This window comes from Schistocerca cancellata, chromosome 4 (genome assembly GCF_023864275.1).
Source record: "Schistocerca cancellata isolate TAMUIC-IGC-003103 chromosome 4, iqSchCanc2.1, whole genome shotgun sequence".
NCBI lineage: Eukaryota > Metazoa > Arthropoda > Insecta > Orthoptera > Acrididae > Schistocerca > Schistocerca cancellata.
The window spans coordinates 825,071,592-825,359,949 of record NC_064629.1 but is presented as its reverse complement, the minus strand read 5'-3'; the positions used below and the strand labels follow the sequence as shown (position 1 = coordinate 825,359,949).

Below are 288,358 nucleotides of genomic sequence, written 5' to 3'. Positions count from 1 at the left end.
GATGTTATTCAATCTGTATATTGAGCAAGCAGTAAATGAAACAAAAGAAAAATTCGGAGTAGGTATTAAAATCCATGGAGAAGAAATAAAAACTTTGAGGTTCACCGATGACATTGTAATTCTGTCAGAGACAGCAAAGGACTTGGAAGAGCAGTTGAACGGAATGGACGGTGTCTTGAAGGGCGGATATAAGATGAACATCAACAAAAGCAAAACGAGGATAATGGAATCTAGTCGAATTAAGTCGGGTGATGTTGAGGGTATTAGATTAGGAAATGAGACACTTAAAGTAGTAAAGGAGTTTTGCTATTTGGGGAGCAAAATAACTGATGATGGTCGAAGTAGAGAGGATATAAAATGTAGACTGGCAATGGCAAGGAAAGCGTTTCTGAAGAAGAGAAATTTGTTAACATCGAGTATAGATTTAAGTGTCAGGAAGTCATTTCTGAAAGTATTTGTATGGAGTGTAGCCATGTATGGAAGTGAAACATGGACGGTAAATAGTTAGGACAAGAAGAGAATAGAAGCTTTCGAAATGTGGTGCTACAGAAGAATGCTGAAGATTGGATGGGTAGATCACATAACTAATGAGGAAGTATTGAATAGGACTGGGGAGAAGAGAAGTTTGTGGCACAACTTGACCAGAAGAAGGGATCGGTTGGTAGGACATGTTCTGAGGCATCAAGGGATCACCAATTTAGTATTGGAGGGCAGCGTGGAGGGTAAAAATCGTAGGGGGAGACCAAGAGATGAATACACTAAGCAGATTCAGAAGGATGTAGGTTGCAGTAGGTACTGGGAGATGAAGAAGCTTGCACAGGATAGAGTAGCATGGAGAGCTGCATCAAACCAGTCTCAGGACTGAAGACCACAACAACAACAACAACAGTTGCACGTCCTGCAAGGTTTGTGATTCCCAAGGAGTTTGCCTTCGACCGTGATGGTTCGAGACTTCGCGATGACTGTGGCGCGCCATTTTTCATCCGGTGTTTATGGTACAAGTTAATGGTTTGTTTCGAACATTTCGTGAATACGACGATGTCTATTTTGTGAAGTGTAATACATGCATCCCATAGAACTTTGATCTCTGCGCCTCCCGCACACTCATTTTCCTTCGCCCTCTTGATGCACACGGTAAATCACTAGCAGCTAATATTTTTCGTGTCGCAACTGTTAACACAACACTTTCTAGCGGTCTACATCTACATCTACATCTACATTTATACTCCGCAAGCCACCCAACGGTGTGTGGAGGAGGGCACTTAACGTGCCACTGCATTGCCTCCCTTTCCTGTTCCAGTCGCGTATGGTTCGTGGGAAGAACGACTGCCGGAAAGCCTCCGTGCGAGCTCGAATCTCTCTAATTTTACATTGGTGATCTCCTCGGGAGGTATAATTAGGGGGAAGCAATATATTTGATACCTCATTCAGAAACGCACCCTCTCGAAACCTGGACAGCAAGCTACACCGCCATGCAGAGCGCCTCTCTTGCAGAATCTGCCACTTGAGTTTGCTAAACATCTCCGTAACGCTATCACGCTTACCAAATAACCCTGTGACGAAACGTGCCGCTCTTCTTTGGATCTTCTCTATCTCCGCCGTCAACCCGATCTGGTACGGATCCCACACTGATGAGCAGTACTCAAGTATAGGTCGAACGAGTGTTTTGTAAGCCACCTCCTTTGTTGATGGACTACATTTTCTAAGGACTCTCCCAATGAATCTCAACCTGGTGCCCGCCTTACCAGCAATTAATTTTATATGATCATTCCACTTCAAATCGTTCCGTACGCGTACTCCCAGATATTTTACAGAAGTAACTGCTACCAGTGTTTGTTCCGCTATCATATAATCATACAATAAAGGATCCTTCTTTCTATGTATTCGCAATACATTACATTTGTCTATGTTAAGGGTCAGTTGCCACTCCCTGCAACAAGTGCCTATCGGCTGCAGATCTTCCTGCATTTCGCTGCAATTTTCTAATGCTGTAACTTCTCTGTATACTACAGGATCATACGCGAAAAGCCGCACGGAACTTCCGACACTATCTACTAGGTCATTTATATATATATTGTGTAAATCAATGGTCCCATAACACTCCCCTGTGGCACGCCAGAGTTTACTTTAACGTCTGTAGACGTCTCTCCATTGAGAACAACATGCTGTGTTCTGTTTGCTAAAAACTCTTCAATCCAGCCTCACTGCTGGTCTGATATTCCGTAGGCTCTTACTTTGTTTATCAGACGACAGTGCGGAACTGTATCGAACGCCTTCCGGAAGTCAAGGAAAATGGCATCTACCTGGGAGCCTGTATCTAATATTTTCTGGGTCTCATGAACAAATAAAGCGAGATGGGTCTCACACGATCGCTGTTTCCGGAATCCATGTTGATTCCTACAGAGTAGATTCTGGGTTTCCAGAAATGACATGATACGCCAGCAAAAAACATGTTCTAAAATTCTACAACAGATCGATGTCAGAGATATAGGCCTATAGTTTTTCGCATCTGCTCGACGACCCTTCTTGAAAACTGGAACTACCTATGCTCTTTTCCAATCATTTTGAACCTTCAGTCTTACTATAGACGGAACTTGCGACCTCCCATTCAAGGAATTCCTTGTAAGACGTCGAGCTCCGAGGGTTGATGAGTGATCCAGTCTTACGCCCGAAGTCATCACTGAAACAGCGGTACCTGTAAATTTTATTAATGTGACTGCTAAAATGAATAATGTCTTCACCGACTGTGACCGAACGGTTCTAGGCGCTTCAGTCTGGAACCGCGCTACTGCTACGGTCGCAGGTTCGAGTCCTGCCTCTGGCATGGATGTGTGTCATGTCGTCAGGTTAGTTAGGTTTAAGTAGTTCTAAGTCTAGGAGACTGATGACCTCAGATGTTAAGTCCCATAGTGCTTAGAGCCGTTTGTTTTTCTTCACCGGCGTGTGTGAAACGGGCCGGGCAGCTTTCTCAGGCGCCGGCGTGGAATGCTGGACACACATCTCCGGCAGCTGACGTAGCTTGCAGCAGGTCAGGCACGCTGCCTGCGTAGAGTGCCGAGAGAGGGCCTGCGTGGAGGCTGGCGGACGCACCTCTTTGAATAGGATGTGCCTCAAGCACTCTATAGGCTCTACATCCACATACACTAATGGTCATTAAAATTGCTACACCAAGAAGTAATGCAGATGATAAACGTGTATTCATTGCACAAATATATTATACTAGAACTGACATGTGATTACATTTTCACGCAATTTGGGTGCATAGATCCTTAGAAATCAGTATCCATAACAACCACATCTGGCCGTAATAACGGCCTTGATACGCCTAGGCATTGAGTCAAACAGAGCTTGCATGGCGTGTACAGGTACAGCTGCCCATGCAGCTTCAACACGATACGCACAGTTCATCAAGTCAGTTGCTCGGCCACTATTGACCAGACGCTTTCAATTGGTGAGAGATCTGGAGAATGTGCTGGCCAGGGCAGCAGTCGAACATTTTCTGTATCCAGAAAGGCCCGTACAGGACCTGCAACATTCGGTCGTGCATTATCGTGCTGAAATGTAGGGTTTCGCAGGAATCGAATGAAGAGTAGAGCCACGGGTCGTAACACATCTGAAATCTAACGTCCACTGTTCAAAGTGCCGTCAATGCGAACAAGAGGTGACCGAGACGTGTAACCAATGGTACTCCATACCATCACGCCGGGTGATACGCCACTATGGCGATGACGAATACACACTTCCCACACTTCCAATGTGCGTTCACCGCGATGTCGCCAAACACGGATGCGACCATCATGATGCTGTAAACAGAACCTGGATTCATCCGAAAAAATGACGTTTTGCCATTCGTGCACCCAGGTTCGTCGTTGAGTACACCATCGCAGGCGCTCCTGTCTGAGATGCAGCGTCAAGGGTAACCGCAGCCATGGTCTCCGAGCTGATAGTCCATGCTGCTCCAAATGTCGTCGAACTGTTCGTGCAGATGGTTGTTGTCTTGCAAACGTCCCCATCTGTTGACTCAGGGATCGAGACGTGTCCGCACGATCCGTTACAGCTATGCAGATAAGATGCCTGTCATCTCGACTGCTAGTGATACGAGGCCGTTGGGATCCAGCACGGCGTTCCGTATTACCCTCCTGAACCCACCGATTCCATATTCTGCTAACAGTCATTGGGTCTCGACCAACGCGAGCAGCAATGTCGTGATACGATAAACCGCAATCGCGATAGGCTACAATCCGACCTTTATCAAAGTCGGAAACGTGATGGTACGCATTTCTCCTCCTTACGTTTCACCAGGCAACGCCGGTCAGCTGCTGTTTGTGTATGACAAATCGGTTGGAAACTTTCCTCATGTCAGCACGTTGTAGGTGTCGCCACCGGCGCCAACCTTGTGTGAATGCTCTGAAAAGCTAATCATTTGCATATCACAGCGCGTCTCTAGCGCGTCATCTTCATGGTGTAGCAATTTTAATGGCCAGTAATGTAAATACTCCACAAGCCACCGTAGGGTGCTTGGAGGAGGGTACCCTGAACCACTATGAGTCATTTCCTTTCCTATTCCACTCGCAAATAGAGCGAGGGAAAAACGACCATCTATATGCCTCCGTATGAGCCCTAATTTATCGTGTCTTATCTTCGTGGTCCTTACGCGCTGTGTGTGTTGGCGGCAGTAGAATCGTTCGGCAGTCAGCTTCAAATGCCGGTTCTCTTATTAGAACGTCGCCTTTCCTCCAGGGATTCCCATTTGAGTTTCCGAAGCATCTCTGTAACACTTACATGTTGTTCGACCCTACTAGTCACAAATCTCGCTGTCTGGCTCTTAATTGCTTCGATATCTTCCTTCAATCCAACCTGGTACAGATCCCAAACACTCGAGCGGTATTCAGAATATATCATACCAGCCACCTACATGTGGTCTCCTTTACAGACGAACTACACGTTCCTAAAATTCTCCCAATAAACCGAAGTCGACCATTCATCTTTTCTATCTGTACGTTCCTACAGTCACTCAACTTCGACATCTTACCGTGCACCATAGCATCAACAAAAGGATGCGCCCTTAGATCTGAACCACATCATCTTCCGGACGACGGTTGTTGCGAAGTCGGAAGCGTAGGGCTCCCTCGGCACATACAGCGTATAACCAGGAAGACGGTACACGTACAGCCCTGTATGCGACACTCATTTGCCCACCCAGCAAGTAGAAGATGGAAGCTTGCAGTCAGTTTGTTTGACCCTTCACCAGAGAAAGGCCCAGTATGCCCGCGTCTTCCATCAGTCACGGCTGTGACCCATCAGTAGCGGCAACGTGGATCGGTGAAGGCTGCTGTCTCTTAGCGTCGTCTTCGAAAAGGCAGCACATCACGGGTCGCCAGTAACTAACGAGACTGTCATTCCGTCGGGATCGGTTATGTAAACGCTGAGGACGAGATGTCTGAAACAGGAGTATTTAAAGCCAGACATCACGTCAAATTGTAGCAGAGGTGTCAGCTGTCTTTTCTGCGCCGTTGTGTCTCAATTACGGACGGTTTCCCCTGCCTCTGCATGACGACTACTTTGAACGTCATGAACAGTTCTGCCACTGGGTCCAAGAGAAAATACGGGACGATGACAGATTTTTTGCACGCGTTCTATTTAGCGACGAAGCGTCATTCACCAACAGTGGTAACGTAAACCGGCATAATATGCACTATTGGGCAACGGAAAATCCACGATGGCTGCGACAAGTGGAACATCAGCGACCTCGGCGGGTTAATGTATGGTGCAGCGTTGTGGGAGGAAGGATAATTGGCCCCCATTTTATCGATGGCAATCTAAATGGTGCAATGTATGCTGATTTCCTACGTAATGTTCTACCGATGTTACTACAAGATGTTTCACTGCATGGCAGAATGATGATGTACTTCCAACATGATGAATGTCGGGCACATAGCTCGCGTCCGGTTGAAGCGGTATTGAATAGCATATTCCATGACAGGTGGATTGGTCGTCGAAGCACCATCCCATGGCCCGCACGTTCACCGGATCTGACGTCCCCGGATTTCTTTCTGTGGGGAAAGTTGAATGATATTTGCTATCGTGATCCACCGACAACGCCTGACAACATGCGTCAGCGCATTGTCAATGCATGTGCGAACATTACGGAAGGCGAACTACACGCTGTTGAGAGGAATGTCGTTACACGTATTGCCAAATGCATCGAGGTTGACGGACATCATTTTGAGCATTTATTGCATTAATGTGGTATTTACAAGTAATCACGCTGTAACAGCATGCGTTTTCACAAATGATAAGTCCACAAAGGTACATTATCATATTGGAACAACCGAAATAAAATGTTCAAACGTACCTACGTTCTGTATTTTAATTTAAAAAACCTACCTGTTACCAACTGTTCGTCTAAAATTGTGAGCCACATGTTTGTGACTATTACAGCGCCATCTATCACAAAGCGATAAATGTGGTCTAACTAAAACATTCATATTTCTTTGCGTACTACACGAATATGTAATAAAAAATGGGTGTTCCTATTTAAAAAAAAAACGCAGTTGATATCCGTTTGACCTATGGCAGCTCCATCTAGCGGGCCAAACATAGCGCCATTTGGTTTCCCCCTTCAAGCTAGACAAGTTTCGCTCTTTGTAGTTTTTTCGTTTGACGCTTATTTCGTGAGATATTTGGCCCGGTCACGATCAATGGACCACCCTATATTGTTCACTCACGTTATGGCTTGTCAAATGGCAGCGTGGATATCATACCGTCATACAAACAGTGTGTAACACCAGATTAGCATATGGTAGCCACAAATGGAACTAATGTTTTTTCTAGTGTAAATCGGAACCGCATTAACGCATTAGCATATCTAACAAGTTTCGATGTCAAGCGATAATTATAGCCCATACTGCACCTCCGTGAATAGGTGCACTTTAATTACAATCACCTGGTATTATAAATAGTACTTCTGTCAGTTGGGTCTACTAAGAAATTCGTCAGTGGAGTGGAAGAAGATGACCACCAATAACTTCTCTAGGCTCTGCTTAAACTAAACTCTATTAGTAGCTAAACTTTTTATGTCTGCTGACAAGTTATTGAAAATGTGTGTTCCTGAGTAATAGACACCTTTCTGTGTCAAAGTAAGTTACTTTAAATCTTTATGTGAATTATTCTTACATCTAGTATTGATTCTATGAACTGCACTGTTGATATAAGATAAATATATTGTTATAATTGTAGTGGGAAGCAGTATTTAGTATCCCCAATTCTGAGAAAACAAGATACCGCTGTTTAGTGGGTGGGCCAGGCAATAGTGCTTGATGCGGTAGAGTACAGCGTGTTGCCTGGTAAAGACAGCGTCAGTATCGAGACATACCAGTGCCGAATTTTCATCTGTTCTTAGGCCTTATGATCGACCTCGTTTCAGCTCTTCTGTCAAGAGAGTCAATTTGGATCTGGAAAGGATGCTTATGGTGGGTCTAATGTGGTTCTTGTTGGTTCTGTCAGTAAACTCTGTCATAAGTTACGGGTGTCACATGTTTTTATTGTAAGGAGGATAGGAAGAAACAGAAATTTTATTTCCCTTCATTTATATTTCGATCAGTGTAAAATACCAGGTATCCTTATTGCATCAGAACATTCGAGGACCAAAGATTAAATTTAATGAACTGCTTATGAGTATTGACTTGATTAATTACAGTCATCACTCCTACTTGACAATCTGTCTTTCTTATCATGTGACCAGTGGTATAGATATGTTAAGTGTTACAGGAATTAGGTTAAAATCTCACTTCTGTAGAGCAGAAACGGAGAAAGGAAGGGTACCACATTCTTGAGGAACTGCCAACATTTAAGAACATAAACACCAATAAATTTCGCTTGGAGCAGCTTATGGAAGCATGTGCGATGGAAGTAGAATTGCGTAACAGAAACTAGTTACACGTGTTGTCCCACAAGGTTCTATCGTGGGGCCCCTACTTTTCTTGTGTATATTAAAGAACTTTCATTTGTAACATTCCTCGATGTCAAGTTCGTTTTGTTTGCTGATAGACAGATTGTAACAAATAGCAAATCAAGTATAGTTTTAGAAGGAGCAATTAATGAAATTTTCATGGACATTAATTGATTTTTCCGTGCCCATTATGATTAAACTTTGAAAAGACAGACCACATGCAGTTCACAACTTATAACAGATTTCCTCCCAGTATCTGTCTAAATTATGACGACAAAAAGATAGAAGAGGTTGGCAGTGGTAAATTCTTAGGATTACTAGTTGCAATAAATTCAATCGCCGAGTCCAAAAGCTTTTAATATGACTTAGTTTTGGTGTGAACTCAAGCATGATTGTGTCAGGGAACCTCTAACGGGTGTCACCATGGATGTAGTCCGACCGAAAGTTCAAGTGATGGAATGGTCAGCTGTTATTTTCAACCTCTACTCCATTGAGCACGTATGGGACATGCATGACAGATGCATTCGTCCCACAACAGACTCTCCAAGAACTTGGTTGTTGAAAAATAGAAACAAAACGACAGATTAACCTCCGTGGGCTTATTATGGTCCACGGCACGAGTGTTGGCAGACCGTGATAACGCTCACAGAGGGCATATATTCTGATGAATATCACCCTCAATATGTAAATGAACGGGTGTTGTCACTTCGTTTTCGACACTATTTGTACATTTCGCTGGATTCTGATAATCCAGTGATGTTTTGTTCCACACTTTATCTACGGAAAATAAAGGTAGATTTGGTAACATACCTAGTTGCCAAAAATTGTTTTATACTATTGTATATACAGTCTAAAATATTTCCGATAATTCTTTTGAATAATATAAGAAATCATCTGCTTGTTGCTTCCTTAAGCTGACAATTGAGATATGTACTTCCAAAAACCATTTCTGCTGAACTGTCTCAAAGTGAAATGTCACCACTACATTTCCAAAAACAACAAACAAAATTAAAAATTAAAAATAATAATGAAAAGTCGTAAACGTCATTAAACTTTTAGAGTGAATATCTGTCGCAATTTTAAGAAATATTTCATGTGAACTTACTCTTTAGAACCATAGAAAGGAAATATTACTTTGGAAAATTGTATTGCTTTTATAATTGCCACTGCTTACTCTGTGAATTCTCAGGTATGTATAATTCTCATTATCAGTAACCATATGCCTGAAGATTACACGGTCGCTAGCATGGTCAGGCAGCTCTGAAACATATGCTCCGTACTCCAACTGCAAAGAAAGTGAACTCCTGTTAGTAATTATTGATTTATATCAAACGAATTTCTGTTTTTTTATTTTTCAGAGGTTCCATCGAAGTGACGAACAGAGTATTGTAACCGACTATTTCAAGCCAAAGAGAGCTGCAGAGCGTCTGAACAGAGTGAAAGAAGAGGCGAGCCACGCGTTCAATACGTGGAGAGGTGAGTTCCCACTTCTTTACTGCAATAACGAGTAGTCACATTTGTTAGTATGCCACCTCTCTCCGCATTTGGGAAAAAAATTCCTGGCTGACAAGATGCTTGTAGACTATTACACATAAATAGTTTAATATGCACGTGCTTAGCGAAAACACTTAACGGTAGCTACCGTTTACTAGGTACAAAGAACTTTCCAGAAGCGCGCACAGCTCCTCCATACTTACTATAGTTAAATGACTAGGGTTTGACGCTCAAGAACGATATGGTCATTAGAGACGGAATGAAAGCTCGGATTGGGGAAGGATTGGGAAGCAAATCGGTCGTGCATTTTTTAAAGGAACCTTCCTGGCATTTGCTTTAATTGATTTAAGGAAACTGAAGAAACTTTTGTGGTATGTTTTCAGTTACTCACACTAGACAAGCTATTTGTGTGGTCATAGATTTATTACCCTTACCCATCTTGGAGAGATAATTTACATTAATTACATTTGTTATTTAAAATAATACGCGTAGGAGTGGCAAATAGCAATTAGATATACTAATCTGAGTAATTCATTTGAGTGAAGAATAAAAAATCAGGTGCGCCAGCTGCATAAATGTAATGAAGGTACGCCGCGCGGGATTAGCCGAGCGGTCTCATGCGCTGCAGTCATGGACTGTGCGGCTGGTCCCGGCGGAGGTTCGAGTCCTCCCTCGGGCATTGGTGTGTGTGTTTGTCCTTAGGATACTTTAGGTTAAGTAGTGTGTAAGCATACGAACTGATGACCTTAGCAGTTAAGTCCCATAAGATTTCACACACATTTGAACATTTTGAATGAAGGTACTTTACAATTGATTTTATGTCCATAAAAATCGTTCGTTTTGAACCACAGATGATGATGGAGGTGATTCTTTTCTAAGTTAATTACTACCTTGTTCTGAAGCGCTTGAACCAAAATAGCAGCACCTTTGTATTACAAACCAAACTTTTGAAAAAAATAAAATGTCCACTCTGTTAATAACAATGTTATGGTGACTTTCCCGCGCGTAAAATATTACGACTTTGAGACAAGTGGAACATTCACTGACAGACTTTAACTTAGGTACGTTAACGCATTTCAGTATCAACAGCGATCGGTTTGTTGACATCAGGCCACCCATGAATTTTACATTGTATGGAGGAACAGGCAGCATTTGCACGAGGCAGCTGTTATGTTTTAGTAGACATGGGGTCAGTCAGCAAGTACTACGACTATTGTCATCACTTAGTGTTGATCACTCTTCCAGATGAAGTCAAAGTCTCTCACATCAGATACAGACCATGGTGTCCCTCAGTAGCAGAATTTCCAAGTTTCTGGAAAAAATTTACTCAGGGCATGTACAGCTTGGACTTTTCAGCCCACCGATCTGATTACATGCTAACAAATTTCTTTACTCTTGAATAAGGCCTCTTTTCCCACACTAAAATCACACATTTTGCAAAAAATGCTTCTTCTGAGAAATTCAAGTGTAACCGTTTGCTGATATTTCCTTCAAAATCTCCGCTTTTACAAATCATTATGCCCGATAGGTCCTTTGGCAGACCCTGGAAGATAGACGCGAACTATCCCGAGAAAGCCTACATACAAAGTTTCAAGAACCAGCTTTAAGTGAGGTATCAAGGAGTATACTACAACTCCTACGACATGCGTCTCCCGTAAGGATTGCGAGTACAAGATGAAACTAATTAAAGAGCACATGGAGGCGTTTAAGCAATCATTCTTCCTGCATTCCATACGTGAATCTGGGAAGAAGCCCTAACAACCGGTAGAATGGGAAGTGTCCCATTCTACGCATTCACAGTGTTTTTCACAATATGGATGTAGATGTGGATCTTCTACATCTACATACATACTCCGCAAGCCGCCGTATGGCTTTCCTCTTCCACTCGCAAATAGAGCGAGGGAAAAACAACAATCTATACGCCTCCGTGCGAACCTTAATATACCTAATCTTATCTTCGTTGTCCTTACGTGAAATGTACGTTGGTGGCAGAAGAGGCGTTCTGCAATCAGCCTCAAATGTCGGTTCTCCAAACCTCCTCGACAGTGCTCCTCGAAAAGAACGTCGGCTTCCCTCAAGTGATTTTCATTTGGATTCCCGAAGCATCTCCGTAATACTTATGTGTTGTTCGATCCTATCGGCAACAAATCTAGCAGTTCGCCTCTGAACTGCGTCTATGTCTTCCTTTAAAGCGATCTGGTACGGATCCTAAACACTCTTGAAGTTCAATGATTCCTCCATTGACCTCTAGTTTTTCAGCTGTGTACTGTAGGTTACCTGCAGAACAATAGCAAGCCTGAGGTCCCTCCTCCACGTGCAACACGAGGGGTAGTGATCTATCAATATAAACGATTTGGGAGACAATCTGAGCAGCCGTCTTCGGTTGTTTACAGATGACGCTGTCGTTTATTGACTAATAAAGTAATCAGAAGATCAAAACAAACTGCAGAACGATTTAGAAAAGATATCTGAATGGTGCGAAAAGTGGCAGTTGATCCTAAATAACGGAAAGTGTGAGATCATCCACATGAGTGCTAAAACGAACTCGTTAAACTTCGATTACACGATAAATCAGTCTAATCTAAAAGCCGTAAACTCAACTAAATACCTAGGCATTACAATTACGAACAACTTAAATTGGAAGGAACACATAGAAAATGTTGTGGGGAAGGCTAACCAAAGACTGCAGGACACTTAGAAAATGTAACAGACCTACTAAGGAGACTGCCTACACTACACTTGTCCGTTCTCTTTTAGAATACTGCTGCGCGGTGTGGGATCCTTACCAGATGGGACTGACGGAGTACATCGAAAAAGTTCAAGGAAAGGCAGCACGTTTTGTATTATCGCGAAATATGGGAGAGACTGTCACAGAAGTGATACAGGATTTTGGCTGGACATCATCAAAAGAAATGCGTTTTTCTTTGTGACGAAATCTTCTCACGAAATTCCTATCACCAACTTTCTCCTCCGAATGCAAAAATATTTTGTTGACACTGACCCACATAGGGAGGAACGACCACCACGATAAAATAAGGGAAATCAGAGCTCGTACAGAAAGATATAGGTGTTCGTTCTTTCCGCGCGCTATACGAGATTGGAGTAATAGAGAATTGTGAAGGTGGTTCGATGAACCCTCTGCCAGGCACTTAAATGTGATTTGCAGAATATCCATGCAGATGTAAATGTAGATCCCAAAAAATATTCAGTATCACCTTGAACGATGGTGGTACGGTCTTCACCTCTTTCGACGCTGGTGAATCCACATGTTTCCACTACTTGCTTTTCTCTTTTGCCTCGGAGTCATAGTGTCTATCCAGCACTCGTACGTGGAGATTAGGTAGCTAAAGAATCTTCTCGACTGGCCTGACACTACTGCAAAATTCCTGATGCCGCCTACAGTCGGCGGGCTTTTGGAATGTGTGTGAGTAGTCGTGGAACTCAGCGGACGATTACCTTTATTATGATCAAAATGTAGTGGAACATGTTGAAAACTGGTCCGTGATTGATCTTCGCTTTCTCCATTGTTGCTGTAGTCTTCACTCCGAAGACTGGTTTGATGCAGCTTTTCACACTACTCTATCCTCTGCAAGCCTCTTGATCTTCAAATAAATGCTGTAACCCACATCAATTTGAACCTTCGCACTGCACTCCAGAAAAATGTCTTCAGGGAGACTTCCTAATACTTAAATTTATATTTGGCGTTAAAAAAGTTCTCTTTTTCAGAAACGCTTTTTTTGTCATTGCCAGTCTACATTTTATATCCTCTCTTGGTTTCCCTCTCCAGTCTTTACCCCCAATACTTCCCACCAATAATGAATGGACGATTTCTTGATGTTTTATAATGTATCCTATCCACTGATTCTTTCTTTTAGTCAAGTTGTGTCACAAATTTCTTTTCTCTCCAATTAGATTCCGTACTTCCTCATCAGTTACGTGGTCGACCCATCTAATCTTAAGCATTCTTCCGTCGTACCATATCCCAAAAGCTTCGACTACCTTCTTGTCTGGGCTGCTTATCACACGAGTTTCACTTTGGCACAAGGCTGCACTCCAGAAAAATGTCTTCACGGAGACTTCCTAATACTTAAATTTATATTTGGCGTTAAAAAAGTTCTCTTTTTCATAAACGCTTTTTTAGTCATTGCCAGTCTACATTTTATATCCTCTCTGCTTCGACCATCATCAGTTATTTTACTGCACAAATATCAGAAATCATCTGTTACTTTTACTGCTTCGTTTCCTAATCTAATTCTCACAGCATCGCCTGATTTAATTCGTCTTCGTTCCAATATTCTTGTTTCGCTTTTGTTAATTTCCATCTTGTGCCCTCCTATCACAGGTTGAATAAACTCGGCGATAGCCTACAAACATGTCTCACTCCTTTCCCAGCCACTTTCATAACCTTCGATTCTTACAACTGTTTTGTATTTTACCCCGGCTACGTTCAGAATTTGAAAGAGTGCGTTCCAGTCAGCATTGTCAAAAGCTTTCTCTAACTCTAGAAATACCATAGACGTAGGTTTACATTTCCTTATCCTATCTTCTAAGAGAAATTATAGGGTCAGTATTGCCTCGCGTGGTCCTTCATTTCTCCGGAATCCAACCTGATCTTCTTAGAGGTCGGCTTTTACCAGTTTTTCCATTCTTCTGTAAATAATTTGTTGAGTATTTTCGTCACTATGATTTATTAAACTGATAGTTCGGTAATATTTACACTTATCAGCACCTGGTTTCTTTGGACGTGGAGTTACTACATTCTTCTTGAAGCCTGAGGGTATTTCGCCTGTCTCATATATGTTGCACACCAGATGGAATAGTTTTGTCATTGCTGGCTCTCCCAAGGTTATCAGTAGTTCTGAGGAAATGTCTACTCCAGGAGCCTTGTTTCGTCTTAGGTATTTCAGTGCGCTGTCAAAGCCTCTCGCAGTATCGTATCTCCTATCTCATCTTCATTTATAAGCTTCCTCTTCCCTTTTTATAATGTTATCTTAAAATTCATTTCACTTGTATAGCTCCTCTATACATTCCTTCCAACTTTCAGCTTTCCCTTCTTTGACTAGTACTGGTTTGCCATCTGAGCTCTTCCGATATTCATACAGCTGCTTTTCTTTTCTCCAAAGGCCTCTTTAACCTTCCTGCATGCGATATCTATCATTCTCCTAGCTACACGTGGTCTAGCTATTCTCTAGCCATTCCTGCTTAGCCATTTTACACTTTCTGTCAATCTCAATTTTTTTGACGTCTATATTCCCTTTTGCCTACTCCATTCGGGGCATTTTTATATTTTCTTCTTTCAACATCAGTATCTCTTGTGATATCCAAGGATTTCTACTAGGCTTTGTCTTTTTACCTATTTGATCCTCTGCTGCCTTTATTATTTAAAATCTCAAAGCTACCCATTCATGTCTTACTGTATTCCTTTCCCCCATTTCAGCCAATCGTCGTCTAATGCTCGCTTTGAAACTTCAAACAACCTCTGGTTCTTTGAACTTGTCCTAGTCCCATCTCCTTAATTTCCCATCATTTTGCGAAATTCTTCAGTTTTAATCTACAGCTCATAGCCAGAGTCCACATCTGCCCCTGGAAATGTCTTACAGTTTAAAATTTCGTTCCGAAATTTCTGTATAACCATTATATAATCAATCTGCACCTTCACAGTGTCGCCAGGTCTCTTCCACCTTCTTTCATGATCCTTAAACCAAGTGTTAAATTATGCTCTGCGTAAAATGCGACCGGGCAGGTTCCTCTTTCTTCCCTTTCCTCCAGTCCATATTCTCCTACTATTTCTCCTTCTGTTGCTCTTCCTACTACGAAATTCCAGTCACTCTTCTCATCCTTAACTACCTTAATAATTTCTATAATCTCGTAACACATTTTTCACTCCATCATCTTCGGAGCTATTTGGCATATAAACTCGTACTACTGTCGTGGGTGTTGGCTTTGTGTGTATCTTGGCTACGATAATGCTTTTACTATGCTACTTATAACAGCTTACCAGCATTCTCATTTTCTCATTCATTATTAGCTCTACCCCTTCATTACTTCTGTTTGCTTTTGTGTTTATAAACCTCCACTCACCTGACCAGAAGTCCTGTTCATTCTGCCATCGAACTTCACTAGTTCCCACTATATCTAACCTCAACATATCCGTTAAGAGATGTAATTCTACGCTTCCGTCCGTAGAAGGCCAGTTTTGGTTTTCCTGATGACAGCATTCTTCTGAATAGTCCCGCCTGGAGATCCAGATTGGGGTCTATTTTACCTCTGGAATATTTTACCCAAGAGGATGCCATCATCATTTCACCGTGCAGCAGAGCTTAATGTCCTCGGGAAGCATAATAGCTGTAGTTTCCCTAGCTTTCAGCATTCGCAGCAACAACACAGCAAGGTCATTTTGGCTGATCTTACAAGGCCAGATCAGTCTATCATTCAGAATGTTGGCCCTACCATTACTAAAAGGCTGCTACCCCTCTTCAGGAACCACAAGTTTGTCTGGCCTCTCCACAGATATGCCTACGTTGTGGTTGTACCTATGGTGCTGCTATATGTATCGTCGATGCACGCAAGCCAGCACGCCTCGGCAATGTCTGTGGTCCATCGGGCAGCTTTCTCCAATATTGCCTCGACTGTCTTACGCCGGTCTTCGAGCGCTAGGGCTTCCATTTCTCTTACGGTTCCAGTTCTTCACAGAGCGATGTTCTACCATTTCGTTCTTTGTCATTCGGACTTCTTTGATCGCAAGGGAAGGATATGCCCAACCTGGCCATTGTTACATGATGGTGCATTGTTACCATACAGTTACACCAAGTCAGCATGGTTTGTTGCAACTATTTGCGCCTTCAGATGCAGAAAACAAATTACTGCACGATACTTAACTTGATCAATGAGCAGCCTCATTTTTTTTGGCTCTTCCAGCGGAGAACTACGTTATTTCCGTGCATGAACGGAAGCCACGTACCTGCAAACAAACAAAAAATTAACTACTTTTCTTCGAGGTAATAATTACTTCTCTTAGAGACGTCTGGGGCCTCATTGTCTGGCGAAATGCGTTTACTTTTCCGGTCGACGAGGTCACACCCCTACATAAACATTTAGAGGTAGTCCAAACACAAAGATAGATGATTGAGTGGTTAAATAATCATCCTATTGTGATTTCTAAAATATGGAAATGATTCCTGAGTAATAGTTCAGCATCCAGAACGCTCAGCCAGACAATAACTATGAAAACAACTGGAGACCAATAATTATGTTACACAATGAAGCGCCAAAGAAACTGGTACAGGCATGCGCAGTTGTTAGATCGGTTACTGCTGCTACAATGGCAGGTTATCAGGATTTAAGTGCTATAGTCGGCCACAAGCTATGGGGCACAGCATCTCCGAGGTAGCGATGAAGCGCGGATTTTCCCATATGACCATTTCACGAGTGTGCCGTGAATATCAGGAATCCGGTAAAACATCAAATCTCCGACATCGCTGCGGCCGGAAAAAAATTCTACAAGAACGGGACCAACGACGACTGAAGGGAATTGTTTACCGTGACAGAAGTACAATCCTTCCGCAAACTGCTGCAGATTTCAGTGCTGGGCCATCAACAAGTGTCAGCGTGCATACCATTCAAAAATGGCTCTAAGCACTATGGGACTTAACATCTGAGGTCATCAGTCCATAAGCACTATGTGACTTAACATCTGAGGTCATCAGCACCCTAGACTTAGAACTACTTAAACCTAACTAACCTAAGGACATCACACACATCCATGCGCGAGGCAGCATTCGAACTGCGACCGTAGCAGCAACGCGGTTCCAGACTGATGCACCTAGAACCGCTCGGCCACAGCGGCCGGCGCGAACCATTCAACGAAACATCATTGATGTGGGCTTTTGGAACCGAAGACCCACTCGCGTACCCTTGATGACTGCACGACACACAGCTTTACGCCTCGCCTGGGCCCGACAACACCGACATTGGACTGTTGATGACTGGAAACATGCCTGGTCGGACGAGTCTCGTTTCAAATTGCATCGAGCGAATGGACGTGTACGGGTGTGGAGACAAGCTCAAGAATCCATGCACCCTGGATGTCAGCAGGGGGCTGTTCAAGCTGGTGGAGGCTCTGTAATGGTGTGGGGCGTGTGCAGTTGGAGTGATATGGGACCACTGATACGTCTAGATACGACTCTTTGGCAGGTGACACGTACGTAAGCATCTGGTCTGATCCCCTGCATCCATTCATGTCAATTGTGCACTCCGACGAACTTGGGCAATTCCAGCAGGATAATGCTACCCCCCACACGTCCAGAATTGCTACAGAGTGGCTCCAGGAACAGTCTTCTCAGTTTAAACACTTCCGCTGGCCACCGAACCCCCCCCCCCCCTCCCCCGATATGAACATTATTGAGTAAATCTGGGATGCCTTGCAACGTGCTGTTCAGGAGAGATCTCCGCCCCCTCGTAATCTTGCGGATTTATACACTCCTGGAAATGGAAAAAAGAACACATTGACACAGGTGTGTCAGACCCACCTTACTTGATCCGGACACTGCGAGTGGGCTGTACAAGCAATGATCACACGCACGGCACAGCGGACACACCAGGAACCGCGGTGTTGGCCGTCGAATGGCGCTAGCTGCGCAGCATTTGTGCACCGCCGCCGTCAGTGTCAGCCAGTTTGCCGTGGCATACGGAGCTCCATCGCAGTCTTTAACACTGGTAGCATGCCGCGACAGCGTGGACGTGAACCGTATGTGCAGTTGACGGACTTTGAGCGAGGGCGTATAGTGGGCATGCGGGAGGCCGGGTGGACGTACCTCCGAATTGCTCAACACGTGGGGCGTGAGGTCTCCACAGTACATCGATGTTGTCGCCAGTGGTCGGCGGAAGGTGCACGTGCCCGTCGACCTGGGACCGGACCGCAGCGACGCACGGATGCACGCCAAGACCGTAGGATCCTACGCAGTGCCGTAGGGGACCGCACCGCCACTTCCCAGCAAATTAGGGACACTGTTGCTCCTGGGGTATCGGCGAGGACCATTCGCAACCGTCTCCATGAAGCTGGGCTACGGTCCCGCACACCGTTAGGCCGTCTTCCGCTCACGCCCCAACATCGTGCAGCCCGCCTCCAGTGGTGTCGCGACAGGCGTGAATGGAGGGACGAATGGAGACGTGTCGTCTTCAGCGATGAGAGTCGCTTCTGCCTTGGTGCCAATGATGGTCGCATGCGTGTTTGGCGCCGTGCAGGTGAGCGCCACAATCAGGACTGCACACGACCGAGGCACACAGGGCCAACACCCGGCATCATGGTGTGGGGAGCGATCTCCTACACTGGCCGTACACCACTGGTGATCGTCGAGGGGACACTGAATAGTGCACGGTACATCCAAACCGTCATCGAACCCATCGTTCTACCATTCCTAGACCGGCAAGGGAACTTGCTGTTCCAACAGGACAATGCACGTCCGCATGTATCCCGTGCCACCCAACGTGCTCTAGAAGGTGTAAGTCAACTACCCTGGCCAGCAAGATCTCCGGATCTGTCCCCCATTGAGCATGTTTGGGACTGGATGAAGCGTCGTCTCACGCGGTCTGCACGTCCAGCACGAACGCTGGTCCAGCTGAGGCGCCAGGTGGAAATGGCATGGCAAGCCGTTCCACAGGACTACATCCAGCATCTCTACGATCGTCTCCATGGGAGAATAGCAGCCTGCATTGCTGCGAAAGGTGGATATACACTGTACTAGTGCCGACATTGTGCATGCTCTGTTGCCTGTGTCTATGTGCCTGTGGTTCTGTCAGTGTGATCATGTGATGTATCTGACCCCAGGAATGTGTCAATAAAGTTTCCCCTTCCTGGGACAATGAATTCACGGTGTTCTTATTTTAATTTCCAGGAGTGTAGACAGCTCTGCAGGATTCATGCCGTAAATTCCCTCAGACCTTAGCCGAGTCCATACCACGTCGTTGCGGCATTTCTGCATGCTCGCGGGGCCCTACGCGATATTAGGCATGTGTACTAGTGTTTTTGGCTCTTCAGTGTATATTATGTCTCCAACCCAACCACGGACTGCCATTGCTGAAAAGAGTAATATTATCGAATATTGTGCGATTAAGATTGTTATAAAGGTATGCTGCAACATTCGTTGCAGCAGTCAGCGCTTTCGGGCCGTGGAGAACCATTATATTGGCAGAAGAATTCCAGCTTAGCTTGCAAAGTGACAGTATACATACTCTGATTAGGCGATAAGCCCATCAAACATGAACCATGACTGAAAAGGTGCGTTCTAAATGGGCAGCTCCTTCATATGGACACTCTGTGTGCTTCAGTATCGAAATGTGAGACCATAGCTCTATGAAAATGACGTCGTTGAACTGTATATACATCCTAGACCTGCTCTTATAACATAAAGCGGTCGTCACGCGGGACGAGTTAGCTACGGAGCCCTCGAGAAATCCAAGCCGTGCAACGAACTTGTGATGTCACACTAGTCGTCTTGTCCACTACACTTCGGAAACACTCGGTTCCGTGCAGGGCCCACAGGAAATCAATATGTAATTAAAAAGGCACCCACTAAAGATCTTAACTTTGTCGTGTGCTGACGAGAGCTTGCATGTGTTTAAACACGCAGTCAAGAATTATTAAACTCGTCTGAAATAGTTACTTGCTCCCCGCCAGAGACATCTGCTGGCACTCATAAGAACTGCAGTTTCACGTGCTGTGATGTACACACCATGGCGTCTTCCTCGTGGGCCTTCATGGGCCTCTGTTAGCTAACGTTGACGTGATGCTCTACGAGTTTTGTGATGTCACTGTTGCACGTTGAGGATCCATTTTGTCACGTAAAATACAAAATATTTACTGCGATATTTCGACAACGTGCCACGTAAAGTGGAACCAAGAAGCAAGAACGCTTTCTGCACCACTAGCAAAACTTGCGAGACGTCATATTGTAATTGTCATGTTCAGCTGAAGCCCACATTTGGTGGGTTTTATGTTATAATTTACACCCTCGAATATATGCTGCTTCTAAGCACCAGCGCATGTAATCTCTCGAAAACATGTGTTGGCATGATTTGTTGTAATAAAATGATGGGAATCGTCATATTGGAGGGTAAAGAATTTTCGTATTTAGTGTTATAACTCGTATGTTACGAAAGTACGCCATTTTAAGGCAATGGCATATTGAAGATTTATCAGAAACATTTCGTTCTTGATAGTATTTGTTATTACTGCGTGTCACTTAACAAATCAACGATTAAAGCCTTTGGAAGACTGTAATGTAAAATACAAGGCTACCCATTGCAGAATTTCAGTGTAGCATAGTTGGTCGAGGCACCACATTACAAAAAAGTCGACAGTGGGTCCACATCCTGCTGTATCATGATTGTTTTTCACCTTTGTGTTTTCTAAAAGTTTATGACACTTTCCTATTAAGTTAATGGAAATATTTTCTGTAATATTTGAGGTTATGTAAATATAAGTGCACTCTCTGTCCGGAATCTGTTCGATTTTAAGAACTTTTATAAGCTGATGTCCTTGCTGACTTTCTTTTTTGTCTTATTACACGGTCATAGATACTGAAGCTTTTATTTATGTATACTACAGACAGAACAACATGATTAACATATGGACAAGCGAAGGAATGTACGTTTTAACAGAGCAAATGTAGAAATTATGTACACATTCATTTTCGTAAACAAACTGTGTGGATTGCGAGCCACATAAAGCCCACAACCGCCACAGGAGAGCGCTGAGAGCGCAAAAACACGTTAACCAGCCCGTCCCGTGAGCTGGATTTCCTCTCCTCGTGACGGCAATGTTACATGCCTCGTCCCGTGTCATAATGGTTTAACATGCAGGAAGCGGGCTTGCGAGACAGGATGGATAGTCAAACCTGGATCGAATCCAGACAGCGGATTAACGACCGTAGGCTGGTACACTGGCCAGTCTGAGTATGGGTTTTAGGCGGTTTTCACGTTCGTATAGGCAAATTCTGGGCTGGTCCCCAAATTCCTCATCTAGTAATACGAATGCAAACACTTCAAAAACGGTAAAACACAGAACAAAATTTACGTGATTCACAGAAGGATGGCACACAACATTTCCCTCCCTTTGGTTACCTTGTCGACTGTGATGTCAGGAAGCGCTTCCAGCCAGGAAGTTAAACAAAAAAAATTGTCAAATCCTGAAAAAGCAGACCCTGTACTAGTTGGGATAAACGCTAGGGAAAAGAAAGAAGCTTATATGCATCTTGATATCCATCAGTAGTTGATCATTTCGTCCTGCAGGAAAGTAACGCTCTACAACACAACCACTCACTCCCAAGGGCTACTGATGGTCACTATGTTGGCAAAATTTTGAGTAAAAATAGGCAACGTACACTACAGTAACGACTCGAGCTTGAAAACCTATACGGTTTGCAAGATAGTAACACAATAACGGCTTATAAACCCAAAAACACATGAAAAAAGTAGCAGAGCGCGTTAACCACTACTAGGCCATGTCGCTCGACTCGAAGGTATCCGGTTCGAAACCTGGTGGTGAACGAAATTTACATTGCCAGTATTTGGCCGGCAAGGGGAAGAGATCATCAGACTTTCTGCGCCTCTCCACAGTGTTGCATGCGGGATAGCAGCATGCTGGCGTGTGATTCAGTGCTATCTGCACGGTGTCCACGAGTCACTGTTCAGTAAGCATAGAACCACATGTCAGCATGCTGCCATCTAAGAATCACAACATTCTGTACAGATGGAGGGAAGGCAACTGAGGTCACCGACCACTAAACAAAAAAATTTTGAAGACAATTTAAGGAGGTGGTGCGCGTGATTACGGAACTGTAGATTCTAAGAAGTTGCACTGAATCGTGGAATCGATCGGCACAGTGAAAATGCTGCTGACGTGTTCCCTTACGCCCAAGGAATCCAGCAGACAATGGCTGTTGACCGGGGTAGTCGGAAGGCGGACGCAGTAGCAGAAACGACCAGATTTGATGTACCGTAATGAATGAACAAAAACAAGTTACCGATTTTACTCACAGAAGCAGTAGTACGAACAGTAGCAATGGTAGTAAGTAATTAGTTTAGGGGTTAATAGTAGTTTTCAGTGGTAGAAAGTAGGTTTCCTCCTTTTTCATGTTTCTTTCTTATAGTATTTGGTTGTTTTGTAGTATTAGGATTTTTTTCTTTGCAGTATTTGTAAGTACCAAGCAAAAATAATTATTATATGCGCTTTTTATTAGACGCAAAAATATGAGTTGTATGGCCTATTTTAGCTTTTCAGATAATAGGCTACAATTGTGAATAATGAATAAATAAATATGAAAATAGAAATAAATAAAATGGCACTGTTGATAACCTCTCCGTCGCAAGGACACCCATACGATAGTTTGTAGGGGAGAGGGCGGGCGGCGCGGTAGACCTGGGAGTTTGCACTATTTTTAATACGCTGGAAGACGAATGCCGACTTGAGTCAGATTCTCATTGTGCAGCGGAGTGTGCGCTGATTTCAAACTTCCTGGCAGATTAAAACTGTGTGCCGGATCGAGGCTCGAACTCGGGACCTTTACCTTTCTCGGGCAAGTGCTGTACCGTCCGGTCTACCAAAGCACGACTCGCCACTCCTACTCACAGCTCAATTCTGCCAGTACCTCGTATCCTACCTTCCAAGCACTTTCCCACGAAAGGCAAAGGTCCCGAGTTCGAGTCTCGGTCCGGCACACAGTTTTAATCTGCCAGGAAATTTTATAATGCCGACTTGTGGTGGTGGTGGTTAGTGTTTAACGTCCCGTCGACAACGAGGTCATTAGAGACGGAGCGCAAGCTCGGGTTAGGGAAGGATTGGGAAGGAAATCGGCCGTGCCCTTTCAAAGGAACCATCCCAGCATTTGCCTGAAACGATTTAGGGAAATCACGGAAAACCTAAATCAGGATGGCTGGAGACGGGACTGAACCGTCGTCCTCCCGAATGCGAGTCCAGTGTGCTAACCACTGCGCCACCTCGCTCGGTGCCGACTTGTAAGTAACCACAAAAAGTTCCAGTTCCTATGCTGTTAAAAACCTGCGTAATACCGACTTTTAAAATTTTTCTTCAAAGAAAAACACCTGACTACACTGCATCTTTTTTCCTTTCCCTAAGAGCTAGTGGAGGGGGGGAGGGGGGCGGTGCCCCCTTGCTCCCGGGTATGTGCGTCCTTGCTCCGTCGGATGGGGACTTCAGGTTCGACGTCAGGTTGGGTTCCGTTCGAGGAGAGCGGGCTTTGTGTCGGCGCTGGGTCTCACCCCCTACCTCCTCACTCATCGTCACCAACAACACAATCATGACAATAAATTCTACACGAACTTATCACAGCTACCTGGGGTGCACTAAAGCCGTCGGCACACGGACCGAGCATCCGAACGTTGAGCGTTGAGCGTGCCGAGTTTCTGACGTCATAGCGTGGAATAGCACGTTTGGGAGTCTTTCCGAACGTGCAGAGCAATATCTGACATGTCAGATATTCTGAGCGTGCGTCTGAGCGTTGACCAATGAGATGGCACAACACCACCGACGTCACACGCACGCCATCTCCCTTCAGTACAGAGTTGTGAGGCGCCATATTGCCATTCATTTCAAGCCTATATGTATATACGCCGTTTCTGGGCACCAGCAAATTGAGAATCACTGGAAAAACCGTTGTTAACTGTGTGATTCGTTCCAATAAAATAATGACAAACAACATATTCGTGGCAAAAGAAGTATTGTAACTTGCGTATTATGAGAGCAGGCTATTTGAAGGTAGCGACTCACTGAAGATCCACCCAAAACGCATTGTTCTTTGAACAACTTCCTATAATTAAATTTAAGTTAGTAACATATCTACGATTAAGGTTTTCAGCAACGGTTATCATAAAATAATTGGAGATCCGTGGTATGTTGTTCGTGTAGCGTAATGAGTATTTTTTTCTTAACATTCGCGTTTTTATTGGGTTCTGATACTTTATTATTAGTTTAATATAAGAATATATTATAATATTTGATGTTATGCAAACCAATTTTTGAGGGGTGACTTTGTTCGATTGGCTTAATCAACAGGGCAGCTTGCGCTACTTGTATAAAGATATTTTGCTCCTTTTTCTTTTACGCTTCGCAATTCACATGTTGCAAAGATTCTGCTACTGGATAGGAACAGTGCTCATGTAAGACTGATCTTGGAGTTTTACTGAAATGTGGGGATGATGAAATAACCAAGAACCAAATTAGTACTGCACTGTTTGTAATGGAACTTTTATACGCCTGTGTCCTTATTTATTGGACATGGTACTTTCCTTTTCGTGGACGATGCAGGAAATGTGCGTTTTAATAGTGCTAACGTGGGAATTTTACGTGCGCCTGTTAAGTAAACAGTGTGATTTACGAACTGGAAGCATCCCACAACTGCCGCTGGAGTGCGTCGTGATAGCGTATACCACGTTGGGGCCCACGTACCGTATGCACAAGTCGCACCGTTCCTGAGCGTTCAGGGGCAGGTGGAACTTGGCACGCTCAACGTTAACGTTCGACAGCGCGGTCCGTGTGCAGACGGCTTAACGGTACAACCCTAGCATTTCGCTGGAGAAAGATGCCACTGTGCGCAAGGGATGGAAGCTTTTCCAATAATTGCGTGGCTTAACAACCCCTGAGGGATCCGCAACAAACAATGCCACACGCTTTTACTTTACGACACAGCAAAAAAACTCAGCACACTGAATGGCAGCTCAATGCCTCAACCTGAATTCCACTGAGCATATTATGATGCTCTCGCTGTTACAATAAGAACTGCATTCATTTCTTATAGAGCTCATACACATCTTAGTTAACGTCATCATACATTGCTTCGGATTGCTCCTCGATGCAATCACACTCTGCACTAACTTTAATTGTTCTATACTAAAATGACACACCTATTTTTTATTTTTGAAATCTGTTCGACCTTTGAACATAACTGCGAGTTGGCGATTGGCAAGACGCTGGACTCGCATTCGGGAGGACAGTGGCTCAAATCGCCAGTTGGCCATTTAACTTTTGGTTTCACACGATTGCCCTAAATTGCTTCAGGTAAATGTGGGTGTTTCCTTGGAAATGGATGCGGCCTATTTCCTTCCACAACCTGAGGTTGTGCTTCGTCTCTAATGACTTCGTCTTCGACGGGACATTAAACCTTAAGTTTTCTTCCTTCACTCAGTAACAAAGTTTTATTAATATCTTACCATGTTCTTTATACTATGGTATTTAGCAGTTAATCTCTTTCGACACCAAACCTATAACGTTGACACCATTTGTGTGATGTTTTCAGTGTTTTTATGGTACCTGTCACTACAATGGTGCCACTATCCCTGCAACTACGTACATTTGCACTTCGCACAGCTAGCTGAAGCAGCCTTTCTCTCTATGGCGAACAGCCGGAAAATAGTCTTTTTTTTTTTTAATTGGCTTTTGAGACAGACTCATACAGTCACCTCAGTAGTGGAATGTCAATTATGACGAGAACGTGAGGGAAACACAACATTCAGTCCCCGAGTGGGGAAATAATCTCCGACCCACCCGGGAATCGAACCCGCGCCCCTTCGGTTAACAGTCCGCTGCGCTGACCGCGCAGCTACCGAGGCGGACAGGAAATTAATTGGTCGCCCATTAGTTTCGCCGCCTGATTGCATGCGGATTGTAATTTGGGAGGAGGGGGACAAGATTAGTGTTTAACGTTCCGTCGACAATGAGGTCATTAGAGACGGAGCACAAGCTCGGATTAGGGAAGGATGGAGAAGGAAAGTGGCTGTACCCTTTCGAAGGAACCATCCAAGCATTTACCTTAAGCGATTTAGGGAAATCGCGGAAAACCTAAATCAGGATGGCCGGACGTGGGTTTGAACCGTCGTCTTCCAGAATGCGAGTCTAGTGTGATACCCACTGCGCTATCCCACTCCGTTTGTAATTTGGCAGTCCTCCGTCTGTACAGTGTACTATCTTGTCTTATAGTGGCGACAATACGCAGTGCTAGTCTCGGTGCAATGCTGTTGCTCAGTTATTTAGTGTGGTCTACAAAGGTGTTGTAATACTTCTGTAAGAATTTCGCGTACCAATAGATAAAAAATAAATAAAGATACATCTACAACTACATGAAAACTCTGCAATTCACACTTAAGAAATGGTTCAAATGGCTCTGAGCACTATGGGACTTAACTTCTGAGGTCATCAGTCCCCTAGAACTTAGAACTATTTAAACCTAACTAACCTAAGGACATCACACACATCCATGCCCGAGGCAGGATTCGATGTAGCACCTAGAACCGCTCGGCCACCCGGCCGGCTCACACTTAAGAGCCTGGCAGAGAGTTCAGCATCTTCAGATTACTAGTCTACCGTTCCACTCTCGAACAGTGTACCGGAAAAACGAGCACTTAGATCTTTCCGTGCGAACTCGGATTTCTCTTATGCCGCGCGGGGTAGCCGTGGGGTTTAAGGTGTCTTGCCACAGTTCATGTGGCTCCCCCTGTCTTAGGTTCAAGTCCTCCCTCGGGCATAGGTGTGTGTGTTGACCATAGCGTAAGTTAGTTTAAGTTAGATTACGCAGTGTGTAAGCCTAGGACCGAAGACCTCAGTAGTTTGGTCCCATATGAACTTACCACAAATTTCAAAAATTTCTCTTATTTTATTACAGTGGTCTTGTCTCCGTTTGTAGGTGGGCGTCAACAAAACAGTTTCTCACTTGGAGCAGAAAGCTTGTCATTAAAATTTCGTGAAATGATCTTATCGCAACGAAAAACGCCTTATTTTAATGATTGTCATCCCAAATCATGTATCATATCCGTGAAATTCTCATCCCTATTTTGAGGTAATAAAAAACGAGCTGCCCTTCTTTGAACTTTTTCTGTATACTTCGTCAATCCTATCTGATATGGATCCCATATCGCGCAGCAACACTCGAGAAGAGGACGGGCAAGCGTAGTGTAGGTAGTCTCTTTAGTAGATCTGTCGCATCTTCCATGTGTTCTGTCAATAATGCGGCGTCTTTGGTTCGCCTTCCCCACAACATTTTCCATGTGATCTTTCCAATTTAAGTTGGTCGTAATTGTAATCCCTACGTATTTTGTTTGAATTTGTGTTATTTATCGTGTAACTGATCTCTTTTAGTACTCATATGGATTACCTCACACTTTTAATTATTTAGAGTCAATTGTCACTTTTCACACCATGCAAACATCTTGTATAAATCATTATGCAATTGGTTTTGATCTTCTGATGAGTTTGCTAGGCGGTAAACATCAGCATCATTGACAAACAACCTAAGAGGGCTGCTCATACTGTCTCCAAAATCGTTTACGTAGATTAAGAACTGCAGGGGACCTATAACACTTCCTTGGGGAACGCCAGGTATCACTTCACCGTTTTTCGATGACTTTCTGTCAGTTACTTAGAAATGTGACCTTTCTGTTAGGAAATTACGAATCCAGTCGCACAACTGAGACGATATCCAATTGGCATGTAATTTGATTAGAAGCAGCTTGTGGGGAACCGTGTCCACAGCCTTTTGGATGCCTAGAAATATGGAATTAATCTGAGATCCGCTGTCGGTAGTACTAATGACTTCGTGTGAATAGAGAGCTAGTTGTTTTTCACAAGATTTATATTTTTTTAATTCGTTCTGACTATGTGCAAGCAGATCGTTTACTTAGAGGTAATTCGTAATGTTCTAATACAGTATGTGTTCCAAAATCATACCGCAAATCGACGTCAGTAATTCAGTGGAATTGGTGTGATCTGCGCAATTTTCTAGTCTTGAGGTATGGATCTTTCGTGGAGCGGGCGGTTGTGTATGGTTGCCAAGTATGGAGCTATTGTATCAGCATACTCTGAAAAAAACCTAATTGGTCTACAATCTAAACCGGGAGACTTACCTTTATTAAGTGGTTTAAGTTGTTTCGCTATACCGAAGATATTGACTTCAAAGTTTCTTAAGTCTGTAATTTTTCTTGATTCTAATTCTGGAGCATTTACTCCGTCTTCGTTGCTGAAAGGTAAATAAAGTGCGCTACTGCAGGTATATTTCAGCTTAATTGTACAATGTAATGCTTCTCGCCCTGTAAACAGATTACCTACGCTCTTGCGTGCTGTATTACAAGGTGTCCCGAAATGTCTCTATAAATGAAATACATATAAATGAAAAGGTTTTGGTATTGTATACATTAAGGTGTAACTTAGGTTGGTATGTGCTCAAATGACCACCTTCCATTGCAATGCATCGTCGAAAACGATTTAGAACGAATGAACATACCAAATGTCTTGTTTCTAATGGAACAGCATCATCACGGGCTTGCTCAATTTATTCTCCTCTATTATCCGGTGTTTGTAATTTTTTGTCTTACACTGCGCTCTTGATAGTACTTCAAAGATGGAAGCCTAAATGGGTTATTCCGGTAATCAATCTGGATACTCCACAGCATTTCTTCTTCGTCCTACTCATCTCGAAGGGGATGTGCAATTCAGAAATTCCCTCACATCAAGCTGAAAGTGAGATGGCGCCACGTCGTATTGAAAGTAATCTCCTCTGTCAAAAATGTCTTTAAGACCAATAATTATCATGTGCAACCTTTCTGGGGGAAACGTCTCTGGCCAAACTCACTCTCAAAGTTATGCAGTGTATTATACTAACACCTTAGCCTCATTCTGAGCTCAACACTCACTCGTTACAAAGGGATGCTGAATCAACTTTTCGTGCTAGCAAATGTGACGTTGCGGTAAACGAAATGGTCCTGACGTTAGCTGACGGTGTGTGTCGTGTTATAAAATGATGTTTGTATGATGTTTCCAGGGGCAGATGTGGACTCTGACCACAATCTATTGGTTATGACCTGTAGATTAAAACTGAAGAAACTGCAAAAAGGTGGGAATTTAAGGAGATGGGACCTGGATAAACTGAAAGAACCAGAGGTTGTAGAGAGTTTCAGGGAGAGCATAAGGGAACAATTGACAGGAATGGGGGAAAGAAATACAGTAGAAGAAGAATGGGTAGCTTTGAGGGATGAAGTAGTGAAGGCAGCAGAGGATCAAGTAGGTAAAAAGACGAGGGCTAGTAGAAATCCTTGGGTAACAGAAGAGATACTGAATTTAATTGATGAAAGGAGAAAATATAAAAATGCAGTAAATGAAGCAGGCAAAAAAGAATACAAACGTCTCAAAAATGAGATCGACAGGAAGTGCAAAATGGCTAAGCAGGGATGGCTAGAGGACAAATGTAAGGATGTAGAGGCTTATCTCACTAGGGGTAAGATAGATACTGCCTACAGGAAAATTAAAGAGACCTTTGGAGATAAGAGAACCACTTGTATGAACATCAAGAGCTCAGATGGAAACCCAGTTCTAAGCAAAGAAGGGAAAGCAGAAAGGTGGAAGGAGTATATAGAGGGTATATACAAGGGCGATGCACTTGAGGACAATATTATGGAAATGGAAGAGGATGTAGATGAAGATGAAATGGGAGATACGATACTGCGTGAAGAGTTTGACACAGCACTGAAAGACCTGAGTCCAAACAAGGCCCCCGGGGTAGACAACATTCCATTGGAACTACTGACGGCCTTGGGAGAGCCAGTCCTGACAAAACTCTACCATCTGGTGAGCAAGATGTATGAAACAGGCGAAATACCCTCAGACTTCAAGAAGAATATAATAATTCCAATCCCAAAGAAAGCAGGTGTTGACAGATGTGAAAATTACCGAACAATCAGCTTAATAAGCCACAGCTGCAAAGTACTAACACGAATTCTTTACAGACGAATGGAAAAACTAGTAGAAGCCGACCTCGGGGAAGATCAGTTTGGATTCCGTAGAAATACTGGAACACGTGAGGCAATACTGACCTTACGACTTATCTTAGAAGAAAGATTAAGGAAAGGCAAACCTACGTTTCTAGCATTTGTAGACTTAGAGAAAGCTTTTGACAATGTTGACTGGAATACTCTCTTTCAAATTCTAAAGGTGGCAGGGGTAAAATACAGGGAGCGAAAGGCTATATACAATTTGTACAGAAACCAGATAGCAGTTATAAGAGCCGAGGGACATGAAAGGGAAGCAGTGGTTGGGAAGGGAGTAAGACAGGGTTGTAGCCTCTCCCCGATGTTATTCAATCTGTATATTGAGCAAGAAGTAAAGGAAACAAAAGAAAAATTTGGAGTAGGTATTAAAATCCATGGAGAAGAAGTAAAAACTTTGAGGTTCGCCGATGACATTGTAATTCTGTCAGAGACAGCAAAGGACTTGGAAGAGCAGTTGAACGGAATGGATGGTGTCTTGAAGGGAGGATATAAGATGAATATCAACAAAAGCAAAACGAGGATAATGGAATGTAGTCGAATTAAGTCGGGTGATGCTGAGGGAATTAGATTAGAAAATGAGACACTTAAAGTAGTAAAGGAGTTTTGCTATTTGGGGAGCAAAATAACTGATGATGGTCGAAGTAGAGAGGATATAAAATGTAGACTGGCAGTGGCAAGGAAAGCGTTTCTGAAGAAGAGAAATTTGTTAACATCGAGTATAGATTTAAGTGTCAGGAAGTCATTTCTGAAAGTATTTGTATGGAGTGTAGCCATGTATGGAAGTGAAACATGGACGGTAAATAGTTTGGACAAGAAGAGAATAGAAGCTTTCGAAATGTGGTGCTACAGAAGAATGCTGAAGATTAGATGGGTAGATCCCGTAACTAATGAGGAAGTATTGAATAGGATTGGGGAGATAATTATCCTCTTGTCTGTTACTTAAAAAAACGGTATTTATGGCAAAGTTAAAACTGTCAATATTTTATTCAAGATTTGTTTGAAAATTGTTGACTTGCAGCTTGAAGCAGAGGAATGTTATAGTAAAAATAAAGACAATATACAGATTTATCATATAGCGCAAGATGCCGCAAAAAAAGGTAAAATTAAAAAAAAAAGCATAACGAAAACATGTCAAACTTCTCTTCAACACTTCATAGAACTTACATAAAACATGCTCTTGTTATTAATAATCAACTTTCGCACTTATCAGTATTAACACGTAACTCTTGACTTTGATCATAATGAAGAACGTTCTATTGAGTAAAAAAAAACACAGCAAAAATAACATCGTTTTTTATGCTTGTGCCTGTAAACAGTACTGGCATCAAAAGTAATCACTTTGGTTACATAAGATCACACACGTTACGCGATCAATTAATTTTTATTACTTATAAAATGCAATTTATACACTGAAGCGCCAAAGAAACTGTTATAGGCATGTGTATTCAAATACTGAGATATGTAAACAGGTAGATAACGGCACTGCCGTCGGCAATGCCTATATAAGACAACAAGTGTCAGGCGCAGTTGTTAGATCGGTTACTGCTGCTACAATGGCTGGTTATCATGATTTAAGTGAGTTTGAACGTGGTGTTATAGTCGGCGCACGAGCGATGGGACACAGCATCTCCGAGTTAGCGATGAAGTGGGAATTTGCCAGTACGACTATTTCACGAGTGTTCCGTGAATATCAGGAATCCGGTAAAACATCAAATCTCCGACATCTCTGCGGCCGGAAAAAGATCCTGCAAGAACGGGACCAACGACGATTGAAGAGAATCCTTCAACGTGAAAGAAGTGCAGCCCTTCCGCAAATTGCTGCACATTTCAATGCTGGACTTTCAGCAAGTGTCACCGTGCGAACCATTCAACGAAACGTCATAGATATGGGCTTTCGGAGCCGAAGACATACTCGTGTACCCTTGATGACTGAACGACACACAGCTTTACGCCTCGCCTGTGCCCGTCAACACCGACAATGGACTGTTGGTGACGAAACATGTTGCCTGGTCGGACGAGTCTCGTTTCCAATTGTATTGAGCGGATGGACGTTTACGGGTGTGGAGACAAGCTCATGAATCCATGGAACCTGCATGTCAATTGGAGTGATAGAGGACCCATGATACGTCTAGGTACGACTCTGACAGGTGACACTTACGTAAGCATCCTGTCTGATCACCTGCATCCATTCATGTCCATTGTGCATTCCGATTAGATTAGATTAGTACTTGTTCCATAGATCATGAATACGACACTTCGTAATGATGTGGAACGTGTCAGGTTAATAAAAGGTGTCTATACAAGATATTACATTAGACAAAATATTACATGACACTCTTTTTTTTTCTTTTTTTTTTTTTTTTGAGGTTGGGAAATTACCCACTTACTATTATCCAAAAATTCATCTAATGAGTAGAAGGAGTTGCCATTAAGAAATTCTTTTAATTTCCTTTTTAAATGCTATATGGCAATCTGTCAGACTTTTGATGCTATTAGGTAAGTGACCAAACACTTTTGTGGCAGCATAATTTACCCCCTTCTGAGCCAAAGTTGGATTTAACCTTGAGTAGTGAAGATCATACTTTCTCCTAGTGTTGTAGCCATGTACACTGCTATTACTTTTGAATTCGTTAGGATTGTTAATAACAAATTTCATAAGTGAATATATATATTGTGAGGCTACAGTGAAGATTTCTAGCTCTTTAAATAAGTGTCTGCAGGGTGATCTTGGATGAGCTCCAGCAATTATTCTGATTACACGCTTTTGTGCAACAAACACTCTTTTACTCAATGATGAGTTACCCCAGAATATGATGCCATACGAAAGCAGAGAATGAAAGTAGGCGTGGTAAGCTAATTTACTCAGATGTATATCGCCAAAATTTGCAATGACCCTAATAGCATAAGTAGCTGAACTCAAACGTTTCAGCATATCCTCAGTGTGTTTTTTTGCAGTTCAACCCCTCATAAATGCATACACCTAGAAATTTTGAATATTCTACCTTAGCTACCGATTTCTGATCGAAGTCTATATTTATTAATGGGGTCATTCCATTTACTGTGTGGAACTGTATATACTGTGTTTTGTCAAAGTTTAATGAGAGCCCATTTGCAGAGAACCACTTAATGATTTTCTGAAAAACATCGTTTACAATTTCACCAGTTAATTCTTGTCTGTCGGGTGTGATAGCTATACTTGTATCATCGGCAAAAAGTAGCAGCTTTGCATCTTCGTGAATATAGAATGGCAAGTCATTAATATCTATTAAGAACAGCAGAGGACCCAAGACCGAACCTTGCGGCACCCCATTCTTGATTGTTCCCCAGTCTGAGAAATCACCGACGGACTTGGGCAGTTGCAGCAGGACAATGCGACACCTCACACGTCCAGAATTGCTATAGAGTGGCTCCAGAAACACTCTGCTGAGTTTAAACACTTCCGCTGGTCACCAAACTCCCCAGACATGAACATTATTGAGCATGTCTTGGATGCCCTGGAATGTTCTGTTCAAAAGAGATCTCCAACCCCTCGTACTCTTACGGATTTATGGACAGCCCTACAAATTCATGGTGTCAGTTCCCTCCAGACATTAGTCGAGTCCATGTCACATTGTGCTGCGGCACTTTGCGGGCCCTACACGATATGAATGGCTTATTTCAATAGTGGTACAAGTCCCTTTTTGTTCATACTGAGATACAGAGTCCTAAAGTTAAATGAGAGCTGAAAAATCTGCAATTCAGATACCAGAAATATTCAAGCATATGGTTTCTTGCTAGAGATGAACCTTTCTTTCTGTTTGTTTGGCTCATTAATTTCAGAAGCATTACAGACAGAAAAGTGGAGGTAATGGACTTGTACCACTATTGAAATAAGCCCTTCATATTAGGCAGGTGTACCAGTTTCTTTGGCTCTTCAGTGTGTTTTGTAAGGCTAGAGAATAGGCAATGGACTAACACTGAACGACGTACAGTGCTAATTACGTATAAAACAAACAAAAAACAAAGAGAAGTCGTCGACTTCCAGTTTCTCCTTCACACTTTCATTTAGATTTGTTTCTCTACCAAATCTACCATTTACCATCTACCATTTACTACCTCATATGGTACTAAAACGTCCGAATCGTAGTTTTGGTATAGCGTAACTCTACTCAAGTCTGAACCTCTACTGTCACCGTCGGCAGCCTTGCGGCCGTCATCTTGTTAACTGAAGAAAGATTCAGTTTCAAAGAGTGTATACAGGGTGGTCCATTGATAGTGACCGGGCCATATATGTCACGAAATAAGCATCAAAGAACTACAAATAATGAAACTCGTCTAGCTTGAAGGGGGAAACCAGATGGCGCTATGGTTGGCCCGCTAGATGGCGCTGCCACAGGTCAAACGGATATCAACTGCGTATTTTTTTTTTTATTTTTTTTTATAAAGGAGCCCCCATTTTTATTACATATTCGTGCAGTACGCAAAGAAATATAAATGTTCTAGTTGGACCACTTTTTTCGCTTTGTGATAGATGGCACTGTAACAGTCACAAACGTATAAATACGTGGTATCACATAACATTCCGCCAGTGCGGACGGTATTTGCTTCGTGATACGTTACCCGTATCAAAATGGACCGTTTACCAACTGCGGAAAAGGTCGATATCGCGTTGATGTATGGCTATTGTGATCAAAATGCCCAACGGGCGTGTGCTGTGTATGCTGCTCTGTATCCTGGATGACATCGTCCTAGTGTCCGGACCGTTCGCCGGATAGTTACGTTATTTAAAGAAACAGGAAGTGTTCAGCCACATGTGAAACGTCAACCACGACCTGCAACAAATGATGATGCCCAAGTAGGTGTTTTAGCTGCTGTCGCGGCTAATCCGCACATCAGTAGCAGACAAATTGCGCGAGAATCGGGAATCTCAAAAACTTCGGTGTTGAGAATGCTACATCAACATCGATTGCATATTTCTATGCACCAGAAATTGCATAGCGACGACTTTGAACTTCGTGTATAGTTCTGCCACTGGGCACAAGAGAAATTACGGGACGATGACAGATCTTTTGCACGAGTTCTATTTAGCGACGAAGCGTCATTCACCAACAGCGGTAACGTAAACCGGCATAATATGCACTATTGGGCAACGGAAAATCCACGATGGCTGCTACAAGTGGAACATCAGCGATCTTGGCGGGTTAATGTATGGTACGGCATTATGGGAGGAAGGATAATTGGCCGCCATTTTATCGATGGCAATCTAAATGGTGCGATGTATGCTGATTTCCTACGTAATGTTCTACCGATGTTATTACTAGATGTTTCACTGCATGACAGAATGGCGATGTACTTCCAACATGATGAATGTCCGGCACATAGCTCGCGTGCGGTTGAAGTGGTATTGAATGGCATATTTTATGACAGGTGGATTGGTCGTCGAAGCACCATAACATGGGCCACACGTTCACCGGATCTGTCGTCCCCGGATTTCTTTCTGTGGGGAAAGTTGAAGGATATTTGCTATCGTGATCCACCGACAACGCCTGACAACGTGCGTCGGCGCATTGTCAATTCATGTGCGAACATTACGGAAGGCGAACTCCTCGCTGTTGAGAGGAATGTCGTTAGACGTATTGCCAAATGCATTGAGGTTGACGGGCATCATTTTGAGCATTTATTGCATTAATGTGGTATTTACAGGTAATCACGCTGTAACAGCATGCGTTCTCACAAATGATAAGTTCACAAAGGTACATGTATCACATTGGAACAACCGAAGTAAAATGTTCAAACGTACCTACATTCTGTATTTTAATTTAAAAACCTACGTGTTACCAACTGTTCGTCTAAAATTGTGAGCCATATGTTTGTGACTACTACAGTGCCATCTATCACAAAGCGTAAAAAGTGGTCCAACTAAAACACTCATATTTCTTTACGTATTACACGAATATGTAGTAAAAAAATGGGGATTCCTATTTAGAAAACGCAGTTCATATCCGTTTGACCTATGGCAGCGCCATCTAGCGGGCCAACCATAGCGCCATCTGATTTCCCCATTCAAGCTAGACAAGTTTCGTTGTTTATAGTTTTTTCATTTGACGCTTATTCCGTGGGATATTTGGTCCGGTCACGATCAATGGACCACCCTGTATATTATTTATGGACACCCTGGATAGCTATTTGTTACTGCAGCTCAAAAATGGAGAATATAATTTCAAATATTCTTCTAAAACTAGCGTTTCTTATCCTTGTGATCATTAAGTGCCTCCAGTCAATACGCTCGTTATTAACCATGAATATTCGAAACAATTAATAACGTATATTCGTAGGTGATGTCGTTAGGTCCTGTTCGAAGAATATGACAGAACAATATGTACATAAATTTCGCAAGTAGCTTGCTTCACAAATTAGTTGTCCCTGAAGCAAAGACAGCAGCCTCAGGTTGCCGGCCTATATTCTACTTGCAGATTACTCAGTGACAGATATGGAGCTGTTAACCACATAGTCGGCAGAGAATCTGAAGGTATTCCACATTACTTGTGTAAATAATAATGAACAGGAATGTTCGAGCTACTCCCTTTCTCTATTGATAGGTTCTTTCTAACCACTGGAGGACACCTTTATTTCGTGTCCTAAGAACCTGTGTTTCTGTCAACGGACTTTGGGGAATATCTTATAGGAACGATTATTCTTTGAGAGAAGAAAAAACTACGAATTGAGGTACCCAGTACGACACGTACCATCATGATCTAGTTGGTTCATATATTTTACCAAAACAGCCTCGTTAGCGCAAAAACATCAGTTTTAATCTCTGCCTTCCCTAAGCAAGAGCCTGGATTCCTTTCAACTATACAGATGTTCTTTCGCCTGTAGCTATATTTTCAGATCTACTTCTTCTTGGTTGGTTCTACAGTCCTTGAAGAACCTTGGCCTCCTGTATCACCTGCCTCCATTCTTCTCTGTCCATCGACTTCCTTCTCCAATTTCTTATTCCCATCGCCTTTAGGTCTTCTTCCATGTCGTCCAGCCACCTTTTCTTGGGTCTGCGTCTTCTCCTTCTCCTGTCAGGTTTTCCCATGAAAACTTTCTTGACACCCCGAGTTTCTGGCATTCTCTGTACATGTCTTGCCCATCTTATTCTTCCCTGCTTAATTTTAACAACCATATCCATCTGTCCAAAAAGTGTTTGCAGTTCTACATTTGTCCTTACTCTCCAGCTATCTTCCTCTCTCACTGCTCCAAAAATCCTTCTCAATATCTTTCTTTCCCATCTCAGTAACCAGTTCTCCTCCTTTAACGTAAATACCCAGCCTTCTGATCCATATATTACTATAGGTCTTAATATGGTCCTGTATATTTTGATTTTTGTATTCCTAATAACATTCTTGGAATTAAATACATTCTGCAAGGCAAAATAGCAACGATTTCCGCTCGCTATCCTTTCTTGAATTTCTACTCCCACTTTATTGTCCTCCGTCATTACAGAACCTAAATATTTAAATGTTTTTACTCTTTCATATTCTTTCCCATTCATTACTATTGAATTCTTTTGACCGTTTATATTGGGCTCCTCCATCACCCTATACTTCGTTTTGTTTATGTTTACTTCTAAACCTACTTCTCTTGCTGCTTCCTCTAACGTATCGTACTTCCTTGCCATTAATACTACGTCATCCGCATATGCTACAACTTGAACTTGCCGATTAAATATTCTTCCTCCTGGGTTTATCGACATTTGCTGCATCGCCTTTTCTAAAACTAAATTAAATAGCATTGTAGAGATCACATCTCTCTGTCGTAGCCCCCTCTGTACTTAGAATTCTCCAGACACTTCTTGCGCTATTATTACTTTACACATTGTTGCTTTCATTGTCATTTTCGTTAAATTGACCAGTTTTAGTGGGAGTCTAAATTCTTTCATGATCTGCATAATTTTCTTCCTGTGTAGGCTGCCGTACGCTTGCTTAAAATCAATGTACAACTGATGTAGCTGCTTGTCATACTCATAAAACTTCTCTAGCACTTGTCTTAATAAACATATCTGATCCATTGTGGATCAGTTCCTCTTAAATCCAGCCTGATAGTCCCCCAATATCCCTTCTATCATCCCTTGAAGTCTGGAGGCTAAAATTATATTTTCAGGTGGTTAATTCAAATAAAATTTTCTTCGTTAAATGGAGGCGAAACTGTGGCAGCTGAATGTTTTTTTTTTTTTTTCAGAAAAGAAACGGCTATACGAGTGAGAAAGGTACGTTTCAATGCGTGAAAAACGTATTCTGAAAACATTGTCCAGTAAGTGTAAGACATGAACATAGGGTGAAGTTTGAAAATGCCGTTGCGCTTAAATGAGAGTAATAGAATTTGTAGTTGTGAATGTCTGTTGTATGTGTTCCAAAGCCAATGATTATGGTTCACAAACGTGCTGTATTGAAATTCTTCCGAAAATGAGTTGTTTTTATCAGCAGGATACGGCTAACTTTATCCAGTGACTTGCCGCTACGGTTTGTACCTCACTGCATAGTCATAACAATAACAGTGTAAGAAGCAAAACCACAGCTCTACATTTCACTCACATATCTCATTGACTAAGCCAAATGCAGCTTAACGAACAGGAATTTCAATAGATGGCTGTTAACCACTCACAACCCTGTTTTTTTTTTTTTAAGGACACTTTTGACGTTCACGAAGCTTACCCTGAAAACCTGTATTAAACACTAGCCTTCTTTTTTAGGTAGATACTGTTACGTTTCTAGTCAAATGGAGGAGTGTACACAACACTGTTTACGATTACCGATTACCGTAGTATTTAAGTCAGACAGCTACATGCAGCACCCCCAGGAAAGGGTTGTGGTATAGGTTCGTTATTGATTTCAGAGCCTGCCCGGGTCCGTCGTGTGGTCAGCATAGTTACATATGCACGGTTCGATTTTCAGCGTCGGGGTCGAAAACTTTTGCTGCAACTCCCGACGGCAGCTAGAAACAATCACGTAGGCCATTCCGGGGAATCGCGCTGTTACTGGCTTAAGCATATGACGTCAGTGGCAGTACTGTTCGGGGCTCCCACTCGTGGGCGTTGGAATACTGTCTCCGCGATCCGTAAGCGTTTTAACACCAGGCTCACGAACTGTATGTTGTAAAGTGCTGATGACCATTATTAAGCATCGCTTCAATCTAAAATTATTAAATAAACACATGTACGTTTAGAACATCTTACTGAGTTCATAAATACTCACCGTATATCAGAAAGTTCACGAGACATCCCACTGAAGATTTTTCTTCACGGCAAGTTTTTTTATGTTTCCTGTTTTGTCTTGTTTGTTCAGATGCCTTGTTTTAATGAAGGTACTTCGCCTAACGTAGAGAGAATCCACTTTGTGACGCATTCAGGAAACTTTGACATTATTGTAGGACTTATCTTTTGCATCACTCTGTCAAGCGTAGCAACTTGTTGCCCATGAAAGCTGCAAAATATCACCTCAAACTGATTTATATTATTGAACCCGTCAATTGAAGGAGAGGTGAGCCCTCCTCCGGAGATTGCGGTGATGCAGTCACTACCGGTGATGTAATCTGAATCGAGAAGTAGTTTCTCTAAGACTGAACCCAAGGAACGGTCAATGTAAGACAGAATCTGGCTTGGTGCGAAACACTGTCTAATTCGTTGTTTTATTGCAGAAGGAAACTAGCAATTGACTCTAAATAATGAAAATGTGAAGTCATTCACATGAATACTAAAAGGGATCCGCGAAGTTTAGGTTACACGATAAAATTACACAAATCTAAAGGCTGTAAAATCAGCTAAATGCTTCGGGATTACAGTTACGAATAACTTCAGCTGTAACGATCACATAATAATATTGTCAGTAAAACGCACCAAACACTGCGATATATTGGCGGAACGCTTAGGAAATGCAGCAGGTCTACTGAGAGAGACTGCATACACTTCGCTTGTACGTCCTGTTCTGGAGTATTGGTATGTGGTGTGCGATCGGCATCAGATAGGATTGACGGCGGACATCGAAAATGTTCAAGGAAGGGCAACTCGTTTTGTATTATCGTGAAATAGGGGAGAGAGTGTCACGAATATGACACGCGATTTAGGGTGGCAACCAAAACAAAGACGTTCTTCGTTGCTGCAAGATCTTCTCATGAAATTTCAATCACCATCCTTCTCCTCCGAATGCGATTATTTATTTATTTATTTATTTATTTTGGCGCCCACCTACGTAGGGAGATATGATTATCGTAATAAAATAAGAGACACCAGAGCTCGCACGCATAGATATAAATTTTGTTATTCACGCGCGCTGTTTGTGTTTGCAGTGCTATAGAAATAGCTTGAAGGTGGTTCGATGAACCCTCTGCTGGGCACTTAATTGCCAAATGTGTAGTAGTCGTGTGGATGTAGAAGAAGCACATATATTTCCTTCCTTAACATATTTCGAATACTTGACTTGCAGGACCCTGTTACTTCTTTTCAGTGCTTAGTTTTCTCTCCTCAGCAGCTGCATCTCAATATTTGATCCGTCTGTTTCGTTTTTAGTAGTAACGTCTACGTCAAGAACTACATCTGTGCTGGTCGCAGGTTCGAATCCTGCCCCGGGCATGGATGTGTGTGATGTCCTTAGGTTAGTTAGGTTTAAGTAGTTCTAAGTTCTAGGGGACTGATGACCTCAGATGTTAAGTCCCATAGTGCTCAGAGCCATTTTTTGTGCTGGTCGACTGTTCGAATATAATTTTCTTCGGAGATAAAGCTTCTAAAGCAGACAGCGTGCTCTTCTCTTTTCACATTGGCGATCTCTATTTAAAAAACAAAAAATAAATAAAAAATAAAAAAACAATGCGCGAATAATTCCAAAGACGATAGCACAGAAACATGTTTGTAAAGAGGGTAAATACACTCCTGGAAATGGAAAAAAGAACACATTGACACCGGTGTGTCAGACGCACCATACTTGCTCCGGACACTGCGAGAGGGCTGTACAAGCAATGATCACACGCACGGCACAGCGGACACACCAGGAACCGCGGTGTTGGCCGTCGAATGGCGCTAGCTGCGCAGCATTTGTGCACCGCCGCCGTCAGTGTCAGCCAGTTTGCCGTGGCATACGGAGCTCCATCGCAGTCTTTAACACTGGTAGCATGCCGCGACAGCGTGGACGTGAACCGTATGTGCAGTTGACGGACTTTGAGCGAGGGCGTATAGTGGGCATGCGGGAGGCCGGGTGGACGTACCGCCGAATTGCTCAACACGTGGGGCGTGAGGTCTCCACAGTACATCGATGTTGTCGCCAGTGGTCGGCGGAAGGTGCACGTGCCCGTCGACCTGGGACCGGACCGCAGCGACGCACGGATGCACGCCAAGACCGTAGGATCCTACGCAGTGCCGTAGGGGACCGCACCGCCACTTCCCAGCAAATTAGGGACACTGTTGCTCCTGGGGTATCGGCGAGGACCATTCGCAACCGTCTCCATGAAGCTGGGCTACGGTCCCGCACACCGTTAGGCCGTCTTCCGCTCACGCCCCAACATCGCGCAGCCTGCCTCCAGTGGTGTCGCGACAGGCGTGAATGGAGGGACGAATGGAGACGTGTCGTCTTCAGCGATTAGAGTCGCTTCTGCCTTGGTGCCAATGATGGTCGTATGTGTGTTTGGCGCCGTGTAGGTGAGCGCCACAATCAGGACTGCATACGACCGAGGCACACAGGGCCAACACCCGGCATCATGGTGTGGGGAGCGATCTCCTGCACTGGCCGTACACCACTGGTGATCGTCGAGGGGACACTGAATAGTGCACGGTACATCCAAACCGTCATCGAACCCATCGTTCTACCATTCCTAGACCGGCAAGGGAACTTGCTGTTCCAACAGGACAATGCACGTCCGCATGTATCCCGTGCCACCCAACGTGCTCTAGAAGGTGTAAGTCAACTACCCTGGCCAGCAAGATCTCCGGATCTGTCCCCCATTGAGCATGTTTGGGACTGGATGAAGCGTCGTCTCACGCGGTCTGCACGTCCAGCACGAACGCTGGTCCAACTGAGGCGCCAGGTGGAAATGGCATGGCAAGCCGTTCCACAGGACTACATCCAGCATCTCTACGATCGTCTCCATGGGAGAATAGCAGCCTGCATTGCTGCGGAAGGTGGATATACACTGTACTAGTGCCGACATTGTGCATGCTCTGTTGCCTGTGTCTATGTGCCTGTGGTTCTGTCAGTGTGATCATGTGATGTATCTGACCCCAGGAATGTGTCAATAAAGTTTCCCCTTCCTGGGACAATGAATTCACGGTGTTCTTATTTCAATTTCCAGGAGTGTATCTGGCGGTTATATGTACGTTTTCCTTGCTGGTGCTTGTGACAACCTTGGATGCATCTCATTGCCAATTTGGAATGCAAAAAGTAGCCCTTTAATTATCTGTCAAAGGAAACTGCAACAGCTCATTCCCGTTCATTATCTTCGGAACGGAAATGATCTCAATAAATCCTTGTATTATTCGCACTAACAGGTCAGTTCTTTTACAGCGTAACACTCATTTGCGCTGCAGTTCTCTTATCTTTACGAAATCGACGGTAAGCGACACCCGCAATTTTATATGAAACAATTTTGCATTCAGCAATAGCACAATAATTTCGAATTTTTCTCGTAGTACTAAAAATCTACCAGCAAGCAGAATAACTGATAAGCAACTGAATTCTATTAATATCATCGCAGGGATTTGAGAATTTGCGTGCATTATTAAGAATTCATAAATGATGATTTTTTGTGGTGCTGCCAGGATTACTTACAGACCTGCTTATGTGATCTCCAAAGGGAAATGAATGCAAAAGAAATTGTTATTCAAATGCCGCAAAAAGAAATTGAATCCCTCAAAGATGACTTGTTAGCGTTACAGAACGAAAATAGCGAGTTAATGCGCCAAAAAGACTGTGACTACGGAGACTACATCGCCAGAAACGATGAGAATCTGCGGATGCGGAGTGAAAGGAGCTGTGTTCCACAAACGGTGATGAGGCGTCCTGTAGAGCAATAAAACGACCATCAGAAGTATTACCGCCTAGAAATGAATATGTGGATATTATTGACGAAGAAAACTGTGACTCAAACAAATCCCAAAAAATTATCGCTGCAGACAAGGAAGTACGCCATTTGCGGTGAGATATAAATATGAACTCACTGCAAGACGAGCGTATCACGTTACGTGAATTAGTACAAAGTGCAGACTCAGTAGGCATAAATTCTACGTATAAATGGACAAGTGAAAAGTTCGAGTATAAAAGACGTCATAGTATTAAAAGTGTAGCTGAAAATGATTTTCTCATAATTGGCGATTCCATGTTGAAAAATGTCTTAGTGCCTACCTGTGTAGTTGAAGGCCGGACAGGAAATTCAAGAGAAAACATCGAAAAAGAAACGAACAAAAATTACTAAGCAGTTTTTATACATGTTGGCACAAATTACCTCTGAGGATACAGCGAAAAGGAAATTATAAACGAATAAAAAATATAATGCGATCAGCCAGAAAAATTTACCCTGCTTCCAGGATAGTGATCAGCGGAATCATAAACAGGAGGTCGTTGAGTTACAGTTATATCGATCGAATCAATTGCAGAATTAATGAGTGTTGGAACAGACTAAGTGCTATATTTATAAACTCAAATAAGTTTTTGGGCAAGGAATATCTAGCCAAGGATGGATTGCATCTAAACAGACTAGGATCGATGACCTTCAGCAAAATGTTTATGGATGTCTGTAAAATCATTAAAGCTAAGGGGAACTAATATTTACTGGAGGGGATGTAAAAGAAAAATGCCTGTTAGCCAGAAAGAAAACTGCTAAAGAGTGTTTACGAAAATGAATGCTTAATACCATTAAAACAAACGAAAATTCTTATATGATGCACTGCAATATAAATGGCTTAAATTCGAAATCTACAAGGAGCCTAAGCTACAAGCTTGATGAGTTACAAATTCTTCTCTCAGAACATAGAAACATAAAAATTACTTGTTTAAATTAACACTGGCTTAGCTCTAATACAATAAATATTTTAAATAAAATTGAAAATTTCAACGTTGCATGCAGCTATTGCAGGGAGAGAAAATCTCACAGAGGTTGCTGCATACTGCTGGACTCTTCTATAAGCTATGAAGTGCAAACACATTTTAATTGTTTAAATGAAGATTGTATATTCGAAAGCTGTCACGTGTAGCTTGAAGACCTTAATATGTTAATCGTTTCAATTTATAGAATTCCAGAAAGGGCTTCAGTCAGACCATACCTCTCTAAATTACAGTGCTTGCTATATAAACTAAAGAAAGAAAACAAGAAGAAAATTGTAATAGCTGCAGATTTTAATATAAACACTGCAAATAACAATAAAGAACCAACAAAATTTGTTGATTCAATTAAAAAGTCTGGTTTTAAACTAAATATTTCAGAGTTCATTAGAGAAAATATTCACTCAGCAATAGGCATTGACAACATTGTAACAAATTACTACTTTGATAATGTACATAAATTATGTCTACACTTAGGACTTTCTGATCACTCAGCCTTGTTTGTCTCACTGCCAAAAACTGGTAAATATAAGAATAACTCATATCAAAAGAAGGTTCAATATAACAAATATTGAAATATTCTATGTGAAACCAAGGAAGGTTAAGTGTTGTTTTGCGGATGGTGACTCAACAAATGAAAGCTTCAGTACATTCTTAAAGAGTTTTCTTGAAGTATTTAATGAAACTTTCCCACCAAGATCATATTGCAACAAAACATCAAGTAAGATAACATGGATCACATGAGGAATAAAAATTTCCAGTGGGAGGAAAAGGAAGCTACACAATAAGCTGAAGTACAACAAAGATCCTGATTTCATAAAATATGTTAGGAATTGTAAAACTATTTTTAAAAAGTTGTGAAAGCTTCAAAACAAATGGCAAATAACAGATTCATTCTAGAGCAGAAGAATAAAACAAGGGCAGTATGGTCTGTAGTTAAGTCTGAATTAGGTGTCCAAAATCTCAAACAAGACATTTAAAAAAATCAGACTTAAGGAAAAATCTGTTGCAAATTCAGCTCAAATATCTGAGTGCTTCAATGAGTACTTCATAAATGTAGCAAAATCTTATTTAGACATAGCGAATAATGAGCAGAAAGTAAATAGTTTTAGGTTAAAAGCAATACTAGTGATATCTTAAAAAAATCAACACAATCTCAACAAAATTTGTTGAAAATGTCATATCCCCTTAAAAGACAAAAACTCTACTGGCTGGGATGGGATACCCACCAAGGTAATTAAAAAAGCTTACAACGTAATAGCTCATCCTCTCTCTCTCTCTCCCTCTCTCTCTCTCTCTCTCTCTCTCTCTCTCTCTCTCTCTCTCTCATAATAAACAAATCCTATAGGGAAGGTTACTTCCCTGATTTCTTGAAATACACAGAAGTAAAACCACTGTTTAAAAAAGGTTCAAGAGATGATATGGGAAATTATCACCTCATTTCTATACTCCCTGTCATATCAAAAATATTTGAAAAAATTGCTGCTTTACAGATACAAAGCTTCATCACACAGCATAATATAAATTCATATAACCAATTTGGCTTCCAACAAGGCAAAACACAGTAGATGCGATAAATGAGTTTACTGAAAAAATTACTTCATCCCTAGATAGGAAAGCTAAGGTTTCAGAAATATTCTGTGATCTTAGAAAAGTATTTGACTCTGTGAACCATGCTCTCATTCTTTTCAAACTCAACAGGTACCAGTATGGAATAAGGAATATTGCTTTGAAATGGTTTGAATCATATCCCTTGGAAAGGAAACAAAGGGTAGTAATCACATCAAGTGGAGCAGATTACTTTTCAGAGTGGAAAACTGTATCACAAGGTGTTCCTCAAGGCTTAATTCTTGGACCAACTTTATTCCTGTTCTATGTAAATGCCTTGCCTCTCAATATAAATACTTATTTAACCTTGTTTGCAGATGATACTGCTGTCCTAATTGAAAATGAAAATTCTGACAATATACCACAGAGTGTCATAAATACGCTAAGTAACTTGGAAACATGGTTCAATCTAAATGGCTTAAGGCTTAAACATTTCAAAAACTCACATGATGGGTTTTAAAACCAAACAGTCAAAAACTGAAGAAATCTGTATCACCCACGACAACCAAAAATTGAAGAACTTCACTCAGTCAGGTTCCTGGAAATAAACTTATAGACAGAACTTCGAGTTGGAATTCTTGCATAGAATATCTAGCAAATAAGTTAAACAGTCATGCATTTGTAATGGAAATTTTAGCCTGTGCCACTGATATGGACACCAGGAAAATAGCATACTATAGCTACTTTGAATCTGTTATTCGATATGGCATAATTTTTTGGGGAACTCAAGGAACGTTACACGAATTTTAAAGTTGCAAAAAAAAGAATCGTTCGCAACATGTGCACTGCACAGCCGAGGGCATCATTCCGACCATTACTTAAAGACTTAAAAATATTAACTGTCCCCTCTTTATACATCTTTGAGGTGGTTCCTTTCCTACGGAGCAGAGCTAATCTATTCAAAAAAAAATTTTTGGACACTCATACCACACAGGGCATAAAGAAAACTTTATGCTCACCACACATCACTTAAAACTACGTGCTCAGACTCCTCAGTATACAGCCATGAAAATTCACAACACAATAAAACGGTGTGACATAATGATATGAAGGTAGATATTTTAAAAAGCAAGTTACGTGATTCTCTAATTGAACGATGCTACTACTCTGTGGAAGATTTCATGAAGGATCAAGTGATACTTTGAACTGGATCCCAAAAATGTAATGAATATATATGATAGTTATAGTAGAAGTAAATAATGTAAGTTTGTCAAATTTTAAATAAGTAAATTCTTCACGAAGTGTTACTGTAAGTGTGACAAAATTTCAAATAAGCAAATTGTAACCTTGACATGTCTCCTGTACATCAGACATATGTTCTGAAATGTGGACGTTGTGAGATGAGTAAAACACATCACACATTTCACATTTCAATGCACGTCTAGCGTTCTCGCCTCCCGCTACTCGCATTCTGAATGACGTTACGCCGTTTCGCCAGCATTCTGCGCAGGAAGCTATGCTCTGGCAACATCCATTGTCTGGAAGGTGACACGTAATGAACAACGCAGCAGTATCAACAACAGTTCTACATGTTAAATGCTCTCTGCTACACAGATCTGTAACTCCCCATAAGTAGCGGAAGATAGATCTGCAGTTTCTATGAACATGGCTTCATCTGAGAAATATTCAAATTTGGTGCTTTTAATGCTTTTGGGCAAGAATGTCTAAACACAAAATGGAAGAATTTGACTCCACCACACGGTTGCGGTATGCTGTGAAGTACGTACGATTGTTTGAATGACATAAAATGTGAAGCAATCATAAATCTGAAGATTGGTTTGGGCACATTAGCGCTTCTGTAGTCAGGGTTCTGCAGAAGATGGTGTGCCATTACCCTCTCGGTGTCCTCCTTCCATTCTTGTTCAGTGCTAGCATATGGAGCATCCCTAACGACGTGATCGTAGAGTAAACGGTAAACATTAACCTTCCTTTTTGTTCTCCTGTGTATAGATGTACTAACCTCTTGTAGGGGACCTATGCACGAACGTGGATTCCGAAACATAGTGCAAGTTAGAATTTTTCATATACACAAAGGATTGAAATGAAACTGACGATAAGTACCAGAAAAAAAGGTATGATCGAACAAATCTCAAGCCTCAAATCTTGGGTTTAGTAGCTTCATACTTTGGCACTCTATTTACTGTGCTATACAGATAAAAATAGTGTGTGTCATGTAGCCTAAATTACAGCTTATACCAGGCCAAATCCCGAAGTTTTTACGCGGCTGCAAGACTCTTCTTGCGAGATGTTAAGCTGAGAGCTTTGTTTCTCCTCCGCTCAACGAAACAGAAATATTTTCATTTACTGTCAAACACAAATATATGAAAAAAAGGGGTATTTACAACAATATCTAAATTCCTTAAACTGATGTTGGGCTATAGTTCATGAACATTCCATTACCTTCTGTCGATGCTTTGGATCAATGTACAACAGCATGAAAGCAGCGAAGCAATATACTCGTGTATGGAGGCTTGTTGTTGATGTTATATGCTCAGGACTTACTCGTTCTACTTGTAGCAGCACAAAACGTTAGTTATAAATGTGCTCAGTCACCATGCCATTCCATCACTGATATAACTGGAGCATCATTAGCCAAAAATCTTCCAATACATAACTTTCTGATTTCCTGTAGAAGTTGCTGTCCTGCAGTCGAGAGTACCAAAACTCGGAAGTCAACACTGTTAACCACAGCATGTTCGTGTCAGCAGAATGAGATTTTCACTCTGCAGCGGAGTGTGCGCTGATATGAAACTTCCTGGCAGATTAAAACTGTGTGCCGGACCGAGACTCGAACTCGGGACCTTTGCCTTTCCCGGGCAAGTGCTCTACCAACTGAGCTACCCAAGCACGACTCAGGCCCCGTCCTCACAGCTTTACTTCTGCCAGTACCTCGTCTCCTACCTTCCAAACTTTACAGAAGCTCTCCTGGTAGAGCACTTGCCCGCGAAAGGCAAAGGTTCCGAGTTCGAGTCTCGGTCCTGCACACAGTTTTAATCTGCCACGAAATTTCATATCAGCGCACACTACGCTGCAGAGTGAAAATCTCATTCTGGAAACATCCCCCAGGCTGTGGCTAAGCCATGTCTCCGTAATATCCTTTCTTTCAGGTTGGCAGTAGAGCTTCTGTTAAGTTTGGAAGGTAGGAGACGAGGTACTGGCAGAAGTAAAGCTGTGAGGACGGGGCGTGAGTCGTGCTTGGATAGCTCAGTTGGTAGAGCACTTGCCCACGAAAGGCAAAGGTCCCGAGTTCGAGTCTCGGTCCGGCACACAGTTTTAATCTGCCAGGAAGTTTCGTGTCAGCTATTGTATGTGAATGTACATGTATAGCACAGTACATAAAATCACAACACATTAGATAGAAAATACGTTGTTAGTGCATGCAATGGTATAACCTACATCACTTATATCTAATCTAAAGTATCCAGACACCTATTAGCGAACATTAATATGGGGTGAGTTCCCCTTCGCATTTATGATGGCTTGCACTCTGCTGGGGACACTTTCAATGAGGTTTCTGGTTCTCTATGGAGGAATGGCGGCCCATTCTTCCTCAAGGGGAAACCAGAGACAGTAATGATGTTGGATGCTGGGGTCAGGGTCGAAGTCGATGTTCTAACCGACCCCAAAAGTGTTCCATTAGGTTCAGGTCGAAGTGTTGCTCTTCTGTATGCTGCACACATTGCTGTAAAATGTGGTTATAGCCATCCACATTTAGTGTTTTTTATGTGCAATAAGACGAAGACAACCTAATCATGAAAAACATCCCCATACTGTAACATTACCTCCTCTGTACTTTAGTACTGGCACTAAACATGATGGCAGGTAACATTCGCCTGGCATTCACCAAGCACAAACACTTCTATCATATTTCCACACAGTATAGTATGATTCATCGTTCCAAATAACTCATTTCCAGTCATCCACTGTCCAGTGGCATTGCCTCTTACCCCACCTCAAAGGTCGTTTGCCACTGACTACAGATATCTCTGGCTTATGAGGAGCTGCTCGGCCATCGTACTCCATTCTTTTTAACTCTTGGTGCACAGTCATTGTGCTAGCTGAACTTTGGAACTTATAAGCGATTTCTTCTGATGATGTCATGTGATTTTTTACAACCACCATCCGCAATGCTCAACTGTCCCTGTCTGTCACTACATGCGGTCTGCCTGGTCTGGGTTTAGTTGTGGTCATTCTTTCACGTTTCCACTTCACAGCCACCTTCACCAACTGTTGACTCAGGTAATTTTAGAAAGGTTGAAATGTCCCTGATGGACTGTTCCTCAGGTGATGTACAATGAGTAGCCCACATTTGAAGTCACTGAGCTCTCCTGACTGACTCATTCTGCTGTTACTGCTTCTCAACTGACAAGACAATATTCCCCTCCTTTCATACCGGCAGGCAGCGCCAGTTTAAGGCCCAACTGGCACAAGCAACCACATGGGGCACCGAGCGGCGAGGGGTGCCAGAGGTGCGGATGTAAAAAATCTGTATATGTGGTATATCATACATAGTAGAAAATAATTGCATGGTTGAAAATATACAACAATAGAAACAAAAATGTTCCAGCAAGCGTGGGTCCACAAATGAGACATGCGAGATAATTGAGACCGTGTGGTTATGAGCGATACCTTGAAGTCAATAGAGTTAGATTCTACTTTGAAATAGTTTGCTACGTTAAAGGCTAGCAAAATTTCATTACAATGTTTTCATTTTCAGTTGCATGCATAAGAAGTTTGACCATATTCATCAATTTTCAACTGCTTTCACTGTTGATTTTCTACAGTTTAACTACTCACTCGAGAATTTCCTTCACATGTACCCTACAACCTATTCAGTTACACAGCGTCTTACGATTAAAAAGTCAGTTTAAAATTAGATGAAATGTTTTTATCCCATTTTTTTCGTGCTAACTGAAATAATTTCTAAATTATATAATTAGCAATTTCCATTATTAAACTTAAAAGCTAACATTTTTTTATTTTTACATTCTTTACACTCAGTTTAATAGATATCATATTTTACTAAAGCTAGAACAACACAATAACTGTTTTAAATTCAAGCAAGGCTTTGTGTTCCAAATGCTTCACAAGGATACTATACCAATTAAACATCAGGTCCACTACTGATATGTTGTGCAGAAAGTTTGCTTGGTACTATAGATACTCTCCTCAACCACAGAAGTATGACATATACAGAATGTTGGAAACTACTTTGCAGACACTGAATAATTGGTAGAGTATGAGACATGTCAGTCACCTTCTGCTCCTCTGACTTTTCATCCTGAAAATATGATAAATATGGTATTCTCCTAATGCGTAAATTGGATTTTGTAACAGGAATTTCTTTAGCTGAAATATAAGCTTCACTGTGGGTAGGGTCATAACTTTACTGGGCAGTGCATTGGCTATTTTTAAACCTGCATATTGCGGACCCTTTTCATAGAGTGCTGTACTGTGGATGCTAATGTAAAGTTTTTTCTTTATTTCTGCTATTGTGCTGATAAAAATTGGAACAGATGTTGGGTTGCAGTCTTTTAACAAGTAAAATGACTTTTAGAATGTACACGTTTACTGCGGTTAGTACACTAGTTTTTGGAAACAAGCCACAGCATGATTGCTTATATTTTGCGTCACAGATGATTTTTATAGACCTTTTCTGAAGTAGCAATAGCTTATTTAGATTTGCTTTGGTTGTTGCTCTCCATATTTCTATTCCATAATTCAGGTGAGAGTAAAATCTACATCTACATCTACATCCATACTCCGCAAGCCACCTGACGGTGTGTGGCGGAGGGTACCTTCAGTACCTCTATCGGTTCTCCCTTCTATTCCAGTCTCGTATTGTTCGTGGAAAGAAGGATTGTCGGTATGCCTCTGTGTGGGCTCTAATCTCTCTGATTTTATCCTCATGGTCTCTTCGCGAGATATACGTAGGAGGGAGCAATATACTGCTTGACTCTTCGGTGAAGGTATGTTCTCGAAACTTTGACAAAAGCCCGTACCGAGCTACTGAGCGTCTCTCCTGCAGAGTCTTCCACTGGAGTTTATCTATCATCTCCGTAACGCTTTCGCGATTACTAAATGATCCTGTAACGAAGCGCGCTGCTCTTCGTTGGATCTTCTCTATGTCTTGTATCAACCCTATTTGGTACGCATCCCACACTGCTGAGCAGTATTCAAGCAGTGGGCGAACAAGCGTACTGTAACCTACTTCCTTTGTTTTCGGATTGCATTTCCTTAGGATTCTTCCAATGAATCTCAGTCTGGCATCTGCTTTACTGACAATCAACGTTATATGATCATTCCATTTTAAATCACTCCTAATGCGTACTCCCAGATAATTTATGGTATTAACTGCTTCCAGTTGCTGACCTGCTATTTTGTAGCTAAATGATAAAGGATCTATCTTTCTGTGTATCCGCAGCACATTACACTTGTCTACATTGAGATTCAGTTGCCATTCCCTGCACCATGCGTCAATTCGCTGCAGATCCTCCTGCATTTCAGTACAATTTTCCATTGTTACAACCTCTCGATACACCACAGCATCATCTGCAAAAAGCCTCAGTGAACTTCCGATGTCATCCACCAGGTCATTTATGTATATTGTGAATAGCAACGGTCCTATGACACTCCCCTGCGGCACACCTGAAATTACTCTTACTTCGGAAGGCTTCTCTCCATTGAGAATAACATGCTGCGTCCAGTTATCTAGGAACTCCTCAATCCAATCACACAATTGGTCTGATAGTCCATATGCTCTTACTTTGTTCAATAAACGACTGTGGGGAACTGTATCGAACGCCTTGCGGAAGTCAAGAAACACGGCATCTACCTGTGAACCCGTGTCTATGGCCCTCTGAGTCTCGTGGACGAATAGCGCGAGCTGGGTTTCACATGACCGTCTTTTTCGAAACCCATGCTGATTCCTACAGAGTAGATTTCTAGTCTCCAGAAAAGTCATTATACTCGAACACAATACGTGTTCCAAAATTCTACAACTGATCGACGTTAGAGATATAGGTCTATAGTTCTGCACATCTGTTCGACGTCCCTTCTTGAAAACGGGGATGACCTGTGCCAAAATAGAGCATGGTATGCAGTCCTTAGGGACAACAGTGTATTTGCAGAACTTGCTTATCATATTAACTGCAAATATATTCTTAGACAACTTATATGCTAGGGTGTCAACATGTGTGTCCCATTTCAGATTGCTTTGAATTGTTAAGCCGAGAAATTTTACACTAAATTCTCTTTTTACTAATTCATTGCCTATGTATAGTTTCATTTCATCATCAAAACTACTGTTGTTAAACTCCATGAGACTACTGCTTACATTTAAGTGGCTTTCATTAAAGTTCTGTACAATTTCATTTGTCACGATATTACAGTGTGTTTCTAGCTCATTAAATGATTCCCTTTTACAAACAATGGATTTATCATCCACATACAGAACAATTTTGGAACTCTTGAGTTGCAATATCTTATGTCACTTACATAAATCAAAAACAGAAGAGGAACCAATACTGAGCCCTGGGGCACTCCATATTTTATATTAGATATTTTATATTAGTGATTTTAGATTTGTGAACACCACTTTCAGCTTTAAGCAGTACAAACTGTTTTCGGTTACTCATATAAGATTTTATTAGGTCATGAGCAGTGCCCCTGATGCCAATGTTCCATAGCTTTTCTAATAGGATTGTGGTGTTCACACTGTCAAAAGCCCTCTCACGATCGAGGTATGTACCTGCAACATGTTGCTTGTTCTTGATGCCACCTATTATCTCTTCAATTAAATGAACAGCTACTGTGCTGGTTGATTTACATTTTACGAATCCATTTTGATTTTCAAACATTAGGTTGTGCATCTGGAGTAAGTTTATAATTCCGCTGTATATTACTTTTTCAGCTATTTTTGGAAAAGACTGGTAGTATTGAGATGGGTCTGTATTTTTAAATTTTGAGTTTGTCTCCTTTCTTAAAGATTGGTGTTACCTGAGCTACACTCCTGGAAATTGAAATAAGAACACCGTGAATTCATTATCCCAGGAAGGGGAAACTTTATTGACACATTCCTGGGGTCAGATACATCACATGATCACACTGACAGAACCACAGGCACATAGACACAGGCAACAGAGCATGCACAATGTCGGCACTAGTACAGTGTATATCCACCTTTCGCAGCAATGCAGGCTGCTATTCTCCCATGGAGACGATCGTAGAGATGCTGGATGTAGTCCTGTGGAACGGCTTGCCATGCCATTTCCACCTGGCGCCTCAGTTGGACCAGCGTTCGTGCTGGACGTGCAGACCGCGTGAGACGACGCTTCATCCAGTCCCAAACATGCTCAATGGGGGACAGATCCGGAGATCTTGCTGGCCAGGGTAGTTGACTTACACCTTCTAGAGCACGTTGGGTGGCACGGGATACATGCGGACGTGCATTGTCCTGTTGGAACAGCAAGTTCCCTTGCCGGTCTAGGAATGGTAGAACGATGGGTTCGATGACGGTTTGGATGTACCGTGCACTATTCAGTGTCCCCTCGACGATCACCAGTGGTGTACGGCCAGTGTAGGAGATCGCTCCCCACACCATGATGCCGGGTGTTGGCCCTGTGTGCCTCGGTCGTATGCAGTCCTGATTGTGGCGCTCACCTGCACGGCGCCAAACACGCATACGACCATCATTGGCACCAAGGCAGAAGCGACTCTCATCGCTGAAGACGACAGGTCTCCATTCGTCCCTCCATTCACGCCTGTCGCGACACCACTGCACGATGTTGGGGCGAGAGCGGAAGACGGCCTAACGGTGTGCGGGACCGTAGCCCAGCTTCATGGAGACGGTTGCGAATGGTCCTCGCCGATACCCCAGAAGCAACAGTGTCCCTAATTTGCTGGGAAGTGGCGGTGCGGTCCCCTACGGCACTGCGTAGGATCCTACGGTCTTGGCATGCATCCGTGCATCGCTGCGGTCCGGTCCCAGGTCGACGGGCACGTGCACCTTCCGCCGACCACTGGCGACAACATCGATGTACTGTGGAGACCTCACGCCCCACGTGTTGAGCAATTCGGCGGTACGTCCACCCGGCCTCCCGCATGCCCACTATACGCCCTCGCTCAAAGTCCGTCAACTGCACGTACGGTTCACGTCCACGCTGTCGCGGCACGCTACCAGTGTTAAAGACTGCGATGGAGCTCCGTATGCCACGGCAAACTGGCTGACACTGACGGCGGCGGTGCACAAATGCTGCGCAGCTAGCGCCATTCGACGGCCAACACCGCGGTTCCTGGTGTGTCCGCTGTGCCGTGCGTGTGATCATTGCTTGTACAGCCCTCTCGCAGTGTCCGGAGCAAGTATGGTGGGTCTGACACACCGGTGTCAATGTGTTCTTTTTTCCATTTCCAGGAGTGTATTTTTAGTCTGTCTGGGAAGGTGCCTGACTCTTTACTTCTACAGACAGAGGTACAGACACACTTTCTCTGCACACTTTTAATACATTAATACTGAGGCCATCATGCCCTGCAGAACTGGAAGATTTTACAGAGCTCATGATGTTAATTATTTCTTTGCAATTTGTGGGGGCTAGATATATCCTATGCTTAGATGGATTGCCTTTAAAATTATACTGCAGGTTATTATGTTTGTCATTGATAGCTTCCCCTACTGAAGATAAATATTCATTGAATAAACAAGCAATTTCAAGTTGATCTTTTACTATCATCCCATTGTGGTCAATATTAAAGTCCATACAGCATTTGTGTCTGTCTGTTCTAAAACTGTTTATCACTCCCCAGACACCAGAAGTAATACTGTGACGCCTGAAGGTTGTTTGCAATGTAGCTGCTCCTGGTCTATATTAATAATCCATTATAGTATTCTTGATAAGTTTTGAAGGCCCCCTTTAGCTTGAGATTTTGTCTACTATTGCACTATAGAACAATTGTAACTTTTCCCTTGCTTCAATGACATCATTATTTATCCAGATACTTTTGTTTATATTTTTAGTTTATTTAACTTTTGTGGCTACAACTGGGCATGTGGCATCAAAACAATAGTAGAAGTCAGCAGCAAAGCAATAGTTGGAAAACCTATCATTCTCAAACCATGGTATGTGTGCTAACATGCAGTTCAGTCTATTGATGTTATCATTATACGTAATTCTTTTGCTTGCATATAGTTTCTTTTTAGCAGCAAAGAACATCTCATTTGCCTCCAATTGAAGCTGTACTGCATGGTGATCAGAGATGGCTAGTTTTAGAAGAACTGTACTGTAGGAAAGATGGGTCATGTTTTTTATTATATTATCCAGACAGGTTTGCTGTTGCCAGTCTCTCTAATTGGCTCAGGGATAAATGGCGTCAGATTGAATTCATCGAGTAGGAGATGTAGCTTTTTGGTGTTCTATCAATGGTTAGTAAGCCTATTTTATATCCCCTGTTGTTATAGTATTTACATGACCATTTAGCCTAGAAAATGTACTGTCTATATTTATCAGCAAGTCAGGTAGATTTTTCAAAAATGTACCCGCGCATGTCCCAGGTGGCCTATACACACCGATAATTGCTACGTTTCCTCTACCCCATTATAAATTTATTGCAGCAAATTCTGTGATTCCTTCTACGCAGAATGTACTTACATCAATGACACTGAAATTACTTGCTTTAACAGTGAAGATTGCTAGGCCATCCCCAGCCTTGTTTTTCCTACTAAAGGCACAACAAAATTTCATGGAGAGTGGTTGACTAATGCTAATTAGGTCTTCTGTGTATCAGTGTTCAGTTATGACTAAAATATCAAGTTTATCAAGGCATGTAATAATATCCGGATCATTGTGCTTGTTTTTAAGACTACCAAAATTTTGGTGTATTACATTAAGTCTGAGTTTCTCCTGCTGGACTATACACGATGATTTAGGGCTGTCAAAATGTCCAGTAGGCTTTACACGTTTCCAGGCTTGCCTGCAGTGGCTCTTTGTGTGGCAGATTCTGATTTGGTGGGTTGAGCCATTACATGGCAAAGCACTGATTTACACCGCTTTGTGGAGAATTTCATCTAATTTCCTCGACGGTTAATTTGCTGACAGTCTTTTTGCCTCTTTTATTCGTGTGCATACCGTGAGTTGTATGCAGGTCTCTTTCTAGATTGCTGACATTAACCAGGGACACATTGTGAAATTTATTAAATATTGTTTTCAGCCTATCATTAGTCTTGTGCACTTCCAAGTTCACTATTGATTGTTCCATTAGATCATGTCTCTGTGGAATATTAACGATAATTACTTTAGTGTTAATCAGCTTACCGACTGCCACTTTCATGTGCCTGATAGTGGCATTCGCTTCATTTTTTGGTACATCATTTGTACGGTACCTCCTATGATTACGACACAATAATTTGATGAAAAAGACTCACTATACTGCACACACGGCTTCGCCACAGCAGAAAGAGGTGTTCTAGGTTGAATGTGGGCCACAGCTGCAAAGTCGTTCTGGATACTTGCGATGTTTTGCGCTATTCCATGACCACGGTTGTCTCCATATATTAGAATCCGTCCCTTCTTGTGTTTCTGGTTCACCTCACTTTACAGATTTCACTGTCATTGTCTTGGACAGTTTGTTTACGTTCACTAAGGTTGCACACGAGGTTAGGGCTTGTTTTTTGAACTTAACGAGCAGTTTTTTTTTTTGCAGTTCGGATTGTTGCTCTTTTTTTGCACATATTTAAATGCTATATGTTCCACTATTTCATCAATAATCTGATACTTGTTTTTAGTAATAACGGCCGAAAAGATTTCTTTTGTTTGTAATTTAGGACTACAGCTGTCGAGCAGGCACTGTTGATCTATTTCATTCACCTTTTTATTTAGTAGAGAAACCTCAGCCTTTAGACACTGAATTTATCTTATTAAGTTTTCAACTAATGCTAAAAATTCGCACTTACAGGCACAATTATTCGCGTTTGTTATTTTACCTGTGTTTCTGAGGTAGCTTTTAATACAGTTCCAGCCTGTCATGAATTCGTTGCTTTCTTTCACTGATGGATCAATTCTAGCACATCGAATATGGAAAGAATGTTTACATTTCATACACCTGATGCTGGTTTTCAACAATTATTCGCATTTTCTACACTTTTCATCACCTAATTAGGGTTTATACGTGGACTAAGGAACGTTGCACTTTTACTTGCCGCCATCTTAAGTCTTATCCATTTTCAAATTTAACATCACTAGAACTTGATAACAACCTTAAATTGGAGTAAAATCGAGACTAATATTACTTGGAATTTTGTTAAATTAAATATCCTGGCATTTGTGTAACCTGATTTTTGCAAACCACAGGAAACGTAACAATGGATTGCCTGATTAGGATTTAGACCCCTCTTCTTCAGAATATGAGACCACAGCCTTAACCACTATGCCACTTCTGTTGTTCCTGTACAGTGGATTCCTCAGTGCATCATCCAACTGTCTCCACCACCATTTCCTCACATATACCTTTCAGTACATTGACACTGGGAAGTTTTTCTTTGAAAATATTGAGCATACTTTTGTTGCTGTCATTTATATCCAATTCCAGTCTGAATTACCAAGCGCAGTGCAATGGTTTGATATAGGGGGAAATAGTGTGTTTGATTATGCCTGTCACAGACCATACAGTCTTCCACATCGACATCCATAAGTAATTTGCATCTATGTTCATGTGTCTGTCAGTTCAGTTTTTGCAGTATCTCTGTGACTCCCACAGGTCAAACAAATGTGTCACCATTAATGCTATCCTTCTCTGTATATGCTCAATATTCCCTGTCAGTCCTATTTGAAACAGGTCCCACACACATGAACAACATTCTAAGGGTTGATGACACAAGCAATTTGTAAGCAGTCTCTTTTGTAGATTGACTACATTTCCCGAGTATTCTACCAACGACCTGAAGTCTGCCACCCACTTTACCTACCATTGAGCCTGTGTGATCATTCCATTTCATATCCTTACAAATTATACAGTTGACGCACTGCTTGGTAGCTTCTTTCTTAACACCAACAGACATTAAAACTTTTACAGATGTCATGTTATAATCCAAGTGGTCACTTTCTTTTGACAGTGAAGGCATGGAACACTTTTTAAAAATTCTGATCATTAAACCACATTCTATTCTTTTCACCACTTCAGAGTAAAGCGGCGGAGTATAAATAGATTGGTAGCATGTGTGCTGCAAGACAGCTGAACCAGTAAATACTTAACTGATTTTGCCCAAGTTGGTGACAAAACTGTCAAATTTTGCAGGTGCATGACACGCAGCAGTTGGACATGCTTTAAAAGGGTTGGTCTCCTCGCAGATGTGTGTATCACTATTATTTTGAATTTCCTTATAACATGTTTTTGACTGTGTTATTTGTGTATGTCACTCTCATTCCTTTTATGTTTTCCCTCAACACTCCACAACAGATTCTTACATTTAATTTTGTAAATTGAAAAACAATGTGTCAAACATGATTAAACTTAAGTGTTGAGCACATGCAAAGGCATAAGTAAAATGTGAAAACACCATCATACAGTGAGGGTACTAGACACACTATATGCAGATGTGACTTTCCAGGCTTCCGTGACAGATCTGTTGCAAATACACTTCTTGGGTTTGGCACTGGATAACTTTGTGCAAGTCCTACAATATTTCATTGAAACAACCACTTGATGTCAGCGGGTGGTAGTAGCAAGCTGCTGCAGTGACAACAGCATCCACCACAACTATGCTGATACAACAGGTGATGATTTCATAAGAGAGAGAGAGAGAGAGAGAGAGAGAGAGAGAGAGAGAGGGAGAGAGAGAGATGCTCAGCCACACTCAGTGCGTCTCCTGACCTGAACTGCAGACAGTATGTGAATACACTTCTCAGGTTTGCAGTGGGATAACATTGTGTGTCCCACAATGCTTCATTGAAACAGCTGTTTATCATCATCAGGTCGTGATAGTTACTCTCATCCATGCTGCAGTAAGCTGTTCACTTAATTGGTTGAATTGTTTGCTGTTCAAGATATTCGTGCAGAAAATGAGCTGTATGTAGGTGAGCATTTTTGTGTTTCATGCTTAAATGGTCACCTGTTGTACCGGCATAAGGATGAATATAAGCATCAAGAACGTCGTCTCACTTGAGCTATGCAATCACTCTTTCATGTGGAAAGACATGGATGCATTTGTATCTGCCTAAAAGTGAAAAAAAAACACCAAAAACTGCCACTACCTCAGCTGAAGACATCCTTATTGTATTTGTTTCATAGACAATAACAAATTATAATTTTTTGCCAACTAGCAATGCAACTTCTATAACTTCACATTCTAAACTTAGCAAAACTACTAGTGATTCATTTGACTAATTAAACTGAGAGGTTAACTAAAAAACTAAATGGTAGATAATGGGATAAAGACTTTGGACAAACATAAAATTTCAGGAGCCTGTCATCACAATGGAAACATCATACTGCCACCCAAACAGATCTCATGTGGGGGTTGTGCAAACAACTTGTAAATAATTACTGTGTTTGTAGACACATCAAGCATAAATTTTGTGATGCTTATTTCATGAATGGAATAGCAAAACTGTTAGTCAGTAGTGTTAATCTATCATCTGTCATATGACCCACAGTAAATTTTGTGTTATAAGTTTTATGCAGACAACAGAATTTAAGTTAAATACTGAATCATCAGTTTTGGAACACACACCTCTACAGTAAGTAAATGGTTGCTTTTACTGATGGCTACTATCATACAGTTTTCAATATATACATGTCTAACTAAATGGTACCTACATACAAGATACTAAAGTTAAGATGTATATCACTGTTAATGCATAACTACCACTGCTGGAAAAACAAACCCAAGCAGAATTGAATAATACTGAATGCAGGGTTGAAGACGAAGTATAAAATGGGTACTACTGGTATCAACAACATGTACCGCGAGTGAATAGAAACAAAACACATATCACATGCTGTTGACATCTGCACTGTTGTGCGCTGTTTTCAGTGCAGTACAGATAGAAAGATAACTGGATTTAAAAATGAAATGAAAACCAATAACTCAGTAATGAACTGCTGGAGACCATTGGTCCATTGTAGCAAAATACTCAGAATGTGTCTTTAAACAACCATTGAAAGTTAGTCTGTTGAGCTACGGTTCACCCTGTATATCAATGATGACTCAAAAAATTTTATGTTTGTGGATAACACAAGCATTATTGTGAAAGACATGGGATATAATATAAATGATGTAACTAACAGAGTAGTCAGTAACAGCATGTGGCTTCCAGAGAACAGAAATAAATTAAAAAATTGTAATGCTTACAGTTTATGGCATGGAACTCTTGTAAAAGAGAAATTTTAGTGTCCAAAGTTGGTCAAACAGTCAGTGAAGTTGACCATTTTAAATTGCTAGAACTGAGGGTTGATGGAAGAGTTTCTTGGAAGTAACATGTTCAAGATCAGTTGGTGAAGCTAAATCCTCTTCACTATAAGAATGATCTCCACTGTTTTTGATGCTGAAACACAAATACTTGTTTACTCTATTTACCTTCGCTCTATTATCTCATATGATGTCATATTCTGAGGCACTCACCAAGAATATTCAAGGCCCAGAAAAGGGTTGTCTGACTGATCCATGGTGTCAGTCCACGAACTTCATTTTGGCTCTTGTTCAGGTGTCTCAAAATTGTAACCTGCTGTCCCTGTATACAGATTGCATCATGGGACTTGTTGTTGTTGAAAACATGTATTCATTCAGAAGAAACTACAACAGTCATTCATTGTACACTTGACAAAAAAAGATATGCACTTGGATAATACTTCCTTAAGCTTTGTACAGAAAGATTTGTGCTATTCAGCAGATTTTATTTTCAATAGACTTGCAAGATAACTGAAACAAATGAAAAATTAACCTCAAGTATTCAGATCCAAGTTGAAGGTTTCCTTATGGCACACTACTCCTTTTCTGTACAGAAGTTCCTCATAGTAGTTAAGAATTTTTCTCTGTAATGTGTTATTTATACATACACTCTCTCACATTGGTTTATAAATTTTCTTATCAGTCTTGTAAACTATGCATTGCCTCATTCCATGATCAAGTAGCATTGGCTTGCATGTTCCCACAGAACCTGACAGATAAATAAAAAAATAAATAAATTTGTGTTTCAGTGCAACCACACATACAGGCTGCGGTAGAACTGACTAAGCAGTTTTGAGGGATAACTGCTTGATCAGTGCTGGGGTAGGAAGTTGCACATGGTCTCCCTTTGTTCCATCAGTGACCCTGTTTCAGTAGCCAATGTGGTTTGGACCAGAGCACATTGGACTTTGTCATGCATGCATATTTTGAAAATGATCAATCTGTGATCATGACACAAAGAGCTTTTTGGCAACAGCACAACAATGCTGTTCCTAATGTGAACATGATGCACTTCTGGGTATGGCAGTTTGAGGAAAATGGTAGCACACAAAGCAGAGATACACATGGCCAATGCAGATCCATCAGAACACCAGAAAATGTGTAGCTGATAAGAGCAGCAGTTGAACAATCACCAAGACATTCTGCTCGAAGGCATCCTGTTTCATTGAAGATTACAGATCATAATTTGAGGAGTAATATGCATTTTGATTCAAATTTTGAATTTCCATAACTTCAAAGTAATGATGGTTCATGAATTGGGCCTGCCAGGCTTTGCCAACTGTCCCAATAATAGTGCTAGGTCTTCTGTTCATAATGTGGGTTGTTCTACAAACTTTCATTTAAATTATTGACTGAAGTTATGTAATTTATTGTCTGATATACTTCTCACTTCCCATCAAAGTAGTAAACAATTTTTAGAATTTATAAGCTTTTAAATTTTCTTTTACTGCTGTTTTGTTATTTTTTGGCAGAATTTAATGCATCTCACTCTTCTTTTCTATTTTTGTTTTCACACTATTTATCATGTAGTTTAATAGCTCTGTTGGTTAAGTGGTAGGTTAAAAATGTAAATGGAAAGGGCTATATTCCCTGTTTATCGGGATTTTTTTTTCTATCATTTGCTGTTATCTCTGAATGTTTTCTGTGTATGTGAAACAAGCCACTCAACATCATCATTTTGTTACATATTAAACTGCAGATCCTTCCAACATTGGTAAATTGGACTACTATTTTGTCAGAGAAAGGCAAGTGTGTTCCTCATTCAACATGACCATGCCCAATAAAGCATTGAAAGTCAAATTCATTCTGGTGACTGTTATGTTGCTACTGACTACAGATTTATTTTACATATAGTTTGTACACTGACTCATGCACTTTTGATATGCAGTAGATTCCAAGCTCAAGAAATATCTTCAGGGATTTGAATAGAATGTATGAATAATTAAAAGCCTTCATTGTAGGAAAGGTACATGCTTCAGTGTTTAACACTGAGTATGCAGTTTATTTATCTATTATCTCTTACAAGTTCGGCTGTTTCACACTGCAAACAGTCAGAGCAAGACCATGGCAGATCGTCACTTACGAATTTTAGGTTCACTCTAGCGCACTTTTCATGAAGCCAATAGTTGCACTTTACACATAAGATTCCTTTCATAACACGCTTTATACACTGTTTACAAAATGAACTGTTGTTTTTACTATTTTTGTACGCATGCAATGTGTCATTAAACTGTTCAGTCAGCACCAGCTTCAGCGTCTAACATTTGATATAGATTATTATGCCACTGATCTGCAATCATTTCATGTCTAACACTGTTTTCAGATAAAGTCTTTCCTTAAACTCTTCGTGGTAATAAAGCAACTGTGCCCAATGCTTACCCATCTTTTCGCATTCACATTGATGATTACTATTTCTAGCAAACAAGTTATGTACAAATAATTTCTTTTATTGTCCACCTTCTTATTTTCCTTTGTGATAAAACATATACAGTAGTTACCAGTCTTCTATACCAGGTTGTAATTATCTTTGACGCAACAGAAGACCATGATAACAAAAGTGACCAAATTCTGCTATAAAGAATTCTCTACACTTGGCATACATTATTCACACACTACACTAAGAACTAAATTTTACTTTTATGTACCCAACAAACAGAATAATCTCAAGTTATATTGATGCAACATTCAGTTCAGCGGTTTTTATGTATGATACTTCCTGCAAAGACTGAGTAGGACCAGGGGCACCCATGTGATTAATATGATTACATTTGAGGTGCAAGGGGAGGGGGAGGTGATGAGGGTTGCCTATGAATTGTTCTTAACTCAGTCAAGACTTTTATGTTTCCAAGTAAGATGGAAACACAGCTCTTCCACGAAACTCAGCCCTGGGCAGTGATACACTACTGGCCATTAAAATTGCTGCACCATGAATATAACGTGCTACAGATGCAAAATTTAACTGACAGGAAGAAGATGCTGTGATATGCAAATGATTAGCTTTTCAGAGCATTCACCCAAGGTTGGCGCCGGTGGCGACACCTACAACGTGCTGACATGAGAAAAGTTTCCAACCGATTTCTCACACACAAACAGCAGTTTACCGGTGTTGCCTGGTGAAATGCTGTTGTGATTCCTCGTGTAAAGAGGAGAAATGCGTACCATCACGTTTCCGACTTTGATAAAGGTCGAATTGTAGCCTACTGCGATTGCGGTTTATTGTATCATGACATTGCTGCTCGCGTTGGTCGAGATCCAATGACTGTTAGCAGAATATGGCATTGGTGGGTTCAGGAGGGTAATATGGAATGCCATGCTGGATCCCAATGGCCTCATATCACTAGCAGTCGAGATGACAGGCATCTTATCCGCATGGCTGTAACGGATCGTGCAGCCATGTCTCGATCCCTGAGTCAACAGATGGGGACGTTTGCAAGGCAACCAACATCTGCATGAACAGTTCGACGACGTTTGCAGCATCATCGACTATCAGCTCGGAGACCATGGCTGCAGTTACCCTTGACGCTGCATCACAGACAGGAGCGCCTGAGATGGTGTACTCAATGACGAACCTGGGTGCATGAATGGCAAAATGTCATTTTTTTGGATGAATCCAGTCTCTGTTTACAGCATCATGATGGTCGCATCCATATTTGGTGACATTGCAGCGAACGCACAGTGGAAGTGTGTAATCGTCATTGCCATACTGGCGTATCACCCGGCATGATTGTATGGGGTGCCATTGGTTACTCTTCTCGATCACCTCTTGTGCGCATTGACGGCACTTTGAACAGTGGACGTTACATTTCAGATGTGTTACGACCCGTGGCTCTACCCTTCATTCGATCCCTGCGAAACCCTACATTTCAGGAGGATAATGCACGACCGCATGTTGCAAGCCCTGTATGGGCCTTTCTGGATACAGAAAATGTTTGACTGCTGCCCTGGCCAGCACGTTCTCCAGATCTCTCAGCAACTGTAAATGTCTGGTCAATGGTGGCCGAGCAACTGGCTCGTCACAATACGCCAGTCACTACTCTTGATGAAATGTGGTATCGTGTTGAAGCTGCATGGGCAGCTGTACCTGTACACGCCATCCAAGCTTTGTTTGACTCAATGCCCAGGCGTATAAAGGCCGTTATTATGGCCAGAGGTGGTTGTTCTGGGTACTGATTTCTCAGGATCTATACACCCAAATTGAAAATGTAATCACATGTCAGTTATAGTATAATATATTTGTCCTATGAATACCCATTTATCATTTTTTTTTTCTTCTTGGAGTAGCAGTTTTAATGGCCAGTGGTGTATTTAAACCACCAAGTGTAGTCCATCATCATTGGTACAGTTGGACCATATTGTGATGCATAGACCATGACAGTCGTTACCGAACTTATGATGCAGCCACATCCACCATCTTCAGGCCATCTGACTGCCTGAGCTCAGTTTTTGTAAGTTCTTGGTGGATACAGGATCATAGATATCTACGGCTAGCCAGATTGTATTTGGAACCATGAATTTGAACCCCTCACATTGTATACTAAGCAGTGACGGTGGTAATGGTCTTCACTCATTTGGTTTGGCATTGTTGGTTTTCTGAATTGGGGGGGGGGGGGGGATTTCAAGGTGTGTGTGGTAAGCAGTGACGGTGGTAATGGTCTTCACTCATTTGGTTTGGCATTGTTGGTTTTCTGAATTGGGGGGGGGGGGGGATTTCAGGGTGTGTGTGGATGTTCTCCCTAGTGTACTCATAAGTTGCATCATTCTTGGGCTAGACTTCCTAGTTAAACATCACATCAAAGCTGATCTACAGCTGAGCACAGTGGAGCTGGGTGGAACATCGTTCCATCTTGATATTACTGCTGAAAGAACTGAACTGTCACAACAAACACTTGAGACATTGGATAAGCCAATTAAACTGAGTACATGGTCTGTTAGACTCAACTTGTGAGATACAGTACCAAAAAGTTCAGGAAGGCCACTCTGAATAAATGTAGTAGATGATCTACCAATTAATACTTTGTATGTAGTAGAGTTGTTGCTATAGAAAGAGGAATTGGATCAACGATTTTTCATACAACATAATTTATTTTTTATATGGGAAGTTGATGGAAGCTGTGTAGTGCCAGACAGTGGAGACAATTTTGGTTTGGAAGAGGTGAGGCTATCAAAAGGTGCACCAATAGCTACAGGTGCTGGAGGAAGAGGAGTTTAACAGGGATTTCAGTATAGAATACACATAGCTGTGATATTCTGTTGGTGGACACCGTAGAGTGTATTGGAGTAAGTGTGGAAGAATGGCACAAAGCTCACACTCCCAACCCAGTTTGTCAGCAGTTCACAAGGTAAGCACAACTCAATGGGGCACTGTACAAGCAAACATGATGTGGGTGACACATAGTTATGCCAGCAAGTTTGATATATGACGTACTGAGGCAGGCTCATGATTACATATTAGCAGGGCATAGTGGATGATGTGCCACAGATTGCTGCATTGTGGAAAATTATTGTGAACAATGGGGATACAAGATGTAGCACTTTGTGTAAAGAACTGTATTCCTTGCACTCAAAAAGCCAAGGTGAGTCATCAGCAAATCCCATTAGAAAGGAGAAAAGATGAGAAAGAAAGGTAAAACTAAGCAAGTGAAGCAATATGTGCCAACAGCTGGCCCAACACAGCTGTATGCCTAAGACCACAAGGTGACCTGGGGAACTAATTTTTGTGTTTTATAATTAGTTATCAGGGATATTTGTTAGTATATGTTGTTGCTATGCTAATGCTTGCATTGCTTTTATGAGAGAAGCTCACAGGAAACATTTTTGTTTAGGTAATAGGTTAAGAGAATTTTCAGGTGAAATTCACAATTTATTCACAATGTTAGTAGAACATTAGCATGTCTAATTTAATTTTGAAAAGAAATACCAATGTTATATGGTGCAGTACATGTACTGTTTTGCTAAGTAAGTTATTTAGTTTGTGTAGAAGTAGATCAGTAGACTTTCAACAAGAAGTATATTGCCAGTTAATGAGACTGAGTATGTTTGTTTGTGATACATTTTGGTGTTTAGCTCTAGATTTAAGGATTCATTATGATGGACATTTTCTAAGTCAGTCTAGTCATTTAAGGTGATGGGAGATCTGAGGAAGTACTACTCTCGATTGCAGAGTTACTGCCGTGCTGAGCTAGGCAAATCTGTCTACCTCACAAAAAGAATACACAGAGTTCCTGAGTCTCATGAGTACACACTGTTTCACTCTGAGAAGCCTGCGACAGAGTGCCCAACAAGGTTATTACAAGTGGAACTGATTTCTTCCAAAATCTAAGGCTATTCTCAGTACCAAAATTGGTAGTTATCATTTGTACCCACTATGAATGAGGTCATTTTGGCAACATACACCAAATAAAAATGCAGGGGAAGAAATTGTTGATAAATGGTACATGATGCAACATCTCAGGGCCTACTTTCCAATTGCCCCCCCACAATCACCAGAACCACAACACTAAACACTAACTACTTATCAATCTACCTGCTAGACCTACCATTTGAGATCCTGCCTGAGGAAAACCTAACCTACTTAAGTGGCTTCCCTGGATCAGATGAAAGCAGCACAAAACAGTTGCTCAATGATGGAACATCTGAATGATCATGTGAAAAAATATTGAACCCAACACTGCCACCGATTCATCACCATAGGATCCAGCACATTGGCTGCCTGCATAATTCTGATGATAGTAAATACTGTGTACTGCCACTTCAGATGCAGAGTTACCCAAATCCAATCTTTACCTTCCTTTAAGCTGCAGATCCATAGTAGTCATGTCAGCACCAGTGACTCAACCCCACTGAGTAAAGCTAAGTGGTGAAAACAAGACAAGGGACCTAGAAACTCCACATTTGAGCATCCTAAGAGTGATATCGTGTGTACAGCATGATATAAAAAGGAAAAAAAGACATGCAAAGGGGAGAAGTTAAGCAATAAGTGTTTACTCTGAATTCATGCAGATGAATGTAAAGTATAGAAACAATGCTGGACAGATCAGCATCTCTGTTGCAGCCACTCTCTTAAGCAGTAATCGAGTAGTCTGGATTAATCTAAGCAGGGAGGAAATGTAGTGATATAGAACTTCAGCAGTATGAAAAGCAGCCCAGAATCATAATCAGGCCACAGTCACAGCCTGCTAGCCAGACAACACCTCTGCCAATACAGCAATTTGGCAGACAGCACCACTCTGGTACCAATGCTCCTGCATGCCATTGTCCTGGGAATGGAACAGCTTTCAGGAAGCTTCTGTTGTTTGACACACTGCCACATGACAACAGCAGCACTGGTCATTGAAAGACAGAGTCAGTTGTCATCGAACATCTGTGGCAACTCTGGCTGCCATCATTGGACTGTGAACCAACAACTGCCATCTGACTGCCTCAGCTCAGGCAGCCAGAAGTCTGCCGTGCCTCTTGGTCCGGGCCATGCAGTTAGTTCCAGGCAGTTTCGCACCCTTGGGCACCGCCACCAACAGCTGCTATCCAGCCTGTAGTTCTGTGTTCATCAGCTGCATAATTCTTCTGAGTTAGCTTGCCTAGCCTTGTCAACCATTTGCCCCATCGCTGTCCTACGGTGCTATCTCACACTGCAGGCACATCCGTGCCGGCATGCTCGCATCTGAGGAACACTGCTTACCACCTGTTGTCTGCTTGCCACAGGTGCATTACACTACATTCATGTATAATTGTTAATAATGAGTTTTGGCAACTGACTGGCCATCTGAATTGTCTACACTTCCACTCACCTCCAGAAGAGGGCTGCTTCCCCACATATTCCCAAAGTATGCCCCATTACAATATCTTTTATCATCTCTCTGTGACAAATTAATAAGCACGTATTTTAAATATGCTTTTCACTAATTGTGCTTCTCTGCCACATGTTCAAATGCCTGTGGATGTTAAATGACTTGCAGCAGTACATTTTGTTAGTGGAAATGTCACATAATTCTGCAGAGCCTAAAACGGGTTACTAAATTTTTACATCACACTCCTTACTTCTGCTTAAAGCACACAAAATTCTGTTTTCCACTTCTAATTCAAGATGCACAGTGCCATAAAAAAATAGTCCCTTCATAGTTTTGAAAAAAGTAGCTTTAGTTATTTCTTTTTTTAAATTGGGATAAATGAAAACTGCTTTGACAGGAGTATTATTGTATTCTGAAAATCTCTGTTCATGTTACACATTCACATTCAGAGAGTCTATGAATAGTGATCTGTAGCAGGTAAGTGCAGCAGCCACAGGAATGTTTAAATGATGAATTTGTGTAACAAAAGTTGTTGGCATTTGAATGTCAATTTCCAGATATGTATTCAAAACTGTGGTTCTTTTCTGGTTTTGTGTTGGTTAGTACATCATCTTGAAATTTATGCTCTTGTCAATGGTGAAATGCTTCCCCAAGGTAGCTGTCAAATCTGTTCTGTATTGCCCTTTGATGTATTTGAATATGGAGCAGTTTGAATCATCTAATAAAGGCAAGTTCTATGGCCCAGATTGTACACCAATTAGGTTCTTTTCAGAGTATGCCAATACAATAGTTCCATACTTAGCAATCATGTGTAACTATTTGCTCAACAAGAGATTTGTACCTAAAGATTGGAAAGTTGCCCATGTCACACCAATACTCAAGAAAGGAAATCAGAATAATCCACTGAATTACAGATCCTTATCACTGATGTTGATTTCCAGTAGGATTTTGGAACACATACTGTGTTCAAAAATTATGAATTACCTTGAACAAAATGATCTATTGACAAATAGTCACCACAGATCATAAAATATCATTATTGCGAAACACAACTAGCTCTGTATTCAGATGGACGGGAGATCTCAGATTGATTCCATATTTCTAGATTTCCAGCAGGCTTTTGAGACCTTCCTGAACAGAGACTTCTAATAGTATTGTCTGCACATGGGATATAGTCTCAATTGTGCAACTGGATCCATGATTTCCTGTCAGAAAGGTCACAGTTCATAATTATCAACAAAAGTCATTCAATAACACAAGTACCATGTGGCATTCCCCTGAGAAGTGTTATAGGACTCTGCTGTTCCTAACCTACATAACTGATTTAGGAGATAATCTAAGCATCCCTTCTAGATTATTTGTAAATGATGCTGTAACTTACCATTTAGTAAACTCATCAGAAAAGCAAAACCAATTGCAAAATTACTTAGATAAGATATCTGTATCATAAAGCAGCAATTTTGACTAAATAATGAAATATGAGGGGCCATCCAAATGAGTGCTAAATGGAATCTGCTAAATTTTGATCACATGATAAATAATACAAGTATAAAGGCTTTTAATTCACCTAAGTGCCTAGGAATTACAATAACAATCACCTTAAATTGGAATGATCAAATAGATAATGTTGTGAGGAGGCAAATCAAAGACTGTGTTTTATTGACAGAACAGCTAGACTGTGCAATAGGTCTACTAAAGAGACTGCCTACCCTATGCTTGTCCATCCTCTGCTAGAGAGTTACTGCATGGAATGGTATCCTCACCAGTAAGATTGATGGAGGACATTGAAAAAGTTCAAAGGGCAGTGGCTTGATTTGTATTATCACGAAATAGGGGAGAGAGAATCACAGATATGATAAGCAAGTTGAGGTGGCAATCACTAAGACAATGCTATTTTTCATTGTGGCAATATATTTTCACAAAATTTCAGTCACCAACTTTCTACTCTGAATCTGAAAGTATTTTATTGATGCCAACCTACATAAGGAGAAATGATCAGCATAATAAAGTAAGAGAAATCAGAGCTCTCATGGAAAGACATAATCTTCATTTTTACTGTGCTCTGTTCAAGAGTACAAGAGAGAGAAATAGCCTGAAGGTACTTTGCTGTGAAATGCAGAGTATTCATAGAGATGTAGATGTAGAAAGAAGTGCAGTGGTGGTAATATGTACATGGATAAGGTTTATTTTAGGCTTTTCCCCGTGGCTTCATGTGTGTAAGTCATCTCCTGCCCCCCCCCCCTCCTCTCTTTTCTGTCTCCTCCTCTCACACATCCCTTCTGCCCATCATCTCCTCCTCCACCTTTGTCTGGCCACCCCCTCCTTCCCCCATCTCCACACTCTGTCCATCTTCTCTTCTTTAACATCTCTGTCCATCTACTACTATTCTCCCATCTCTCTGTGTCCATCTAGTTCTCCACTTCCTTTCTCTGTCCATCTTGTCTTCCCTACTCTCCCTTATCCATCCCAACCTTTCCCCAGTCATCCCCATCCACATGTGCAGTTGCTGCACAACAGGTTCATGAAGCATGCCAGTACTACTCCCACACATGTATGTCATGCTGGGCAGCCTACATGTCAGGGGCTTGAAAAATCATTGGTTGTCCCTGACGTGTAGGCTGCCATGCAATGCACGTCGATACTACTCTAACACAACACACTTACCGTGCAGGTCAGCTTACACATATGGGGCTGGAAAACTGTTCCACAGCTCTGCCGTGTGAACTGCCCTGCAGAGCAGGACAATAAGATAGGTCAATGCTATTCCCACCCAACACATCTGTTGTGCAGGGAACCCTATACAGCATGGACTGAAAAAACATGTTTTTCCCCATATCTGAGGTTATAACACCCCCCCCCCCTCCCCACAAACACACACACTGCTTTATGTATTGATTAAACACTTGGCAATGACAACACCACCAATTGCGATTTTTTTTTGGGGGCGGGGGGGAGGGGGAGGCTTGAGCCCTCTCTATCCCCCTATAATGTGTGACACTGAATAAGACTGCCGCTTGATAGGACTGTGAAGACAACACAGAATTTGCACTGAATTATTTATTTTTTTCTGTAACGTTCAATAAATATCCTTAAATTTCTCTATTTACTTAATGAATAGAATTGTATTTTAAACAATATTTTGGTTTTAACTGGAGCAAAAATAATATTTTATGTACACTAGCACTCACAAAAAATACCACAGAAATAGTTTCTGTGTGCACAGACTCCACATATGCATCACAAGGACAATACTGAAAGTATCTTCAGAAACACCACAGAAATTTGTCTGGTAACTCGTAGAAAAGATACTCTGTACAGTGTTGCAAATTTCCACAATTCTGCTGAAATACTTGTTTCTCTGACATTATCGTTCCTTCAATGTAAAACAATAAATTCTTTATGAGTTTTCTACAGCATATAAAATTGTTGACTTTTTTTACCTTTTGTTTCTAGGCTAATAGTTTGGCACAAAGGTAATATGTGTGTATCCAGAATCCTTCTACTCTGCAGTGGAGTGTGTGTTGTTTTGAAACTTTGTGGCAGATTAAATCTTGAACCTGTGTCCTTGCTTTCCATGGGAATTGCTCTTACTGACTCTTCTATCCAGGACAGTCCATTTGGCAAATGCATTGTGTGAGAGAGGCAAAATTCTGGTTTTGACTCTAAGTATGGCACACCATTTTAATCTAGCATGAAGTTTCAAAATGTGAAAAGCCTTCATTTCCTTAGTTTCTAGTGAGTTAAGTAAAGAAGCCTAGTGTCATTAGGCTCTATTCATTGTGCTTTCTTCATTACTGATGATATCATATTCAATCATGATCAATGATGATATCATATTCAATCATCACCAGGTTTAGGCTTCATAGCCCCCCCATGCTTCTCTGTCTTCTGCTTTCCTATTCATCATTTGGTCCCTCCTTGTGGTTTGCCAAAGTCATCCAGGATTCTGTATTTTCTTCTGACCTTCACTGTCTTACCCAGAATAAAACATTCAGTTGCCTCTACTAGAAGGCAGTCTTGTCCCAAATTATGTTCTCTACAGTTTAGCTTCCTATTCTTCACTGTCAGCAACATCAATCTTCTCCAACTCTTCTCAGAACTCCTCATTCCAGACTATCAATCCAGCTGATCTCCATTCTGTGCCATATCCACACTTCACAATCTTCATTTCTTGTCTTGCTTTCTCAATGACCATGTTTCTGCTTTGTAAATGACCATGCTCCATATCAGGTATTTCACTAATTGCTTTCTTAATTATGTGTACAAACCATTAGCTAAGAGTTTTTTTGCTTTTGAAATGCCTCTTTCAGCAGTGCCTGACTTTGATGTCCTGTTCACAATGAATATCTGCCGTACTCCAACTCCTAAATAATTGAGTGCTATCATATAACTTATACCTCGCTCTTCTTTTCTTTAAGCCTGTAACCATGACTTTTATTTTCTTCTTGTTTATTTTTATACTATGTTCATTCAGTATTTTAGTCAGCATTTCTCCATTTTCTGAAAGACTCACCATGTCACCTGTGTATCTTATGCATTCTATTTTCCATCCATCTAGCTTGATGCATCTTTTCCCATCCAAACAACTTTTCATTATTTCCTCAAAATAAATATTAAATAGTATCAATGAGAGACACCAATCCTGACTGACCCCTCTCCTGATATTGCTGTCTTCCAAGGTCTCATTTCCTATTTGCACCCTTGCCATCTGATCCAAGTACAGACTTGCAGTCACACCTCTCTCTTTCCACTATATTGCCACTATTCTGTATTAAATTCAAAGCCAAATTAAACTTTCTGCGTTTTTCTGTAGTTTTTCCCATATTGTTACAAAGAAAAACAATGTGGTGTTACTAAATTCATTCATTCATTCCTTCATTCATTTAATTTACATACTTGCCTCTACATATTCCACCATATGAAACAACTATAAGCATTTGGTCACTATCACAGAGAGGCTATGATGAACTGCTGCTGTAGATTGTTAATATGTAATTGTCGTTAAAACTGATGTATTATTTTGATTAACAGAGGCACTTGTCATTGTTTGTTTACATTTGAAAAGACAGCAGTTTACTGTCTTAGATAATCATAAAAGACGCCACTGCCTTAAAATAAGAATCTGCTGCACTTCCATTTACTTAATTATTTTTGTGTTCCATACATCCTTGATGCAAGTGTGTCACTACAATGAAGAACGTGTCAGGTTATTACAGTAATAACCGTATCTAAATGGTCATGAGGCTTACAAACTAAATAATATACAAACAGATACACGATGTTCAAGTGTTCAAACAACAACACAGATTATAATAGTAATAATGATTACACAAACAAATTATAAGTCTTACATTCTAATACATATTAAAAGCATTCTGTCATCAATTGATATGCCAGTGCTATACAGGGCTATTACAAATGTTTGAAGCGATTTCATAAATTCACTGTAGCTCCATTCATTGACATATGGTCACGACACACTACAGATACATAGAAAAACTCATAAAGTTTTGTTCGGCTGAAGCCGCACTTCAGGTTTCTGCCGCCAGAGTGCTCGAGAGTGCAGTGAGACAAAATGGTGACAGGAGCCGAGAAAGCGTATGTCGTGCTTGAAATGCACTCACATCAGTCAGTCATAACAGTGCAACGACACTTCAGGACGAAGTTCAACAAAGATCCACCAACTGCTAACTCCATTCGGCGATGGAATGCGCAGTTTAAAGCTTCTGGATGCCTCTGTAAGGGGAAATCAACGGGTCGGCCTGCAGTGAGCGAAGAAACGGTTGAACGCGTGTGGGCAAGTTTCACCCATAGCCCGCGGAAGTCGACGAATAAAGAAAATTGGATCATGCCACAACTGGAGACCGAAAGCGCCGACTACATCTTTCAACAGGATGGTACTCCACCGCACTTCCATCATGATGTTTGGCATTTCTTAAACAGGAGATTGGAAAACCGATCGTGGTGGAGATCATGATCAGCAATTCATGTCATGGCCTCCACGCTCTCCCGACTTAACCCCGTGCGATTTCTTTCTTATGTGAAAGATTCAGTGTTTAAACCTCCTCTACCAAGAACCGTGCCAGAACTGCGAGCTCGCATCAACGATGCTTTTGAACTCATTGATGGGGACATGCTGCGCCGAGTGTGGGAGGAACTTGATTATCGGCTTGATGTCTGCCGAATCACTAAAGGGGCACATATCGAACATTTGTGAATGCCTAAAAAACTTTTTGAGTTTTTGTATGTGTGTGCAAAGCATTGTGAAAATATCTCAAATAATAAAGTTATTGTAGAGCTGTGAAATCGCTTCAATCATTTGTAATAACCCTGTATAGTCAGTTCTTATAGGAATGCTTACAATTAAACACATTCTACTAATTTTTACACACTGTCAAAAAATTCTACATCTACATCTACATCCATACTCCACAAGCCACCCGACGGTGCGTGGTGGAGGGTACCTTGAGTACCTCTATCGGTTCTCCCTTCTATTCCAGTCTCGTATTGTTCGTGGAAAGAAGGATTGTCGGTATGCCTCTGTGTGGGCTCTAATCTCTCTGATTTTATCCTCATAGTCTCCTCGCGAGATATACGTAGGCGGGAGCAATGTACTGCTTGACTCTTCGGTGAAGGTATGTTCTCGAAACTTTAACAAAAGCCCGTACTGAGCTACTGAGCGTCTCTCCTGCCGAGTCTTTGACTGGAATTTATCTATCATCTCTGTAACACTTTCGCAATTACTAAATGATCCTGTAACGAAGCGCGCTGCTCTCTGTTGGATCTTCTCTATATCTTCTATCAACCCTATCTGGTACGGATCCCACACTGCTGAGCAGTATTCAAGCAGTGGGCGAACAAGCGTACTGTAACCTACTTCCTTTGTTTTCGGATTGCATTTCCTTAGGATTCTTCCAATGAATCTCAGTCTGGCATCTGCTTTACCGACGATCAACTTTATATGATCATTCCATTTTAAATCACTCCTAATGCGTACTCCCAGATAATTTATGGTGTTAACTGCTTGCTGTAAAGAATTCAAAAGATAAAGTTTCAGCTGTTTTTTGAATTTGGTTATATCTCAAATGACTGATTTAACATGAAATGGAAGTTTATTGTATACTTTTATGCTTGAATAATGTACTTCTTTCCGTACCATGCTGAGATTTCTTTTGTGAAGATCATGTTTACTTCTTGTATCATGATCATGATATTCACTGTTTATTTGGTAAACAGTATGATTATTGTTCAGAAAGCACATTAGTGAAATATGTATTGAGGTGGCATGGTGAGGATCCTGAGCTGTTTGAATAAATTTCTGCAAGAGCATCTGGGGTGTGCTTTAGCTGTAATTCTGATGATTCTCTTCCATGCAATAAAGACTTTGCTTACTCATGACTGGTTACCCCAAAATATGATTCCATATGTCAAAGTGAATGGAAATATCCTACGTATGCAGTTTTAATCGTTTCCAAGTCACAAGCAGATGAAATTTAGCGAATGGCAAATGCTGCTGAATTCAGTCTTTAACATAGGTTGTTGATGTGAACTGACCAATTTAGACTGTTGTTTATGTGTAATTCCAGAAATTTGGAAGACTCAACTCTCAATACTTCTCTGTCACCATATTTTATTTAAATATTTTCCTGGTTTTATTTGCTGTTTGAAACTGAATGAATTGAGTCTTTTTAAAAATGAATAACAGACCATTTGAAGTGAACCAGTCTAGAGCTTCTCTGAATACAGTGGTCACTGTGTTCTCTAGACTGCAGTTGGGTGTTTTGTCAATCATAATGGTTGTGTTAACAGCAAATGGAGAAGTGTGCTTTTTGTGTCATACAGCATGGCAGATCATTGATCACCGAGCCCTGTGGCACTCCACATTTTACTGTGTCCCAGTCAGAGCAGGCAGGTGGCATTGCATAATTGTTCAATACTACCTTCTGATTTCTGTTGTCTAGACATGACTTGAGAAACATCCTTACTTTACCATTTAATCCATAGTTCTCATCCTACAGTGGAATGTTTTAGACAGATCACAGAAGATTCTGTCCGCAGCTCATGGTCTAGTCGCTAGCGTTGCTGCCTCTGGATCACAGGAGCCTGGGTTCAATTCCCGGCCGGGTTGGGAATTTTTTCTGCCTGTGGGCTGGGTGTTTGTGTTGTCCTCATCATATCATCATCATTATCATATCATCATCATTATTCATGACAGTGGTCAGATTGGAATGTGAAAAATTGGACTGTGTGAAAACTGGGACTTTGTACCGGCACTGATGACTGCACAGTTGAGCATCCCACAAACTAAACATCATCATCATCAACAGACGTTTCCAACAGGTGATATTTTATTGTTTATGGATTCAAGGAGTTTGTTGACAAATGAGAAAATGGTGTGTTCAGCTGAAGTACCCTTTTGGAATCCACACTGATTTTTATTAAGGATTTTATTTTTATTCGATGATCCATGATTCTCTTGAACATTAGTTTCCCTAGTTTTTTAGAAACTTGTTAACAATGAAATTGGCTGGTAGCTGGAAACATCAGCTTCATCACCTTTTTCAAACAGCAGTTTCTCAATTGCATATTTGAGTCTATTAGGGACAGTACCTTGATTTATGGACTCATTAAATATGTGACAGAGAACTTCAAGAATAAATTTGCAGCACCACTTCAGTATTTTGATAGATATGTTATCCCCACCAATGGAATTTTTATTTTTAATTTTCTTAGTACCTTCTCAATCTCTTTGGTTGTAATATATGGTACATGCATCTGACTAATTTTGTTCTGCACTGTTTTTTGCACAAGACTCATGGCTTCAGCTCTAGACCCTTTACAGCCAATTTGATTTGCTACTGTCAAAAAATGGTCGTCGAAGATATTAGCAACTGTATCACCTTCATATACTGTGCTCCCATTATGGGAGTTGATACTGTCTGTACCTTCTTTAATTTTTCCTGTCTTCCTTTTGACCACCATCCAAACCATTTTTATTTTATTATTTGAATTGTTAATATTAGATTTAATAAACATGCTCTTGGATTTTTAATGACACTCTTTAGAACACTACAGTATAATTTGTAGTGCTTCCCAGCCTGAGATTTGTTGTTGTTGTTGTTGTTGTGTGTGTGAGGTCAAAGAAGGACCAATTTATTAAAATATTCTATGTTTAATGAAAGTAAAAACTTTGTGTATCAGCTATTATCTCCATGAGCTTTGTCAGGATTGCTGCTGCTATTGTGCCATTTTATAATCAGTAGTGATTATGATTAGTTAAGCTACATCTATGTGACATCGAGCTGCCAGAGAATGTGAGGTTTTCTGCAGTAGAGGGATGCCAGTGGCATCATCACTTGTGTTGGCACTTCTCTCTAGTCTCTCAACACTGAGAGCCTGCCTACACGTGTCACCAAGATTGTAGTCACTGTTCCTGTTGAAGCTACTGTCACAGATTGTGATCCATACAGCTTCTTTGATGACAGATGGATTAAGATGTGTGTTTCATCAAATATAATTTAACATTTATTTGTGGGACTGTGATCTGCAACTTCTGACTTTTTCTAATTTATATTTTTAATGTGCCACCAATTTTCTGCATGAAGTGCACTTTACCTAGGACCATACCTATTTTACTACATGTAACCTTAAAGAAAACAAGGAACACAACATGTGGATTATCTCATGATTGTTAAATGTCTTTCTTTTTTTGTTTGTTATAGAGTGCCATTTTATGTGTTGATCCATATAGCCATTCTTTTGGAACATGTGCTTCAGATGTTTAATCACAGAATCCAAGTGCTTTTTGTCAGAAACAATCAACAGCTTTTTGTATCAGTGTATTTAAAACCACTCTCTTATGGACTGACTGTTGCAAGCTCTGTGTGTTGACATGGAAGTCGGTATGTAGCAAAGGAGCATATGATCCAATGAACAGTTATGATGATCAAGAAATGAAGTTGGCACACTGTAAGAAACAAAATGCAGATATGTTCCTTTCTGCAGGTCTACATATAGTACAGTAGGTAGGGTCCTGGGCAATCAAGACATTAAGACATATTTTCTAAATACTCAAGAAGCTAAAACAGATGGTGTCCACAGTTAAAGGATAGTCTTGTTCCCTGGAATTTATAACATTCTTTATTACTATGGAAGAAAATACTATGTCAGTCAGACCATCTGTACAGTTTCACAAATAAACATAAAATTATGATTGATAAAAAAATCATGTCCAAGCATCTTCTCACTAGGACTCTGTTATCAAAGGAGCCATCGGGATCATAATGGACAAACAACTACTTTACATGAGAAAAAAGCTCTAACTTTAATGTTGCACAGAAGCAAGGTCACAACATTGAAAGATTACAAGAAATTCACAAAACTGTTTAGAGTACAAACGGAGTGGTGGTACCCCTAGCATCCTCCCACTGGAGACATCAATACAATGTGGTAGTACATCATGACATGGATGTCAACCAATCATAGGATGACAATGTGTTATAAAAGACCATTACACTAGCAGTTATGGCAGTCAGCTGCTCCTGATGATTTTGGTGTAGGTAATCTTTGAAAAGATGGCCAAGAATATTTTGTGTGTTCACATAACTTTTCTTTGCTTTTGTTTCACCTACTTTCACCTACTGGTATATAATGATTACCACACCAGCTGTGGGTTAATACTTTTCAGTGTCTATTTTTGTCACTTTATTACATTGAACAAATGTTAGGTTACCAATATTTGCATGCTTTGCACAAGATACTTTGCCAAGTAGAGTGCTCGCTGGCTGTATGTTCCCATGATGAAAATTTAACTGAATTTTGTAACTTATGGAAATAACAACAATTTATTTTGAAGTGTGTTTTTAATTTGTTTCTTGCTTGGTAAGATGGCACACAATTTTCACTGTATTGTCAGAGCTGGCAAAATTTTTTGTAGCACATATTGCATACTGTGAAATGTTTTCATTGTAGATGTACTTATTAATGTTTTACAAATGCCTGTAACATATTTTTCTTGTTCTCTCAAACCTTTTATTCTTGGTACAGGGTTGTCTTGTCTTTAACATATCATATATTCCATAAATTCTGTTAATAGAATGAGATTTTCACTCTGCAGTGGAGTGTGCGCTGATATGAAACTTCCTAGCAGATTAAAACTGAGTGCCGGGCTGAGACTCAAGCTCAGGACCTTTGCCTTTTGCGAGCACTTGCCCGTGAAAGGCAAAGGTCCCGAGTTTGAGTCGTGGCCCGGCACACGGTTTTAATCTGCTAGGAAGTTTCAATTTGTTAATATTTGCTGGTGTTATCCATCTAAGAAGACTGATATCCAACTGACATATAAAAATTTCTAGAAAGGAATTAACTGTCATATTTTCAGTGGATATCAGTGAATTTTACCATCTCTTGGTTTGATATACATTTTCTTCAAAACTTTCGCTTCTTCATTCAATCCTCATATCACCTTTTATTTCCTCTAGTACATCTGTTGCATCTTTGTTGTTGTCTATAAATGTGTATCATTTGCCCTTTTTCATAAATGATTGCAGACAACTTTCAATGACACTTCATCTCCCTTCATCATCATAATTATATTTCTCAGTTCCACTACGGAAACTCTGTCAGTACTGCAAATCTCCAGTACTGTAAATAGAGTAAGCATATATTATCCAATTATTTCCACATAGCTGGAAGTTTGGAGGGTGATGCATATCCTATCCAAAGTCATCTATTGACTAGAGTACATATTCTGCTTCTTTTACCTGACACTGATGTAGTCCCATTTCAAGGTGGTAATATCACCTCCTCCCCCCCCCCCCCCCCCCTCCCTTTTCCTTTTTTCCCTTTTTCCAGGCTTTGGTCTGATAGCAGTCATTAACATTGTTTATTCCAAAAACAAATCAAAATCATTATGCTAAAATAATTTTTTTCATCTTTGAAGCATGTCTCAGAGTTTCCATGAAAACTGCATATTTATTTATTCCATTTCTACATTATAATTCTCTCCTCATCCATCACTTATTATCTAATGCATTTAAATGACTTGGACAAAATTTATAAATAAAACTGAAATTCAAATTCTGTCGCAAATATAAATTTTGCTTTCTATTGCAGGTTACAAAAATAAACGCAAAGCTAACCAGGCAAGTGAGGTGAATGGCATTTCAAACTTGAATCTCAGCAAAAGTTGTTTGCATTCTTCGGTGGGTGACCTTTCATTTCTTTCACCTGTGAAAGGGAATACATCATTAAATAATTCATGGTCTGGTGGAATAACCACTAGTGAAGTGGGACACACACGTGACATAAAAAAATAGTTGAAAATTTATTTTTGTATTTTGAATGGCTCTAATTTTATTTGTTGGAAACTCATTGCTCATATTGTGTGAAGAAATTCCATCAGAATACAGAATTTATTTTCATACCTTTGAAAATGAATTATGTAGAAATGTGTAAATATTCTTAGAATTTAATGAGACAGATATTAAAGCAATACATGGACTTTGTACAAAATGTTAACATTTGAAAGATGTGTGCAATTTATTCTACACTTGTTATTTGTGGCATGATAAATAAAGAATATATAAGGAAGCAGCCAGCCTGAGGTGCTATTTTGTTTATGGAGCTTGTAGCTACTTTTTTTTTTAAAGGAATAAATGAACTGAAAGGGAAAATGGAGGTGTGAGTTAACACATTGATTGATTTATAAGCTAGATAACTATATTTTTAAGGGGGCTTACTGAACCTGCACACAGATAGCAGAGCTATAAGATAAAATGTAGCTTTATGAGAAGGGAAAAAGTTACAATGAAGATGGTGAAGTACTTTTAGAAAGAGATACAAAAAGTATTTACTGATAAAATAAATAGAAGAATACAACATTGTAATGAAAGGAACAGATAAGAATAACAAACTGTAATTAATCACAATGAGGATCTGATTGGGAATACAACGAGATCTTAGTGGATTTAAGCAACTGCTATAAACCAGATAACAGAAATGGTCTGTGTAGTTTCATGTTGGACACATGACTTGGGTTTGAAATGTGCCTCATGCTTGAACAAATCAGGCTGATATCTAATGTTGGGGGTATAGAGATATTCTTGGTATCAAAGCAGCTCTGAAAGTTGTGGATATATTTTGACAATTGGATGTTTCACTTTACTCTTATAAACATTACAAATGAGTCCATTTAACCTGTCAGATAGTTGTGCACTGCTTTCGCTTCCACAGACTTGATTAAGTACATTGTGTTAGTAACACACTCAGACCTTACACAACTTCTGTTCACATGTAGTGAGGTGATGTAGAATGTACTCACAAAAATGATTGAATACACATGACACAGATGCACAATGCAGCAGTGCAAAATTATGTTTAGTGTTTGCTAAATATTGTCCATATTTGTGACCAGATTTTCTTGCTCTGTTGTTTATAATTTTTGGTGATTGCCTCACATTTGATTTTAGTAATTTTAATATGGATGTGCTTGAACTAATACTGGAACAAAACTGAAAATGAAGTGATATTCTGTTAAACATTCCCCTTACCTATACTGCATGTTTCTCACTGTGCTGTGGAAGAGCACTTTTTGTTCAAAGTTGTACTGAATGCCAAATAAGTACATATGTAACAAACATATAGATGAATAAAAACTATTATTACTGTAGTCAGTTGCTATAGTGAGCTCTGTTCTGATGGAAAATGCTGCCCCATAAATGTTCCACACAGAGAAACATTATATTGTCTGTCAGTGCCCACCTGGACCATAAAAGTGACTTGTAAGAGTATCACAAGCTGTAATTACTTAGTGTGTTTCTTCAAGGAAACTTACTATATTACAAGACTTTTTTGTAAAACTGAGAATAAAGTTAAATAATTTTGAAGATGTACAATTCCTTTGGCTTTGTTTGTGAGAAGATTTATTGTAAGTTATAAATTTTAGTAAGCACAGAACATAGAATGGTGTAAGTAATCATTAATGTTCCCATAATCAATGGCTAATCTAATACCCATAGTTGTGTCGTTAACATGTTTGCTACGATACCAGAATTACTTATGGCTAGTTGTGGTACAGGGCACCCTCTGCCACACACCATATGGTCGCTTGTGGGATATGTATGTAGCTGCAGATGAAGAATTGTTTATTTCACAGTAATGAGGGAGCAGCTCGTGTAGTTGAGTACAATACTGTAATGGATATTCTAAGTCACCAGGTTACTAGTGTATGCTCTAAATTACTTTCTGTTTTCTAAAACGATGTTTAGAACGGAAATTCTTAATTTACTTTGAACTTGTGGACAAATACTGTTTCTTACGCTAAGCTAATGTAGTGCTGAGAAGAGGGGTTACTAATTACATTACTTAAGATGTGCACATATTGTCATCAGGTTATGGCATGTCAGTTTTAATGATCACTTCTGTGTCTGAGTAACATTGATTAATTAACCTCAAGTTCATAATGGATATGAGTATAATAAATGAGTGATAATTCATGGTAACATAATTTGATTTTTGTCTAATGTCTTGAATCCTCTAATGTATATTTATTTATTACCATCCAAGGTAAAATGAATAGTTTTATGAAAACATTAGATTGTGAGGAACTCTGAAAAGTCTAGTGAGAGATTGTAATCAGCTGAATTTTATGTTCTATATGATCCCATTCCTCACTGAGTATTTATATTTTTCGTTTTTCTTCCATTTCCCTTTAGCTGTCAAATCTTTTTCTCATGTTTCTGTTAGGAATACTGAAATTATTATATGTGTGTACACCTGTACTGCTGTAGTACGTTGTGGATTTATGTTTTTGTTGGTTATGATAATCCATTCACTATGCTGTTATTATTAATAATGCTGCCTTCCCATTTCATTGTTCATTATTAGATATGCTCCTGAATGACTCTTATTTGACTTAGTTTTGATAACCTTATACTCATTTGATCAGAAACAGGTTCTTTTTTCCACTGCATTTCACTAACTCCCAAATTTCCACTATACCTAACTTCAACCTCTCGATTTCTCTTTTTAAGTTCCTTAATGTACCAATAACATTAAGGTATGCCATGAGCATGCCAGTGTGGAGAAGGCTAGATATTTTTTCCTTCTGATGTATTCTCCGTAGTAGTCCCCATCTGGAGATTTGAATGTGGGACTATTTTACTTTCAGAATATTTTACCACAGAGGATGCCATGATCATTATTAATCAGTATACCCACATAATTGTTGTGTGTATTTAATTATCACCTTGAAAAATAGAGTTACATAATTAATTTTTCATCTGTTTCCAGGTACATATCTGCAGCCCTGGTACACACTGAAATACCCGCATCACAATACTGTAGCACAAATTAGCACAGTCCACCTTGACTTTATCAACAGTCTGTGCTGTTTTGTTACAGTTCCTCTAGTGAAACTGCAGACAAACAAACAAAAAAATAATCATTTAACTTTATTTTTTTCGAGGTGATAATTAAACTTTTATGACCACCCCTCATAGTAGATGAACACCAGCTCATCAATATATATCCAGAAAAGCTGCAGCACATTGTAAAGCAGCAGCTTCTTTACTGATTATGTAAAACACCAATTTTAGAATTTTCTAGTATAAATATGCTAAAACAAGTGTGTGTGATAAACTTTAAATAACCCAACTAGCTTTAATATTAGTAAAATATTATTATCTGGAGAAATATTTCGTCATAGCAGAATCACTGCAGCAATGTATATTTTAATGTGTTTCACGTTCTGAAGGGTTTTTCCTCAGAAAACAGTATGTGAATGAGGATGACAAGATGTACTCCTCATCACTGCTTTTTTTTTTTTTTTAATTTATGGTATCTGCATTACTTGACCATAAATGAAAGTGACAGAAGTGGGAGCTCCAGATGGCAAAGTGTTTAGAAATAATAGCACTTTTTGGCACAGGTTGAGTGAGTCATGAGACATTTCCATTAGCATATTTTCCAGGCAGTGGTTGGCGAAGTGGATAGTGTACAGAATGGTTGTCCGAGGGTCATGGGGTTGAGCCCCTATGCAGAAACCTTTTTTATTTTCAATTTTTACTTTACTTATACTGTACATAAACCGAAAGACGTTCAATAATTGTCTTAGTAAAAATTTCATAAAAAAGCTTGAAAAGAAAAGGCAAAGGAAAATTTTGGATTTCAAATAAATTCAGAAGTAAGGCTTATACTTGCAGCACCTATGAGGGCTCTGCTAATAACTTGGCAAAAAGGGGTTGTAACTAACGTGTACATAACTTTATACTCTGTTAGTTTCATTTTGGCCCTCGAGAACCCCTCACCAGCTGCATGTGAACAGTAGGTACCCGGTGCAGGTAACAATGCTATCTATGGCTTTGGAGCTTATTTGCTTGTTAGCTCTTGGCCAAGTAACATGTAGAAACTTTAAAACAACCATGAAATTGTAAATATGCAGTGTTTATAATGAGTGCAAGGTGTCAACAAAATTATTACCCCCCGACCCAGTTTTATGATGAATATCACCCCAGCATGTGTATATCATCAACTGTAAAGCAAAAGCAGTATCTAATTTTATACAAGAAATTCTCATGTATGTCTTAAAATACCTTCCTGTAAATTTATTTGGACTCCGAAATTTGCCTTTGCCTTTCCTTTCATACATTTCATGGAAATATTAATAAATAAAATATTTGGCATTATTTCAATTTATTTGTAGTATATGTCATGTAAAAACTGAAGATAAAGAAAAAGTTTCCAAGTGGGGACTCCACCCCACAACCCTCAGATTACAGTTCTGTACCATTTCCTCTCCGCCAATTGCTGCCTAGAAACTATGCTAACATAAATTACACATACTTCACCTGACCCACACCAAAAATTCAATTTTTTCTAAATCCTTTGGCATCTGGAGCTCCTGCTTTTCTCACTTTCATTTCTGGTCAAGCCTGGCATACATCACAAACTTGGACAAAATTGTTCCACTTGTGATTCACTATTATAAGCGTATGCTGTTCAGTTTTAACATTCAGTCATCAACTTTCAACAGCCAAAGGTATTATCGTCTTCAGCTATAGTTTACCTTTTATAAAAATTACAAAGAGAGAGTAAGACTGCCTAGAGCTTACCATCTTGACATACAACTTCCAGTACTGCCTATACAAACACAAAAAATAGAAAGTAATTCTACTAGCTTTTGGAACAATATGTTCCTTCTTCAAGCATGAAAGAAAAATTAGCTGGGCAAAATTAGAAAGCTAGGAGAGGTCGCTTAGGTCCTAGGTTAAAAGGAATCCACTGCCTGTGGATCCCCAAGTCTTTGAATTTTGTATGAATGGTGTCAATATTCAGACATTAATGTCTGTTTCTGAGACTTTCAGGTTATTTTTCACCACCTAAAAGTGGATAAAGTTGCTTTGGAAAGACTTAGGATCATAATATTTGTTTCAAACTTTATGTATGTATGAATTGATCAGTGGAAAGGCACAGAAATAGGACCTTGAAAACAATAACTTAACTTACAAGTCTACATTATTCTTCAGAGCCTATGGACACACACATACACAGATCGCTATATTGTGCCAGCACTGTGAGTGTTTATCTTTTATCATTTATTGCTAGTATTTCTCACAAACGATTCCACTATCACATACACTAGCCTAAAACCACTGGAATTCAGTCTTTTGTATATGAAGTTCCTTACTGTTTCACTTATTTCTTGTGTTTTAGAGTTGGGATCCTTGACAAGGACATTTTTATCAGTGACACATATATCATTATCTTTGTTTGTCTAATTTAATGATATTAGAAGACCTGCTGAATATTTGTCAGAACACGTGTGTACTTCTTAAAAGGCACACATCACTGCAGACTTAGCCCAGCTACTAGACACTTCCTTGACTGCAGGAATAAAAACTTCATCTAGGCACTGTCTTTGTTACAGTACCTAGAGTATGTAGCATCTAGAAATTTTCAATATAAAGACAGGGGAAAGGCGAAATTTTGGTACTATCTCTTGCACATTTGAGGTAGCTCAGTGTCCTATTATAATCTTACAATACTGAATGTATTTAAATACTTCACATAATGCAAAAATCTACAAACACATGTTGGTAGTGGGTGGGCAGATTAGATGTTGAGGGAAACTTTATAGCCTAGGTTTAGTATTGACTCAGATGCAAGTGATGATACTGAGAAGCCCTGAAGTAGCTGAGGGTCTAACTTGCCAGAATAAAATAAATGCATAAACTTTGTCAGAATTTCTCAAAATTTTGAGTTTAAATGCTTGATATTTTCACTCAGCTGAGTGCAAGCGTTTGGCGTATTGGCTCACTAAGGAGCAACATATCTTTCATTACATATTGTTTCATCAAAATCCTGTTTACTAAGTCAAATTGAATGATAATGTGTGCTGTTATGGCACAAGCAGCAAAGGCATTAAAAATGCAATTCATTTCCATATAATTAAAAAAGTGTCTGTACAACATCTGTAGGATTCTTTATCACTCAGAGATCTCATAATGTTTTAGAACTTATTAACATAATAAATGTTTCATCTTGTTTTTTCAACTAACACCAATGAAAAAATGGGTGAGATAATAAGTGTGTAATATTTCTATCTATTTAATATAAAATTTACACTGAAAACAGACTACTGAATCTAGTTCCCACCACAACATAAATTAACGGTGACTTAATAACATAAACACTTTAATTTAGCTGTAAAATATGACTACTGCAACCATTTTGCAAGTATTAGAGATATTGGTAGTGCCCATGTTTCATTAATGATAAAACATAATCTTAGAAATGCTTTAAGATGGCTGAAACTATTATAAAATTTAAAACATGCTGTATGTTAACAATCCACAAAAAATATTGCACACAAATTTCACAAAGAAGTAAAGATTTGTCTTCACAGAGGAATATCTTGATTCCATTGTAGGGAGCCGTCCAAGAGGAATAGTAAATTTATCAGTGCAGGAGCAGCTTCGACTGGAGCCACTGGACACAGACTACAAGAAAAAGAAGAGGAAGAAAAGACCAAAGAATAATGAATTGAATATAATTGATATAATGTAGTAGCCAAGACCTATTTTTTAAATAAATTTAAAATGTATGTGCCAACACTGTAAATATGAATTTACTTCATTGTTGTCACTAAGTTGTAATTTTAATTTCCAAGCCTGAAAACAAAATTTTAAAACTGCTGTTTAATTGTAGTTAGTATTGTCTAATGTAATGAGTCCAAATAAAATCTACAACTGATCCGCTTCTTGTATATAGAAACTGTACACATGTCAAAATTTATGATGAATTTTAAATTTAGTTCTACAAAGACTGTAAAATGTGTTTATGGTTCAGAACACTTGAGTAAAATTATATATTGATTATTATATAGTTCTTTGTCAAAACTGAAACTACTGATGTCATCCAAGTGTCCATACAATGAAAACACCACTTTGTATTATACAGCAACATAGTGTAAGTGCATGCATGTTCAATTATAATGTCACACACAGAATCAGAGCAGTCAATATGAATGTGTATCATGTAATATGTTGCTCATAATAATTTATTATAACCACAGCAGATTATATGAGATATTGCAGCAAAATAATATGGAATCACTGAAAACTAATTATGAAGGTAAAAATGGGTTACAAGTAACATATGAAACTTCATATCTAAATTCAAGATGTTACAGAAACAAGTCAAACAAACAAGAATTTTATCTCCCTAAAAATGTCAAAGGTTATACCAGTACAGGCAAAAAACATTTAAAAAAATTTCTGAATTCAACCCATAAGTCACAAACAAAGTAAACTAGAGAACCAGCATTGGAGGCTGACTGGAGATCATTCTGTTGCCGCAAACATACATTTCATGTAAGGACCACAAAGATAAAATGAAAGCAATGATGACTCATATTGAGGTTATAGATAGTCATTTTTCCTTTGCTCCATTTGTGAGTGGAACAGAAAAGGGAATGAGTAGTACTGGTACAAGGTACCCTCCAATCTGCACCATACGGTAGCTTGAGGAGCATGTAGATGTAGATCAAGGGTGAAGAAAGTGATATCATCAGTGATGCAAATAAGCTTGGAGTGCTATCTGTTGGCTTTATTCTTAGGTTCCTTGGTGAACAGTTGATGGCTTGTTTTTCTCACATATGCCCACATGAGTGGCTCGATTTCAGATGGCAGGTTGGAATTGGGACTGTGGTTGGAGGCTATATGCACACACAGACCATTCTCCCAGTGATTCTGCTGTGGGTACAAATAACCTCTCATTGTGAGGTTATTTCTGACTTCAATTCCAGTCCGGTAACAATGCTGTAAGCTGAATTTTGTCACCACTTGTGCTGCCAAAAGTCAGAAATATTTAAAAAATAGTTTACTGAAGAATTTGAGATGAATATCAAAAGGTATGACATAAAGAAGTAGCCATAAAAGCTTCAAGAGTTTCAGAACTTTCTTCAGTTACAATGCTTGAGACTGTATAATGTAGTTTCAGAAACACAAACCATTCAGCGGAATACACAAAGTGCCTCTTGCACACATAAAAGATAAGTGCTTATTTACTACCTAATTGAACTCCTGGCCTTCCTTACCAATGAATTATTTATGACTGGATGTTGTTCTCATCAACTAAAAATTTTCAAGTATGAAGCAGTTTTAAAAAATGCTTCTGTGTTTTATTTAAACAACTGTCATCCTGGGTCAGTATTGTCTGTACGCTTGGAAACGATTGAATGGGCAATGAATAAGTACAAGATTAGCTTTATTGTTGAATAAAACACATTATGCCATTTTTAAGATGGATACAAACTCAACATAAGTAATGAGCCATCATTACTGAATTTACACAAAATGTAAATAATGTAGTTGATAATGATGATAATGTGATTAAGTTATGACAGCTATATGACACTAGTTACCATAAATTACAAAAGATTGGAGTTAGAAGCATAGTAAATTTTAGTCCTAAATCTTATTTGAAAAAACTAACACAGTTGGTGCAGGTATCCAATATGGGAACACATAATGGTTTTTTATTGGATGCAGTTTGTATCTTCATACTGGTATTTGATATCATCTGTTGTGTCCAGTGAGCAAATTTAATTTTATATGTATGTGACGAAAAGTTGACAATCAATGGACCTAAACTCACAACACATGCATGATTGCATAGTTATCTAAAACATTCTAATTTGGTATCACAAAAATGATTTAAAAGTTAACATTTTAGTGATTGATTAAAATTGTGTACTAAACCAGGACTTGAAGCTGGAACCCATGCCTTTTTCCAGAGAGTGTTCTACCAATTATGCTATCCATGCACACTTACTGACTGCCTCAAAGTTTCGATGCGTAACTTGTTTCCTTCTTTACCTTCCAAGCCCAAAGAGGTTCTCCTGCTATTTTGCTGGACTAGCACTTCTGAGAGAAAGCAAATAGTGAAGAGTTTGTCTAGTGACCTGAAGATTGTTAGTGTTGGTGAGATAATGTTTTTCATTTTTTTGGTGTGAAGAATATGTTACATTTAACATTTCTCAGAAAGATAGGGGTCCAGAATTAGAGTTCTAGTCCATGATATGACTTTAAATTTCCACAGAAATGTTAATAGCAGTGTATAATCTGTAAAGAGGAATGAGTTGTTAAATTTGTGTTTACAGGGGACTGCAATCAATTAGTTAATTACAGTTATAAAATTAAATCAAATGGACACATAAGACCAATAGAAAATTTCTGGGAATCCACATAAATGGCAGAGAAGGCTGGGGTAAACACATATTAAGTGAGTTGTCTTCCCTCTGATCTGAGGTTTAACTACCACCTAAGATTTGTGCTACATATGTAACTTTGTGTATATAGGTTAAGTTATGTCAGATGTTTGCACCACATATAGAGTGAGTATGTTATAACACTAATGCTAGTCATTAACAGGACTAATGGACTGTTTTAATCATGTCCATGCTTAATTAGCTATTATACAAATGATTTGCAAAAGATACAGTAAATGAGGTTACCAGAGAGTGTTCACACTTTTCAAGCATAGCAGCTCAGTAAAACGCCACAATTTATTTTACTCAGCTGCAGTCCCAGTGCACAGTACTAAACAAAGTACATAGATTATTGCTGAACAGGAGGGAATATTTCGCAACCAACATTTTTGATATAGATAAGTTTGTGGAGTAGCATGGTGGTTGTCACTGATGGGCTATGAGGCCACATCATATTTCTTCTACGAGATCAATGTTTCGATCCCTCTGCTGGGATCTTCTTCAGGTTCTTATGGTGTTCATAGTTAATTGTACACTATCAAAGACAAATGTCATGTTCTCTTATAAAAGGGTATGGGGGTTTCCATCACTTGTGCTGAAGAAGTGGATTTATTAGGTAAAAATTCCTGTGACTACCATTGGCAACAATGAAACCCAAAGGCTATGACAGTTTGTCCATACACAAGGCTTTTGAAATAAATATTAATTACGCTAATAGGAAGGATGGGAAACTGCTTTCTCACTGTCAGTTCACCATTTGTTTCTGGGGTTACTGAACACAACAGGGGAATTCTTTGGAAAATAGTGTAAATACATCTATTTTTCAGGCAAAACAAAATTCAAGACCTTTTCTGAGACAAAACGGATACACCTGATTACCTCCATACTGTGGGGAGGGGAGGGGGAGGGTGGGGATCTGTGAAAAGATTTCTGTGGCAGAGTGTATACAGGCAAAAGGGGAAAGACTGTAAAATAATATATTAAGGAACATGAATGCCACATGCAGTTAAAACAAAGTGTGGAATCTGCAGTGGTAGAACATCAGGAGAACTTCAGCCATGAAACTGATTTCAACATCATGCTTGCCAAGGAATCCAATATTTATAAAAGAAAAGTCCGCAAAGTAGCTGAGATGTCTGAAAATGAATGTAATTGCAGTAGAGAGGATGGCTATAAGCTTCTGGTTTTGTGGCTTCCTACCTACAACAGAGTGAATATACAGCTGTTGGATATGAAAAATACAAACAATGTCCAAGAAACCAAATCTGTGGACAATAATATTTTTGATAAACGTTCCCCCTCTCTTGCTCTGTTTGTTTCATTTCTATTCAATGATGATGACCCATCAGTAGTAACAGAAAGAATTTTAACCTATAACTCTTCATCAGTATAGGGATGGGGGAACTGCCTTTTCTATCCAATGACAATGGGAGCCATAGGAATTTTACCCAGTAACCCCACTTTTTCAGAATAAGCATGGGAAAACCCTTTCTACCCAATGGCAATGGCCTACCAATGGTAACCACAGGAATTTTACTCAATAACAACACTATTTCAGCATAAGCCCTTTTATAAGAGAACATGACACTAATCTTTGACAGTGAACACCACAAGATCCTGTAGAAGATCCCAGCAAAGGGGTCGAGATATTGACCATGCAGAAGAAATATGATGTGGCCTAACAACCCAGAGGATTTAACCTTTTTTTCCAATTTAGGTTTAAAAATTTCATGTCACAGCTAGCCTTTGATTTTTGGGTGAAACCCCTTCAGTTGGAAATTTTTGATTACTCCACATTGTTTTGGCAATAATAACAGCTGTTATCTCTAACAGTTTCTGAGCTTTCTATTTATTACATGATTGCAGCAATTTGTTTCGAATAAATACAGTGTGTTTCACAAAGACTCCTTTAGAGATGACATAGATGCATAACAGTGACAAAATATTGTAGTTTCTGGCAATTAGCATTATTGATAGTACTTTTTGGACAACCAGAGCAGGCTTCTATTTATATTTACAGCAGTTGGTAAACATTGTCCTCTCTCTCCCTTCTTCCTGCTCATTGACTTCAATAAATGTACAACAATCCTGCAAAAACTGCTTCTGCATATGTTAATCCCTGCATCATAGAAACACGATCAAAGCCTACAATGATTGCTGCCAAGTGTTCTTCTTCACACTTTATAAACATCTCATAAACAAAAAGTTCACAAAACGCTCTAAACAATGTAGGGGATTTAGATCACTGGTCAAGGAACGTAATTTCCTATTCCTCTACACCTTTTGGGTGGACTCTGGTTAGAATACTCATTAAATGCAATGCTATTCTATATACAAATTCAGTTGGAGACCATTGAGTTCAACACACATGCATTGACAAAGCTAAGGAAATATGCTCTTAAGGAAAGTCAACCACTCAACTATAGCTGAATTGTGTGCGGCAACAGAGACATGCAACACAAAACAGTTTTATACTAGCTTTCAAGTTCTCGCTCTTTCTCTAGAAGTAGTATGCACATTCATGTATGCAACTACACTGACAACAAAATGCACATGTCTATGGCTATGTCAAGACAGACTGTTGATTATTGATAGCAGTTCCCCTGACAGATGGAGGTGGGGAGGTGATATGGAAGGATGCATGAGGTGAGGATTGGGTAGTGGGATAGTGTCAGGTGCTTTCGCAATCTCTCTGGCCTAAATTTCTGCTAACCTGTTTCCCACTGCCTCACCTTACCTTTTCACATCTCTCTTCCATCCGCACCACACCCTTCTCCCCCCCCCCCCCTCCCCGTCCATATCATGTACTGCCATCTTCAACAACACTTCCTCCATCACCCCTCATATGGACGCTCTCACTGTCTCACTCATCCCCACACTCACCCACCCTCCCACCCCTTTCTCTCTTCCCTTTTCTCTCCTACTTCTTCCTCTCTCTATTTCTTATATAACCATATAACTTACCCACTGAACTCCTTTCATCTTGTCCTGCTGAGTCTTCTGTCAAATAACCTACCTCACACTATTACACTACCCCTCCTTGCCTCATGCATAAAAAAAAAAGGCTCTGAGCACTATGGGACTTAACATCGGAGGTCATCAGTCCCCTAGAACTTAGAACTACTGAAACCTAACTAACCTAAGGACATCACACACATCCATGCCCAAGGCAGGATTTAAACCTGCAACTGTAGTGGTCACGCGGTTCCAGACTGAAGCGCCTAGAACCGCTCGGCCACACCGGCCGGTGTGCATCCTTCCCCATCCCCTCCCCACCTCCATCTGCCCAGGCAATTGCTATTGATAATCAACTGTCTTCTTATCTAAATACAGGTTTGTTCTTAAGAATAATGCCAGAGAAAAAGACAGTATACAGAAGAGTTATCTGAGAAGCTTTTCCTGTGGGAACTCCCAGTACTATCACTCATTTTCTAGAATTTTTCCTATTGGCCCACATTTTATATAGTGCATATTATTTCATGCACCTTCCACAAGACTGTTTTTCTACTGCAGCCTTGTCACTTGGTTCCACAAGAAAGTTTTTCAATTGTTACTTTTAACACATTTAAAAATGCCTTTTAAAACTCTTTACATTGAAGAAGCACTAACTTAGAAGCCAATTTTCTCATGCATCCTTCTTACAACATTATGTGATGACTTCCTCAAAATCATCCACTAGTGTTACAGTATTCTTGCGGTTTGCGTGCTTTTCAAGTGATCTGAATTTTTCCAAACATTTCTACAGCTTTGTTGGTTGCCTTTTGTTGTACAATTCTTGTACTATCACCACATGCTTCAGTAGTTTGTTCTCATGTCTTCAAAATGCTAACAACAGGAAGCCTACATTCTGATTCACATCTGAAAGACACAAAAAATAATTCCCCTTGCCTGACCATGAAGTATTTCACATTTCACCTGACAGACTTATTTACAGATTGCACTGGTGCGGTTAACAAACACTTCTACCACAAATTATCTATGATAATTTAGCTGCAAAGAATAATAATAATGCTCTATGAATGAAATTTTATTGCTGCTGAAGCAAAGCAACAGTGCAGACTGGAGGAGAGCAGTTATTGCTGTCTGGTGTAACTCACAACTAGGTGCTCGAAAAGAGAATAAATCTTATTGGCTGTTGGAGGTTAGTAGAGGGGATGTGCTGAACAGCTGAAGCATAGACCATCTTCTGGGCTAATGTGAACGAAGATACTAGCATATTGAGTAATCACCCAGTGTGCTTGCCACATGTTTATTGCAAATTTTTGTTGAAACTTCTCACAAATGTGGCACTGGGATTTACATCAAGCTGTATATGACTTATATCCCTTGTATTGTGAAACAGGTGAAAACTATTACTTTTAACTGGGATTTAATACAGTATTATAATTGTTTCTCTTATCTTAGCTTCCAAAGCCTCTCATCTTTCCAATTTTCTCTTTGTAAATTCCTCTCTAACCTAACTCTTCTGACTCCCTCTTTTCGTGTTGCTTTGGGTGTTTTCATCCTCTATTAGTTGCAATCCATTCCATCCTCACCCAAATGGCACACACACCTGCAACATTTCAGTTGTTTTTCTTCGATTGTATCTGTTATAATGGTGCCCAGGTCCATTCTCTTATGTATACCTGCATTTTAATTTTTATTCCATAGTGTCAACCTACAGCAACGCTTCCAAAATCTCACCCCCATCTATCAGTTATTTCCCATGTTTCTGCTCCATATTATGTTATTATACTTACCATAATAGTTTTAAATATCCTAATCTTTGTTTCTGATCTAACATGTGTGCCTTATAAAACTTCATTTAATTGGTTGTTTGTCTGCCTTGGCCAATGTGGTCCTTAATTTCACTTTTACTGGATCTATCTTTGTTCATAATGACTCTCAAATATTTATAAGAGTCCACAGACCTTACTATGTCAAAATCTAATGTCAGGTCTTGACTCACACTGCCAGTAACAAAATATTCCATTTCCTCTAAATTCATGGTTACACCCCATTTACAACATTTTCTCCACAACTTTCTAACCATGTACTTCATGGCATCCTCATCAGCAAAATGCAAAGTGAATAGCTTTTAATTATTTACACACATACCGGTACTATGACAGGAATATTTCTATAACCTTAAGGTAGAATTCAAGTATACGAGGTCTGTCCATTCATAATTTCACACCAACAGTGTGCTGCAGCAAAATGCAGTTTGCATCCCTGCACACACCTGTGTTTAATGTGTACCGGCCAGAAGTGTCATTGTTGTATGTTTGTTAGTTATTTTCAGTGCTATATTGAGTAGAACATTGTGTTGCACAGTTTGCGAATTTTGAGGTGGCAGAGTTAGAGGAGCAATGCGTCTGCTTTAAATTTTGCATGAAACTCAAGAAAACCATTACACAGACACACCAAATGATGCATGAAGCCTACGGTGATGAGTGCTTAAGCCATACTCAGTGCTACAAATGGTTCACATGGTTTAAAAATGATCAGACTGATGTTAATTCAGGACGCCCTGCAATGTCTACCGACAACACTTATGTCAGGAATGTCAACGAAACTGTGCATGCCAATTGAAGACTGACTGTTCGAGAGATTGAAGAAGAATGTAGCATTTCAGTTGGATCGTGTCATAAAATCCTGACACAGGATCTTGGAATGCATCGTGTTGTTGCCAAGTTTGTCCCAAGGCTCACAAATCAAGATCAGAAAGACATTCACACTGCAATCTGCGAAGAGCTTTTGGATCACACAAATGACAATGAGATACTCCTTAAGAGAATCTTAACTGGTGATGAGACGTTGGTCTACGGTTACGGTGTTGAGACAAAGGTTTGAACTTCACAATGGGCCGGGAAAGGTTCTCCAAGATCAAAAACAGTTCATTGGCTCACGTCAAATGTCAAAGCCATGCTGATAGTTTTTTTTACTTTGAAGGATTGGTTCATCATGAATTCCTGCCACAAGGACAAACTGCTAATTGATGGTACTAATGGGACGTGTTGCGATGTCTGCGAGGAAATGTGAGAAGGAAACAGTCTGAAATTTGGCACAACAGTTTATGGCTCTTGCATCACAACAATGCACCCATGCATTCATCCCTATTGGTGCATGACTATTGCACAAAAAGCTGAATCACTGTGCTGCCTCATTCTCCATACTTCTCAGACTTGGCCCCTGCAGACTATTGTTTTTATTTCCAAAGTTGAAAATCCCTTTGAAAGGACGAAGATTTGTAATGGTAGATGAGAGAAAAGAAAATTTGTGGATGGCACTTCACACAATCCAACAAGTGGCTTACCAAGACAGCTTCCAGAAGTGGAAACAGCATTGGGAGCGGTGAATCAGTCATGGAACAGGGTATTTTGAAGGAGACCATGCACAAGTAAAAGGTAAGAGTAGAAAACTTTTGTGGACCAAGTTCCAGAATTTTATGAACAGACCTCATATTTTAAATAATGTAGGTCCTATTGTGCAACATCGTCATAATCCTTTTGTCACACTGGAATCTCTCCAGATATTTTTGTATCTACTTTTATTCTACAAGTTGTGCTACTAGAATTAACATATAAATTACTCACTCCATTCTCTAACATCACAGTACACAATTTACTGGGGGAGGGGGATGCTATCACAGGATTCCTTAAGATCAATGAAGATCATATGGGCCACTCCTAGTCAGTCTTTTTTCAATGAGATGTTTTAGGCAAAACATATTGTCTGCGCACGATCTTCTGGGATAGAACTCATTTTGTTCTTCTTTGTCCAAAACCTGCGATTCAGTTCTCTCCTCTTATTGTATTCCCATATCTACATATCTAGAGACTGAACATGTTACACTTACTCCCCTATAGTTTGAGCATTTATATTTTTCTTTACACCCTTTTTATGTCTGTTGGATATGTATGCTGCTTTCCATTCCTCTGGCAATTCTTCCTCCCTTAGGAAGCATTTGAAAACATATGTCATTCATTCCAGAAGTTTATATGGTCCACTTTTGAACAATTTGATGGGCAATCCATTTGGACATGAAGCTCAGCCTTTCTGCAGCCATAATTATTTCATTTACTTCGTAGAATGCATCTGAGATAAGTCGTCGTCAACTTTTACAAAGAATTCTGGATAGCTTTTTGTAAACAGATTCTCATAATGTTTCCTCCATTTTTCCTGTGGAATTAAGGTAAATGGAATCACTTCTATTCTTTTGCATCATAGAGATTTCCGAGCTCTCCATGGTTCATTGCTTGGCCCCCTCCAGTACACTGATCAATGTGTCTACATCTATCATCCCACACTTCATTCTTTGTATTCCTGACTGCTCTCTTCACCTTTTTCTATATTTTACATATTCATTCCTGTTTTAATTGCTCTCTGACATTAACCATATATTGTATGCTCTCTTCTTTTCCTGTACCAGTTTCTCAATGTTCTCATTTTAGCATTAATTTCTCTTTCGAATTCATGAGTTGCTCTGTAATACTCCTAAAACTTCCTTAACTGCTTCCCTTACACATCTAACAATATCTTGTTATGTATTATTTCCCGATGAATATGTTACATTACTCAGTAGTGGATAGAGTAAAAAACTCTCTCATTTCCAGCCATGTCAAATGATTTAAATTACATGAGCTTTTGGCCAAACACTCCTTGGCCATTGTCAAATGGTATGACTGTCAGTGGCTGCTTGTATGCACATTATATACACTAGCTCCCAGCTGTGATGTCACTGGTGCCCATAGCATTGCCATATGTTGACTCTGCATTCAATGCACCTGCTTCACCTGCATGATCGCTGGATCCCACGATGTGCTTTGCTGCAGGTGTTATTGGTGATTTTTATTTCAATGGCTTCTTTAATTATGCAATCCCAGAAGCCATAGTGTGAGCCACAATGTGTGTTTTGTCAAATTTTATCCGGTGTCCATTTTCTGAAGCATGCTCAGCTAAAGCAGATTTCTTGGGGTAGTGTATGCTATAAGACCTCTCAGGCTCCTCCTTTTGTTGTTCCACAGTCAATACTGTTTGTCCAACATAAGACTGGCCACACTCGCAAAGTATCTTGTAGACAACAGGTGTTCTGAGACCGCCTATGTCTTTAACTGGGCTCAGTAATTGACGGATTTTCATCAGGGGCCTGAAGATCGAATCAATCTTGTGTCGCTTCAGCAGGTGGCTTATCTTACCCGACACAGAGCCACAGAATGGGGCAGTGATCTTATTGTGAGTCTTGCTTGAAATAGCTTCATTTATATGATGGACGTTATAGCCAGTGTCCCTGAAGACCTTGCGTGGGTGGCTCAGCTCAAGGGGCAGGTTATCAGCACCTGTTATCATTCTTGCACGATGCACCAATGTCTGTAAAACAGAATGCTTCTGTGCTGGGTGAGGATGGCTGATGGCATGCAAGTACAGATTGGTGTGGGTGGGTTTTCTATAGATGCTGTGGCCAAGGTATCCATTTCATCTGTGGTGGATGAGGATGCCGAGGAAAGGCAGCACATTGTTTTTTTCTACCTCCATGGTAATCTGGATGTTACTATTAATGCCTTTGAGGGGCTCTACGAACTTGTCAAGTTTCTCACATGGACAGAGTCAAAGGACAAATGTTTCGTCAACATATCAAAAGAAACAACTAGGCTTTAATGTCGCCGTGTCTAAGGCAATATCCTCAAAATTTTCCGTGACGAGGTTTTCAACAGCTGGAGCTACTACACATTACAATGCCATCCATCTGATCGTAATACTGGCCATTGCACAGAAAATAAGAAGACATGAGAGGGTGCCTAAATAGCTAAACCACTTCACTTACAAAGAACTGGGATGCTAGGTCCAAAACAGTCTGTGACACACACATTCGTAAACAGTGCCACCACATAAAAACTGACTATAATATAACCATCATCAACTCAAAAACAGTTAATTTGGTTGATAAAATCTACTAAATTGTTACTATGATGTTCACTGTGTCCCATATGTGGAACAAGGTAACTGGCCAAGTACTTCACCAGCTTGTATTTTGGTGAACCAATACTGGGTACAAAGAGGCAGAATGGCATCCTGTCCTTGTGTATCTCCAGTACAGCATAAGCAGCAGGTGTCTAGGTACCTGTGGGAGAAGATTCTTGACCACACTGTCTTCCACCGAAGTGTGTTTGAGAAGTTCAGACATCTTTCTCATTATTTTAAATGTTGGGTCATGGTGAGAGTTTCCAATAAGTACCTTCATCCAGTAGGGTGCATATCTTTATATCATAGTCCTTGTATATATAAATACAGCTGCATTCCCCTTGTCAGCAGCAAGGAGCACAACACTTTCAGCATTGTGTAGTGCTCGTAGGCCATCGCGCTCAGCCCTGGTTATGTTACGTGCTGGTAACTTTGCTTTTACGAGAATATGGCTCGTTTCACACCGTATTTCATCTGCTGTTTCATTTGGGAGCCTGTGGAATTGCTGTTCTATGGCACTTACTATATCAGAGACAAGAATGTCTTGCAGAGAAAATGTGAAATTAAGTCCTTTCCTAAGTACAGACATTGCACATGTAGCTATATCTCTCGCCGTCAAGTTGATGACAGTACGTTCTGAAAGTCTGTGGCCGGCACCATGTTGTTGCAAAAGATGGCTGGACCTTCCTTTCTGCCTCTCTGTAGTTTGTTTCTGTGATGATGGTTGTTGAGAAATCATAACTACGTCTATGCATTACCAGTCAAAAGCTGTGAGTGTACTTGATAGTCGTAAACCCAAGGCCATAAGAGCAGGTCTGTCTGAATCCAGCTGTTGCCTGGTATTGTGTAACCTTTCTTGTAGTAGTGTGAAGCTGGCATTACGAAATATCCCCCTGGAGGGGATGCTGTTGATGGAATGGTATACCATATTAAATCGTGGAATAGTCTGCTCGCCATGGTAGCACAGCAGGAAGAGTGGGAGGAAACGTGACACAACATTAAACATCTAGGGCACCTGAATGTTAAGAAGGTTAACTTATTGAGTTTGCTAGCCTTCTTACTGCATGAGAAGATGCTACCTACACACTTTAATCACTATTGCCATTGTCAACTAAGAGAGGATATAATGGGCTGCAACTTTGTGACAGATTCCAGCAGTTGCTATACTCCTATTGCCAGAGCCTAGCCAAATTTTCAGTTAATATACTGCATCAAAATAATCAATTAATGATGTTACTGACAACCATTTTAGAGGTTGGCTCACAACATACCATCCAAAAAATGTACACAGAATCAGCAACGACTATCATCCAGGTGACTGACTACACAATGACAATAACATCATACCTGGTAGCAAAATCATTTTAATTCACTGTATTTATTATGATGAACAACAAATGTACAATGCAGCATGTTGTTTAAAAACAGATAGATCTTCATGTGAGTCTGGAACCTGTATACAGGCTTTCACTGTGTGCAACAAAACTGTTTCGTGAATTAGATTACTTTTATATTCTATGTGCGAATGGTAATCTGATATTGTGCGATAGAAGTGAAAAAGAAATTATGACTATTTGAAATGGGTATCCCCCAAAATAATCAGTCTGATAGTGGCTTTGCATCAAATCCCATTTCAAACTGAAAGGGCAATGCTCCAGGTTGCTGAACTCCAAACGTAAGGCAAACTGAAAGAACATTTGACCCATATGTTAGTACAAGTTATTAAGTGAACAGCATTTTAAAAAGTACAGAGACAAATATATTTTCATGAGCAAGTGTTTCAGGATGTAGACCGAACCAGATAGCTGTGAATGTTAAAGCACTGCTTACGGGATGGGGAGATGCACTGGCCCTGGATCGATTCTGCACAGTGGATTAATGAGGAGGGTGGGTGTGCCAGCCAACTTGGACATGGTTTGTAGGTGGTTTTCCACATCCCACTACATGAATATCAGGCTGGTATCCATGTACCACCTCAGTTACACAAGACAACTGGGGTACACATATTCTGTCCCAGGAGTAAAAAGGTAGTGGCAGCAAGGGCATCCAACCATCCCTTAAATTAACCATGCCAAATCCATTCACAACAATGCCAACCCTGTGCCGATGTGGGGCAAAGGCATATCTCAAAGTAATGGACAATAATACTAGTACTAAATTGAAGGAATCAGGATCTGTGAAGTGAAAAATTGGATTCACAAAGAAATAGCTGAAGAGTAATTCAAAGCTCAAATGACTAAAATACACACTGAAATAAATAGCTTGTTGTGTAAATGAGGGATAGCTACTAGTAAGAAGAACTGCATCAGCAAACACCAATATCAGTGATGAAAATGACAGTTCACTTTGACAAGGTAGTTGTCATTGTCAAGTTGCAGCAGAAAACTACCCAAGAGTTGTGCAACAATACGGCTTTAGTTGTACAGATCATACCATTAGAAGCAGTGTTTGAGCACACAAAAATCAATTCCTGAAGCCTCTAATGAAAAAATAAACAAAAGAAAAGTGTGTGTGTGTGTGTGTCACAATGAAAGATTCAGTTCCACATAAGGTAAGGGCACAATAGATGTCAGGATTTTGCAGTGACACTACTACTAAAACGGATATCTCATCTAACACTCTAGAACTAAACCTCGCTTGAACTACAGATTCAACTTAAATAAGTGTGCATAATTAAATCACAGATCGCTATAATAAAAGGTTATCACAGTTTACCTGCCTGTATTTATGTTCACTTTGAAATATCAGTGAATGTGTATATGCCAGTATTATTTTTGTACATGTTTCTCTAAGTCCTTGTATGGATGTTTCATACGTATGGTGCTCTGTAGCTTGCAAATAGTGAAAAAAAAACATGTCACAGCAGCTGGTATGTATTCTTCTGTACTAGTATTCAGTCCTGATTTTTTATTTATATTAATCGTGTTTGTCCAGAACAATAAATTACAATGACACTATAAACATGAGAAAGTCGGATGGTAAGGGTTTAACTCGACCTAAAGTGCTGAATACTATAAATATTTTAAAGAAGCAGGAGAATGGCCAAAGAATCTATTAGAGATTTTGTGGCACAAGACCAGAACAAAGTTGAGTGACATAGTAAAATTCTTAAAAAAAAGAAAAGTATAAACTCTAGAGGTAACTTCCTTACTCCAACATTACACTATAAGAGACTTTACATAACACAAAATCTGTTAAAAGCTCACTAAACTTATTTTTAATATGGTGACAAAGCATTCTATCAAGTGTAACTGGGAGCACTGTATCCGACACTATCTGAAGTAATCTCATTGTGTTCCGTTGTTATCTGTTTTACTTGCTGAGCTACCACTACTTGAGTGAAATGTGGTATACTACTCGTTGCAGTTATTGCAGTGTCTGACTTACTGGAGCAACAATACTAAATTATTTTACCCAATCATCATCTATCTCATGGCATAGAGGATAAGAGGGATTTTCATCTCTTCCTGCCTGGATTTGTGGTTACTGTCTCTCTCACTGAAAGTCCCTCCTCCTGCAGTGCCTCTTTTAACCTATTCTTCCATGTCCCTCTTGGTTATTCTCATTCTTTCTTATTACCATTTTCCATTACCTACAGAGCTGTACCAACGTGATGCTGCACCCCTGGCAGAAATGCCAAACTGACTGCCCCCCGCACCCTTTCCCTAGAAAACTAAATTTTGGTAATTTCTTCTATAGATTTAGTAAACTTTATAAATGTGTTAAATAAAATAAAGAATTATTGAAAAATATTGCTGGCATGAGTTACCATAAACAACAGTCCTTTGTTTCAGTTGTGCCACAAATAGACAGGTTGTTCACCTACCAAAAAAATTGTGGTTGTTGAGTATGTAACCTGCCTTCAATACTGCAAGTTATTTGAACATCTGATATGGGAGAAGCTCAAGTTTCAGCGCAAAAGTACTGCCTGGAGGGGCTAGTGAATTATGTATACCCTTTGCCTTTTTTGCTTGCTTTCTTCACTGTCACATCTTACTCAAGTCATCAGTCAGCAAAAATCGGAAGCCTTCTGTCAAACATCATATATGCTTCAACACCCTCACAACAACCTCTGAAATCACACAAGACCTTAAGAAAGTAGCAACAATTATTACACTATTGAACACGAGTGAGCTTTGTAGGCAGTAGTGGTGTGAACCACACTGTTCGTCGCATTAATCAAGTAGCAATTCATGTCTGTTCAGCAGTCGTCATTTCTTTGTGATGCTACTTGGAGGAAATGAGACTATAGAACTGACAATGTGACAACAGTGTGTGTTTACAGTCGTGTAAGGATGGTACAGGAACATGAAGGAAAGGTGAAATAATGTAATCATTCAAGTTAATTCTTAAATGATCTTTCTTTTTTCATACTTTTTTGGGTCAGTTTTGTGGCCCCTCCGTGTTTGTGCCCTTGAAGGGAACACATATTGCCACACCCTCGATATATAGCCTTATTTGGCTCCTTCATTAACCTTGGCAAGCTCACTCACTTATTATCCAAGATTTATAGCCAAAGGTCAGTGTCAAACAACAATACAAAATGAAATTTTAACAGAAATGTGTGAACTTTTGAAGCAACCTTGTGGAGGTGATGCTCTGGGTAGATTAAAATGCTATTAATGGTTCTTGTGTTTTCAAAGTAGTCATTAATCAATTTAACATGACCCTTGACTAGAAATGGCACTAGTGGCACTCAAATAGATGAAAGCATGGATATGGCACACATCGGTCAGCTACAAGTGAAACTGAAGAAGAGGTTAAAACTTCAGTTGATTCATGTCATGAAAATTTAAATGGAAAATTGAATATGCATTGAGTTATAGCATAGTTTCCTCCTTGAACAAGATGACAATGCAAAAAATTCATACAACCATCATCACACGAGACAAGAGTTGGGTGTATGTCTACAACAGTAAGTTGTAGATGCAAATGATCACCACCACCCCACCCCGTTATCAAGGAAATTTTGAATTTTTGCTTTCAGTTCAAACACTTAACTACCATTACTATAGAAATATTTTGAAAAGTTTTCTGAGAAACCTTGCAAAGGGAATCAGTCATGGTGAGACAACACACAGGTCCTTCACAATGACAGTGTGGCTGTCCAGATGATTTTGTCAATTAGAAAGCAGGTGAGTTTACTCATTCAGTAACCTTACCCCCTAGTGGACACTCCACATAAGCTTTTGTTCTCAAAATTAGTCAGAGCTGAAAGGACTCTGTTTCAGATGCACACACTTACTAGCATCTAATGATGTTTTGATGCCATCGAAAACGATGTCATGGGCACTCCAAAAGATTTTTAGGGCTGCATGGTCACTGTTGAGATAAGTGTATAAATGTTACTTTTTTAAAAACAGACCTCAGGTGCCTAACTCTGTTCCCCCAATAACTGACTAAATTGATGTTCAGATAGAAGTATCACTTAGTTATGATACAGGATAAGCCTCTTCATCCATCTAGTGCCTCAACAAGATTATTTTGCAAGATAAAATCTCAAAACAGGTAACTACAGAAACTGTCCCACAATCAGAAACAGTTTAAGTTGTGTTATAAAATATCTGATAAGTCATTACTAGATATTATATTTCATAGCCCAGGCTGTTCCAACACTGCCACATGGGGGGCAAGGGCATTCCTGCCCACCCCTCATCGCACTTGGGGACAGGCACAGGTAACGTAAGCTCATTGCCAGACAGCCCTATGCATATCTTATGTGCACATGCGAACCGATTGACAACCACTGCCTTTGTTCACTCGTTCTCTCGGCCAGTGGAGTGCAACTGTGTGTGCAGCAAGACTGCCTGTGTGTTAGCCATATGCCCACCCCTTCCCACCTGTGCCAGCGTCTGTCCAGTTGTCTGTCTGTCAAGCTGGAACAGCCTGTCATAGCCTTCTGTGACCTAACAATAGTATACAAAGTAACATACTTAATGGCTACAAATACAGCATTCTACATCTGACAAGAATTACCTGGAGATAAAGAGGAATCAGTCTTCAAATTCTTCAGCTCTCCCAGTACCATCCTGATCTGAAGTTAAGTTATTAAGTAGTAAAGGAAGGGAATGTGCAAGTAGAAGTTACAAGGGAGAGTGTTTTGAGGGGCAGAAACCATTGAAGCCAGGTTGTTTTAAGCAGATTTATTATTGTTTACAATGTAACAGATATCTTACATATTTACAAAAGGAACCAGTTTCTTCTAACATCTGGACCTGCAACAAATTAAAATGCATTTGTTACATGACATAAAATAATTAATCAACTTTAAATGATATATTAGTTGGAAGAGAAGTACAATCAGGTAGAAATTTCCAGGTAAATACGATGTCTTATTTCAGGAGGAAGGAAGCTGGATATCCCCAAATGTCACAACTCTTGTAAGGTACAGGAAACACACAGGTGCACCCAGTATAAGTTTCACTCTGCAGCAGAGTGAGCACTGATATCAAACTTCTCGCCAGATTAAAACTGTGTGTCGGACAAGTTTTCAAATCCAGGAGCTTTGCTTTTCGCAGACAAGTGGTCTGCCAATGGAACTACCTGAGCACACCTCATAACCCGATGGTGATGAGGTACTGGCAGAAGTAAATTTGTGCAGACGGGTCACGAGTTGTGCTTGGGTAGCTCAGTTGGTGGAGCACTTGCCCGCGAAAGGCAAAGATCCCCGTGTTCAAGCCCCAGTCTGGCACAAAGTTTTAATCTTCCAAGAAGTTTCAAACAGCTACATATATAAGAATGTGAGAAAGGTACCACCTGAGTGCCAAGATAGTGTATGTTCATAAAACACAACACAGGAATATGTCAAATGTATAAACTTTTCTATATCTACATCTATGTGACTACTCTGCTATTCACAACAAAGTGCCTGGCAGAAGGTTCAATGAGCCACCTTCAAGCTGTCTCTCTACCGTTCCACTCTCGAATGGCACACAGGAAAAATGAGCACTTAAATTTTTTTGTGCGAGCCCTGACTTCTCCTATTTTATCGTGATGATTTCTTCCTACGTAGGTGGGTGCCAACAGAATGTTTTTGCAATTGGAGGAGAAAACTGGTGATTGAAATTTCATGAGAAGATCCCATCGCAATGAAAAGTGCCTTTGTTTTAATGACTGCCACTCCAATTCACGTATCATGTCTGTGACACTATCTCCACTATTTCGCGATAATACAAAACAAGCTGCCCTTCTTTGTACTTTTTTGACGTCATCCGTCAGTCCCACCTGATGCGGATCCCACACCGCACAGCAATACTCCAGAACAGGGCAGACAAGTGTAGTGTAAGCAGTCTCTTTAGTAGACCTGTTGCACCTTCTAAGTGTTCTGCCAATGAATCACAGTCTTTGGTTTGCTCTACCCACAATATTATTTATGTGATCATTCCAATTTAGGTTATTTGTAATTGTAATCCCTAAGTATTTAGTTGAATTTGCAGCCTTCAGTTTTGTGTGATTTAGCACATAATCGAAATCTAGCTGATTCCTTTTAGTACTCATGTGAATAACTTCACACTTTTCCTTACTCAGGCTCAATTTCCACTTTTCGCACCATACAGATATCTTATCTAAATCATTTTGCAATTCATTTTGATCATCTGATGACTTTACAAGATGGTAAATGACAGCATCATATGCAAACAATTTAAGATGACTACTCAGATTGTCTTCTATGTCGTTAATATAGATCAGGAACAATAGAGGGCCTATAACACTTCCTTGGGAAACGTCAGATATTACTTCTGTTTTACTCGATGACTTTCCGTCTATTACTTAGAACTGCGACCTTTCTGACAGGAAATCGCACAACTGATGCGATACTCTGTAGGCACGCAGTTTGGTTAGAAGACACTTGTGATGAATCTAAAAATATGGAATCAATTTGACATCCTCTGTCGATAGCACTTATTACTCCACGAGTATAAAGAGCTAGTTGTGTTTCACAAGAACGATATTTTCTGAATCCGTGCTGACTGTGTGTCAATAAATCATTTTCTTCAAGGTACTTCATAATGTTTGAATACAGTATATGTTCCAAAACCCTACTGCAAATCGACATTAATGATATAGGCCTGTAATTCAGCGGATTACTCCTACTTCCCTTTTTGGCAATTTTCCAGCCTTTAGGTACAGATCTTTCTGTGAGTCAGTGGTTGTATATAATTGCTAAATATGGAGCTATTTTATCAGCATACTCTGAGAGGAACCTGACTGGTATACAATCTGGACCGAAGGCCTTGCCTTTATTAAGTGATTTAAGCTTCTTCGTTACTCAGAGGATATTTACTTCTATGTTTCTCATCTTGGCAGTTGTTCTCGATTGGGACTCAGGAATATTTACTTCGTCTTCTTTGGTGAAGGAGTTTCAGAAAACTGTGTTTAATAACTCTGCTTTCGTGGCACTGTCATCAGTGACTTCACCATTGTTATCGTGCAGTGAAGGTATTGATTGCGTCTTGCCACTGGTGTGCTTTATGTATGACCAGAATCTCTTTGGGTTTTCTGCCAGATTTCGAGACAGAATTTAGTTGTGGAAATTATTAAAAGCATCTCACATTGAAGTACGCGCTATATTTTGAACTTCTGTAAAACTTTGCCAATCTTGGGGATTTTGCATTCTTTTAAATTTGGCATGCTTTTTTCATTGCTTCTGCAACAACGATTTGACCCGTTTTGTGTACCATGGGGGATCAGTGCCATCGCTTATTAATTTATGTGGTATATATCTCTCAACTGCTGTTGATACTCTCTCTTTGAAAACATTCCAGAACTTTGCTACACTTACCTGACCAGATCGGAAGGAGTAAAGATTGTCTCTTAAAAAGGTGTTAAGAGCATTTTTATCTGCTTTTTTAAACAGATATACTTTGCATTTCTTTTTGATGGTTGTAGGTGTTACGGTATTCAGCCTAGTAGCAACTGCCTTGTGGTCACTAATCCCTGTATTCGTCACAATACTTACTATTTTTCCAGGATTATTTGTTGCTAAAAGGTCAAGTAGGCTTTCGCAACCATTTATGCTTCGAGTGGGTCATGAACTAACTGTTCAAAATAATTTTCTTAGAAAGCATTCAGTACAATTTCAGATGATGTTTTATGCCTGCCGCTGGCTTTAAACGTATAATTTTTCCAGCATTTTGAGGGTAGATTGAAGTCGCAACCGACTATAATTGTATGAGCGGTGTACTTATTTGAAATGAGACTCAAGTTTTCTTTGAACTGTTCAGCAACTATGTCTTCTGAGTTGGGGCGGGGGAGGGGGGGGGGGGGTTTGGTAAAACAATCCAATTAAGTTTTGTTCGATTGTCAGGTATAACCTCAACCCATACTATTTCACATGAACTATCTACTTCAATTTCGCTACAAGGAAAACTACCTTTGACAGCAATAAATACTCCACCACCAACAGTATTTAATCTATCCTTTCTGAACACTGATAGATTGTTTGAAAAAATTTCGGCTGAACTTATTTCCGGCTTCAGCCAGCTCTTTCTATCTACAACTATTTGAGCTTCAGTGCTTTCTATTAGCGCTTGGAGTTCTAGTTCTTTCCCAACACAGCTACAACAATTTACAACTACAATACTAATCATTTCTACAGATACCTTACTGTGTTTCACCTGCCCACTTTTAGACGGTCTGTGATCCCATGAGACCATGTAACCTAAAAAACTGCCCAGTCCCTTCCACACAGCCCCCACTACCCGTGTAGCTGCCTCCTGTGTGTAGTGGACTCCTGACCTATTAGGCGGAACCTGGAAACCCACCACCTGATGGCGCAAGTCAAGGAATTTGCAGCCTACACGGTCACAGAACAGCCTGAGCCTTTGATTCAGACCCTCCACTCGGCTCTGCACCAAAGGACCACAGTCGGTTCTATCGATGATGCTGCAGATTGTGAGCTCCACATTAATCTCAGAAGCAAGACTGGCATTCTTTACCATTTCCGCTAACCGCCCGAAACCAGACAGAATCTGCTCCAATCCAAAGTGACACATGTCACTACTGGTACCAACCTGAGCCACCACCTTTCAGTTGGCTGCCCCCTGTACTCTTCATGGTATCCGAAAGCACCCTTTCCACATCCAAAACGACTCCCCCCCCCCCGGAATGCACACTGGCTTCCTTCCCCTCCTTGGCAGCCATGTTCCTAAGGGGTCCATTACACGCCTAACATTGGATCTCGCAACTACCAACAAGCCCACCCCCTGTGAATGCCCAGACCTGGCGCACCGAGAAGCTTCCCCTGGAACAGGGTGGACGACTGCATCTGGCTCAGAGACATCGTCAGCCACAGATAACACCCAAAACCTATTCGTCATATGAACCAGGGAGGTCCTATGATCGGCCCCTGAGAAAGTTTTCCACTGCCTGCCAGAATTTGGAATGATCTCCCACTCGACCACGGGTGAAGGGTCAACCTCAGTGCAGGCAGTACCCGGGGAGGTCACAGCAGTGGACTGATCGGAGGACACGTGGGACATGCTCGACATCCCTCGCATCCCCACATCTGATCCCCCACAGTGACGCCCCTTGGCAGCAGCCTTAAGCTGTGTGACGGAAGCCAACACAGCCTGAAGCTGTGGGGTCACCAGCTCAGCTCGCATCTGTACACAACAATCACAGTTCATATCCATTACTGCAGTCGCTCCTGTTTGAAGCTTGTAAAAATATGTAACAAGCAAACGGTGTATGCTTTATTAGTAGCAGGAACTAGCGGTGCGCTCCTGCTGATGGTATAACCGACTCTTTTGTGATTGCATTTTCTATCACTATATAGATAAACTGTGTGTAGAAGAACTACACATAAATCTCGTAGCTTAGGCTAACACTCCTATAACACACATATAGCTTTGTGTTACCCCTAGCCTGTGACGCCACCAGAGCATAAACCAATAACAGAGCGTTTTCGATAATGTGACCAGATCTTGATATTTAATGACTTTTTTAAGCTTTAACTACACAAATATAACACATATTTTGTGAGAATATTGGCCGTAAATGCTATTTAAATGCTATAATCAATCAGAATAACTACAATCCGAACCATATTTTTAACATACGAAAATAGCCTATGGCGATCCGTCACAACAGTGAATGATTTGCAAATAAATATGGATGGAACTTGTTGATGGTCAAAAAACTGCAAGGCACTCTTTCTCAGCTGTAGAGTTGTTGTTCTCAGACTTGGAGAGTACTCTTGTCTTATAAGCTATCACCTTCTCAGAACCTTCCTGAATGTATACTACAACTGCCCCTATTCCAAAACAATAGTGTTGATGTTAAGTTCTGTCTTGGCATTCCTGTCATACAATGCTAGAACTGGAGAAGATGTTAGTGCCTCCTTAAGAACAAGGAAAGAGATTTCTTGCACCTCACTCTGCGGAAATTTGTTGCAGTTCTTGTAAGGGATGTTTCTTGGTACAGAAGTCCTTCATGAATGGGCAGTAGTACAAGCACAATCCGATGAAACTTCTAAGATCAGAAATATGACAAGGAGCCAGAAAATCTGTGACTGCTCTTATGTTCACTGTCCAACCCATAGCATGCCAGCCAGCGATGCTAACCACTACCCCACATCATATGTACCAGAGCTCATGGCAATATTTCCTGTGCTTTACACCTTTAGTTCCTCCATAACTCTTACGACAGGTTTGCAACTGACAGAGAAGTGATATTTCCTAATTAAATTCTTACTGAAATGAAGTGGTATAGATAAGTATTAAACAATGCTAGTTATTTATTATACAATAAGACTGAGTACATTTACTGTTTTAAAACAAAACTGGAAAGCAGGATAATCAAATGGAAAGTATGTACATAAAATCATCTACAGACCAGAAATAAAAATATTACTAAATAATGAGTATTTCAAAATAAGTTAACCAACACATTTTTCTCACAGTATTGCACAGAAGAGTGTTTCCTTTGCAGAACATAACTGCCTAAACCCTGAAGAATTATATTTCTCATTAAAATTCACATTATACCACTCTTAACAAATCCCTATACAACAGCAGTTATGTATTATTTTTCTTACAAGAAAAACCTGTATGTTTATGACACAATAATAATAATAAAAGAAAAGATTTTTTGAGGACTAAATATATCAGAATAAGGCAATTATATGACACAAAGTAATAAAAAATTTGAGTACAGGAATTTATTTCACAGGTCATGAAAACTTTTAAACCTGAAGGTTGATTGTAACACCACACTACTTGACCAGGCACAGTCCTGTTGGAGGTATTATGCCTTGCCTTCCTCCAATTTTTGAACTGACTTACCCAGCCAGTTATGGGAGCAGGTTACAGTTGGACTCACAGCCACAGTGCAACTTGACATTTTTCACATTAACAAACCATTGCCAGAGGTGAAAGGAGCAATAACCTCCTCTTATTGAAATGGTTAACCCTTCCAACTGTTCCACAACAGACAAGCACTATGGCTACCTAATACCGACAAGAAGAATTCTGTGTAGTAGCTTCAAACAAACTACTGCCTCCATGTCAGGATAAGCTACAGCAGCTTGTGCGCATGTCAGTTGGCACAAACACTACAGCCTGAACTACCAATATTGGCCCACTTACCACCCAAACAACAAGACACCTTATGGTTGCTGCAATGACTTCACTACTCGTGTTGTATACATGTACAGGGCTGACTTCTCAAGGCACGGCCACAGTAGACAACACTGCCACAAACTATGTAGCAAGTGGAAAATAAAATCGATGCTAAGCAAAAGCTGCGTTATGACTACAAGTAATGCCAACTGAGGTCAGTACCAATTAGCAAAATCAAGATCGTCATCCACAACAATAAACAATTAAACACGAGCTCAAAAACATAATCTAGAAAGCAAAGTAACAGTTATATTTACTGAAGCAGCATATGGAAGTTTCAATAAGGGAATATCAACTGCTGGTCCAGCCACTGGGTTGCATATTTATATCCTGTAGCAAACCAACAGTCATCCCCATGTGACAGGTTTGCTGTGGCCCCTGAAGCCATGACAGCAAAATGTGTAACTATCTGTTTCACAGATATATCATCGTCACCATTCTGGATCAGTCTGCATATCGTTGGAGTGGTGGGTTATTAAAAAGTCAGTATTCAGCTAAGGAATAAAAGATTTTTTCTCGTGGAGTAAAAGTAATGGAGATATATAGGGGAAGTTAGAGGAAGATGAAAAAAGTAAGAGGTCACACAACAACATGTCAAAGGAAATCTGCCAGTAACCTATTTTCTGTTAGTTTTTTTATAATGCACATCAAGATTTCTCTCTGTCAAGTAAGTATGAAGTTAGTGGTGACTGTTGTTGTTGTTGTTGTTGTTGTTGTTGTTGGTGTCATCATCATCGTCATCAAATTACAGTCTCTTCTGGAAACTGAATTTCGTAATTCAATTATCTGTATGATTTTACTGTTTAGAATTAAAAACTTTAAATTCATTTTGATTGATATCAAATTATATTTGACTTCAGATTAAATATTTCCTTTCAAATATATTCCAATATACTCACCCTTCCCTACAGGTAGTGTTGCTTCCTCACTAGATGTGGTGACGTGACTCCTTCTGCACCTATAATTAGGTAGGATTTAAAAAAGAATGTTGAAATAGCATACTATCTGCAAATACAATAATACAGTCAATTAGATAAGGCAATAGTATCAGTAAACAACAAGGCACTGATCAAAATGTAATCCACTGGGTACTTAATACAACACATTTGTATTGAGGATTTCCTAAGTGGGGGATAAATCCTTCAAAATAACAACAACAATCAAGTTCTTCCAGACAGAGTATGAACAGGAAGATATTAAAAAGACAACAGATATGTAATTACAACTGACTTATAGACAACTATAACACGTCTTCATATACATTCGTTAGGCTCCACTCAGTCAGCCAACCCCTTCTCCTCCTCCTCCTCCAAAAAAGTGGAAACTCTCAGAGATAGACAACTGAATTGTACTCTGAATAGGGTGTGGAGCAAATGGCTGATCAAGGTTACAATTTTATAAGAACATGCACAGTAAAAATGTATCAACAAAGAAAAGAGTTAGCTAATGAAGCTACAGTAACAATAGTCAGAGGGGATGAGGAATTTCATCCATTCCACATTCAATTGCCTTAAGTATTGCATATACTTTGGTATCATAATTTGGTGGTTGTTTAGGAAGACTGAATCTGGAGACATTGTCAGGAAAAACAACAAAGCAGGCAAGGGTATCTCAACCGCTTAGACCACAATAAAATCATGAAGTACCTTTAGCCCTCGAGCAGGCATACTTCTGTTTGGAATACCCCAACTTTATTTTCTAAGCATGGTAGCATTATTCAACAAAGTATGTGATTATTATGTCCGTTATTCACTTCTGTTATCTTGTATGTTGAACAGAGCAAGTGTCATTCTATTCAGCACATTTTATTACATGTTTACTATGTTACTGCGAGAAGTGGTCATTGCTGGTGCATATCATTTCCCACACAGCTGGTCACATAAGAAGTTTAACATTACAGCATAGTTCTGCTACTACAAGTGTTATTTGGTATGCTTAGTGATTTCATTTGACATTTGTGATCATAGTGTAACCACACATGTACTGTAGTCATTTAGGATGACTTCTGAAGAAACACTGAAAATATTGGATGAATTTTCTACAGAAGAAGACACCACAAAGAGTCGGCAACTTGATGAAAGGAAAGAAAGAGCAGAGGAAGATCAACATGACTCTGATTCAAAACTAGACTGTGTTACCAGTAAAAATAATGCAAAAGCTAATCAGGAGTGTAATGATTATTTTTTTGGTACAGATAATGTACGTAAATATCAAAAAATGATTTTTCAAAAGAGGTGGGGAGCCTGGAGGAAGCAAGATTTCAAACAAAAGTATCAAGGACATGTAAACTACTCTAACACATTCTGCTACAAACATCATTGGTGATATTTCTGTGTATCATACAATAACACATCAAGGGATCAACAACAATGGCTTCACCCGGTATTTGCAAGGCAGGGATTCCACAGAAAAACTGAGAATTGAAATTATGGCTGCTATAACCCTGTACATAATACCTGGATACACGCCACAGCACCAGGCCACCGACATGCTACAGTTCAAATACTGGACCAGCTACCAGAGGCTGCCTCCAGTGGTCCACATGACTTGTGCACACAGCACGGCATCTGCTGCACCATTTACTGCAGCCCTCCTCTATATAAGCACAGGACAGCAGGCACTCACTCTCATATTGCGTTCATACCTATTGTCAGCGACTGCCTGTATTGTTTCTATGTTTGTGTCTATGTTTTCAACTGTTGTTTGCTTATATGTGGAAGAAGATGAACTTTGGTTCATTGTGGCTGGGCTCTTGTTCGTGTCTTACAGTATGATACAAGTGGCGATGTGTTGGTGTTAACTTCTGCATCTTCAGCCTATTTGGTTGCTCCTTTGGTTCTTCTGTCCATGGAGGGATGCTCCAATCACTCCTCAAGCAGCAGAAGGCTCTTACAGTTGCTATCATGAGCTTGTGAGCCACACTGACTATGCAGGCTTTCACGCTGTCAGCGTACTTGCCATCCTTTCTCCCCTTTACAATGACAAGGCTGAAGACTGGGAGGCTTATGAGAAGCAGCTTCAGCAACATTTGCTCGCTTTTGGTGTCACTGATGCAAATACGTGTAAGGCTTTGTTCCTTTCTTGTATTTCTCCTCAGATCTACTTGTTGTTGGGCCAATTATCCCACTCCAGGAACCTTTGTCACTTTCATTTGATGAAATTTTTAATTGTCAAATTATCACAGTAAACTCAGGCATGCCAGTTTAGTGAGTGGAGTTCTAGCATTGTCATAAACAGCCTCACCTACTGGGCTCGGGTGGCTGAACTCCATGGCTTCAGTTGCAATGTCAGTTTGTTACCAATGCTCATCATGATTCCTATGCTGATTCTGTCTTCTGTGACACCATCATCTGATTGGCTTCTGATAAGGAGATGTGTCAATGTACACTACAGTATGAGAATCCATCTTCCTGAAGTGTTAAATATTGCTCAATGTTTCGAGAAATCTCGTACTGCTAGTGATCAGACTGTGACTTGGTGTGACATTGCCACAGTGGCTTCTGTTCCTTGTGTGGCGTGAGTCAGTTCTTGGGGGAGGGTGATGAGGCAGCTGTACAAATGGGGCACTGGACAGCAACATGCTAAACAACAGCAGCAGCAGCAGCAGCAGCAGCAATGGCAGCACTCCATGCTTCCATCTTGCCCATAATATTTCATGTAACATGACAGGAATGTGTGCCCTAAGTGCTAGGCAACTTGCAGCAACTGTAGGAAAACAGACTGCACGTGTCATTCCCAGCCCCCTCCTGCGGACATGGATATAGATGATAACTGGGCATTGGTTATTGAAGTGTGAGTGGTGGACAAAGTGCTCAGACTACAAGTGGACATGGATGCAGCTGACAAATTACTGAACTCACAAACTTATGTGGATTTGGGACTTCTGGTGTTGTCCTTGGTTACTTGACATTTGGTGAGTTACAACAAGCAGCATATTCCAATTCTGGGGCAATTTATGGCTCGCATTATGTATAAATCTGTGGTTTGTTTCTTGACTTTTTGGTACTTGATGATGCTGACACCACAAATTTATTCGATCTGGATGCTTTCAATGCTTTTGGTTTTTCCATTTCAGATATGACGCACTTCATTTCTGATCAGGTGCTTACCAGCAGTTAGATTCTCTGTATTCTGAATCTTTGTCTCTTTTCTTGGCTGGGTTAGGTTGTGCCACAAATTTTTGTGGCCTACATTACCCTGAAACCATGTGTGCTCTATTCCAGTGGCTTTACACGAGCAAGTGAAACCAGAATTGGACTCAGATGGGCTGACATTGCTGGGTGTTACACAGCCTATGCCCTATTACATTCAGTGAGTGGTCGATCTCTCTCGTTACTGTTACAAAACCGACTGGTCAGATTCACCTTTGTGGGGACTTTAAAAGTTTCAGTTAATGCTCAATCTATCACTGATACATACCATTTGTCCCATGTGGACAAGTTATTAGCTAAACTCACCAGGGGCCAGTTTTTCTCCAAAACTGATTTATCTGAAGCCTATTTACAGGTTCCAATGGAGGAGGATGCTAAATGGCTCCTTGTGATTAACACGCCGTTCGGGCTGTACCATGATCAGTGCCTCCTGTACAGTGTGGCTAATGCCATTGGGATTTTCCAGCAATTTTTGAACAACTGAAAATGTCCATTCCAGGATGCATGAACCAACTCGATGACTTCGTTGTGGCAAGGCCATCCATTTAACTTATGCACCTTCTTCACAGTCTTTCTTATTGCAGGGTTGAAATGCAACTTGGCAAAGTCACACTTCTTCGGCCATATCCACTGCGTATTTGGGATCTGAGGTTCCTCAGGATGGTGTTAAGCCTTTACGTCATCAAGCTGTCGTGGTCACAGTTCTGCCCCATCCTACGAATGTCAAAGTACTTCAAGCATTTTTAGGTAAAATTGCTTACTATCCCAAATTTACTCCCAACACTGCTGTGTTGGCTCATCACCTCCTATAGTTGCTCCACAAGAACTTTCCTTTTCAGTGGATGCTGGCCTGCTTGGGCACGCATGCTTTTGAAATCTATATTACATTTTGCTCCTTGTTTGACTACTTTCCATCCTGGCCACCACCTGATTTTGGCTACAGATGCCACTCAGTATGGATTTGGGGCCGTTATCACATTTTGTTTTAACTTAGATGTTGAGGCGCAATGTACAGTAGTTGGGTTTCCTATTACAGGCTTTCAGATCACAGTTGCCTTCACTGTCTATCCAGTTTTGCATCAAGTTGTTCACCCGGTTCAGGACGGTTTGCCGGACAGGCCTTTGGGCAGCACTTCTGATCCTCTGCGTAACTATTTTGCCCTCCATCATCGATTTTCGGTATTTGATGCTCGTGTTCTCTTAGCTATGGATATTAATGCACTTGGAGAGACAAACAAGTATCTCCCTAGAGGGCAGCTTTACTGCAAACGGCACAAGTTGCCACACCCATACATATTCCACTGTAGAGTGACCATATTGCTGTAATTTAAACAATTACCTTTGTGTGTGGGATTATGTGGCCTCATCCTATGGCGAATACATCCTACTGAAGTGTGTTCTGCGAGTTCTGTTCAGCCAAATGTAAAGATAAATGCTGATGTTTTAACTAGCTCATCATTTGCCCTTCTCACTATCTTTTGGTCATTAATCACTCTTTCCTATGCGTACTTGCCTCTTCATTAATTTTAGGAACAATCACAATGTTTTTGTATGACAACAATGGATGCAGTGCAGTTATATATCAATACGAAATTCTCCAAATAACTTTGCTCCTTGGAGTCTGGTAACCTGTTAGGAAGTGGACATTTCTATCAGCAGGGTACCATTTGTTAAGTATTTAACTGATCTGAAGTATTTTGTTACTATTACTCGAACTTTTCTTTGCTGTGGATTTATCAGAATGACTTTATCTGAGACCTCTTCATTGGGTGGTGTTGCTCATCAGATGCATGTACACCTTACTGGCAGTTAGAGAAGAAGAGTTTAAACATTCATTTTCAGTAGATGAGTTGCAAGGGGAATAAATATCTATTCAGACAGAGGTCCATTTTATTTGGTCAATCTAACACAAATGGGGTTTGACAGGTCCCTCAGAAGTTGCCAGCAAAGGACTTCTTAAATCTCAATGGCCATCACCCCAAGGATGCCCAGATTTTACAGTTTCAGAAGTCATTGTGTTGACCAACCTCAATGATGGGAGTCCCCAGGTTTTCCGTGTCCATATCCAAGCATTTATGATCAGTACTCTGAGGTAAAAAAAATGAGCTATCCACCCCAATAACACATTGAAATTTCATCACTAATACCACTAGCACACAGATTTTAACTTTTTATATTGTACAAGAAACAAAAGTAGCCATACTTTATAGATTTAGATGGGCTAAACACAAATATCAAGGTTAAAATTGTCTCCTAGCTCTGGGTTACAAGTACATAATGTATTTACACGTAAAATGTACACTTTCATGTCCAGAAATGTCACAGTTAATAAAATGTTCCAGGCTAGTATGCCATGGTTGAATTTATTTCACCTTAAAACTCAACATTTTAGACACATCTACAGAGGACATTTTCAAGGGGGATTGTAAAATCTTTGAATGTCTGATTCACCCTCTGGCTCACTACTGATTCAGCAAATTCCTCTTCTGCGTGCTTCCATGCTGTGGCTTAACATCACATTTTGAATGGGCGAGCACTGTTGGCCGGTCATCTTCCATTGTCCACTGTTGCTGGCACCCCATGGTGGAAGACTGGTACACATCATCGTCAGCACCGGAATCCAAATGTCATTCAATTTCATGTCCCCCTCCTTCCTATCGAAATTCCGTGTAGTTGTGGGGAGGTGTACGTGGGTACTACAAAAAGAATTGTCAAAAAATGACTAGAAGAGCACAAAGGCAATTGCAGAAGAGGGGAGACTGACAGATCAGCTGTTGTGGAACAGGCTTTGCAGCCAGGGGACCACCACATTCATTTTGATAAGCCTCAAGTACTGGCAGCTACAAGTGGATATCATGAAAGGTTATACACAGAGGCCACAGAGATTGTAAAACACCCCGTTAACTTCAGTAGGAAGGAGGAGGGCGTGAAATTGAATGATGCTGATGTGTACAAGTCTTCCACCATGGGGTGATAGCAACAGCGGCCAATTGCGCTCAAAAACATGTGAAGTCATGCCACTGCATGGAAACGGAATTTTGCTGAAGCCTGGTAGTGATCCAGGGTGTGAATCGGATATTCAAAGAAGCTATGACCCCTTGAAAATGTCCTCCACAGATGGGGATGAAATGTTTGGTTTTAAGGTGAAATCCATTCAACGATGGCAGAATAGCTCAGAACATTTTGTTAATTGTGATAATGTATTTACATTTCACAATCACACATATGGGACATTATAAGAACTACATGCAAAGGCATTGTGAGAAGGGTTGCTCTGCTGTGAGTAAGAGAGGTGGACACTTCCAGTACAATTGGCAACACTGCTTTACACCACAGAAAATCACAGAGTATGAACTCTGTGATCCGATCAGCGATTTAGATAATTCAAAGCGTAAAACCAAACTCTTGACCTCACAGCTGAAATAGCAGAATCTCCTCATGACACAGGACGTGTGACTGTGTTGAGGGAGTGTCAGGAAAAGCTTGAGTGTCATTTCAGTACTGAAAACTATATTACATTCTGCAGTGACACAGACAGTTTGTAGGAAGACCTGAACATTACATACAAACTAGATAACTGGAGACACTTTACAGATGGCTCAAAAATAAGCCTGAATGCAATACTGTTACAATAGTAATGAAAGGCCATCCATCCCTGTTGCATATGCTGCCTTAGCTAAAGAAAGTTATACCATGTTGAAATTCACTGTAAACTGAGCTATACCCGGGCCGCTGAAACATTGCACTTGACATTTGTGTATGAAGTTGGCAGCGTAACAGAGTAACAAGTGAAGAACGATAGGCGCTAGGCGTTCAGCGTGGGGCGCCGGCCAATCACAGCGCAGTGAGCACTGCTGTTACTCACGTGCTGTGACGTCAAAGTTCCCGCGTTGCCGGCTTTGTTTAGTGAATGTGTATACAACGTGAATTGTATGTTGTTTACCGTGTGTTTTCGTTGTACTGTGCGCTATGTCGTTGTGACTTTTGTTACGTTGTGAGTTTACATACTTGGAAAACGCCACCGAAAAGACTTGGTTCACCTAGTGACAATCCTTTGCGTCGTGGGGTGCGGCTAAACAGCCAGGCACTGGAGTTACTACGCAGAACTCGTGAGTTTTACGAGCAGGAGAAAAACTACGTAAGCATTCATGGACAGCCATCAGTTCCTGCCGATAAACTGGTGGAATGTACGTCGAAAACTCTTGGAATTAGTGCAAGAACAGTAGTAAGTAAGGGAGTATTACTACAAAACTTGGAAGATACTGAAGTGAGCCGTAATGATTCCGAGCTGTCTGGATCAAATAATACATTTTTAACAACCCCAGGAAAAAGAAAAAGCAGCCTAGTCCTATCACAGATTTAGATTCTTTCCAGACTGATGCAATTCATAGGCAGGTTTATGCTTACTACAGCAGAAAAGAGTATCCGACTGTAGCTAAGTTATTAGTCTCTTTAAAAGAAAGTGAACTCTTCAGGGGTGGTAAAACATCACTAAAAATTGTGCTAAAAATATGGGTTTCCGTTACAAAACGCTAGACGGACACAAATTACTGTTAGAGAGGGCACATATTGTTACCGCTCGTAGCATTTTCTTGCACAAAATTGTGGGCAGAGACATTCATTCGAAAATTTGGCTAGACGAAACGTGGGCTAATGCCAGGGAAGCTGTCAGTAAATGCTGGACAGATAACACACCCAGCAGTATCGGCCATCAGCCGATGGGAAGAGGAGCTAGATTAATTGTGGTCCATGCAGGCTCATCCAGTGGTTTTGTCCCTGACGCACTTTTAGTTTCTAGATCAAAAAAGACTGGTGAGTACCATGAAGATATGGATCACACACGATTTGTTGAGTGGTGCAGGAACCTTTTAAAACAATTTCCTGTCCCTACAACAATTGTAATGGAAATGCTCCATATCATTCGGTGATACAGAACAAAGCCCCAACCACAAATGATCGGAAAGAAGTTATGGTGCAGTGGTTACAGGCTCGAAATGTTGCAGCGGATATGAGTATGACAAAGGTTCTATTATATTCTCTTGTTAAAGAAAATAAGCCTACGACACCTACATATGTAGTAGACGAAATTGCCAAGGAGCAGGGTCATACTGTAATAAGGCGGCCACCATATCACTGCCATTTCAAGCCTATTGAGTTAATATGGAGTGATGTAAAAATGTATGTAAGGAACAACAACAAGTCCTTTACAATAACAGAGGTGGAAAAGCTGTTGTGTGAAGCTCTTGTGACTGTGGATGCAGCCTCATGGAGAAAAAAAGTAGAGCATGTCGAGAAGCTTATACGAGCAGGACAAACAATAGAAGACATTATCAGTGGCCATGAACAATTAATGATTTGTATTGCTGATGACGACGATGAAGACGGTTTTGCCGATGAATCGGACAACAGTGACGATGGCGAGCTGGATGGAATTGCGCCATTATCGCTGTAAATTGTTGAGTGAAAAATTACTAAAATTGGTTATTTATTGCAATCTCGGTTATTATTTATTTTGTAAACTATTGATTTTAAAGTACCAGTCGTCAGATGCTTGTTTTTTGTATTTCTTTGCTACGTTATCGGAAGGGTGTGCATCGTTATGCTTTTACATGCATTATTATACGGTTGTTTACTTCCTGTCATGTAGTACAACTATAAACGAGTTTTTATATACACTGTAATTGCTCAATCACTTGCATTTACGAGACGGGAAGGAAAACTGTATCGTCTGCTGTGTGTATAGAGGCTGTTGCAACTTCGCTATTACAGTACAGCCAACCTAACTAGACAAAAAGCAAACTGTCAAGTGCAATGTTTCGCCGGCGCGGGTATACTTACAATAAGCATGCAAGGCTGGTAAATGGAAATTTCCAAGTTACTGTGATGCTGTTGGGTTTGCAAGGGGATTACGCTAGATATGGCTGCTACCTGTGTGAGTGGGACAGCTGTGCAAGAGAAAAACACAACAAACAGAAAGAATAGCCTGAACAAAAAGCTCTAGTGCGTGGGTCAAAAAATACTGCCAAAGAACCTCTAGTGAATCAACGTAATTTCTCTCACACCATTGCACATTAAGTTGGGACTACAACAGCATGTGTTAAAGCTGTGCACATGAATGAAGCAGCCTTTCAGTATCTTTGTAAGACATTTCTACGACTCAGTACAGGAAAGATCACAAAGAGAATATCCACAGATATGCCAGCTGCTGGGGGACATACACTTTGAGTCCACTCTAAACCCTGATCAACTGCATGCGTGGCAGTGTTTTCACAACATGACGACATTGTTCTTGGGAAACAGGAGAGCTGAAAATTACAGGAACATTGTGGAGAAACTCATTCATCCTTATAAAGTCACTGGCTGCAAAATTACCCTGAAGATGCACTTCCTTCATTCCCACCTTGGTGTTCCCTGAGGACTGTGGTGCATTCAGTGATGAGCATGGCAAGCAATCCTGCCAGCACATTTCTTTCAAGGAACAGTAGTATACAGGATGATGGATTACTGATACATTGGCTGATGTCAGCTGGATGTTACAGAGATGCTACAGATGCCATCCAAGAGGGGGAGAGAAAGAAACGGCATGAACAAACTACTTAAGTTCAATTATTGTATAAAGCCTATTGATTACAGTATCAATATATGTGAAACATAAAATCTCAACTTACTTGTAACCCTGAGCTAGGAGACAATTTTAAATGTAATATTTGTCTTCAACACATTGAAATCTACACTGAAGAGCCAAAGAAACTGGTACTACTGCTTAATATCATGCAGTGCCCCAGTGAGCACGCAGAAGTGCCGCAACATGATGTGGCAAGGACTCTACTAATGTCTGAAGTAGTGCTGGAGGGAATTGACACCATGAATTCTGCACGGCTGTCCATAAATCTGTAAGAGTATGAGGAGGTGGAGATCTCTTCTGAACAGCACGTTGCAAGGCATATCAGGTATGCTCAATAGTGTTCATGTATGGGGAGTTTGGTGGCCAGTGGAAGTATTTCAACTCAGAAGAGTGTTCCTGGAGCCATTCTGTAGCAATTCTGGATGTGTGGGGTGTCGCATTGTCCTACTGAAATTGCCCAAGTTGGTCGGAATGCACAATAGACATGAATGGATGCAGGTGATCAGACAGGATGCTTATGTACATGTCACTTATCAGAGTCGTATCTAGACATATCAAGGGTCCCATATCATTCCAACTGCACACACTCTATACCATTACAGAGCTTCCACCAACTTGAACAGTCCCCTGCTGACATGCAGGGTCCATGGATTCAAGAGGTTGTCTCCATACCCGTACACATCCATCCGCTCAATACAATATGAAATGAGGCTCGTCTGAGCAGGCAACATGTTTTCAGACATCAACGGTCCAGTGTTGGTGTTGACGGGCCCAGGCAAGGCATAAAGCTATGTGTTATGCAGTCATCGAGGGTACACGAGTGGGCTTTCGGCTCTGAAAGCCCATGTAGATGACGTTTTGTTGAATGGTTTGCACCCTGACAATTGTTGATGGCCCAGCATTGAAATTTGCAGCAATTTGCGGAAGGGTTGCACTTCTCTCGCACTGAACGATTCTCTTCAGTCATCGTTGGTTCCATTCTTGCAGGATCTTTCTCCATCCTCAGCAATGTCGGAGATTTGATGTTTTATAGGATTCCCTGTATTCACGGTACATTCAAGAAAAGGTTGTTCAGGAAAATCCGCACTTTATCGCTACTTTGGAGATGCTGTGCTCCATCACACATGTGCCGATGATAACATCACGTTCAAACTCACTTAAATCTTGATAACCTGCCATTGTAGGGAGCAGTAAGTGATCTAACAAATGTGCCAGACACTTGTTGTCTTATACAGGCATTGCCAATCGCAGCACCATATTCTTACTGTTTACATACCTCTGTATTTGAATACACATGCCTATTCCAGTTGCTTTGGTGCTTCAGTGTATAGACACTGTCTACTCTGGTTTCTGCAAAAAAATCCACTGTGGACCAGTGATACTTGAAAACAATGAGACAATTCACTAAAATTGTATACTACATTCATCTTTTTATTGAAAAAAAAAACACAGAATAGTTGGTAAACTAGCCTTTATCCTCTTGTCTAAATCTAAAACAAAATCAATACACAACAAGCAACGTCACGTACTTCTTCCCACTGACCTATGACAGTATCTCAGAAGAGAGGGGGTGGTACATTTAGCCACAGGATATTCAGTACAATCTCTGTTAACTGCAACATCTGCTAATTTGTTTTCTTGCATTCCCAGTTACACAGATACTCATAGAATGACACTTTATTCCCGAGCTGTTGCACATGGAGAGGGGTGTCCTGGAAATTTTGGTCCTGCTTATACAGGTTACATGCACAGCATTGAGTGGAGGGCACTCAGGGACACTGAGCCGATCAGGTATTTCACAGCACAAACATATCTCCTTTGCTTCAGTAACTCCATATCATCAATGAGATGAATCTTGAGGAAATGCTCTGGGGAAACCACTTAGCAGACCTGCTTGGGTCCCACATACGAATATAGGTGCAAAACTGCAGTGTTCATTAAAATTTCATGAAAGACCAAGTTAAAATGGTCCTCAAGTACCAACTCCATTGTACCTCAATAAATTTATAATTCTGAGCTTCTTCAAAAACTTTGGTTGTGGCCGATCCCAACCCTATGTTAGCATACTTGTCCACAAGTAAGGATCAATGCACTGGACTCCTTATCATGGATCTTATACTGTTTATGACAATGGCAAAGAGGGTAGTACAAAATACTGTGAGGTGATCTACCTCTTACGCATGCACATCACACATGACTGCACGAATTCAGTACACACACACACACACACACACACACACACACACACACACACAAAAAAAACCTGCTGCCGCAAAAAGATGTGACCTAGGTATTCAGGAGTCTCTTCTGTTAAAATTTGTTGAGTACGTCTGTAACATTCTCGTATTGATGAAAGAAAACCATGACAAATTACACAACTCTTATTTAAACCCATTCCATATTTGTTTCTATTAAAATGTTTGGCAAAAATTGCAGACTGTTTTCAACAAAGAGTCAGATAAGAGTTTTGTACGCTGTCTTCATGACGGAATTATATTTTCTAACAATTTTCAATAAATCATACTACAGACGGTAATAGGCATTGCTGTCTGTAGTGGCATAAGATGGCACAATCACACATGTCAAGACCGCAATTACTAGCATGATTTGTTGAAAATTGTTAGAAAATATAACTCAGTGATGAAGACAGTTACAATTTCTGATGCATTACAGGATTTTAATGGGGTACACTTCTACTTGCTTGACAGAAAGGATGCTCAATCATCCAAATTCTGTGGACATTAAACTTTCCTTGGTCATAACATTTAATGTATACTGTAAATGATTCACTATTGATCTTGAACAGTGTAATAGTTGATTACCAGTGCTTCATGACAATGATCAGTGGTGGCTACAGTGAATTTTCCAATGAAAGCAGCAAGGTACAAAACCTAATGTAACAGAACTGAATGCAGGCTCACTTAGACTGGGAGCGTTCACTAGCATCAAAGGGATAATGGAGCAGAACACTCACCACAATACCTATTCTCAAATAACAGCACAGAAGGCAACACTTCACCAAAGTTCGAGAATTCACTCACTGGCATAAGGAGGCCTGGAAAAAACTGGTTTCATCAGAAGAGTTATGCTAGAAGATGCTTCGAACTAATCATATGTGTCCAGTATGGTACACACTACACACAGTTATGGATTCTGATTTACAAAGGACAATGTTGGGTCTGTAAATATTTGGGCATACAGCAAGGACTACATACACTGCTCATCTTACAGTGACTGGTTGATGGTGACCATTATACATTATAGTGCGATTAAAATTACTTTGTAAGTATGAGATGGCAGAGAGAGAGAGAGAGAGAGAGAGAGAGAGAGAGAGAGAGAGAGAGAGAGAGAGGAGGGAAGGAGGGAAGGAGGAAGACGGAGCAGGAGAACGAGAGAGAGCGGGAGAGGGATTGGGAGTGGGAGAGCGAGAGCTGGTGCATAACATGCCACATGCTCATGCAATCTGATGATGTGCAGTCTTTATCAATAAGTCATATTTAGGGGTGGTGTTTTCGGTAGTGTAGGTTTTTGCAGTGGCAATGTTGGGTGGCAGTTATGATGGTGGAGTGCAGTGCCTGCAAGAGAAATGGTTCTATTTACAATGAACATTGTAATTACCTGTTCAAAGAAAAATAATAGTATATGGAGCTATTGTGTTTGTTTCCTCTTCCAACCTAACGTTCCACACTCTGGGCCCTCTGTAACAGGAACTGTGTTTCGATTCTCACCGAGAATGCCCGGCATCACTGCACGTCGTGTGTGCCTACAGAAGAGGCAATATATTGAACACAGGGAGCCTGAGAAAGAACTGTGACTGGATAACAATTTGCACTCACCATTCTAGTCACTGGAATGTTAATGAGCAAGTTATTACAACTGAATGATACAAATGGTCACTGGAGGCCAGTTGCATTGTTTCTTACAGATTTTAATACAACCACAAAACCATGGGTTACTTCAGCAAATCGCTCACTCCTTCAGATGACAATGCATGTCTTCTCCACAATTTTAAACAATGGGCTTGCAATCAGTTTCAACTAACTGAGTGTTTACAGGACTTAGTAGGGGGATCAGGCAGGTGTTGAAATGGCTTACTCAGAATTTTTCCTAGGTCTGCAGGACACCAGCCATTAGTTTAGGTAGCATTTTTAAAATAAAATAAACTGCCAATTTTTTTTGTACAGGATCAAAACTGAAAATGTTGGGTGTGTGCCTTCCCAGCTTCTGAAACAGGAGTCTTGTACCAGGAGAGAGAAAGTGCATGGTAGAGAGTGAACTTGTGCTGCTTTTCTTTCCCACATCACTTATACACTTCATCCTTTTCTTCCAACCATTAATTTTTCTCCATAAGAAGGAAGTATTTTAAATTCCAAAGGTGACTTAAGAGGGAGGAAGTGAGAAGGAGAGGGAGGGGGGAGGGAGGGGGGGGGGGAGAGGGAGGGAGAGGGAGAGAGAACACACACTGTTCCAGCTGTTTGCATTTTGGAAGCTGGAAAATACATATTCCATTATTCAGCAAAGTGACTCCACAAAAACATACAGAATTAATCACTGTTACATAGTACTGCATGAGGCATTACTATCAGCTCATTGCAGCCACATAAATAATGCATTTCCACGAATATAAGCAATGTGCAATACAGTTTTGGTTGTAATTTTGGTAACAGGTACCATACTATGGTTTTAATAATATGATTATGCCACAAGTGCCGAGAAAATAGGCGAATGACTCAACATTGAACTGAACCAGTTGAAGATCTTTTATTTGTGGACAAAACTGTTTTGCTATTGTATGTAACAGAATAAAAATAACAGAATGAGATGCAATAAGATATGCAACCAATCCACTGCAAATAAATAGTGTCAACAGTCATATGGAAGACACTGACATGTAATCTACACAAAATACACAGGGTCATCAAGAGAGGGGCTCATCTGACTATATAGCAGTCTGAAACAGCAATGTGAGAAGTAGCAACGTAGGTCTCAATTGGCTGTACAGTGAACAGAGGCACAATAGGGGCACTAGAATGGTTGAACACATCTGAGACAATAGCCTCATGTCTTTGTTCCTGATGGTACATATACCCCTCTACAGCAGGAAGTGACAGGGCTTATATTAATGCAGCAGTAATTAATTCATTAAAAACACACATACAAGCAACGTAATCCAAATTCAGTCAGACCTCACATGGGAACCTGACTATCTCACCTGAAGTACAGATATAGCTCAGAAAAATGGATCTTCTTTTAACATTAAACTTTTAGCACTTAATTAGTTAAATGAGTTCCTAAGATGAATTCGATAATATCACATGCAGAAATCTGCTGTAGAGTCAAGATAATGACCAGTAGTTATATTTCTTCGCAAGTCTTCCAAAAATCAGTGAAGATAAACTGCATACTCTTAAATAGCATTTAAAACATGGTGAAAACATCCTACCTGCAGTTCGTTGTGGAACATCTGGGTAACTATGCTGAGTGTGCCTCTGAAGGTGCTGTGTTTCTGCATTTCGAGGAAATGAGGCTTCTGGCTTTCCTACAACACAAATGAAAAAAATATATTATTTAAATCATATGCAGTTACAATAAAGCAGATTCCACTTGAGTATGAAAATACACAGAGCAAACCACATATCAACTTTTACATTTATTTGGCTCTGAAAAATTAGTAAAACATAAATTAATTCTGAAGACACCCCGCACACCACATTTCAGTCAGTCTCTACTCCATTCTTTGTCTCACAGGTGCTAGCTGTAGTTACCCACATTTATTCAAATGGTTCCCCGAGTACTTGTAAGGGAGTAGGAATTCACAAGAAAGTCTACATTTATGATACTGACAACAGCCCTCAAGTGATTTGAGGATGTCTCTACTTCTTGGCTCAGGGAAAGAGTTCTGGTTTGGCTGTTGTCCTCAAGCAACCTGGCTGCTGGTGGAAAGAGACTGCTAATAGGGTTGTTTTACAAAAGAGCCTAGTTCCAGTAAACATATTACCCATGTCTAAATGACAAGTGGTTGCAATGGACCACAGTAAATTAAGTTCTGATATTCATTGTACTACTTCACACAAGTGAATGTTATGACATTTCTGGCCTCTCATCATGGTCAAACGTATTCCTAGCTTTTTCTTCCTGTTTCTTTGCCCTATAATCTTCCAACTGCTAACTCCTGTGATTTGCTGGCAGTAAAAATTAAGTGGATTTAAGGCTAATACATCCTATTTGCTTCCTTTGGAAGTAACACATACTTTGTTCATTTATGTTGCCTTTTCTCTGCTTTCTCTACCATGAGTTTCCTTCTAACTCCCTCCCTCACACTCTGCCCCATTGTTCTCATTGTCTTGATTGATTTAAACTCTCTTCTTCTTCTTCTTCAACTGTCAATTTTAGGGTTTAATGTCATAATGACACTGAGGTCTTTTATATTTAATTTATGTAAGCTTGTATTTAATAGTGCACATATTTGGCTACTGATTCTGCTGAATCCAGGTCTTAATCTTTAAATGAAAATTACTATTTTATTTTCATCTAATTTTCTGTCCAGTTATGGCTTCAAGGGCTAATTTCAGATTTTATGGTCCAAGATAAAATATTATAGATATACCCTCAAGCTTTATAATTAAAATGATAAGAATTAAGAGCCTCTAATGAATAACCTTAAGGAAGTCATCAATAATAAAATTTTTATGTTCAATTCAAAGTAGTGATACTGCTTCACAATATTTAGAATATCCTACTACTATTCAAGTTGCCATGAACTTTGAAGCTGTAATGCAACAGTAGGAATAACATAAAAGAAGATGAATTCACCCTGGCAATACTTTCAAATACACGCTAAAGACCAATCACATCTTAACTTGGATTACCAACAAAATAGTTGAAATTCTTATAATTGGCTATATAAACACCAAGGATTACTTTGCCCAGTTAGAGTAACCAAACAGTGAGGAAAATGATGTAATGTTAAAACAATCCAAAATGATTCTGGAACCTGGGTGTCAACAGTTGTACCTACTGTTTCTTCCATCTACTTGTCAACTGCTTTCTTATCGTCTGCATAGTACTTACTTTACTTACACAATTTCTCCTTGTTGGTAAGCTCTAATCTCTATGTGTATTTGCTCTATTCACCAAACTGTATTTGTCCTGTCTCAGAAACCTTTTTATGAACAACATTTGTCATGGAATAGAAGTTCTTCACAATAGGAGCATTTCAAGAAAATGAAATAATAATTACATGTTGCATAACAGTTTCAAATGTAATGAAACAGAAGTATACAGGAGCAGCAGCAAATCAGTTGCTTTCAACATGGGTGATAAATGGGTCACAGTTACCAGGTCCTAATGGAACAACTCTAGAATAGAAGAATGTGAACTTGCTGAAAAAAAAAAAAAGCATGTTCAAGGAGCACTATTTATGAAATAATCATATACCAAATAGGCTTATTTTCTGTCTGTCAATAACTATTTTTATTTCAAAATGACCAGTTTCTGGCACTGTCACACATCTTCAGATTGTATCTCATAGTTACAAAGTAACCTGTACTAACAGTATAATTTTGAAATAAAAATACCAATCAACAGACAGAAAATAAACCTGTTTTGTATAAATAAATATACTGGATAACTCCCTGTAAGAAATATTAAAATAACTGTATGTTCATTGTCTCTGAACAGGGAACAAACAATGAAATTTTTAAATATTTTATGCTGGTGGTGTACACAGCCTGTAAATATTTGAAGAGCTTCTTACTAAATCACCAGAAGCTACTGAATGGACAGTACTTTATTTGCTGCTTGCTTCAATCATGAACACCCACTGGGCAATCCACATAATAAGAGGATTGCACAAGATTCAGTAGACCATGAGGCTGCAAGCATAGCAACATGCGGTGCACGTACTCACACATGTCATATGTGTACCTGACATACTCAAATAAAATGTCATTACAGCACATCTGACAAAGGTAGCACAATAGCATCAATTATGGAACTCGAAAAATGGAAATCCATCACATTTCACACCTACTGTTGCAAATAGGATAAATATTGTTGACATAAAAAGAACAGAAAAAGTTCATACCTGCCGATGAAACATGCACATGTAATACTTATAAATTATATATATCACTGGCATACACTAGTGTATTACAACCATTACTGTGCTTAAAATGCCTACATTTGCACAGCTGTGGTTATGTAAGCACACTCTGCACACTGAAGAAATGAAAATCTGATTTCTGTTGTATAAAGGCCAATGCAAATTTTATACACAATCTTACACCACGAACTTCCACTCTTTGATAGCCAAGCAAAGCTCTGATATTCTCTAAGGACAACAATGGTGCAGTGGAATCATTCAATGATATGACTGTCATATAATTGTATCAACATTTTGTTTATTAACACTTGAACACTTTTTGAGGATAAATCGATTACCAACAGTGGGACATCAAACTGTGCAGAAGTAACAGTGCTGATCGGTATGTGGTCTTATGAGTATTAAGACTCCTTTTGCTTACCTCTCCTATAATATGAATTACTGAATGTACATAGGCAGTTAAATAAATGGTATATTGTCTAGTTTGTCATTGTACGGCAGCTGAGGGGTACATCTATCTTAATTCACCAAATTTTCACATCTGACAATTGGTCATGGGCTTTTCCTGAAATAGTTCCAAGTATTGATGAAAGAAATATTGGTGGAGCTATATGATGTTTAAGAAGAATTCAGACCTACTAAATAAGTACTACTGTGTTTATGTATTCCCTTGTGATTATGATTGAAATGTTGTTCTCATGCTCACAATAAACTTCTCTTTGGTTTCTGGTTGTCTGTTGGCTCACAAAGTGCTTATAACATCTGCTCAATCTTGACAACCTTATCCATAATGAACTTGTGATTTATCACATCACAGATATTTACTTCTGTCACTAATGCAATGACATCCTTTGCGAAGTATCTGATGGGAAACTTCGCTAGACAGAGAGTGGCAATAGCTACACTTACAGAACTACCTTACTGACAGATGTTACAAACTAAAGTGCAAAACACAAAACATTTATAAGAGGCAATTAGAGTCTACATGCTTTGTTCTATATACTTAGCATCTTAAGTGTTGTTATACTAAAGGAACAGAATTAAAAGAATAGACATAAACAATGTGCAAATAATCACAACTTCATATGCACCCATTTCAGTTTGGCTAATACAGACTGGTAGCAGAAGACGACTACACTGAGCTGTGCCTAAGGGTGTGCATATGTTGGCTGCAGACGCTGCAATCACTATCCGTCCAGCAAACACTGTCGAAAATGCACATTGAAAATATCTCAATTATTTGTGTTTTTCGATTATTTGTGGATAATTGGGAGTATACTGTCTTTCAATTTTCAGTATGTACACTGTGTTTACAGAACCACAACTGTTTAACTACAGGCATTGTCACTACATGTATGTCAATGATACATATAATTTTTATAATGACAGATAATGCCTCACAATTACTTCACATACAAATACATAGCTGGTCATTAAAATTGCACACTAGGAAGGGTGGAAAATAATGAAATTTCACTTATTGTGTGCATACAGTATAATATGAAGAATACATCATTAAATTTGTTGGTGATATGGGAGTATACAAGGTACAAAATGCACTACACAAAGCTGTCACATCTGGCAGCATCAATGGCTCTAAACAGGCTAAGCATTGCCAGAGTGCATCAATAGTAGTTGCTGGTGAGTGGTGGCATGCCAGTCTCTCAGCAACCCATGAACAGATGTTCCCATGGATGAGAGATCTGGAGACTGCCCTAGCCTGTCAAGACTCAAACACCCTCTGTATTGAGGTAGGTCATGACAGAACAAGCAATATGTGGACTTGTATTATCTCATTGAAACATAACATTGTGGAGACCTCACAGTAGGGTACAACCACCATTCTTAACACGTCAGATACATAATGGCTGCTGCCCAAATTACCTAGAATGATAAACAACAGTTTTGAAAGGCCACAATCCTGTCACTGTTGAATTATGACCTATGATGGTAGACATTTATCTGAGTTACAGGAGGCATAATGTGATCTTCTCACAAACAACCAACATTCAAATGCGATTTCTGAATGAGAAACATACAGTGTAACCTATCCTTAAATACAGGATGTAATGGCATTACTTCTACCTGATCTGTGCAGTTGTGCTGAAATGCTAATCGTTTGCATATCCAGGAATTCCGTACACTTCATGCTAATTTCATGTCCCCAAGTCATATTGATTGTATATCTCTGTTACATGGTGCAGTATACACCCTGATAAAACTTCAGCTTATACCTTACTGACTGGCTTCATGGAAGTCATGTTATCAAAACAAAGCAAGCAAAAAGAAGAAATCATGTTCTACTTAAGAGGAAGTTACTGGATGCTAAATTTAAGTATGTAAGAGCAGACACTCATGAAGTAAAATTAAACAAGTAAGTAAACAAATAAAAATGCTGGTGAACTGAAATTCCCAACTGGAAGCTCAAATAATATTTTTTGGAACTTTGACAAGAAGTTTAAGAAAGAATAGTGTACCTTGAGACTTCATACTTGCTGCCACGAAGTCTACATCAACACCAGCAGCAGTTCCCCAGCTGGCAGTACCCTAGAAATAAAAGAAAGTTTCAAAATGGTCACAATTGACTATCAACTCTATGAAATGGCTCAAGCAAATAAACATAATTTCTGAATGTACATTACAGTTTCTATGAGAATCTTAGGTAGCAATGAAAATACTGAATAACAGACAGACTTAATTTTCTTATGGGAATTTAAGGCGAGATCTTGAAAAATGTCAAAATTTGCATTTAAATTCAAAATATTGTTCACACTTTTTCTGACAGTGTGAACAGAATGTTTGTAGCAAAATAACGCCTGGAAGAAATGATAACTACACTTTTAAACTCACTGTTTCTTACAGATTATATAGCCATTTAAAGTTAATTCACCCTGAACAATTTCTACCCAAAATAAATATACTATGTTAATTTGTCTGAATTTGATGATAAATTATTGAAATATTTATCACTGTGAAACGACTATTTTCACGTTTTGAATACACCTCACTGTTGTGGCAGTTAAGTGTTGTTCTGTCTTCAGTATTGGCTACAAATGTGAACTGTCATGACTTTAGTTCTTGTAAATGAAGGGTAATTTTTCTAAGTGGGCTGTGTTAATTTAGATTTATTATTGTTATTCAATTAGCTTCATCTTTTTAAGTCATCATCCAGTGTTTAGGTAGAAAAAGGTGCTTTACATATAAAGATGATGTGTTTCCTGCCCCCACCTATTACCAGTCAAAACATCAAGAACAGTACCATTTGTAAACCTAAACAAATGGAAGCTCATAATGTGAATACAGCTGAATCTTTCTCTGAAACACACTGAAAGCCCTGCTGATGAAAATGCCTGTACAATCTTTTTCTACGGGAAATCCTGTTTAACTTACATCATTTCTGAAACGTCTCTGTGCTGACTACAGAAACTTGTCAGTAATTACATTGCTTTTTTGTCCTATCAGTTAATTCTATTAATTCCCATAGTTTTCAAAGACAATGTATTCTGTACATCAGCTACACACAGACACAGTGGACTGTAGCCTGTTAGCTGCCTTTACCACATAATCGTTATTTTATGTTACACTATAGAACTAATCTGTGGTATTTAAAATATTTAGCACATTTAAAAGTGTTCTGCAGATGGAATGGAATTACAATGTCGTTGCCCAATAATCTGTGTTCTATAAAATATTTATACAAGGTGCTGGGCCACCTTACAATCTCATGCAATGTACTTTAATTCTCTGTGAAACCTACCACAGTTTATCTATTATTTGAACCATTATGAGCATTACATCATTTCCTAACAAGAATTCCTCATTCAGAATTTAACACTATCATGGTAGAGGTTCCACAAGAAATTTTTTTTCCAGTAAATACCACACATCACAAAAAAATGCACATTGACACTTAAGGACCCTAAGCCCAAACTTTTTAGAGAGAACAATGTAAGCCAAATTTCAGTCCATTTATTTCTTTGGAAGTGATTCTGATTTCTACTGAGAAGCTCAATACAGTATACATAGTCTACCACACTTGGACAAAAAATGTGGTGTACAACCCTCCACCTTTCTTGCTAACCTTGCCAGTTGTTTTAAGTTCAGTTTGACAACTGTCAATAAACATCTTATGCTATTTCAACAAACGACAATGAAGTGTGACTAGGAGAAGTCTTTGCTATTTTCAGATTAAGTAGCATTTCTTTTCAATAATGTACATAACACAGTTGATCTCAAAATAAGAAACAAACATCATCTACAGCAACAACCGCTCTTCACCCTGCTTCCTTCTCAAACATACAAACAATGTGAAATTACAAATGGGGAAACATCACAAACGATTAATTTGCAGACAAGTTGTTTCTTTTTCTCTGATATTATAGACAAGTACTGTTCTCTATTCCTTTTAGAATTAAACAGTAACATGTAAATACTGCCAATTTACAATTAAATGTTCTGGGTAATGGTTTCTCAAGGCAAAATTAGATTTCTATTATGTGCACCATGTCTTGCATAGCACAATTATAAATATTCAGCATAAAGCAGCACTGCAAAATTTGATGTAAGATTTAAAAGCTTTACAATTCAGTTTACTTCTTGAAATATCACTCCATTAACAGGTGTGAGCCATAATAGTTTATTCTACATAACATATGAACAACAAAAAGGTCCAATATTCTGATACCCAATATATTTAATATGTTTTGCTTATTTAGTTATTTAAAAAAGAAAAGTGTTGGATATGTGCTGAATCTAGAATTACTTTCAAAACTGCCATATCAGTGGCAACAATTATATGGTTAAGCGTCAAGTGGGTTTTCTTTTGAAATATGACCACATTTTGTCACATGTGGCTACACTGCAATGCAAAAATGGCCAACACAGACATACATGTTACACAAGGACTGCAATACAACTGTTGAATGTTGAAGGTGAATTCAAGATCCTTGATCCACATTCATGAAATGCTAAAAAATGTTTTTAGGACTGCATCCAAAGGTTCACACATACTGGGTACCACACAGAGTGGTTGGCCAGAATACAAATGTCAACAAGGCAGAAGTCCTCAATTTCTTGTACTGTTTCAATATGAACAAAAAGGTATTTAAACACATCTACATCTACATCCATACTCCGCAAGGCGGAGGGTGCTCTGAGTACCTCTATCGGTTCTCCCTTCTATTCCAGTCTCGTATTGTTCGTGGAAAGAAGGATTGTCGGTATGCTTCTGTGATTTTATCCTCATGGTCTCTTCGCGAGATATACATAGGAGGGAGCAATATACTGCTTGACTCTTCGGTGAAGGTATGTTCTCGAAACTTTAACAAAAGCCCGTACCGAGCTACTGAGCGTCTCTCCTGCAGAGTCCCCCACTGGAGCTTATCTATCTCCGTAACGCTCTCGCGATTACCAAATGATCCTGCAACGAAGCGCACTGCTCTCCGTTGGATCTTCTCTATATCTTCTATAAACCCTATCTGGTACGGATCCCACACTGTTGAACAGTATTCAAGCAGTGGGCGAACAAGCGTACTGTAACCTACTCCCTTTGTTTTTGGATTGCATTTCCTTAGGATTCTTCCAATGAATCTCAGTCTGGCATCTGCTTTACCGACGATCAACTTTATATGATCATTCCATTTTAAATCACTCCTAATGCGTACTCCCAGATAATTTATGGAATTAACTGCTTCCAGTTGCTGACCTGCTATTTTGTAACTAAATGATAAGGGAACTATCTTTCTATGTATTCGCAGCACATTACACTTGTCTACATTGAGATTCAATTGCCATTCCCTGCACCATGCGTCAATTCGCTGCAGATCCTCCAGCATTTCAGTACAATTTTCCATTGTTACAACCTCTCGATACACCACAGCATCATCTGCAAAAAGCCTCAGTGAACTTCCGATGTCATCCACAAAGTCATTTATGTATATTGTGAATAGCAACGGTCCTATGACACTCCCCTGCGGCACACCTGAAATCACTCTTACTTCGGAAGACTTCTCTCCATTGAAAATGACATGCTGCGTCCTGTTATTTAAGAACTCTTCAATCCAATCACACAATTGGTCTGATAGTCCATATGCTCTTACTTTGTTCATTAATCGACAGTGGGGAACTGTATCGAACGCCTTGCGGAAGTCAAGAAACACGGCATCTACCTGTGAACCCGTGTCTATGGCTCTCTGAGTCTCGTGGACGAATAGCGCGAGCTGGGTTTCACACGACCGTCTTTTTCGAAACCCATGCTGATTCCTACAGAGTAGATTTCTAGTCTCCAGAAAAGTCATTATACTCGAACATAATACGTGTTCCAAAATTCTACACCTGATCGACGTTACAGATATAGGTCTATAGTTCTGCACATCTGTTCTACATCCCTTCTTGAAAACGGGGATGATCTGTGCCCTTTTCCAATCCTTTGGAATGCTACGCTCTTCTAGAGACCTGCGGTACACCGCTGCAAGAAGGGGGGCAAGTTCCTTCGCGTACTCTGTGTAAAATCGAACTGGTATCCCATCAGGTCCAGCGGCCTTTCCTCTTTTGAGCGATTGTAATTGTTTCTCAATCCCTATATCGTCTATTTCGATATCTACCATTTTGTCATCTGTGCGACAATCTAGAGAAGGAACTACAGCGCAGTCTTCCTCTGTGAAACAGCTTTGGAAGAAGACATTTTAGTATTTCGGCCTTTAGTCTGTCATCCTCTGTTTCAGTACCATTTTGGTCACAGAGTGTCTGGACATTTTGTTTTGATCCACCTACCGCTTTGACATAAGACCAAAATTTCTTAGGATTTTCTGACAAGTCAGTACATAGAACTTTACTTTCGAATTCATTGAACGCCTCTCGCATAGCCCTCCTCACACTACATTTCGCTTCGCATAATTTTTGTTTGTCTGCAAGGCTTTGGCTATGTTTATGTTTGCTGTGAAGTTCCCTTTGCTTCCGCAGCAGTTTCCTAACTCGGTTGTTGTACCACGGTAGCTCTTTTCCATCTCTTACGATCTTGCTTGGCACATACTCATCTAACGCATATTATACGAGGGTTTTGAACTTTGTCCACTGATCCTCAACACCATCTGTACTTGAGACAAAACTTTTGTGTTGATCCGTCAGGTACTCTGTAATCTGCTTTTTGTCACTTTTGCTAAACAGAAAAATCTTCCTACCTTTTTTAATATTTCTATTTACAACTGAAATCATCGATGCAGTAACCGCTTTATGATCGCTGATTCCCTGTTCTGCGTTAACTGTTTCAAATAGTTCGGGTCTGTTTGTTACCAGAAGGTCTAATATGTTATCGCCACGAGTCGGTTCTCTGTTTAACTGCTCAAGGTAGTTTTCAGATAAAGCACTTAAAAAAATTTCACGGATTCTTTGTCCCTGCCACCCATTATGAACGTTCAAGTCTCCCAGTCTATATCCGGCAAATTAAAATCTCCACCCAGAACTATAACGTGGTGGGGAAATCTACTCGAAATATTAACCAAATTATCCTTCAGGTGCTCAGCCACAACAGCTGCTGAGCCAGGGGGCCTATAGAGACATCCAATTACCATGTCTGAGCCTGCTTTAACCGTGACCTTCTCCCAAATTATTTCACATTTCGGATCTTCGTCAATTTCCTTCGATACTATTGCACTTCTTATCGCTATAAACACGCCTCCCCCTTCAATGTCTCCAGCCTGTCTCTGCGGTATACATTGCAATCTGAGTTTAGGATTTCATTACTGTTTACGTCTGGTTTCAGCCAACTTTCTGTCCCTAGTACTATATGGTCGTTGTGACCGTTTATTAATGAGAGCAGTTCTGGGACCTTTCTATAGACGCACCTGCAGTTTACTATTAGCACATTAATATTGTTATTCCCTGTTGCATTTTGCCTACTCCTACCTTGCCGCGTCTCAGGAGGCGTCTCGTTGGGCCTAGGGAGGGAATTATCTAACTTAAAAAACCCACATGTGCACTCCACATGTACTCCTCTACCCTTGTAGCCACTTCCGGCGTGTAGTGCACGCCTGACCTATTCAGTGGGACCCTACATTTCTCCACCCGATAGCGGAGGTCGCGAAATTTGCACCCCAGATCTCCGCAGAATCGTCTGAGCCTCTGGTTTAAGCCTTCCACTCGGCTCCAAACCAGAGGACCGTGATCGGTTCTGGGAACAATACTACAAATAGATAGCTCTGATTCCACCCCGCAAGCGAGGCTTTCTGCCTTCACCAATTCCGCCAACCGCCTGTACGAACTGAGGATGACCTCTGAACCCAGACGGCAGGAGTCATTGGTGCTGACATGAGCAACAATTTGCAGTCGGGTGCACCCAGTGCTCTCTATCGTCGCCAGCAGGGCCTCCTCCACATCTCGGATGAGACCCCCCCAGCAAGCAGACGGAGTGAACACTGGCCTTCTTCCCCGACCTTTCCACTATTTCCCTAAGGGGCTCCATCACCCGCCTAACGTTGGAGCTCCCAATAACTAATAAACCCCTCTCCCTGTGTGCCTGCTCAGACCTTGCTGAAGGAGTGGCCACATGTCCACTCACAGGCAGAGCAGGCGATGCCACACGGCCAGCCTCCACATTTACCCTCCGCCTCGTGCGCCGTGAACGCCGCTGAACCCGCCACTCCCCTTGGGGAGAGGGTGGCCCAACCGCGCCTGGTACCTGCGAAGATGTCTCGACAGCAGAGACAGTGGGTGAAGCATGTAACACCAGGGGGGTACCATGCGACGCACCAGACTCCCCACTGCCACTACACTCCGAGGCAGCAGCCTGAAGACGGCTGACCGCGGCCATCAACACGTTCAGCTGTTTGCGAACAGTGGCCAGCTCCTCCTGCGTCCATACACAGCAGTCACACATCCTATCCAGCCTAAGAAATCAATTTACTGTAGAGAGTTAATCAGCTAGACTGCTAATTCACTAAAGGTGGCTGATTGTTGACTAAACTGTGGTTGCTAGCCACTTCTTATAGAAAACAATGAAAATAGCACTACCTGTCTGGACTGTATTGAAAACAAACACTAGCACTACTGGCACTATGACTGACTAAAGGGACTCTCTCTGACTGTATTCAAAACAAACACGAAATCTATGGAACACTATTACTAACACTCGACAATTAAAGCTTCCTAAAAGCAAAAACACATGGAAGAAGAAGTGACAAGTAAGAAAAATACAGTTAATACTTAAATTAAGGTAGCTCGCTGCACAGCAGATGTGAAGCAGACGGCAGTTACGACGACACAAATGAAAAAGGCAGCCAATGTAACGGCATCACATAACAGAAAAAAATTTAAAACTTTACAACTGACAAGAGAAGTGATAGACAGTTTATTTTGGGATTGAGGGTGTGCTGTTGTTGGAATTTTCAGAGCAGAGGTCAACCATCAATTCCTGCAATACACCTACTCATTTTCACCATGTTCAAAAAAAGGTAAAGCTCACCCATTTATAGCTACATAGTTTAGTTATAGGTAGTTACTGTTACTGCATAGGAATACATGTCTTGTTGAAAAGTAGATAAACACTATAGAAAGGAACAGAGATTATGCTGAAAAGCAAACAATTGTTATTATGAAGTTTGTCACTATATGCTGGGCAATTTCTCTTGTTTTTCTTCTTCATTACAAAAGAAATAATTTACAAAGTCCTGAGTTTAATCTTTGTATTTATGAGCATACACTTGCTTAAAAATGTTGAAATGAATGAAAAGTATTTTCAAAGTCTGTTTAGTTCCTCAGCATATATTTATGATTTTCTGAATAGGGAGAGTAGTAGTGTTTCAAGCCACATCACAGAAGCTGGTCAATTACCTTTGAAGTGCCCAGTACACTATTAGCCATGATTTGAGGTACAAAAATACTGCTGAAATGGGTATTGAACAGTTGTGTTTTATAATATGGATGATGTTTGGAAAAACCATAATGCAAATCTAATATTAACAATAACTTTGCAGTGCAATAAGTTACTGGTGTACTCACTTCTTGATTCAGAGGTGGTTTCACATTTGGTACACGGGGAGCTGAAACAAAGTTGTGAATTTAAAATAAGTACCATCAAAATGCAAGTGCGCGCACGCACGCACACACACACACACACACACACACACACACACACACACACACTATTGTTGTAATATCTGAAGACTGAAATACTGCAGAAACATATTACTTTGAAAACAGTCACGGCTTAATGGTACAAGTTGCACATGCCAAACATGTTTAGTGTATTTCGCAATGGTCAATTAAAAAGAAGAAAGAGAGAGAGAGAGTGTGTGTGTGTGTGTGTGTGTGTGTTTGCACGCGCGCGCGCGAGAGAGAGAGAGAGAGAGAGAGAGAGAGAGAGAGAGAGAGAGAGAGAGAGAGAGGAGGGGGGGGGGGGTGAGAGGGAGTGAGATAAGGGAGAGAGAGCGGCATCACATACCAGAAATAATGTATACATCTATTTTTATTTTCCTACGGTTTTACACCTGGCTAACTATATTTTTACAATGAAAGGTAATTCCATAATTATAAAGTATAAAGCTACGTGTGGGAAGAACACCTGTCATTCACCAATTAATTTAGTACTTAAAGATGCTTTTATTTTTTGCATCCTAATTCTTTTTGTAGACTGATTCTCATAAGATGATCTCACAATGAAGACTACCCATCTCTTATTCTGTTCTTTTGTATCCATTTTGTAAAATTTCCTCAATATTTCTTTGATGTGAGTGAAGAGATTTCTATTTTTAATCTGCATCCATTCCTTATCAGTTCTGGGGCAGGACCCTCTTGATATCTCTGATTTGGGTGTAGATGTGAGTGAAACTTCCAGTACAAACTGAGTCGGTAATGCTGAGACAGAAATCTGCTCAGTGCCAGTATGGAAGTTAATATGTGAATTGGCTGGCACTCAATACAATGTGCTCATTACATAGATGTGGGGGTTGGCAAACAAGAGAAAACCATAACCTACATCCATACTCTGCAAACCACTGTGAAATGCATTACAGGAGTACCTCCTATTGTACCATATACTATGGTTTCTTGCCTCTCAATTTGGATATGGGGCGTGGTAAGCATGACTACTTTAACTTTTCTGTGCAAGCTGCAATTAGGCTGATCTTGTCCTTGTGGTCCCTACAGACTGATACGTGATAGCAATAAATGGTAGGCTAGAGTATAGTCCTAGATTCCTCACTTAATACTGGTTCTTGAAACTCTGCAAGTAGGAGTTCATGGAATAATTGATGATTACTACCTTCAAACATCTGATGGTTCAGGTTTTTCATTGTTTCTGTGGCACCATCTTGTGGGTCCAGGGAACCAGCAACCACTGGTGCTGCTCTTCGATGTCACATCAGTACTATTTGGTATAGGTCCCACACACTTGAAGATAGTTACAAAATTGTTCTGTAAACAGTCCCCTTTGCAGACTGATTACATTGTCCCAGTATCCTACCAATGGACTGGAAATCCACCTCGTGCCTTACCTACAACTGAGCCTGTATGACAGCTCCATTTCATATCCCCACCAATTATCATCACCTGGGGTATTTGTATGAGTTGAATGACTCAGTTATGACTCATTGATATTGTGGTCATCTGATCTTATCTATTTCTGCATTTTATGAAGTGCAAACTTCTGCATTTGTGAATATTTAAAGCATATTACCAATGAAACTTCCTGGCAGATTAAAACTGTGTGCCCGACCGAGACTTGAACTCGGGACCTTTGCCTTCCGCGGGCAAGTGCTCTACCAACTGAGCTACCGAAGCACGACTCACGCCCGGTACTCACAGCTTTACTTCTGCCAGTATCCGTCTCCTACCTTCCAAACTTTACCGAAGTTCTCCTGCGAACCTTGCAGGCAAAGGTCCCGAGTTCGAGTCTCGGTCGGGCACACAGTTTTAATCTGCCAGGAAGTTTCATATCAGCGCACACTCCGCTGCAGAGTGAAAATCTCATTCTGCATATTACCAATCTTTGCACCACTTTTAAATCTTGACATCAATAGAATATTTGTGCACTTGTTTTTCAGGCAGTGCTTCAATAACAGTAATTGCATAACCTGCAAAAAGTCTGAGGTTACTGTTACTTTTGTCTGCCAGGTCATTAACATAAAATATGAACAGCAAGGGAACTACCACACTTCCCTGGGGCACACTTCAAGTTGTTTCTACCTCTGCCAATGACTCTCCATCCAAGATAACATGCTATGTCCACCCTACATAGAAACCTCCAACTCAGTCACAAATTTCATGATATATGATCATACTTTCATTGATAAACATTGGTGAGGCATTGAGTCAAATGAGTTTTTTGAAATCAATAAATACTGTATCCACTTGATTGCTTTGATCCATGACCAAAGCCTGGGTTGGGTTTTGCATGACATTTTCTGAATTAATTGTGATTTGCACAGATGAGGTTGTTCTGTTTGGGATACCTCTTTACATATGAGACGAGAGTACATTCTAAGATTCTATAACAGATTGATGTCACTGATAGCGGACAATAGTTTTGTGGATCACTTCTGTTATCCTTCTTGTAGATGAGTGTGACAAATGCTTTCTTCCAACTTCTGGACACTGCTTTTTCTCCACAGAATCTAGGATATGCTATGGTTAAGAGAAGGGCTAACTCAGTTGCAAATTCTGTACAATCTGAGAGAGATTCCATTTGGCATAATTATACCAATTTCAGTTGTCTCTGAATGCCACTGACACTAATATCTATTACATTCAATTTTGTAGCAGTAGGAGGATTAAACCGGGGCAGTGGTCAAGGATACTCATTTATAAAGGAAAGTTTTAAAGTCAAGTTTAGAATCTCTACTTTTGCTTTGCTATCCTCAATTTCACTCTTTGTGTCACCATGAGTATCCGGACACTAACTCTGGTGCCAGTGATACTGCTTACATATAACCAGATTTCTTTGGGTTTTGAGAGAGGTGTTTCAATAACATTCTGCTACAGTAGCTATTTGAGGTTTCACCCATTGCCCTTTGGTAGAAAAACACATTTTTTTAGCATCTGAAAGTCTATTACACTACACTCTGATTGAAAATTATTGTGCACTAGTAGCTGTTCGGAAGTTTCTTTACAGGGGCTGTACACCATAGATGGTCCCTCTAATCATGAACTGAAATGTGTGGAGCTCATTCTTGAGATATGGCACCACTGCCTCTTTAACTTACTAAATGTGCAAATCTCCCCACTTCTTGTACTTTGGTAGTCATTATTGCTATAACTGCCTCACGGTCACCCATATGAGTTTCAATATCGACATCCTCCAAGAGATCAAGCCAATTTGTTTCCATTGGCTTTACAAGGTCATTCAATAAGTACTAGAACATTTCTTTTCCTTGGCCAATTTTGGCTGAAAAATGTGTAATTTGTTGAGGAACACTGAAATATTCACTCGTCAGCCCTTACAGTTTCATGAAGTTCCAACAGATGGCGAGACCATACGTAGCCTTCACAATGGTGTCTGTAACATAGGTGTGTTCAAAGCAGAGATCTGTCACTGAGTTTCTTTTGGCAGAAAACCAGAGCACCACAGATATTCATACGTGGTTGCACAATTTCTATGGAGACTTGACTGTGAACAAAAGCAAGGTGGGTTATCGGGCGAGGCATCTGTCACCATCACAACAAGGTTGTGCAAACCTGGACTGTTCTTCTTCACCCACCCTACAGCCAACTGTTGGGACCAATGAGGGATGCACTTCATGGGAAGCGATATGTGGAAGATGGGGAAAGTTACTGATACAGCAAGACTTTGGCTCTGATGTCGACCAGTAGAAAGGCACAATGCGAGCATGCAGGTCCTCCCAGGAAGGTGGCGTAAGGCTGTCCCATTGAATGGAGATTATGTTGAAAAATAGGGTTTTATACCCAAAAGAGTGAGGAATAATATGATTTACTGAAATCCTGAATGAAACTAACCTCCTTTCAGGGCCAAAAGTGTTGCATTACTAACTGAACCTCCTCGTAATATACAAGTTCATCCAAAAAGCTGTTACCACTCACACAGTACTACAAAATTTTAAATTTTCTTTTGTTGCAGACTAGAGATGGCCGCCTGACTTCATTTTGAAGAGAGAAGGAAGGTAGCAGCTTGGATGGAAGAGTGTGGGTCAACCTCAATAGTGAGAAAAAAAATTGAGCAATGGTTTGATAATGATCCTACAAGCCATTTAACTATCTGTTGACTGCATGAGAAATTTGAGCACACTAGGTCAATGAGCAATGATTGTACAGGAAACAGAGGATGTTCAAGAAGTATTTGAATGGAAAATAACATCATAAATGTTCAAAAGACATGATGACTGCGTGACCATGGAAGTCACGTAGGTGATTAGCACTAACCAGAATCGAATGAAGCCACATTTCATGTCAGCAGCAATGTGAATAAGCACAATTGCGTCACTTGGAGTACAGACTATGACAGCACACTCAATTTTCTCTGAAAGTTAACATATAGTGCATTATTTCAAAGTTCTATATATATTTTTTTATGATCAGACTGTAAAGAGAGATTCTTACCCTAGATATGCTGCAGAATTTTATTGCTAATAATCTTCCCTTGAATATCAGATTACTTCCCGCAAGATGGTGCACCACCACCTGTTCCTTATAGGTTCGACATTACCTTGATGAACCATTTAGCAGACACTGTATAAGACAATGTGGACCTTTGGTGTAGCCACCAGAGTCACCCTACTTGACTCCACGTGATTTCTGGCCATGGGGAATGGTGAAATAATTCATATCCAAGTTGTCCAATCTATACACATGGAAATGTGTGAATGAACTATGGTCTGTATGGAGAAAAGACTCTGCACATCCACCAAGAACCAAGGAGTACAGGTTGAAGAACTGCACTTGCTTCATTTGGATTTGTGTACATAGTGTGTGTTTTTTGTATTGAAATAAAAAATAAAATAAGACTAAAATAATAAAATAAAATGAAAGTTAATCCCATATAGGCCATAACATCTTTTTAGACAACCCTATATATTTCCATAATGAGTGGGCTTCTGAACTAGTTTTCAGGAAAAGCATTTAGCAGGATACCTTGTCATGCTCACCACTTACATAACTGTCCCAGTTGATTGATGGTTGACTGAAGTCTCCCCGTATGATGATCATAGTATTGGGGTACATTTGTACTAGTGCGCAAAGGTTTTTTTTCTAAAATTTTCAGTTACTTCTAGTGGTGAGTCTGGTGGTTGATAAAAGAACCCAATTATAAGTTCACAACCATGTCTAATACCAAGTCTTGCCTACACAATTTCACCTGCAGCTTCAATTTTCATCTCAGTAGAGATACAAGTCTCTTGTCTACTGAAACAAATACACCACCTCCACTTCGCATTAGCCTATCCTTTTGATATACACTTAGATTTCATAACTGAAGATGTAAGTCTGCGGGTACCTTTACCATTTTTAATATAATACAGATGGACAAACACCAACTGGGCCACATTTCTTACCACAAACATTGTATGGGACATAAGGAATGAGGAAAGGATTTTTTATAGGGCAGAATGAAGAAACATTTACAAATGCTTTCATTATTTGTAATAGAAAAAGGTGAAAAGGTGGAGAAGTGTAATCTTTCTCCACCGTGAGACATACCAGAGGTATTGAATAAATTTCATCACAGATACTGCTTAAAAAGTACTAGATTTAAAATATTTCATTTACCTTAAAGTTGATCATAAATTGATCAAGTGAATTCAAATTAATATTTTTTTCCTTTCCAAATTGCATGATGATTATAAGTAATCTTCCAACTTCTTTCCTGCTGAAAATAAACAGAAGCTGGAAGGTACATAGATGGCAGAAAAATTCTAAAAGTATGAATTTCCATTAGAAGCTGGACTTCTTACTACTCCAGCTGCTAAATTTGTATCACCTTTATGAATTTACAACTGTGAAATATACAAAAAACCCTATGAACTAATGCTGGAGACCATCTTTGAATTATTTCATGAACCAGTGGCTTTCACACTGCAAAATAGGATTTTGTACTGTGAAAAGATGATTCAAATGTTAAAATGCAAGCAATAATTGTACCCTTACATGTATTACCCATATTTCTTTAATTTTTGTCTACCACTTTGAAGTTATGAATTATTAACTAGACTTCTGCACTAGTGCTGAGGTGAAGTACTGATACCCGAGATACTGTCCATTGTTCCCATTGGGTAGGAGTTTTTGACACTGAGACTGAGTCAATGCAACAAATTTCACCTTTTGGGCAGCATGCTGTATCCTGTGTCAAGGGAACCAAGTTCAAATGGGTAGGAGTCTGTTAATCAGTGGCAGCTGAACACACATTATACAATGATACCCTTCCGGGAAATGGCAGTAAGGGGTAAGATGGTCATCTTGTGCACTCAGTTTACATATCTCAGGGTCTCATTCAACACGTTAAGACTGTTCTGGCGGACACTGAGGGAAAAGGATGTAACCAGCTTCAGACTGTGGTGCATATAGGGGTGAACAATGCCTGTCATCTTTGCTCCGAGATCATACTTGGATCATTCCAGCGGTTGGCACAGAAGATTTGACCAACCTTGCTCACAGAATTTAAGTGAAGCTCACAATTCACAACACCATCCACACAACCAATCATGGGCCTCTGGTTCTGAATTGTGCAGAAGGCATGCATCAGAGACTAAGAAAGTTCTGTGACAAGATAGACTGCAACTGCCTAGACTTGCACCTTTGGGTTGGGAACTGTAGAGCCCCCAAAATGAGCCAGGGGTGCACTACACATCAGATCCTGCTACACAAAGTAGCTTACTCTGTGTGGGTTGCATCCACTGTCTTTTTTAGGTTACACTACTCTCCATTTAGTCTAGATAATGATAGCTGCAAGAAACCCTGACACATTTGTGTAAAATCCAAAAAAATGCACCACAGATGAGACTATTGGAAACTTAGTGATCAACTGCCAAAGCATTTGTAACACAGTGCCAGTTTGTGAAGCACTCCTGAAAACCAGTGAAATTCATATAACAAAAGTAGGTATAGAAAGCTCATTAAAACCTGGAATTGACAGAAGTGAGATTTTTGGGGTTAATCCAAATGTAATAAGGAAAGACAAACACTATCTAGATCCACAGCAGTTTAATTCTGTCCTCCTGCATGGTTTGGGTGCTCTAAAATATCTATTAGAGTGTAACAGTGAACAGACTTTTCTGATGTCCTGGCCTGGCATTGAGGGTGCTAATTCAAACATACTGGTGCTGCAAGGAATAAAGACTTTCTGCATGCAAAGCATGTCAATCTGACACAAACTTTACTGCTGAACAGTGCACAGTGTTGTAGGTGGAGCCATCTTCGAAGACGGTGATATAATCGATTAATAACGTAAACAGCCAATCAGTTGCTGGAATTCTGCCAACTGACTGGCTATTTACTTTATTAATTGATAATATCATTGTCTTCAAAACTGGCTCCACCCACAACACTGAAAACTGTTCTACAATAAAGTTTGTGTCAGATTGGCATGCTCTGCATGCAGAGAGTCTTTATTCCTTCAATCACCGGAGTGTTTGAACTAGTGTCCTCAATGTCATGTCAGGACATTAGAAAAATTTGTTCAATGTTGCAACCTAATAGTTATTTTAGAGTACCCAAACCATACTGCGGGATAGAATCAGCCAATCAGTTGCTGGACTTCTGGCAACTGACTGGCTATTTAAATTATTAACTGAAGCTTACTTACAATTGCTGTTAAAGGCCATTTTCAAAATATATCAAGCGACACACAAAAGAGATCCTCCTTATCTGTTTCTGACATCGACAAGCTTTGTCAATGTAAGTCTATACAATGTTGTGTGTGCAGCAATAACATCTATGGCATTTGTTCCCCTCAGTTAATGAGCTGGGGATCTCTCTAGTACAGTTTTTGTAGTTGTCATTTGTGCAATAACTTTCTCCACTTTGAGAGAGACAAACTTTACTATAGTCATCAACAGTGTCTGAAGGAGAAAGAAGGTACTGAACTTAATCACTAGTGTCTTGTCATGTCATGGAATGTACAGCACACTATTCTTTCACCACACTGATAGGTTACTAATTCATACTACTGGGTTTTATTCATTTTCAGAGCACTTGAAAAATTCTTCCTTTCTAAAATGTTTCTTCTCATTCTATGTCAATAATTTAGGAGTAAAGGAGACTACTCACCAAATGGCAGAAGTGTTGAGTTGATGACAGGCACTCACAAAAGAGAAAGAAAACTTGTTACCTTTCAGAATAAATCCTTTGTTGACACACGCGCGCACACACACACACACACACACACACACACACACACACACACACACACACACAACAGGTGGACTAAAGTGAGGTGGTATGGACTGCGAAGCAGCCATTGAAATTGAGATGATATGTTCAGCTGCATGTTATGCAAGTGGGTGGTCAATTTTGTTCTTGGCCACAGTCTTGGTGGACAGCTGGTTGTTTATTATACTGACATAAGAAGTTGTGCAGTGATTGCAGTAGAGTTTGTATATGACATGGGTGTTTCTGATGGGATATGATAAGCCTGTGACAGGACTGGATTAGGAAGCGCTGTGTGGGTGGATTGGACACGTCTTGGATCTGGGTCTTCCACAGGGATATAATCCCTGTGGCAAGGGTTTGCTAGTAGAAATGGCATAGGGATGGACCAGGATGTTGAGTAGGTTGGGAGGACAATGGAAAACCACTTTAAGGGGGTGGGAAGGATTTCATGTAGGATGTCCCTCATTTTCAGGCATGACGGTAGATAATCAAAACCCTGGTGAAGGGTATGGTTCACATGCCTAGCTCATACACCTGCCACCCCTCCCTCCCATATTCCCAACCAGAAAACCCACTGCCTTCCTATGAGCTGCAAGCTACCCATTTCCAACTTCTCTTCCTACCTTTCATCTCTCTCTCTACCCAACTACGCACTCTGCCCTACCACAGTCCACGTACCGCAATGCAATTCCAGCATTTTGTGTCCAGCTAGCATGATGTAGGGGCATAGGTGAGCATCCATGTGTACGTGCTAGCTTAACAAAGGATTTATTATGAAATTTAGCAAGTTTTCTTTCTCTTTTGTGTGTGCCTGTAGACAGCCCAAAGCTTCTGCTTCTCCTTCACTCCAAAATTGTCTAATTCTACCAGAATTTTTCTACATATTTTCTCTTTCTATGTCATTATTAAGCAAGCTGAATGTGCGAGTATAAATGATAGCCGTATGAGACCAATGGCTTCTATTCCGCCTGAAAATGCCAGATCAGGTCAAATTAGATGACTGGTTATAATGATTCCATGATAAGGAATGTGTGAAAATGTGTATACACCATTTGGAAAGCTTATTTCGATTGTAAATTTTGAATTTACTCTTTCCTTTGAAACTTAAGGTATTTGTATCTGAAACCACTTTTGCCCCTTTGACTCTTGGTATTTAGTCACAAACAGTGTGCTGCCCATTCTTTCACGTGTATATGCTCAGTAAATACATAACAGGAATAGTAAACATATTGTGCAAAGTACACAAGGAAAAGAAAAGACAGGCAACATCCTCTATGAGTGAAGCTCATGGTAAGTTAGTTGCAGTAACATAACTTTTTTGTTTGTGGCACTACTTCCTACATTTTCTCTGCAGCATACATATTTGTTGCTGCCTATTTTATTATTGGAAAAGAGTAAGAAACATCCAGACCTGGAGAATGGCTAGCCAGTTCAAGGAAAGGCAAATCAGTGTTGTGCAATAAAGTATCAATATTTTGTATGACCAAATTTACAATAACAGTAAACCTTGCAATCAGCTGCTAAGTGTTTGTATTCACACCACTTTCTTTCTTAACCATCCTTTCAGATTAACTAATAAGACAGCATACAAAATAAATTATTTATTGGAACTCTCATCATTATATTCTCTTTCAAATTCAGTCTTCCAAGAAACACAGTGTAATATAAGAATCAAACCCACACTTTCTTCCAGTTTTTTACAAGCCCAACTGAAAACAAAAAGATAATGCATGTTTACACTCAAACACATGAGCTACTGCGAAGCAGAAAAAGCACATGTGATACTGATGAATCACAGTAAAGAAAAAAGTACAGAAGAAGAATACGCTTTGAGATACATACCTCTACCTTGGTGATCTCTGCTCCAAACTGAGAGGGGTGCCGTTTCTATGAGACTATGTCGCAAGAGCACTACACTTGCATGCCGTCTCACTTTAGGTGCAACATTTGGACAGCTGCAAGCACTGTCATCTTGTGAACCTTGTCGCAGCTGCACTCCAGCAACAAGACCTTTAAACATTACATTTCAAATTTTAGTATAACTGCATATTATATTTCAGTTTAGTATATATCTAATTCTTATTGGCTACAGAGATACAGCTCTTAGAATGTAACCCAAAAAACACTTACAGAAAGCAAAGGAAAATGATTAACTTCAAAGTTGAATTTCACAAATTCTACCTACAATTTAAACCCACATTCAAATTCTCTTGATGACACCACAGAGGACATACATGCATTCTGTTATGGTGGCAGCACTACTCACAACCTGAATGAGCAGCTTATCATGTTTTTACTTTTTCTTTGTAAACTTTGTCTTTCAACTATCCCCACTGGCAAAAAGGGGTAAAGGGGGTAAAGTCCAGGCATCTTGGTGTTCAAGAATCATGACTATTTCTACCTATCTATCTACTGATGAATGTTTAGCTGATGTGTCATCTGACAACTGGAACATACAGGGAACCCGTGATGTTTGGAAAACATACCCATCCCTCTTCCAAAAGTGCTGGAAGTTAGTTTTTAAGAAAGTCTAGGTAACAAGAATTTGTAAGATGACGTGGTAACACATAAGGCCAATCAACTGATTGTCTGTTGCGCCATACCACACATTTAAAGAGAAGCATTTCACCGATGTGAGCTAAAAATGTTACTGATACCGTCATGAATGTAAGAGGCTTCATCAGTACTAATGGGATTACTTGGTGATTTAGAGTTAACCAGAGACAAAACTCCAATCATATACATTCACTTCCTTCTCAAAGGTGTTGAATCTGCAGTAAATGATAAGGATAGATGCCATGCATACATAATGTCTGCCATATTCTTGTATGTGGAACATTGATAGGCATAGAAATTCTGCATAGAGGCAACGGCCTTGATGTAGTGGTAACACCGGTTCCTGTCAGATCACCGAAGTTAAGCACCGTCAGGCTGGGCTAGCACTTGGATGGGTGACCGTCTGATCTGTTGAGCACTGTTGGCAAGCGGGGTGTACTCAGACCTTGTGAGGCAAACTGAGGAGCTACTTAGCTACTTGACTGAGAAGTAGTGGCTCCGGTCTCGAAAACTGACAACGGCCGGGAGTGCGGTGTGCTGACCACATGCTCCTCTGTACCTGCATCCAGTGACACCCCTGGGCTCAGAGGTTGACACAGCGGCCAGTCGGTACCATTGGGCCTTCCAAGGCCTGTTCGGACGGAGTTTAGTTAGTTATGCTTGTTGAAGAACTACATTCTAGAAACAGAATAATGTCTTCTAGTTTATCTATACACTGGTCACTTGCACATTCAGATGAAATCTGATAGCTACGTACTGAAGCAGTCTCACACAGTTTACTGAAAACACAAATACACATTCTTGAATCTGATAACCTGTGGTTCCGAAATCATCTACTGTGTTCTCTTAAGGCAGCAGTTTTTCATTACAAACACCGTGCACAAATACCACATTGGTACACTCAGCATTTGTAAATTCCTGTGGCATGCTTAGATGATAGAATACAACTGGCCAATAAATCACAATCACAGCTGAGAAATGAAATCAAGCACAACTCTACAACTTAGACTTTGAAACCAAAATGACAACTGATAAACAGAGCTACAAAAGGAGTATCAACCTGTGAAATAAAAACTTATTCTGTAACCAGCTACATACCTGTAACTGATAAAAACCGGACCATGTCATAGGGAATGTTTTATTTGAATTACTCCACAGTAGCATCTTCTGACCAAAAAGCTGGCCCCCTGGCTTGGTACACATTTATTGACAACATATTTGTGATTTGGACACATGGTGAAGAACTATTCCAATTCCTATAACTGCTTAACTCCTTTTCATAGCCCAAGTTCACCAGGTCATCTTCCAAACCCAAAGCCGCCTTCCTTGACATTGACCTCCAACTCACTGATGCCTACATCCACACATCAGTCCATGTAAAACCAAACCAATAGCTACACACTGACAGGTGCAACCCCTTCCAAATCAAAACACTTCCTTCCCAATAGTCTAGACATGGGTGCCAAATGTATCTGCTCCACCACCAAATACCTTCACACTTACATTAACAACCTTTCACAAGCCTTGTACTCTCACAACTACCCACAGATCTTATTCACAAACAAATCTCTCAGGCAGTGTCCTCCTCTCAGTCTCTGACTAACGCAGCTCTCACTACCAACAATCTCAGAAGCACCTCTTTGTCATCCGGTACAACCCAGGCCTTGAATGCTACAACATATTACTCCAGCAAGCCTATGAATTTCTCAAGTAAAGCCCTGAAACGAGATCCTCTGTCCCCAAGATTCTCCCTACACCACCCAATGTGGTTTTACCTAGCCCTCCAAACCTCTAAAACATGCTTGTCAAATCATATGACATACCCAGACCACTACCCCTACCACAAAGTTTCTAGCCCTACAATCATTCCTGCTGTAAAAACTGTCCCATACATCCACATACTACCATCTACTTCAGACACATTATTGGTAAATATTACAATGTCAAAGGCTGAGCAACTTGTAAAACGATGCATGTTGTTTACCAACTAATGTGTGTCCACTGCTAAGCATTTTATACAGGCATGACTATCACTAAACTGGCTGAGTACACAAATGGTTACAGAAGAAATGTCTGTCTTGGGAGACATCCAGTATCTGGTAGCTGAACGTGCTCTATAGCATGACTCAAGGGACCTGTGTGAGTGCTATACCAGATATGCCATTTGGATCCCCTAAAATGATACCAGTTTTCACAATCTCCTTAGATGGGATTTGTCCACAAAGATATCTTCGCATCTGACATCATCCTGGATTTACCCTCCATCAACGTACAATCACTCCCCCTATCTTTTCTCATTCATATATTACTATTACCTTTTTTCATTATTATTATTATTATTATTACTATTATTCTCTTAGTCCATCTTCACTTCTCAGTCTGCTCTCATTATGCCTGGACTGGCACTGGCACAGTGTTCACCAATGTACCATCTTTGACCAACTACACTCTCTGATACTAGTCCTTCATCTCGGCGTCACCTCAACCTCATAACAGGTAGGTCCCTCTCATGATGCAGTCTGAGTGACCTGCCTTCCCTTAATAATCTTCCCCAACTTATCCCTTTCTTGAACTTTCGTCTCCTTAAGTTGTGTGTGTGTGTGGGGGGGGGGGGGGGGGGGCAGGGATGGGGAGGGGTTATGCGTACACTAGTCGTACACTAGTCTTACACAAGTAAACACATTCCATATAAACTATAAATAAACAAATGATGAAATCTGTATCTAATTTGACAATAAAAAGCTTACATAAAACAAAAATCCAAAATATCTGGAGTTGTACTACATAAAATATCCTACTTCATCTACATCTATACTCTGAAAACCACCTTATGATGTGTAGTAGAGGGCATTTCCTCCTTTTTCTGTTCCAGCTGCAAATGGTTTGTGGGAAGCACGATTGCAGGTAAGTCTCTGTGTGATATCAAATATCTCTGATTTTACCTTATTGGTATTTTAACAAGTTATATATGGGAAGAGGTAATATAATGGTTTAATACTTGGCTGACTCTTCTAGGAAGGTATGCTCTCAGAACTTCAAAAGTAAACCACACTATGATGCAGAACATCCCTCTCGTAGTGCCTGCCACTGGAATTGGCTGAGTGTTTTTGTGTTGCTTTCATGATTACTAAATAAACCTGTAACAAAATGTGATGTCCTCCTTTGGATCTTCTCTATTACCTCTATCAATTCAATCTGGCACAGATCCCAGACTGATGAGCAATCTACAAGCAATTATCAAACGAGGGTTTTGTAAGCTACTGCTTTTGTGGGTGGGATATATTTCCTGAGGATTCTTCCAATGAACCTCAGTCTGGCATCTGCCTTACCTGTGATTAGTTTTATATGGTCATTTCACTTTAAATCACTTCATATGCATACTCCTCTTCAGAAAGGACTTGGATAGAATGGCTGCCAGATTAAGAAAAAATATCATACAGAATTTATATAGAATAACATTTAGTTCACCAGCATATACATTGTGAACTGACCTAGAGCTGGTGTACCTTCATTTTGGCTTAACAGTGATTACATCAGATTTGTTGGTGCACAGATAAATCGGACCATGTGCGTTATCACAGAAATGTCCAGAAACATCCACACTTCCTGACTTCCTATCAGACGCCACATAGCACCATGACACTCCCATTAGGGAGTTCATAAACTGGCTGAGAATGAAGACCTTCCAGTTCATAAGAACATCTGTACCATCAACAACAGCAGGCTTAATTCCAGACGCTCTCTTCTGTGTGCAGCAAAAGAACTCCATGAGAATGCAGGCAGTATAAGTGAATGATAGATTAAAATTATGTCTAACACTACAAATGAACAACTTGATACCTTGTATTTCAAACAGTACTCCAGGGCTTGTGGAACAATGCAAAGTCTGGTTTGTACTGAACAGAGTAAGTGCAAACAGTGTGAGAGGCACAGGGTCACTATTGAAATAGAGTCTAATGCCCTTGCCCATCTGTGAGTAGTTCTGAATAACAAAACCTCAAACTACACAGCACATCAACCATATGTGACCACTTTGAGCATCCCCTGGGAATGCAGAGGAGTTCCTGATGGCAACACCAAACTCTACTGAATACATTAGAAACTTGGATGTATATCTTGTGTTTGTTATGTGACGCAGCCTACACATTACATACACAAATAAATAAGATCCAATTGGCAATCGATAGCGCATGTGTACTTAGCTGTGCTCCCCTTCCACTGCTGATTGCCCAGTACAATGAACTATTTGAGTCATTTATTTGCGATCATATTTTTCTTTGTAACTAATATCTACATTAAGATTATTTTGATTCAAGCTACAACTAAGATTAGGAAGCTCACTCTCATGGTGTACTGTAGTTCGTACTTCAGCTCACTATACATTTAGTTCATTGATATAATTATCTCAACTTGTAGTTGATATGTTTCATTATTTGCATGGGCTGTTAATTTCTGTAACTCATTTCTCATCTCACGTGGATGTTTACAATAATCTAGCCTTCAAATTGTCGACATTAACAGAAAAACCAGACAGCTCATTCATCACATCCACCTGTGGAGGGGGTTAAAAGACACAATTCTATGGAGGGAATGAATTTAAAAATCACACTCCCGCTAAAACCACTGCCACCAATTCCATCAACAAATTGCTGGCAGAAATTTTATATGAAATGGGCCTGCTAAGATTAAAGAAGAAAGAGGGAAAGATTTGTCTGAGGGTCTTGTCAGTGCCAGTCCAAAATTCATCTGAAATTATTTAGAAAATTATGGGAATTCTAAGGACACACTGTGATCCATCAATAGAGAACTGCCAGGTAGGTGAGTTTTGGGCAATTAAACAATATGATTATTGGTGGTCTTACTATAACTGTTTATGAGAAGAACAAGATTAAAATATGTCTGAAATGCAATCATTTAAAAATTGTCTAAGTTATTATTCAACACCATCTACTAATTATAATGTACAGGATGATTATTATTAAAAGTTCAGTTTCAAAAGGGCGTAAAAAACGAACCACTGCTCAGAATGACAGAATATTATAGAAGAAGGGGGAAACGTTATATAAAAAAAAAATATTACCACTAGATGGCGCTTAAGCAGTAGAATTTGCAAAACAAAAGATATGGGGTACATGGCTATTCTTCAGTTTGTGTCTGAGACACTCGGTGTGACTGTCTCAGTGCAGGATTATGCACTGCTGGTAATGTTATTTTACAAGAACTGTGACTGTGTGTCAATAGTGGTGCAGAAGTTCTGGACACTCAACGATATGAAAAAAGGTCTTGGTCAAATTTCTGTCAGGGGTCTAGAGAAAACGATTAAGAAATTTGAAAAAGACACATTCTTTTGAAGTTCATTGTGACAGAGGGAGGAAAACAATTGATCTGATGTCAGTAGAAGATGTAGCCACAGCATTCAAGGAGGGATCGAGCAGTGATGTGCAAACATGCAGTGCATGGGGAACTGCCCGAACTCTGGACTTCCTTGTTAGTATGGTGCATAAAATTCTATGAAACATTGCTAGTCATACAAAAGACCCATGTTCAGGAGTTACTTCAAGCTGACCTGCCAGTAACACAAATGTTTGTTCTAGAGTTTCTTGCTCACATGTAAGTGGACAACGAACGGCCATGGAACATTTTGTGGAGAGACAAAGCCAACATTCATCTCCAAGGGCATGTCAATACACAGACTTGCAGAATATGGAAAACAGAAAATCTACTCGTACATCAAATGATACCATTCCATTCCACACAGGTAACTGTGTGGTTTAGGTTGACAGCATCATTTATCTTAGGGCCTTTTTTTTTGAAGAGATGGGCTCTACAGATCCTGTACCATCACTTGTAAATTCTATGATGGTGCATCAACATCATTCCAACACTTCAACATCATGGATGTAAGGATAGGATCATTTTTATGCAATATGGCACACCTCTGCACATTGCACAGACAGTGAAGCAGCTGCTGCAGAGCCATTTAGGAAATTCTAGAATTATCAGGTGCCATTTCCCTACAGCTTGGCCATCCAGATTCCCTGATCTTAATCCATGTGGCTTCTGGCTGTGGGGTTATCTGAAAGATGCTGTGTTCAGTGCTCTGATTACAAATGTTGCGAATTGAAGGCACACATTGTGCAACACATTCTGAATGTGACACTCGAGTCATTCCAATCTGTTGTGGAACACACTGTTTCTCAATTTCAACCTGCGGCACAAAACGGTGGAGAGTATAACATGTCTTGTGCCTGTCTCCCAGCTCGTGTGGTCCTGCACATTGCACAGTGCTGCAGGTTTAATGTGCAACTCACACCATAACCACTGTATTGCGATTCATCTGTCATTTGTGACTGAACACTTTTACACTATGACATTTACGGTGCCATCTGGTCGTAATTTTTTTTTTCTTTCCATAATGTTTCTCCTTTCTTCTATAATATTCCACTCAAATTTGATGACATTCTGAGAGCAGTTCTTTTTTTACAGCATTGTGAAATTGGAACTTTACTTATAATCACCCTGTACCGGTACTTTTACGGGAAAAATGTCAGTTGGAAATATCTTAAAACAAAATGTTGACATAATACTACCTCAAGATATCACAGACTTCAAGGAAACTGAAAATATAGTTTTTAGACTGTTTATTGATCTGCTGCTTTGTTATACATATTGCATACAAGATTTTATTTTTCTGTATGAAATTCTAAAAACCAATATGTGATACACAGAAGAACAAAACAGTTTTCAATATTTTACCACGTGTCCTCCTTCATGTTTCATGACAATATCTATTATACCATTTGAATGTGAACACATGAAGCCCTTTTTTGGACAAAATGAGTGAATATCTTCCATATTGGTGAGATAGATTATGAGAAGTTCAATGTTGGGGCATGCAGGAATATGAAGGGACAATGTCTCCCTTTATTTCATAACAGATGTCACTGAAATGTAAATCAGAAACTTACAGGAAAGCAAATGAGGGTTTAATATATTGTTGATGACAAGGTCATTAGATCTGGAGCACCAATTCAGTTTGGGCACAAAAGGAGAAGGAAACTGTTTGTGTACTTTTAAAGGAATCATGCTGATATGACTGCCCTTGTAAACTGAAAAGGATTTCCACATCACCAACTGCAGCATACAACAAAATACACTGGAAAAAACAACAACAAATGTTAACACAGCATCTGTCAAATCTTTTTGACAGCACATTTGATGGGAACTGAGCTGCCATGCAACAATACTAACAGAAATCATGAAGTAATTGGTGCAAAATACCTACACTCTTGACATATGAAACTAAAATGAAGTATATGTGAGTTAATTTGCAAAACCATGTAAAATATGGACACACACACACACACACACACACACACACACACAAAAAAACAGGGTTAACTTGCTGCCGATTATAGTTTGCAAACAAACTGGATAAACTGAGATAACTCTGGATAATCAGCCAAGTGCACAGAGAGAGTGGCTTTTCACACCTCCAGTCACAATGTTATGCAAAAATGACTTGGATTAAATCTCCCCCCCCCCCCCCCCCTCTCTCTCTCTCTCTCTCTCTCTCTCTCTCTCTCTGTGTGTGTGTGTGTGTGTGTGTGTGTGTGTGTGTGTGTGTGTGTGTGTGTGGGCACACAACAGCAACGAGTAACTCATCGTTTAAGAGTTAACTATAGCTTCTTGGATCTGGATCTAATCAGTGCCCATTTGTGTGATGATGATGATGATGATGATGATGATGATGATGATGACGACGACGATGTGATCATGTTGTCACATCCTTATTGTCACTGTGACATTCCATTGGAGCTACTTCTGTTGAGATCATGTTGTCACATCCTTATTGTCACTGTGACATCCCATTGGAGTTACTTCTGTTGAGACATTGCAACTATCCAGCATACCTTCATGTAACTTGTTTTGGAAGCACCTACAATGGATCTGCACCTCAGAGAACTAAGGCATGGCTTCATGTGAAGGACGTGAACAATGTCTCTGTGGCTGTCTCCTCAGTGTAGAGCCATCATCCTTGAATCAACAGATTATGACCCTCAAGTGACGTAAAATTCAATATTGGTAGAAGTAGTGCTTTACTAATTTTTCTGATAACCTGAACTTCCATACACATATAGCAGTCCATACTAGGTCATCCGGATTGTAGCTTATAAGTCTGTGTGCAGTGTTATTATGTCCACGGTCCTTTATTCTGAGCTTACAAGGTCCATATGGGCACGGGCAGTTTTGCTTCCTCAGTTTAGACGATGAACAGTTTTATGTAGCAGTCTTCAGCACCATAGGTCGAAGCAGAAACCAAGTGTCTGTTACTGCTTCAGCCTTTCATCCAGAGACCACGAAAAACACTATGAAACATGGAGTGTCTTGCTTTGCTGTATTATATGCCACTGTCATGACAGGCACTGTAGTATCCAGTCTCTCTGGTGTCAAACACACATCAAGAGTATGTCTGAAGACAGCAAAGGAAAATGTGAAAACAAATTATAACAGTTTCTCCCTGACAACTCATTTTATTCCTTAGAACAAATTCTACTACTGTGAGAGCTGGTGGGTAGGAATTACTGACTCACAAATGTGTGTGTGTATTGGACACACACACACACACACACACACAGAGAGAGAGTTATAAATGTTTAGCATGTAGCCATATTTACAAACTAATTTGTAATGTGAATGTAAAATGATCCATTCCCCATTCCTCATCATTACGATTAATTATGCAAAATGAGCCATGGAACATTAAACTATCCAACTAATCTGCCAATGACTTATTAAAACATTCCATGAGACCATTTGTTTGCAGGTGATAGGTAGTCATCCTGTGAATGATGTTGCATTATAAAATTACTTTCAACATTAGTATTGACTGAAACAGGTTTAAATGGTCAAAGATCATTACACATGGTGCCACAACCTTCAAAATTATGCTTTTTACAAGAAACCTGGAAACTTCTGGAGCTTTTTACAGCCAGGTCAGCCTTGCCGACAGCATAGTGGCAATAATATCCACAGAAAATAACAGTTTGGATTTCAGAAGAGTTGTTCTACTGAGAATGCCATTTACATGTTCACTCACAAAATTTTACAAGCATTAAATAATAAAATGATGCCACTTGGTATTTTCTGCAACCTATTTAAGGCATTTGACTGTGGGAATCACAATATTTTTCTACACAAATTGAAGTTTTATGGGATTGATGGTAGAGCCAACCAGTGGATAATGTCATATCTAACCAAATGAATGCAGAAGGTTGTACTTTGTAATTCAACCAATGTGGTCTGGAGACATTATTCTGACTAGGGTGAAATCAAGTACATGGTTCCTCAAGGCTCCATCTTAGGTCCATTGCTGTTCCTCATATATGTGAATGATCTTCCATTTAATATACAACTGGTAGAATTAATTCTTTTTGCAGAGGACACTAGTATTGTAATCAATCCAAGCATGTATATAGAAAGAGTAGAAATAGTAAACCGATGTTCCTAAAACTATCATTGACTTGTTTTCTGTGAATGGTCTGACCCTCAATTTTAAAAAGACACAACATATTCAGTATAACACATGGTGAGGAAATAATAAATTGGGTGCAAACTTCAAAATCCTTAGGCGTTAATACTGAGGAGAACTTAACTGGAAAAAACACATAACACATTCTTTAACCCCTAAAACAACTTAGTTGAGCAACATTTGCATTTAGAATCATTGCAAATCTTGGGGAGAGGCGAATCAGTAAGTTCACATATTTATGATGTCATACAGAATAATGTTCTGGGGTAACCCATCTTTAGGAAAGAAAGTCCTCATTGCTCAAAATGTGCTACGAGAGCAATACATGGTGCACATCCACGATCATCTTGTAGTCATCTATTTAAAGAGTTGGGCATACTGACTACTGCTTCACAGTCTATTTATTACCTCTTTGAAGTTTGTTGTAAATAATCAACTGCAGTTTGAAAGGAACAATGCTGTACATAATTACAATACCAGAAGGAAAAATGACATCCATTACTCCACATTAAGGTTGTTTTATCACAAAAGGTATACACAATACTGCAACAAAAATTTTTGATAAGTTACCCAAGGATATAAAATGTCTGACAGATAGCAAAATAAAATTTGAAAACAAACTAAAAAAGTTTCTCCTTAACAACTACTCTACACTGTAGAAGAATTTCTATTACTGTAATGTGTAAAAGGTGGTGGGTAGGAAATACTACCCCAAATCTGCAGATTTTACAAAGAAAGAAAGGAAGATAAACAGAAATTACTTTATAAATGTTCGGCATGTATCCATATTTAAAAATTAAGTTGTGATGTGTATATAAAATGACTCATTACAATTTACTGTGCAAATGATCCATGGAACATGAAACTAACTAATTACTCGATGAGGCAGTCAGTACACAGTACCATCCATGTACCCCTAATTGTTAACTTGGGAATTCTCCCCAAGAGGTCAATTCAATTTTGGTAAAATATAGCAACTGCAGGAGGAATTGGTATCAGATATCCAAGAGGTGACTAAGGTCCATGCTTCTATCGTTGGCATTCCCTACAGTGGCTTTATATAATGTCCTGCAGATCATGACAGAATTTGGTGTGAGACATTTAGTTGTTTCAGTATTAACTAAGCAGTAAAAAGTTGTTTAACATTGTCACATAACAGTCAAGAAGGTAGGATGAGACAGAGTAACGGGGGTATGCTAGTGGGCTCCACACTGGGGATACTATTTTCTTGAAATAAAATGAAGACTTGCCTTCATTTACGTTTATAGCAGATAACTCTAGAGCTGTTTAGTTCACAGATGAAACAAGTATTATTGTTACTAATTGAGGCCAGGAACTTTACTATATGGTAAAATTGGCCCTGGAGACAAGCATCTCTTCGGTGCCAGTGGAGGGGCAGATTCTTTAATTCCATTAAATACACATCATCTAGTTTGTTAACACAATTTTACTTATTCTGACATCCAGTTCTGCTAGAATAATGGTATGATTAGTGAAACAGAAGACACTAAATTTGTGAGGCTTGGGGCAGATGGCAAGCTTTCATGGACGGCTCATATTCTAGGCCTGCTGCAGAAGTTGAAAACCCTACCTTTATGGTTATAATATTATTTAGTCAGAACCACTGATATTATAAAACTTAGTTCATTTCACTTACTTTAATTTGTTGATTTTATATGGAATAATACTGATGTGGAATTTAGTACAACACAAAACAATTTTTCCCACAAAAGTAGTGAACGCAATGCAGTATGTGGCATTAATTTATGAATTTCACATAGGCCTCTAAGAAAAGTGATGGCATCTTGCACATTTACATCACAATACATCCACTTACTTCTAAGATTTATATGAAAAAATATTAACTTGGTTAGGAGGAAGAGCAGCATCCATTCAGAGAACTCAAGACAAAGAAGTAATCCTTATGTTGTGAGCACATCTTAAACATTGTTCAAAAAAGTGCTCAGTATTCTGCAATATAAATTTTCAATAGGCTTCCACAAGGTTGAAGGAAGGAAAGAAGGAAGGAAGGACGGAAGGAATATTAGGGTTTAATACCCCGATGACACTGAGATCATTAGACACAGAGCACAAGCTCAGAATGTTTCAAGAATGCAGTAGGAAATTGGCCATGCTCTTTCAAAGGACAGGCCTGGAGCGATGTAGAGAAATCACAGGGAACCTAAATCAGGATAGCCGGACTTGGATTTGAGCAGCCATTCTCCCAAATATGAAAGAAGTGTGCTAACCACTGTGCCACTTCACTCACTCAGTAAAAGAGCTGAACAGTGTTTCTGACAAACCTCAGGTTTTAAACCAAAGCTGAAGACTTACTGCAGATTAGCTTCTCCTATTAACTGTAGGAATAGTTAATAATTACACCATGGAGATGTATTTCATTAAAATTAATGAAATAAAAGACAACACTGCTCATATAGGAGTACTTTAGATATGTTTGATCCTGCAGCTGTAACTGTAAGTTAGTAAAGTAAGCTGGTAAGTATGAAAGATGATTAAGGCTGCTTGAGTTCATCCAGTCATTGTGATTAATGTTTTTACAAATTATTCCAGACCAATACTACGATGGATCCTACTAGTAGGGCATAGCAGCCATCTTATGATATCCTTACCCACCATGAAGACTTCTGAAATAAAATACATTACTATATTTTACATATATTATTATTATTATTATTATCCTTTTCTCAGACATTATTTCTGGTTAAAAATAGAAAGTGACGCGGACCTTGATCAAGCGTGACTTCCTTTTAACTGTACGGTATATGTTATATTGCATTTAGGAACTTTCGGGTAATTGAACATGTATCAATAATTACAGATTTCTGTAGTTGTATATATAAGTTTGGATGTAGCTGTATTGCGTTGATGTACTGGTGGATATTGTGTGGTATGACTCCTGTAGTTGATAGTATAATTGGTATAATGTCAACTTTATCCTGATGCCACATGTCCTTGACTTCCTCAGCCAGTTGGATGTATTTTTCAATTTTTTCTCCTGTTTTCTTTTGTATATTTGTTGTATTGGGTATGGATATTTCAATTAGTTGTGTTAATTTCTTCTTTTTATTGGTGAGTATGATGTCAGGTTTGTTATGTGGTGCTGTTTTATCTGTTATAATGGTTCTGTTCCAGTATAATTTGTATTCGTCATTCTCCAGTACATTTTGTGGTGCATACTTGTATGTGGGAATGTGTTGTTTTATAAGTTTGTGTTGTAAGGCAAGCTGTTGAGGTATTATTTTTGCTACATTGTCATGTCTTCTGGGGTATTCTGTATTTGCTAGTATTGTACATCTGCTTGTGATGTGATCTACTGTTTCTATTTGTTGTTTGCAAAGTCTGCATTTATTTGTTCTGGTATTGGGATCTTTAATAATATGCTTGCTGTAATATCTGGTGTTTATTGTTTGATCCTGTATTGCAATCATGAATCCTTCCGTCTCACTGTATATATTGCCTTTTCTTAGCCATGTGTTGGATGCGTCTTGGTCGATGTGTGGCTGTGTTAGATGATACGGGTGCTTGCCATGTAGTGTATTCTTTTTCCAATTTACTTTTTTCGTATCTGTTGATGTTATGTGATCTAAAGGGTTGTAGAAGTGGTTATGAAATTGCAGTGGTGTAGCCAATGTATTTATATGAGTGATTGCTTTGTGTATTTTGCTAGTTTCTGCTCGTTCTATAAAGAATTTTCTTAAATTGTCTACCTGTCCATAATGTAGGTTTTTTATGTCGATACATCCCCTTCCTCCTTCCTTCCTGCTTAATGTGAATCTTTCTGTTGCTGAATGTATGTGATGCATTCTATATTTGTGGCATTGTGATCGTGTAAGTGTATTGAGTGCTTCTAGGTCTGTGTTACTCCATTTCACTACTCCAAATGAGTAGGTCAATATTGGTATAGCATAAGTATTTATAGCTTTTGTCTTGTTTCTTGCTGTCAATTCTGTTTTCAGTATTTTTGTTAGTCTTTGCCTGTATTTTTCTTTTAGTTCTTCTTTAATATTTGTATTAACTATTCCTATTTTTTGTCTGTATCCTAGATATTTAGAGGCATCTGTTTTTTCCATCGCTTATTATTATTATTATTATTATTATTATTATTATTTTCAGTGGCATTTTAATTCTGGTATTCAACAGTGCTACATTTTCATTATTTGATCCCCCACTCCCTGACCTCTCCTCTCGATAAGGTACCAGTTTTATGAAATATTCAATAAAATTGTGCCACTGACAGTGATGCCCAACCAATTAAAAAAATTAGGTAAACAGTGTATTTCACATGAGTAATTTATTTGTTGACATTAAACTTCATATGGCCAAATGAATAAGTTGTCTACACATGTTGAAAGAGTTGCATAACATCTTCTGAGCCAACAGATATATCAGTAAAACAGCAAGAAAAGGCATGAAGTTTAGCAGGAATGGAAAGTTCCTTGTCATGAAATTCTCTTATGTCACAGACATCAGTGATGAGTTAGGCAAAATTCTTTGCTGAGGATGCATTTTAAGTATCTTATAAGATGACATAATAGTAAAGGCAGAAGGACTTTAATGATACCTTGAAGATAAAATGAAACAACACAGATTAGAAATATACAGAAACTGCTTAAGTAATTAATAATAAATGTGTATGGGATCATGCTTGCAACACTCTCTCTTAAATTTGGATAGAGTACCAAGGCTCCATCCATCCACCTTTGCAGTCAGTGTAAGTTTAAGTATAGCAGAGATACGCAAATATTACAGTCGATCCTCTGAATGTTTTTGTTTTAGTACCTATTCTTGTTATACAGCTACGAATTATGTTTAAGTTGTTGAAGCAATTAATAACAATGATTTTCAATCAGAAAATAGTATTATACATGCATGAATAATAAAGGAGGCACTTACCATAGCTAAATGAATCATCACTACGGTTGATTTCCTTCAGTGAGGCATGTTTGTGTCGCGCTGACAGCTTTTCATCTTGCCCAAGTACAGGAACGTGACCACTACTGTGTTGATATTTGTGCTGGTCAACAGTTACTGTAGCCTTTTTAAAGTCAGGTCCACTGCTTTGGGCCACATTTCTTGCAAATAGCTGGCTGTCTGTTGTTGCTAATAATTTGGAGTTCCCTTCTTCCCTTTCTTTGCAAACTGTTCTTCTCACTAACCTATCCACATGCTGAGTTTGTTGTTGACTAACATCTACATTCTTAACAAACACGCTATCACTTCCTACAGTACTCTGCTCACCAAAGAACTGTGCACTGGCTGAAGCGCTACTTTGTCCTGGGCACGGTTCTCTTTCATTTTTCGAAGCACTGTTAGCTCTTATAGTTTTGCTAACCGAGGTAGGTTTTTGTTTACTAGGAGGTGGTACTGGTTTGTTTAGGAACCCCTTATGGTAGCTCACTTCACTTGAAGACACACGATTTGTAACTATGTCATCGTATCTTTCAGTCTGAGGGACAAAAGATGGTTTTGCTGAAACAGTCAGTTCAGGTTTCATATCGTGCAAATAATGAGACTGCTGAGGATCCAATCTACTTCCACTACTGCTACTGTCCCTAATGACACTTGAAGTCAACTGTTCATGATTCGCCCATGCTGGTTGAGAAAGTTTTCTCCCAACAGGCAATATTCTGCTGTATTTTGAGTATGTGCTTTCTACCTTCCTGTGTTGATTTCTGCCCTCTGGTTCACACATGACACAAGAAACTTTTTCATCCCTGCAAACATGAGGTGATATTTTGCTTTCTTTCACAGGTTTGGCCACTCTTTGTTCTTCAGCTCTTTGATGGATACATTTTCTGTTTACCGCTTCACTACAGCAATTCACTGGATTTTTTTCAGTCCTAACTGATGAACACTTAATTTTGTTTTGTGAATTATGAGGCTGTGGCCCTCCTGCTCGAGCACTTCTTTCTCCCCTTTCATCCTGGACCACTGGGTGTACAGCATCTGCATGAGAATGTGGGGAGAGATTAGAGTAGATTTTGGCACCCTGCACCAAATCACTCTGAATTAACACTTTGGAATTACTTTCCTGCCTATCTGAAAGAGTTTTAGCATCACGAACCTGTATATCACTTTTTGACCACACACTATCACTTTCACAACATTTTACACAACGTGTATCTGAGCCAGATACCTTATCAGTGCTGACAGCTTGTCTGAAGCTATTTCTTCTCTCCCTTACGCCAAGTCCTGTTACAATGCTAGATACCTTCTTCTGAATTTCACCATAAAGTCCTTGGTTCACTGGCTTTACATAAACACTTGAAGAAGCATGAGACTGTCCACTACTTAATGAGTTTCTGTGTTGACACACAGCATATTTTACCAAATTTGTTGCACACTGCTTACTATCTTTCCAACCTCTTCTATCATCTAAATCAGTCTTAGACAAATTGCTTTGACATGTGGACCTATTCTGAGGCCACAGAGCTGCTTTTGCTTCTGATTCCATACTACTGCTGCTGCTGCTACCGCCACCACCACTAACTGACATTCCTTGCACTTTCCTTAGGTTACCCTTCAGTTCTTCAGTGCCGCAACATTCCAAACTGCTGCTTCTATCACTCACAGAGTTTGCTAACCCATGCAGTTTCTGGCCTCCATCATACCTTTGTTCATTTCCTGCACCTGCTCTGTCTGAAAACTTAGGTGGACAACTATTCAAACTCGGCTGGTTAAAGACGGTCCCCGTTTCCAACGCTCGTCTTTCAGATCCTTCAAAGTGATGTGAAATGTTTGTACCTGAGGACTTATGATTCACTGTGCAGTCTTTTGCTTGCTGTGTTGCAATACACTTTCCTGAACTAACACTTTCACTCCCACAAAATTTTTGACTTTTTACCAAGTTTCCTTTTCCTACTGAAACCAAAGACAGTTTTGACTGATCAGAAGAACCTAAAACCCGTAATGACTTACTCCGTTTGATAGGAAGAGCTGGCTGAAAACCAGAACAGTGTGAGGAACTGCTTTCTTCTTTGGGTTCATTCACATTGTGCTGAACTGTCTTTGTTTCACTCTGCCCAAATCGACTCGGTGATAACTGCTTCAAGTCAGGTTTACAAACTGCGCCGAGAGAATGGCTGCGAGTGACCTGTTGTGAATGACGCACTCTGGTCGGAGGATTGGTTGTTTCAAGATCTCCTAGATTCCTCTCAAATATAGCTTTCAGTTTTGCTATCCGCGGTTTCTGCGTGGACGTTACTGATGTCATGACACTGGAGCTGACACTTTCCTCACTAACACTAGTCCTTTCAGAAGCTAAACGCTGTTTCTCTGTTAGATTTTCAACTTCTTTTTCTTGTTTGGAAGCTGCTGTGGAAAGTCTCTTTTTATGTGGCAATGGAGGAGCAGTAGAATTAGATATTTCTTTTTCTCTGATATCTTGTTTCTCTGAAAAGTAGAAAATGATAACTGAATTTGAAAAGTGGGTGCCAAGTACAAAAATAGTAAATTACCACTAGTTTAAATAAACAAATCTAAATGAAAAACATGATGTGATGTGTGTCCTCTAGAATTAATTAATTTTGTTAAGCAGTTTCCAGTTTACAGAGCCATCATCAGACATATTGTTTTTTTCATTTAGAATTATGTTGTGCTACCAAGAAGCTACAGAAGTACCAGTTAACAAAATGATTAAACAAAAGGCAAATACTAAGAGACATTGAATATTCACATTCAGACTTGAGCCATAGCATGTAAATTACATAAGCCCCCTCAAAAAAGAATTCAATAATAATAATAATAATAATGATAATAATAATAATAACAACAATAATAATATACAAATAATGTATGTGATTTGTAGAATACTATCATGTATAGGAGTATTCAGAATACAGGTTGTAAACATCCACAACACTCAAATCAGAAAGCAACTTTATTACGTAAACACATTATAATGCACACACAGCTGAACAATCCCCTGAATATAGAGCAATACTAGATGTACAGAACACTGAAGTTTACAAATTCATCTAAAATTTTTTGAATCTGGGACCTGGGGAGAGAACTGAATGACAGGTTAACTACATATGCAGAGGTTTTGTTAACAGCTGCACAAGAAATGCAAAATCATGGTGAATTATCGAGTAAAGTATTCACTGCTTTTTCAAGCTGGTGGAAAACTTTGAAATTCAAAAAATGTGAATTTGTGAGACAGGAAAATAAGTTTCTGGGACACATCTCACAACATCTGGCATCGGTATGGACCCAGAAAAGTTCAACAGCAATTGATAAGCGTTAGTCTCTCAAGAATAAGAAACAGCTTGAAGCGTTTCTCGGCTTTGTGGATTTCACCACAAGTTTGCAAAGGGGCAGGCTTTTAATAGCCCACATTTTAATAATCTGCTAAGAAAAAATAGTGCTTTTATATGGATGGAGGAGTGTCAAAACGCCTTGGATGAACTGGAAAAGGAGCTGTAAGGAGAAATCAAACAAAACTGAATATCTTGCACAATGGGACTATGGAATGGTTCCATTCAAAAATAATCACCACACATGTTGAGACATTTATCCCACAGGGAAATGAGATGATCAATTTCTGTTTTGTACAGTGTGGTCGACTGCAGACGGATCCACAACTGCACTCTGTCTTGAACTTCCTTATCTAACAGAAACTGACATCCATGTCTTTCTTTAGGTCATCAGAGATTTGAAAACCACATGGTAAATGATCTGGGCTTTACTGGGGATGTTGCAGTGTTTCCCAAGCAAATCGATAAGGCACAGCCTTTGTCTGCCGTGGGGGTTACTATGCAATAGGATGATTTTAACTGACAGCATTCCTGGGTATTCTGACTTTATGGCGTGTTGTAGTTTCTGTAAAGTGCCTTTATAGTGCTGTGCATTGATTATGGGTCCACACTCAAGGAACTCAACAAGCTGAGGGCCCCTGCAGTCAGAGGTGGTCATCATGATCTTATGAGGTGCTGCTATTTCGAGTCCAAGGACAAAAGGCAGAGCCAACAGTGGAATCATCCCACATCTCCCCCACCAAAGAAATCCAAAGCTGTCCACGTAACTTCCAATAAAGTAATGATGACCATCATCTTAGACTGCAGAGGGTCTCTGCTTGTTGAGTTCCTCAAGCATGGAACCACAATCAATCTGAAGCACTATGAAGATTCTTTGCAGAAACTGTGAAACACCATAACGTCAAAATGCTCAGGAATGCTGTAGGGCGGGATCACTCTGTTGCACGATAGCACCCATCCCCACACTTCCAATTGGACAACGGCTACAATCACCTCTGTACAGCCTGGATCATTTACTGTTTAGTTTTCATATCTTTGCTGACCTGAAGAAAGACATGTGTGGATGTTCGTTTTTGTTGAATGAGGAAGAGCAACAGTGGGTGCAGTTGTGGATCTGTTAGCAGCCAACTACATTCGACAAAACAGGAATTGATCATCTCATCTCCCAGTGGAATAAATGCCTTAAAGTGTGTGGTGATTACTTTTGAACGGAACCAACCATTGTCCTCCTGTGGTACATGTCCACTTTTTATTTGACTGCCCATCATATTAAAGTATAATGTAGTTACATCACCTCGAATTAGCGCAACATTACACACGAATGCTGATAACAGTTATTATGGAATTGGTATGGAAACTTTCCCGGAAATACATAGCCCACAAGGAACAATTCATAAAGCCATTGCATTCGCAAGTCAAACACTAAGTATGAAAAAGGAAGTATCAAAAAAGGAAGTGATGGTGATTATATCGGGTCTTGAGAAGTTTTGAAATTATATATGGAGACATAAAGTGATCTACCGATCACAAAGCATTGACATTTTTAAAAGATTGTTGTCTGTTAAATGGAAGGTTGACCCACTGGGCACTATACCTTCAGCCATTTAATTATAAAATATGTTACATCAAAGGCAGACCATGCTCCATCTTGGTTGACTGAGTATTTAAACTATTTACCTAAAGATAATAATGATGACAGAACATTTCAAATGCTCTATTTTACAGATGTAAATGGGAAAAAGAAAATTGAGACTGTATGTAAAAATGAGGCACTATTAGAATGAGGATGAAAATAGGAAATCAATAAAGCTTAGGTATGGTATTGCGAAAAATCCAAAATTTGTACAGTATTACAAAATTTTCAAAGATATTTTTTATGGGCATAGAGATTTTTATACTGAAGAATGGCAAGTTTGTTGGCCATCGCAGTTTGAAATTGAGGTAATAAATTACTTCCCTCCAGCATTACGACACTGAGGACCTAAGAAGTGTACTGTAAAATGTTAGAGTGTAATAATAACCATCAATAATGTGTTGAAGAAGGTAACAGATTGTTTAAAGTTATCCAATATTTGCCACAGGGCAAAGTGGTAGACAACACATATAAGGGACCCATGCAAAACATAAAACCAAAAGATAATTTCAAATTAATTAATTAATAGATCTCTACGGTCCCCCCTCCCCAAGGACTTCTGGGAATTTTACATGCATATCAGTAGTGTTGGAAGTCTTCTCCAAATTTATTAAACTATACCCGCTGAGAAAATCTGACAATAGTATTCCTCCTACAGTGTTATACACTATTCAATCAGTGTAACTTGGCACTATATCATTAACTAATCGTTGCCAGAGCTGAAAGGCTTAAGGGGCAGAAAATTATCTTAGGACCAAAGAAATATTGAACCCCTCAACAACTACTCAATGGCAACCACTACTGCGAGAATGATCACTCACAGCTCACATGGAGCATAAGCACGATATGAAAGCTCCTGCACTGCATTGGATACAATTACAAAGGAAGAAGGGAGATTAGGGTTAACGTCCTGTCAGTGACACCATTACCGTTGAAAGTTTGAACTAGAAAGGGTGGGAAATTCATTGTGGTCTGTCATAGGAACAACACTAGCATTTGTCTTCATTTGGGAATCCAAGAACCTCATCATGAATGGTCATATAGAGATTACAATCTTTCTGTTCTCAAATTTGAGTCCAATGCTTTACAATGCTTTAACCACTGTGTTTCTCTGCTTCGTGCCAAGATTACAGATAACTCAGGTATGCAACTCCATGTGTACAGAATGTACTAAGTGGTAGACTGTTATGATCTTGATGCTGAGAAAATATATTTTGGAAACTCAGAGGCTCACTGGATATTGATGTGGATGTGTAAGGTTTGTCTGTTCAAAAAATGGTTCAAATGGCTCTGAGCACTATGGGACTTAACATCTGTGGTCATCAGTCCCCTGGAACTTAGAACTACTTAAACCTAATTAACCTAAGGGCATCACACACATCCATGCCCGAGGCAGGATTCGAACCTGCAACCGTAGCGGTCACGCGGTTCCAGATTGAAGCGCCTAGATCCGCACGGCCACACCGGCCAGCGTTTGTCTGTTCCATTAAGGTAAGCAGGCAGCAACCTGTGGCACTATTGCCTTCAGGATATCTTATACAATAGAACTTTAGAGCATAAATGACGCTGTAAAAAAAAATCAACTTGAAGTTCAGAAGACTGAAACAGGGCATATACGCGGACAAAGGAAAAAAATTCCCGGATCCTGTATATCCCATTTAGAAAATATACTTTTTCCCAGGCAAAAATACATGTTTTCCGTGGTAAGTGACAGTAGGTTTTCTGTAGATTTTTCCTTGGAACTGTAAAACTTATCAATCCTTTGAATGGTTAATGTTTTATACACTGGCGTAGAACTTCCTGGAAAAAAAAAGGGGTGGGGGAGAAGTTTTGGAAAGACTTTTGATGAGGAAAAAGGACAGAAGTTTTGCAAAGACCTTTGATGTTCAGCAACATATACGCTGCATATAAATTCAGTTTGCACCAAACACATGAAGTAGTGTCCTTTTGTAAGCTAGTCATATCTCATGCCACGTGAACTCACCGACCGATGACAGCAGATATTCAGAGCATAGGACACATGTTATAGTCAGCCGATAGCAAGATCACTGTTACATAGCACGAACACACAAAGAGGAAAAGTTAATGGTTTACATTAATATACATAGTATAGCTACAAGAACAGCTAAGCTTTCACATATAATATTGGTCTTGAAGATTACTAAGCTACAAGAGAAGCTAAGCTTCCGCATGTAATATTGATATTTTTTTGGGAGTGTTACACTTTAAGATACATCACACAAATATGCCGGTAAATTTAAAATAATGACATAAATGTCTGGCCTTCTGGGCTCGAAATTCTTGTAAGTGGCTGGTCCTCAAAGTGTTCAGTTAACGCTCTGTGATTTAAGAAATTTATCACATTTTCTTATACATAACATAATTCATCTTGCATAAAGAGAAATTTACTTTGAAAGTAACTCTTTTCGAACCATCGTTTGCAATACTTTCCCGAGACGGTTAGAAATAGGTTCTATTTAGCAGTTGCCAGAGAGTACCAGAAAACAGGCATTATTGCGTGTGTGCAGCTGCAGTGGTGTAGGAAGCTCACATGTACAAAGCACTAAGAAATCTTACATTCCGCCATAAAAGAAAAAGGACATCAGAGGATACTCCAAGAGTATCGGGATTTCGTAACCATATTAAAACGCATAATTCGGCTTGCAGTGCACATTGGTCTTTTCCAGATTCACAATGAAGTAGGTCCCATCTTGTATTAAGCTTTTCACTGTGGTTTTTGGAATGTAAATTTTCTGAGAGTACCAGTACTGTACTATCTCATATTTGGTTCTTTATTATGGTATAATGCCATACATGGCAGAAGATAAAAATGTGCATTTGAAATTCAGCGAACAGTTGGAACTAACCAATACTGTGAATGAAACACGTTTAAAATAAATTGATTGCCTCAGCTGAAAAATGAATAAAGCCAAATTTCTTTAGCAAACTGACAAAAATAACTTCATTGTTCTGCAAGGTAATTATTGCTTGACTGCTAATAACTTGGAAATAAAATCAGAAAACTGAAACCAATAATATATTTTTGCCCTCCATAATTACATGAATGTACTTTAATTCACTTGATGGCTCCCGGCCACAGAAATCTGTTTTGTTTTCATTTGATGTGGGAGCTGTAAATGAAGAGGAAACAGCGAAATCACTATACGCAAACACGGGTCACGTGGAGACTAACCCGTCCTCACTACAACTCACACAACCCTACACATGTGCGAATCTGGCAGCTAGGGCGCGCGAGAAAAATTTTTTTCGTTAGCATCTGGCTGCTTGCTGCTACTGCCGATACAGCAAACAGCCGCACTTCAAGTAGCAGGAAGCGGGAGAAGGTACTGCTCATACGCGAGTCAACTGCGCATGCTCATGAGCCCGCTGGCAACTGGTTAAACAAACCTAATGTAAATAGTTGTGATGTCACGCTCATAGAAAGCAGTTTATTGTTACGAAGTATTACATAGTCTTTGCCTTAAGGCCTTTGACATATTTTTGCTGTTTGCAGACTCCTGTGGTACACAGTGTTTAGTTGTTGTTAATGGCTCATTTCCTTTGCCACTAGAGTTTTATTTTTTTTCCTCTCGTTGATATTTTATTGCTGCAGTATTATTCTCCAGTAGCAGGATACAGTAACATTCTTTGCCAGACTCAATTCTTACCAGTTGAAATTACAAAAATTTAACTGAAAGCTAAAACAATGAAAAATTCCAAAAAATTCCCTGGTTTTCTCTCGGATGAAAAAATTCCTGGGTTTTTCCAGGATTTCCCAGTTGTCCCGGGTCATATACACCCTGTGAAACATAATTTGAATTCAAATCTATAGTCCAACCACTTAATTTCACACAGTCCCTCAGTGGTTGAAAGAGGCCTGTAAAAAATTTCAAGAAATTTGGTTTTTTGGACTAAAGACAAAGCTAAGCTGCAAATCACATGTTGCTGGCCTGCTGTAACAACTCAATGGAGTTGTTAACTGAAACTACTCACAGCATGAGTAAGCTTGTTTAATTTCTGTCTGTAAATTCATTGATGTCATTTTGGAGTAATTCAGTTCCAGCAAAAAAAAGGTGGTCTTATTAAAAAGGCAGGACACCACAGCATTTTCCTTTTTATATCAAAAGTTCCTTTTTTCCATTTTCTAACTTCTCATCACTCTTTTGACTAGTTTGATGTTATTCTCCACTTCTTCCAACTTTGGGCCAATTTTTTCATCTCTAAATACCTATTATAGAAAACATCCTTGGTAACCTGTCTTACACACATCTGATCATTGTCTACCTTTACAACTGTGTTCTCTGTTGCTCCTTCAAGAGCCAATTTAACTGTTTCTGAATGCTTTATCTAACATTCCATTAAAGTGCCCTTTCTTCTCAAAAGTTTCCCATGGACTTCTTTTCCCCTCCTATTCTTTAAAGTAGCTCTTCATTTTCTATTTTTATCTGTTTACATTATGTTTACCACTACAGTTCAAATGCTTTCTGTTTCTTGTTTATGTTTCCTCTTCCACACACAATGGAATGATCATCAGCTAATTCAGTTGGAAGATGCAGAAAACACCATCAGTTATGTTCTTGTCGAAGGATTCATCCCAATATTTTTATATAATTATGGAAAGAATGTACCAATATGCCAGGCAAGGATTTGAACTCACATAATCTCAAAGATGAGTTCAGTGTTTTAACCACAGTGCCATTTCACAGAGCTGCAGCTGAGATACAGTGTTGTATCTGTCTTTATCACTATCTTCCTGCTAATGTTACCAGTGACATTTACCAGTTATGCAATTACCACTCACTGATGACTGACTGAAATTTTTCTGTCTCCGAAAATTTTACTTCAACAGGTTGCTGCTAGCTGTGGAATGCAAAATTAGCCAAGGAAGTCATTACCATTGTGCTTACTTCAAATAGACATCTGAATTGAATCTACAAGCTGTCTAATAAATTTCTGTGTTTTTACAGTTGTTGCATTCTTACTGAAACTTGGTATAAATTAACCAATGTTTGCAATGTGTACCTGATACTAAGAAAAGTATCTTAGACATAATAAAACTTTGTTGACCAAAAAGTGTTACACAACTTTCCTCTTCATGTGGCTCTGTCATATACACATTATTTTTAATTACCACAAAGCTGAAAAGACATAACTCTATAATCTTCCTATCATCTTTGCAATGATTTTAACTTTCGGGTAGGACTGGGATTTGAACCTAGACCCTGCCTTTTGTGGGCAGCTAGCTACCAATTATGCTGTCTGTGCATATTTTACAGACTAATTATTTGAAGTTTTAATTCATCATCATATGTTTCCCTCATTACATTCCAAATTGCAAAGAAACTCTCCTGCTGTGCTGTTGAACTGGAATAAATGGGTAAAGTGAAATAGCTCAGAGTCTTACTTAACCACAGACTCCGAGTTGTTACAGAGATAATATACTTCAGCTTATGAGGAGTGAGGAGTGGTTAAGTCTAACAATCTACTACTTCCTATCCTGTGGCCATTCATCATAGTGTACAGTTGGTTGGTGCTCATACTAACATAAAAGGCTATGCAGTGTTAGCAGCAGAGTTAGTATATGACATGGCTACTTTTGCAGGTGGCCTGGCCTCTGATGGGGCAGGAAAAGCTTGTGACAGGGCTGGAGTAGGTGGTGCTGGGTTGGTGGATTGGCCAGGCCTTGCACCTTGGTCTGTGACACAGATACGATCCCAATCCACCCACCTAGCATCTCTTACTAAGTCCTGTCAGGGGCTTATCCTACCCCATAAGAGGCCAGGCCACCTCTGATAGCAGCCACGTCATATACCAACTCTACTGCAAACACTGCACAGCCTCGTATGTTGGTATGACTACCAACCAGCTATCCAACTACCAACCAGCTATCCGACTACCAACCAGCTATCCGACTACCAACCAGCTATCCACCAGAATAAATGGCAACTGGAAAACTGTTGTCAAGAACAAAGTTGACTACCTGATGGCACAATACGCTCAATTTCAATGGCTACTACACAATCCCAGCTATCTGGTTCCTTCCCTCCACCATCAGCTTCTCTGAACCACACTCCTGCAATTGTCCTGGCCTCAAAGTCAGGTCACTCATTGCCCCTACACTCTCCACCCAACCGTTTCCCCTTCCTCTGTTGTGCCATCCCCTTCCAATTCATGTTCCCATGTAGCTTTCAGTGTGTGATGCTTCCCACCGGCCGTTACAACTGTGCCGGCTCATATACCTGCCACTTCTCCCTCTCACTTTCTACGCCGGCAAACCGGCCTCCCTCCAAGCTGCCAGCCACCCACCTCCAGTACCTCTCATTGTCTCCCACCTTCGTGTCCCTCTACCCATCACACCCAACACTATCTCCCCCCCCCCCCCCGCCTACCCCCATAACCAGCACACCTGTGGCATTGGCACTGTCAGTCTATCTGGCACCATGCAGGGGCTTACGCGCGCGCGAGCGAGTGTGTGTGTGTGTGTGTGTGTGTGTGTGTGTGTGTGTGTGTGTGTGTGTGTGTGTGTGTGTGTGTGTGTGTACTTTAGCTCGTCAAAGGATATCATGTTGCCAAATGACGCAAACCAAATGTCGGGAAGATTAGGGTTTAATGTCCTGTCGACACAGAGGTCATTAGAGAATGAGCATAGGCTTGGATTGTTCTGAGGATGGGGAAGGAAATTGTCCATGCCCTGTCACAGGCACCATCCTCGCATTTGACTGGTACAATTCAATAAAATCATGGAAAATCTAAATCTGGATGGCAGAACGTGGATCTAAACTGTCATCCTCCGGAATGCGAGTCCCTTATGCTAACCATTGTGCCACCTTGTTTGGTCCAAATGTGAGGGAGAAAGTAAGTCTTACTAGTGTTCTAAACAAATGTCGAATTTTAAAACTCTCTAATCTGTTACATACTTAATAACATACCATAAATGTAAAGTAGTATAAAGTTGTATTTACTGCAATGAAGCTGAAAGTGCTATATTACTGACAGATGTGTGCAAAAGAAAACGTTTAAGCCACAGTTTTCAGAATTTTGAACTCTTCTAGTAGTAACAAAGGACAGGAGGGGAAAAGGAAACAAAATCGAACATGCAAACTAAAGACTATGCCATTCAGTGTCAAGTAGAACATACAGGGTGCCCAAGGAGGACTGATCAATATTCAGAAATATTACAGGATCGATCATTTAAAGTAAAAAATTTGATATGGACATATGCCCTATTCCGAATAGTTTCCAAGGTATGACACATAAAATGTACATTGTTATTTATTTTCTGTATTATCCAATAAATTGTAAAGTTTACTCACATTTAACAGTTAGTAAACATTACAACACACATTTTACAGACTATCAATTGAAAAATACATATTTTTAATGCATTCACCTCCAAAAACTGTTGTACACATCACATTACAGTTGTACAGTTCACAATAAATGTTCAAATATCCCACCGTCAACTTTGATGCATTTATGCACTCTCGGGAGAACATTTTATGTGTTGCTTGTTTGAATGCCTCTGCAAATTTCCTAATGAGGGCAGAAGCGTCCATGATGTGATCAAGCAGTTCACATTGTGTATTCAGGTTTTTTTTTTTTACACTTCAGATTTAATCTGTTGATCTTGGGGGTCAGTCAATTGTACTATCAGGACCAATGCAGTGCTTAGGGTAATTCCGCCCATTTCAACAATGTGCTGCTGTTCCTGCACAAGTTGTTGAACTACACGTTAAGAATAAAAATGGAACTTGGAAGAATATCTATATCACACAATGTGCTGAAAACTCTGTAAACATTATATGATCAAAAATTTCACGTGGCAGAAAGTGTCACTGCATGTTCAATGGGTTAAACCATTCAGAATAGAGCATATGTCCATATGATGCTTTTTACTTCAAATGCGCACTCCTGTAAAATCCCTGAATACTGACCATCCCTCCTGGGACACCCTGTGTAACATTCAGGAAAGGTATATAATAAGGCTTGGGAATAACAACTGCTTTGTGTAAGTGTAAAAATCATAACGTATTGGTATCTCCATCTATTTAACTAACAAGTCATTTTTCAACACTTACATTTCCAATAACATCTATCAAATAGAAAATAATTTATAACAAATCATAACTATTGTTTACCGTACCTTCACATGGTGTTTCTATTACTTCATAAGTTGGTTCCAAATTTGAATCAGTTGTCTCTTTCACAAGTGGCATACCATTGAGATCAATATTTTCATAAGGATGTGAATCAATCATTCGTAACTGCTCACAAAAAAGTTCCCTGACTGCATGGTGTACCAAAACATACTGTTCTTTCGTCTGGACCATTGCTGTGCGTTGTTTACGCATTTCACGCACCAGGTTGAATAAACTGAAGTCACTGGTCAGTTTCTGAAAATCATACATAAATTATCATGGTATAATCTTACGCAATGAAACTCACACTCAGATAATGCACATATCAGAGACGAAAGGGAAAAATGAATATGTGGACCTCGGTCTTGACGTCTGAAACACTACACTTCCATTATAATGTAATTACTCTATTTGGTTCCAGCACTACTTTACGAATATATTCTGTCTGAACACGTCAATATAAATTTGTAGAATTTTCAGTTACCATGGTAACCAATATGTAAATTTTTCAAAGTATTTCCAAAATTAAATAATTTAAATACTCCTTACAATTAAGTATTTTACTAAGTACAGGGCAAAAGAAGAACAAAGTCTGGGAACGATGATAACTTCAAAAAAATGTGTTCCACATGAAACACTTTTTTCTAAAAACATTGTATTATGTAATATTTATATTAGGCTAAGTTCATAATTTGGTAGTAATGGCGGCCACTCACTGAATAGCAGCAGTATTGAGCCATCAACAGGTGCACACACACAAAAGGTCGGAATCAATCTTTTCTTGAGCTAGTGTGTGTGTGTGTGTGTGTGTGTGGGTGTGTGGGCGCGCGCGCACTCGCATGCGCACTTTAATTCAAGAAAGGATTGATTGAGAAAGGAAGCAATTTTTCTTTCCCTTTTGTGTTGCCTGTAATCAATACAATGCTTCTGCTATTCGGTACATGGTCTCCTTTGTTCCTAAATTATCTAAATTCTACCAGAACTTTCCTACTATAAATGTGTAGCTCTACTTGCTATAAAGCACTTATTGAGTTTACAGATCACACTACTTAGTACTAGTCTCACCAGCTCCTATTAACGAAAAGAACTATCAACTGAAGTGTGTGCTCCATTTGTGACATGAATTTATTTGTTATAGTTATGATTTTGGTTACTTATTTTAAATCAAATTAAGTCCATGTGATGTTCTGGATATAAACTCACACAATATATGCATCTACATATGCATACTCCATCAGCCACTGTACAGCGCATGGAGGAGGCGACCTTGTACTACCACTAGTGTTATCCTGTTCCCCTCAAATAGAACAAGGGAAAAACAACCCTCCATATGCCTCTGTGTGAGTCCTAATTTCTCTTATCTTATCTTCACGGGCCTTGTGTGAACCGTATGTTTGTGGCAGTAGAATAGCAATTTTCTAAATTTTCTCAATAGTGTCTCGTGAAAAGAATGCTGTCTTGCCTCCACGGATTCTCATTTGAGTTCATGAAGCATTTCTATAATACTTTTATGCTGATTCAACCCACCGGTAACAAATCTAGCAGCATGCCTTTGAATTGCTTCAATGTCTTCCTTTCAGCCGAACTGATAGGGATAACACACACTTGAGCAGTACTGAAGAATGGGTCACACTTGTGTTTTATACATTGTCTCCTTTATAGAGGAGCTACACTTTCCTAAAAGTCTCCCAATAAACCAAAGTCAACCACCTGCCTTCCCTACAACCATCCTTACATGCTTGTTCGATTTTATATTGCTCTGCAGCATTACACACAGATATTTAATCAACATGACTGTGTCAAGCAGCACACTACTAGTGCTGTATGTTTTAAGACATCTTGTATCCTACAGTTACTCAATGATGATATCTTCCCATAAACCACAGCATCATCAGCAAACAGGAGCCAATTGCTGATCGACTTGTCCATCAAATCATTTATGTATGTGGAGAATAAGAGCAGTCCTATCACATTTCCCTGGGGCACTCCTGATGATATCCTTGTCTCTGATGAACACCCACCATTGAGAACAACATACTGGGCCTACTACTTCAGAAGTCTTTGAGATACTCACATAACTGGGAACCTATTCTGTACACTTGTAGCTTTGTTAACAGTCTGCAGTGGAGCATTGTGTCAAATGCTTTCCGGAAATGTAAGAATATGGAATCTGCCTGTTGCCCTTCATCCATGGTTGCAGGATTTCATGCGAGAAAAGGACAAGCTGAGTTTCGCACGAGCAATGCTTTCTAAAAAAGTGCTGATTTGTGGACAGAAGCTTTTCTGTCTCAAGGAAATTTATTATTTTCAAAGTCAGAATATGTTCAAGAAATCTGCAGAAAACCAATGTTAAGGATATTGGTCTGTAATTATGTGGGTCTGTTTTTTTTACCCTTATTACATATGGGACTCACCTGCACTTTTTTACAGTTGCTTGGGACTTTATGTTGGGAGAGAGATTTATGATAATCCCAAGCAAAGTAAGGGAGCACTGCCACAGTGTAATCTCTGTAGAACTGAACTGCTATTCCATCCAGACCTTGGAGCCTATTTGTTTTCAACACTTGCAGCTGCTTCTCCATGCCAGGGATGCATGTTACTATGTCCTCCATATGAGAATCTGTCTGACAGTCAAACGAGTCTGTTTGTAAAATCCTCTGGTGTGAATAATTTCTTGAATGCAAAATTTAAAACTTCAGCTTTCCTTTTGCTGTCTTCTACTGCCACACCAGAGTAGTTGACAAGTTACTGGATAAAAGTATTTGACCCACTTAGCGACTTTATGCAGGATCACAGTTTTCTTGGGTTCTCAGCAAGTTCTTTTGCTAAGGTAAGATAGTGGAAGTTGCTATATGCTTCACGGGGGAATTTCTGACAGATGGATGAATTTCTACTAAGCATTGCCTGTCAACATTGGTGCATTCTTTTTTGAAGCAAAAGTGCAACCATCTCTACTTCCTCAGCATTTTCCAAATTTTATTAGTAATCCACAGTGTGTCTTTTCCATCTTTAATCCATTTACTCAGTACATACTTATCCACGGTGCAATTTGTGATAAGTTTAAATTTTGCCCGTAATTCCTCTCCATCCATCATATTGGAACTAGATGATGTCCATTCACTGTTCCAGTGGTATGCTAACAACTGCTTATCTGCTATTTTTATCATAAATACTATTCTAGCCTTACTGATGTGTTTATTAACTTTAATAATCATTGTCGCTATGGCGCCATCATGATCACTATTCCATGTGCCTATAGTGACACTGTCGATAAGTCAAGTCTGTCTGTAGCTACAACGTTAAAATATTTCCAGTGAGTGGGGGTAGTCTAACTAGCTGTTCAAAACAATTTTTGGAAAACATGTTCAAAGGTAACAGACATAACTGTCTGTCTATACCATCTGCAATGAATTCATAAACATCACTGTCTATATTCGGTAGATTAGTCACCTCCAACTAATATTGCATGAACTGGGTATTTCAGCACTACTGCATGTAGACTTTCCTTGAATGGATCTACAACTGATACGGCAAAATTAGGTGTTCAGTAAAAATGTCCCATAATTATCTTTAGTTCACCTAAGCCTGCTGTACATGTCCAGGTAACTTCACAGTCAAGACTCATTTTTGAGCTTGATAGACACAATATTTTTGTCAACAGCAATAAACACTCTTCCCCCTTACTGTACAGTCTCTCCTTTCGATAAATGTTCCATGCCTTGCTAAATATTTCAGAGCTTTCTATTTAAAGTTTCAGCCAGCTCTCGTGTCTGAGAATAATTTGAGTATAACTTTCTTTGGGGGGGGGGGGGGGGGGCTGTAAATTCAGGAACCTTGCAATGAACACTTTGCCAATTTACTGTTAAAATCATAACAGTCAAAGTGCATTATCTTCTATGCAGTCTGATTTCACTCTCTGTGTATTGACAGGCAACTGTTCACACAGGTCCTCAAACTACTGCCTAGCCTAACAAATCCCCATGTGCATTCAACAAGTACTCTGCTACTCAAGTAGCCAGTTCCTTTGTGTAGTGGATTCCTGACTATCAAGGGGAGTCCTAAAATTCTTCACCCCACAATGCTGGTCTAGAATTCTGCAGCCAAGACCATCACAGAACTGGTGGAGCCTTCAGCGGAGACCCTCCATCTTGCTCCAAACCAAAGGACCTCGATCAATTCTTGCAAGGATGCTGCTAATTGTCAGTTCTGCTTGCATCCTTCATGGAGACGAGCAGTCTTCAACTCCTCCACCAACCACCCATACGAACTGAAGATGGCCCAAGCAACAGATGTCACTGGTGCCGACACGAGCCCGAAGCTGCAGATGACTTCATTCAGTACGCTCAATAAAAGCAGGCAGAGGCCTCTTCCACATCTCTGATGAGGTCACCCAGCGTATGTACCAAGCCCACATTGGCATTCTTTCCAGCCCTGAATGCTGCTTCCCTAAGGGGCTTCATAACATGCCTAACATTGAAGCTCCCGATAACTACTAAATACCTCCCCCCATGTGCCTACTCAGAACTTGCTGAAGGAGCAGCCACCCGTCCATTCAGAAGGTGAATGAGTGAGACTAGATGGCCAGCCTCCATGTTGACTTTCTGTCTTGAGTGACATGAATGCATTACATCCACCACTCACCCTGTGGTGAATGCGGGTACCTGTGATAGGTATACTATAAGGTGCCTAAGCAGCAGAGTCCATGGATGAAACAAACATCATCTGAGGTGTCCCATGTGATACACCTGGTGGTCCGCCACCGCTACACCGCAAGGCAGTAGCCTGAAGATGCTGGCCATAAGAAACTTCAGCTACTCGCGGATAGTGGCCAGTTCCTCCTGCATCCCCCCCACCATCCACTAACTGAAGAACTGAACTATGAAAGCACGCAGAAAAAGCTAAATACAGGGTGTTCCAAAAAGGTACGGCCAAACTTTCAGGAAACATTCCTCACATACAAATAAAGAAAAGATGTTATGTGGACATGTGTCCGGAAACGCTTAATTTCCATGTTAGAGCTCATTTTATTTTCGTCAGTATGTACGGTACTTCCTCGATTCACTGCCAGTTGGCCCAATTGAAGGAAGGTAATGTTGACTTCAGTGCTTCTGTTGACATGCGACTCATTGCTCTACAGTATTAGCATCAAGCACATCAGTACGTAGCATCAACAGGTTAGTGTTCATCATGAACGTGGCTTTGCAGTCAGTGCAACGTTTACAAATGCGGAGTTGGCAGATGCCCATTTGATGTATGGATTAGCACGGGGCAATAGCCGTGGCGCGGTACATTTGTATCGAGACAGATTTCCAGAACGAAGGTGTCCCGACAGGAAGACGTTCGAAGCAATTGATCGGCGTCTTAGGGAGCATGGAACATTCCAGCCTATGACTCACAACTGGGGAAGACCTAGAACGATGAGGACACCTGCAATGGACGAGGCAATTCTTCGTGCAGTTGACGATAACCATAATGTCAGCGTCAGAGAAGTTGCTGCTGTACAAGGTAACATTGACCACGTCACTGTATGGAGAGTGCTACGGGAGAACCAACTGTTTCCGTACCATGTGCAGCGTGTGCAGGCACTATCAGCAGCTGATTGACGTCCACGAGTACACTTCTGCGAATGGTTCATCCAACAATGTGTCAATCCTAATTTCAGTGCAAATGTTCTCTTTACGGATGAGGCTTCATTCCAATGTGATCAAATTGTAAATTTTCACAATCAACATATGTGGGCTGACGAGAATCCGCATGCAATTGTGTAATCACGTCATCAACACAGATTTTCTGTGAACGTTTGGGCAGGCATTGTTGGTGATGTCTTGATTGGGCCCCATGTTCTTCCACCTACGTTCAATGGAGCACGTTATCATGATTTCATACGGGATACTCAACCTGTGCTGCTAGAACATGTGCCTTTACAAGTACAACACAACATGTGGTTCATGCATGATGGAGCTCCTGCACATTTCAGTCGAAGTGTTCGTACGCTTCTCAACAACAGATTCGGTAACTGATGGATTGGTAGAGGCAGACCAATTCCATGGCCTCCACGCTCTCCTGACCTAAACCCTCTTGACTTTCATTTATGGGGGCACTTGAAAGCTCTTGTCTATGCAACCCCAGTACCAAATGTAGAGACTCCTCGTGCTCGTATTGCATCAGGGATTCATGCGACGGAGGGTGGATGCATGTATCCTCCCTAACGGAGGACATTTTGAACATTTCCTGTAACAAAGTGTTTGAAGTCACGCTGGTACGTTCTGCTGCTGTGTGTTTCCATTCCATGATTAATGTGATTTGAAGACAAGTAATAAAATGAGCTCTAACATGGAAAGTAAGCGTTTCCGGACACATGTCCACATAAAATATTTTCTTTATTTGTACGTGAGGAATGTTTCCTGAAAGTTTGGCCGTACCTTTTTGTAACAGACTGTATATGACTTGTTTCTCTCCAAGTGCATCACCAATGGCAACTGGCCTCTGACTGCTGTGATCAATGGTCACTTGCCTTTCAAAACAACCAGTCATCATTGTATTTCTATTATATTTTTATACTGAATATACTACAGAATTCTCATGTCTATCACAAATCACTTGCACAGTTATTAGTCCAATGTGACTGGAAAAGATTGCAGGTCACTCCATATTACAACAGATACAAAAGTATGAATATTCATTTACAGACCCATAGATCCTAACTCCATCGCTTGTGGGATCCTACAGCAGTGAAGTATACAGCATCAGTGATCATATTCTTGCAGAAGAAGCTGAGTAGCACAGTCACTGTAGTGTAGTGGTTATGATACTAGACTGTTGAATGGAGGGTCGTGAGTTGAAAACTCACCTGAACTGTAAAATTTTAAAATCTATATTCGGCTCGAGTACATTCTAGAAGTACCCACAAATGTCAAGAACCATTATTCTGGAATGTTCTGCAACTGTATATATACCGTATGTGTTCTGGCCGGAGGCAGTTCGTTCCATGCTCTTGTATGGTCAACTGCTGAATAAAGCTTCGTAAAGTGAAGTTCATGTTCGTCATTCACCTAATTACACCTTCTTCTATGTGACATTATTCTTCTGGAGATGCTGGGTATTGGAACTTGTGATAGCGCACATTGTCAACAACACAGTGGCTCCCATCAGGCCATGACAGAGCCGCTGTTTATGTGGTGAGAAACCCGAGTTTGAGCCATATACAACAGATCACAATCTAACGGAGACAGAAGAAGAGGAGGAAATTACGATGACAGCAACTGTGTGCCACCACATGAGACATCCTTCCGGGTTCTCTGGTGATGATGGCCAAGATCCAAACAAGTGGCTGAAGGTATATGAGCGTATAGTAAAATTTAACAAATGGGATGACACCGTGTGTTTGGCTAACGTATTTTTCTACTTAGAAGGCACTGCCAAGCAACGGTATGAGAACAACGAGGAGAAGTTCACAAGCTGGGAAGTATTCCAGGCGGAACTGCGCAAGTATTTCGGCGACACACAACAACAGAAGTGTAAGGCTGAAGATAAATTAAAGTGCAGGTCACAGTGTCCAGGAGAAATGACAGCATCCTACATTCCAGACGTCTTGGAGCTGTGTAAAATAGTGGATCCTAAAATGAAGGAGGAAGATAAGGTTGCACATCTCATGAAGGGTGTTGCTGAGGACATGTATCAAGCCATACTCCTGAAGGAGGTTTCAACAGCAGACGACTTCATAAAATGGTGCCAGTATACCGAGTCGATGCATTAAAAAAAGAATTACACGTAAGAAGTTTGAATGGCTTCCAAATGTCTTATCGATGTCTGTGATGGAGGAAGCAACTGATTTCACAAGTGTTCTTCGTCAGATAGTGAGAGAGGAAGTTCAGAAGGCACTTGGATTGCACGGCTAGCAAAATACCGAGATGCTTCAAGAGGTCATAAGGGAGGAAGTGGAACAGACATTGAACCCAATCTCTCATCCTTCATTTCCTTTTAAAACGGTAAAAAAGTCGAGACCCAGGTGAAGTTACGTTCCTACAATGCTGCATGAGTAACCTGTTTGGGCACCAAGGAAGACTGACGTCTGGAGGACCTAGGATAATCAACCAGTACGTTTCCACTGCAGACAACCAGGACATGTGGTGCACTATTGTCGAGAAAGGCGGCGGATATTTGATGTTGCCTGTGCCAGAAGACAGCAGACCGATCTTAGCCAACACTAACTCCGGGACGACAAAGATGAACAAGAAGATGTGGGTGCAGGACGACATAGGTCACCATCGCCACAAGCTAGCCACTGGAGAGGATGCTCCCTAACATGCTGATCAAGGTCTCCATCGCCATTTAGAAGCTCCAGCCGATCACCTAGCTGTCACAAACTGGAAAACTAAAGGGTACGACCTTCCTTGGAGGTGAGGCCACCGAAGAGAAAAATCCTCCGCCGTTGATCACTACAAAAATAATAGGAAACTACGTCGATATCCTCATGGATGGCTGACCAGCCCTAGATCTTGTGGACTCTGGGCATCATACTGAGTCATTTCAGAGAAGTACCATCACCAGTTGCAGAAAACCGTATTTGTCGACAACAAAACATCTCTGCTGAAGGTGGCTAATGGGAAATATGTAAAACCTACAGGAAGATGTGTCATTCGAGTGGGTATAAGTGGCCATACACAGCCCTTAGAATTCATCATCTTACAAGAGTGTAGCAATGACGTCATTCTCGGATAGGACTTTTTGAAAGCTTTTCAGGCAATTATAAATTGTGGTCGCTCGAAGATTATGCTAGACGAGATGAGATACTGCGGACAGGAAGATGCGCATCCGAGTGTGTGGAGACTGTACTAGATGAAGTGATCATTCCTGCAGTCAGCGCTAGGAAGGTAACTGTCATGTGTCATGCCATGCATCAACCCATGGATCTTGTGGTGGAATGTAAGAGAGGCATACCACTGAAGAATAACTTGGTCATCCCAGCCTCTGTTGTCTCGTTTAAGAACGGATTCGGTGAATTGTGGATAGTTAACTGTCACAGAGAACCACAGATCCTTCCAAGATGCATGTGCATAGCAAATGCCGAGCCGTTAATTGAAGAATAGCTGAGTGTCATAGAAACCTCTCATGCCAAGTCTGTGATGAAATTAGCGCTACCACTACGAGACAAGATCTTCTAGCTCGACTATCACAAGATCTCACTAAGGAACAACAGAAGAAGCTACTTGCCATTCTTCAAGAGTTCTCCGAATGCTTCAATCCACAGGTGAAGAGCAAATTAGACAAATCGATGGTGAAGCACCGGATTAGCACTGGAGACCATCAACCAATAAGCCAGAGAGCATACCATGTGTCAGCAACGGAACGTCGAATAATTCGCAACAAGGTAGAGAAAATTATGATGAATGACATCATTCAGCCTTCCCAGAGCCCATGGTCATCACCAGTGGTTCTCGTCAGGAAGAAGGATGGCAGTTGGCGCTTTTATGTTGATTAAAGGAAGCTTAATAAGATAACTAGAAAGGACGTTTACCCTCTTCCATGAATTCACGATACACTAGACTGTCTGAAGGGGGCTAAGTTTTTCTGAACCATGGACATGTACTCAGGAAACTGGCAAGTCGAAGTAGATGAGACTGATCGTGAGAAAACTGCATTCATTACCCCTGAGGACCTGTATGAGTTTAAGGTATTGCCGTTTGGTTTGTGTAATGCACCAGCAACTTTTGGATGGATGATGGATAATCTTCAACGTCACCTGAATGGACAACGTGTCTTTCTGACTTAGATGACATTATAGTGTTCTCAGAGACATTTGATGAACATATAAAAAGACTGAGGGCTGTTCTTAAGTGTCTCCAACAAGACAGGCTGAAACTTAATCCGAGAAAGTGTCTCCTTGGAGCAAAAGAAATCGAAACACTTGGACACTTTGTGTCAAACGAAGGTGTGTGGCTAGACACAGAAAAGGTGAGAGCTATAACGGAATTTCCTATTCCTAAAAGTATTAGAGACATGAGGTGCTTCCTCGGATTATGTTCTTATTACCGTCATTTTATCAAAGAGAGGCCACTCCAAGTTGTTAAATACCGATGCTAAATTTATCTGGGGTGGTGCTCAACAAGATTCTTTCGATGTGCTGTGAAAAGCTCTGATGACTGACCCTGTACTTAGTCTGTATGATGAGAGAGCACCTACACAACTACACACAGATGGGTTCAGCGCTGTTCTGGTACAAATTTCGGATGGAAAAGAGAAGGTTATAGCCTATGCTTCTGGGACACTTACAAAAGCCGACAGAAACTACTCAACTATAGAAAGAGAATGTCTTGCTGTGATCTGGGCCATGTGCAAATTTCAACAGTATCTCTATGGAAGGCTGTTCACAGTTGCTACAGACCATCATTCACTTTGTTGGTTGACAGGTCTTAAGGATCCAACAGTACGACTCGCCAGGTGGGCACTATGTCTTCAAGAGTATGACATTACTATTGTGCACAGAAGTGGAATAAAACACCAAGATGACGACTGTCTCTCAAGATATCCTGTGCAAGACCATCAAGACTTTGATGAAGACAATGACTGTCTCGCTGCACTCCAGGATCTGTCTGCTGAGCAGAAGGATGCCAAGATATCTCAAATTATGCTTGCCTTAAATTGGTCAAAGGATGTGAAAGGACAATAGTTAATTGATTACTTCGCAAGAAAAACTTTGAACCGTTTGGAAAGAGGTGGCTACCAGTGATTGCTAAACACATGGGTTTAGATGTTCTACAGAAATTACATAACATACCTGAGGCCGGACATTTAGGATTTATTAAGACATATGATAGGATCCACAAGTGATTTTTCTGGCCAGGTTTATTTAGGAGTGTCCGTCACTATGTGTTGCACTGCTGAGAGTGCCAGAGAAGGAAGGCAGTTCCTCAGAAACGACCTGGCCGACTCATAAAATTCCACCAGCCGAAACTTCTTTCCAGTGTGTTGAGATTGACCTCCTCGGACAATTTCCAATGTCTACTAGTGGCAATAGATGGATTATCGTTTGCACTGTTTATCTGACACACTATGCCATTACAAAAGCCGTGAAAACAGCTGAAGCATTCGAGGTAGCCAAATTCATCGTAGAAGACATTGTATTAAAAGAAGGTGCCCCAAGGTCGTTAATTACGGATCAAGGGAAAGTTTTTCAATCGAATCTTGTGACAGAGATAAACCTTCGGTGCAACATTACTCATCACATCGCTGCCTACCATCTGCAAACTAATGAGCTTACTGAACACCCCTTAAGACCTCGGCCAACACGCTATCAATGTTCGTCAATGTTGAGCATGGCAACTGGGATGAGGTGCTACCTTTCGTGACGTTTGCCAACAACACCGCCAAACAAGACACCACAGGATTTACGCCATTTTTCCTGGTGCATGGGCATGAGGCGACGACAACGATGGACACAGTGTTTCCGCTACATCCTGATGACGTGGACGACAACTACATTGGCCAAGTGTTAACCACAGCTGAGGACGCTTGGCAGTTAGCATGACTCTGCATGCTGCAGGCTCAAGAAAACGATCGCCGAAGGTATGATGCGAGCCACCTCCCTGTTGTCTACCTGCCTGGTGACCTTGTATGGATCTTCACTCCTGTTCGGAAGGTTGGTCTCTCTGAGAAGCTTCTCATGTGCTACTTTGGACCTTATAAGGTTGTAAGACAGTTGTCTGATGTTACTTATGAAGTTGAAGATTTCGACCCCGACACAAGATGACGAAAGATCAGAGATACGGTCCACGTCTTTCGAATGAAGCCCTATAAGGACCCTGCAACCCAGGGTAAATTCGAAGCTCCAGTGACAGGTAACAAGTGGAAAGGTGATGAAGAGTGTAGCCACAAGGGAAGTTCAAAGAAGATCACCGCAAGGGCGAACATCAGTCATCGGGGGTCGGAGTATGCAGGACCTATGACTCGTTCCCGAACTAGGAGGACATAACACCGAGACGCTGTTCTCTTAAGGAGGGAGTAATGTCACAGAAGAAGCTGAGTAGCACAGTCACTGTAGTGTAGTGGTTATGATACTAGACTGTTGCATGGAGGTTTGTGAGTTCAAAACTCACCTGAACTGTAACATTTTAATTTCTATATTTGGTTCGAGTACATTCTAGAAGTATCCACAAATGTCAAGAATCATTGTACTTGAATGTTCTGTAACTGTCTATATACCATATGTGTTCTGGTCGGAGACAATTCATTCCATGCTCTTGTATGTGCAAGTGATGAATAAACCTTCGTAAAGTGAAGTTAGCATTCGTCATTCATCTAATTACACCTTCCTCTATGTGACAATATTTGAAGTGAATTTTGTTACTGCACTGTGCACTGAACACCAAATATGCACTCATATTGTTGCAACACATTTTGTTTATAATCACGATTATATAGAGATTAACCACATTAAGTACCAAAATCCTGACACTTCCTGGCAGATTAAAACTCTGTGCCAGTCCAAGACTCGAACTCAGAATCTCTGCCTTCTAAAATCCTATTCTGGCATGAACTGTTCTGGAAAAAGTTGTAGTTTTATCATGAATTGTTTCAAAAAAATTTTCCTTTCGTTCTCCAGTCTTTGGCAGTTACCTGCTTTGCTCTTCATCATGCCCAGAACAGAATATCTGTAGCCACCTAAAAATCACTGCTTCATCCCTGAGCTTCATAGATATGACATTGAATGAATGACGCTTTGAGAATTACAAAAATCTAATAAAAAATTGAATGACACAGGCATTTATACCAGTCACCACATTTATACAGCACACAGCCATGTGAAAATTGTGTGTGTTTCTCTCAATAACAGCCTTGGCACGGCACATGCAACAACATCAGTTGCACTAGAGTGTAGCAGGGTTTCATCAACGAAATTTATTTTATGGATGAATTATAATATCACAGTATTCAAGTATCTTACTTCTTCTCAACCACTGTTCCTACCAAAAATATCTGTCATAATCTAAAAAGTGCAAATCCAGAGAAAATTTTATCTGAAATAATGTGGAAATGAAAAAGAACAATGAACAGAAGTGATAATTAACTATAAAATCTAATCTTTATGTTCATAAAATGTTTACTTACACCAGCCCTGAGTAGACCCAAAACATAATCTATGGCACATATTGTGCCCGTGCGGCCACAACCAGCAGAACAATGAATAAGCACAGGCAAAGTTTCTGAAGCCTGAGTATCTCTCACAAGGCGAACCATGTCCAGCAGAGGTCTCACCAGTGGTGGTACACCATGATCTGGCCAAGCAGAGTAGTGAAACTGGCAAACTGTACGATGTTCTGCAATAGAAGTGTCAAAATTCACACAAAATAAACTTTTTGAGAGTCATTAAAACAAGACAACTGGCAATTTATAGTCTTCAATACTGGAAGAAAGTAAAATAATGAGAAGGTAAGAAGAACATGGTAACTTACCTGCCTATAATTTTGTCAAAGGAATAATCATAATATAATATGATACAAACATCTCAAGTGAGGACACAGTAAAACCAACATATTCATACATTCAATCTTATGGGTTTGAAGCACAACAAAGAAGTTGCTTTGTTAGGGTATAAATGTAATCCCAACAAACCTCTGCAGGATGTCGTCAGTGGCTTTCCATACAAGCTGTGATCACAATTTCTGTAAAGTGCTCTCCTTAGTTGTACTGGATGACATAAATTGACAATAACTATATCACTGAAAGAGAAAAGAATTTCTTCTTTCATTCCAGTAACCTTTGAGTATTACAAAAACTTACAGTGATCTTCATTTAGTTAGTTACTTGCTTCTGTGGCACAGTGGTCAGCTTGCTCTACTACAACAAGGAGAACCTGCGTTCAATTTCTGGTACTGCCAATGACTGTTTCTTGGTGGGAAAAATGGAACAGGCCCTATTCACTGTTGTAAGAACAACTGAGACATCCCATGACATGTTAAGTAAATGATAAAGTAGCAATGAGTACGCATTTAATGGTCCCCTGGACCAGATCATAGAATTAAGTTTTGATTTTAATTTAGAAGTGAGATACTATGGCATGTAGGAACACATTTTAATTCCAAAGCAGGCAGGTATTCTGATAATGCACTCTCACGCAGTTGACAGCATCCAGAGACTTCTGCAGTTCCTGCTTCGCAGATCCGTCTCCACAATCTGAAGGTGGTGTGCCTTTGGACTGAAACCAGTCACCAATCAATGTGATTTTGCAATCTAGACTGTTTTTATAACTAAAATTGTGAAAATCAATCGGTTTTTCCCAAAATGCGTTCAAAATTACGTCTTTAACACATTGCTCAAAAATACAGATGTATTCTATAATCCCATCAAAGATTTCCACTTCAAACCTGCAGAGACCCACACTTTGACTCTGCAACAGAATGGGCTATAAACTCACATTTTAGCAGCATAACGGCTCTCTACACATTCACTATTTCTACACATTCAAAAAGGCAGAAGAATCCAAAACAAATTGAATGTAGTTGGGAATACCGATGAGCATTCTACCAGAGATTTTTCAGTGACATGCCACCCACCAAATTGCAAAACAGACCAAACACCTAACCACTAAGAACTTGGCCGTTTGCCTGGATACATGCACACATACTTTTATATAGGAAAATGATCAGCAAATGTGTCTAAAATTTATATAATATGTAGTGATTGTTTTTGCTGTTGCTGTTTTATTCTCATAAGTTTTCTGTTTTACTGATTTGTTGGCATGCCTTACTGATAGACACTAAGCACAGAAATTTTCAGTACAGTGAGGAAGGCAGCACAAATGGTACAGTGTTTACTATGGAATAGGCCCAAATATAACAAAATTACTAAAACAATTTAGAACTTAATATAATATGATCACAATATGACATGACTAATGATTTACAGTGCACTTTGGAAAATTTATTATATTTCAAATTACTGTATCCTAGGAACATATACCATGGCAAAATGTGAGGTTTTATTAGCATAGGCAATCGATCAATTAATAAAAATGCTGAAATTTTCAGAATTCTTGACAAGTTTATTAAAAATAGAAGTTTTAGCAAAATAGTGAGATTGGTACAATGATTACATTCATACAGAATTCAAACAATGAAAAAAGTCCCAAATTGTTTGAATTCATTGTTTGAATTAACAGTGATCAGGCTTGTAGACTGCTTAAAGAATAAATGCAAGGAATATTATGTTCATCTCAGTGCGAACTATACATATTTAAACTCTTACTGCATTATCATTTTGATGTTCCTGCCTAATATTATACATAATTCATCTAAATTACAATGTTCCACAACTTGCAAACGTCAGTAAATCGATAAATTACCACACAACTCTTTAATTAATGAAATGTTATAAGAACTATGAAGCCAGAAAGTGACTGCCAAGTGAATTCAGTCATTGTGAATATTCGTTTAATGGACCAAGCAACAATTCTTTCTTGCATTAGTGTTTCATGCACAAAAGGAAATTATCTGCACATTTATTAAGTCAGGTTAATTTTAAACTATTGGTTGTTTTTGAACTTAAGCAATCAGACTATTTCAATGCACTTGCTTCAAATGTATTGATTACAAACATCAAATGAAGAAATGTACAAGTTACCTCATAATAAAACAAGTGAGCCTAACAATGAGGTTTTAAAAAACAATGCCATTGAAAATACCTTACATCTTCACACAGCTCATTTTATACTAAGTAGCACTGTGAACTTTACCCAGATGATAATATAAGTCTCAGTGCTGCTTGCTATCTGTGTGAGACATACTTCTGCCATAGGAATTCTTTGGTTTCTCTATATAGTTTTATGTTTTCTTTCTCTTGTGTTTCGCCAGGTGTCTTCTAATATAAGTAAGTTCATTTTCATTTGGTTTGCTTAGCACCCTGATTTATGTAAAGTGCATTTCATGTAGCTGAATACCAAACATATATTTTGTAATCAGCCCAAATATCATTATTTCACAAAAAAATCTAATTTTATGGTTTATTGTCCTCATTCAATAATGTTCTCCACTGCCTTTTTACATATTTGAATACAATATGAATTACATTCAAGAAATATCAGTTTAACACTATTGCAAAACACTGGTCATTATGTGCACAATATTTAACAGTTTCAGGCAAACCAAATTAAAAAAAGTTTCATGGACGTACTATGATCCACCACTTGGTACATGCTTTAGAACACTCAAATTCCTAAGGGAAATATGATCCGCTTGAGAAACGTTTCAAATGTCAGTTGCAAATGCAAGAACTGTTATTTTGAAAGTTACCTCCATCCATATATTTACACAGTAAAGGAGACAACACTGTATTTTTAAGAATTTGTATGATAGTTTATATAGCTTTTTAGCAGGTCGATACAGGAACTTATGAAAAATTTCTTTTATGTGCCTACAACCCCATACGTTTACAAACATTGTTTACACTGCTGAAGTTACGAAGTCATGTACTGAACAGAACAAATGGTTAACACATTCTTAAAAATGGTGGGCTGCAAATGTCAGCTTAAGCTGCTCCCACTCACCAAAGAATGAGATTTCTTGATAGAAATGCCACTAGACACATGATTCTGGTATTCCAAAGACACAATGGATATTATATTATTTTCTTTCATCCATCTGGGACTGCATTTTAGGTCGTACTTGGTCTAAATTATCATTACTGCTCTGTTATCAGAAGATTAGAAATTTCCCGCGTTATTGGCCATATAGATCTACTGTAACTGTCCCAAATGCCCACTGAATACTGCTGTCAGGGTCTCCAGCTTCGTGTAATCAGTACGTATATGTTTCATCTGCAGTATTTCTTAGCTGATGATGGATCGTTCTGATTTGTGCTTGGTAGCATATGACAAATTGAATGACAGTTGAGCATTAACATCTCTCTCTCTCTCTCTCTCTCTCTCTCTCTCTCTCTCTCTCACACACACACACACACACACACACACACACAAACCACCACCACCAACAACAACAACAACAAAATCAAAAGCTATTCTGTGCATTCAGATAAAAGCAATTGTTAGACACATGAAATACTTTTTCAGAATTTTATATACTCTCCTGATCAAAACTGTCTTAAATTGTGGAAAGTGCTTAAAATTTTTCACATTGTGAAACAACACATATAGTTTGACAACAACATTACTAACGTTTCTTCTTTTTCAAACTCTGCTCCTTCTGCAATTAATTCAAGTGCTCCTATTAGCTCTGTGTTAATACTTACCTTTAACTATACTAAGAATGTTGTTATAAATATCTAAATATTTCGAAAATTTACAAAATGCTTTCTGCAAATGAGTCAAAAGACAAGCCTCAAATATGTTGATATTAGTACACGATACATTGTACTGTAGACACCATACAATAATTGGTGGCATACAAACACATGCAACCTACATATCCAAATTTCACAATCTAACACACATTTCATCACTTCATTCAGGGAAACCAAACTAACCTTTACATCTACATCTATACTACGCAAGCCACCTTGTGGTTTGCTTCCAGCAGGCCTCCATGTGGGCTAAAATCTTTCTAATTTTATCTTCATGATCTTTTCGTGAGGAATGTACACTCTTGTAATTTTAACAATAAACCACACCGTCAAGCAGAACACCTATCTTGCAATGTCTGTCAATGTAGTTGGTGGATCATCTCCATGACACTTTCATGCTTACTAAATGAACCTGTAATGAAATGTACTGCTCTTCTTAGGACCTTCTCTATTTCCTATAGTTTTCCTATCTCATACAAATCCTACAATGACAAACAATATTCAAGTACTGGTTGAACAAGTGTTCTATAAGCTAATTCCTTTATTGATGGACTAAATTTCCTGAAGATTCCTCCATTGAATCCCATTTTGGCAGATGCTTTACTTGCAATTCATTTGATGTGGCTGTTTCATTTCAGATCATCTGTATGCATTCACCTAGATATTTTATGGAAGTAACTGCATCCACTGATTGTTCTGGAGTTTTGTAATCATACAATAAATGGCCTTTTATGTAATCGTAGTAAGTTACATTTGTTCATGTCGAGGGTCAATTGCTATTCCCTACACCAAGCACTTGTCTTCTGAACATCTTTCTGCACTTCACTACAATTTTCGAGCTTCGAGACTTATCAGTACACAACAGCATCATCTGTGAAAAGCCTCCTGTAACTTCCAATGTTGAAAACTAATGGTCCTATAATACTTCCCTTGGGCACACCCAAAGTTATGTTGACCCCTGAAGACTTCTCTGAGTTCAGAATATCATGTTGTGTTCTGTTTGCTGGAAACTCTTCAATCCTATCATGCAGTTGGTCTGAAATTCTGTGCACTCATATTTTGTTCGTTAGGTGGCAGTACAAAACTGTATCAAATGCCTTCCTGAAGTCAAGGATCACGGCATCTATCAGTGCGCCTGTATCTACTGCTTTCTGGATCTCGTGGAAGAACAGAGTGAGCTAGGTTTCACATGATTTCTACTTCTGAAATTAACTGTGATTCCACTAGATGTGATTTTCGGCCACCAGAAATGTCATAAGACATGTTCCACAAATCTACAACTGACCAATGTTGGGAATACAGGTCTGTAGTTTTGTGTCAGTCTGATGACCCGTCTTGAAAACAGGAATCACCTGCGCTTTTTTCCAATCATCAGGAATACCAATAGAGCATAAAACGTGATTCATCTGAAAAGACCACCTGCCAGCACTAAGTGGAGGTTCAATTGCAGTATTGGCGTGCAAATTACAGCCTTCACTGTCAAGTAACAGCAGTCAGTATGAGTGGATGAACTAGTTGCCTGCTGCAGAGGCCCATACACACCAATGGTCACTGAACAGCCATTGGCGAGATACTGCTGGTAGCCCCTCGATTTATCTGAGTGGTCAACAGTTGCATGTTTATTCATCTATACCCATCTCTGCAGTCATCTTTCACCCCTGTAATGTATGGCCCATGGTGCATCACAGTTGCCTCGGCACCGGTTTTGTGTAGGACCATGCACAGCATACTGTAATCGCAGCAGCATGTGGACAGTTTAAAAACTTTGCCATTTCAGACATGCTTCAGCCATTGGCTGGAAAGTCAATTATCGTGCCCTTTTAGACATTAGATAAATTTCTCCATTTCCGCTTTACAACAACGACTGCACTGTTTTCCATGTCACCCTGAAATGCTTTATATACCCTCCACTGCTAGTGCTGCCACCAGCCCTCTCCAAGTGGTTATCATACGCTGATGCCGAACATAGGTGATAGTCACATTAATGTGACGGGACTGTGTGTAACACACCATACTCAAGGTTTAATATTTCACTTGCTCTAAGTCTATGAAAAGCTCTATCTGTTTTCCTCTTAAGCACAAAATGGCACAGTTCTGCCTCCCATCATCAGGCACAGCTTTAACTTGGTTGAGCTACAAGACTTTATTTGCCATTAAAAAAGCTAGGTTACAAATGGATGTCCAGCACCATAGCACCCACAATAAATGAATCTTAACAATAAGATGTGATCAGCAAGAATTTTCTATAGAAACTGATGAGAAGAAAAATTTAATATATTCTTCACTTTGCAAGAGAGTATTACAGTTGGGTGTTTTGCAAGAGATTGCGAATGGAATATGTGAATGATACAGGAATACAAATGGCAGTAGCTTACCGGTAACTGACTGACTGTTTGTGTACTTCAGCATCATAGTCCGCACGAGGAAGTCAGGGCAAACTACACTAGCCTTCACTAGACGAACAGTAACCATTCCAAACTGCTTTTCTTGTCCTTCTTCCTCTACCCAATAGTTCTCACATTTGTGCTGTAAATTAAAATCATAATACACTTACAAACAAAGGTTTTTAGTACTGAAGCTAACAGTATGTCCCTGTAGCTACCAGCATGTTACAAAATATGAAAGTGCAAAAAATCCTAAATGAATTTTAAGACGAAATTTGTTCAAGTCAAGGACAAACAGGAATAAAAAATTTCAATATAGATCAAATATAACTTTGGTGCCTTTCAGTGACACTGGGAAGTGTTAGAACATAATTTTCTGCAAACTGGGAACTCTTACACAAAGATTATCCAGAAACTACCAACACAAATCATGGAAAATAATATTAAAGTACTATATTTGTATATCAACTTGCTGTACTCCTCATGTCATGTTGTGTTACATTTCCACATAAACATCACTGATGTGTCCATACATTCTAGGAGCCAGGGTATGAAGATTGTTTTAATATTCTTCTCTTGCAAAATAATTCTGCTATCATTACATCTTGAACATCACTGCTGTCTGTGTTACACCTCACTAGGTATTTCTCCACCTTTGAAAACAAGTGAGGGTCACTTTACTCAAGTTCTGGACTGTATGACTAAATAACACAAACTTCCTATGCAAAGGACAGTATCAACAATTCCAGTGTGTCCGTGCGATGTACTTCCATTTACTGTCACACAGTAAATAACTTAATTCCAAATTAATTTACTCAAATATAAGACAAGCACGAATAGAAGAGGACTATTTTTTCCTAAGAGGCTCATTAAGAAAATTTTATTTTAACATATTCTGACTTGTAATAACAAACTGTTTTATTGAGGTAAAGCATCTGCCTACATAAGTTAACATTATACCCATTCTAAACTTATGCCATTTATTGATTGTCTACATTTTGATACTACAAGGAGAAATGAAATAATCACAATAAACATCCCCTCCCCCAACCACCCGTGGACTAGGCCTTATTGTGGTGGGGTGGCTCAGGACCCAGCGATCCAGATGACAAAGCAGTGAAGCTTACCTTGCTGCCTTGTAAGAGAAAAGGGGACGTGAACTTGTTTACAATGTGGGACGCTCAATGGTAATGAAGGTGGTGATGAAGACCATCAATATGGCAGAACTGGCGGAAGAGACATCCTGCAATATCCACTTTACACCTGACTTACAGCAAGCAGCAAAGTGGTCATTGTCTGATCAACACAGAAGCAGCTGGAATTATTCTTCTGGGACTAACACTCCACTGCTAAAAAACTGGACTTTGGTTCAAAACTTGAGATAATGAAGTAATAACGCATTGCAGGAAACCAACTTTCATCCCCGGTGATAACCAATTCACTGCTGTCAAGAACAGCACAACCAGACTATTGGCTTGTGCTGTGTCTGGACTAACACATAAACATTGGGGAGTCAGAGTCCTTTGGCAAATTTTGTCACAATACCATGACCTTCTTTGGCACACTAAACATAGATTGTTATGAACAGGAAACTTTCATTAACTAGAGCAAACCCTAAATGAACAAAAATATGACAGAAGACAACTACAAAATATTCCTCAACATGAAGAAAGACATAGCCAAATTACTCAGAAAGATCACAAAGAAATATGAAAGGTATTGATGACTTGGAAATCTAGAAAGAGTTCAAAAGAAACAACACACAAAATTTCTGTAAGAATTTCAAAACAAAGTTCATAGGATGTCAACCACCATGTCAAGAAAGAAAATGGACCACTGGCTCAAAAAAATCAAGAAAACTGCAAGGAACTAGCCAGATTTTTCAAAGAACTACTTAAATGCCCAGAACAAATAAAAAGATTCAACCCCAAGAACTTGAGGACACCAATCCAGGTTCATTCCATCAGATGATGATGAAATAGCCAGAGAGATCAAAAGACTCAAAGACAATAAAGTATCAGGGGAAAATCAAATCATAGTAGAAATTTTCATATCAGCAGGCTCAAATACTATAAAAGAATCCACCAAAACCATGCACCACATTTGGCAAACACAACAAATTCCAAAAGGCTGCAAACATGGGTTAACCCACTTTTCACACAAAAAGGAAGACAGAACAGATGTAAATAACTACAGGGGAACTTCACTAAAATCAGTTGCATACAAAATTCTATTTCAGTGTCTTCTCAATAGAGCACAGAAACAGCTTTAACCAAAAACTAGAGAATATCAGGCAAGATTCAGTACAAGCCATCTAGTTCCAGAGCAAATCTTGAACCTAATCTTTAGACGTCTGAGAATTTGTTACAAAAACTTACCCTGCACATATGTTAATTTCAAAAGCCTATGACACAGTTGACCACAAATAACTACTCCTAGAATTAAAGGTCTGAATCTAAAAGACTTGCAACCATAAAACAGACACTGATAAATACAAAGTCCAAGGTTAAATTTATGGGGGAATTATCAGATTCTTTCAAAATCAAAATGGGAGCAAGACAAGGAGATGGAATGTTTACATAACTTTTCAGCTGTGACCTTGAGAAAGTGATATAAGCATCACTAAACAGAAATCAATCCTCAAAATTGACCAACCAGTCACTTTTGGCAGAAGCAAGTTATCTACAGATTTACATGCATTTATACACAATTTTGCTACAGAAGAATGCTGAAGATTAGATGGGTAGATCACATAACTAATGAGGAGGTATTGAATAGAATTGGGAAGAAGAGGAGTTTGTGGTACAACTTGACCAGAAGAAGGGATCGGTTGGTAGCACATGTTCTGAGGCATCAAGGGATCACCAATTTAGTACTGGAGGGCAGCGTGGAGGGTAAAAATTGTAGAGGGAGACCAAGAGATGAATACACTAAGCAGATTCAGAATGATGTAGGCTGCAGTAGGTACTGGGAGATGAAGAAGCTTGCACAGGATAGAGTAGAATGGAGAGCTGCATCAAACCAGCCTCAGGACTGAAGCCCACAACAACAATACACAATTTAGCAATATTAACTTGTGACATTTCATCAGCCCATACTCAGACTCAACTCTTGAAAGAAACTGCAGAAAAAGTCTGTCTCCAGATATTTTTTGAAAAGATAGAGAACATCGCCTGCAACACAGCAATTTGTGTAGATAAAATATGGCAAAATTAAAGAAAATTCCACAAGTCAAATATCTTAGTGAAACCATTCAGGAAAATGGAATCAAAACAAAAGCAAACGAAATTAGATGCCAAGAGATAGAAACTGCTTATCGACTTACCCAAAATACGTACAACAAAAAATGTATCGCAAAGCACACAAAATCGAGACATTACAATTTGGCAATTACACCAGAGTGCCTCTATGGATCAGAAAAAATTATTACAAACGGGGCAACAGACATTGTGAAAAAGAAATGCAAAGTCTTAAGACAAATTCTAGGCCCAAAACTAATAGACCTGGCTTGCATGCCACAGTGCTCCATCTGGCTGCACATTTTCTCCACTGTCACGCCACTCTGTCTGAGCTTGAGGGGGGAGAAGATGGGGAACCTGTCAATGCACTGTTATTTAGATGGCAACACAGTCACACTGAATATGACTTCATTTCATATTTCTCAACAATATAAATCAAAAATGAAACAATGTTTCAGTATTATTTTATTATTTTTGGTGAGCTGAAGACAATACAATTTTTATCTGGTACAAACTATAAGTATACAGACAGGTGCAGACAATGTCACAGATTTTCGCACTGAGGTTGTCACACAATTATGACTTATTTAGTTTCATAGTTGAAAAAATGCCTTTCACACACATATGTTGATCAAAATATTGTAACACTTTTGCAACCTCATTATGGACGTGTGGAAACTTTATCTGGGAAAACAGTGTAGACATCCCGGGTAGTTTTAACACTAAAGGATTAGTCTTTCAAATGAGAATTACACTGCAAATCAGTTCCAGCTACACGCGCACAAGGGTACTTCCAACTGAAATGGCAAACAGTCTCAAAAACATATGTAAGATTGGCTGTGTCTTCATAACATATAGAAAACTATCCTTGTAATTCTTTCAAGGCCACAATGAATTTTTAAAACTTTGCATTTGCTTTAACACCAGTGAGATTAGAGAACTGGACTGTGTCTGTCAGAACTTGACCCAACAATAATGGGTTTATATTTATTTATTTATTTATTTAAATGAAACCACATCAAATCATAAATAACTTGTTTATCACCTTGCAATGGCCTACTGTGGGCAGTGTACAGTCAAGTACACTTAAAACACAAGGTCTCCAATACATTCCGGATGTTCTAATTTCGTTCCTACACTACTTTTTTCTTCCCAGATCAAACAATAGCAGTTTTTAAACTGAAAACTTGTTCCAGGCATGCCCATTGACTTAACCAATGTACTTTGCTGTAATTGCAACTGACAGTGGAATAATGCGTACAACTTGAGAAATTTTTCTATTCATACCACTAAGTCCTTCATGTACTCTATGCCTGCAAATTTACCACAAAGTGGTTCTTGGTATACAGAACAATGAATCCTGCCTCTTCATCACTGTAATTTTTTGCTCTTTCATTGTCAACTAAATCCTTAAATTCTTTCTGCATGGCATTGTAATATCGTTTTATTGCAAATTTGCAGTACCCATTGATTATGCAACTGTGTAATAGATGTTGAGAATTCTCATCCTTCTCTTCTGCAATTCCCGCTCATTTTTAAACAATTGTGATGATAGGTAGCTAGACTGCCTGTTTTTGTCCAAACAGCTACTGTTCTTGTGAACACTCTTTATACTATAAACAAATAGAGTCATGCTGACTGAAAACTGCCCCATGGCAATACTAAATGAAATGTTGTACTGCAGTAGGTGCTTCCAAGAGGGATTGAACAAAGTTGAGACAGGCTGAGCCTCAGCCCGCACATTGGGTTCGCGTGCAGTTTGGCAAGCCATGGCCAGCCCCATTGAAGATGAACAATACTGCCTCAGAAGCAACCAGGAAATCAAACAATACACAAATATCCATAGTGACATTAGAAGACATAGGTAAAGATTCTGTGGACACATTAAAAGAATGAACCTAGACATACTTACAAAACAAATAGCAGACTTTTTACAAAACGAATAGACAATTTTGTTAACAATAGGAGAAAAGCCAAAACAGACACAATGAAATGGCTTAGTGAAATCCGAACTGTTCTGAAATTCGCAATAATTACTCCAGAAGATGTCCAAAACTATGAGATCTTCCTGTCCAATATTCACAAATGGAGAGCTGGCCAAGAGCAAAAACCAAAGAAGACTGGAATAATAAGGTCTGAAGAGAGAAAGGAAGCCCACAGGAAGAGGATGGAAGAAATATGGGGGCAAAGGAAGGCAAATTCCCAACTCAAAGTACTATATGTAGGTATAATGAGTCTATTTGCAAATAATAATAACAATAACAATACCAAAGAGAAATCAATTGTTATCTTCACTTCCTTTTTTGTTTACTTAGCCAGTCTGTGACATTACAACAATAACATTAATAATAATAATAATAATTAATAATAATAATAATAATAATAATAATAATAACAACAATAATGTGGTATCATTATCTGGTTGCATCTAACCAATGACAGGCAAGAAAAGAGAATGTATTTCTATATATGAGCAGCAATGAAATTTATAATTTCAGTCATCATAAATACTTGGTTGTTCCTGTTGATTATATCGCAGTTTCCACAGTGGAGGTTATGGTGAGACCTAACAGCAGAGCTTAAATTGCTGTGGGTGAAACAGAAATTAATAAAATTTATAATTTTGGTTGTCATATTCTTCTGAAAATTTTGCAATTGGTGAGGTGGTTGTTAAGATGGGACCTAAGAAAACATCTCCCTTCTCTGAATACACAGCAGATTTTCCATCTATATCGATCTGAGAACATGACAATATTCCTTCACCTGTTGCTTCCAAACATGTTGTGTGCCCATTGCTCTTTTGTTGGCTGTGTAGGACCGGCATCTGACACAACCCTTTTCATTCCCGTGATATTTCACGGTGAGCACAGACAATATTGCTCTATGAAATATGTAAGTATACCACTGGCCTCTATCTAGACTTCTACCATCTCCTGCAGAAATGTATACTATTTTTGAGTATTTATCCAATTTTACAATCAGAGTTGAACTGACTACAAATGGGCTCAGGCAAATTGTAGCTTAAATGTGGTAGTGTTCATAAAAAGCCAAGGTACACTGTATATGCTCCCATGGTTGGCAGTAAAATGAAATTTGGTGTCCACTCATCACTTCCCTCGCCACATTTGTCCTAGTTCCCAGCCAAGCGTGTGTCACTGTTCCACTGTTTCCCCTCTAACCCTTCAGAATTCTTCAAAATAAATATGCATTTGATGTCAAATGTCAAAGCTTTATCTGTACATAAGATGATCCTGTATTTATTTAAAGATGAATTTGGGAAAAAACCTTGTCTTATAATCGGGTAAATACAGTAATTTTTTTTACTGTCACCTTTTGAACATTACTACTGACTGCTACATCTAGTCAGGTACCTCTTCAACTCTGAAAAAGAGTGAGAGTCACTTTATGTGAGATCTGGATTGTATGATTGGATTACACAAACTCCCTATCTATAGTGCTATATCACCAGTAGCAATGTTCTGCCAGTCACTGTCACACAGTACAAAAATTATTTACGATAGCATCCATCACTATTTGTTCCGATATGCCTTACACAGTTTTAGTAGCATTTTACAGACCAGAGCGGACACTGGCATCAGTAATATGTCCCTGAGAATGTGTGTTGAGGAGAAGTGCTCTGTAATAATTTAAAAAAAAAAGTTGCCTTGCAATCGCCTGACTTTTGCCTCTTCAAGGGTTTGGCAAGCAATCCCAATTTCATTACCTGTCATAATAATGCAGAAAATGCTCTCATTGTTAAATCACAGCACCAACTTAAACTTCACACTCAGTATGATTTGGTACAAACAAGATTATTTTAAATTTAGTTTTTGAACATAATGGTGACGCAGTTGGTGAAACTGGCACACAGTAAAAATAACAGATGCATTTCATATTCTACTGTAGGGAAATGGGGAAGGAATGGATTTTTTCCACTGCTGACTAGTATCCATTCTTTCTAGGTAATCCTAATCAAAGCAAATTTTCTTCAAGTAAGCAAGCAATTCCATCAGGCAATACCTTTCCAGCCTCCTCCTCATTACAGGCCATGACAATGACTTGAACTTTACATTCCACCACCATACGCCAAAAATCGTTAACTGTATGAGGTAGTGGACCCTGACTGGCAATGTAAGCCAGTGAGCCACTAGCACCCTTAATGAAATTTGCATTGATGTAGTCACTTCCAGGCACGCCAGCATAACCATCGAGAACAACTCGGCTTATATCAACTGAAACAGAAAGAAATTAATGGTTTTTCCCTTATCTATAATATTATAAGCATTGTACACAAGAGCCTATAAGGGTATTATTTTTGTCATGCTTCTCACTTATTAAAATATGAGCCAGCATTTACAAGCTTCCTCATCAGAAAACGATTTTGCAATGAGAAACATATTATTATCATGGAAAGGAACTAATACACAAAGATAATCAGTCAGTATTCATTTAAAACATGTGAAATAGCTGAACAGAGTGAAATACAGTTGACACCAAATCAAGTTCACACAGTCTTGCATCTCTGAAGCCCGGTATTTTTGCATGAAACCTTGTTGTGGTCCCTGTTTACATCTGTATTGTGTATATCTCATCTCAGACAGTGCAGTGAAATGGTGTCCAAATTAGAGTGGCAAAGCCCTTGTATGCACTCTTAATGCACGCAACAGTTGTCAACATCACTAATAGAAACATTTAATGGCACATCTAAGAAAATTGAAGCTACAATGGAAACCAACGTTGAAGTGCAAAATTAAATACGATAGATTATAGTAGTTGAGCACTACATGATATAAAGGCAACAATTTGCAGCAGGGATGCAGTAAACAAAAGATTGTTTTCTCACTTTTTCTCTCTCTCCCCCCCCCCCCCCCTTTCCCTTTATAAATTTTTAACAATATGAGGATGTATGTAATGGTTTCCATTCGGCTGAAAAGCTATTAGTATTGCTAATAACGGTTAATGAAAGACCTTTCTCCAGGTTTTTAACTATTTCATGTAATTTTTCACAATGAATAAATCTGTTCCAGTTGTATTTGACCAATCCTTTATTTGTATAAAATTGTACACATGACCTGGGTTTGGATATAAATCCCTTCTTCAGGCACTATAAAAAACAAGGAAAACTAAGAAGTTCACAAACTGGATTCTATGGCTTTTATGCCTTCATTTTAATTTCTTAAGCCCATGTCTAGTAATTTGCAGTTGGTTCATAAGTTGCATTAGGCTGGCAATGTGAGCTTATTTGCTTTTACATTCACGTTTTTTTCAGTTTGGCCCCATTTACCGGGTGTGGTACTAATTGACTCAGAGAACCTTTTCATGCCTCACCTGCGTGGAAAATAATAAATTTTCTGGATTTTTTACGTGACTGGTACAACTTTCTCATACACAATTAAGATATTACTTGACGATCAAATTTATATGGGCTCTTCAAATGTTAATTAATTTTATGAAGAATCTCTCTTTGTTATTTGTAGTGTCTGAAGATGGGATTTACATCCTGAAACCCAGGTCATGTGTAAGATTTCATCCAAATAAAGGATTTGTCATGTACAACTGGAGTGGATTTATTCATCACGGATAATTTTAGCAACAGTCGTAGATGTCCCGTAAAGATTATATTATTTCATATAAATTAAGTAGAAAATATAAAAAAGGACAGGTAATGAGTCACAACACATTGCTGCAGGAGGTCTTGTAATTTGTAAATATTTTTCCTCATACACGACTCAACATTTAACTAGAATAATAAATAAAACCAAATTTACTTATTGAAGACAAGAATTGCATCAATGTTATCATGTAAAGCTCACCCTGTACATTTTTCAGACAGACATGATAAAAAATTTTGTTTAAATGAATACTATGTACTCTTTTCAGTCATAAATGACATATTTTTATCAATGCATCAGTTCAGCTCTAGTGCATTGCTTCCCTTCAGATTCCTTGTTTTATGCATTTTTTATTGCCTATAAATAATCTGATAAAGTGTGTGACTCTCTCTCTTTGAGTAGAAACCCAAGTTCACAGTATGTGTGTGTCACCTCTCACATGTAAAACTGGCTAAGTGTAGCCTGCAAAAGGAGTCTGCAACCAGTAACTTTCAAGTTTCAAATGCCATGAACAATGGTCATTAGCAAATATTTGTAGTCAACTATAATCATCTGAACAGCTACACATAACATTTTTCTATTCACTATAAGTATTCAGTGCCATTATTTAATTTCAAATAATATATTTCGACACAAAAACAACAACAATATAGTAATCAATTTCACAAGCATATACCAAAACTGGGGAGGGTGACAAATATCTTTTGTTAATGGATAGTATTAATAAAGTTGAGGCATGCCTTACAAGGCAATGTTCACTGGAAAACAGATTCTCTGTTTGGCAGAGCCAAAACATTTCTTTGGTATCAATAACAACTTCCCCTCTTTGGTGTGCTCTGTTTTTGGACAGTAGGTACACGACTTGGTCCATTGCTTTTACCTGCATGCTCAAGTGGCGAAGTGAACAATCCAACATTTCAACTTGGAGGGATTCGAAGAGTGCCAGTAGTTTATGCCCTACAATGATGAAGAAATGCCCTTTGTGGAACTTTTAAAATGCCACAGTGAAATTTTAAACAAAACACAACTATGAGAACAGAAAAGCAAGAAAGCAATTGCTATGACTAAAATACGAGAGTCACTGCGTACTGAATTTGGCATATAATTAAGAAGATTTTAAAAAGAATTTGAAATATGAAAACCAGAGTACAGAAACAAGCAGTTGTGAAATGAACAGGCAACAAACCAATACATCTAAAAGAATAAGAGGAAGTATTCCTCAGTCTGTTGCATGCAGAAAACAATCCAATTCTGGCTAGTGTATCAGGTAACAAAGTATTGAACGATCAATTTTATTTTTCCATAAAGTGGCTGTGAAGATATCATTAATGAGGCAGGACTATCATCTGCAAATGTAGTTCTCAGTAACACAGAGCTAAAGTTAACCTTTGAAGAATGACTGAAGAACAGAGGTCAGTGATGTTCAGATAGCTTAATGTCTTTGTGGTGCACGAGGAGAACAACAGAAAACCACAGTTGCAAAGGAAAACCTGACACTAAAGAAAGAACAAAGACTTACACAGACCGAAGATGATTGCCCCTGTAATCGTTTTTGTAACAAAAAATAACTGATTAAAGTATTATTGGAAACAAACGATTTGTTCCTCAGCGATGAGCATGCATTCTACGAGACTGGGCAGTGCAAAGTGCTATGGAGGTCTGCAGTTGTAGTCTGGCTAAGCGGAGTTCTTTAAAATTTTTAGTTCCACAACTGTAAAGTATTTTATAACACTTTCTTCTTTGTGAAAGAAACACCATCACAAAGTTTGCCATAATGTACAGCTCCACACCATCTTGCACTGAGACACTTGCTGAAGTGGCTAAAGGAACTGTGGGCCACATCTCATTCCGTGATTCCCATTTGGCTTTATTAACTCCAAACATGGGTCACGACTCAACTGGTGGAGGGGGTGACTCACCACTGTGGCTGTGCCTTATATAACGCTGACACCTACATGTTAAATGGTATGGAACTAAGCAGTGACTCATAAAATGCAAGTTTCAACCAGTGACTCACTTTTATTGATACAATCCCAAATACTTAAGCTCATGAAGGTCAAAATTGTACTATTTAGAGTACTCACAGGGCAGTATATCCTTATAACGGTTCTTCTTGCGGTTTACTTCTTTTTGACCTTCTGAACAACAGTATTGTTCTGATGTTTTCAGAACTTCACTGAAGAGCTTCAGTTCCTGTAACAAATTTTTGGATTAGCTTTGTAGTTTGGAAGAGAGGAAAAAATTGATGTTTAGGTGAAGTTAATTCATGCAGGAACAAGAACTCATTTTCACAAATTTAGCAAACACAATGATAACAGTAGTCACTAATCTACCAAAATTTTAGAACACACTTAAATTCTTAAAGTTAATGGGAAAGGGACAATGACAAGAATGCACATGTGACTGGATAATTACTTGCACAGATTATCTTTGTCCAATAGCCCATGACGATAAGTTGGCTTTTTCAGTTGTAATCATACCAAAAAATTTAAATGTAGCTCCTTTGAGAATTATTGCATATGAAGAATAATCTTTTTTTATACATAAGATTATGTATATTTTTACACTTTGAAATCTACAATATTTCAAAGGAAATTTTTACGCAGTGTACGAGTTTCTTAATTACCTTCAGGTAAAGTAACGTGTTAACGGCTGTCTCTAACCTATCAATATTCATGAGGTTAGTAGCTGTAACCAGGAAACAGATGGTTTCCTCGACTATAGTGTATATGAGAGGATGCAGCTGAAGATCAAACACTATATACCTTTCTACTGGGAGTGCTTGTTCTGCAAGGTCTGCAGAAGAGGTCCTGTGAAGCTTCCTGGCAGATTAAAACTGTGTGCATGACTGATATTCGAACACGGGGCCTTTGCCTTTCGCGGGCAAGTGCTCTACCAACTGAGTTACCCAAGCACGACGTATTCAAATACTGAGATATGTAAACAGGCATACGGTGCTGTGAAAGGCAAAGGTCCCGAGTTCGAGTCTCGGTCCAGCACACAGTTTTAATCTGCCAGGAAGTTTCATATCAGCGCACACTCCGCTGTAGAGTGAAAATTTCATTCTAGAAACATCCCCCAGGCTGTGACTAAGCCATGTCTCCGCAATATACTTTCTTCCAGGAGTGCTAGTTCTGCAAGGTTCGCAGGAGAGCTTCTGTGAAGTTTGGAAGGTAGGAGACGAGGTACTGGCGGATTTAAAGCTGTGAAGACGGGGCGTGAGTCATGATTGGGTAGCTCAGTCGGTAGAGCACTTGCCCGCGAAAGGCAAAGGTCCCGAGTTCGAGTCTCGGTCCTGCACACAGTTTTAATCTGCCAGGAAGTTTCATATCAGCGCACACTCCGCTGTAGAGTGAAAATTTCATTCTAGCTCCTGTGAAATTTGCAAGGTAGGAGACAAGGTACTGGTGGAATTAAAGCTGTGGGGATGAGTCGTGTTTCGTATTTGGGTAACTCAGATGGCAGAGCACTTGCCTGTGAAAGGCATAGGTCCCAAGTTCAAGTCTCGATCTGGCACACAGTTTTAATCTGCCAGGAAGTTTCACGAAAACTGACAGCGGCTGGGAGAGTGGTGTGCCGACCACATGCCCCTCCATACTCACATCAGTTGGCGCCTAAGGGTTGAGGACGACACAGCAGCCGCTGTCAGTACCATTAGGCCTTCAAGGCCTGTGCAGATGGTGTTTTAAATTATTTCTCTACATTATTGTTTTTCTGGTATTAAAACTCATGTTAAGATTTCCTACTCTTTGGAGTACGGATTCAATTTCCAGTTTTTCGAAAGAAAACAGCATCCTTGATATATTTACACTCACATTCTGGAAGGCACTGAACAATGGATCGCGGAAGCTACTTTGTGCTACTGTTGATTGTTCTCTTCAGTATTTCACTTGCAAATGGAGCAAGGGGAAAAATGACAGTTTTTATGACACTGTATGACCCCTAATCTTCCTTATTTTGTTCTTTTGGTCCTTATACAAGATGAACATACTTGCATCTTTCTTTCCATTTGTTTGGGACTACTGACAATATGCAAAATTCACAATAAATGCAAACTACAGAAGGGTCCAATGCCACAAAGTACTCTCTGTAACATCAAAATAGTATTTTGTAAGGGCCCGGTATGTTATTCATTTTCAACTGGTTCAGTTCATTTTCAACATCAGGGATGTTAGACCATCTTGATCTACCTCCCTCATAGTAAAGGCGACATTGTAGCACTCACAATTCTGAGAAGAGAAGGGTATTGCCTGAGCATCCTCTGCTCGTTTCCGATGGAGGAAGGCGGGTTGACAGTGGGAAGAGTTCGAGATTTTCGCAAAATGGCTGCCCAGGGTGTTGGAGATAGCAATAGGATCCACAATGACATAGTCTCCTACTGTCAGGAGGGAAATTGAGGAATGGATCTTAGTCCCAGAGAGCCATCAGAAGTTGGCCCACACAAGAGGAATGTGTGGAACTGTTAAAGGAACTAGTGAATGAAATCCAGCTAGCTGTTTTGCTATCCAGAAGAACGTGGCAACACTGTGCATGCATCTGTTAATAATGAATGCAGTTTGCCATTGTAGGATGACGTTTAAAAATGCGGATAGCATTGCATCACAACATGCCTCAGTTCACCAAGGGACCAGGACACAGCATGGTAGAGAGGAATGGAACATTCTGTGGCAGTAAGGATAACCTTTGTAAGATATTCCACCTAGTCATCAAAACTGGGGAAATGTTGTTCTTCAAAGGTTGCCAGGGAGGTATGAAGCCTCCAGTCGGCCGTAGTAAGCTGCCACCTGGGTGGGCACAGAGGTGGGATAGGAGTCAGCAAATGGATAGCACATGGGAAATGTCGCTTGTGTATGTGTCAGAGAGAGCGGACCACTCGAGACAACGGGCAAGCTGGCCAATGCAGAAGGATAGGAATGTAGGTGCTCCTGTGTTAAGGCAGAAGAGGTTAAGTTGATTAAAAATATTAGCAAAGAGGACACCTCTCGGAGAGGTTCTGGGAGAACCCCAAAGGGTATGGTGGGCATTAAAATCACCGAGCAGCAGAAAAGGGCGAGGTAGCTGCCCAATAAGCAGGAGGAAGTCTGCCCTAGTGACATTGTATGATGGAGGGATGTAAATGGTACAAAGGGAAAATGTCAAGTGAGGAAGGAAGAGGTGAACTGCAACAGCTTGAAGACAGGTAGTCAGGGAGATGGGCTGACAATGAATGTCATCCTGTATGAGCAGCATGACTTCCCCATTAGATGGAATGCTAACCTCGGGGGAATGTCAAAATGGACCAGGAAGAAACGTGAGAGCTCAAAGCAGTCATGAGGACGCAATTTTGTTTCCTGAAGGCAGAGAAAAAGTGGATGCTGCGATTCTAAGAGCAGCCATAAATCCTCTTTGTTGGATCGAAGGCCACGACCATTGCATTGGAGGGCAGTCATGATGAAGAAAAAATGAAGGGGCACCACATCGGCAGCTGCCGAGTGCCAGCCTTCAAAGACTCGCTGCTACAGGGCACAGAGGCAGGAGGATCCTGCTCCATAAGGTCTACAGAAGCATCGGCATTCTTCTGCTGTAGGCCTGCAGAGTCCAGGGCAGAAAAACGGTTTGCAGTGCGCACCAGTGACACAGAGGTTGGCTGGGCGAGGGCATAACATGACAGCACCATCGAAGAAGATCTTTGAACTGGCGAAGGAGAAGACCGTTTGCCTTTGCTTGGCATCTTCAAATCTTTCCAGCTGGCAGAGGAAGACTCAGGTGTTGGTTGGCTGGAGGGACGTATGAAGTCTTCAAGGGAGTATTCCTCCTGTCCTTTCCAGCCTGCCAGATGTGTAGCTGGTGACTCTGCCCCATGGGGTGAGAGCTTGGTGGCTTGTAGCACAGCTGAAGGAGACAGGGAGGCTATCCATGATGCTGGGCAATTTCACTTTTAGAATATATGGTCTTACTGATAACTTCATAATCTTCTTTGGTCTTTGACAGAAGATCCACTGGATCAAAAGTGAGAAAGAGTGAAACTCAAATGCCGAAGCGGAGGAAAGATACAAAAAGGTGAATGAAGGATGAAAAAAGGAACAGTGGAGAGTATTCCAATACTGACTACCGAAAATGCAGAATACATTTCTAAAAACAGCCCAGACATGTTCACCAAGGCATGGGAAAAAAAAACCAGCAAGAGCATAGACATGCAGCGTGGAAGGGTAAAGATGCTGCAAAGGCTGGGGCCTCGTGGTAGCCAAGCACGAACCCACCAAAGAGCAGCAAGCCCCCTGGGGGGACGTAAATGACTTGGTGGACCGGGTGTGCAGCAATCTGTGGTTGTTTGCTAATGATGCCGTGGTGTACGGTAAGGTGTTGAATCTGAGTGACTGTAGGAAGATACAAGATGACTTAGACAAAATTTCCAGTTGGTGTGATAAATGGCAGCTACCCCTAAACGTGAAAAAATGTAAGTTAATGTGGATGAATAGGAAGAACAAACCTGAAACGTTTGGATACAGTATTACTAGTGTCCTGTTTGACACAGTCAAGTTGTTTAAATATCTCAGCATAATGTTGCAAAGTGATATGAGGTGGAATTAGCATCTGAAAACTGTGGTAGGGAAGGCAAATGGTCAGCTTCTGTTTACTGGGAGAATTTTAGTAAACAGTTCACCTGTAATGGAGACTGTATATAGGACACTGGTGCGACCTATCCTTGAGTACTGCTTGAGTGTTTGGAATCTGTACCAGGTTGAATAGAAGGAAGACATCAAAGCAATTCAGAGGCGGGCTACTAGATTTGTTACTGGTAGGTTCGAACAACATGAGAATGTTATGGAGATGCTTCGGGAACTCAAATGGAGGGAAGGCAATGTTCTTTTTGAGAAACACTATCAAAAAATTTACAGCAACGACATTTGGAGCTGACTGACAAATGATTCTACTGCTGTCAACCTACATCTCACATAAGGACCACAAAGATAAGATACGAGAAATTAGGGCTCATACAGAGGTGTACAGACAGTCAGTTTCATCTTGCTCTATTTGCGAGTGGAACAGGAGGGGAAAGACCAATGGTAGTACAGGGTACCATGCACCACACGGTGGCTTGCGGAGCATCAATGTAGCTGTAGAAGAATTGGGGAGTCGGTGCTTCAGAGATGGACAAGCAACACTATGATACACAGGTGAATTCTGAACAACGAGGAACTTGCATGCCTGACACACCATGAGGAGCTGCCGCCAGATGGTGAGTGGCAGTTCCCCAGTCTCAGCACAGAGACTGGGTAAGGGCTGGTCCTATAACCACCAGTCTAATTCCCCCTTGGTGATAGTGGCAGTAATCTTCTGATCCATATACTGGGCACCCATAGTCTAGCTGCAATCACACGAAAGCTCTATAAAACTGGAGCAGACGTGCCCTGTCTGTTCCCTAAGACATGTGGCTAAGGCAGTTTAAGATGTTCAGTGCCTTCTGGGTTCTGACTTCTAGGTCTTTCAGGTGTGGTAATCATGAGAGTTTTGAGTCATATGAAAAAAAAAAAGTCAGACACATTAAAAATACAATGAGACAATTAAAATACACTCTCACACACAGACTCTTATATGCAGAAAACTGAAATCCTGTGCAGCCCACTCCTCTAACCTCTGCCTTGTAAGTTGCAAGTGATGAGTCACTGTTCTAACGCTGGAGGAGGAATGGAAAACTGCATGATCATCCACAAATAAGGAACACTGCACAGGACTCCTTACTGTAGAAGGTCATACTTAAAATACTGCCTGAGGAACACCATTCTCCTGCACAAAACTAACTCGGGACCTAAAAAACCATTTAGATAGGAAGGATCGTGTGAAAATGAGGAAGTGGTCATGAAAGCCCCATTCGTGGAGCTCCCCTAGAATACTGTGTCTCCAAATAGTGTCACATGCCTTGCTGATGTCAAAGACTACTCCAATACAGTGATGGTTACGTAAGAAAGACTGCTGTATAGCCAACTCCAGCAGGGTCAGGACGTCAACAGTGAATCAAAATCTCTTGAATCCACACTGAGAGTGGCTAAGGTGCTGCCTGACCTCTGACCTTCACACTAAATGACTGTTAACCATTTGTTCCAAGGTCTTCCCTACACTGCTCATTAAGGCGATGCTCTAGTAACTACTGGGATAAGTTTGGTTCTTTCCTGGTTTGAAGAGAGGTATCAACATTGCCTCTCTCGGTGAATTGGGAAAGTGACATGTCTGCTGTATAAAATTAAACAGGAAAAAAGGATTTCCTTTCAGACTCACTGAGAAAGGCCAGTTGTAAGACTCATCACAATTGTTGCATCTGAAGTTGCACAGTTGCGGCAGAATGCTGGAGCCTGGCTGGTACTGGCAGTAGTCATTGCAAAATGCTCTGCAATCACCTGAGCGATGTCTCCAGGTGTTGTCTGGAGACACACCTTTTACAGCACTGCTGCTACTGGTAAACAACTCTGTTTACTGGAAATCCTCCTGGTGGCTTCCCATACTTTGGTAGAACAAGTAAAATGGTTGATAGAATCCAGGAACACTTGCAATGCCATTTTCTTGCCCCCCTTAATAATGTATCAAACCTTGGCTCTCACGACTCAAAAAGCTGTGAGGTTGTCTCATGTTGGGTGGCATTTAAACCGTCATAGTACTGCACATCTGACCAGATTGCTGAGCAGCACTCATTGGTCCACCAAGGTTGCCTCCTAAGATGATCTGATGACTTTGGGATGGATAAGGCAGCAGTATGGTGGACTGCTCGTGTCATGATGTTCACCCATTCCTGGACACTGCCTTGGTTTTCAAACACAGCCAGCAGGGTGAACAGCATCCAGTTAGCTCTACTGATTGTCTATTTTTGTGGCTTCCTTTCAGGTAATGCTCCACACAGTATGTGGATCCACAGTGGAAAATGGTCACTGGAACGAAAGGCATTTGCTTCCCACTGAACACAGTCTGCAAGGGCTGGAGAGCTAAAAGAGAGGTCAATGGCATAGTATGACCCATTAGCAGCTCCTGAGACATGAGGTTCTCCAAAACTTGACCCCTAGGGCAAGTTGAGTTCGAGCCCCATAACACATCATGGACATTGAAGTTTCACAGTAGGAGAAATGGGCAGGGCTGTTTGTCTAGATGGCCTTTGAGAGCCTCAGAGTCTATTGCATCCTGTGGAGGTAAATACGGTGAGCAGATAGTAATCCTCTGACTCACAGGAACTTCAATGGCTACTGACTGTAGGTCAGTAACCAAGAAAAGTTAGGCAATCCTTGCAATGGAGGGCATAGTCCCATAGCAGCGGGGGCATCAGTGGCTTTAAAATGTGCTTCTTGTAAACACAAGCACAGGGGGTAAGCCTGGGCTAGGAGTTCCCATTCGTCCACATGCGTCCTGAACCCATTCATATTCCACTGCAGTATGGGAGCCATTGATTAGGGGTTTGGACCTTCACCCTGACTCTCCAATGGGGTGGGGAACCTGCAATGGGTGGAAGTTCAGTCATGGGGCAATACAGTTGCCCTGGGCAGACTTCACTTTCCATTGTCCCCAAAGGAGACTGATTACAACCACCAGATTGAACAACGTCGACATAGTCTGATGGTTTGCTACTTGTTTTGGCCCGCTGTTGATGCTTCCCATTTGCTTTATTTCATTGGACAGGCTTGGCAGAAACTATTGCAGAAACGGTAGATACAGTGATGAACTGTTTACTATACTCTGTCTTTGGGGGGCCATGGGTTCTGAAGTACCTGCAACTTTGCAAATGCACCAGCAAACACAGGTGTTAGTGAAAACACTTGCAACGTCCATTTACGTATAAGCATCAGCTGTCAGAAGAGGCTTCTTAAGGGCTGAAATGAAAGGTGTAGTGAATGTGGGAGGCTGCATGGCCTTTTATAGATCTTTTTGGGCTCACTATATGGGATACACCTCATAGTTTTCAGCTTCTGTATCTTTTGTTCTTCAAGGAAGATACTGCTGCCCCTACTCCAGAGAGGGTGACTCCTAGTGCAACTGACACTTTGGGGCAGATGAACAATCAACTCCTTTGTGAGTGGCCTTACCCCATTTGTCACAAGTGGAAAGAGTAGTGGGGGACATAAAACCACATGCTTATGCAAAGGAAACCTGCCTTCACATGCTCTGGAAGTTTTGTGCTGTTAAAAGTAATTATACATCAGTCTGACTTGGCCAGGTCGCTGTCCACCCATTTTATTGTATTTTGCACAGCTTCCTGAGCTGACTCAGTTTTTAATTCCTCTTTGGGAATATCTACCAATCACTGCTAGACACAACACCTTTGTTGTAGTTCAAGATGTGGAGCTCCAGAGGAGTTTAGTTTTCCAGAGGTTTGTTGCTTGTTGGGAACTAGCAGTTTCAAGCAATAGTGTTTGACTGTGTAAGCGTTTCACAGGCTTTAAGGTGCCAGCAATGCCCTCTTAACCTTTTTGGATGCAGAAAGACACCATTTCTTAAAACTGCCTTCTTTTCTCTTAACTATTAAAAACACAGTCTAACTAGCAGTATGCATTCTGTTACAAGAAACAAAAGTAGTGGAGTTAATTTCTGTGTAAGGAGGACTGGCTACATGAGCCATCTTGTTAGATTGGCTGTTGCTACTCACCAATGGTACACCCATTCCATTGGGAGTTGAAGAGTTTAAGTTTGTGGGTTTTTTTCAGTCCCAACTAAGGGCCTACCCAGACAGAGCCCTGCAAGCTTGAGTATGCCTTATGCAACTGAAGTGCGGCAGTTTCTCTAAGAGTTTGCCTGCTAATGACTGTTCACCTCACCAGTCGTGCATCTCATTGGCACACAACACACCTTGAGACTGGGGACTTTTTTACAAAAGCTTTTACCATCCTGACAATTTGGTTGGTCAAGCCATGAGCCCGATTTCCTGTAGCACACAATGTTCCACTGCTGCACCATACAGTGGTCACAAAACAATGTCCATAGCTTAAGCGACAGATGAGTGGCAGACCCAGCTCAGGAATCCCAGGCTTGCCAAGCCATACTCAGCAAACGAATGATGAGCTCGTGCGGGCTGTTATATGAAGAAAGAAAGAGACAAACAAGTCCACTTTTTAAGGTTATCTCAAGTACTTTCTATGTACATGGCAACAGAGTTTTGCTAAGTCAAAGATGAAATAAAAACTGCTTGTAGATTGAAATTATAGCAGAGATCCTGTGCTGGCGTGAATACGGATTAGTTGAAGTAACACTGATGTAACATTAAAATGTAGGTGGATAACAAACACTGTGTATCACCTTACAAATGATTAATTATTACACCAGATAATATTCAAAGTCAAGAAAGCTCAGGATATAGCTTTCAAGTCAAAGAATGTAAAGGAAACAACAAACAATTATGATGCATAAAAAAAGACATTAATTAGGTGCAGTCACCTGGCCATATGGTGCCCACCATGAAATGATGAGTAATAATAATAAATACTCAGAATCATATCCATTTAGTCCTAACAACAAGCTCCTAATAAAAGGCAGCTTGCCAGTGCCTCCTTCTGACCAGTAAATCATGTGCCAGGCATGTATCTGTTGCATGTGGAATATTTTGATGCTCATTTAGTATAGGGTTTCTGTGGTGTGTGTGTGTGTGTGTGTGTGTGTGTGTGTGTGTGTGTGTGTGTGTGTGTTTGTTTTTACCGAAATGAAAGGAAGCTCGAGGAGATAATCTACATGCCTGCAATTGTACCAATCAGCAGGAAACCAAGGTTAATGTCCGCATGTGATGAGCAGACCATAATTACAAAGCAACGGAAGCCACTGGTATAATAATCTGGTACCAAAGCATAAACGTGATTTACTGACCTAAATCTGCAAAGTACAACATACAAGTTTATTAACTGTTTAAATTTTTTTTACGAAAGTTTTGGAATTAACTTCAGACAAAAATCTTACAGGTCAAGAATCAGGAAATGTGTATACTGCATTACGTACAGATGCTCTGGCTATTGGTGATGTATAACTATTGTGACTTCCTTCTAGTATTAGTTTGTCTACTGAAATCATTTACAGGTTCCCCAATCCTGAGGTCTAAGTAATTTACTCTATTTTAGGTTCCATAAACAGCTCTAAGACAAAAGAGTTATAGAGTATTATATCTCTAATCACCTCAGATCCCACTCCTCATTCTGCCTGTGTCAGATGCTATTTTATGTTAACTGTGTAAATAGCAGGCAGCGAGATATTAAGGGAATAATTTGCTTTATTCTATCAGTTGATGTATATGATCAATTTTAGACTGAAATTAAGTGTCTATTAATACATTTATTGAAATCTATGGCACTGATGATACATATATTGTGGCGAAAAATGTGAAACTTGTGCATTTACAGTGAATGTAGAGTAAAACACGTTACTTTCAGATCAAACACAACTGTGAGTGCCCAAATTTAAAAACAAATAGAATGATAAACATGTCTTGTCTTTCCTGGCATATGGTGATTCTGAAATGTTCTCAGATATTTAGCCAGGTGCCACCATGCAAACAGTGTGTTATTTCGACATTTCCAGGCAGTTCTAATGGCTGATCGTCTTCTGTTAGAAAGCATACTTATCTGTACTCTGAAAAGCACTAAATTCTGCCCCAATGCTGATGACCCTACCCATGCCTGATTTTTATCAGTATGGTTGAAAAAGGTGCCCTTGTTGTTTCACAGAACGCAGCGGAGAAAATGTGGCATGAAACATACTATAAACTCACAAGGGTCATTCCACCGAAGCCAAATGTCTCCAAGGAGATGAAGAATGTGCTGAAACACCTCATAGAAGATACTGAGACAGTCACCACAAAAAAAGGAAATTCTACAGTCTTGCTACCACTTCAAGAATGCAAGAAAAATGTACAGCCTATTAGAGGATAATGCCTATAAGAAAGTAGATGATCCAGCCAACTGTGTGTAGAGGAAGCCAACATAACTTCTCTAGAACATTATACATGAAAAGAGTGAAAAGACTTCATCCACAAGTGGCTGCAGCTCCGAAACATTAAGCATTACCTGAAGTCCTAAAGAAGGGATTCCACTCCATACCATCGTAAGCAACACTGGCACACCAATGGTATCACCAGTGGTATCCAACGTGTTCATGGAGGCATTTGAAGAAGCAGCTCGTAAGTCAGCAATCCAAATACCCTCATGTTTTTTTCCCAATGCACAGATGATATGAGACACATTCAGAAAGTAAGTGTACTGTGATCATAACAGGTTGTGGTTTTGTGTTTTTTGAGGATTGCCTAGATTGTATGGTAGAAGGGATCCCGTGGCCAGAAAGAAGCATTGCAGGAACACAATAGTACATAAACTCATGTTGCAGTAACCAGTAGCATGAAAGATGCCAATATGAAATCCTGCCAAGTGTGAGCCATGTGCCACGATACACTTCCTACTCACAAAAGGAATGACATCTACTGAAATTTATTTATTTATTTTTTTTTTTTTTTGCAAATCAAAACAGTTTATGGTGAAGGTGTAATTAATAGAATGAGTGTGTTTAAGTGGTATAGGGTGTTTAGTGGGGTCAGAACAAATGTACACGATGAACAGACAAGTGGAAGACCTTCAATTTTGATCGATGAGTTGATGTAAAAAATCGAAGAAACTGTTCGTGAAGATCACCAATTTACAGTGTATAAAATTTCTGCAGTGTTTCCGCAGCTCACCAAAACTTTCTTATACAAGACACTGACAGACATTCTGGGATATCAGAAACTGTGTACACAAGATGGGTCCCAAAAGAGGTGGTAGCAGCACAAGAAAAATCAGATCAATAGCGCCCGTGAGTTTCCTGAGCAACTTGAATTGAAACGTGAGAATTTTCTGAGCTCTACTGTGACTGAAGATGAAACATGGGTGGTTTACTGCACATCTGAGACAAGAAGACGGTTGTCGCAGTGTCGTCACACCAATTCACTATCTGCCAAAAATCAAAATCACAATTTCAGGCAAAAAAATCACGGCCTCAGTGTTTTGGAAGTGAAAAGGCGTAATTTTGGTCAAATTTCTGTCTCAGGAGGAGACAATCAATGCACAACAATATTGTGAGAACCTAAAAAAACTGAAAAGGGACATTCGAAACAAAAGGAGAGGAATGCTGATGGGGCAAGTGTGCTTCTTGGTTGACAATGCCCAATTTCACACCTCAGTCACCAAGGTGCTTTTGGACTCATTTGATTGGGATGTTCTGTACTAACCCCTGTATTCCTATGACTTGGCACCTTCAGATTATCATCTTTCCACCTCCCTGAAGCCATACATGTCTGGGATTAAATTTTCAAATGAGGTCCTGAAAAGGGGGAGGAGCTGGCAGGAGAGTTCTTCGAGGAAGACATAAAGAAGCTTGTGCCACAGCTCACCACATGTAGTGAGCAGGGTGGTGATTATGTAGAAAAATAGTCAACATGTGTTTCAACAATACCCTCTAATTTTTTTCAAATACACTTTTTCCAAATAAATATAAAAATCTAGACACTTATTTTCTGAACATGCCTTCGTAATCTGGCAACAAGGCTTTTTACAACACCTGAACTTGATGTACGAAAACATCAGATTCATGAACAGAACCAACTTCTGTTTCTGGGAGTGCGAGTCAACCGTAGACCAGATGGGAAACTGAGACAGCGTTTACAGCAAACAAACACATACAGATTTGTACCTGCATATCTCCTCCTTTCATGTGCCCTCACAACGAGAAGGCAGCCTGAGCACACTAGTGTACTGAGCTTACAAAATCTCTAATCAATAGAGTTTGGCAGTAGAATTGCAGAACCGCTAGGCAGTTTTCTCAGAGGAACAGTTACAACCACCTTCAGAGCCAATGAGTCTTTAAACTGAAGAAAGCTAGGCTAAAACTTTCAGAGGAAGAAGAGCAACAAGTTGTGACAGCATTTATATCTAACACAGTAACACATGTAGCACATCAGTGGAAATTAGAAGGATACTCTTGGAATGTAACATTAAGTGTGTATTTTGCTCACTGTCCAAGACAATATCCTCAGGAGGATCTATTAAGGATGACTTAGGACTCCCAAAACCACGAGTCTAACACAATCATTGCTAGTGAAGGAAACATACATAGGTCAGACTATCTGAATGGTATAGGAATGATGTGCTAAACATATGCATCACACTGCCAACAAAGGCAACTGTCAAAAAGCACTGCAAAGGACAAAGCAGCATTATGACAGCAGCAAGCTGTTAAAACAGACCAACACCTTACGGGATTCTATTTTAAAAGAAGCGATAGAGATCTAGCTACATGATGAACTGATCAATAAAGGCAGCAGTTTGCAACAAAGTAAGGCTTGGAACTCAGCCGTGGGCTCAAAGCACACTGACAATATGTGGATAGATCCACTTGTGTCATGCTAAATGAAAAGCTGAGACCATAGCATATGGATGGCCATCACATCAGCAGCACTCCATCACCAGCAGCAGTGGCACAAAGACTGAGGACTGCGGCTCATGCCCCACCTCATTACTTTTCCCTCCCTCCTTGCCAGCGTAACAATTCACAGGTACCATGGGCTCAAGATCAACAGTTGGAGAGAGAGAGAGAGAGAGAGAGAGAGAGAGAGAGAGCAGGTATCTAAGACAACATTCAATGGAAGACAGTCTGTAATCAGGACTGCTGAAAGTGGCAATAAGCCAGCTTTTCATAATATTACACCATTTGTATAACATCACCCAGATGAATACCCGAGGACATTTCAAAACATGCTTAAAAAGTTTATGTGAAGGCAAATGAGATTGTTAACTAAGAAGCAAAAATCACGTTGAACACAGAACACCACTTACTGCATCACAAAATACGAATGGGATCAACCACCAAAGGTACAAAGCATACTAATCTGTTTATTTATTAAAGGTATATCTGCTACACTCACAACTGTACTGAGCATTTACATTGATTCAGTCTTCCACAATTACCAAACTGTAACCCATGAGACGGTGTAAAATTATCATCATTCCTTTTGCACTGACTAACTGTACAAACACAAAATAATAATGTTTAAAAATGGGGGACTCTACAATAAAATACACAAATTATTATTGAACCATGATATCCTCACTCTCATTTTAACTAAAAATTTAAAAAAATCATGCAAAATAAATTTTATTTGTGCAAGTACTCTGTTACCTGCCACCTTGTTTAAAATTATGATCCATTATATGTAGCTCATAAATTTATTCACATAAGGAAATAAAATCACACAGCCTTTTGGTTTTTATTTTCAGCCTATATTATACTGTGAAATGTTAAGGCTAAGATAAATATTATTTCATGCCAGTGGTTACATGATAGATTGATAATGCTGGTCACGGAGCACTTTTTCCAATGGCAGGGCTTTCACCTCCGAGTTGTACCAGTTAAATAGGGGTCGAGGAACTTTCTTACAGCTGACCTCTCTGGTCTCAGGGTATCATCATTTCCACGAATCACACGTATAAGGTGAGGCACCTATTTCGCTTTCTGAGATGCTAAAAATATTGATAACATATTTTCGCTCTGACAGTCACCATGGTCTCGTAAAATAGGAAAAGGTGTGTAACAGTAACCTTTTTTAACTACTGATATGCAAGTACCAAATTAATTTTTCAAATGAAATTATGTGGTTCTTTTGGTTCCTGAACAGTAGCTTTAGATGAGTTCTGGTCCTGTTTATGCATTCTCCACACATTAGTATATTGTCATGCAGTTCTTCATTACTAAGAATAACCGTAGACCTAAAAAAATATTCACAAATTAAAAATGTCATTAAATACTTTACAAACATGTCTCCTCAGTACCAATACACTTGATCAGCCCAGACTGATTCCACTACATTTCTTCATATCTTAAGACTGGGCAATACACAATTAATCACGTAGCTCCCATCTCAGTGAAAGCTTTTATTACTGAGAGAAGAATAAAATTCTGAGTGGTGTGTACTCAGGCCACCATCAAGAACATATGGAAAACCTAATTTTATATATATTTTTGCTCTATAATTTCTCTTCAGACCTACAAAATTGTTATACTGCTTAATTATATATTTTTATTTGCTTCTTGGCTGCTAATCATTATAACAACATTTGAGGCACTGTTTTAAATGATTGTGGTTAGCTTTCCTTCACCTGTGACAAAGGACAGTCCACGCAAGCTATACATAGTTGCTTGGTTTTGGTCCTTCACTCTTTCAAAAAACTACCAGATTGTTGTTCTCTGTATTGACATATAGCATCTAAAAATATCTATTTTTCATTGACAAATGTAATAGTATTCTCAGATAAGGCACTTTTGCAAGAAGAATCTGTGACTCTACGTAACCTTCAAAATATCTGCTAGTTTGCACAACACACAAAATTTATCAGAACAAGTAGCATCAATATCTGTTCACTGTCTTTCATTAAATGGCAACCTCATCCCATTTTCTCATCACCACCTATGATAACTCGTAGATAATCAGAGGGAACACTGTAGTTGGAAGCTCCAGTTTGTTTGCCAGTTAACCAGATTACCTAACTAGCTATTCACCAGTCAAATTATTTCCTCTCCAACTGCTCATTGGCTCTTATAGTAATACTGGAGCAAATGGAGCAAGGAAACATCTCGCGACTTTGACTGCCTTGTTGGTTAACCAGATCCAGTGACCAGCTCTAGTTACTCATGAGTTAAAGCAAAAGACATGCATTTAAATTAGCAAATGTAGTCTACAAAGAATTCATCCAGTTCACCAAATTTAAGCGAAGTTCCAGCTACCAGGGATTTAATATTGTTAGTTTAAGCCAGTATCTTGATTAGCTGATCTTGTAGGAAAGGGCATTTAATGGCTCGAGTTAGGTGAGGGAATCTCAGTTAAAACCTTGCTACTGAGGTAGGTAACATGTAAATAAGAATCACTATAGGTGGTGTTAGTATATTATCACTGAAGTACACAACTAAAAAGAAAAGTATAGCAGATTACTCCCAACTGCAAGTAATGATCACTCCTGACCAGAAAAAAATGAGAAATTTGAGCCAACTGCAGCCAAGACCATACATGCGGCTGTGTTTGCCCTTCCAGTCACCGCAGCATTAATGATGATGCAAATATCTTCATGTGGACCTGTTGGCAAGTTGATTATCAAAAAGCAAGCATTCTAAAAGTAGTGTAACATAAGTAGCAGCAGCCTACTATGTAAAAATAAGCCTGTATTAGTGCAAAATAAAACAAAAGTGTATACTCTCCCTCGGGATATCTAAAAATAGAATTATTCTATCTAAAGGAAATATTAAGATAAGTAACTAATAGGAAACTCAAGAAAATTATTTCCTTGCTCAAATAGCCGGCAAACATGAAACACCCTAATAACAAACAGATTATGGCCACTTAGTGTATCTTATTGACTGGCTGTTAAAAATTTTCGTTCAGAGCTGAGTTTTCTACTATCAGTACACTGTTCATTTTTTTTTATATATGTAATAAGTGATTTCATCTGCACTCCCAAATATATAATGAGTATCTTGTCTCGTGTTCTGCAGTAAAAGGTTACCTAGGAAACATACAGAAACACATAGTTTATAATTTTAGTCACATGGTGAAACACTTTAAATATACTTTTCATCAGTCTATACAAACAGGATCACTCTCAACACAATCATGTATGTCTACAAACGAAACAATCTCTAGTGATGTGCTAATACTTTTCTGAGATCACCAATTTTTTATTGTTCTATAATAGTTCTACAGATTGCTACCAGTGACATCATTAGATACTGGATTGAGCCATTAGTGACAAGGATATTGGAAGGAACTAAGTTACCTTGAGAGGAAAAGCTTGTCTTTTACCTATAATGAGACAGGGAGGCTATTGACAACCTAAACCAAAATAACCAAAAACAATGACAAAGTACATACTTGTTAATTGAAAATTCAAGAACTATGTCACTAGTGTACAGCTCATTTACATGTACTTATATTAAGTGGCTCAGTGGTGAAGTGCCAGCCTACAAATCTGAAGTTCTTGGGTACAATTCCTGGTCATTCCTAAGATTTTTATCTGTCACTTATCACTTATTTCACATCTGGCAAAGTTTGCTGAGGTGAAAAATGCCAATTCACACTGTGATTTGGAATCCACGTTAAACTGCAAATCCCCTTTAACTGGCTGGGTAAGCCAGTTCTCAACCCTAGAGGAAGGCAACAACATACCATCTTCAACAGGCCATCACTAGTAAGGCACTGTAGTATTCAAAACAATTTTTGGACTGATGAAAGCTTTACCTTTTTTTTATATTAACAGTATTTCTGGATACCAGGCTGTAATGAAAACTTCAAACCATTCTAAACTACAACAAATCAAATTGTCACAAAATGAAATACTAAAAAAGTAAGAAATTTAGTAATGGCTTTGAAGAGCTGCTCAAGAAAGGTGGGGTGTCATACCACAGGTGCAAAAAAGTCAAAAGACAGATCAACATATTTTAAATTAAATCAAAGCAACCATGTGAAGCTTTTAACACTGGAAAGCACAGAGTTATAAATGGACTTCAAAGAAACATTAGTCAAGGGAGTGAAATCATTCGGTCGGCAGCATCCCGGCCAAATTAACAACAAAATCAAGACAAATAAACATAATTCCAAATTCTGTTTCCAAAATTATTTCACAGGTTGTAACCTGGTGGATTTTCTTAATGAGAATTTGACAAAGCTATTTGTTATTGCCATAGAATTTCTTAATACAAGTGTGTCCAACATGACTGGGAGTGATCACAAGACACTAGCATTTTCAAGAATACTGGAAAGACTAATCTAGAGACCCTGCAGACCTATATCACATATGCCAGTTTGTAGAACAATTCTGGAATAGATCTTTAATTTTAATGTGATGACTTGGCTCTTTGCTAATAATCTTCAGTGTCAAAATCAGCATAATTTTGGAAATGACAACCAAATTAAATCCAGCTTCTTCTCTCTTAAAAAACAAAACAAAACACAGAAGACTATGTAGCAGTGGCTTCAGGTGGAAACCATGTGTCTTAATTTACTGAATTCTTCTCATACATTTAATCAATGAAGTATGTGCTTGGATAACATTCAATTAGATGTGCTTACTGACTAAGGAATCCTTACCAAGTATAGCCTAATATACAATTATACAGGCTGTATCATAAGTAATAGTGAAAAACTGACAAGGATGGAAGTATATTCAATAACATAAGCAAAAGAAGTTCTAATGAACATGGGTCAGAAAGAAAGCTGTATACGTGATAATTACGGACATGTAGTAATGTGCCATCACTGATGTTAGTATACAACAATTTTCCAGTTAGGACGGATGTACTTGAAACGTAAAGTTTTTGATTAAGTCCTCATCTAATTGGGCTTATATTTCACCCATGACCAAACTTAACAATAAATACAATACTACTTCAGCACATTGAACTTGTTATAATTTACACTGAAGGGATACTTCCTAGCATCATGTCACACCTCCTACTGCCTGGTGTAGTGCAGCAACTTGACATGGCATGGAGTCAACAAGTCGTTGAAAGTCCCCTGCAGAAATACTGAGCCATGCTGCCTCTATAGCTGTACATAATTGCGAAAGTGTTGCTGGTGCAGAATTTTGTACACAAACTGATCTTTTGATTATGTCCCACAAATGTTCAAAAGGGTTCAGTCAAGCAATCTGGGTAGCCAAATCATTCACTCCACCAGAATGTTTTTCAAACCAACTGCAAACAATTGTAGCCTGGTAACATGGTGCACTGTTGTTTGGGAACATGAAGCCCATGAACGGCAGCAAATGGTCTTCAAAGTAGCTGAGCATAACCATTTCCAGTCAATGATTGGTTCAGTTGGTCCAAAGGACCCAGTCCATTCCACTGCCCACGCCATTATGGAGCCACCACCAACTTGCACAGTGCATTGGTGACAATTTGGGTCCATGGCTCCATGGGGACTCTTCCACAATTGAAGTCTATCATCAGCTCTTACCAATGAAATCAGGACTCATTTGACCATGCCACAGTTTTCCAGTCATCCAGGGTCAAACCAATATGGTCACCAGCCCTGGAAAGGCAGTGCAGGTGATATCATGCTGTCAGCAAAGGCAATGGCATCGGTCATCTGCTGCCACAGCCCATTAATGCCAAATTTCGCCACACTGTCGTAACGGATATGTTCGTCATATCTCCAACACTGATTTCTGTGGTTATATCACGCAGTGTTGCTTGTCTGTTAACACTGACCACTTTATGCAAACACTGCTGCTCTGGATTGTTAAGTGAAGGCCGCCGGCCACTGCATTGTCCGTGGTGAGAGGTAATGCTTCAAATATGGTATTCCCAGAACATTCTTGATACTGTGTATCTCAGAATATTGAATTCCACTATGATTTCCAAAATGGAATGCCCCATGTGTCTAGCTTCCAAAACCATTCTACATTCCAAGTATTTTAATTATCACCGTGTGGCCATAACCAGGTTGGAAACCTTTCCACATGAATCATCTAATTACAAATGACTGCTCCACCAATGTATTGCCCCTTTATACCTTGTGTATGCATGGCTTGGACTGACAGTTGTCATTAGGGTTAGTGTCCACATTGACCGAGAAGTTTTTAGAAGTCTACAGAAACCAGGTGGATATAGTGGTCCCTATAATAGCACAAAAACTTGATGAGTTGCTAGTTTAGTGTATAGGGGTCTGAAGATGGTGCCAATGAGGCACCAAAAGTGGTAGCTAAATAAAATTATGCCTGTTGGTATCTATTTCCTTCAATTCTTTGACCAGCCACAGTTCCATACCATTTACACAAGACGGAATTACAGAAAACCTGCTACAATTGTCGAGAGGGTCCAGGCTGGAGTAGGGAGCATTATGGTCTGGGGAATGTTTTTGTGGCATTCCCTGGGTGATCTCATCATTCTGGAAGGCACAATGGATCAACAAAAGTACGCATCTGTTCTTGGGGATCATGTCCATCCCCTATATGCATTTTTGTTTTTCCTCGACACAATGGCATCCACCAGCAGGACAATGCAGTGTGTCACACAGCTTTCTGTGTACATGATTGGTTTGAAGAGCACCAGGATGTGTTTACCAAATTGCCCATAACACCCCCTCCTGGTTGCAGGGTATTTTCTTTCAGACACTTCACGCCATCTGAAGAAAAAAAACGGCCACCTACCACAACTCATTGGAGGTCCAACTGTGGTACTGACAAGGGAACCTCCCCATCGCACCCCCCTCAGATTTAGTTATAAGTTGGAACAGTGGATAGGCCTTGAAAAACTGAACACAGATCAATCGAGAAAACAGGAAGAAGTTGTGTGAAACTATGAAAAAAATAAGCAAAATATAGAAACTGAGTAGTCCATCTGCAAGATAGGCAATATCAAGGTTACTATGAGCTCAGGAACGCTGTGGTCCTGTGGTTAGCGTGAGCAGCTGCGGAACACGAGGTCCTTGGTTCAAGTCTTCCCTCGAGTGAAAAGTTTTCTTTCTTTATTTTCGCAAAGTTATGATCTGTCCGTTCGCTCATTGACGTCTCTGTTCACTGTAATAAGTTTAGTGTCTGTGTTTTGCGACCACACCGCAAAATCGTGCGATTAGTAGACGAAAGGATGTGCCTCTTCAATGGGAACCGAAAACATTTGATTGCAAGGACATAGGTCAACAGATTCCTCCACAAGAAAACACGTCTGATATATTCTATATGACACTGGTGACGACATGTGCGTCACATGACAGGAATATGTTGTCGACCCACCTAACCTGTACTCTTGGCGAATAGGGAAAAAGATTCTTCTACCTTGCCCGATTTAGGTTTTCTTGTGGACGTGATAATCGCTCCCAAAAAAGTGGTGAAAACATTAGAGTTTGTCACATAAACTGCAACAAACAAATGCAGCAGTTTCACAGTTGCACAGTTTTCCCTGTGCTCTGTCAAAACATATGTTTTTAACGTTTTCAAATTTTTCTGTGTGTAGACCATCAAATCCTGCATATGTCCAAGCAAATCTGAACATGTCCTGGAATTTTGGAGAGCGAAGTTGATTATGTGTGAGTGTCTGAACTTTGATAATTGCCTGAAAATAAAAAAAATAAACATTTCGTCAGAGGGAAGACTTGAACCAAGGACCTCTCGTTCCGCAGCTGCTCACGCTAACCACGGGACCACGGCGCTCCTCAGCTCGCAGTATCCTTGATTTTGCCTATCTTGGACATGGACTACTCAGTTTCTATATTTTGCTTATTTTTTTCATAGTTCCACACAACTTCTTCGTGTTTTATCGATTGATCTGTGTTCAGCTTTTCAAGGACTATCCATTGTGCAAACTTATAACTAAATCTGAGGGGGGTGTGATGGGCAGGTTCCCTTGTGAGGTGCAAATCCCAACCTTCAACATTGACGAACAGCAGTCACCGTGGGTGAAGGAACCATGTGTGTGCTGTGGAGGTCCATATGCAGCAACTTTTGCTGACCTGTCATTGAGGAGACACTGTTGGTAGCCCCTTAATTCATTTGGGCAGTCAGCTGTTCAATAGTTGCACATCTACTTGCCTGTACACATCTCCACAGCTGTTGTTCACTCCTGTCACCTATGGCCCATGGTGCACCGTAGTTGCCTCGGCATTGGTTTTGCCATGCAAGACATACTTTAACCACAGTGGCATGCAAACAGCTTACAAACTCAGCCATTTCAGAAATTCTTCCACCCTTGGCCTGAAAGCCAATGATCATTCCCGTTTCAATGTCAGATAAATTGCTTTTTTCTGCATTAGAACAATGACTGCTTGGTTTTACACATCCCCCTGACAAGCTTTGTATATTCTTCGCTGCTAGTGCTGCCATCTGTGTGTGGTTACTGCACGCTGACATCAAAGATAGGTGGTAGTCACATTAAAGTGACTGGACCATGTAGTTTCATAAAGTTTTGAAAGGCAATTCTCTTGGTATTTAATTTTCCTGTTTGTCACATGTAAGATTTTCGTATCTTCTCTGATGTCAAAGAAACACAGTATAGAGCTTCTGAAAGGGTGTTCCGGACAGACTGGGTGATTATAATTAAAATGCTCCTACTCACAGAGGCACAGTATCGGCAGATATCGTAATGCATTAATGATTCATGCTGGTAAACTAATTAGTTCCAACTGTGCCCAACAGGTGCAAATGTGGCCCTGTAGACTATCTGTATGACAACATGAATACACACTATCATTTGGTAAGCAACAGCATAAGTGAACAGGAAGGCTGTTATGAAGAGAAACTAGCTTATGTGAATGGCAGTGCTGCACTGAGAGAGTATTGCCGATGGAAAGGTCTGAGGAGAGGCTCCATGTAAATTCAATGATTTAAAGAAGATGATAATGAAATTCATAAACACAGTGGAGCTTGGGGAGGAACCTGGAAGAGGAAGTTTTTGGCAAGGTTGCTGTTGCTGTAACTGACTGTGCAGCACATTCCCTGCATAGTGCTAGTGCTCATGCAGTGTCATGAGAACTGTCTATCCCATGGTCAAGAGTACAGAAAGTTCTGCAGTTTATTTGACACTGGGTTCCATACAATATCTAAATTGTGCAGCAAATATTCTAAATATATTCTTCAGTTTCTGGCATGGATCAAAGCTAATGATATGTTGCTGGGCAATATTCTGTGGAGTGACAAGGCACATTTTACACTACAGATTGCAGTGAATGCTGAATTTGGGGTACTGTTAAACTGTGTGTTGCACATGAAGAACCACTGCACTTGCCATATGCAAATGGGCGGTGTGTATTCAGCACATTTATTCTCGGTCTGTTCTCCTTTGAAGAGAATACACCCAGAAGGCCTGTCAGGTGTGCTGTGAATTCTAAATGTTATCGAAACCTCCTTGTACAGCATGTGATTCCTGCTTCGGCAGAATGCAACTGGGTGGAAATCACGTTTTCACGCTAGATGGGGCAACACTCATGTCACTCGCACAGTGAAAGATCTGCTTATGCAACCTTCCATGAACATGTTACCTCCAGAGATTTTATACATGCATGGCCTGCATTATCACTGATCTGAATCCGTGTGACTTTTGGCTCTGGGGATATCTAAAGGAACACGTTTACCAGAGACATATTCGGTCTCTATCTGATCAGAACACTAGTATACACGAACATGTTGCTCAGATTATACCGGAAGTGCCACAGGTAACTATTGATAATGTGGTTTTACGGATGCAGCATTTCTACATCTCTGGTACTCATACTGAACAAATTATTTGAGTGGGAGCTAATAATTAAATCATTATGCCTTTCTCACTTGTTTGACCTTTTCTGCCTACATCTTGTTCCTAAACTCTTATATGATAATATTTCTATAAATCTTTCTCACATTCACAATGACAGATTTGCACCTGGTGGCCACAACTGGAACTAATTTTCTTTTTGCGATTTTAAATTGGTTTCGCTTTAAAACACCTACCAAGCTTCACTCGCATATGATAAATACAGCTTACACTGGACCTCTGTGGGAAGCTGCACTTAGCTGGTGAATTTTCCACTCCTACAAAGGTCAAAATGCTTGTGAAATATAAAGTCTCCTAACTTTAATATTGGATATAAATAATTTGTAGGTTTTCTGCATTTTGCTGTGGTCCTGGATTCCTCAAAATACTTTTCTGAAAACTCTCTTTTTTAAAGAATCTGATTTTGTTAATGTTTAAGTTACACAAGTGTACAAGATAACACTGCCATAGGAGATAACAAAAAAAAAAAAAACATGTCAGTGACAATGAAGATTACTGGCATTCTTACAACAATGATAGGATCATTTAGTTTCAGCACAAGATCATGAATATGATACTTCCAACCTTTCATTTATCTTCGGAACTAAGAGTTTAAAAATCTTCACTTATTATTTGATCACCCTGGGCAACTAAATTTGAGTGATACAGGAGTTCTGCAGAAGAAACTTCATGTTTGTTGTAGAGACATGATATTTTTTTCCCCCTGTATGCTGGAAGTCAAGGTTACCCACTTTGTATTTCCTATATAATTTATGTCACTTTAACATGAGCACATGAAATTCATTGTGGAAAAGGCAAATGATTGGGTGGGAATTCTGGTGGAGTACATCTTACAGGAGTCCTATATAATGATGCTGATTGTTATTTTGTCTTACATCATTATCAAGTTAGGCTCACAGAAGACTGAAGAGATCAGAAAAAAAATGAACAAGTTACAACTGTTTGCTAACACAAGAATATTATAGGTTAAGTGTAAGCAAATTTAAAGCAAAGCACAAAAGAAAGAAAATTTGAGCACCCCATTTCGATTTTGTGTGTGTTTTTAAATATACCAGTAATGTCATAGAACAATTACTATCTTAGGCCCTAGTCTTGGTTTTCAGTTCATATATGAATATGCCTCATAATATAACAATTGGTTTCATGATGCACACGTACATTGTTCTAAAAAGTCATTTTTCTGATGACTCGACATGGTTCTCTTGTTGTTTGTTTAAAATATATGATTGTATACATAATACTGTAGGGCTAGTAACTTGTTTTCCACTATCCCCCCCCCCCCCCAAACACAGTTACAAATATAACGTATGTTTCATGGTCTGTCCTAGCAAATACTGAACATAACTACACAAAGAACTCAAAATTTGTAGGTGAAACTAATAATAATCAAACAGAATTACAATAAAAAGAGCATGAGACAGTACAAGATGAAGCATATGGGAAGTATGATTATAAGCACAACACGTAAATTATAACAAAAACATAACAGAGGGTTGTTTAGGATCAAATATCTGCTCCAGAAATAAAGTAATTCCTTATTTATTATTTTTATGCAGTAATAATGTGGTTACCATAAAAAGGTGCAAACACCCAGAAAGAGATATGTAGTTAGTGAAGATGAAAATATGAACATTTAGTTTCTAGTTGTACTTTTACCACATAACCTATTCACACATACTCTACAGATGTACAATTCACACTTAAGTGTGTGGCAGAGGTCTAGATAGAGAAAGTAACACAAATAAGATATGCAAGATGTGGCTGGAAAAATATAAGAATGAAAGGAAAACATAAAGATGGACCAGTTAACACAAGGAAGCTCTATCAAACTGGAAACTAGATGTCAATGGTGTTTTACAAGTAGATATCAGTAATAATTATTATTGGTCACAGCCATCAATGATATGGAACCATGCACTGTTGACACACAGTGCACTTTCACTCTTCCACAACGTCTGAGAGGTTTATAACCTAGATTGATGACTGAAGATATGAATTCTAACATAAAATGCTATGTAGACCCTGCCACACAAAATTAAAAAACAAATTAATATATAAGCCTCTCACCACACATTTTTGTGCCCATCCTTAGACGAATAAATTACTAGTACTAATAACACTGCTTCTGATAAAATAATACTGTCCGAGTCTTCAGAATCGTGGTGACAAACAGACGACATTTCAAAACACGAAACTGTCGAAAAATATTTAAATACCTACAGTTTTTCAGATGCATATATTTCATAAACAACAAATTTGTATCCACACGACTAGGAATAAATAATAGCGAATGGTCAATACAGCTACACAATTGTCCATTTAACACAACAAAGTAATACAGTACCACTAATATGGTTCGATAGTTTACGAGGCTGTAACGGAAATAAGGTGATTTTAGACAACAGTTTGGGAGGGAGCACACGGTTAAATGCCATTACTTATGGAGTTGTTAGCAAAACAACTCTTAGAAATAGTTGAATCCATCAGACTTCTGGGGTCAAGGAAATTGGAGACGTGTAAAATAATTTTTGGCAGTGTCGTGTATTACGAACGACGGAAATGAGTAACTGAAAACTGACGGCAGAACTTGGGCACAGTGCATCACTTGGCTAAAGTTTAATGGAAAGTACAATGTTGATAAAAAGAAAGTTTTAAAATGATTAATCCGCAATTACAAACACTGGATCAAGTAGAAATCAAGGGAAAACAGTGGCAGATTGCCTAACACTGTACAAAGAATAACAAACATACCTGAAATTCTTTTTCATAGCTCCCATCAACTTTCTGGTTATCCAGATTCTCGACGTGATTCAGAAAATTTTGTAATATAGTTCGAAGAGGAGTCCTCCCTTGATCTTTCATTTCCGCCCAGCAGAAATATTCACCAACACGAACATTCAAAACAAACACAATTCATAACACACATTTCCACTCATCACAACTAACTTTGGCGTTCTAAACCACTAAACATCTTTGACAGTTGACAGCAAACCAAAGAGTACAGACATCACTGCAGGAACCTCATGTTTAGCATCGCAGATAGAAAGCCACAGACATACATTAATGTATGTCTGTGCTGAACAAGGAGGTAAAAATTCTACCTCCATGGTGTTGTAAGCATAGAGTATAAAAACCTATGTCGTGTGCATTCGGATGCGCAACACACAGAACAACAATAAATGAGACGAACCAGTCACGTGTTAAAAAATGGAAACATGGAACGATAGCAAGCGCTCCAAGTGAAGTGGAGATGAACTAAAGAAAAAGAAAACATTGTGTGTCCCCCTCCCCCCCCCCCCCCTCCCACGGCTGTTGACCTTATAGCAGATTTTTTTTGTGCTTTTGATTTTCACCAATACAAATCTTCTGAACTTCCAAAGTTATGTTTATGGCAAGCATCAGTATAAAACAAGTTAAAGGTGGATGTAAAATACTGCAATACAGCAATGACTTCAATTCACGTTTGTCACAATACGAACGGCGTTTTTGTAGCATATTCATAATATTCATTATGTAAACCTACAAAAAAAAAACTCACGAATGTGAATGGAAGTATATTTCATCATCGGTACAGGCAGATTATTTCGAATAATTCATTAATTTACTAACAGAAACTTTTGCTATCCTTGTTATCTTTATATTTTTCTTGTCTTACACAAGTTCAGTCGACAGGAAGTGAAACAGCAATCTGATTTCCTTCTTGCATGTTAAAGCTACAGATAATACATTATTGCATTTTCCTCGAGACACACATGTAGGTGAATTAATACAATATAATCGTGAGCATAAGTCCTACCTGCAGAAAAACAATTAAGTTCCTTTATTCGACACATTGTCTCTCCCACATGCCTGTTATTAACAGCATGTGAAACTATCTTACTGGGCATTTGCCAGTAAGTGTAAATAACTTCCTCTACCATAGCTTTACAACAGTAACTGTGGTACAAATAGCAGATTTTTACGTGTGACAATCTGCTGGTGCATAGTTTTTCCAGTTGACCTTCATAGCAGCCCTGGATTTACCATATTTCCGAACCGCACCAAAAACTTGAAAGTGGCACCCCCCTCCCCTGCCCTCAAGCATTTGAGATACGACGTCAAAAACGTAAGAAAATCTGTTTTTCAAAAATATGTTCATTTTGTAGGGCACCTCTTTGTGAAGAGTTTAATATATAAAACAACACATATATTTGAGAAAATTTAAGACATGTTATTTGGTCTTAAGTGTGCCAAAGTGTAATACCACACATCTTCACACAGAATATTTCTATCGCAAGTCACTGTATTCCGCTCTGTGGAATTCAGACTTGTATATTTTGTAATGAAAGTCATCAAACCTATATTCAGGACAGTGGAAATTAAAGTGTCCTGTGGTGCCTCTCCTGCTCTTACTTGGCCAGTTTGACACCATATCCCCTTAAAAAAACCTCATAATTAATATTGGATTTGATTATTTGTAATTGGGAGAATAAGAACTCTTCAGAAAATTTGCACTCTTTATTGCCCATTAGCTGATAACTTTCTCTTTTGTGTAACAAAAAATTAAATTTAGGAAACATGAAACCAATAAAGACAAGAGGCAAGCAAGACAGTACACATTTTTTAAGTCATTACATCCCAAAACTTTTTTCTGTGTAATCTTACTGCAGCTCAACATGGTGTGCTTTCTTTTCTGTGGAAGAATCTATTAGATCATCAAAGTTCATCAAATGCTTTGCTACATGAAAATTCAAAATGTCGTTGTCTAATACACAAAAAGGTGTTAACATGACTAGCACTCAAGACTGGTGTGGTTTCTTAATTTCATCACATCTGTTTTGTCAGTGTCCGCTAGATAATCGAAATAGGCCTTCGTAATATGGCAGTAAATGTAAGACAAGCCAAATAAGCGAGACTGTTTTGGTACAAATGGTCACTTTTATGTTCCTGATTTACATAAATAACACAACAAAATATAATTCGCGAAGTAGCAATATCAAAAGCCTATTAGGCCTACTACAAGCAAAAAGTTTTATCAGAGTGAAATTTTCACTCTGCAGCAGAGTCTGTGCTGATATGAAAATTCCTGGCAGATTAAAACTGTGTGCCAGACCGAGACTCTGACTCTGGACCTCTGCCTTTCGCACATAAGTGCTCTACCATCTGAGCTACCCAAACACGAATGACGACGCGTCCTCACAGCTTACTTCAGCCAGTACCTCGTCTCCTATCATCAAGTTTCACAGAAGCTCACCTGCAAAACTGGCAGAACTAGCACTTCTGGAAGAAAGGATATTGCGGAGGCATGGCATTTCCACAACCTGGGGGATGTTTCCAGAATCAAATTTTCACTCTGCGGCGGAGTGTTTGCTGATATGAAACTTCCTGGCAGATTAAAACTATGACAGACCGAGACTCGAACTCGGGGCGTTTGCCGTTTGTGGACAAGTGCTCTCCCATCTGAGCTACCCAGGCATGACTCATGACCCGTCCTCACAGCTTTAGTTCCGCCAGTACCTCGTCTCCTATCTTCCAAACTTCACAGAAGCTCTCCTGGGAAACTTGCAGAACTAGCTTTCCTGGAGAGCACTTGTAAGTCAGTTTTGAGTCTCAGTCCGGCACACAGTTTTAATCTGCCAGGAAGTTTCATATCAGTGCACACTCCGCTGCAGAGTTAGAATTTAATTCTGGAAACATCCCCCAGGCTGTGGCAAAGCTATGTCTCTGCAATATCCTTTATTCCAGGAGTGCTAGTTCTGCAAGTTTCACAGGAGAGCTTCTGTGAAGTTTGGAAGGTAGGAGACGAGGTACTGGCGGAGGTAAAGCTGTGAGGACGAGCCCTGAGTCGCCCTTGGGTAGCTCAGATGGTAGAGTACTTGACAGTGAAAGGCAAAGGTCCCGAGTCCGAGTCTCTATCCTGCACACAGTTTTCACCTGAAAGGAAATTTCAGGAAGTTTTATGTTAGGAAATAGTTTAAGATTTCATTCATAAACTCCCGGTTCTCAAGATTTAGATCGAAAAGTAGCAGTAAGAATTTTTATATAAATTTGAAATCGTCATATTCCTCCATATAATTTGTATAATGTCCCCGTTTCCTCTCCTCCTCGTTCTAACAAATAATCATGTCATCACTAATTCTGTAGCTATTCTTGCCATTATCAAAACTTATACTCCAGTTAACTTCACTAACACTGCCAGAATCACCGATTTAGTTATCCCGTCTTTATTATCTGGTTAGGCGTTATTATGTGTTCGTACCACGCGTTTTCCGCACTATTGCGAGAGTAGAACTTAAGTGGTTGATAACCAGGGTCTGTACAACAGGCCCTTAGTAGTGTAGTGAAATGGCAAAAATTTTCTGTCAGAATTTCGTTTTCCTTGATACACCGAGAAGATACACTGAGAAGATGTAATCTTTCTTACCTGTTATTCCTGTTAGTCGTTTATTTCCACACTGGTAACCTGAATCTATGGATATCGCTAATAATAATAATAACAATGCTGATCATTCGCACAGCCAATAACGACAGAAACAGACAGCGATGGCGTTCACCTGTTCTGGTTTATTTTTCACAGCTCGTATAGCATGTTTCCTTTTGTATGCGAGAAAATGTTTTATTTCTAGGTACGATGGGGATTCCTCTGGCAGAGACCTCATGTACATTATGCATGAATTCAAAAATCAACTTATAAGTCTTTCAGAAATCAACTTAGAATGTATTCAAAACTGTTCAAAAACTAATAGAGATGCATTTCAAAATCATACGAATAATCTTTTGGCCAACATGTGCTGGATACCAGTTGGTTTGTGAAACAAGGTTTTTTTTTCAAGAATATGAATGTGGCAAGCCCTGAAATTACTGCCTGGGGCAGATACCCCAGTTTCCCCCCCCCCCCTCCCCCCTCAATCCCTAGATACGGGCCTGCCTCACAGCAGTAGTTAAAAAAACTCAAGATGTATCTACAGCAGTATTACCCTTTAAATAACTTCCACTTCAATGATTAGAATTGCTAAACTGCTTCCAAAAAATAGTACCATCTATTCCAAGCTTAGTTCCTATGTCATCAGTACAAGTGGATGAAGTATGGAAACCTACCTGTTATCTAAAATATGTTGCAACTCTAGTTCTATTTCAGAAAACTTGCATTATTAAACACCAACTGCCTTTGAAATGTTCCTACATCTTTCAGAAATCAACTGAACAAAAATGTTCAAAAACCAATAGGGATGCATTTCAAAATCATGTGAATAACTGATAGACCAAAGTGTGCTGGTTACTAGGTGCCTTCCAAAACAAGGTTTTTTTCTTCAAGAATATGAATCTGGCGCCCTTAAATTGCTGTCTGGAGCAGATACCTCACTGTAAATGTTTCAACACAAAAGCAGACACAGCATCAACATTAAGAGAAAAGTATCACAGATAGGAAATAGGGATAAAAGCAATTAAATGCAAACAAAAATTAACTACTGTTTTTTGTTTTTGTGGCTCACTGTAAAATTTATCTCTGAACTGTCAAACAATTTTGAGCTTTTTATTCAATTTCTCCAAGGAGAAACTGAATAAAAAAACTCAAAATTGTTTTACAGTTCAGATATAATGTTTTCCTTTATACAGATGGTGTTTCCAATCTCTGACATACTACTAAATAAAAAATGGTACACATTTTCTTAATATATACTGTTCAGAATAGGGAGCTCTAAAAATTGTTACACCTTCTGGAAATTTGAATGGTGACTAGAATTTATCTTCCAATTTTTCCTGTTGCCATATTTATCCAAATATTCATACCACTGACTGTGAAAGTTTGTTAAAAAGAGTATTAGGCTTTCACTGGCATACAAAAATTGTGTGTTTAGGGTATTAAATTCCCTGAAACTTGTAAATATATGATCCTCTGTGGGTGCTGGCGAAAACAATCATTTTACAGTCATCATGGTTGGTTTCAGGTGTTCAACCCATGTTTCACAGGATATAACCAACTACAAAAGTCGATGCACGTCTGTCATTCCTTACTTCAGCCTCCTCACCGCACTGTCACCACAGACAGCTGTATTATCAGCAGGGATACTAAATAACACATTTCCAGCAACTATGCAATAATCTATTGTGGAGTCAAGAAAGCTGTCATTGTGAGATCTCGGAAATTGCCTTAAATTGCTTAATCGCATATTCCTGTCATCATCATGATCACATAATGAATTTATAGTTAGGCACACATTATAGATTATAACCATTTTCAGTGCTGCTCTGAACTGAAAGCAGGTTGGGATGGTGTTTGAAACACTATATTGTCTCACACAACAAAAAAATCTCCAAGGCATCTTGATTAATGTCCCTCATGCTTAAAAAATTGAAGCCATTTTTTTTATTTGTTCCAAATGAACATCAGTGATTTTATTGTAGTCTGCCAGCCACTTATCTCACCCTGTTCTTAGCCCCAGTATTTTCCAATTTTCCATTTCCTTTAATATACCATACGATATTTGAATATGTGGCGAGTCTGCAGAGAGGGCAAGCCTGACAGATTTGCCGTCTTGTGGTTGATAATGGGAGCTGTTTCATGAACTGAATGGGCAGTCTTTGTTTTCAACTAATTCTGCAACCTTTATTGCCTCTGCAGGTAAAATATTAAATGCTACATAGGTCTCAATAACTACAGCAACTATATGACTAAGCCAGGCTGCAGTTACCTTAACTTTCATTTTAGTAAAAGAATCCTTAAAGTAAAAAGACTCCTCTGGAATTTTGACAAATTCCCAAACATCTTCTGCTGATCCAGTAGAAAAACTTTCTGAATAAATTTAAAACTAGCCTCTTTTTCCAACCCAGATTGTATTTTATTTACTGGAAGAGCATTTCTAGTATTCTTTATTTGGCATGGAACATCATAAATCACTGCAATAGGTTCATCACTAACTAAAAAATGAAATAGACTGAATTCATTCGATTTATTACTACGGAGTTCTTTCAGTGGTCTCTGGTTGGTCCCACACTGGTCACAAATTGTAGCCTACAAACTATTTCAACCCTATTTCTTGCAGTTGCCTTATAACTTGGACAATGAGAACTTTTGCAGTAGTATATGAAACTGAGTTTTAAGTGAATTAATTTGCAGCAACCTGCTTCCAGTATTTATGTATGCCTCTGACCATGAACACCAATGCGTGGTTTACATATACATTTGACCTTCTTAAATGTCCTAAATACTGAAATCCTGTGATTTGTTGCTTACTCACATCATAATACAAACCTCTCTCCAAAGATATTTCATCAGTCAAGAAACAACAATATTTTCATTGTTCCACATTGCTTTTATTACATTCATCACTGCAGGATTCAATCCTGGCTCAAAAGGTATAGCAGACAACAGAGATTTCAGAAGCCTCACAGGTGGCAGGAAAAATGAACTGGCAAATATCTGTGCAGGCAAGGTCAGAGTAAATATCTTTTCCTCCGATGTCCATTGCCTAGCATTTGTTGGTCGATGGGAGTTCCGTAACTGGCTGTTTATGAAATATCTGGCAACAGGATATGAATTATTTTGTATGAAAGAGAAAATATTGCTATCATACAAATATTTGACTGTTTTTAGTTCATTTTTCTCGTGATATAACTTTGGTTTAAATTTGTGCTTGCCTTGTTAAAGTATTATTACGAATCTTATACATTTTTGATATTCAGTGACTTAAGGCTGCTTTTGAAACTCCAATACCAAAAACATCACTTTCCTCATCAAAAGATCTTTCAACTAAACCTGTGTGTTCACCACCTGTAGATTCAATTTGAGAGGGAACAAGAAATTTACAAAGTGTATCACTCGGAGTATACACTGTTCAGCACAACTAGTACCATTTTCATTTCTCGTATTAGCAGCTGAAAAATGTAGACTTGCCACATTACAGTTAGTGCTTGGTAATTCACTAACAGCAGTTTCACCTGATCCACTTCCAATATTAGCAGATATATAATGAACACTTGTCATATGTTTAGGAAACACATCCTTGTTTAGCGTATGCCTAGTTTTACACATAAAATCTTCTTCAGAGAAATGATATACACAAGCAAAATCACTAGCTCTGTTCACATCAACTTACAGCTTAGAAACACTCTTCCACTTCAGAAGAAACTCTAGAGGTTGCTTGGGAAACCTGTAGAAATGACTTTTTTAGCTTTCTCCATCAAACCTGGGAATTTACATGAGTGTTTCAACGTCAATTTATTCTGTGGAATATTCTGGAAAACATAACATTCTTTGTTACATTCAGAAGAATAACTGTTAATGACACATCAGTCATATTTAAACGAAAGGAAACCACACAGCTTAATTCGTGACAGATAATATATTTCATTTATACATAATTAAAGTACTGTAAATCAGGTATCTTATATTAGTACTAATTGTGGACGCATTTTCTGGAGAAGTTATCTCCAGTTCCGAGGTAAAGTGTATGAAATTTTAAGTACATAATCTTACTATAACGAAGTTGCAACAAAATATAATGCACAGTATGCAGTTAAGAAATGAGAAAGACTACAAAAACGAACAAAACTGGAAGCTACATTATAGAATGACACAATTGAATCACCCGCCATTGGATTGCATTGGAAAGCTCTCATTGGACAATTGTGTGGGTCCTAGTCAGCCAGCTAGATGGCTTCGTGACTCTTCTAGCGCCTCTAGTGATATAGAGATGAACATCTGGGTGTGATGCCACTTTTTCCATATACCTTTCATCTCTGAAGTGCAGAACGAGAATTCTGTTGGCATCATCTCCTGCAGCTCAAATCACATGATTTTGGGATGACACATTTTTATTCCATATAGCGCTTAGTGCATTTCTTCATTGCTGAAGATAGGTCACCTTCAGAAGTATTGTGAAACTTTGTATACACTTTTTAAAGACATGTTAACAGTTTTATGCTAGGAACTGTAGTTGGCTTAGAGATGTGAAGAGCAATAAGTATTGTGCATTTTCTGCCACAATATCATAGCTTAGATTTCACTTCATTTACGTTTTTTCGATAACAGGATAAGAAGTGACAGCCTACAATATTTTTTATGATTTCTATTGCACTTATCCATGTTGCCAAATCTCTGTTCTAATTAATTACATTACAATGACACTGTAGATGATGCCAAACTGCCATTAAAACAACGCATTTTGAACTACGGAACTGTTACAGTAAATACGGTATGCGATTTGCACCACCAGCTTGTCTGCTATTACTTGCACTGACTGAAAGTTTACTCAAACAATCTTGCAAATTCGTCTAGCACTTGTCTCGTAAACATAGGCCCATAAAATCGCAGAAAGTATTTCTACAATACAAAACTTTCTAACATTGTGTCTCGATGTATTTCAATATATAAAGTGCCTCATATCAATATGACATTTACACTTACACATTTGTTGTACATATCTATGGAAAGTAACTGGTTCTCCTTTCACTTACTTCTCTTAACATCCACAGCAAAGACAATACTGCATCGTAGCTGTTACTAAAACTCAAACATGTAGAAATGTATATACCACAAGGCTAGGACATGTAATGTTCAACTTTCGTCATTACCACCAATTGTAGACAAGCAATGTTGTCCCATAATCACGTGATTTGCCTGGTTTGACACTGAGAAAATGTACAATAGACTGTGCTCACTCTATAGATATATATACTGTATAATTGAAAGATACCTTGAAACACCTTAGTTCATGGTCACCTGAACACATGTGACCATGCTCAGGTGTAGCTGTAGTAGCAGATGCCAGGACCTCTTGGTAGAATCATATAAGTAATTAAGCCTTTCCTTGGACAAAAGTTTTTGATTTTTAAACAGTTTTAATTTGCAACAAAATTCCAGTTCACAGTGGCCATCACATTATGACACCAGCACATCAGGGTGTATTCACACTGTCTGTCACATCATGTCGAACTCTTAGGCCAGCCATGAACCGTGAAAGTGTGGCTATGAGGTACCATTTGTTATACGAAGAGTCGAATACAGTAGTGGAATTGAGGAATGAATTATGATAACATTTATTATCCTTTAACTCACATGGTGTGGTCTCCCCCTATCCTCCTTAAATCGCCAACCCTAGAATGTTTTGTTGTCAGCTGCATTGTCACCTTCTATGTTTGTAGATGACATGTGTTATTGACATGTGTTGGAGTCTCCTACACTGTGCCTCATTAACTATATATGCGTTTTCTTCAGTGTAATACAAAATGTGTTCCCAGGAATGTGTCAGTTTTAACTGTCCTAAGTTTGATGAAATTGTCAGTCAGTACATGGAGGAAGATGTCAATGATATAGATAATGAAATAGAGGAAAAAGATGACGATTTTTCAATAGTTAGTGATCATGGTTCTCGTACCGGATAACGGAAGAACGTGTGGACAATTGCGATGAGAACCTTCATGTTCCTCCAACAAAATACTTAAACTGTTAATTAAAATGAAGTTCTGAGTAGTGTTAAAGAAAAATGTAGACCCTGGCATTAAATATCAATTTTGCAGCCTTTCGTTTTGTGTCTATAGAGGGAAATTTTTATGTGCAAGTTTAAACCTTGGACATTTTTTTAAAAAATATACTTGCTACAGAGATTTTATAATTTTTCAGAATGTAAAATTCAGTTCTCAAACAGTTTGTTTATGTCTGGTATTTAAAAAAGTACCGAAAAATATGTGATTGCATGTAATAAAAATTAAAATACTGCATGCATTAGTTAGTGCGATAAAATCAACATATAGTGTGTAAATAACTTTTAAGTAATTGCAAAAACAAATGTTATGTAACTTAAATTAAAAATTTAAGGTGATTTGTGACTTAAATCTCGGTTTAAACACAGAAATCGTAGCGATCCCGCCTTAATGGTCAAAGCAAACTTAATAACCCATGTTCTTGATACATTTTGTGTGGTAAAGTGCTGAGAATTGAAACACTTCAAAACATAGATATTTATTTGCCAGCAAAAACGTATTCATATAAACACATTAAGCAGTATTTTTAAGGGAACAAATAGAGGCTGATTAGCTTATCCATTACATTTTTCTTACATACATAATAACGCTATAAATAGCCATATATTTCTTCTTCTTTAGAGCTGACTTTTTCACTTACAATGTTATTTAATGAAAATTGCTTCATCAACTTATATTCTTATTTGTATATGGTGTGGATGTCAGTTTTGTCGTGTTATTGCAAAAGCTAAATTATTATTTTCGATTTCAGATACGTTGCTTCGCTTGTGGCAGAACAGTCAACGTAAAAAACATCCAGATCGTCGTGGAATTTTTGCAGTTTGCTACAAGACAAAGCGCAATATAGAAAAAAAGATTAAGAACAAACAAAAGCCGAAATCAACTACAGTAAAATTAGAGAGCGTGGTAAAAATAGTTTAATTTCCTGTGGCAGCTGACGACAACACAGTCGAAACTTTCTCCCCAGAAAACCTCGATGTGATGTGATATGATGTGACACTCCATTGACAGCCTGTGTGAATGCCGCAGTTTGAAAGGCACTGTGTAATGTTTTGAAATGACAGATGGTATGAGTTGACCTCACAAGTTACGGTGTTCCAGAACTATATACATGTACTGAAAATCACTTTAAATTGTATGACAAGGGGCACTCTCCACTGTATATTAGAGTTTATTCTCATTCCATTCCCATATGGGGCACGGGAAGTACAACTATTTCAATAACTCTGCGTGCACTGTAATTAGTCTGTCTTATGGGAACAACTGATCTAACGATCGACTTTGGTATGTGTTAACTTTGATGTACACTTGTATCCCTGAAAGCTCTCTCTTTGTCTATCGCTCCTGTGCAACCAACACCACCTTGATGGGAAGTCTGGGTAATAGTGACATTAGTGATAAATGGCGATAGTCAACAGTTGTCTTGGGCTATATCAATAATGTGTCAAGTATAAACAACTCATTGTGCTGTGTGATCGTTAGGAGCTTGTTATTTAAGTACACAGAAATCATAAAGGCCAATTTATACTGACCATCACATCACATCCCATCAAAACATTCTGCAATGTGTTTCAAATAGCAGCATCCAACTAACCATCATGTTACATCATGGTACCATCAAGATTTCACTGGAAGAAAGTTTCTATGGTTGATATTATGGTCTGTTGTTGATCACATGACACTCAAGCTCATTTTCTCCCGATGCACAGCCGTGTGCTCAACCTCCATACTTCGTTTCATCATGCTTTTCTTGGTTGATATCAGTTGTTGTTCTAAGTCTTTGTTATTCGTTATTTTTGTTATTTGTTGTTATAATGGATGACGAAAGATTAATTGAAGCAGTGAAGCAGCAACCTGAATTGTACGATTTGAGCAATAGGAAATATTCAAACTCTGTTAGGAAAGAAGCATTGTGGAACAAATAAAGAATGTGTGAGGTCTGATTCCTAAACATCTTAAATCTTCTCATGTTTGTGTTGTAATTATCATGTGCCAAAAATAGTTTTTCAATATTACTTTTAAATTACATGACTCCCACTACATTTATAAAGTGGATTTTCATGCATACTGGTATTTAATATCTTACAATCAAATGGATTGCAATATGGCTGCAATTTGAAGTGAAAAGGCAGTGTGAGTAGAATCAGATTGATTAGCAAATGGAATTTATTTGTGTGTTGTCAGCCATTTGCAATGTTTGATAAAGAAATGGACTGAAACTTTCAGGTACTGCAAAAGGGACAAAATGCTTTTTTTGTGAAGTATACATCAACTACCGTTTTAGAGTTATTTGCTTAAATATGTCTTTGTGGCAGGTTTATGAATTGTTAAGTAACTTTGTGTACAGGTGCTGACAGAGTGAGCACGGGAGTTCTTTATTTTCAATAAAAGAAAAGGGAATTTTTTTTTAAATGCATGAGCTATGGATGGCAATGGATCTTCACAAAGCCGTGCACAGGCCCTGGGTTGGCGACACGTCAGATTTTTCCAGTATGTGCCGCTATCCCACGGCTTGTTCACGTGCTCGACGAACAAACAACCTTTCTGCTGACGGGGTGACGCTTAGGGAAGCGTCGCTTGCCTAGGCAGAGCTCCTACAGCAGCCAATCAGAAAGGTCCAGATCACGTGTGAGCGCCCACCGCGCTGAGCTGCGCGGACGAGGCGTGTGGATCGCTCTCTTTTACTGACAGGCCCCCGACGAGATCAGACACATTGGCCGGTTGCCTCTGTGCATTTTTCGAGCCCCGACTCAATCTGTTTGCGCCTTAGGCCCGCTAAACTCACATAATGTACCCCGGCTAGGTCATCAGTAAATGTTTTCTCAATAAACGGGAGGCAGTTTGCCGACCGGAGTTGAAAAATTAACACTTGTTCTTTTTTAGACCCCACTTCCACCTGAACCACATCCTGACATGCACAGTGGTGTCAGTGAAGTGGGATATGACCCAACATGCGGTCTAACAAGTATTGAAATTATGGCTAGATGACGGGACAATTTCTTTGACCTGGGAGCCATGCAGTAAATTAACTTCTTGTGGTGCTGGAAGCACCGATACGACACTGCATTATTACATGCAGCTCTCCCTGTTGCCATCACGTCGGCCCTGGTTGCCCGTTTTATTTCAGCATTAACACACGCCATACAGTGACATCGCCGCGCGTTGACCATCACGCCGCCAGCCGAGCTGCAGTCAGCGTCGCTGCACAGCCTGCAGTCAACGCCCGGCTGCCACTTCGTCTGCCTACGCCGCCGCCAACGTCGCCGCCTCCATCATAATGAAGTAGTGCAAGTTGCGAGCAATTGCAGTAGCCTGGCCTTACTATCTTTGTAGCAATTCCTTGAGTTGTTTGTGAAGTCATTTTTTCAACATGCCTGACACCCGTTCAAATAAGAAAGCAGGAGCTGCTGCCGAAATTCCTGGCACAGACCCTGTCACTGTTGTTGTTGTTGTTGTTGTCCTCAGTCCTGAGACTGGTTTGATGCAGCTCTCCATGCTACTCTATCCTGTGCAAGCTTCTTCATCTCCCAGTACTTACTGCAACCTACATCCTTCTGAATCTGCTTAGTGTATTCATCTCTTCGTCTCCCTCTACGATTTTTACCCTCCACGCTGCCCTCCAATGCTAAATTTGTGATCCCTTGATGCCTCAGAACATGTCCCACCAACCGGTCGCTTCTTCTTGTCAAGTTGTGCCACAAACTCCTCTTCTCCCCAATTCTATTCAATACCTCCTCATTAGTTATGTGATCTACCCATCTAATCTTCAGCATTCTTCTGTAGCACCATATTTCGAAAGCTTCTATTCTCTTCTTGTTCAAACTATTTATTGTCCACGTTTCACTTTCATACATGGCTACACTCCATACAAATACTTTCAGAAACGACTTCCTGACACTTAAATCTATACTCGATGTTAACAAATTTCTCTTCTTCAGAAACGCTTTCCTTGCCATTGCCAGTCTACATTTTATATCCTCTCTACTTCGACCATCATCAGTTATTTTGCTCCCCAAATAGCAAAACTCCTTTACTACTTTAAGTGTCTCATTTCCTAATCTAATTCCCTCAGCATCACCCGACTTAATTCGACTACATTCCATTATCCTCGTTTTGCTTTTGTTGATTTTCATCTTATATCCTCCTTTCAAGACACTGTCCATTCCGTTCAACTGCTCTTCCAAGACCTTTGCTGTCTGTGACAGAATTACTATGTCATCGGCGAACCTCAACGTTTTTATTTCTTCTCCATGGACTTTAATACCTACTACGAATTTTTCTTTTGTTTCCTTTACTGCTTGCTCAATATACAGATTGAATAACATCGGGGACAGGCTACAACCCTGTCTCACTCCCTTCCCAACCACTGCTTCCCTTTTGTGCCCCTCAACTCTTATAACTGCCATCTGGTTTCTGTACAAATTGTAAATAGCCTTTCTCTCCCTGTATTTTACCCCTGCCACCTATTTCTGCGGAATCCAAACTGATCTTCGCCGAGGTCGGCTTGTACCAGTTTTTCCATTCGTCTGTAAAGAATTCTCGTTAGTATTCTGCAGCTGTGAATTATTAAACTGATAGTTCGGTAATTTTCACATCTGTCTACAACTGCTTTCTTTGGAATTGGAATTATTATATTCTTCTTGAAGTCTGAGTGTATTTCGCCTGTTTCATACATCTAGCTCACCAGATGGTAGAGTTCTTTTAGGACTGGCTCTCCCAAGGCCATCAGTAGTTCTAATGGAATGTTGTCTACTCCCGGGGCCTTGTTTCGACTCAGGTCTTTCAGTGCTCTGTCAAACTCTTCACGCAGTATCGTATCTCCCATTTCATCTTCATCTACATCCTCTTCCATTTCCATAATATTGTCCTCAAGTACATCGCCCTTGTATAGACCCTCTATATACTCCTTCCACCTTTCTGGCTCTGAGCACTATGGGACTCAACTGCTGAGGTCATTAGTCCCCTAGAACTTAGAACTATTTAAACCTAACTAACCTAAGGGCATCACAAACATCCATGCCCGAGGCAGGATTCGAACCTGCGACCGTAGCGGTCTTGCGGTTCCAGACTGCAGCGCCTTTAACCGCACGGCCACTTCGGCCGGCCCGCCTTTCTGCTTTCCCTTCTTTGCTTAGAACTGGGTTTCCATCTGAGCTCATGATATTCATACAAGTGACTCTCTTTTCTCCAAAGGTCTCTTTAATTTTCCTGTAGGCAGTATCTATCTTACCCCTAGTGAGATAAGCCTCTACATCTTTACATTTGTCCTCTAGCCAACCCTGCTTAGCCATTTTGCACTTCCTGTCGATCTCATTTTTGAGACGTTTGTATTCCTTTTTGCCTGCTTCATTTACTGCATTTTTATATTTTCTCCTTTCATCAATTAAATTCAATATTTCTTCTGTTACCCAAGGATTTCTACTAGCCCTCGTCTTTTTACCTACTTGATCCTCTGCTGCCTTCACTACTTCATCCCTCAAAGCTACCCATTCTTCTGCTACTGTATTTCTTTCGCCCATTCCTGTCAATTGTTCCCTTATGCTCTCCCTGAAACTTTGTACAACCTCTGGTTCTTTCAGTTCATCCAGGTCCCATCTCCTTAAATTCCCACCTTTTTGCAGTTTCTTCAGTTTTAATCTACATGTCATAACCAATAGTTTGTGGTCAGAGTCCACATCTGCCCCTGGAAATGTCTTACAATTTAAAACCTGGTTCCTAAATCTCTGTCTTACCATTATATAATCTATCTGATACCTTTTAGTATCTCCAGGGTTCTTCCATGTATACAACCTTCTATCATGATTCTTAAACCAAGTGTTAGCTATGATTAAGTTGTGCTCTGCGCAAAATTCTACCAGGCGGCTTCCTCTTTCATTTCTTAGCCCCAATCCATATTCACCTACTACGTTTCCTTCTCTCCCTTTTCCTACACTCGAATTCCAGTCACCCATGACTATTAAATTTTCGTCTCCCTTCACTATCTGAATAATTTCTTTTATTTCATCATACATTTCTTTAATTTCTTCGTCATCTGCAGAGCTAGTTGGCATATAAACTTGTACTACTGTAGTAGGTGTGGGCTTCGTATCTATCTTGGCCACAATAATGCGTTCACTATGCTGTTTGTAGTAGCTTACCCGCATTCCTATTTTCCTATTCATTATTAAACCTACTCCTGCATTACCCCTATTTGACTTTGTGTTTATAACCCTGTAGTCACCTGACCAGAAGTCTTGTTCCTCCTGCCACCGAACTTCACTAATTCCCACTATATCTAACTTTAACCTATCGATTTCCCTTTTTAAATTTTCTAACCTACCTGCCCGATTAAGGGATCTGACATTCCACGCTCCGATCGGTAGAACGTCAGTTTTCTTTCTCCTGATAACGACATCCTCTTGAGTTGTCCCTGCCCGGAGGTCCGAATGGGGGACTATTTTACCTCCGGAATATTTTACCCAAGAGGACGCCATCATCATTTAATCATACAGTAAAGCTGCATGCCCTCGGGAAAAATTACGGCCGTAGTTTCCCCTTGCTTTGAGCCGTTCGCAGTACCAGCACAGCAAGGCCGTTTTGGTTAGTGTTGCAAGGCCAGATCAGTCAATCATCCAGACTGTTGCCCCTGCAACTACTGAAAAGGCTGCTGCCCCTCTTCAGGAACCACACGTCTGTCTGGTCTCTCAACAGATATCCCTCCGTTGTGGTTGCACCTACGGTACGGCCATCTGTATCGCTGAGGCACGCAAGCCTCCCCACCAACGGCAAGGTCCATGGTTCATGGGGTAGGACCCTGTCACTATGTTAGAAGAACAGATAAGACAGTAAACTATGCAATAGATGGAATTGCAAGAGCAGTGCAATGCGCTTGCGGCGGAAAGCAACAAAAAAGTTACAACTGAACAAGCAGCTGCAAGCGCTTGTCGCGTCTCTGCAGTTAGCACAGTTCCGCCTATGTCCACTCTTATTGGCAGTTTCCCTGCCGTAAATTTCATCCCGACTTTCGCGGGTAAAACTAACGAAAATGTAACGACATTTTTGCAGTGTGTCAAAGATGTAGTTAGGACTTTTGGGTGGCCTGATAGTTTCCTTTTGAGTGTGCTGAAGCTGAAACTAGCAGGAGACGCTCGAACATATGTCGAGCCACTCGACGCTCGGCGAGATGCTATCACTTTTGAAGCCTTGGCTAAAGGGTTAGCAGAGCGCTATTCCGATAAGGGAGGTGTCAGTTATTATCGGGATTTGCTGTCTACCTTACGACAGAAAACCAATGAAGATTTAGAAGTATTTGCTGATCGAATCCGCACGGTATCGTGTCGCACTTATGTGCTTAGCAACTGCCAGGCCCGTAATGAAGTTTTAATAGAGGAAGCAGAAGCAAGGGCTATAGATGTGTTCATTCGAGGGATTAACCCGCAAACCGGGACAGAAGTGAAAATGGCTTCCCCTACTACATTGCACGAAGCTGTGCGAATTGCACTGCTACGCGAGGAAGCAGGGAGATTTGTTACTTACCCATCGCAAAGTAACGAATCGCGGCGCGTGTTTCTTAATGATGCAAAATGTCTGCGCTGCGGGAAGTTTAATCATACCAATGCCACATGCCCCCAAAACAATGTAACCAGACAAAGGCAGCAAAATGTTCCACAGACAAACAGGCAACGGGGTTGTTACCAACAGGGAAATGATCGTCCCCGATAAAAGTAATGAAACTGGTGTATAAAAAAACAGCAGAAAGATGAGGTGGCAAATGTTTTGGTAGAGGGTAAACTCAGGGGTAGAACAATTATAGTGTTAGTAGATACGGGAGCACAAATTAGCGTGCTGTTTGTCCCCTATCACGATAAGCGGAGGTTGAAACCGCCCCGCTATCACATCGCTGGATTGGGTGAGGGACTGATCATTTCTGCCGGGTCATCTTTAGTTAGTTTTCAGCTAAGTAAAAAACATATGGTTTTAATATGGATGTTGTACGGAAACGTAGGAGGGACTTTGATATCATTCTAGGCGATGATTTCCTCAATGAGTACCAAGGGGTAATCGATTATAGGACGCACACCGTCCGATTTGGTGAGGAAACTCACTTTTTCGGCGGCGTACGGACCGAAAGCGCGCGAGGAAACTGTGAGGGACGGCCGCTCTCACAGGACCCGACAGAACCGCGTACATGGCGCATTAAATCGTCACACCCAGTTACCATTGAGAGTGGGACAGGCAAGGTTCTATGGATTGATATAAAAGCTCCATTGCCTACTAGTTCAATGGTTGTTGTGGATCCGCTCCGTCAAAACGATGTGTTGGACAGTTTACAAGTACATGTGAAGAGAGGTTTATGTGCTGTAGAGAGAAAAGGGAACAAGTTTTGTGTACCTGTATGTGTTGATAATTTTGGTTTGAGAAAGATAGAGATTCCACGTGGAACAGTTTTAGCAAGTGGTTAGGAAATAGGAGATGATTATTTTTCAGTGATAAATGAAGGTAAGAGTCAAAATAGGAAGCAGCTCCCTATTAGAAGTGTGCGTACCCTGATACCCTCTTTGCAAAAGCAATTTAATGAAAAGTTAGAGCATTTCAGTACAGCAGAGCAGAGGCTAATATGGCCCGTATTGGAAGAATTTGCGTGGTTGTTTGAGGAAAGGGAATATTTGCCAGCTACTGACCTCATACAGCACGAGATTCCCACCGGGGATGCTAGACCTATATCTCAAAAGGCATATAGGGTCCCTTATCATTTACAACCAATAGTGGAAGACACAGTTCAACAGCAGCTAGCAGCAGGGATTATTCAACCCTCTGCCAGCCCCTGGTCGTCCCCAATCGTTCTGGTTCGTAAGAAATCAATCAATGGCGAGAAGAGTTATAGGCTCTGTGTTGATATGAGAGCGGTGAATAAAGTAACAACACCTGATACTTACCCTTTGCCTCGTATTGACGAAACCCTAGATCAATTAGGAAACTGCAAGTATTTCACCCCTTTAGATATGCGATCAGGGTATCATCAGATTCCTATAGCTCCCAAGGACAGACCTAAAACCGCCTTTATTGTGCCTTCAGGTTTGTATGAGTTTTTACGCATACCATTTGGTCTCAGGAATGCTCCTGCAACCTTTCAAAGATTTTCTGATTTATTGTTACGTGGTTTAAAACCCACCACATGTTTAGTTTACTTAGACGATATTTTTGTATTTTCTAGAACTATTGAAGAACATGAAGAAAGCTTGAGGTGTGTTTTGTCACGTTTGCAGAGTGCCCATTAAGTCTGAAGGTAGAAAAATGTTCATTTGCACAATCACAAGTCTAGTACTTGGGACATGTCATTAGTGCTGAAGGTGTCAAACCAGATCCTCGGTTGACTGAGGCTGTGAGAGATTTTCCCACTCCAACCAATGTAAAAGAGTTACAGTCACTGCTTGGCCTATATAATTACTATCGCCGGTTTGTGATAGGTTATGCCACCATAGCTAAGCCATTAACCAAGTTGTTGAAAAAAGGTGCAGTTTTCGAGTGGTCAGAAGAATGTGATGTAGCTGTAAAGAAGATTAAAGAAGTACTAACAAGGTCACCTCTGTTAGTCTATCCAGATTTTGAAAAACCTTTTATTCTTGCAACTGATGCCTTAGATTTTGCTCTGGGTGCAGTCCTTAGCCAAGAATATAACGGAGAGGAAAGACCTGTTAGGTATGCCTCTCGCCAGATGAATCTGGCTGAAATAAATTATAGTACTACTGAAAAGGAATTGCTTGCACTTATGTTCGGGGTAAACTATTTTAAATGTTATTTGTAAGGTAGAAAGTTCACAGTAATAACAGATCACGCGGCATTAACTTGGATGTTGAATCTGAAAGATCCTAGCAGTCGTTTAACTAGATGGGCTTTAAAACTTGCCGAATATGACTACCTGGTAGACTGCATTCTAATGCTGACCCCCTGAGTCATAAAGTAAGGGTAGTTCAAACAAATGATGTTTTGATTGAGGAACTGAAAGAGGTGCAAAGCCGAGATGTTGAATGCCATAGGTATGTTACCAGTGTAGATTTCATTACTGAAGATGGTATTTTATACCGAAAGACTCAGGGTGGTAATAGAGTTGTAATTCCTAAGGAATTGCAGTCCAGAATAATAGCTCAATGCCATGATAGTTTGCAAGCATGCCATAATGGGCGAAGGGCAACAAATGCAAGGATAGCTACACGGTATTGGTGGAAAAACAGAAAGAAAGATGTTCAAAAGTATATTCAAAATAGTTTACCTTGCGCTCAAAGAGTAACCCCTCCGAGGACCCAAATACCTTTACAAAGCCTTCCAGAGGCGACGAGAACATTTCAGAATATTGCTCTGGATATCGTCGGTCCTTTTCCACAAAGCAATCAAAATAATAAATATATCCTGTCCATTATGCACCACTTTTCTCGATACCTTGTTTTGGTACCTCTCGCTTACATGACAGCAGAGACAGTTCCTAGAGAATTTGTCAGTCACTTAGTTTTGCCTTTCGGCAGCCCTGACGCTGTTCTAACAGACCAAGAGACGAATTTTATGTCGGCTTTATTCGTTCAAGTGTGTAAGCTTCTAGGAATCAAAAAGTGGAGAACCACCCCCTTTCATCCAAAGGCAAATGGCCGCCTGGAACGTGTCCACAGGACAATTAAGAAGATGTTAAGTTACTGTATAAACAGAACGCATTCAGATTGGGACCGTTATATCAATATAGCCGCTTCAGCCCATAACAGCCGTGTCCATGAGATAGTTTTATGAGATAGTTTTTGGCAGACCTATGAACTCACCTTTTGAATTGGACAAATTGCCCCCAGGTGTGGACATAACTGAAGTCAAGAGGTTAGCTCGCCGTTTCAAGTAATTTGGAAACAAGTTCAAACCAATAATTCCAAAGCCACCAAAACACAATTACAGCGGAGTAATAAGAATGCAGTAATGCCCCTTTACAAGCCTGGAGATTTAATCTTGTTGCATAACTCAACAGTAAGACGAGGAAGAACAAAGAAGTTTGCACCTCAATATGAGGGACCGTACCCTATCATTCGGTTCACCTCTCCAGTAAATGCTGAAATCCAGTTGCCAGATCGGTTAGTGATAGTACATTTTGATCGTCTGAAACCCTTTCATGGAAAAGCACCTTCCATTCCGACAGTTTTGCCTGATCCATCGCCTAGTAGTGTATCAACAATGCCAGGACCTACAGTGACTAAAGTAAAGAAAAAGAAGGTAAAACCTTTACCTGTCAGACCTAGATATTCCTTAAGTAACAAGCATCCTTATGCATTGAGGTCAAGAGACTAAGTTTGTATCTTGTTTTGTAGTGTATAAAGCGTAGCTGTTAACTCATATTCATTTGAGGTTTCATGTAAAACTTGTTCAGTTGCATGCGCTGCTGCAGCCTAAAGTGTAGCTTACTAATATGTAAGTGGAAAGTGTAGAGTAAGTAGCGAGCAAGCAAAGTGCTGGAAGTATGGGTTGGAACGGGAGTATAATTATATTCGATGAGGAGATATCTGCTCAAATAGTACGATAAGTTGTCGCAAGGGCTCCTAACCACTTCCTGAATGGAAAAAGTAATTGACAAATAATACGAGACTGTCATGATCCTACACTAACACGAGTTTAAAACTCAATCCTGGGATATTAGATCAGTTATAGCCGCTGTTTGTATCTTCCATGTAATTAAATTCTCCAGAGACTAAGATAACGGAACGATTACAGCTGTCCACATTTTCTGCAGTTCCTGTGTATCACACTAGAGGATATCAGACCCAATGCTTGTAATCGCTGGGTCACTCTCATACTAGCTTCATCTGCCTCGTTGTAAATATCACACCATATCTCTCTCTCTGTTTCCCACCCTGAGAGTTTTCCATGCTTGAACTAAGGAGTTTACCCCAGAGTTTAATCTATGTATCAATAAGGTAACAGGACGAAAATAGTGAGGTTTTGGAATCATTTATTATCGAAAGAAATAATTACACAGTACATACAAACCTAACATTCAGCCTGGAAGGACACAGCAATTGTAATGATATTTCTTTTCACACGTTGCACTGTCCATCTACACAGCATACCTATGCAAAGTACGTATGACTATCAGTAACAAATTCACCTACTAGTGCCACTGTAATGAAAGAGAGCTGGTAGCTGCACCGAAGCTTTAGCGCGTCATATGCCTAGAATGAAATGCTGGAGAGTATGACAAAGAACGTTGAATGGTAAGTGTTCTGTGAAGAGGAGTGATCTGTGTTATGGTACCTGGTTATGGGAACTACACGTGTAGTATTTATGCCATTCATCCTCCATACGACAGTACTAGTAACTTCCCTTTTGAATATCGCTGCAATAGCTATTAACCACAAATCATTTTGCCTAATGCTCAAATAAAGTACACCTTTTCATAATGATGTCTGCCGACGTACACAACACAAATTGCTATCTTTTAAGAGGAACTTTTATTGATTGCCTAGCAGAAGCTAGTGAAAACTTTTCCCAGGTTGCAAACCAAGTGAATATTCAATGTAAATTCTTCAATACTATGCGATGAAAAAGTAACTTATTTAGTCAAAGTTCACATAGAAAGATACTGGCACTACTACGTAATTGGTAGAGGACACAATCATTTCTAATGTAATGCACCTCAGTTCGTATAGCGCCCAATAATATTTTTCCGCTATCTTGGAAAACAGGGATTAAAAGTTTTTGTGTTCCACCGTTAAAGAGACTATTGGTATTCGCGGTTGCAAGTTAAAGGAAGTAGTGCCGCTCTTGGGCGTCTTCGGGCGCACTCCTTCGCCATACACATCCAGGAATTGGCGGATATACATAACTTAGTGTAGCCGGCCACTACGATGTGCATTTATGTATCCAACCTGGCTATGTACGGAAGGGAGCTGGGCTCGGAATCGTCCGATAGAGAGCACTACTTTAAGAAGAATAGAATCAGAATCGTAGTTACACTCCTGGAAATGGAAAAAAGAACACAATGACACCGGTGTGTCAGACCCACCATACTTGCTCCGGACACTGCGAGAGGGCTGTACAAGCAATGATCACACGCACGGCACAGCAGACACACCAGGAACCGCGGTGTTGGCCGTCGAATGGCGCTAGCTGCGCAGCATTTGTGCACCGCCGCCGTCAGTGTCAGCCAGTTTGCCGTGGCATATGGAGCTCCATCACAGTCTATAACACTGGTAGCATGCCGCGACAGCGTGGACGTGAACCGTATGTGCAGTTGACGGACTTTGAGCGAGGGCATATAGTGGGCATGCGGGAGGCCAGGTGGACGTACCGCCGAATTGCTCAACACGTGGGGCGCGAGGTCTCCACAGTACATCGATGTTGTCGCCAGTGGTCGGCGGAAGGTGCACGTGCCCGTCGACCTGGGACCGGACCGCAGCGACGCACGGATGCACGCCAAGACCGTAGGATCCTACGCAGTGCCGTAGGGGACCGCACCGCCACTTCCCAGCAAATTAGGGACACTGTTGCTCCTGGGGTATCGGCGAGGACCATTCGCAACTGTCTCCATGAAGCTGGGCTACGGTCCCGCACACCGTTAGGCCGTCTTCCGCTCACGCCCAACATCGTGCAGCCCACCTCCAGTGGTGTCGCGACAGGCGTGAATGGAGGGACGAATGGAGACGTGTCGTCTTCAGCGATGAGAGTCGCTTCTGCCTTGGTGCCAATGATGGTCGTATGCGTGTTTGGCGCCGTGCAGGTGAGCGCCACAATCAGGACTGCATACGACCGAGGCACACAGGGCCAACATCCGGCATCATGGTGTGGGGAGCGATCTCCTACACTGGCCGTACACCACTGGTGATCGTCGAGGGGACACTGAATAGTGCACGGTACATCCAAACCGTCATCGAACCCATCGTTCTACCATTCCTAGACCGGCAAGGGAACTTGCTGTTCCAACAGGACAATGCACGTCCGCATGTATCCCGTGCCACCCAACGTGCTCTAGAAGGTGTAAGTCAACTACCCTGGCCAGCAAGATCTCCGGATCTGTCCCCCATTGAGCATGTTTGGGACTGGATGAAGCGTCGTCTCACGCGGTCTGCACGTCCAGCACGAACGCTGGTCCAACTGAGGCGCCAGGTGGAAATGGCATGGCAAGCCGTTCCACAGGACTACATCCAGCATCTCTACGATCGTCTCCAGGGGAGAATAGCAGCCTGCATTGCTGCGAAAGGTGGATATACACTGTACTAGTGCCGACATTGTGCATGCTCTGTTGCCTGTGTCTATGTGCCTGTGGTTCTGTCAGTGTGATCATGTGATGTATCTGACCCCAGGAATGTGTCAATAAAGTTTCCCCTTCCTGGGACAATGAATTCACGGTGTTCTTATTTCAATTTCCAGGAGTGTAGTTGAAGTATTGAGTATCGCAACTTCACTAGCTTGGCATAGTCAAACACTAGTGTACTAAAGTCATTCACCTACATAGTGACAAATAACATTCCACTCCATCGCAGGTAAAAACAAAACATAACTAAGCGTACGAAGAAGCGCACAGCTGCCTGATAGAGCGTCCTTGCTGGAGGCGCCAGAGCAGCGCATTCCGTTAGATACGCAGCCGCACGCACACCCACACACCAGTACACCCTGCGTCGAATGAATCACTGCGCCACATTTTGTCATTTGTTACGTCATCTAATGAACCACACACGTCCTAGTTGATGAATTACACTACTACACGAAGTATCTTATACATAACCAAACGCAAATTACATAAAACACACTAGTAAATGAAATTATTCCTATCTTATCTACAGCCTTGCAACTAATTCACTCTCTTATGCTGTCTTAAATGCAACCTATGGCGTTCAAAAAGCACGTATGAGAATTACAGGATACACAAAGCCGTGATACGCCATGAAACGGGTTCTGCACTACTAGTGTAAATACGTCTCACATATACACATTTGCTGTCTTCTACAATGCAGATAATCATTTTTCTTAGCTAATGACGAATAGAACACTATTAGCTTCCATACAAGTGATCATTATAGAAGGCTAACTCAGAGAATTATTCACTGTTTACATACGACACACCTATAAAATTATGTCTTACTGATCGCAACAGCGGCTCACCGAGCAGACGCCACAGGTAAGTCATGGATCGTCGGGATGTCGCCGTGGTGCTACAGTACGTGCTCATTTAAGTCTCCAGGATTAGGGAGATACATGATAGAAAGAGGATAGGGCATGACACACACCTACTGACAAAATAGAGGCAGAGTTAATGACAGCTGGTCTGCATAATTACTCATGCAAGTCTATACTTAGTCAAGCTCAATAGGGTATTCTTTCTTCACTAACGTTTTCCAGTCTGTTCCTTTGGCAGTGGTCCCGCCAGATAGTGGATAGGAAGCGAGGATCTCGTCAGTTCATTCATGCGCGTCACTAATTAAATGACGAGACCCTCACGTATCCTCACAGCCGTCGTTATTCAGCATGGAATAGCATAACTATAGATAAAATATGCATACTTTACCATAACAGAGTAAGTGGATTTAAAGAAAGAACCATTTATTAGAGAGTGTGGCAGGGTTTATAGGTGGTACAAAACAAGTGAGAGAATCTCATAATTTCACTGCCACGATTTTATTACAATTTAACACCTCAATGAATTACATTCAACTCACATCACCACAGTCCCACTCGCTTCTATTTGCTATTACCGTCATTTACGCACTTTGTACCGATCACACCACCTTGAATTACAAGTAATGTTTTCACACACCCAGTAATGCATGTCCTTAGTATTAATAGCCATGGACCATGACAGTCTCCTTTCAAGTGACGTAATTCGTTCGGAATTAAATGTCTTAATGCCAACTCGTAGCAGATTGCACATCTATTAGTCCTGAGACGACTATACTGCCTTCCAGTCGCTTTGCAATGCTTGCTCACTGATCTAAGTCATAAGCTAATTTATACTGTGTGTTTCGTTTTATTGTCTTGTATTATTTTATTGTGCTGCTAATTGCATTATGCCTCATGTCAGTTTATTATGTTGTATGTGCTCATTTTTTTGTCATTTTATGTTGTATACCTTCAGTTTGTATACGCAGGGAACACAGGGCCATGTCAACCCTCCCCCTCCCCTCACTGTATTAAGGGATAGTTACTTACTATTATCTTTCCTTTATGAATCAAATAGCACCTAAGCCATGCCGGTCATTCTGCTACCTTGCATAACAAGGAGCGGCTCCGCGATAAAGACTAATACACCTGTTTGCCTGTGCGAATGTTTCGCTGCCACCGCAGCGATGAAAGACTATCTGACACAGTCACTGACGAGTCAGATTGATAGGTTGGACTCAGTAAATTATGGGAACTACTCAGGAATGGGCCCAAGCGCTACGTAGTAATTGACCAAGGGTAAAGGAACGCCTGCTGAGTTGGCCTGAATCACAACTGCACAATGTGATCTAGATGGCGTTTCACTTTTAAAGACTAACTGCTGTGCCAAGAAATCTAGTGTGAACAATATGAAAAATCCACCCATGAAATGTTGCAATGGATTTTTCACCAATTGGGGCTGGTGGTCCGAAATACAGTACCCAAGCGTTAAACTCAGCTCATCGCCGCGCGGGGTAGCCGGGTGGTCTCAGGTGCCTTGCCACGGTCCACGCGGCTCCCCCCATCGGAGGTTCGAGAACTCTCTCGGGCATGCGTGTGTGTTGTCCTTAGTGTAAGTTAGTTTAAGTTAGAGTAGAGTAGTGTGTAAGCCTAGGGGCCGATGACCCCAGCAGTTTGGTTCCATAGAACTTAAGACAAATTTCCAATTTTCAGCTCATCGCAGTGGGCCATGGAAAACGTTTTACAGTGTACATGACGGACACTGGACACATTTTGGCAGATTGTCTCACATCTGCAGCACTGCCATTTCCAATGGAACTACCACAGTTGGTCCAACAGATCTGCGTCCACATAGTCAAAATCTGATGAAGGCCCACTTTATGCTATGTGGAACAGCCCGCTTTCGTCCAAAGAGCTTCGTATGACTGTACTCAATTCATACTTCAATAACATTTCATCACATCACCACTTCAGCCAACGTAGACCAGCACTTTTAAGCACTTTTCCGGCACTACAACAAGAAGATCACACTACAGTGGTCTTACAAAATGACAAAACTATGAAGGTCTCAAATGAGTTAGTCAAGCCAACGTGGATCCTTCCCTCATCCGTACCTGACGCCATGCCAAAGCCGCAGACTTCATCTGTAGTTACCAACCCCCTCCATCAATCTGCGGGCACGTCACCACAGGCACTCTAACATTGTGGCCAATATTCTACACAGAGATCGACCGATGGATATAGTTTCAGTTCCCTTACTTTCCAGGTGCTCTGCACTTTAGGAGGGACTGTGTGGGAACAATCTATCTAGCAATCGGCTTTCTACATCTACATACACACTCCTCAAGCCACTGTATGGCGGAGGTACCTTGTACCACTACCAGTCATTTCCTTTCCTGTTCCATTCACAACAACAGCGAAGGGTAAATGATTGTCTATATGCTTCCACACGAACCCTAATTTATCTTATCTTTGTGGTCCATATGCGAAATCTAAGTTGAATGCAGTATAATACACTCCTGGAAATTGAAATAAGAACACCGTGAATTCATTGTCTCAGGAAGGGGAAACTTTATTGACACATTCCTGGGGTCAGATACATCACATGATCACACTGACAGAACCACAGGCACATAGACACAGGCAACAGAGCATGCACAATGTCGGCAGTAGTACAGTGTATATCCACCTTTCGCAGCAATGCAGGCTGCCATTCTCCCATGGAGACGATCGTAGAGATGCTGGATGTAGTCCTATGGAACGGCTTGCCACGCCATTTTCACCTGGCGCCTCAGTTGGACCAGCGTTCGTGCTGGACGTGCAGACCGCGTGAGACGACGCTTCATCCAGTCCCAAACATGCTCAATGGGGGACAGACCCGGAGATCTTGCTGGCCAGGGTAGTTGACTTACACCTTCTAGAGCACGTTGGGTGGCACGGGATACATGCGGACGTGCATTGTCCTGTTGGAACAGCAAGTTCCCTTGCCGGTCTAGGAATGGTAGAACGATGGGTTCGATGACGGTTTGGATGTACCGTGCACTATTCAGTGTCCCCTCGACGATCACCAGTGGTGCACAGCCAGTGTAGGAGATCGCTCCCCACACCATGATGCCGGGTGTTGGCCGTGTGTGCCTCGGTCGTATGCAGTCCTGATTGTGGCGCTCACCTGCACGGCGCCAAACACGCATACGACCATCATTGGCACCAAGGCAGAAGCGACTCTCATCGCTGAAGACGACACGTCTCCATTCGTCCCTCCATTCACGCCTGTCGCGACACCACTGGAGGCGGGCTGCACGATGTTGGGGCGTGAGCGGAAGACGGCCTAACGGTGTGCGGGACCGTAGCCCAGCTTCATGGAGACGGTTGCGAATGGTCCTCGCCGATACCCCAGGAGCAACAGTGTCCCTAATTTGCTGGGAAGTGGCGGTGCGGTCCCCTACGGCACTGCGTAGGATCCTACGGTCTTGGCGTGCATCCGTGCGTCGCTGCGGTCCGGTCCCAGGTCGACGGGCACGTGCACCTTCCGCCGACCACTGGCGACAACATCGATGTACTGTGGAGACCTCACGCCCCACGTGTTGAGCAATTCGGCGGTACGTCCACCCGGCCTCCCGCATGCCCACTATACGCCCTCGCTCAAAGTCCGTCAACTGCACATACGGTTCACGTCCACGCTGTTGCGGCATGCTACCAGTGTTAAAGACTGCGATGGAGCTCCGTATGCCACGGCAAACTGGCTGACACTGACGGCGGCGGTGCACAAATGCTGCGCAGCTAGCGCCATTCGACGGCCAACACCGCGGTTCCTGGTGTGTCCTCTGTGCCGTGCGTGTGATCATTGCTTGTACAGCCCTCTCGCAGTGTCCGGAGCAAGTATGGTGGGTCTGACACACCGGTGTCAATGTGTTCTTTTTTCCATTTCCAGGAGTGTAGTTCTGCAGCCAAATTCAAATGTCAAATCTCCAAACTTTCTCCATGGTGTTTCACGAAAAGAACAACGCCTTACTTTCAGGGATTCCTATTTGAGTTTATGAAACATCTCCATAATATTAGCGTGTTGATCAAGTCTACCGATTACAAATCCAGCAGCACGCCTCTGAATTGCTTCGATGTCCTCCTTGAATCCGACCTGGTGGGGGATCCCAAACACTCAAAAGTGCTCAAGAATGGGTGACATTAGTGCTCTATATACAGTCTCCTGTGCAGAGGTACCACACTTTCCCAAATTTTTCCCAATAAACCAAAGTGGACCATTCGTCTTCCCTACTACAATCGTTACGTTCTTATTCCATTTCATATCGCTTCGCAACGTTATCCCTAGTTATTTAATCGACGTGACCGTGTCAAGCAGCATACTGCTCTTGTATTTGGACATTATGAGATAGGTTTTCCTATTCATCTGCATTAACTTACATTTTTATACATTTAGAGAAAGATACCATTCATTACACATACTAGATATTTTATTTAAAGCATCTTTTATCCTCCTACAGTCATTCAACTTCTACAACTTACCATAAACCACAGCATCATCAGCAAACAGCCACAGATTACTGCTCACCCTGTCTATCAGACTATTTGTATTTAAGAGTATTGTAATAAGAGTGGCCCTACCACAATTCCCTTTGTCAATCCTGAGAAGAACCTTTTCTCTGAAGAACACTCACCATCGTGGACAACATAATCAGTTCTATTACTTAAGACGTCTTCAAGGCACTCAAATATCTGGGAATCCATTCTGTATGCTTGTACCTTCGTTGACAGCTGAGTTTCACATGAGTGATGCTTTTTAAATCCATACTGATTTGTGAAAAGTAGCTTTTTGGGCTCAAGGAAATTTATTATATTCGAACTAAGAATATGCTGAAGAATTCTTCGGCAAACCGGTGTTAAATAAAAGATATTGCTATATAATTTTGTGGGTTCATTCTGTTACCCTTCTTATATACGACCGTCATCTGCACTTTCTTCCAGTTAGTTTCATTTTTCGTGGAGCATTTTGTACGATAAAATATGTAAAACGAATCATTTTAAATTCACGTCGCAAATTAATTTGTAAAAATGGCTACATGCTCAACATAAGATTTTTTTGATGTACTACGTAACTAGGAGCTTTGTGTTATGGGAGAGAATCGTAATATATGCTAGCTAAGTAAGGAGCCAATGACATAAACTATTCTCTCTAAAACCAAAATGGTAGTCCCTCTGAACGTGGTGACTTTAATTTTCAACTCCTTCAATTGCTTCACTGGGCCAGAGACGCCTATTATTATGTCCTCCACATGGGAGTCTGTGCGACGGTTAAACAACAGTATGTTTGTACAATACTCATGTATAAATGCTTTCTTAAACGCGAAATGAAGAACTTCAGCGTTCCTTTTGCTGTCTTCTATGGCCACACCAGATTGGTCAATTTTTTTTATGTAGGACCAGAATTTAATCGATTTGTCAGTAAGACCTCTTGCTAAGGCAAGACGGTGGTAGTAGTTGTACGCTTCGCGGATCGATATTTTTACAGACGAACGAAATTCTGCTAACTTTTACCTGTCGACATTAGTGCGTTTTTTTCTGAACTATGAGTGTAACAGTCTTTGTTTCTTCAGCATTTTACGAATTTTGTTACTAAACTATCATGAGTCTTTCCCGTCCTTAATCCACTTAGTCAGCACATACTTCTCCAGAGCATGATTTGCCCATAATCCCCCCACGTTCATAATACTGGAATTAAATTATGTGCATTCATTGTTTGAATGGGATGCTAACAACTGCTTATCTGCTCTTTCAAGCAAAAAACTCTCCTATTCTTCTAAATGGCTTTATTTACTAATAATTATGATCGCTAATTCCTGTCTCGATACTGACACCATCGATAAGGTCAGGTATGCCTGTAGCATTAAGTCTAAAGTATTTCTATTTCGTGTGGATTGTCAAACAAACGGCTAGAGAGAATTTTCGAAAAACGTGTTCAGAAGTACTTCACACAACTGACTGTCCACACTACCTGCATTGAAGCCATAGACGTCCCAATCTATACTTGGTTGTTTAAAGACGCCTCCAACTAATACTGCATGATCTGGGTATTTCTGCCGTACTGAGTATAGACTTCCTTTGAATAATTCTTAAACTGTCACGGTGGAACTGGGTAGCCAGTAATAACATCTGATAATTAAGTCGAGTTCAAACAATAGAAAATCCAGGCTGGAGTAATGCCAATGTTATGAAAAGGATAGTTTCTGTTCACCATATAGCGGAGATGCTGAGTCGCAGATAAGCACAATAAAAAGGCTGTTCGCTATACGGTTAGTAGAAACTATCCTTTTCATAATATTGACTTTTCACCTAGACATGTTACGCATGTCCAGATAATTTGACAGTCAGGCTCAAATTCAGCCTTCATAGACAGAATATTTTTCGACTGGGATGAACACTCCCTCTCTCATGGCGTCAAATCTGACTTTTGGGTATACATTCCATGCCTTGCTAAACGTTTCAGAGGAGAATAACTTGAGTGCAACAGATTTCCTGAAGGGCGGTAAATTCAGGAACTTTGATGCAAGTTCTTTGACAATTTACAGTTAAAATTTTGACAGCCAAAGTGTCTTTACTTTGTACACAGTCTGATTTCACTCTCTGTGTATCGACTGGTGAGCGTTCATCAGAAGGCCTCAAACTACTGCCTAGTCCAAAAACAGGCGTGTGGAATGTACAAATCCTCTGCTGCACAAGTAGCTGCTTCCTTTATGCAAGGAAGCAACTCGTGGTCTCGCGGTCGCGTTATCGCTTCCCGAGCGGGGACAGGGTTTTTCAAAATGGTTCAAATGGCTCTAAGAACTATGGGACTTAACATCTGAGGTCATCAGTCCCCTAGACTTAGAACTACTTAAACCTAATTAACCTAAGGACATCACACACACACATCCATGCCCGAGGTAGGATTCGAACCTGGGACCGTAGTAGGCGCGCGGTTCGGGACTGAAGCGCCTATAACCGCTCAGCCACAAAGGCCAGCCAGGGATTTTCACCTGCCTCGAGATGACTGGGTGTTTGTGTTGTCCTCATCATTTCATCATCATTCATGAAAGTGGCAACATTGGACTGAACAAAGGTTGGGAAATTGTACGGGCGCTGATAACTGCGCAGTTGAGCGCCCCACAAACCAAACATTATCATCATCATCATCATCATCATCATTTATGTCATGTAGCCCTGATCTGTCATGGGGAGTCCTACAATTCTCCACGCCGTAATGCAGGTTCTAACAACCCTACCACAAAAGGTCAAAATTTAATAATGATTGTGGTGTTGCTCACGCTGCTAAATACTGCATTTTCGGGCAACAACAAAGTTATTATGTGGCAGGTGTCATTAGAGCACAGTTAATAAAGTCATTTCGTGTAATAATAAATAAACTAGGCACTCATCTTTTCGTGTTTCCCACGCTGGTCTCGTTGTAAAATCATGGCTCAATCGTCGAAAATCTAGGTGGTAATGATTCCAAGCTCGAATGCAAAGAGGCCTAGGTTTTATTCTGCTATATTCAAAAGTTTTATAGATGTGTTTCACAAACCATTCTTGAAGATTACACTTTTGCAGGACAATGGTGATGTAAAAAAAGTAATCCGCACTCCGAATTCAAGTTACACTTCTTTTTTATTATTTTTACTGCAATGGCACGTAACACACAAAACATCACTTCACAATACAAAACATACTTGAAAACATCTTCCTCACTGTTAAAGTTCACATTTTATAAGCTGACTAAAATATGCGTCTTTCCAACATGACGTCCAAGACTTGACCTTCTCAAGGTCCGACTCTCTAACAAACTAACTATCGCTTACGTGCCCAAAAATCAGAGTTACAAGTACGACAAAGATCATAGTGACAAAAGAAAGAATACACATAAGAATAATATCATTGTAACATAAACATATCGATGTATCAAAGTACCTCTACATTAATGAAATAAAATTTGAATGTTGTCTCAGAAATATGTTAACTACTTTACGGAAACACAGTAGAATATTACTGGTATCGAGATGTTCAGGTGAGGTGCCGTAAGGGTTGTGTAATTCAAGTACCATTACAGGGTCCAGAAATCGGCAGCCAAGACTGCCACAAAATCGATGGAGCCATTGTTTGAGACCCTCCACTCGGTTACAAACCAAAGGATCCCGATCATTTCTGGGAACAGTGCTGCAAATTGTTAGCTTTGGTGTCTGTTACATGAATGACAATATAGTACTGTTGAAGAACACAGACTGTTTGAACAATACTGAATGGCAGTCAAATCTCAGAGTAATTTAACTACAAACTTTGGTACACAGTTCTGGCTAATAATACTAGCAGGCTGCCGGATCTGAGCAATCACAGAGTGGGGCGAGCAGCGCTGAACTCTGACGGAAGTACACTTTCAGCATTGGTGGCTTATAGAACCTTTCGAGGACCTGTCTTCGCCGACGTCTCTCTTTACTTCCTGCGACTGGTAGCGAATATCTTTAGCGTGTGGTTCCTTCGTAAGGTACCAACTTCAAGCTGGGATCTCACTCTTCGGACGACACCACAAAAATCATTAACAATTCTTAAGGGGAGGTTTACTATCTTTTCGTTCAAAAAATCGATTTTTTTAAAATTGAATTTTTGGATCCATAAAAGTGTTTAGAGTCCACCCCTGAAACGGTTTTCCGAATACGGAACGGAAATGTTTGTTGTTCGCGGTTGAACAAAGAATTGCACCTGTGTGAAATCGGCCTTTTTCACGCACCAGTTTTTTTTCTTTCGGAGGACGAGTTATTGTACCGGTGCTTGAGTGGAAACACTCAAAATTCAAATGAAAGTTTGAACGCGTGTGTTTGGGAGTTAGCCCCCAAGCATTTGCATTCTGGTGCGAAGACTGTGGAGACTGCGATTTTCCTGGCAGTGAGCACCTTCAACGAAGGGTATTCAGCAGTTCTGAAGACCATCACAACGATGGACTTCGCCCTGGAACTCTATTCGACGCAGTTCGCCAAGCATTCGGACGAACACCGGATTCAAGCGACCGAAAACCGCATGTCACCGGCCGTACGAGCGGCTCTGGAGCAGCGCAGGATGGCCCAGATCGAGCAGAACGCCCTCTATGAGGAAGAGGAAGGACTAGTTTATGGACCCGGTATAGCAGATTGAACGTGCTTTGCATAATATTACATTTATATGTAGTCAAAACTTCAAACGCGGTTTTCTCGAAATGACTTTTTTTTATCGAGCGGTATGGTATCTTCAAATCTACTTAACCCATTGGCATGATTCTTTGTTTCTGACGAAGCTAACTAAATTGTCTAGGAATTGTATCACTTTTATTCCGATCCATCAACTACAAATATTTTTACTTGGCTGACGAAGTCGAAAAATCGATGAAAAAAAAACCCTACTGTTTTCAAATGGCCGCCATTTTGTTTCCTATGGTCGAAATAAATTAAGCAAGGTACAACTCCTAAAGAATCTTATATACTTTGCTAACGTCAACTCAATTTTGATTTCAGACGAGCCGGTTGAACTGTGACATACCGCGCATGAAGGTCTACATGGAAATTTTGTTTCGTTCCGACGGCACTTCCCCCTTTGCTCTTCGATATTTCCGGACGAAAAAATTCCAGTTTGTAGAGGAAATAGCAATAAACATTTTTACCAAATTTGACATTGATATCTATAACACATCCCGAGAAAAAAATTCTCAAAGAACATGTTTTTTTCAGGCCAAAGATAGTAAACCTCCCAAAAGGTGATGGCGGGACGACGTTGTCCCCCCAGTTGGGCAGCAGTGGGGAGGTCGTGCCACTGTTCAAAAGAATGCGTTTGGAGCCCGGAACACGCGGACGTGTTGTGCGGCGCGCCTCCACAGTTATGGCAAAATACGTTTTGTCTTTGCACATACACTACTGGCCATTATAACTGCTACACCTCGAAGTTGACGTGCTACAGACGCGAAATTTAACCGACGGGAAGAAGATGCTGTGATATGCAAACTATTAGCTTTTCAGAGCATTCACACAAGGTTGGCGCTGGTGGCGACACCTACAACGTGCTTACATGAGGAAAGTTTCCAACCGATTTCTCATACACAAACAGCAGTTGACCGGCGTTGCCTGGTGAAACGTTGTTGTGATGCCTCGTGTAAGGAGGAGAAATGCGTACCATCACGTTTCCGACTTTGATAAAGGTCGGACTGTAGCCTATCGCGATTGCGGTTTATCGTATCGCGACATTGCTGCTCGCGTTGGTCGAGATCCAATGACTGTTAGCAGAATATGGAATCAGTGGCTTTAGGAGGGTAATACGGAACGCCGTGCTGGATCCCAACGGCCTCGTATCACTAACAGTCGAGTTGACAGGCATCTTATCCGCATGGCTGTAACGGATCGTGCAGCCACGTCTCGATCCCTGAGTCAACAGATGGAGACGTTTGCAAGACAACAACCACCTGCACGAACAGTTCGACGACGTTTGCAACAGCATGGACTATCAGCTCGAAGATCATGGCTGCGGTTACCCTTGACGCTGTATCACAGACAGGAGCGCCTGCGATGGTGTACTCAACGACGAACCTGGGTGCACGAATGGCAAAACATCATTTTTTCGGATGAATCCAGGTTCTGTTTAGAGCATCATGATGGTCGCATCCGTGTTTGGCGACATTGCGGTGAACGCACATTACAAGCGTGTATTCGTCATCTCCATATTGGCGTATCACCCGGCGTGATGGTATGGGGTGCCATTGGTTACACGTCTTGGTCACCTCTTGTCTCATTGACGGCACTTTGAACACTGGACGTTGCATTTCAGATGTGTTACGACCCGTGGCTCTGCTTTTCATTCGACCCCTGCGAAACCATACATTTCAGCAGCATAATGCACGACCGCATGTTGCAGGTCCTGTACGGGCCTTACTGGATACAGAAAATGTTCGACTGCTGCCCTGGCCAGCACATTCTACAGATCTCTCACCAACTGAAAACGTCTAGTCAATGCTGGCCGAGCAATTGGCTCGTCACAATACGCCAGTCACTACTCTTGATGAACTGTGGTATCGTGTTGAAGCTGCATGGGCAGCTGTACTTGTACACGCCATCCAAGTTCTGTTTGACTCAATGCCCAGGCGTATCAAGGCCGTTATTACGGCCAGAGGTGGTTGTTCTGGGTCCTGATTTCTCACCCAAATTGCGTGAAAATGTAATCACATGTCAGTTCTAGAATAATATATTTGTCCAATGAATACCCGTTTATCATCTGCATTTCTTCTTGGTGTAGCAATTTTAATGACCAGTAGTGTATTACACAAATAAGGTATATGCAAGGCTAATCGCATAGGAACTGACTTCGTTTGGTGACTATAAGTATTTATGATACGTGACAAATTTACAGACTAAGACATCGTGCAAAGCTTATTCCAGTCGCGAAGCCAGTGCTATTAGGTTTCTGTACGTCCATCTTTTCAGAGATGGTTGCGGGACTCGGCTATTCAGTACAGAATGTCACATCAAACACCTTTCAGCCGTCTAATTTTCAAATTGTTATTTTATTTAGCTATCAGTTTCGCCGATTGACTACGCCTTCTTCAGGTCCCCTGATCGACGTGTAGAAGATTCGAACCTCGCTTCCGGTTAAAATAGTGGCCTGTATTCAAAGACTGGTATCTGGAGATTTCTGCTTGATACTTCAACCATCATCTGCCGACAGAGCGGAGTCTTCCTATACGTCGGTCAGGGGAGATGGCGTAGTAAATCGCCGACTGGTAACCAAATAAAAAAAAAAACAATTTGAAAATTAGACGGCTGAAAGGTGTTTGATTTGACATTCTCTGCAGCGCTATTAGGTTGGTGCATAAGCTCGTAGCGTTTTTGTTTTGCATCTTGGTGTACCGGTTGCTATTAGTTTATTTATAGATTGTCATTCGTTATTTGTAGCTCACTGTTGCTTTTTGTGTTTCATATTGTAATTTTTAGATAGTGAATGGTGTTGTGAATGCTAGAAAATGGAATGCCAAGTGGAGAAATTGGGACATTTAGGACGTGTTCATCTGTCTGAGTTCAGCAGAGGGGAGACAGCAGAGGAAGCAGCCAGAAACATTTGAGCCGTCTACGGCGATAATGCCACTAGACACAGCACGGCAAGAAAATGCTTTTCTCGTTATAAGGAGGATAGTTTTGACATCAGCGACTCTCCACGTGGGGGAAGACCTTCGGTGTTTTATGAAGATCGTGTAAACGCATTAATTCACAATGACCCACGTCAGTGTACACGAAAAGTGGCAGATGAGATGAACTGTAACCATTCCGCCATCGTGCGACATTAGCATGCAATGGGGTAGGTCCAAAAATCGGGTGTGTGGGTACTGTATGCTCTGAGCCAAAATCTCAAAAATTAGTGGGTGGCAATATGGGCATCTCTGCTTGCTCGCCATCAATTGCTTTATGAACAATACCGACAATTCCTATCCTGTATTATTACTGGTGACTAAAATGGCGCCTTTATGCTAACATAAGGAAGAGAAAGCAATAGTTGAGCCAACACAAAGCAGAAGCTCCTGGTACAAAGATCTGCGCGCATCCACAAAAGATAATGTTATGTATCTGGTGGAAGAATGTTATGTATCTGGTGGAATATCTACGGTGTGGTGTACTACGGATTGCTTCCCCGAGGTGTAACCATAAGAGCTGACGTTGACTGACAACGGCTGAGACGTCTTGCAGACGCAGTTCAAGGAAAACGACCAGGAAGACTGCGTGAAGTGATACTACTCCATGATAAAGCTCGCCCGTGTTCTGCTAGACTGACAAGAAACGCTATACAGGAGTTGGGTTGGGAAGTCATTGCGCATCCACCTTATTCACCAAATCTCGCGCCTAAGATTTTCACCTTTTCCGCTCTCTATCAAACAACCTTCAAGGAACTTTTTTTCCGGATGAAAAGGGGCTCCGAACATAGCTCGACGAATTCTTCGCTTCAAAAGTACGTGATGTATACGAGGTGCAACAATAAAGTAATGAGAATGGTGTGAAAAAAAATGTTGCTTACCCTTTTAGAGAAGTTTAGTGTTGTCTCCTTCAAATTAGTTCCCTTCTGATTGCACACACTTCTCCCAGCGCTTCTGCCATTGGTGGTAACATTTCTGGACCTCATCTTCTGTAATATCCTACAAGACCCTCGTCACTGCTTTTTGGACATCTTGTGTTGTTTGAAAATGGTGTCCCTTGACCGCCGTTTTCATTCTTGGAAATAGTAAAAAGTCACACAGAGCGATATCTGGTGATAAGGTGGCTGAAATTTGTTTTGATGTTAAAAATTGCTGTACTGACAGAGCAGTATGGGATGGCGCATTATCATGATGCAGAATCCAATCTTTCTCATACCAATATCTTCAGTTATTATTAGATGAACCGTTTCTCGATTGATGTTCAGTTCTTGTGCATTCATTTTCACAGATAATCTTCGATCAGATCGTACGAGTTCATGCACCCTGGCCAAGTTGAGATCCGTCCGTGAGGTTGATGGTCGTCCACTGTGGTCTTCATCTTCAACATTCGTTCTGCCTTCATTAAACATTTTATGCCAACGAAAAACTTGAGCTCTTGACTTAATCTCCTCTCCAAAAGCCTTCTGAAGCTTACTGTAAGTTGTCGTCATGTTTTCACCCAATTTAACGCAAAAAGAAATGGCATACCGTATCGCAATATTATGCGGTTCTATTTCCGTGAAGAGAGACACAAACACGTGTTAACTTATTACAGCACAACTCACAACTGAGAAGTTGCATCGATGTGCCACTTGGACTAGAAGCAGCTTATAGACCAAGGTCAAAGACATTGTGCCTACGCAAGCCTGCAGGGTTGCCGCATCTTACAAAGAAACTCAGTCTCATTACTTTATTGTCGCACCTTGTACACTCGAGGAATTGAAAAGTTACCCCAGGGTTGGCAGACTGCTGTTAATACTGAAGGAGAATATATTATTAATGACTAAAGTCTCTGTTATGTGTATCTGTTGTGTTTATTAAACATACGGAAAAATGCTACGAACTTATGCACCATCCCAATACAATGCATGGAGGTAAGTTGGGGGTCTTTGCTATTCCAGTGTTTACTGCCTCAGTTTTGTGACTTTATCGTCGGTGACGACCATTTGGTTGAGACAGGAAATCGCATTTGCCCTGCACCAATTTGTTGCTGTCGCATGTCTGCGCATGAGCGTCTCTCGCATCCTCTGTCCCTAGTGCATCACTGTATCATTAAGTTTGATTAGTCAGATGTTGTTCAGCCTGTCAGGGTATGTGAAATCTCAGAACATGCACCATTATGCATAAACAATTCGCCATCATTACTTTTCACTGTCTCAAGATTGGTGTTTGGTGCGCATTGTCTTGTGCCTGTATCGTGACTCGATTCCTTCACCAAACTTTTAACGCAAACTGGTATGTCCAGAAACTCTTTAATTCATACGTGCAACAACCCACAGAAGATGAAAGGCTGTATAGATAATTTCAGCAAGACAGAGGAGTAGCACACACGGCATTGGCAGCCTTGTCACGAGTGCCTGATGTGTTCAGCGAGGTGAGGACACTCAGCAGAAGCAGTGCTGTCTCCTGGTCGAGTGCATCGCCTGATCGCTCACCCTACGATTTTTACCTGCCAGGCAGATTGAAGGGTCAGGTGTACTTAAATAATCCTCATACACTGGAAGCGCTACCGCAGAACAGTGATAACACTGTTGCTGGAGTCTCTCAGGCACAGCTGCTACATGTGTTGCACAGTAGGATAAATCGAACACAGCACTGCTTCAGCGTCAACAGTGACGATCTCCAGCGTTTTCTGTGATGTCCATTAATAAGGGTCAATCCCATGTCAGCCTTACTTTAAATACGCTACTGGCCATTAAAATTGCTACACCATGAAGATGACGTGCCACAGACGCGAAATTTAATAGACAGGAAGAAGATGCTGTGAGTATCCTACGACTTCCACATCGCTGGCAACGGGTTGTACACAATGCTGCTGACTGCTTTGCAGGTTAGTAAAACTTTGAAACCCGTATCTATTTTGTTCGAGCTGTAAATAAGTAGTTGCCACTGTTGAAGTTCCAACTCTCGTAAAAACAGGGCAGTCATTACATGACACTGAAATGCAGACGGAGCACAGAACTTTTAAGAAACTGCAGTCAATCTGCAATGCGTTGAAAGACAGACAATCACCCCCGATTTTCTATTTTTTTTAAATAAAAAGAAAAAAAGGAGAGAGAGACAGAGAGAGATAGACTGACTTGTTAGCTACGTTAAAATTTCTTGATGAAAAGTATCATGCATTCTACAGCAAAATTTGTGCATAAAATAAAAATAACAGTAATTCTGATTTTGGATAAGGAGCGACTTTGTATGTTTCATATAAGGAAACTGGTATTTCATAGACTAAAACATGCCAAATTTTTCAAATGTCATATGTAACACTAAGGTGCGTGTATGCCTTCCATTTTAAGCAGTTACTGTAACAAAGTTAATGAAAACAATTACATAGATAAGTTTTTTTGGTTTCATTAAAAAATTTTCTTTTTCGTAGTTAGTACCCTACCCATGTCAATACCTCAGCTACAGCTTCATTCGCAAGCTTCAAGGTTTTAAGTCCTCCTAGATCTTACATTTCTTCTCCAAATTTCTGTTTGGTTTCCTGCACAGATAGGTCAATGTATAGATTAAATAACATCAGGGATAGGTTACAAACCTGTCTCTCTCCCTTCTCAAGTACTGCTCCCACTTCATGTCCTTTGACTCTCACAGCTGCAGTTAGGTTTCTGTAAAGTTGTAGATAACATTTTCATTTATTCTATTTTATTCCTGATACTTTTAAGCATTTCGAATAGTGTATTTACAAATGCCATAAACGTAGGGTTGCGTTTCATTAACCTATCTCCTAGCATAAGTCAGAGTCTACCAGTTCTTCGTTCCATTTTGAGTCTTTTGTAAATAATACAATAATTCGTGCTAGTGTGTTGCAACCACGACTTGATAAACTGATCGTTCGGTAGCATTCACACATGTCGGCACATGCTTTGTCTGGAATTGGAATTGTTACATTTTTCTTGAAGACTGAGGGTGTTTGGACTGTCTCATTTCTTGCATATCAGATGAAGTTGTTTTGTAGTGGCTGTCTGTCTCAAGGATCTCAATAATTCTGAGGGAATGTCGTCCACTCTACGAAAATTGTTTCGTCATAGATCTTCTAGTGTTCTGTCACATTCTTCTCGCAGTACCATACCCGACACCTCAACTTCATCTATTATCTCTTTGCTTCCTATAGCATTGTCTTCAAGTTTATCCCCAGTGTAAAGAATTTCTAAATATTCTTTCCAACTGTTAGCGTTCCCTTCAATGCTGGCTTGCTATCTGAGGTCTTAGTATTCATATAGCTGCCTCTCTTTTTTTTTGCCGCGCGGGGTAGCTGCGCGGTCTCTCGCGCCTTGCTACGGTTCGCGCGGCTTCCCCCGTCGGAGGTTCGAGTTCTCTCTCGGGCATGGGTGTGTGTGCTGCTGTCTTTAGCGTAAGTTAGTTTAAGTTAGATTAAGTAGTGTGTAAGCCTAGGGACCGATGACCTCAGCAGTTTAGTCCCATAGGAATTTACCACCAAATCTCATTTCTCCAAGGGTCTCTTTAATGTTCATATAGGCAGCACCTATCATTCCTATAGTCAGGTACCTTCCACAGCTTTGCATTTCTTCTATAGCCATTTCTACTCTGTCCTTGTGTGCTTTCTGTCAGTCTCATGTATTAGACGAGAGTATTCCTTTTTGCTTGCTTCAGTGACTGCATTTTTATATTTTCTCGTTTCGTCATTTAAACAATATAACTCTATATTATCCAAGGATTCTTGTTTGGACTTATCTTTTTCGTGTTTGATCCTGTGGTGCCTTCACTATTACATCTCTCAAAACCTTCCCATTCGTCTTCCGTTGTATTTCTTTCCCTCCTTTCCGTCAGTGGGCAACGGCCTTGCCGCAGTGGATACACCGGTTCCCGTCAGATCCTCGAAGTTAAGCGTTGTCCGGAGTGGCCAGCACTTGGATGGGTGACCATCCGGGCCGCCATGCGCTGTTGCCATTTTTCAGTGTGCGCTCAGCCTCGTGATGCCAATTGAGGAGCTACTTGACCGAATACTAGCGGCTCCGGTCACAGAAAACCATCGTAACGACCGGGAGAGCGGTGTGCTGGCCACACGCCCCTCCTATCCATATCCTCAGCTGAGGATGACACGGCGGTCGGATGGTCGCGATGGTCCACTTGTGGCCTGAAGACGGAGTGCTATATTTTCGTCAGTCGTTGCCCAATGTTCCATATAAAAGTCTCAACAACTTCTGGCCGTTTCAGTTTATCCACGAAATCTCCGTAATGTGATACTTTTCTGTAATTTCTTCCGTTTTAATAAATAAAATATGGCCAGAATCCACTTCTTCCTCTGGAAACGTTTTGTAGTTTAAAATCTCTATCTTACCGTTACGCAGTCTATCTGAAACTTTCTGCCGTGTCCAGGTCTCTTCAATGTGTACATTTTTTCATTGTTCTTAAAACCAACTGTTAACAATGGTAAAATTGTGATTTGAGGAAAATTCTACCAGACGACTTTCCGTTTTATTCCTTTATGTCAGTCAATGTTCTCCTACAATTTTTCCGTTTGTGATAGAGCTGTGGTAACGCGACGGAGCTTGCCGTTGCTTCCGTGCCATTTGTCTGCTTCCTTCCGCCTCATTACCTGCTTCCTCTGGCTCGAAAATCTGCAGACGTTTCGCTCGGACGATCTGACCTGCTGTAGCGTTCTGGCTTCGGTGGTCAGGATAAAACGCTGCAATCGATTGAGTGAGTTCAGGTTAACATTTTAGCACTTATTCATTTATTAATAACTTGAGTCAAGATCAATACAAAAATGCAATTTTAATGGACCAATAAATCTGTTCTAATAGCTGAAATCAAACTGAGGGCAGCAAAGAATTATAAACACTCTGCCTCAATAAAATTCTACAGCATTTAGTACTACGAGAAATTAAGCATAAGCATAAGGGCCAATGGAACAGGTAGTTCCAATTTTTACTCAGTTTGGAGAATGAAATATCTACAAAAGCACTTATTGATCGAATTCCATAAAATGACAACGTCTGCTTTGTTTTAATGTCCAATGAAATTTCAGTTTACTGTATTTCAGAAAAAAATACATGCTTATTTTAATAATTCACAAACAAATTAATAGCAAATATGAATTTCAGTAGAACACGAGGACAATGGTAACTTGCCTGGCATAGTCCGTTGGATCCCAAGCCCTAATTCTGTTGTAACATGTACTTCGGCGTATGACGTAATTTCGCTCAAGGTCGTACAAATAGTAGGTCTGTTAGAAAAGTATCTGACCTTTGACCGGGAAAATAAACTGGCTCACCTGGAGCGTTGGACACCTAATCACCCTCAAAGTAGTTCCCTTGGGACTCCACACACTACTCCCAGCGGTGCCACCATTTTTGGAAGCATGACGAAAAAGCCTCTTTCGGAATGGAGTTTAGATCGGCTGTCGTTGCTGCCATAATGTCCTCTCTTGGCCAGCCGGGATGGCTGAGCGGTTCTAGGCGCTACAGTCTGGAACCGCGCGACCGCTACGGTCGCAGGTTCGAATCCTGCCTCGGGCATGGATGTGTGTGATGTCCTTCGGTTAGTTAGGTTTAAGTAGTTCTAAGTTATAGGGGACTGATGACCTCACATGTTAAGTCCCATAGTGCTCAGAGCCATTTGAGCCATTGTCCTCTCTTGCCTGAAATCTCGTTTCTTTCAACAGCCTCTTGACGTTGGGAACAGCCAGCAGTTGCAGGGGGGGGGGGGGTATATCAGGAGAGTAGGAGCCTGTTGTTTCGCCAAAACATCTGAACTGAGTGCGAGAATGTGATGGAGCATTGTCATGATGGAGGCGCCAATTTCCTATTGATCGCAAGTCCAGTCTCCTGCGCTGCACAACATTTCGCTGACGACGAACGACATCACTGTAGCACTATTTGGTGACTGTTTGACCCTGTGGTGCGTACTCGTGGTGTACCACACCGCAGGAGTCAAAGAAAGCAATCAGCATCACTTTGACGTTGCTGTGCACTTTGCGGGTCTTCTTTGGTCATGGTGTCGATGAATGCTTCCACTGTGACTACTGGGATTTCGGTTACGGGTCGCACCCGTACACCCGGACTCGTCACCAGTGATTATGGTGTTCACGAAGTCGGGTCCACTGCTTGCGGAGTCCAGCATGTCCTGCGAGACTTCAGCACGAAATTGCTTTTGTTCTGTCGTCAGCAGCTTCGGCTCGAATTTCGCCGACACTTTCTTCATGATCAAATCTTCGGTCACAGTGGAATATGCCGAAAAAGTGCTGATGCCCACCTCATCCGCAAGTTCTCTGATAGTCACCCTAGGGTCCTGCATCACGACAGCGTACAATTTGGCAATGACCTAGTCATTTCGGCATTTTGATGGCCGACAGAAGCGTGGCTCGCTCTCCACCGATAAGCAGTCTTTAAACCGGTTGTACCACTCTTTAATCTATGTGATGTTCTTAGTATCGTCACTGTAAGCCGTCTGAATCTTCTGAGTGGTTTCTACCTGGCTGTCGCCCAGTTTCTGGCAATATTTGATGCAAAGGCGCTGCTCCGGTCGTTCCGTCAAATTGAAGCATGCTCACGAAGGTTCAAGATCGGCTCACGCAAGTGCCCTAGACTCAAATCCATCAGGTGCTCGTAAAAAAAAGGTTGAATACTTTTCCAATTACTACATAAACAAAATTACAACAAAGACCGTTTGGTTCAAATGGTTCAAATGGCTCTGAGCACTATGCGACTTAACTCCTGAGGTCATCAGTCGCCTAGAACTTAGAACTAATTAAACCTAAACTAACCTTAGGACGTCACGCACATCCATGCCCGAGGCAGGATTCGAATCTGCAACCGTAGCGGTCGCTCGGCTCCAGACTGCAGCGCCTAGAACCGCACGGCCACTCCGTCCGGCAAAGACCGTTTGGTCACACATAAAGAAAGAGAGGGAAAGTGAAGACATGAAAAACAGCGAGAACACAACGATAAAAAAATGGGAAGGAAATCACGGACCCTAAAGAAGTCAGTAATATTTTAAATCAACATTCAGTTGAGATAGTGGACAAACTAATAAAGCACAACTCTTCTGGTACAAAATGCATACAAAGTGCTCCTCATGAGACAAAAAGTTTGTTCCTTCTCCCAACAAATGAACACGAATTTGTTTTTAATTAAACAAATAATAATGAGTGTATATCTACTAAACTAATTAAATGCTGCCTGCAGTGGTGATAAAGCCTCTGACTTTGCTCATAAACTTAGGAAGATGGAATATTCGTGACATGTTTAAAAAAGAGTAAAGTGATCCTTATTTTCAAAGGAGCCAGCCAGGAAGATCCAGGAAATTACCAACCAGTCACTATTAAACCCGTCTTACCTAAAATTATAGAATGCGCAATTACAGACAGAATAGTAAATTTTACAGAAAAATGCAATACTTTGAATAATACCCAGCATGGGTTTAGGAGGTCTTATATTCACCAATACAGAACAGTTGAATTCATAGCGTGTGTAACTAAGACACTAGAAAAACAAAAGAAAATTCATGGTATGGTTTTTGACCTTTCAAAAGCTTCTGATTGTGTATGTCGCAACATATTATTAGAAAACCTTAAGTATTGTTGTACAAGGGGGAAAGCAGTTGATATGAAATCATTCGCCGGCCGGAGTGGCCGAGCGGTTAAAGGGGCTACAGTCTGGAACCGCACGACCGCTACGGTCGCAGGTTCGAATCCTGCCTCGGGCATGGATGTGTGTGATGCCCTTAGGTTAGTTAGGTTTAAGTAGTTCTAAGTTCTAGGGGACTTATGACCACAGCAGTTGAGTCCTATAGTGCTCAGGCCATTTGAAATCATTCATGGAAAATAGAGAATAGTGCGTAAAAATGAAGCAAAATGTGAACAAAAGTATTACAGGTGTCTACTCAAACTCTGAATTTGTTAAATGTGGAGTGTATCAAGGATCAGTGCTGAGCGCGCTACTTTTTATTCTATATGTAAATGATATGCCCTAAACAGTAGGTGGAAATGCTGTCATGTATGCGGATGACACGTCATTCGTTATAAGCAGTGTTTCAACAAACGACTTAAGAAAAGCATGCTTCTCTAAATATGGAAAGTGGAAACAATTATTTCAGAGGAAATAATCTTGTTATAAACGTAAACAAAACCACATATACGCAAATCCATACAAACAAAACACCTAACTAGAACACTATTACAGTCAGTCTTGGAGACCTGGATCTAAAAAGAGAAAGAAACTGATGAATTCCTGGGCGTGAAAGTGGATAGATACTTGATATGGAGGAAGCTTATAAACAATGTTTGTCGTAAGTATATTTCTAATGAGAAAAATGTCAAGGATAGCAAACACACCAATACTGCTAACAATGTACTATGGGCTAGTTCATTCAAAAATTTCACATGGGATCCTGGTCTGGGGAAATTCTGTAAATGTGCACATACTAAGAGTACTAAAGCTAGGAAAGAAGACTGTGAGATGCATAACAAAATTATCTTCTAGAGGTTCCTGCAGAAATAAATTAAGTGAACTACACATATTAACAGTAGTGTCACTAAACATATATGAAACAATTATTTATGTAAATAGTAACCATGCTGCATTGTTAAACAGAGATATCCATAACTATAACACAAGAAATAAAAATGATTATCATACTGAAGGAAGTCGGCTGAAATTAACTGACAAAGAGGCGGTAAAAGCAGAATGCCTTCTCTACAACACTTTGCCAGACCATAAAGATGACAGAAAACTAGCTTGCTTTCAAAAATAGACTAAAATTTCACTTGATTACAACTTATCCATACAATGTTACAGACTATCTTAAACCAAAAAATAAATATAATGTTTAATTTATGTAACTGTCCAAATGTGTAAATAACTTTCAGCAAGCATAAAGTGATTTTAATCTTTGGTAATTATGTATGTATATCAACGTCTTTTTAGATGCTTGTATTTTAGAGGCTATTTTTGAAGAAATCAGTCATTTTACTGATATATGCTTATGGTTATGTACGTTTTAAACTCGTAATTTTTCAGATTTTATGTAAACTTGTCCAATACTATTGTACAGAATGGTCCACGGACAAAAACAAATAGTTAAATAACAGACTTCGTATAAGGAAATACCACACACTGTCTTGAAAAAAGAAAGTTTTAGAAACAGGAAAGCATGGCTTCTTAGGGCAGCCAGACGATATTGCAGTAGTGTCTAAAAACTAGTAGTGAGGCTTTGCATCAACGACATGCACTCATACAGAGCCTGCTGCTACGGAACAACATTAAACTACAGTGAGCAGTCTGATATATGGAAACGGTACAAATTAAGCAATCAACTGCCTATTAACGATGTATAGAGTGATTCAAAAGGAATATAAGTATTACAAAGTACACTACTGGCCATTAAAATTGCTACAACACGAAGACGACGTGCTACGGACGCGAAATTTAACCGACAGGAAGAAGATGCTGTGATATGCAAATGATTAGCTTTTCAGAGCATTCACACAAGGTTGGCGCCAGTGGCGACACCTACAACATGCTGACATGAGGAAAGTTTACAACCGATTTCTCATACACAAACAGCAGTTGACCGGCGTTGCCTGGTAAATGCGTACCATCACGTTTCCGACTTCGATAAAGGTCGGATTGTAGCCTATCGCGATTGTGGTCTTTCGTATCCCGACATTGCTGCTCGCGTTGGTCGAGATACAATGACTGTTAGCAGAATATGGAATCGGTGAGTTCGGGAGGGTAATACGGAACGCCGTGCTGGATCCCAACGGCCTCGTATCACTACCAGTCGAGATGACAAGCATCTTATCCGCATGGCTGTAGCGGATCGTGCAGCCACGTCTCGATCCCTGAGTCACCAGATGGGGACGTTTGCAAGACAACAACCATCTGCATGAACAGTTCGACGACGTTTGCAGCAGCATGGACTATCAGCTCGGAGACCATGGCTGCGCTTACCCTTGACACTGCGTCACAGACACGAACGCCTGCGATGGTGCACTCAACGACGAATCTGGGTGCACGAATGGCAAAACGTCATTTTTTCTGATGACTCCAGGTTCTGTTTACAGCATCATGATGGTCGCATCCGTGTTTGGCGACATCGCGGTAAACGCACATTGGAAGCGTGTATTCGTGTATCACCCGGCATGATGGTATGGGGTGCCATTGGTTACACGTCTCGGTCACCTCTTGTTCGCATTGACGGCACTTTGAACGGTGGACGTTACATTTCAGATGTGTTACGATCCGTGGCTCTACCCTTTATTCAGTCCCTGTGAAACCCTACATTTCAGCAGGATAATGCACGACCGCATGCACGGGCCTTTCTGGATACAGAAAATGTTTGACTGCTGCCCTGGCCAGCACATTCTCCAGATCTCTCACCAACTGAAAACGTGTGGTCAATGGTGGCCGAGCAACTGGCTCGTCACAATACGCCAGTCACTACTTTTGATGAACTGTGGTATCGTGTTGAAGCTGCATGGGCAGCTGTACCTGTACACGACACCCAAGCTCTGTTTGACTCAATGCCCAGGCACATCAAGGCCGTTATTACGGCCAGTGGTGGTTGTTCTGGGTACTGATTTCTCAGGATCTATGCACCCAAATTGCGTGAAAATGTAATCACATGTCAGTTCTAGTATAATCTTTTTGTCCAATGAATATCCGTTTATCATCTGCATTTCTTCTTGGTGTAACAATTTTAATGGCCAGTAGTGTATTATGTAGTCAAAATTATCGACCGCTGCGCTACGGCTCGGTTATTGGAGGAACGAATACATCGTCTAGCTTATATTCAATGCCGTTAGATGTTGATTGTCTTCTGTTTCCTTGGTTACTGCATATATTGCACTCTGCAGCACAAATCATTTGGTGTTCTCGAGTTTGCTAAGTGGAATTCTGGGATTACAGTGCAAAAACCTTTCTGGCTGAGGTACCAAACTGATCCTCCAAATGGGATGAAACATTTGCAGATGGTATCGACAATTTGTAGACTCAGGATGTGTTATGTTCCCGACGAAAATGTCTCACGAATTCGAACCGCTTGCCAACGTAGCCCTACAAATCAAATCCTCCACATCTATAAGTCCCTTATCCGCCCAATCTTCTGCTACGCTCATCCCGCCTGGATCTCCGCCCCTCCTACCTTTTACAAATCCCTAAATATCCTAGAACGCCATGAGCTTCGCCTCGTCTATGGCATCCGTCTCCCCTCCCCAACACGGATCCTCCATGACCTTATTCCGTCCCCGCACCTCCTTCTTTTCCTCAAACGGATACAGATCCTCTACAGCTCCTGCAAACTTGATCCCCCTCACCCGCTTGTCTCTCCCATCCTCTCCCACCCCCATCCGCTGCCGCACCTGCATTCCCACATCCCACCTGCTCTCCATCTCTCTACTCTCCATACCCTCGCCCAAGGTCGCTTCCACCAACTCCCCCTCCCTGATGATGCCCTCATTCCCTCCATCTACCCCTCCTACCAACTTTGATCCTCCTCTACCGCACCCTATGTTTTTTTCCGAGGGCACCCTCTCTCCCTTCTCTCCCTCCTCCCTTCCTCCCTCCCTCCTGCCCCCAGGCTTCCCCTACCCCCTTACCTTCTTTCCTCCCCCTCCCATCTCCTCTGCCACTGGAATCTACACACTCCACTCTCCCTCCTCCCCCCCCCCCCCCTTTTTTCCCCTTTTGGCAGGTCCCCGGACTCGCACACGTCTAGTGAACTTTCGCGCGCTGGAGATCGACGCCTAGAGTTTGTGTGTGCCGTCGTGTTCGTGCTCAAGTGTTCCAAGGGTTTATTCGTTTGTGCTCCAACGATCGCGTGTGCCATCTGTCATCTCTGTGCGTGTCCACGTGTCTGAACATTTTTATTTTGGACTCTGCGCCCGTGAACGGCTCCGTGTGTTTTAATTTTGTATGTCTACGTTTGTATATCCACCCTGTCTGTTCTGCGATTGTCTTCTTTTGTATCTTTAGCTTTATCTGTGGCCGAAGAGCGGCGTAATATGCCGCTGCTGGCCTACCTGTATCAGGTGTGAAATTAACAATAGAGAAAAAAACAACTACAAATCAAGTCGGGAGCTATAACTGTCTACAACAATAATTTGATGTATTTTTAGGCGTTGGATGGCTATCAAGCTGTACAAGTTACAGCTGTTACAGGCTCTACGACATGACGACAAAACCAAACATGTGGCATTCTCTGACGGCCCTTATGCTAAAGTGACAAAAGTCATGAGATCACACACATATACATGGCGATAGTGTCACGTACACAATGTATGAGATGGAGCTGTCATTTGCACTCAGGTGATTCGCGTGGAAAGGTTTTCGACGTGATTGTGGCGGCGCGGCGGGAATTAACAGATTTGAACACAGAATGGTAGTTGGATCTAGACATGTGACATTTCGGAAATCGTTAGGGAATTCAGTATTTCGCCACTCTGTCAAGAGAGCGCCGAGAATGCGAGATTTCAGGTATTACTTCTCACCACGACATCGCAGTGGCCAACGGCCTTCACTTAACGACCGAGAGCAGCGGCGTTTGCGTAGTGTTGTCAATGCTAACAGACAAGCGAAACTGCGTGAAATAACAGCAGAAATCAATGTGATATGTACAACGAACGTAACCATTAGGGTACTGCAGCGAAATGTGGTGCTAATAAGCTATTGTAGTAGACGACCGAGGTGAGAGCCTTTGCTAACAGCACGAGATCGCCGTCAGCGCCTCTCCTGGTCTCGTGTGCATGCCAATTAGACGCTAGACGACTGGAAAATCGTGGCCTGGTCAGGTGAGTTCCGATTTAAGTTGGTAAGAGATGATGGTAGGGTTCGAGTGTGGGGCGTACCCCACGAATCTATAGACCCAAGTTGTTGACATGACACTGTGCAAACTGATAGTGGCTCCATAATGGTGTGGGCTGCGGAATGGACCCAGTCCAACTGAACCGATCATTGTCTGGAAATGTTTATGTCCGGCTACTTGGAGACCATTTGCAGCCCTTCATGGACTTCATGTTCCCAAACTACGATGCACTTCTTATGAATGGTAATGCATCATATCACTGGGCCACAATTGTTCGCAATTGGTTTGAAGAACATTCTGGACAGTTCGGGCGAAAGATTTGGCCATTCATCGGGACATAATCAAGAGGTCACTTCGTGCACAGAATAATGCACCGGTAAAATTTTCCCAATTATGGACGGCTATAGAGGGAGCATGGCTCACTATATCTGCAGCGGACTTATTGAGTCCATGCCTTTTCTAGCTGCTGTACTACGCCAGGCAAAAGGAGGTCCGACGCAATATTAGGAGGTATCTACATCTACATCCATACTCCACAAGCCACCTGACGGTGTGTGGCGGAGGGTTCTTTGAGTACCTCTATCGGTTCTCCCTTCTATTCCAGTCTCGTATTGTTCGTGGAAAGGTAGATTGTCGGTATGCTTCTTAGTGGGCTCTAATTTCTCTGATTTTATTCTCATGGTCTCTTCGCTAGATGTACGTAGGAGGGAGCAATATACTGCTTGACTCCTCGGTGAAGGTGTGTTCTCGAAACTTCAACAAAAGCCCGTACCGAGCTACTGAGCGTCTCTCCTGCAAAGCCTTCCACTGGAGTTTATCTATCATCTCCGTAACGCTTTCGCGATTACTAAATGATCCTGTAACGAAGCGCGCTGCTCTCCGTTGGATGTTCTCTATCTCTTCTATCAACCCTGTCTGGTACGGATCCCACACTGGTGAGCAATATTCAAGCAGTGGGCGAACGAGTGTACTGTAACCTACTTCCTTTGTTTTCGGATTGCATTTCCTTAGGATTCTTCCAATGAATCTCAGTCTGGCATGTGCTTTACCGACGATCAACTTTATATGATCATTCCATTGTAAATCACTCCTAATGCGTACTCCCAGATAATTTATGGAATTAACTGCTTCCAGTTGCTGACCTGGTATTTTGTAGCTAAATGATAAGGGATCTATCTTTCTATGTATTCGCAACACATTACACTTGTCTACATTGAGATTCAATTGCCATTCCCTGCACCATGCGT

General features: G+C 40.3%; 2 protein-coding genes and 2 non-coding genes across 4 annotated transcripts in view; 2 read left to right on the top strand and 2 right to left on the bottom strand.

The window, feature by feature from the left end:
* Window positions 1–88,413, top strand: part of LOC126183592 (osmotic avoidance abnormal protein 3) — a 381,860-nt gene extending 293,447 nt beyond the window's left edge. Inside the window, exons 16-17 of the mRNA XM_049925691.1 lie at window positions 9,310–9,427; window positions 88,070–88,413. Coding sequence (XP_049781648.1) covers window positions 9,310–9,427; window positions 88,070–88,206 — 255 coding nt within the window. The 3' untranslated portion in view covers window positions 88,207–88,413. The remainder of the gene's footprint in view (window positions 1–9,309; window positions 9,428–88,069) is intronic.
* Window positions 48,698–48,772, bottom strand: Trnas-gga (transfer RNA serine (anticodon GGA)). The gene has a single exon. It is a non-coding gene; the product is annotated as a tRNA-Ser (tRNA).
* Trnas-cga (transfer RNA serine (anticodon CGA)) lies at window positions 49,117–49,191 on the top strand. The gene has a single exon. It is a non-coding gene; the product is annotated as a tRNA-Ser (tRNA).
* A 17,567-nt stretch (window positions 88,414–105,980) lies between the features above and the next one.
* Window positions 105,981–236,546, bottom strand: LOC126184862 (uncharacterized). Its single transcript, XM_049927477.1, has 13 exons — window positions 236,321–236,546; window positions 210,403–210,511; window positions 206,727–206,938; window positions 199,459–199,609; window positions 192,899–193,107; window positions 179,797–180,046; window positions 166,659–169,157; window positions 151,499–151,666; window positions 141,344–141,384; window positions 133,828–133,897; window positions 128,690–128,785; window positions 113,370–113,428; window positions 105,981–106,065 (listed from the first exon to the last, which is right to left on the bottom strand). The coding sequence occupies exons 1-12, from the start codon at window positions 236,429–236,431 to the stop codon at window positions 113,376–113,378; spliced, it is 3,969 nt and encodes a 1,322-aa protein (XP_049783434.1). The 5' UTR covers window positions 236,432–236,546; the 3' UTR covers window positions 105,981–106,065; window positions 113,370–113,375.
* Window positions 236,547–288,358: the final 51,812 nt, after the last annotated feature.

Bases quoted from the DNA above. Each gene is read 5' to 3' on its own strand.
- LOC126184862 (XM_049927477.1), bottom strand. From the start codon at position 236,431: ATGAAAGATCAAGGGAGGACTCCTCTTCGAACTATATTACAAAATTTT. The intron at 169,158-179,796 runs GTACGGTAAACA...TCTACTTTTCAG, and splicing joins AATAGAAACACCATGTGAAG to AGAAACAAGATATCAGAGAA. The intron at 141,385-151,498 runs GTATGTATCTCA...ACTTTGTTTCAG, and splicing joins CAGAGATCACCAAGGTAGAG to CTCCCCGTGTACCAAATGTG.